The sequence below is a fragment of the Pararge aegeria genome, chromosome 2, assembly GCF_905163445.1.
Source record: "Pararge aegeria chromosome 2, ilParAegt1.1, whole genome shotgun sequence".
Classification (NCBI taxonomy): Eukaryota; Metazoa; Arthropoda; class Insecta; order Lepidoptera; family Nymphalidae; genus Pararge; species Pararge aegeria.
In genome coordinates, this window is record NC_053181.1 from 21,226,587 (window position 1) to 21,483,692 (window position 257,106).

The 257,106-nt window shown below is 36.0% G+C and overlaps 2 protein-coding genes across 2 annotated transcripts; both read right to left on the reverse strand.

The window, feature by feature from the left end:
• Positions 1-26,486: 26,486 nt before the first annotated feature.
• LOC120629042 (gamma-1-syntrophin) lies at positions 26,487-47,520 on the reverse strand. Its single transcript, XM_039897785.1, has 13 exons — positions 46,992-47,520; positions 42,150-42,296; positions 40,202-40,361; positions 39,374-39,499; positions 38,161-38,276; positions 37,162-37,303; positions 35,442-35,512; positions 33,722-33,838; positions 31,242-31,400; positions 30,341-30,580; positions 27,807-27,922; positions 27,247-27,337; positions 26,487-26,657 (listed from the first exon to the last, which is right to left on the reverse strand). Exons 1-13 carry the CDS (start codon positions 47,025-47,027, stop codon positions 26,544-26,546), a joined length of 1,635 nt encoding a protein of 544 aa, XP_039753719.1. The 5' UTR covers positions 47,028-47,520; the 3' UTR covers positions 26,487-26,543.
• A 4,347-nt stretch (positions 47,521-51,867) lies between these two features.
• Positions 51,868-207,107, reverse strand: LOC120630986 (Down syndrome cell adhesion molecule-like protein Dscam2). The gene is made up of 37 exons (XM_039900372.1): positions 206,899-207,107; positions 157,678-157,820; positions 120,855-121,013; positions 118,884-119,033; positions 115,764-115,884; positions 84,864-85,086; positions 76,241-76,487; positions 75,962-76,115; positions 74,983-75,134; positions 74,778-74,868; positions 73,223-73,395; positions 72,436-72,581; positions 71,573-71,708; positions 69,422-69,541; positions 66,777-66,953; positions 66,128-66,272; positions 65,802-65,950; positions 64,988-65,207; positions 64,139-64,284; positions 63,589-63,757; positions 62,913-63,061; positions 62,386-62,532; positions 61,676-61,828; positions 60,949-61,078; positions 60,636-60,811; positions 59,932-60,111; positions 59,567-59,758; positions 59,077-59,265; positions 58,192-58,337; positions 57,605-57,746; positions 56,960-57,110; positions 56,031-56,182; positions 54,869-55,015; positions 54,316-54,471; positions 53,659-53,716; positions 53,032-53,109; positions 51,868-52,190 (listed from the first exon to the last, which is right to left on the reverse strand). The coding sequence occupies exons 1-37, from the start codon at positions 207,105-207,107 to the stop codon at positions 52,139-52,141; spliced, it is 5,628 nt and encodes a 1,875-aa protein (XP_039756306.1). The 3' UTR covers positions 51,868-52,138.
• Positions 207,108-257,106: the final 49,999 nt, after the last annotated feature.

Consider the following 257,106-nt stretch of genomic DNA (forward strand, 5'->3'; position numbering starts at 1 on the left):
AAATATTTTTACAAATCGCTCGTTATAGCGCATGAGGTAGTGTTTGATGCTGTGATACTAAAGGCTAGCGCTCACGCTGACGGGGTCAGTCGCAGAGCATTATGTCGCAAAAATCGACCAGAAATAATGTTAGTTCATTTTGTATTACCAAGATACCCAAGGCAATCTGCAGATACCTTTTTTCGTGGCGATATCTTCGCGGATTCATTTCGCCACGGAGAAGCATAGAGGTTTTGTTTAGCTTCTACGTACTTAATTCATGCGGTGTTTCAATTCAACACCTGGAAAATCGGATTACTGGAATTATTTCGCACCCTGCCAGAAACCAGAGGATCGCCTGGTTTACGCTTAAAATACGAGTATATCGGGCATGTCATTTACATTTGAAATGCAAAGAAAATAATGCTGATATATTTTTCATGCAAATGCCAACGTTATGTTGTAAAATTATTATAAAACTCGATTGCAACCTTGAGGCCTAAGAACTGTGAAATATCTTAAACCTTTCCATACGGCTTATGGCATACACTTATATTAAAACAGGAGATATAGCAGGAGTTCTAGTCATAAAACTTGCGATCGTTTGCGACAATAAGGACGAAGCGCAGTAGGTCGTAGCACTAAAAAGTTTATTATGAATATAGTTTGGCGATGCGATGCAATGCGATGCGTTGCGGAACGCCACCGTGAGCGTGAGCCTTAACGGAACTATATTATGAATGGTGAGGTCGATTTAAAAGCGTTTACCCGAACGTCTCAAAGTTGAGCTTTTTTATAACTTTGAACGTTTTAGGTGGAAACTTACTTATAATACGCGAGCAGACTCGGTGCTGAGGCGTATGTCGAGTCAAATCAAATCGTTTTAAAGCCAAGGTTTGATCCTTGTTGTCTAAGACATACAGACATATTACCTTTGATACCAGCGCATCCTCAGGATACGTTGTTTTCACTGTGTACAGTTGCATAGACTTTATGACATCATTATGACATACCATATTATATCATTGTCTTAATATAATGGCTTTCTGAATAATAAAAACACACGGGAGTTCAAAATACGCACAGTTCAGTAGTTGACGCACTAGCTAAAAATACTACGATTTGATTAGTCTCGCACATCGGGTCGAGTCGCGTGTTGCATGTGCGTTTCCACCCTTATTTCAAGTTTCTCGATACTTTTTCTCGGGATATCTAGCGTCATAGTATTACTATCTTGTTTACATTATACAGAAATGTTTAACGTAAGATGCTTTTTAGTAGGTATGTCTTAAATTATGCTCTGGTTTTTATGACACTGAATACGTAACTACGCGCTATTTGCAACTTTGTGACGTCAAATATGACAAGTGTTTGACGTCTCTAGTTGCATTTACGTGTGGGATACGACTTTAATTTTCAAAATAAGAGCCCTGATTAACACCAATAAGCACGCACTCGCAAAACTATTTTGATTGGTCGATAGGGAATCAATTCTGGGAGAGATTTAAATATATATATTAATATATTATATAAAGGTGTCTGTGTCATTAATTGGTAGTAATCTTAGGCCATTGGTGTCTATGCAAGTTTCACTAATCTTTAGATACTTATCGGCATCCTGCCTATAGCAACAAAAAAAAAATTTAAAGTCATTATGACATACAAGTCCTGAGTCTTTATGTCACTGAAATACCTGACCTTTTATGTAATATTGCATTTTGCACTGACAACTCGAACGATGAAGAGATATCATATCAAGAGCAATGAAATGCTAAAAGTAGACCTCATTGGTTGAAATACTCTTATGTAGCGCGTGCTGATTGGTGCCTGATCAGCAGTAGAATCACGAAGCTTTAGTCTAAACTTTTAGGATTTTTATATGATGACGCCTCTTGATTTCCACTTATATAAGCTCCTTTGCACATGGCGACTTTGACGCAACGTCGATTGCGTTGAAAAACGGGCGCGTGATTTGCATACAAAACCATTCATTTGTTAAGTTTCAATGATTGTCCCGAAACGAAATAAGAATTATAATGTGAGTTTGAAAGAATTCGTAATAGAGGTTTTATAATACAAAAAATCGGTAGAGCGAAAGTGCGACCTTAAATGAAGATGTGTTTGGTCCATTTTCCTTTGTCATTTATAGTGGTTTGATAATGGACAACCACTCGTGTCTCATCTTGCATCTAGTACATATTTCAAACGCTATTAAACCGCACGTACAAATGTCTTCTTGTGCAAAGGTTCATAGATGTTAGTTCGGTATATATTTGTTTGATGTTTGGTGTTGTAGGCTTAGTGTGAAGTGCTTTTATAGACTAGTCGTATGACTTTCCTTTTGGATGCATTTTCCTACCAGGTATATTTTAAGGCTGGCTGCTGCGATCGCTTCAGAGATAGCCGCTCGCGTTATCGATTGCAGAGGCGACCAACATGATTGTAAAACACACCATTTGTAGGCGAACATCTTCGGGGACCGAGAGTTCGTAAAAAGTATTCGCGCTCAAATAGGTAGTTAGCAATTGTTAAGATGAGACCACAAGTCGCGCCTTCAGATGCAAATTAAAAATCGAGTGAAGTTATTAGAATAGCCGCTTAAATAAGTCAGCCTCAATGTACTGAAAAATGCATCTATGTCGTGTTTTGAAGTTAAACTCTTAATTATATTGACAAGAAGATACTAATATTAGATTAGTATTCCAGTATTCGACTGGTGTCGGTGAATGTTATTTTATAAGACAGTTGTTATCTAAAAGAAACTAGATATTCGGTATTCTTTCTTCCATAATAAGACAATAATAATTTGTATATAACTTTTTATTTAAACTTATATTTAAATATATTGTACTAATAACAAAATTTATCTATTTTTAAAAATGTGAAATGAATAGCAAATTTAATTCTATATCATCTGCCGAAAATATAAATCTTTTGATATTAATATTTATAGCAACATAATATAATATACCTACTTAGATACTTATATTATGTGAAAAGATAAGATACGATATTCTTTTGTGCGCAAACAATAACATTTTAGATATGGTTTTAACGGTGAATGTGAAAATAATTAGTAATATAGCTTTAATAGAAAGTAAGAATAAATAAAAAGAATATATCCAGTAGCCCAAAAGTATGAGTAGCTAGTAACGTGGTAGGTACTAAATTCCGAAATATTATAATTTTATATTTTGCGAATTTCAATATTATGTATCTATCTATATATAAATATATGTATACGTATAAATTTCAAGTACCTAAATCATACATTTTGTTACATTTGTAGAACTATTTTACACGTTTTAATGATATAAAATAGTTCTATATTTCTTACGGTGTTGTATAGCCTTAGTGAATCATTTTTATACCGTAAGTATAGAAAAATAGCGGAAAACTATGCTCAAGGTTGCTACTATAGATATTGTGTAATATAGATAGATATTATATATATAATAGAATTGTACGTGTTACAACGTAGTTCCTTTCAATGTTGCCTATTCCAATGTTTATTTCACTAAGTTTTATAATGTCATATCAACCGTGGGCCGGTAATGCCAACTGGCACGGATCTCATCCCACAATGAAAAGGGTTTAGACCGTAGTAGAGGATTAGTGGATTTTTTTTTAATTTCATAAATATATATATTTTTTAATTTACATATATATATATTTTACAAATACACATATAATGTAATATGGAATTCATCAATTTTATTTCGAAAATAATCAATAATTAATCATGTATTCGCTTATATTTCAAGGAGTTCTGTAGTTGAATACTGTGCAATGAAGAAAACTGCGTTATAGCATGTACTACAAAGGTTGTTGACTTCTTATAGGTCCCCTTCTTTACTCGAGCTTTCTACTAGAGTTAAAATATAAAAGTATATAGAATCTAACTAAAATAAAGAGTCCTTTATACAAACAAAAATATGTATATAGACATTGAAGACAATAGTGTATACTCGTGTCAATAATATATATATATATATTTATTTATAGATATTTAATTTCCTAGAAGTACTTAAGTCTCAGCCTATTGCTTTATTATTCATATCTAATACAAAAGATAGTGACTGATTATAAAACTGTTCATTTCAGTTCAATCATAATTATTTCTCGTGTTTTGATAAATGATATACGCTACCATCACATAGGTACTAACATTCTTCTTCGAAAACGCATATTAGAATAACTTATGCAATGTGTATTCCTAAAATTAACGATTATTGCGAAGTTTCTATATTCATACCGTCTATTACGATACTGATTGTTATATTATTTTAGATAAGATAAATTAGATATAGTTATAGCTTAGATATAATTAGAAATAACAGTAAAACTAGATTTGCTTTAGCGTTTACGATCTTCTTTTATTTGGGTAAAATTATTATTTAATTAAGTTATCCTAACGATTTAAGGAATTTGTTTTTTACATGTTACCTTGAAATGCAAAGTGGCCGTGCAACTTTTAAAATTGCTCTAACAGGAAGGAAAATTTGGTGAGCAGGCAGCGTAACCAGACGACATCATATGAATCAGGTCGACAAATCAATTCAAACAAATTGAAATCAGTCGATGTATGACTAACACAAGAAGTCATAGTTTTGTCTTAGTATTGTTGCGACTAAATCGAATTTTTAAACAGAAGTTAAAACTTCTATTTTGTAATTTTAAAAAACTGAACTTTGAAAATTACACATAGAAGTACGTACCATAAGCAAGTGATACGATTTTTTAGCTTTATTCTCGTATTCTGGCACTCAACACGATTCTTTGTGACGTCATAGTAGCACTGTTAAGTTTCACATTTCAAACGAACCAGACGAATGTGCTAGACCTTGTTAGAGAAGCCACATGTTTGGGATTACTTTAACAATTAATTAACTATTTGTTACAATGATTATTATATTATTTTAATGAATTTATAATTGTCCTTGAAATGTTCAATTTATTATTTGTTCAAACTATCCCCTATTAGGATCGCTTTAATTTTTAGATACAGTTAGGTGTGAAAACACTAAGTGCCTTTGGACACGACGACTTTTTCACGCGCAGTCAACTGCGCTGCAGACTGGATTTGTATTTGTCCCTAATACTCTAAACTTCGTATTGCCGATTTTCTAGCGACTCTTGCTATTTCTACCCACTTTCGGCACTATTTAGACTTATCTGTGACTTAACTCAACTTTTCCCATCCTGATGCGCTGTGCCATATATATAACACTCCTTTGATCTTCTCGTCGTTTGTTGCAAAAACTCGGCCTTCACTTTAATTTTCAGTCGACTGTCATTTTGACTTGTCAGTCTTATGGCAGAAGCTATGAAAAAACGTCCAGAGAATAATCTGAATACGATATTGAATATTCCACGTTTCGTAAAAAAGTAGTGGCCATAAAAATTTAATGTGCAAACGGATCTTCAAAGGCAACGTAACCTAAGCAGTTAACTTCCTTTTGTAAATTTCGATACAGCAATGTGACGTGCATGGACTGCGCGTGCAATAATCGTCGTGTGCGAAGGCCCTAAAAATACATATAAATAAACATGAGATGCATTGGTATTTGGCTTTATAAGGAACATTTGACATGTTCAGCACTAAATGTTTAAAAATGATAGATGTACTAATGTAAAGATATAAACTATATGTCGTATACCATATAATATGTAGTTGTTCGTCTCACGTAAGTAGGTAATGTACGTGTTCATACCTTGAGGAGTGTTTGCACTATGTTAGGAATTTGATCGAGTGACTAACTATTTCTTACGTCCTATCATAGGACTTTTCACTTTTTTCATACATTTTCATACACTTTTTGTAGCGTTCGTTCTACTGCCTACTATTAACGAAATATCTCTAATGTATTGTGGTTATGCAGTATGACTGTTCAATGAAACATTTTATACAAATTAAATTTCCACACGATAAATTAATCACTAAAAGGAAATTATTATCAACATATTTAGTTGCTTATTTATAATCAAATGATATAGATATTCATCCGTCGATAACTTCTAGCTCCTAATGATCATAACATTGAAAATATCATATTAATAGTATAAAATTCATATTACTAGTTAAATGATTGTCAAAATAAAATAAATCAGGAGTAGTTAAGTCATCAGTTACGTGACCGTAAACACGTAATTTAACATGTATTTCTCAGTATCATGAAGCAAATTACTAACATAGTCCAAATAAGCTTTCTGAGTCAGCTGGATTGACTCTCAACTTTTAAATTTATAGAGTGTATTTAATGTCACTAGGGACAATAAATGTTTTATATATTACATAAGGAAGATAGAAATTATTCTAGATGCTATACTTTGCGTCTTGAAGACATTGAGATTATTATTCAAAGTTGAGTGATATGTAATATAATAGATATTTTTATTCAAAAAAGTATTGATGAAAAAATCAAATAGTCTGAAAACTGACGCAGCAAAAATTAGTATTAAAAAGCGCATCTACGAGGTTTTAGCATCTACGATGTCGTAGCGCCTACATCTACGACGATGTAGCAGCAATAAAGACGTAACTCCTGAGTGAGTTTTAGCAACTACGACATTATAGCGTCTACGAAGATGTGGCATCTACGATGTAGCATACTAATGGTATTATTACTATCTATTACTCTACTAAAATAAAATGGTAAATACACATAAAAAAATTGGTACTTTCTGGATAAATCAGTTTTATTACTAGTAGAATCACGAAATGTATTAAGCGTTCGCGTACGTAATCACTGTATAAGATACACGATCTTTTTTTTCGTATCTCCGTTGACGGCCACCGGGAGGTCTCGTCGTACCGTCAAAGTATATGTTTTTCTACATTAAATAAGCTTACATTTTTTAAGAAATTAGAATGCTGTAAAACCGGAGTAACATTAACATTTGCAGGACCTGAACGCCTTAAATCAAGGGCTAATTCTACCTACCCCTCGACAACAATCTGTCACACGCATTCTACGCGGATCGTGTACGCACATTCCCAAAAACTGACGCTCAGGTTGCGCACTTACCATACAACGACCGATGTTGCGTATGTTTGTAGTTGTGTGCAAAAATGCCTTTGCCTGCATTTTAAAATAATTAAAAAAAAAACTGAACTTCTCTTATTTTTATAAGTTGCAGTGGGAATTATTAATAAAAAAATCACAGGAATCCTTATTCGTAAAATGAGTTAATAAAAAAAATAACGAATATTGATACGAGGTGCAATTTAAAGAATGCGTAAAGAAAGAAAAGATATTCAGTTTTATTTGTAAACTGTAAGTAAAGAATAAACTTATTCTTTAACCAGAATTTTCTGAACATCAGCCGAAATAGCTCGTCCGTCATAAATACCGATTTGGTGCGGTTCGTTGTGGTTTAACAAAATCCTAAATCTGGTTTCTCCCTCAATCACTTCCATTTCCACTAACCTGAAGCCCGATTACCGAAAAAACACTAAAAAGTAAAATAAAGGTTGTGTACTAGAGATCTAGAGTAACTGTAGATGGATGCAATTTTTGTCTTGTAGGTGTACCTTCCGGTTCTACGTTTTGGTGTTGTAGAGATAGAACGTTTGTGTATTGGAATTCTTTTTATAAGTAGAAATGTGAGGTGATGGTGATAAATTATATTCGATAACTAGGAACATTTCCCTCCTTATCGAGAAGTCTGATAAAATCTAACGCCGCTTCGGTTGAATTCTACCTGTCATTTTCATACGAAATGAATGGTTTGACACAGGTGGCTGTATGCTTGTCACAAGTTATGTTTAAAAGAGACAGGTTACCAACTGCCATATATTGGGCTGGTCTGAACCTCTAGAAAGACCCCAAGGTAGAAACCCAGCCGGGTATTCCCTTTTTTTATCACCATCTCAGAACTCACAAGCATCATTTCCAATTACGGTTACATATAATATTTACCTACTAAGTTTTTTATTTTTGTTAAGCGGGAATTTAAGAAATAACGAAAATATAACTGAAAAATTATTTATTTTTATAGTACTAGCTTATATTTAAACGACAACGACTTAACTAAAATAAAAACAAAATATACGTAGGTATATTTCAAAAGCAAATATTTAGGCCTGTGTGCAAAATATTGTGTCATTGAAAGTAATTGTTAGAAAGGTATAATTCGAAAATAATAATGTTTGTATTCGAATTTTATACTAATAAACTTTTATTGACTTATATAAAATATGTTTTTAATCAGAAAAGTATCGGCAGGTAACCAAACTCATTTGAAAGCCTACGTGGTTTTTGAAACATGACAATAATGTACCCCAACAATATTTGAAAATAAATACAATTTTGTATGACGAAATTAATCTCCTCTTAGTTATTACGTAGATATCGAAATTTGTATTTTTCCATCGCCTAAGGCTTGTGAGCGACAATGGTAGTCTAAAATGTAAATTTATAGGAACTTTCGCATAGGAATAAGTAAAAACGACAGGTTTATTAACATTTTACCTAGAATTTCCATCATAAATGTGCTTTAAATGGTACCCAATGTTGTTATAAAACTAATTTGTGATAGGTTGATCGTAAGAATAATAAATGTTTAGAAACTGACGTTTTTACTACTTAAGCATAACGTGTATTGTAAATGTAGTGATGTAATAGACACGCACAAAATATTAAGCCAAGAACTTGTCTTTTCGTTAAACAGAATACGAATATCCACTTATATGAACTACCTATCCCACTACTTATTTCCTCATCAATGTTAGATGTTGTATATCGCGAGTGTTGCTTTTGTAATATGTTCTGTGTTGTAAAAGATTATTAGAATTTCATGTTATTGAAGTGTAATTATTAAACAATTGTGTAAAAATATTTAAACGTAAACCCCAGAATGTTCTTAGTTTTCTTAAACCTATTCGCTTCGGTACCTATTTTTTTTTATAGATTATTAATGAAATATCAAAACAAATAACTATTTTCATTGTTTTCTTTATAGAAGAATATGTTATGTAAGTTTATCAGAATTTATGACAGAGAAAATTCACTTATTTAGATAATATTATAATGTTAATATCAAAATTGTCTATTAAAATTTGTAATTCTACGCAACATATCACTCTATAATACCTATCCAATTATGCCCAATGGGTACTTTGTTACATTTTCATAAAAATAATAATATATTTGTAATATTCATTTAAAATTTATATTTGTTCTTATATTAAGTCATATTTTATTTTATTCGATTAAATTAGTTTTACAACTAAAAAAATAGATTCTCAAAATCAATACATTATAATTCTGTAATTTTACAGAATAAAATTCAGTAGGACTAATTGTCAGAACTTTTTAATACACTAAGATATATTTTTCTATAATTAATTATTTTAAGGGTCATTGTGTTAAGAGATTAGCGATATTTCTCGCCACGATAAGTTAGTTGAGTTTGGGAGTCCATAGCGTTAATGTTTTAATGTTAGCTACCGGGGAACCGGTGTGGATGTTGCTTGATAGTTTGTGTAGCTCTACTTTGTTCCTCAAGCTTAATTAAATATTACATTAAGAAGTTTTGCGTTTTATTATCAGACCTTTACACTCCAGCTTACGAAGCTGGCTAATATTGAGCTGATCAAACTTGTCATTTAATTTATATGTTTATAATATGATTGTGCTTGAAAGTAACATATTAGGTAAATGACTGTGGTAGGTATATTAAAAAAAATAAGTTCTACTTATATGTAAAGGAATCTGCAAAATTGACGTGTGGCCATGGTTTTCTTGTTTTTCTCCCATCGCCTCGATTGTCGAAAGCCGTTACTAGTATGTCCAACGTAAAAACAGCTCTTAAGTTTCCAAACTACTTACGACTCCGATAGAAGGCACCCATTGACGAGCGACCTATTCATACTATCTGTATGTTCGTGTGTATGATAGCATTTTTCTATTGACTGACATGTTCCACAGTCACAAGCATTACTTGCTTCCAAATGTCGTAGAAAGTCGAAAATTTGCGTAAAACTAGTAGGTAATTGATTTTAACTTATTATTGATTTATTAATACCAAGCGCCTTTAATTTGAATAGCAAATAAGTACTTACGTTTTTCATTATATTTTTCTTGTTAAATAAAATTAATAATTGATCTAACTAAGCGAGATAACTTGGTAAAATCGCATTTTGTCCGTCGGTCCGTCTGTCAGTGCCCTTGTAACTTCTTAATTTAAGAAACGTAGTAGTAATGTCAAAATCAGAAAGTTTGAAAACTTTATTTTGAAATAGATCAAATACTTAATCAACGCTTATTATCATCAATCTTACTACTATAACCTTTCGCATTCATCTAATCCTACTTTTATAAACTTTCGCATTCACCTACTTCTTGTTCTAAGTGATAGTTAATAAATAACACACATAGTTATGATTGATAAAAAGTTTATTGTCATCACTTAGCTCAGCCAGCCTCTTTACATTCCTCGTTACATTCGTGTCTCTCCATGCTCTGACAAGTGCCCATACACTGTGTGGTCTGGCACACCACAGACTGTGATACTATAGAACACTTCTATAAAAATGAATAGAAGTTTGTAACAACTTTTTCACAGTTAAACTACTGAATGGATTCTGAAAAAAACTTTATCTTATATTTATATATAATATAGGATATACATAGAAATAGGCTATAAATTATAATGATACTGAATTAATTGAAGAATTATTGTATTCTGTCTTCGTTGTAATAACATCCACAGTCTGTGTGTATGCAGACATCATTCTCTTTTGATACATGTCATATTGAGTTGCCAGAGATCGTAGAGAAGTTTGCAACCTGACTATCTGTGATTCTAAAACTTGTGTGTCGGATTCATATCGTTACTTATTATCTTCTAAGTTTGATACATTTTTATATCTTTTAATAAATCTCATCATCATCATCATCACATCAACCGATAGCCGTCCACTGCTGGACATAGGTCTTTTGTAAGGAGTTCCAAGTTCCACGGTTCTGAGCCGCTTGGATCCAGCGGCTACCTGCAACGCGCTTAATGTTGTCTGTCCACCTCGTTGGGGGCCGACCAACGCTGCGCTTACCAGTTCGGGGCTGCCATTCCAGCACTTTGGGACCCCAACGTCCATCCTTTCTCCGAACTATGTGCCCGGCCCATTGCCTCTTCAGCTTAGCGACTCGTTGAGCTATGTCGGTAACTCTGGTTCTTCTACGAATCTCCACATTTCTGATTTGATCACGTAGAGATACTCCGAGCATAGCTCTCTCCATCGCCCGCTGAGTGACTCTGAGCCTTCTTATGAGGCCCATAGTTAACGACCATGTTTCAGAGCCATAGGTCATCACTGGCAACACGCACTGTTCGAAGACTTTTGTCTTCAGGCACTGAGGGATTTTTGACGAAAAGATGTCACGAAGTTTCCCGAACACTGCCCATCCGAGTTGGATTCGGCGGTTCACCTCCTTCTCGAAATTGGACCTACCTAACTGGATCGTGTGTCCTAGATATATGTATTCGTCAACAATTTCGAGTGCATTGTTCTCAACGATTACTGGTTGAAGCGGAACATGAGCATTAGACATAATCTTCGTCTTGCTCATGTTCATTCGTAGGTTAACTTGTTGAGAAGCTCTGCTGAGGCCATTGAGCATCGTATTTAGGTCTCCCAGAGTCTCTGCCATTATGACTACATCGTCGGCAAACCGAAGTTGAGAGATGTACTCGCCGTTAATGTTGATGCCAAGTCCGTTCCAATCCAGAAGCTCAAAGACGTCCTCCAACGCAACGGTAAATAGTTTCGGGGAGATAACATCTCCCTGTCGCTCACCTCGCTCAAATTGGATTGGTCTCCTAGTCTGACCCTGTATACCCTTAGACTCACATTATTTAATTAAGTACATTATTTAATTAAATACATTATATCCTTAAACACATTATTACTTATTTACTTAAGTACATTATATACTTATTTACATTACTTAAGTACATTATTTACTGAAGTACATAACTCAAATACATTATTTACTTATTTACATTATATACTGAAATACATCATATACTTAAGTACATTATTTAATTAAATATATTATTTACTTATGTACATTATATACTTAAATACATTATTTACTTATTACCACCATTTTCTTCCTAAATTATTTAATTAAGTCAAAGTCAAATATTTCTTTATTCGAATAGGCACATATATGGCACTTTTGATGCGTTGATTATTTACAAAATGTGTACATAGCAGTGAGTAGTGATGGCGATAACTACAATCGTAAACTTAAAACTAAAGCTACGAGGGTTCCAAACGCGCCCTGGTCTAAGAAGAAGCCCACAACAAAATTTATTTTGCTGTATTGCTTATTTTGTGTAGTCTAGTGTACTGCACTGCATGTTTATTTTTGCTTCTAACATTCAAATTATTGCAGCCACATTTTCTTTTAAATTTTGTGAACATATTAATGTATGTTAACAAAAATGTATCAAAACTTTCAAATATGTATTGGCTATAGAGTGTCATTATTTTAACATCTTTAAATTTATCTCTCAATGACTCTCTCGGACCAATTTTATAAATCGCACGAACAGCCTTCTTCTGCAGCACGAAAATAGTGCCAATATCAGCAGCATTACCCCATAGTAAAATTCCATATGACATAATCCTGTGAAAGTAACTAAAATAGACTAGCAGCAGTTTCTATGTCTGTCAGGTGTCGTATCTTCTTTACTGCCTAGGCAGCAGAACTAAGCCTGCTCGATAAATTATTTACATGAGGGCCCCATTGAATTAGCATCTAACGCTATTCCTAGAAATACTGTTTTATCCACCGGATTCAATTCCTTATTATTCAGTAGTATAGTGGTTTTTACATTTTTAACATTTGGTAATGTGAATTTCATGCACTTAGTTTTATTTCCATTTAAAACCAAATTATTAGCAAGAGAGTTGTTTACATCGTCAAAAGCTAATTCACGTCTATTAATTTTGAACATAAGTGATGTATCATCAGCAAACAATACTATCCCGTGATTGTCCTTAACAAGGTAAAGCAGGTCATTACAGTAAATAAGGAATAGAAAAGGACTACCTACCTACTATAGAACCTTGTGGAACACCAATTTTCACAATTGACCCATTAGACCGCTTTCCATTAACGTCTACCATTTGAACCCTATCGCGCAAGTAGTAACTAATCAAGTCGAGAGCTACACCCTGAATTCCATAGTGGTGTAGTTTTCCGACTAATGTTTCATGTACAACACAATCAAACGCCTTAGACAAATCACAGAACACACCAACTGCATCACGTGACTCCTCACAGGCTTCAAATATATTTTGTATTAGCTCAACACCAGCGTCGATTGTTGAGCGACCCCGTGTAAAACCAAATTGTTTAGCGTGGAGTAAATCATACTTATGAAAAAGTGATTTAAAATAAGTTTTTCAAAAATTTTACAGAAAGTGGGTAATACTGATATTGGTCTGAAGTTAGTGGGTTCAGAAGTACTACCCGATTTAAACAAAGGAACTATTTTACTATGTTTCATTAAGTCAGGAAACACACCACAATCTATACAGTTATTAAATATTAATGCAAAGTCGGGTGCAACGATATCAATTAGTGATTTGAGAACGTCTACGGAAATGCCCCACAAGTCATTTGTTTTTTTATTATTTAATAATTTAAAGGCTTTAATAACGTCAGAGGCACTAACATGACTGAATTTAAAAGCGTTTTTACACTCAGGCACGTTATTCTTCAATAGAGAGGGAGCAATATCTGGTGAAGAGTTCTATGATTTAGTGGTGGAGATAGGAATGTTAGTAAAAAAGATTTCAAAAGCAGTAGCCACCTCGAAGTCAGATGCTAATTCTTATTATCTACATTGAGTTTAAAGTTATTATGCCATTATTTCCATTATATCCTTAAATACAATATATACTTCATTATTTACATTATATCCTTAAATACATTATATACTTCAGTACATTACATACTTAAGTACATGAGTTACTTAAGTACATTGTACATTATTAAATTAAATACATTATTTACTTATTATTAGATTATTAATATTTCTTTCTTTAAAATTATGTATTAAAAACTATTCATACATATTATGTTTGTTATATATAGTATGTGTATTTTATATATTACGTATATATATACGTTATTAAATGATCTATGTACATATTTGGTATTTAATATCTATATATCTAATCCCGTTCTCTTATTGTAAGTCCTATCTACAAAGGTTGCCTGTAAGAGATTGCTTTCAGCAATAAGGCCGCCTTTGCATACATTATGTACTGTATACTTCTTACTGTTTCTTTTCCTGTATGTTATACGTGCAATAAAGTGTTTCTTCTTCTTACTTGCTGACATAATTAAGTTACACTTACTTTTACCAACGCGCTTTATTCACTGACTTATATTATTTACTTAATCGATCTAGTCACAAACATACATTATTTACTTACTTGCTTTATCTGCTTATATAATTAACTACAATGGTTTATTTGCTTGTATTCATTTACTAATTTATATACATGCTCGCTTTATTTACTAAATCTCATTATTTACTTAGATCCATTTACATAATTACATTATTAATTTAATCACTTTATTTACTTATTCTAATAAATTACGCGTTCTATTTACTTACGTATATTATTCACTTATATACATTATTTAGTTATATTTTTTATCATGTAGATTATTTACTTGCTCGCTAATTTATATATAGTAAGCAATTACGATTTATTTTAACTAAAAAAAAAACATTTGTAAACAAAAACTAAAGAAAACATTTAATAATTATCAAGTTAAGAAACACTTTATGAAATGATTATGCAAATGGACAGCAATTAACTATATCGTCCGTCTATCTCTGGTGCTGAAGCCGAACTGAGCTCCGTTTGGCGTGCGCGCAGCCTTGTATCCCGCGCGTCCCTCCAAGTCCGCTTGCCTCACGCCACGGCATCGTCCGTGTAGGCCACGCCCCCAACTATGACTAGTCAAGACTAATTCTCGGCTAATTTTATTATACGGGCGGCTTACATATATTTATACGGCCCAAATAAATATTATTAGTCTAGGCCTTTGAAATCCAAAAAGTTGAACACCCCTGCAAGTGGCACGACACGCTCGTTACGGACCCAAACCGCGAACGGAATAAGTCATGCCGCGCGTGATTATTGTAAGGGGGTTCAGACCCGGCGCGCGGAGCTTTTCATTGTAACGCCTATTCAAGGAAGGTCAACCACGTATATCGCGTTCTTAAGGCCAAATACGGAACGAAGATTTTTTACCGTGGGCAAACCAATTTTAGCACACGCAGCTTCGGTCATGAAAGAAGATAGGCTCCCACTATCTAATAAAACATTTAATGTAAATAATTATCCGTTTTTAATAACCTCTACCAAAGCCGTAGACAGAAGAGCTTGGTTTGAGGACAAAGAAGACACACTAACGACGCAAGAAGGATCCCTAACTTTCATAGGTACAGAATCCAATTAATAATATGATAAACGACTAAGACACCGTGAGGTATCTCTGCATCGTTCGAGTCCATGTAGGACTGAGGTACATCGATAATACAGTCGTACTTAAGTATAGCAAAATACCCACCAACTCAATGTCATGAATATCAAACGTTTAATTATTAACCAACTTTAAATTTTACTGTAACAAATAATTGAAAAAAAACTAATAAGAAAAAGAAAATAATAATCACAATTAATTAATGTACGTGCATGGCAAATTATAAAGTAGTAGTTGTACTTACAAAATATTTTAATGTCATAATATTGTGAGCATTAGTCCAAACTTTCAATGGCACCAATTTTATTAATTTGTGGTACACTTCAATTGAAGATGAAGAAGATACAAACGTACCTTTGCCTATAATTGACAAGCTAAAGCTGTGAATCTACCACCGATTCGGAATGCTGATTGTACCGAGAAGAACCGGCAAGAAACTCAATATATATATATAATAATGCTCTTTTTACATATAACAAACAAACATGTTTTAGCAGGTGAGTGGCATGGCAAATATGATGCAGCTAATATGACACTGCTAGCAATTACGCGGTCACACAGACGTTATCGTAGATGGTCACATAGACTTTCTCGTAAATAGGTCACACACACACATTGCTGACACCGTATAATTAATAGCAAAATCACAACTTTTGCCAAAAGAATAGTAAACAATCCTTAAAGATGGCCATTCTGAATGCAAAACAATAGTCACTAAGAACCATCGTCATTTCAGCTGACAGTCAAATTGAACAAGGTCACCACGTGGGCTAGACTTTTGTTTCGTACCACTTCTGACTGATAAACGACTAAGACACCGGGAGGTATCTTTGCACTGTTCGAGTCCATGTAGGACTGCGGTGCGTCGACAATGCAGTCGTATTTATATCAAAATACCCACCAACTCAATGTCATTCACATAAATATTTGGCAAATATGAATTTAGTTATCAAAAGTTTAATTATTTACCCACTTTATAAATTTACTGTAACAGAAGTTACCACCTTCCCCTCACAATTATGTAAACATGTATGAACGCTTCATAAGTGCCTTGCCTTGAATGCTGTGTTCCGGTCTGAAGGGCGTGAGTGCCGGTGTAATTACAGGGACATGAGGCTACTCAGGTTGATGGTCGCAAGAAGTGTTTACTGCATGCAAACTGTTGCTCTTGTTATAGGCGATGGGTTTCAACCATACTATAAAGTGCTGTCTGCTTGTTTAATCAAATTATTTAATTAATTCTACGCTGTTAAAAGGTTATGTCGTCAGAGTCTGAACTGCATTCTTCCAGCGGCCGTATCATAGGGGATGTTAAAAAATTAAACAAATATCAGATTAAAATTTTACTAATTGATACACTTCAGTTACATTATCAACAATAAATAACTAGGTATTAACCCTTAACTAATACAAAAGATTACAATTTTGTATGATACAATTATTTACTTTTAATTGTAAAATGTTTTGTTGAGAAAATTATCGGAAAAATTTGTAATTGTAGAAGCTGCAAGAAGTTTCGGTCTAAAATAATCTATTCTTATTTAGGACTTAATTGTAGAAAAACAGAATTGAAGAAAGTTTGTTGAAGCGATCTTAAAAGAGTGAAGTTTTGTTTTATTACGGATAGTTTATTTGATCGAGAAGATTAAGAAAAAAGATAATATAGATTTATTACACATTTACAATCTAACCGCATTCACAACACTTTCGTAATTAAGTTTACACAGTTAAGGTAATGGTCAGAATTATAAAACAGTAGGATTATGATAGTTACACAATCTACAATCTTATCCGAAGATGCTTATGAGTATGAAATTTGTACAAGCCAGTGGGATTATTTATAATTGACTATGAGAAACATTACAATAACCTGCCTAGTCTTCCATGTTTGAATAATTGATTCTACTAATTATTAATATAATTAAGGGACAGATCTTACAGTACATTAATTTTGTACAAAGTATTATTAACCTAAATAATAAATTAAACGTCACACTACTACGTAAGCTTTATTTGGATAAAAACAGAATTAGGACAAAAACAATTGAGTATTCACTTTCTAGTTCAGTCTTCAATATTTTCTCTAAATTGACTAACACGTTGGCCCTTCATTCCGTTAAAGGCCACAATACACCGATTATATTATAATTATTACACTTTATGGGCTTTACAGACGCTTTTTTTTATTTGGCATCATTTTATTTTTTTACGTTTTATAATACTTATGTAAATATGAAGTTACGTTTAGTTGATTTTTTTAATTGTTTCAATTAGTACTTCCACTTTTATAAGTTACAACGACGACGATGTGAATAGCGAAGTTTTTTTTTTTGGTTGTCGCCAAACCTTCTCATCAATAATGAAATCTTATCTTCATCCGTTATAAGAATTGGAAACGTTTTGTTAGAGTAAGTGAGCACTAAAAGCGGCTTCTATTGGTATATTTAAAAAAAAGAAAGTTTTGCATTTGACTTTAACATCCGTTAACATCATAATCGCATCAGCTGCTTGCATAGTTATTCAGAAACCCACTTGTTTCTTTTTAACAGTCCTTAGAGTATAGCAGCGAGATGGATGGAGCGATGTTGTATTTCGAATCTTAACGCGTAACAACAAGGTCTGTATTTAAGTGGTATTTACAAATAAACTTTTTAGTCGTCGTGTCCACTCCTTTTTCTGCGCTAATGAATATTGTCGATATAACTTATAAAAATGGTAGAACATTCACTAAATTGACTGATTCGTATGCAACACACGGCATGGGAACGTATAACTATCTACTTTATAGCGATGTAGGAAGGTGAGTATAAATTTATATTATTACTTAGATATACGATCAAATATCGACCAGATTTAAATGTTCCACTCCTGTATAAAACTCTACACTAATAAGATAATACCACTAGTGGTGTAACAACGCACTAATGGTTAATACTGAATAGACACAGTTTAACACCTAATACGAACAACGACACACCGAAGAGAACGCTAATATTGTCGATTTATTACAATAGTTTTAAGCTAAGCGTCGTTTTGTATAAGATCAACATTGGCATTTTTAACGGAATCGGGCACTTCTACAAATATATAAATCCATAACATTACAATACTTTTTTTACAAGACACTGCTCGTCTACGGAGTATGATATAATATTTAAATTGACGAATACAATTGCCATCAACGTCACACAATATTAAAAGTTATGCCTGATTTAGACAAGAATTTGATTTGTAGACGACGAAGTTCTTACAAATATTCTTTTGAAACGGCCTTAACAATTAACTTTTTTGATAGACCTTCAAATATCTACTTACAATCTGGGGTTAGTTTTCAAATACTATGTTTTATAAACTCGCTAGCGTATACTTACATGTGAGGTATTACATTTTTTTGAATGGCATTGCTCTTCTTTATAACCGTCAGATATGTCTATCCACGTCATATTCTACTCCTGCATGTTTTCAACAGAAATTGCAACTGCGCCGAACAAGACAACGAGTTATGTACCAAACCACCAATGGTACGTTCGATCTGAGTAAACCATGTGATGTGACGGCAGATCAGAATACAGTTGTCACCACACCTCCTCTTACCGGGAGTTTCGTACGAGGCGACTAAGAGAATATAACAAAGAACAGACAACAGCGTGCTCTGTGCTACTACTAGCATTTACTGCGATCACCAATCCTGCTGCCCGGCGTGGGGATTATGGGCGAACCCTCCCGTTGAGGAGGCCTTTAGTCCAGCTGTGGACTGTTATAGGCGATCGATCCTGAAACCATGTGTCCTCGATGTGCTACCTCAAAGGACGAGGGAGGGGTGTGAGGTCAGTTTACGACTGTAGCCCTAATAACAACTGTTCAAGATCGACTAATACCCCTACCTTTCTAATGGCGAAATGGCGTCATGCGGATGCTAACGAAGACTGACTGGCTTTGCGATTAAAAACTCGCTCCTTTGAAATGAAATGTGGTGTTTGGAATGCCAAACTAGCTAGTTGAATTTCTGAGGCACATTGCTCGCGATAGCCGGCACAGATGCTCACACTCCTTACGATAAGTCATATATCAGAAATGTCAACACTAATATGGGCAATAATTTAAAAACTTTCACATAATTCGTAACAATAATTCATTTTGTGGTTTATTTGCATAGTGCTCTAATTTATAATATCTAAAAATAAAATATATTTGAATAGCATAATAAGAAAATTAAAATATATTAAAATTCGAAAACAAATCTATGTACCTAATCGAAAATATTTAATACAATCTAATAGCATCTGTGTAGAAATATCTAAGAAAATATTAAATTAGCAACTATCTCAAAGTTATTTTATCTATTATTTTAAAAATTTAAAATCAAACGTTATTCTACTCTAGTTTTTAGTTGGTAGACTGCATCAATTTAAAACTTAAAATATATAAGAGTTAAATTGTTATAAAATAGTTTTTTTTTATTAATCGTTGAAATATCAGAAAATACTAGATTTAATTACATATTTCATAAACTTACGCGATTTGTTAAATAATATAGACTAATTCTTGTCACGAAAATATTGACTTATTGTGTCCATGAATTAAAAGACGAGCTGGGCGGAGCGCGTGGTCATTTTACAATTTGATCAAGTCCTCGCTACTTATTCATAAACATTTAAGACCAAACGATAATGGAAAATTATTATATCGCCAGTCGGAAAGGCATTCCAGAACTTTGCAGTGCGTATAAATTATTCCGCGTGTATTTAGTAGTTACAGTGCATCGAACATTGTCCAAAGTTAAGGTTGGAAGAAATACTATCTAGGAGCCAAAAATACTGCTAGTGATCGGTACAAATACATTTCGTAAAGTCCGAATCAGAGAGATTGGACTCGTGAATAAACACGCTGACGTTTGACAGCTTTAAATTGGATAAGGTTAGTATAACCTCTCTTAGGGTCTGATCTTTGCGTTGCACCAGGGCCTTTTCTAGTTAAAGTGCTATTTCTGCTCCACTAGCCCATGAAAGGATAAGTATCTTTATGTTATAGTGCTGTTATTTTTGCGCCTGAGAGAACGGTGTTGATAGCTATTAAGCTATTAGATCCAAAAATACTTTCCATCTGAGGCAAATGGAAATGATCACAGACTCAGGAAATCTGATATCCAGTTCCAAAGGCTAGGGTATTTAGTCGTAAGCTTCGACCCATCGTTCAATGTAAAGGCATGCGCAAGGCAAACAACAAGTCCCTATTTTCTTACCGCAGATGAATTATAGATTAAAAGCATATAGCATCATCTACGTTAATACTGTCCATTTGTATATCTAATTGCCAAATTTAAGTTATGTGTTAAACAATAAAAGTAGGGGAGACGAATTGTATTACGATTTGAGGTACTTAACTAATTCAATATAAGAAAATTACTAGGACCAGCTTGATTTCCAACTGACAAGGATTTTGTACCCTAAATATGGAGAGATTACGACGAAAAAATGACCTTATTTGCCCATTCAAATGAAAATTATTGCTTAAGTGAACTTCCGAAATACGAGCAAAATGCTTCATGACTGACATGACATGAAAAAGACCAAAATCCCGGAAGGTTTTAGCTGAAGAAGTTGTGAACAATCGCTAGTAATATTTACTAATGTAGACGAGACATACTGTAATTCAGTGAATAACTAAGTTAGCCATGATTGTAATGCAATAATCAAAAGCTTTCGTTTTGGCAGAATAGCTGGGAATAGAAGGTCAGTATATAAGAAAGTATTAGATAAGTTCAAAATACCTAATCAAAATTCGAAGTCAAGTAACTTGTGTTAAAACATATAAATGCATACACATTATTTAAACTAAGCTACATTTTTTTACAATAATATCTTATATAATCTCCCTAATTTCAAAACCTTCAAACGATTAAAGGTCTTCCCACATATATCAAGGTCACCGTATTCTATGCTCCGTTACCAGTCTGATTTGAAAAATATTTTATGTGTTTGATAACCGAATTCCCGAGGAAGGGTTAAAAAGCTATTAATAATCGCGCTACGGGGCCTAACAGATACTGCGACGCAATGGGTCGCAGTAACAATGTACGTATGGGACAAATTTATTTATTTAAGTTTTACACATTTCATTGATACTATTGTTAGATACGTGACCCTGGGCGTATGCCTAAATTTGGGCATGACTGCTCGGGTACATTGCATACTTTTTTCCAATAGACATGGCGCAGTCGATAAGATTAGTTACAAAGCAACTGAGATTGCAGCTCAGGTTACAAAGCGTAACAATTTTGATACAAACGGTACGCCACCAACATTGACGCAGCCCCTGCTATATCTAGCCCCTGCTATATCTGGATAGACCTTAAAACAATGTGAAACTTACAGAGTATACGAATAATAAACACTAGACAATAAAAACAGTTTTGTTTGCACCTCAGATTTTGAAAAACACAGCCAAGGAGTTGCAGCAAGAAAATTGGTTTTACTTAAATATTTACGACCGGGTGTGACGTAAACATCTACGGTTTATTGGAAACCAGTACTAGTATAGAATAGATCAGCCTGCTACCATCGCTTAAAGCAGTGTTATACCAAAATGTGTAACGTTCTTGTTTCAGAATTATTATAATCCTTACTTTAGAGACGCCAAAGTCGGTTGTATAAAACTGTAGTTTTTAAATAATTTAGCTTTAACCGACGGTAGTACACTGACAGTATTGTCCTCATTATCTCTTTCGGATTGTCTACGACAATGGGCGTTCTGGATAGTTATTTGATTTGCTAAAGCCTTAAAGAAAAAAATGTTCCTAGTTCCAACATTAACCAATTTATGGTAACTCATTCGCTGTATTTCTTGGACATAAATAATGGTAGATACATATAAAAACATTCCACCAAATAGAATTTTAGTATGTCGTATGACCAGAAACGCACACGCCACGCGATTCCAGCTATCCAAGCACGCTATATTGCATGGTGTTGATGCTATGCGTGGCGTGGCGTGACATCAGGTCAGGTGGGATACAATATGTTTCTAACATAAGGCTACAAACATAATAACCATCTAAAACTATGATTCTATGAATATTATATAGCCATTTTGCATCAGGCAGATTTAGTCAATACATATAGAATTTGAAAACGTCTTCAACAAATTAATTTTGCATTCTATTCCAAATATTACATAGATAATATGATCTTTAAATATAGACTTTTTCTTAAATTTAATGATATGACGCAAGCGCAATGATTTTTACATATAATTTACAAACAATTCTACTATTTCGATGAAACTTTGTTACAAAGCACATTAATTTTAAATTAAATTTGTAATCAGAAGTGGGATTAAGATCTGCCAATATCGTAATTGAGTGTATAATATATATTCGAGTTAATTTATTATAAAAACTATTAAAAATCAGTCAAATGGTAGCCTCTACTTAAATTGGGAGCAATGAATATTATATATATGAGTAATATCTATTAATTCAGTTTGGTACTGCCGCTTTATATGTTACAATAATGTATGCACTGAAGAGATGATTTTCGTACATCTCATTTCTTATCCGCTATTGGCAGTTGCATGGTGGCATGCAAAGTGCTGTAACGTTAAAAATTCGTTGTTATTGTATTACAAATCATGTAGTACGTTAATTCAGAACAAACTTCATTCAGTTGGTGGCAGTTACTTTAAATCGCGTTAGATTACTCGTTTCTGCGCTAACTAATATTGTCGAAGTACCTTTAAAGAATAAATACTGTAAACATGTCAACAAATGGGTGATGATCGCCCGGCCTAGCCGTTGTGATTTCGGATGCGGAGCCTGATTATCTGTGACAATCTGGAAACTACCAACGAAATGCAATTTATGACGTAATTTCGACACCTTTAGCATCCAAGAATTAATCTGTCAAATGTAGGTGTATTACGAGTTTGAATTTCATGGCCACTCGCTTACTAAAAAACATCTTGGAAGTTAAGTGGACACAGCTTGATGTTCCATTAAGGTAGGTGGTAACAATTTATTGATTTTTCAGTAAGGTATCTTTGACTAGGCAGGGTCTAATATCTTCCGAAATTAATTTTTATCTTTTCATTGAAATACTACTGTTAGTAGAGCCATTTTTATCGATCGTAGAAAAGGATAGGGAGGCATGTAGGAAAAGGATAGCACTAGTAAATTAATTTGGGGCGTTAATCACGTACTGTTTTCTTTTTAACGGTTTGTGAATTCTCACTATTTGAGGTCGGAATTGGATTATAAAACTCTTTGGTTTATGTGGTCAAAAAGACGGACAACTTACAGGCGCTAAAGTTTCGATATTTTTTTTTAAAATAACAATAATATTCATATCATTGATTTAATTTTACTTAACAAGGTAAAGTGGCCGATGCACATGATTCCAGTGCAAATTAAATAGAATCATGCTTCCTATCAGCGCATTTATAGTAATATACAATTGAACACAATATCGTTATTAATATTATTTTTAGAACCGCTTTAACTTATGCTATACTAAAAACATAGGTTATATTATTATCAAATCATTGATAACTTCAACTTCATTATAAATATGGGCGCATTGTTAATATCGTCAATTTTGGTAACTTATAGTAAAAGGGAAGTGTTTTTCATTTGTGTTTCTAGTGATAAATGGATTGCCGTCCATTTTCAAAGTTTATACAACCGATGTCAAAAAGGCTGTGTAAAAATTATATTTTCTGGTGACAGAGAAACTTTGAAAAGTTACCTAAATTGACTGTTATTAAACACCAATATTTTTTTTCACTTTATAAGATTCTTTAAGCAAAATAGTTAAATTATGTAATACTGTTTACATCTAGCTACATAATTTAATAAAGATACTAAACTTTATTATAACAATAGATAATTAATGTAGAGCAGTTATACATGGTTGAATAACATTTGATATCGATGTTTTCTTACCATTCTCAGATGTTTTTTAACCAGTACGTAGTACAAAATAATCATATACTGAATCACTATGGTTGTCTGGAAGAGATCGCTCTTTAACGGAAATACCTAATCTAGCCTTTTTGTACACGTCTTTCTTAATTTATTTTAAGTATGTATTTATAGGCTCAAGAGGCGCCCAGCGTTTAGTGGAGAGGGCTTCATTCAAAAGATATTTTGCGCAATTTTGATTTCTGAGACGTGTATCAGGTTGCTTACTGAGACATATTTTTGTATTCAACATACACTCAATCCACACAAAATGTACTCCATAGTAGACTGCAAAGGCGAGACTGACAAACACACATCGTAGATGGACGCTAGAAGAAACAAATCTTCTATCATTTCTTTTCATTCAAATCATTTTCTAAACTAAACGTTTTCTTTAGATGGTCTTTAGACAAATCGGTCAATGAGGTCTACTAGTGGGTACTGGTCTGTTTGACCTGACCTGGGCCAGGTATAAAACTTGTAACTATTATAGTTACTAGTTTTAGCATATATATCATATGTTCAGTGGTCGCGCATTTATACATATGTATATAAATCAATCATCTCTAATACGGCTGCGACTGATTGATATACCTACCTACATACCTACATTTACATTCGTAGTCTCAGTTTAACTTTTTTGCGTTCAAGTTATTTTTGGAAAATACTATAACTTTATTGCATATTCATAATAATCTATATTTGCTGGAAAATGTTAAATTAAAATCAAAAAATTCGAACCTAGTTACTAATAGTTATAGATACCGAAGAGATGTGAATAAGTGGAAGTCAGAATCACCGTAAAACTAAGTCTTGTTACATTCGCTGTTAGAGTTTAGAAATTAAGGCCATCGTGATAAATATTATATTATTCTTTACAATTTAGGCATTATATGTCAAACAAGCCTCGTTACTCTTGACATGAATATAGTAAATAACACTAATAATCGTCGCTTAGTTAACATTACCGTACAGTTATGTCTAATTTGCATAGTTTTAAGCAGATACAATAAACTGCTCAACATTATTTAATACAAAAATCGTTTGGTAAACTGTCTATTGAGTTTAAAATAAAGTTTTTTCATAGCAGTCTTTACTACCTATAAGTGGCACGAGAGTTTTTTTTTGTACGACCTTAAAACTCAGGTATTTTCTCATGCGCAGTATGGCGACTATAAGCGACCAAATGCGTTTTGTGACGTCAATTCTGTGACGAATGCCGTGTAAATAGATTCCCTTTTCTAAATAATCAATCTAAACGAATAATCGTCGGACTCACGATTGTATAAGCGCTGTTAGTAAAAACTAATTCAATTTAAAGCGCTGGCAAAAGTGCATCATTTGGCATACGGTAATTGCGAAAGCCACATGCCAAACGTGCCAAATCACTAAGCTTGAAGACATATTGTATTATATTTAGTCGGAAAGGGGATAAAGTTACGAAGGTATGTTACAGTTTTCTTGATAATTAATGACAATGAAAAACTTTTGTTTCATAAAACTTTTCAACGAAATAACTGTACAGACTTCCACTAAAAAATTACGCAGTTACAACCATAGCATCTTGTATTACAATAAAAGAAAAAAGATTAAGGTAATAATATTGAGATAATAATTCACACACACACACACAATCATACACTCTTGTGATGACAAGTCATTACGAGTCGGCATTATATACGGGTTAGAACACGTATTCATGTTCTATTAAATTTTATTCATTCACTTAGTATTTTAGTAAGCCATATTTCGTCATTATGGCGCTCGTTTATTTTCTAAGTAGGGTTGTTTTTCTAGTTTACTTTTTATAGAAACTTAATCGAACCTTAGTGAAACTTCGTGGGCGGTGTGCCAGTAACCCCTTGCCAAATTACCTTTGTATAGACACAATTTACAGGTCTCATAAGCTATTCTAGCTTAGACAAAACAACAAATTGCGAGAGCATACTCGAGCACTTTTACAAGGATAAGTAAACGTCGTCCTTATCCAATCCATAGAGTTTTAAATGGAATACAAGGAATTTCAAATTCTTTGCAAATTCTTTACATAATCCACGAAGAGTAGTAAATGAGTCTTATACCGCAAATCAGTTGGCCTGCTGTATGGAGGCGAGAAACGCCGGGTCGACGGACGCTACCTTGGCGGTGAGGAAGGCGTGCATACAGAATAACAGACTCTGCAGGATTTGACATTCCAATTCCTGAAACAAACGACAATCATAGTCATATTTGCTGCTAAAAATTGAGACATATTTCTTAAATAAAATAATACAATCAAAGTCTAATCTCTATTCAAACAGAGCAAGGTCGTTTTGATGAGTACATATTTACTGCCATTTAGTGAGATGATAGCGAATGGTGATAGGTTCCGATTGCACTGTGTTCTAGAAAGCTAAAACCCCACAAAAAAAAACTTCCGAGGAGACAGAGTTCGATAAAGAAATAAAATATCATTTGCTTTAACGGTGAAGGAAAATAACGTGAGGAGAGCTTCTCCATAGTGTTCTATCAGGCATATGAAGTCTACCAATCTACACTTGACCAGCTTGCTTTGACTTGAGCAGCACTTGACCCGTCTCAGTTTGAGAACTGATCAGAGTCCTGCACTGGGCCGGTAATGGCTGGATAGTAATGATAAAGCTTAAAAGATGGTACTGGATGATGGATGATAGTAAACTGGTTAGGATTCTTACACCTTTCGGATATCAGTCCCACCCGGTATAGTTGCAGAGGCTATAGATAGTGTTAACGGTTCATTTACCTAAAAACAGGTGTAATTATGTCCCTTACCTTAGTTTCAATAACTTTAGTCTCCGTATCTTGAAAGTGTAGTTTCAACTTTGATTTTCCGTCGTCACTCGATCCTCGAAGTTGCGAAAATCTACGAAATTAAACGAAAAGTTTCGTTACTCATAAGAAATATATAAATCCACTCGAAAGCAAAAAACAGCGAAAAGACGCTCGAATAAAGGCACGGCGTAACCTCTTTAATTTACATTGCTTCTGGGGAAGTTGTATTAATGCTCTTTCGATTTGTATGAAATAGGATTAGCGTTACTACTTTACCAGTATTAAAACAAGATGGCGCGCTTTCGATTCCACACATATCAAATTAAACTCCCACGCGATCGAATAAGTAGAAAATCTCTCACTAGGGACTCGGAATTTGGATTTGACAGTCATCGTCATTGATCAATCTACAAAACGTAGTCAATAATTTTTTTTTGTCTATTTCTTAATTTTTCGCGATTTTTACTATTGGAAACTTTTTGTGTTGTATATGACATTACTATGTCAAGGTCACCCCGCCGCACTCCACTTCGCCGACACCCAGCTACTGAGTCACCCACCTGTAAGACCACACGGGCGGCGCGCCCGGCGTTCCCTCGCTTAGCGAGAACCCCGATGACCAGTCCAAGGTCAAGCCCGCCGCTCGGCCCATGTGCACCACCGTGAACGTTTTTTTCTATCAAAAACAACAAGAATTGTTACTGGGACCCGACACTTCAACTCCTTACTAACATGTTGCCGATTCAACCAGTATTGATAACAGACATAATAAAAATGTTCTATAATCTTGTAGATACTCATACTTATGCGAAAGTTTGGATAAATGTTTGCTACTGAATTAAGCCAGAAACGCGCGGATATCGGTGTTAATTGGGACAGAGATAGATTATAAATTTAAACAGAGTACATATGTACAGCAGCGTCATCTGTGCTACTTGTACCATCTACTGCGATCACCAACCATTCAGCCGAGCGTGTTGATTATGGGCAAACGCTCCTTTTGGCAGTCTTTTTTTGGACTATCATAGGCTATTGATGGATTACTGAGCTTCTTACTGAGCTCATTTCAAACAAAGCATATTTTAAATGCAAGGAGTATTTACAACTTCAAAACATAAAAAGACAATCTATTAAACAAGCGTGCTTTATCAGCATAAACTCTTACTGTTTAGGTTTTATTGCAGCCAATCGTTTGTCTATATGTAATGCATTGTCTATATGTATTTTTCTAGTCAACTTCTTACATACATAAAAAAGCAGTTACACTATCCGCTGCCAGCAAATCATGCAGATATGATGTAAAACAATATAGGCAAATAAAATAAATCACATTAAGAGATTACATTCAAAACGTTTTTAAGGGTTTTGATATTTGCCCGGATGTTGTTTTTACTTGATATGGTTTTGTGAGTATGGTTATAACCATATGGTATGGTAAAAGCTGTAACTACGCAAATGAACAGTCTTGCAAAAACGTTACAGATAAATGTTCATTTGCGTAGTTACAGCTTTTACCGGTAAAATGATCACAAAGCAAAATAATAGCCAGAAATCAAAACTGCTTGTAAGATCTCTCGGTCACGAGGCGACAGCGCAGACCGTTGTGTTACAGAGGTCTTCGAACAAAACTTCTAAGATGAAGGAGAATATGGTATAAAAACTTGGTAACTTTTTTTTATATAAAGAATTTGCTCTTTGTCAAAGAGGTGTCCCGTCACTACTTTCACAAATTGACGATAAAATTATTTATTATTTATTTTTACAGTAAAATTTTAAGTAAACTAGCTTTTGACCGTGTCCACGTCGTCGTCCACGTTCATTACGGTTTTTACAAATCCCATGGGAATCCGCCGACCTTTAAACTAACTTTATGCCAAAATTCAAGTTTATAGGGCACTTTCGCATTTTTTATTAGTAAGTGCTCCATTATTATTATGAATAGCCATATAACAGTCACAGGGTTTGCCCATAATCCCCACGCTGGGCAGATTGTTTAGGAATACTGCTTGGTTTCAGGTTAACTACGTCAGCGTATCGCGCGGCCGTCCGCCCGTACTCGCAGCTCGACCAACGTTTGCGGCGGTCGTCGCTGTATTCCGACACTAACAACTTCCGCAGACGAAGACGAACGGAGATATAAGATTATTGTATACTTGCAATAGTGCCCAAATCGCCACTTGGGCCAATCGCCACAAAAAATGGGCTATAAAGGTCTAATTTGGCGCATTCGCGCTTTGCCTCCTAGCACAGGTAGGGGAGAACGATAATATCCACTGACAGGGGATATAATCGGTATTTCAAAACGGTAACTACGAAAAGAAAGAGTGTCGTTCATTCACAGTGACGCATACGTGATGAGGTTTTGTGAGTGTGTTGTTCTAGGGGTGCATTGCTACATTTCGACATAAAAAAATTAGGCGTTGCTGCAAGATTTTACGCTTGGAAATTAGTCAAATCACAAATCTTCTGATGGCACGTTTAATTAAGTACTTAGTGCTATATCTATCTACAGGCTAGCATGGGCGGGTGACTATATGTGTGAGTTGATAACGTAGATAAGTTTGTTGAATTTATGTTGCTTTATGTTTAAGTTTAAGACGATAAAAATTTTAAATGTTTTTATTGAATTGGTGAAGTATGGCTATGCTGTTCTAGCAATAGTGAAAGTTTGCATTAGTTTTGCTTAATTTGCAGAATAGACGATGTCGATATATAGTAAAAAAATGGAGGCAATTATTGCCAATAATATTTCATCAAAGTTATTTGGCAGAAATTAAGTTTTAGAATATTTTAAATCAATTTATAATTTATTTATCTTATTAAAAATTAAATAGACTTTGTTCGACAACATCAACGTTGCATAAAAACAAATCCATAGATTACACATAGATTTTATAAAGAAATTGGAGATAAAGCCATGTTCCAGGATCGCAACGTTTGACAGAGTGAGTGTATAGAAAACTATTGTTCCATTTTAATCCGAAATAGTGCGAGTTGTTTGATATTAAAGCAGATAATTGGATTTCAAAGACAATGGAGCTCGGCAACCGCACAAGTCGAGATGAATACAGCGCGTCGGCCGCTGGGCGCTCACCCCGAGGCGCACGACGCAGCTGACGACGGTGTTGGTCCAGGCGGCCTCGAGGCGCAGCAGCTCGTGGCGCGTGTCGGCGCTGAAGTAGCGCGGCGCCGCGGCCGCCGGGAGGCTGCAGCTGCTCTGCACCAGGAAGCAGTGCTGGCGCCAGTCCACCGTCTCGCTCTCCTTCACCGTGCGGAACATGCTCTGGTACACCTTCAGCGTCTCCGGACACTTGCCCAGCTCGGCCAGGCTCGTCTGCGGGGAGAACGCCGCGACGGGAATCAACATACTACGATCGCCATCTAGCCCCAGTAAGCGTAGCTTGTGCTACGGGTACCGAGATGAATGATGAATATTTTTATGAATAATAAACACTTACAAAATACAAACACCCGTGTTCATCACACAAACGTTTCAGTTGTGGGAATCGAACCCTCGGCCTTGGACTCAGAGAGCAGAGTCGCTGCCCACTGCGCCAGTCGGCCGTCAAATAATGACCATTTCACAACCATAAATATTCACTTTTGCAACGTCAAGTCACCACCAGTGGTTCAGAAACCAGATTCTATCGAGAAGAATTTAAATAAGCAATGTACCATTAGAGTCACCAGAGACTCGCTGAACTGTAATTTCTGCTTTCCTCTTGTTAGATTTAAGTCTTAATATTATATACTATTTTGTCTGTGTAAATTGTACTTGGCCAGTAAAATAATAATTATTATTTACACCAAGAATTGTGTTGTTAAAAATAAACGTTGTATAACGACAGATAGTTACTCCGATGTTATACCACGTTATTTACAAGTCAACTTTTTATCCGAGATGAGCCCATCTTCGATAAAAAGTTGAGCCGTCGATTACGTTCATAGATCAACAGCACCATCAAGCCTACAAACACTAGCCGCAGTATACGCACCGGCGGCACGTCGAACAGCATGACGTCGGTGCCCTTGAGCACGAGGAAGCGCGGCCGGTAGGTCTGCCACGGCTGCGCGCCCGACACCAGTCCCTCGTGCACCCAGCCCATGTACTCGATGCGCTCGCCGCCCGCCAGGTGCCGGTTGAACAGCTTCATCTGCGCCCAGCGCGGCGTCACAGCGGGGTCACTGGCTGTGCGTGAGCCCATGGACGCACGTGCAGCCATGAACGCACGTGCAGTCACGGACGCACGTGCAGGCAATAAGGAATCGACATCGATATCTAGCTATTTTGTTATAGAAGTCAACGTCGATGCCTTGCGATTTTAACAAAGATTATTCTTAGAAATTTTCTGTTTTTCCACAGAGTTACTGCTGTTATAGTTAGTGGATATACTAGGTAGCCGATTTAAAAATGGTATTAAAGTTACATCGTCGGCAATATAAATTGTCTATATTCGAAATTCAGTTACATTTCATCTACATGTGTTTAGAAAGTTTCTATCTATACCCATGTACGTTATACTTGTTCCACAATTTCTATTTTATGTAAAAAGGGCGATGCCTCAACTAGTGCGTTGGGTTTCGTCGACGCAACATATCAACGCACGCCACGCCATCGTTGAAATCATGCAACGCTTTAATGTTGGATGTCATTTAAATTATATGATATGCCGCGTTTGCGCAACGCATCGCGACCCATTAATAAGAAAAAACTCTTACAGGAATAAAGAAAATATTCAGGAATATTAAAACTGATTAATTTGCTATGTTAAAAAGTTATTTGTATATTTATGATAAGTATGATATTAATGATTAATCAATCTCTTACCGGCCCACTACAGGTAACAGATCTCTTTCTTCAGATCTTTTAGAATAAGAAGGGTTTGGGCTTTAGTCCAACACGCTGGCCAAGTGTGGATTGGTAGACTTCACACTATGGAGAACTCTCACTGTATATATATTAATAATTATATATATTAATAATTATATATATTTACACAATGTGTAAATGAAAACCTAAATAATACTTCAGAAGCTTTAGAGGTACATTATGCACTTTTTCTGAGACTTATCTGCGAAACCGAAAACCTAATAGTTTTTGAGTAAGCCACTGCTATCATTTTTACTGAAAGAAATCAGATCCAACCCTTACATCACATGCAAAATTAAAATCAAGAGACTCCTGTCACTTTATTAGGTACGTACGGTACTATGCACGTGTCGGTCTTTTATCTTAAATTTTCGTAAGGAAACCCTTAAAATGTTTTGAATTCGTTGTCGTCTGTATGGAAAAATAGAGATGCTTCTTTTTAAGCGACTTCAAAAAGGAGGTTCTCAATTCGTCGGAATCTTTTTTTTATGTATGTTACCCGATTACTCGAAGACGCCAGAACCGATTTGAAAATTTTTTTTTTGTGTGTTTTATTGTGCGTTCGTGCTTTTATTAGAAAATCAACAATAATGTAACCCAAATGTAGCAATTTATGTTTCCTTTTTATTTCCTGGGCATATTATGATTTATTATTCGTACATGGCGATCCTTTATGAAATATACTTAATCATCCTTAAATATTATATCGTAATTCTGTTACACGTTATACAATAATTATATGTACGTGGTCTTCTCGCGAAAAGCTTCGACCAACATCTTAAGGATTTTTCGCTTGGTTATTGGAACAAGGGTCGGATACAGAATGCAGTGAAGTGAAATGATTGAAATGGCATGTATTCCCTCACTCGGGAGCTCTGACCACCGGTTGCTTGGGCATTAATAGTGTTTTTTTTTTCAAGTTAAGAATTAAAAAAAAAGTTAAAATCTTTTTTTTTAACTATAATAAACTAGTGTTTACATCTACACTTTCCATCAGGTGTGATTGTGTTAATCACACCTGATGGAAAGTGTAGATGTGTAGAAGTGTATCAATAAATGATATAAAAATAAATGATATGTAAGTGATGACTTACGGAACTGAGACATGGCCGCTAACTATGGGCCTCATAAAAAGGAGGTTCTCAACGAGAGAGAGATGGAGAGAGCTATGCTAGGAGTATCTCTACGTGATAAAATCAGAAACGAGGAGATCCGCAGTAGAACTAGAGTTACCGACGTAGCTCAGCGAGTCTCGAATCTGAAGTGGCAATGGGCAGGGCGCATAGCTCGGAGAACCGATGGACGTTGGGGTCTTAAGGTGCTGAAATGGCAACCCCGCACCGGTAAACGCAGCGTAGGTCGGCCGCCAACGAGGTGGACAGATGACATCAGGCGAGTCGCTGGGAGCCGCTGGAGGCAAGCGGCCCGGGACCGGGTATTGTGGAACTCCCTACAAAAGGCCTTTGTCCAGTAGTGGACGTCGATTGGTTGTCATGATGATGATGATGAATATGTAAGTATATCACGTAGGCCAGCGTGTGGACGGCCTACACCCCGATTGTGGAGGAGACCCGTGCCGTGTGGGTTGGTAAAGGGGCTCGGCACCTGCAGGTTGGTGAGGCCCATGATGTTGTCGGAGATGCTCTTGAGCCAGTGCGACAGCGCGGCGGGCTCGTCCACGTGCACCACGCCCGTCGACAGCTGCGGCCGCGCGCCGCGCACCTGCGCACACGGGAACTTGCCACTCGCACTGCCCACGGCGTTTACGTTCGAAGCAACAGTTTCACTTAATATAAACATGAAACTAGCAGCTTAAACTAATAACAGCTTCTTGTGGTAAAAGTGGCGCGTTTATAACAAACTAGCGTACCCAGCCCGCTTCGCCGGGCTAGATTTTGCTTTATTGTATTCAAACAATAAACTTACATCATTAAATTTTTAATTTAAACCTCATATATTAAATCATTTATTTCTCTACGTACTTTTATTCTCTTCTCGAGCGGGTAAAGATCATTATCCCACCCCACACCCATGTACACCCAACAATAGAATATCATCATAGTAAATAAAAGCTGTATTTGACAGTTCAAAAATAGGAGTACTCCGATCGTCACTAAACTTCACAGGGTTACTCGCCAGGTCAATCCGGAGATTCCCTCAAAGTTTCATTGAAATCGGTCCAGCCGTTACGGAGCCTATACGCAACATACCCACACACGTTCTCTTTTATAGAAATAGAGAGATTTTAACAATGCTTTAAAATTTTAAAATACAAAATGATGAAAATATCCAGTACGAGTTATAGACTTTTTATAAGCCTAACAATGCCTATCGTTAAGTTTTTTATAACTCGTACTGGAGATTTTTTTCATTCTATATCATCTGTATACTTTGTGCATACCCCCTATGCACGCAACTGGCACAGGGTATAAAACGAAGAAAATCTCCAGTATTAGCTATGAATACTTAAGGGTAGGCTTTTTATAACTTTCACAATGCGTATCCTTTTTTTAACACTTAACTGGAAATTTTCTTCATTTTATATCATCTGCATAGCCTGTGCATACCCTCTATGCACGCCACTACTTAAATGTAATTCAAAACTATACAGCATAAGGGATCAAACTGTATAGTTTTACTGCCAAACTTATTTCTAATATTTGCATGCCGAAATGGTAGAATTTGTTTAAACAAACAAAAGTCTATGAATTACATTTTAGACACATATTCAAGCAAATAAATACTATATATATTGCTCGCTGCGAAATCGAGGAATTTTCCAGTATGGAAATATTTAAAACTCTGGTAAAAATGGATTTTAATTACATAGCATTAAAGCTCAAATTTGCCTACTGGCTTACAACTGAAAATGTGTAAAACAAAAACAGAAGAACGGGATTTGCCACTCTAAAACAAGTGACATTAGGTCCACTTTACTTTGATACAACGATTGATATTGACGTGCACAAACGATTCCGACGCGTTGTATAATTATGAAGCATACAACATTATAATGCCAAATTAGATCCAGTGGAACGTACCAAAAGTGACCAACGTAGAATTTTTAGTAGAATCGAAAATATAATAGCCAATCACAAAACGCTACATTTAAGCATGGAACATCTTTACACGCTACAAGCATTGTCCTGATATTCCTATAATATTAATATTAAGATAGCGTTTATATCGCGTTATATATATATATATATATAGCATGTATATTAAAAAAACAGGTTTATAGATTCCGAGACAAGATCATATTATTAATTTCCAAGTCGAAGTATTTAATATCAACCCACACTTAAATAATAAAAAATATTGTTACCTCGAAGGCGCCCGGCCTTAACTTGTCTGTACCGAACACGTACCGCGTTACGTAACCCATCATAAGAGGTACTGAAACAAATAAGTTTTATTAAGAAAGTGCTGCGGGAGTTTAGCAATCTTAACTCAAAATTTCGATCACAATTAGTATGCGATTTGTTGATATGTCAGCGTAACGCACAAGGCAGTGTCGTTATAGCATAGTTGCGGTTAACTGCTATTAGAGAGATCTAGGTAACTGGAGTGTTCCAAACAGACTCAATCCAAAGCCAGACACCTCTCACATCCAGCCGAGGAATGATGTGCGTTATCAGTTTTGTGCGGTTTTGGGAATCAACATCTCGAGTTAACTCGGACGGCTCCCAATTGCAACGGAGACGTATAAGCTGTGTACTTAAATATAATAAGCGTTCATAAATATGTTTAAATAATTGTAAGGGGATGGTGATAACTACGTTCGCCAACTTAAACCCAAAGCTACGAGGGTTCCAAACGCGCCCTGCTCTAAGAAGAGCCCACAACAAACATAGCTGGGTATTTTTTTTTTGTTATCACTATCTCACAGTAAATTTATATTAAGCTATGAAGTTAGAGCAATTCACACCCTAGCTTTTTTATCCTTTAAGTAATCCTTAAAGATATAGTAGGATTTTTCTGTAAGCTCACGTTTTATATAGACTTTGAACTTATTGAGAGATATCTCAAAGATTTAATTTGGTAATTTGTTATAAAATTATATACAATTGCCTTTAAATGAATTGGCAATTTTATGTAGCCCAGTAAACTACACGAGTTTATTTTTGCTTCTAATATTTATATTGTTACGGTCCATTTGTTTTTAAATTTTGTTATATTTTTATGGACATAAATAAAATTTTCAAACAAGTAGTGACTATGACCGTCATAGTTTTAACATCTTTAAATTTATACCTTAATGACTTATATTTGGCGGATAACCTTTGTGAACTGCGTTGCCTAGTATTTCTACAATAAACGAATCTATTACTAGTGCTACTATTATTTGGACAGCCAGAGCTCCCTGGAACCTATGTAGGGTACTGGCTCCACCATATGGTCCTTCGAGCCGGATTAGTCGGATAACCTTTGTGAACTGCGTTACCTAGTATTTCTACAGTTAACGAATCTATCAATACAGTGATGACTTACGGATCAGAGACATGGTCGCTAACTATGGGCCTCATAAGACGGCTCAGAGTCATTCATTCAGCGGGCGATTGATAGAGTTATGTTAGGAGTATCTCTACGGAAACTGAAGTGACAATGGGCGGGGCACATAGCTCGGAGAACCGATGGACGTTGGGGTCTTAAGGTGTTGGAATGGCGACCCAGTACCAGGAAACGCGGCGGCCCCCAACGAGGTGGACAGATGACATCAGGCGAGCGGCCCGGGACCGGGTATTGTGGAACTCCCTACAAAAGACCTATGTCCAGCAGTGGTCGTCCATTGGTTATTATTTAACTCTTTATTTGTACACCCACAATGAAGTTAGGAAAATAATAAAACAAAAGAAATACAAAGACAGAAGTAGAATACAAAAGGCGGCCTTTATCGCTAAGTAGCGATCTCTGCCAGGCAACCTTTGGATTAGGACAAGATGAGAGAGAGCGGATTGGTTGAGGTGATGATGACGATCAATACAGTGCTACCACTCACATACAGCTGGCTCCAGCACGCGCGGGAACGGGTCCGAGAGACTCACCGGAGACGACGTCGACCCACTCCTTGCAGCCGTCGGGCGCGCGCTCGGACGCGGCGGAGGCGGCGGAGGCGGGGCGCGAGCCGCGCGCCGAGCCCGCCGCGCTGCCGGGCCGGCTGCCCTCCTCGGCCGAGCCCCACGCGCTCTGCGACAGGCGCGCCAGCGTTACTCCCACCCTATGTCTGTGCGTGTGTTCGTAACCGACTCCGAAGGATTTTGACCCTCTTCAAACGGTTTGGTATCATTCTAACCTCGTAGATACAACGAGACCGACGTCAATACACTAATTTGATAAGTATATTCCATTTTTCAATTTCCAAAATAAGATTGGTGTTGATTTATATAATTTTTACTATACTCGATAGGCAGGAATAATTTTAATTTCCAACCATAATCTTTAGCCGATTCCTTTTATATTTGCTATTATTATTTTTCTAACAATAACAAAATTTAAACATTGAGAATTGTGAGTGCTCGATTAATTATGCTCCAATAAAAAATCATCTTTTCATATTGATGTTTTTACCAGTACGCCATTTTGTACGTGTAATCTGTCTGAACAAATAAAGACTGATTAGAGATTCATACCGTTTTTGCATTTTAATACCCATTCAGTTCGGACATTTTTGAGTGCTGACCCGAAGTCCATTGCTTACTACGTCAGTGTACTAGACGATAAGCAGTATGATCAATATCAAAAAACATCCGTGTAAAACCAGAAGGAAAAATTTTAAAAAAATGTCAAAAATATCTTTATTCAAGTAGTCCCATAGATGGCACAGATGACGCATACATTATGAGGCATGAGGAATGTGCACACGATAGTGAGATGATGGCGATAACCGTATTAAACTAAAGCTACGAGAGTTCCAAGCGATTGTTGTGTCGTGGTCTAAGAAGCCCACAACAATACCGGGTAGCCGGGTTACCCGGGTATACCCGTTTTTAAGTTTGTTTTTGTGTATGTTATGTTGTGTTTGTGTACTACGGTGTGTGACTGACCTGCCACCCTCCATTGGTGTCGGCCGGCCGCTCGGAGTTGCAGTTGGCATCCACCTTGTTGTGCAGCGAGGGGTGCTCGTCGCCCGTACTGCTGTCAGTATCGGAGGCTGCGTCCGCTGACAAAAGAACATTCTCTCAAACATATGAAAATATCACATTTTATCAAAAACATTGACGGCCGATTGGCGCAGTTTGCAGCGACCCTGCTTTATGAATCCAAAGCTGTTGGTTCGATTCCCACTACTGGAAAAGTTCGTGAAATGAGTATGAATGTTTTTCAGTGTCTGGCTGTTTATATTATAAGTATTTATGTATATTGTTCATAAAAATATCATCAGTCATCTCAGCATCCATAACACAAGCTACGCTTACTTTGGGGCTAGATGGCGATGTATGTATTGTCGTAGTATATTTATTTATTATTTATCGAACAATTACTTTGAAAGAAGACACATTTAAGCATACTAGTGTTGCACTCCTTCTTTAAGTGTGAGAAATTTCATACTCCTCCGTCCAAAAATTTTGGCTTCACATATTAATATATAGATTATGATATTAAGGTTAGAAATTTCATTGAAATAAAACAAATTACTTGATTAATAGCGATAGCAAAATGGCGTTAGCCTAGTGGATAGGACTTCGGTTTCACTATCGGGGTGGTAGAGTTCGAATCCCAGCTCTAACTTGCGTTTTAAGCAAAGTCAAATATCTCTTTATTCAAACAGGCACATAGATGGCACTTTCGATACGTACATTACATGTAAAATATGACATAGGAGTGGCGATAAATAAATTCGTCAACTTAAAACTAAAGCTACGAGGGTTCCAAACGCGCCCTGGTCTAAGAAGAAGTCCACAACAAACTTAGCCTGTTTTTTTTTTGTTATCACCATCTCACATTGTCCTTTAAAAACTATTAAAGAAGCAACCTGGTTAGAGCAATAATTTACACCCAAGCATTTTTATCGTTGAAGTAGTCCTTAATACAATAATAGGACTTTTCTATAAGTTTAAGTTTAATACAAACTTTGAACTTTTTCAGAGACATCTCCAATATATCAAAGCAATTCAAATATCACTTGCTTCAACGGTGAAGGAAAAAAAGCCCTTGGCCAAGGACAGCCTTGACCCCTTCTCACTGTGGGAGGAGACCCGTGCAGTGGGCAGGTTATGGGTTAATAGAATTATGATGGCATAATAAAGTGCACCCTACCTTGCTTCTGCAGAAAGGGCGTGGCGGCTCGATAGTGCTTAACAGTTAAAACCACGATGTCGCCGGCGTTCCGGAGGATGTTGACTGCGTCGTCGTGCTTGCAGGCTGTTATGTACTCGCCGTTAACTGAAACGTCAATAACGGGTGTCAATAACTTGAAAAACCAAGGACATTGTATCAACAAGTCGCAGCAACAATAGGGTCGCGATTCTAAGGGCGTTTTGGAAATTTATAATTTCTGTATTTTCTCTGGTCTGGTCCTGGGTGCTCCTTTCTAAATATTAACAAAATAATATTTAGAAAGGAGCACCCCTAAAACAAATGCAAAACTATTAGACTCCCACGAAAACATTCAACAGGTGTGTTTTATCAGGGCTCATAAGATAGATCGATCAAATAGACGTCTTTATTGATTCGATCTTAGTGTTCTTTTGTACAAGCAGAGGTTAAGGTTGAAATGCAGAAACAGGAAAGTGGTCGCAGTATGTTTTCGTAATATTCGGTCCGAAACCCACTTTTATTTAAAAATAATGTTAGTTCCTTCTGGCCTATAAAAGTGCTCGGCTGCTAGCGTGCTACTTCGGAAGGCGGCGTCGAGCGTAATCGGCAAATTTAATTAAAGCACGTGAAAGGAATTAAACTGTATCATGTGTATAAAACATCGGTAAACGCGAACGGGTACATAATGACGTTTATTGCCTTCACTCGCCACTTGTACGGCTTCATGAGCCCGTGACGTCGCAGATTACGTGCTTTATTAATTTCATTAATTATTTTTATGTCCTTAACTACCTGCCAGCTAATGCCAAACTAAATGAGCTAACTTACCTTTAATAACTGCGTCTCCGACAAACAGCTGCCCGGTCTGGTCAGCCGCTTGGTCCTTGTATATCTTCGATATGAGGATGGGAAGCTTGTGTTCAGAGCCACCCTTTATACTCAATCCGAGACCACCCACTTTTTGACGAGTTAATTGGACCATTCGCTCCTGAAATGAATAGAAGCAGTCTAAGAAAATTTGCTTTTAAGCAGTGTCCTTGTATATCTTCGATATGAGTATGGAGGGCTTGTGTTCAGAGCCACCCATAATACTCAATCCGAGACCACCCACATTTTGACTAGTTAATTAGAACATTCGCTCCTGAAATTACTCGATACTTCGAGTCTAAGAAAATTTGCTTTTTAAGCAGTGTCAATACTCTACAGAATACCAACTTTCTAACAGTCGAATTGTAAAAGGTGCGAGAACGCCTATCTTTAAGGCGGAGCGGAGCTAACGAGACATGCGAGACAGGTGCTAGGGGGAGCTGCTATTCACATCAACGAGGCACGGATATGACAGACAGATTTCATACCATCTAGGATGATATGAACCGTAATCTCAAACGGTCATCAAATTACTTAATTTTTCTTACTTAAAGTTCATCGAATTACCTAATAATTAAACCACATTGAAGCTTCTTGGAGGCTTAAAACTCTATAACTCTCCTTAAAAAAAAGGCTTGTGTCCAGCATTGCAGGGCAGTTAATATTCTGAGAATGACGATGATTTGGAGCTTCACTAAGCATACGAAAGTTAGCTTAACTGGACCTGTTTTCATAACGAAAATGAAGGAATCCTAATAGGAACACTCTCGCATAACTCTGATGGAATGTCGCCTTTTGGGACGTTCTCATTACTTAAAAGCACGATGTCTGAACTTAACTAGAATATATCTTCATATAGTATTATTAAAACATATTGTCAAGGAGCTGCCAGCACTCGTCTTCCGTAATTTTTATTTCACCCGTGACAAATTATTAAGCGAATGTTTTATTTATTTTTTAAATAAAAATACATATAAATTATACGACAATACACGCATCGCAATCTGGGCTAGATTGCGATGCGTGTATTGTCAATATTTTATTGTTTTATTGTCAATAACAAAGTAAGCGTAGCTGTTATGGGAATCTACTGAGATGACTGATGAATATTTTTATGAATAATATCAATAAATGCTTATAATATACATAATATATAAACACCCACACTAGAAAAAATTCATGTTCATCACACCAAGATTTTCCAGTTGTGGGAATCGAACCCACGGCCTTGTACTCCGAAAGCAGGGTCGCTGCAAACTGCGCCAATCTACTGATAAAATGATGCAGAGTAAGTTGGGAGCGGGTGGTATGTTGAATTACATTACAGATTTAGGTAGGTTTTTTCTTTTTATATGAAGTTAAATAGAATTATAGTGTATGTACAGATGTTGCATGTACAGATGTTGCATGTACAGATGTTGTCAGATTGCTATAAATATATATATTTAGCTGTACATCATCATCATCATCACATAAGCCCTTTGCCGGCCCACTACAGAGCACGGGTCTCCTCCCACAATGAAAAGGGGTTAAGGCCTTAGTCCACGCTCGCCAAATGCTGATTGGTGGTCCAATGGAAATAAAAAGGAGTAGGTATAATGTAATGATGTAATAGTTATTTGTTAATTCTGGACATCGGTAACATCAGCTTGCCATTTGGCATAGGCCTCCCTAGGTTTCGCCATAATTCTGAATGTTTTTCAGTGTCTGGGTGTTTATATAAGTATTTATTTATATTCATAAAAATATTCATCAGTCATCTTAGTGCCCATAACACAAGCTACGCTTACATTGGGGCTAGGTGGCGATGTGTGTATTGTATATATTTGATGTGTGTGTGTATTATATTTATTTATTAATTTATAATCACATATTAATGTCAAGGGCTCACTTGTAAAACAAAACTTACTCTAGCGTGGGGCACGCTCTTATCGCGCGGCGGTTGGGGAGGTATGACCACCTCGCGCTGTACTGTCACCGCCTCCATCGCGAGCACCAGGCGGGCGGGCCTCGGCCGTGATTTACCATCCGACACTTGCACCATGCCTGTGCGGATCTGAAAGTGAAATGTTGAAATTGAGTCAATGAGTACGTATTTAAAACCATCAGCTCATAACAATGAAAAAAATATGTACCTATTTAAGAGTATCACAACTTTCATCAGACCCGTGAGGCTTAACAATTCTAAGTGTTTATATAGGCGATGGTATACTTGGGCACTTACCATCACGTGGGCAAAAAAAAAGCTGTACCTAATGCCCGTCCCTCAATATTTCGATGAGCTATCTATTTATGTATTTTATATTGAAGCTTCGACGTAGGTTATACAAACCTACTAGGTATTTACTATTTTGTTTTCGCGAAATTCCAAGTATTTCCAAATACTTAGTAATTTCAAATTCAAATGTGTTTTATTCATTTAAACCTTATCACAGGCACTTATGAAGCGTTCATACATTTAACATGTTACCACTAATGTTAGGTGATGGTGATAACTGCATTAGTTAACTTAAAACTAAAGCTAAGAGGGTTCCAAACGCGGGTTCTAAGAAGAGTCAACAACAAACTTAGCCAGGTTTTGTTATCACCATCTCACAGTCGCGTTAATATTTAGCTATGAAGTTAGAGCAATTCATACCCAAGCTTTTTTATTATACATGTTCTTCCTTAATATTATAATAGGATTTTTCTATAACCTTACATTTTATATAAACTACTAGCGGACCCCAGCGCCATCTGTCGGGCTGATTTGTGAATCTAAACCATTCCGGGTTCCACCCAAACGCATAACGAAAAATTCATTCAAATCTGTACACCCGTTTAGGAGGAGTTCAGTGACATACACACGCACACAAGAAATATATATATGAAGATAAACTTTAAAGAGACCTCTTAAGGATTTCATCTGATATTTTTTTATAAAAAGATATACCTACAATTACCCTCGAATGAATTGCTAATTTTAATAGACACACAATGTTTTAAACTAGGTCTCCTGTAACAGGTTATCAGTCCTTCAGTATCGGGTCAATAAAGGTCGCCGCTTCCTTTTAGCGTTTCCCATCGCTCAGTGTCTGCCTCTTATTTCAACCTACATTCAGGCTTTCACTGTGATTCGGATTTCCACTTCGTATAACTACCGTACAGCGTTCGGTGTAGTTAAGGTAAAAGGCTAGGCTAAAAGGTTGAAGCAAACATCGTGTAGGTACTTGTAGAAAAGGTACTTGTACACTCACTTCCGAACATATTACTTTTTTGTTCTATTTATTTAAAATTCATAGGACTTTCGTACAGTCTTACAACCTTTATTTTACTAATTCGTCATCTGTGCGGGCACGAACGTCTGCTCTCGTCATTACCATCATCATCATCATAGAACCACCACGCTAATCCAATACGATTCAGTAGGCTTTAACGTTTATTATGACAGCCAGCTTCTGCCAGCGACTTCGTCTGCGTGGACTTCAGAATTGGGTCTAAAGCTTCGCTCAATTTTTTTTCTACCACGGGTACTATTTGAACTCTTACAATGCATATCCTTAAGTTTTTTATAACTCGTACTGGAGATTTTTTCATTTTATATTATCTGCCCGCTACTGGATACCCTGTGCATACCTTGTATGCAAGCCACTGTAAAGGTGACGTGCATACCAAATTTCAAAGCTGTCTGCCCGCGGCTTAACTCGTAAAAAAAAAACTATTTTCCCTCAGGAAGTTCTTAAGGAATCCGGATTAAAGGTAGCCTATGTTCTTTCATGTCAAATGCTACATCTATGCTGAATTTCATCCAAATCCGTTCAGCCGTTTCTGCGTGATTTAGTAACAAACATCCACACTTTCTTATTTATAATATTAGTAGGACAGTAGGATAGTAGGATAACTAACACTTTGCTGATGCATAAATTTTTGTAAAAAACAATGTATACTGGTCAACTGGTAATGTGTAACGGTGCAAACTAGGTATCAAAAACAAATTTTGTAATGGCGGTTAAACTATTCAAATTACATTTTAATTTTAATAATTTGCTATCTATCATAGACCCAGCATGGTGGGTCAAAGCTTTAGATATCCTTATCATAGTGCCTAAAAGTGTGACATTGGTTGCAGCTGATGTAAATACAAACAAAAAAACAAACAGTCATTAAAATCATAAGCGCTCTGGTTTTGCTTCAGCAGGACTAAAATGGTTGTACACACTTTTCTTTGAACAACACAGAAGGCAAACAGTCAACAGGTGTCAAAGTAATTATAGCTTTGTAATGAGAGCTGTAATGGTGCTACTATTTAATTGTGAAGTAGTAACTATGACCTCCGTAAAAAAGGTAGTTACACAGGAGAAAGTATTTTTCAGCAATTTAATTTGTTGTTTTGAATCAGCAGTGTTATATGTTTTACAAGTCCACAACTTACAGTACAGTATACAATTAATTATGAAGTTTCCTGTATAAAACTTTATGTTTGATTCGAGGAGTACCTTTAAGAAGATCTCTTAAAGCTAACTGCAGATATTTACGTCTCTAACTTCAAAAAGTGTTTAAATACAAAAATTTCAACCTAGGACTCAGAGTATTAGTAATTGGATTTAGTAAACCACTTTCTTTGGGAGTGTCAACCTCATTGGTTTGGATAGGTGTGTGCTATAAGAAACAATTAGCTTCTAATGTCTCTTTGAAATCATTCAATGTTCTTTTCTTCAACCCCCCATTTTCCACTTATTTAACTTGTGTGGACGTCCAGCATAACATAAAAGAAATGTAATGTATCCAGCACTCGCCTATAAAAGTACAGTCAAATTCGAATTAGCCATTTGTATACAGATATGATAACTAGTAAATCTATATTTTTTAATTTACGGTAAGGGAGAATCTGCATTACAAAAACCTATGAATGGTTCTTTTTTTCTTATTTGTCTATCTGAGATCAGTCTTTGGTCTATAATCAGATATGAGCTTATGAAGTATGCCTATTAGAAACAAATGAATATTGAATTAATTTTTTAGTTTTTCTTAACATAATTTGACAGCAACAGTTTTAAATTTACATTCATAATTCAAATTACATATACAGATGACAGGACATACAAACATACTTAGTCTGGTAAAAAGGATGACACAATAAATGTGAACACAAACACTCAAAGCGGTTGCTAAGTTAGTCAACGATAAGAGATAACTAATGACATAACATTAGATAAAGAGTTGCCTAACTTCATGTAACTTGAGACGAGAGATAACAAGAAAAATTTCCTTGTTTACTATCATATTGAGATAACGATAACCATGTTTCTTTTAAAAATATACAGGTGAAAAATTATTTCTTTTCTTCTCCAGTCTTGCTGGAACCATAATTCATTAATAGCATTAAAAATAATTTGGGAATGTCTACATCAGCAAAGAAAATCGTAGTCAAGTGGTATTGTAAAATTCTATGCTTTTGAGATTAATATTCTTTACCTTACTGACATACTGGACAAAGCATTAAAACTTGCTGTAACCATAGATTTTACCTACCAACTAGCAACAACATAAGATTACATTCATCATTGTCAACTTCTCAGAAACAGTGGGGATGAAGTTTCATGAATGGGAGGTTAGGGCAACTATTTCTAAGGTATTGAATTATTTTTTTAAAAATATGCAATACAAGTCTGGTGTTAGGAAATCTGCACCCTAGACCCACTTGCCTCAACACATAAACAGATTCTGGTCAATATCACTAAAATATCACTCATATTTGTTGAAGCTAGCCAACCTGCCTTGGTGCAGCATATTCTGTCTCCCACATGTGAGTGAAGCCTGCTCCAATCAGTGGGATATTGAAAGACTGAGAACTGAGACTGGGGTTATAATTATTGTCATCATCATTAGATGGCGATAATTATAACCCCTTGTTAGGACACCGAAAGTCAGGGTTGTAGTATGCTGGCAGACTATTATTTTTGAAGTTATTACTTTAAGAAGGAAATTCTATATAACTAGGATTAAAAATGTTAATGTGTTTTTGTTTGTTTGTCCTTCCTATCCTAACAGCCAATAAACTTGATTTTTGGCACAGAGTTATTTGACAACACAGAGAGTAACATAGACTCCTTTTTATAAAACCATATGGTTCCCAGGGGATTTGTAAAAAATCATAATAAACACGGTTAAAGAATGTGGGCAACAGATATATATTTTGACCACTGAACTTAATATGCTATAATAATCTGTTTGGTGACACAGGATAAAACTCTACCATCTTAGACTGCATCATTACTTACCATCAGATAAGTTTAAAGAGATAGTACCCTTGACCCCCCACAAGCTACCAATTCTCACTTTTGTAACAACAAAAATCTTCTAAAACAATAAGCTTATATTGAGCAATGTTCTAAAAGACAGTTTCTATGCACATTTCTTTCCCAACACATAAAATTACAATTTTGCATCTAAATTTTAGTTCTAAGTCACTAATACATACTTATATCCATCCAAATTTAGAATCTCTCTCAGCTCTCAGTTGGGGGCGATAATTATTTTATTTTAAGTCCTTCAACACAGCATGTGTTGAGAATTAAATTGTTTTGAATACTGGGATATTTTTCTTAAATCTTCTGTAGCTGTAGTGAGTTAAAGGCATATGAAAAGCCTGCGATTGGTTCACCTTGTAATGGTCTTTTAAATAATACAGTAGTCAAGCAAATTCAGATCTATAAAATTAAAATTATTCAATAGTTAATTAAAACAGTTTATATTATACTATGAAAATTACCTTTTCATCTTTCTTTTCGTCGACAGGCGTCATCATTGTGGGCAACACACCATAACGAATAAAAATCCTAACTATTCAGTTAAATTAAACTGCAATATTACATTAATCATAACAGATATTCCGCCGCAGTCATGACTGTAGCAGTAGCGCATTAATTAGTTCTTCGGTTAAGGACACTGCCCTCTACGGTTACTATTAATTATTTACGAGATTCACATAACAAATACGAAAAACAGGTCACTGGCTTACGATAAATCAATAGACTAGACTTCAATGGAACCAAAACAATGCACCGAAATTTATTTCACCAACTTCTCACAAAAAAATCACCATAGAATATTTGTATACTATACTATAATTCACAACTCAAACTTTCACAATTCATTGTCCATATAAAATAAAAATTAAATAAATCGTTTAGAAAATTACGCGTAAATCAAAAACATACAGTTTCCCCGACGGTTCGGCAAATACTAAGGCACTTGGTGTTGCAAACAAAAAAATGTGATGTGAACAGTATCCGGCTGAATCGTCCGGGCCGCGGCCGGGACTAGCGACAAAATTGGAGTGCCCATAAGCCACACCCACTTTTATACAAAACAGATTTTTATTTACGCAAGCCGCAAGCCAAGTCAAGTTTGCACTTAAGTAATTTCGCAGAGGACTGTATTTTCATTGCATAAGTTATTGAAATAATATGACTCTTCATTCTTCCGCTCTTTATGTTATAAAGCTTTCGCATGTTTAAAGGACATCGTAAACCATTACTAGTATGATTGTTTTAAAACGTTAATTTTTTGTACCTTTTTTTATTTGTAAGAGTTAAAATGCTTCTTGCCAATTAAAGTTTGTTTTTTGAATGAGGCAACTAAGTGAAACAATGAAATATCACTCAACAAAAAACAAAATGAAGATTTCCTTCCGATAAAGGAGAACATCGTGCCTGACAGATCTCCATAATGTTCTTTAAGGCGTGTGAAATCTATTAATCTACATTTGGGATGGCACTCGCCAAGCGTGGTGGACTAATGCCTAGACCTTTCTCATTATGAGACCAGAGTCTGTAGTGGGCCAATAATGATGATGATAACTTACTAATTACCTAAAAATAATATTAACAAGACTTGGGTATACTAATTATTTCTTGTTTATTATTTTAAGTCTTGTTTTTTAATTATGGTCTTATTAATTTATATAAGTGCTAATATTTATTAATAAAAAAGAGGTATTAAATTAATACTTATCGTACTTATTTGATATTTTTTCAATACCTAATAATTACTATCAGTGTTTCAAAGTATCTAATAATTAATGTCGTTCAAAATTATTAAGACTAGCGAACCCTCGTGACTTCGTCCGCCAATGAGTCAACTTCAGAAAATAGAACTTTAAAGAAACAATTCCGACCATTACGATATAATTTTAAAAATACTTTTATTTGGATTTTTGTTATTAATCTATGCTGTGAAACACCTATAATTCTTAAATATAATTATTGTATTTAGAGCGTTATTAATATGTTTTGTACTAAGACTGTGGGTACGAGCACCACCTCGTTAGCAGTTAGCACTTCAAGTCTGATATATATATATATATTTTTTATAGCCTTCTAACAGTGCGTGATGTCAGTAATTAATTATGGCCCTATAAACTATGGATCTTATTAGAAGCTTTGTTTTGAGTCAGTAGTTTCACGTGATAAAATCAGGATTGAGCAAATCTTTTGATGAATCGAGATTAGCCGACATAACTCAACGAGTCGCGAATCTGAAGTGGAAATGGGCAGGGACATAACTCGGAGACCGTTGAACGTTGGTTTCTCAAGATGCTGGAATAGCAATCATGCACCGGTAAATGCAGCGTTGGTTGACTTCCAACGAGGTAGACAGACAGCAAGCTAGTCGCTAGGAGCTACTGGAAACAATCGGCCCGCGTTCGTGGATTTAAGAACTTCAACAAATGAGCTGTGTGTAGCAGTGGACGTTTCGGGTTAATATGCTCTACCTTTTCCTATCACTGCTCATTAAACAAACTGACTTAGTGGTACTGACTTAAAACGGTAAAAGGCGGCACTTGCACGAGATGACTTTGTATTACATTAGGCTGCACACAGCGATATCTCACCAATGATATAATATGTTACTATCGTGTTGTCACATTTGGCTAAGTATTTTTGTAAAGCAAGTACCAAAGTCGAATACCTTAGTGACGAAAATACAACTTAGTTAATTTGTAGGCTTTGGTAGTGTAGGTGGATTCAAAAAGATGGCACTGATTTATTTTATAATTTGCGATTTTAATTTCCTTAAAAATATATCAGTGGCCCTTTTATATTTGATGAATCGATTTGAACATTTCTTTAGGGCGCTGCATTATGACGAACGACGGTACCCATCTAGGATTCGTTTGCAGTCTCTCTGCCGATCCGTACGTCCTGTGGAATCTTTGGGTTTTAAATAAATAAATACATATTTACGACACACAGTTTTTATTTCCATCATTCTGCCTATTATTATTAAATTAATAATTTTATTATTACACAACATGTATATAGAAAGATTTTTATACAATAGTGTATAATTAAAGGCTAATCAACTATAACCAACAATACAGTAAAAGAATTACGAATCGCTTATTATTAGCAGTCTATTATAATGATATGTATCTTTTGCGGTTTGGAACAGCCGTTTTAAGTTTAACTTACAATTATTTTAACTTATACTTTAGTAATGGAGCTAATTCAGATGTACCTTCAGCAATTTCTAATGAAAAAATTATCAAGTCTTACAACTGACTATCCTTGTCCAAAAAGAAAATCGTGAAAAGGATAGCATTAGTGTATTCATATTTATTCAATTAATCAGACCAGGCAATTTAGTCCTAAGATATTCTTTATACAGCTGAATTAGCACCAATGTCACTCGGCTTTTCTTAAAAAATACAGTAAATAAGTTTGCTCCTCATTTGACTTTAATACAATATTTTGATTTCAATACTTTTTGATGCAGTTTTAAAAAGCGGGGTTTTCCTGTCTGCCTGAGTCAACTTCTTAGCCAACTTTTTGTGACATTGAGTATTTTTTTTAATGTTTTTTTTAAATATGATTTTGAGTAATCATTGTTTATCATTTTCTGATTTGTTATCTTCATGAATTAAAGTAGGTAGGTAACTGATACATTTATATATTTTTACAGAAAGCCCAGAGAGAGTATGATTTCATATTTTATCACATTTCCTTCAGGCTTACACATTTATTCTGCCGAGTGACATTCTATGTAAAATTTCAATATATTGCGCACATAACGATGTTTTTCAATTCACGTAATACAATTTGCTTACTTAGGTTTTTATTATTTTTTATAATAAGAAGGTAAAAAAAACTTCAATTATAATTCAAAGTTCACTTAGGAGTTCTAAACATGAAAGATTTAAAATAAACGTTTGATAAAAAAACTTTTTAACAGAAGTAGACAATTTATTTTTAATCATGTATGAGTAATGCAGACTAGATAAATAGTAACAGAAGCCAAAATAGTCTTACCGATCGTAAGACTATTTATGATAAAAGTGAGCTAAAATCAGTGTGCAAAAACCGAAGCTGCCGGCAAGTTCTTAATTAATGATACTTATCAATGCACAAGTATATATTTAGTTTTGAGTTTTTTAATACAGTATTCATTACACTGTATTCTTACATAATAGCCATTTAACAAGCGAGTCAATAAATTATTGTAAAAATGTTGTCCAAAAGTAACTACAAATGTAGTAAGTAGTACAATTATTATTAATAGTTTATTGTTATTGACTTGTTTATGAACACTATTTAATTGAGCTAGAAGTAAAAACGGCATTAACTTTTATTTCAAAAACTTGGCTTGAAACACAATAACAGAAATTCTTGGTTTTCTATTTTTATTAATTGCTACCTACTCCTCTTTGGAATATAGGGCATTCCGTTTTGGGCCAAATATTCTTTTTTTTTAATTTAAAACTTATCAGTACCAGCCTGAAGTAAAGATATTGGCGTCGGTCACTTCCTTACTTTGGGGAGGATTTTAGGCTATCTGTTCCGAATATTACTACTAAGTCGGCTACTTTTTATTAGGTACCTTCACGTTGTTAACAGTTTTTTGTTAAGATTACAATACTGTAGTATGTGAAGATAAGCTGGTTTAATAATTTAATTTAAGTATCATATAGTTTTAAAGTTGTAATTATAAAAATATAGGTAATAAAAATGTTAGGTAAATTGCCATAGACAGACCTAAAGCCAAGTTATCGATCTATGCCTTTTCACATATAAGCAACAATTTAGTACCATTTCATGACATTACAATTTCTCTTGTAAAATCTGCGCTCTATAAAAAGAAAAAAAACAGTAATTAAAAAGTATATTTTTCTTTCGCATGCTTAGAGAACCCATATTATCCCCCATCTACATACCAGATAAATGTATGTAGTGATTTCTATTCGGCGCTTAAATTACAGCAAACGAAGTTTTCTACTTACAATTCTAATATTTACAAACCCATTCATTTTAATACTATTATGTTAAAACTGTCTGTAACAGCGGTTAAATAAATCACATTATTTAGGTAAATATTCTCTATGTAAGTAACAAATATTTCTTAACACTTAGCTATTGGGTTTCGTGAGAACGACTAAATCACAAAGTTGTAATCCTTGTCTAGGGTTTGAAGTCGTTTTTTAGTTTTTTTATATGAACGAGGCTTTACTTGGTAGCCTTATTGTGGTTTTACATACAACACAACATACATTAATTTATGAAAATAAAAAAGCTTATCCACGTACATTAGCTGTTTTATTAATTACTTTTGAGGAGCTGCCTCACAAAATATTATACAAAAGGGCAGTTTTTGTTATTTTATATTATATTTATCTCGTTTACAGTTTTTTCAGATTATCCAAAATTCATGAAGTGTAGGTTTTTGGATTTTCAAAAATAATTGCCAAGAACTAATTTTGTCGTGATATGTAATAAAATATTTTTGATGAAATGATTTTAATTTACGCATAAAAGCTTATTTCGTAACAAAATCTATGTAAAATAGGTGAGGTTGCGTTGAACGGTTCAGTTGAGTTATTTTTAGACTAAATATATAAAATCTACAATGGACCATGGAATGTTAGACGTGGATTGTGCATTCCCGACGTTCTTGTTCTTTTCTTTGTTGGTATCTGGAACAGTTTCAGTATTTATAACATGATATATTTAATGCGCACCAAGCGACTGTTGGTGCGTCAACACTAATTACCATTACATTAAGCATTTGAGCAATTAAAAGAATTGAGTCATAAGAAATTTGAAAAAAAATTCACAAATTTTAGTTTTGGTAAGTGTTAAATTTATATTCCGTGTAAAAAAAGCATATTATTTTCATTTCTTAGAAAATCTGGTAGTCAAACATCAAACATTCTTCTATGTATAAACAAAGAAATAAAAAAAAATATATGTGTGTACACTTGTACACGTGTTAGAAGTTATACCTCTTTGGCGTAACAAGATAAAAATCTTTTCAAAAATGTTATCTTTCGCTTTATTCTGCGTTTGTAGAAAAAATAAAACTCTAACAATAGAAATAGGTATTTAATACATTGAAAGATATACTCGTATCTCACTATTGGAAAACAAAGTTTCATCATTAATATTTAAGATTTTTGTTTATACAATTGAATCAATTAAATCACCGGAATGAGCCCGCAGACTTTAACAATTCAAAGTGTACAGTGTCAAACCTTTTATTGAAAAACGGAATTGTTGACTATAGCAAACTTTAGGGTGGAGGTTTTTCGTGTCCGGTGTGCGCGCGCATCGTAAAAATTTACTCTCTCTTTTTATAACTTCAAAAATACATTAAATCCTTGTGACAATCGTTTAAATGGCTCAATTTTTTTACACACCTAACTTACTTCTTTAACAATAATTTGTGGCAACGTATCGCTATGCATACAATCGATCTAACCCGAAGCATTATTGTTTCACAAAAAAAACCTTATATTGTTTTCTTTTGTAACTTACTTGTCTATTAGCGAGGATATATCAGGAGGCACTGGTGCAAATACTCCCGAAAGCCCATCGCTCCCGTTTTGACCTCCGCTGTAGAATAATAGCGATTAAGTGAAAAAAAAATTAAATAATACAAGGTATTTATGTCTCTTGTATTATTAAATTGTGATGTTCTGCCCAATAACTTTTTATCCTACAAAATTCAACTTAATGTAAATAACGTAACTATTTAATAACATTTTTCGACGGCACTTTTCGTATAACTCTGCTTTACTTCTCTCAAAGTAGCTAAATAAATAATATTATTGTATGTTGGCCATTAATATGACATAACAAAAATAAAAATTAGTTTTTTTTTACTATGAATTGATTTTTTATTACACATTGTGATATAATGCGAGCAAACGAGTAAGCGGGTCATGCTGCTAGTGATTATTCAAACAGTTTAAAATCTAGATTACTTCCCACTTCTTCCTGACTAGGTCAGTTAAGTTTGAACTCTATGTTACTTAATGTGAATGTGTTTGTTGTGGTGATGACTGGTGGTGGTGATGAGTGGTGCATGTGGGTGGTGGCGGTGGTGCAGTTGTGCGGGATGACGGTGGCGGGTGTTGGGGGGCAGGGAGGTACCTGGTCTACCTGCTGGCGGTGCGCCGCCCACTGCCGTACGCACTGCCGCCACCGGAGCCGCCTGAACCTGACAGCGCATAATTTTAGTTAATAAATCATGGTTTTTGACCACAGTAATTTTTTAAGTTTAGAATTGGTTTGTTCTTTATCTGTCTCTGGAAATTCTAGCTGATTTAAAAAGTTCGAAAGTCCGTTTATTGATTTCAGTACAGCAAATGAAATAATAAAATCACACGAAACAGTTTAGTAAAATAAAAAAGTCTTCTTTATGTAAAGCTGTTCCAGATATCTCTGCAAAAAAAGTGTGGAGTTGGTCAGATGTATGGCTTCTGCTCAAGTTCCGTTTCTTCTCATCATAGCCAGTTTTCCTTTTGTTTATGTAGCTGCATCCTGTAGCTTCCGCTGATTGAAAGCTTTTTGATTATTTTTTCTTTTAACTTCTTCATTCTCACAAATGGAGATGCATTCGCCTTCCATACCACCTCTCTGATGTATTTCAATACAAGGCTTACTTCTGGCCACGGGACAAACCGCATCGCGCGGTCCCGTCGCATAATAAAATAATGGGTAGGTGCATCTCCGGTCGTCGCTGCCCTGTTTGATGCTAGTCACCAGTCAGGTTGCGCGTCTTGTGGCCAGCACGTTACTGATCAGTATATCACGTACCTTTGGTAGTTGTGTTGGCAGCACTATCACTGTAGTCATCGGAGTCTGACCGCTCCCGCCAGTGTGGTGCGGGGGCGGGCGTGGGGGCGGGGGCGGGAGCGGCGCGTAGCCTGTGTCGCGCTTCCACTGTTGAACACTTTGAGAGGCTTGACTCATCTGTAAAGAAACCGAAATTTGACAAACAATTCAATTCCAATTCCAAAAAAAAATTATAGTCCTTGTTGCAAAAAGGTGCGAGCTCAGTTTGAGAGGAAATGTCAATATCACTAAAAAAAAGTGGGAGCCAAGACAAAAAATATTGAAACAAAAATCATATTTTGGTTCATACAGCATATTTTCTGTACTGTTAATTTTTTTTCACTTCTGTGGCTATATAACCATATAATGGCTTATAAGCCATATTATAAAACCCGTATAAATATTAGTAACTGGATAATATTATTAGAAATAAAGTAACTATAAGAACTAAACTACCAGAAACAAAAGATTCTATTTACAACTGCCTACCTAAAAAAACCTTAAAAAAGTATGATAATATATAAAAGCTGCGAACCGTATCTATAATGATCGCAAGCGCGTCTTCGCCTGCGGTGAGGTGGCGCAGCGTCGTCGTCGCGGCGCGCCAGCGTACGGAATTGCAGCGAGTGCGCCGCCGCACCGCCGCCGAACGTCGCATACGGACTGATCTCGTACAGCTCCGCTAAAACAAAATATAACTTACTAAAGCTTGAATGATACTTAATATACCACACTATAGTAGTGTATCACCCACCCACCACCCAAACTATAGTATATCACTGCAGACTCGGCCATAAATCATAATCGGACAAGGGATCTGCGCTAGGTGCGCGCGCACAAGGCCGTTATCGATAACGGAATCATCAAGGTTACGACTTAAACATACTGCATTAATTAAGTATGCATGGTAGCTAATGGGTACTAATGTGTTTAACTAGATTGTATAGTTCTCTTCGCGTGCATTACGAACGTGTAATGCATGCCTACTTCCCTTCTAATGCTATACAGTTCCCTACGAAAGTTGTTGCAAGAAAGAAGAAAAAACTTACAATCACTCTTTTAAAATTATAGTTAGGCTTAATATTAGGAGTGCGATAAGTATTATTTGTAATATAGTCCTAAGATCCTTAATCCTTTTAGGGGTGATAATTATTATCTATATTCTTCTTCTTTCTCTGGGCTTGTCTCCGCACTTGGTCGGCCGGAACCTTCCGTTGTACGTAGAAAGTATTATTGGTAATATAGTTCTAAGATCCTTAATCCTACCTAACAAAAAAAGAGACACTATGACACCCATAAACTATTTATATGCAAAAAACAACGTCGATCTGTTGTTTTGCGATGGAAGGACAAACCAAAAAGCTCTCAGAATTTTTGGCATTTATATTATGAGAAAGGATATATGTACGTAGATAACTCTAAATTGTTTATTTGGTGCAAACATTGCATTTGCTTGATGCCATCTGATTGCAACCGGTCCGTTTAATCTTGCATTAATGGTTTTTATAATATTGAGCGCTGGCAACATTTATTATTTATATATATTTTAATTTCGTATTTTCTAATAATTAAAATATTTATTAAACTTTTTAAGGATCCACAAAATGACCAAGAAAAAATCAAAACGCTACAGTCACGTCCAGATAATATGGCGAATATTATGGCGATTAGGTATATTACTAATTTACTATTCTTACCTGAAGAATCATCGTTGGATTTCTCATTGCCGTTGATGGATGAGGAGGAGTACAGTTTGTGTCCCTCTCGGAGCTTCTCCCTTTCGGCTTCGTTGCTTTCGCTAAGCTTGCGGTTGTCCCGCAAGTAGTGGTCGTTAGATAAGCAAAAGAACCTGGAAGAACAACATTCGTTAAATATGTTATGTTTACAGGTGCAGCCTCGGCTTTTGCAATCCAGATAAAAGATAGTCTCCAAGAACTTGATTGCTATATTTGCTACGACTGCTCTGATGAATTTTTCATATTATTGCACCAATGCCTTCTTAACGATATCGTGACTTGGGCATCGAACTCGGTCGGTAGACTAAAATCCTAACCAATAGGCTATTGTCGCCTAAGATTTGTTTCAAATATTTAGATCGGGAGCTTTATTGCAGCTTTAAACTACAGCTAGATAGTAATAGTCTTAGATTTATTGCTGCTTTTTTGGTGTTATTTTAATTTATTAATAGAATGATTGAAAATAATTGAAAAACGGATCAAAATGACTTAATGGTTATAAAATATTGTTTTCTGTTTTTTAATATGTGTATATCATCTAAATAATTGTTAGGTAGGTATCATGTATGTCTTACTCTAAAACACAGAGTTCAATAAAAATATAAGTTATCATTCCCATTTTCCAAGTATAAAATTAAGCTTGATGAAGCGAATGGAATATTATTCCGAAAACTTTTAGTTAAATGTCTATAATGTGAAAAAAGTTTCACTTTTACCGTGGTTTCATAAAACCATACAATCCGTTTTTTATTAATCTATTGCATGGTGCATGCAGTACAATGCTGAGCTGGAATCACTTTCTTCAGGTTGTGCACATAAGTGGCGTCGTTGAAATTGTGATCGTGTGGCGCAATGTGTAAGTAAAACTTTTCTTTCTTTGTAAAACTCACTTCCGCTTAGCGTGCAGTACACACAAAATGGCGGCCAACGCGCCCACGATCACAAGAGCACTGGCTGCGCACCAAACGAGTGCAGTCCGCATAGCCCCCGTGCGCGCACCCCCAGAGGGAGGCGGCACTACGCGTAGAGGAGGAATACGTCCTGAAATGAGGACATAAACATAAAGGTGACAAGTATTGGATAGAAGCAGATGTTAAGCTTAATTTTGATAATATATAAGGTGACAAGTTACAACACCGTGCCAGGCAGAATATTTTGTTCAGGCGAAAACTGGAACCATGCTCGCACTGTTACCGCTTTACACCCGTAGGATGCCGCGTATACACCGTTATGGGTATGCGGTTGATACCTATAACTAACTGGACCATGTCAGATGTGAATTGCACCTCTTTCTGAGTTCTATATCAAAGGCTTGCTTCGCGTATCGAAGATTGGATTGCGTATTAAAGGTAGTCCTGATTTAAACTAAACATTTTTTTTTAATTACTGATAATATACGCTTGATGAAAAGCAACGATAATGCCAAAGTTGTAAAGCGCTTACCTTGAAAACCCAAATTCACTCTCGCCTTGAAGGTACTCAAGTTATACGTGGCAGGAAACACTAGCATATCACTTAAAGATTTACACAAGTACCTCCAGCAAGGGTATGGGTGTCAGCTAGGAGCGTGACTCGTTCAACGCCGGCGTCGCTCCACGCTTCCACGGCCACTTCGTACCAAGCGCCCGGGGCTAATGCGCCGACCACGTGCCTCGCTGCACTCAGACCAGCTCCGGCCTGTAGAAAACCGACAGATAAAATAACAATATATATATTTGTTATGTCATATGATATCAGACAGCAATGGAGAGGAGCATGCTGAACATTAATAAATCGGACCGAGTATGTAACAAAACCATCTGAAAACATTCGAAAATAGAAGATGTTGCAACTAGAATAAAAAAAAATCATGGAATGGATGGTGGAAAAAATAGGAAAAGGAAACGAAGGTAGACAGTTTCCAAGTGGGAAGACGAAATAAAAGCAATATCAGGGGAAACATGGACTAGGAAAGCTATAAACAGAAAAAAGTGGAAAGGAGGGCCTTTGCCTACGTTGGGCAAACAACCATACTAAGTTGTCGGTCTCTAAGACTCAGCAGAGTCGTTAATATACTCGTACGTATAAATAACATAAATTGTAAAATCCTGTGCCTGAATAAATAATAAAGGCAAAAGCCAACCTGTATCCAATGGTCGTCACCAGCTCGCCGGTAGGCAACACGGAATCCAAGTATCGGGCAGCCAGCGTCGCGCCAAGCGTACAGGTTAATTTTGATTGCAGTAGCATTCGTATGGACGTGTTCTTCTGGTTTTGGCGCTTTGGGACCTGAGAAGACAATAAATTTAGAACGTGATTGCCGGTGTAATTAAATGCACATAAAGCTACGCCTCAGTTTTATGGACACAGGGCGACAATTTGTAGGACACGTTCCTTGGACGCCCTGCGAAATATTGCTCAGTTTACAAGTTTGTCAGTTGCCATCAGGTGAGCCATCTGCACGCACCGACAACTAATACTTGCCTACTATAAAAAAAGGAAACCTGGTAGAGTCATCACGAAGAAAACTTACAAAATCGGTAAGTTTTCTTCGTTTTCATAAAGGTAAATTGAACCTCAATTTCTCAACGATAGATAATTAATTAAAATTTCATGAACATGGGGATAGAACAACGAATTCAAGCCTTTTTGAGTTCCTTGGTTTACAAAGAGGAAACCTCAAAAATTGCATACGGTCAAAGTCAAAATAACAATTTGCGCGGACGATGTATTGTAAGCTATTTCAGACCTCAAATCATTGTTTTCCCACTGCTCATTATATTCTGCGTCTAAAGTTTTATTTGGCCATGAGAGATATAATTTTGCGAAGAGCAAATATCCCTAAAGAACACAGGAAGACTGGTGTGAACATCAATTAGGTCAGATAAGTAGCCGTCGAAAACTTCTCAAAAAGATCTGTGATCTGTGAAGATATAAAACGGGTTTTGCTCTGCGCAACGGATGAACGAGTGTTTCTGGGAAATTATTCCGATCACACAATAAGAGGGTACAATCTTATGTTACTCACGTCCGCCTCTAGTAGTAGCAGTGAGTATTTCGCTGGGCGGTCCTAGGGATATCTTATTTTGAGCCTGAATCTTCGCGTTGTATGTTGTGCCACATTTCAACATGTCCATGGTGTAGGAAGTCTGTTCTGGCGATAGTTCGATGCTGTGCCACTCTGTTTCGGATGCTTGTTTGTACTGCAGGATGTATCCTAGATTCAACGAAAAACATTAATTTGATTGTACATACTACTCCTGCAAGACTTTTCAAGATACTCAAAGAATTTGACTGGCACGTAAGCGTATAATACAGTATGCGTTCAAAGGGTTTCAGATAAATGCCTATTAGTAAGTATGTCCGGTTGAATGGTACCTTGACTGGTGCGTCAAATGGTTCTAAACGTTGATTAGTTGATGTGGAAGTGAAATATGATATTATTTTTTTGAGGTCTGTGTTTTATAGTTTTAAACAGTTTAAAAGCCATGCCATACTTATAATTACTACGTCCTTACCAAGAACAGGCTGGTCAGTATCAGAAGTGGGAAGGCTCCAGTGTAGCTTGATACTAGTAGCAGTTGTGTACTGAAGGGATAAGGCTGGTGCCCCGGGTGGTAGCACTGCTTTAACCACGTAAACAATGGAGTCCTCGCCGATGCTGTTTGTGGCTGTGCACGAGAAGTTGCCAGATGATTGCTCGTTTACTTCTGCAATTAAGATAAAATTGTGCAAGTAGTTAAAAACTGTCAACTGATATCAACAAAACCTTTATTTTGTGCGAAATTAAGATATTTTTTGGATATAGTAGATACTTCCGAACATCATTGGGCAGTGTTTTTGAAATGAGTTAACATGCCTATAGCGTGAACACACTGAGTACCTCGTATATGCAGGTGGCCGGATCTGGTGACCTGGTAGTACCGGTGGTGCGTGACGGGCGCGCGCGCGTGCGTCCAGCGCGTGCGGGGAGCGGGCGCGCCCACCGCCGCGCACGCCAGCAGCGCGCCGCGCCCCGCGCCCACGCGCCGCTCGCCGCCGAACGAGGCGATGCGAGCTGGTACTGGTAGTCAAAAAAACAAGGTTCTAGATTCCTGATATTCAAAACTTTATATTCTTTATCACTCGCAGGGTTACTAGGGAAATGTGATCAGTGAAAACAGAGCTAATTTATTTTGACAGTGAACATGTTTATCAAATTGGATATTATATTAACCTTAATATAGCTATCTCGTAGTTTTAATTATATTTGTACCTACTAATTAAACAATAGTCGCAAGTCTCAATATTTTAACTATGGTCCAGGGAGAACAAAGAGAGGACATTAAGGTAAACGTGCTCTCTTTTATCAATCACTACTAATAAAAATCTCAAGAAGGATAGAACTCAGGCAAAGAGTTTTAACATAATTACATTTTTTATACAGGGTTGAGACCCTCTACCCAAACATAGAACACCTGCACAGTACAATATTCTCAATTCCCAGAACATAAATAATCTCCAGCTAAACTTAAGTTAAACCTGTCAACAGCTAAGCTTTCCAACAAGATATAAATAAATAATTAAGGATATATATCACAAGCTTACTCCTTGCGCTCGGTCCTTGTCCTACCACAGGCGTCGATTCTCCTTCACCAGAACCCGTGGTAGCAGATGCCCAGAACTCGTAGAGCTGGTTTTCCATGAGATTTCTCACTTGGAACATCAGCTCTATTTCAGGGTTCTTATCAGCAGACACAGTGAAGCTTAAATGTTTACCTAACCTGTCACAAAAATGTTAAACTAAAGATTTCAACCCCAAAGTTAAATTATCAACTAATTAGTTCAGACGATTTTTTATCAATAATTGATCTTAAAAACTGAAAAAGTAACTAAGAAGATGAAAAAGTTGACGACTCACCGCCCCGCTTCGCGATAGTAAACGGTGTAGTGCGATATGACACCGTTGGGGTGTACGGGAGGCAGCCAGCTCACGAGCACTGAGTCGCTGGAATACGGCAGCGCTTTTATCTTTTCTGGAGCTGATGGCACTGCAAATATAATATAGATACAGCTTTTGAAATAATAACTTATAACGTTTGTATCAATAATATGTAGCTGATGTTATGCAACCATGAAGTAATTACGTCTCCTGATATTTTTTGTCCAAAGTTCATTTAATAGATTAAATTGCTCTAAAAGTAAGGCATAATTACCATTTCTAAAGCTGTAAGCGGTTCCCAGCGAATCGCTGGGAGCCGCTGGACTGTGTTCGCACACCTCGTTGGGTGTCAACCAAAGCTGCGTTCACGCTATTATAGCTAATCGATTCCACCTAACTGGATAATGTATCCTTGGTATAAACAATCGTTTACAAATTCAGAAACCAGAGCTCCCAACGATTTTTGGTTGAAGCGGAACATGAGCGTTAGACAAGTAAGTAGTTAATACTCGTACGTATTTTTATTTTTTTTTCCAACTTAGAAATACTCTATTTTATAAACCTTGGGAAATTGTGACTTTTAGCTTAGTACTTTAGGAAATTGTAATGTAATTTGTGATTCTATAATCTATATACTTCGGGCTTGTCATTGGACGCCGCTAAAAACAGATTGGGCACCACGGTGTGGCCTTCGCTTTAGACATACCATCTTCCTCGGTCATGCAGTAGGTGGGCGCGCTGCGCTTGCCGTCCCCCGCGGCGGTGTAGGCGACCACTTGCAGCGAGTAGTTGCTGTACTTGTGCAGCGTGTGCAGATACGTCTCCGTCGTCGACACGCGCTTTATTTCCGCACCCTCCGCTGTCAAATGTGAAAGCAATTTGGAAGATTGTACATGCCAAGCCAAGTGTGCGGATTGATTAATCCGCTTATGGAGAACTGGCACGTATTACGATGTTTCCCATGACCATAAAGTGATATTTAATTGCTTGAAATGCACTTAACTCTCAACAAACGGGTGCGTGCCGAGGTTCGCATTCTTTTCCTGGAAAAGGGAACCCCCTCGCACCTATCGGGCTATCATGATACTTAAACATAATTTGGGGAGCTAGAGAAACTATGAAATTTTTTATACGACTCAGTGGGTAGCTTCCCATGCGGTTGTCTTCCTACAAAATGCACAAATTTACAGCAATTGTTGTAGATATACCTATATCGCAAATTATTGAGCTGATGACATGCCGCCAAGGATTGGCAACAATCAGACAAGTTACAGAACCGAAGGTGGCGAGAAAGTCTAGAGACAACAAATTTTTCTAGATTAGTGAAGTTAAAGATTTGAGGACGAGAAATATTTTATCTAACAATTTTTGATGTAGTACAGTTCATTATTATCCATAGTTATAGTAAATAATTACCATGGCTAGTAGATAGTGGTGCGTAGATGATTTTGTAGCCCTGTATGATGCCGTTGCGGAAGGCCGGCGGTGGAGGTGCCCACGATACCTTGATACTCGATGATGATAGAGCAGAGCACGTCACTCTAGTTGGAGCCGCTTCTGGAACTGAAGATACCAGGGCATTAAACTACAATGTTATCGTTTCAAATATGGCTCAGAATAATACCCATACACTGGTTGAAAACTGAAATCATTATAAGTAAAATTGATGTATGGTTAGTGTCTGCAAGATTCCAGACTAAAGGCTAGACTTTTTATGTAGGTTTATGAAAATATTGCGTTTTAGCTTACTCCTACTCATATTGTGTTCAACGATTTTTTTATCAGATGAAATCGTCAACAAGTGCAAAATATATATTACATGCTTTTTCCAGCATGCTTCGTCTACGTTTCTTATGGTTTTTTACAAATACCGTTGAAACTGATTTTTTTCCTGGGATAAAATAGATATTCTCATATGAAATTCATAAATAACATGTTCTCACCTCCTTCTAAGGTCGTGGCAGTGACGGGAGCAGAAGGAGGTCCGGCCGCGACTCCATTGAATGCTCTCACTCGCACCTCGTATCGCGTAAACTTCTTCAACGCTGATAAGGTTAACTCGCTTGCTGACCAGCCGTTAACTGTTAGAGTTCTGCAAGTAATAAACAGAATAGAACTTTAACTAAGAATACTCATTTAACTTAGCAGACTATACGTATATTACGTGAAAATTGAAATGGTAAGGTATCGTAGAAAGAACCGGGTTTGGTTTGTGGTCTATAATAAAATAATTCGAGAAGCATGAAGAATTATTTATCGCTAAAGAAGATATGAGTTAGGGAGAATTACTATCACCATGCTCATTTCAGCTGCTAAGCAGCATTGTTGCAATATTGTGTTTCGGTCTGTAGGACGTGGTTGCCGGTGTTATTACAGAGGCTTAACACCTACGTCTCAGGTTGACGGACACAGGGTAGCGCATTGCAGGACGAGTTCCTTGTATGCCTTGCGTAATGTGGCTCTCTTTTGAGCCTTGTATGAGCTTGAACTTACCATCACGTGTACTCTCTACTTCGTCCGTCAATTATTAGTGCATAAAAAAATACTTTTCTAAAGTTAAGTGAAAAGATATTGAAAGTAAAAGTAAGTATCCCTCATGGTTATGCATGAATGTTTTACCTAGTTGAATTGGGGAGTGTCACAGCGTCCGGACCTAGCTCCGCGCAAGACACGGAGTATCCTAGTAGTTCACCATGCCATGCGTCCCGTGGAGGTGAGCGCCAAGATACGTGCAGTTCTCCTGCCGCACCTGCTGATACTGATACGCCGCTTGGAGCTTCTGATGGTGCTGGAAGTTCGAGGATAAAGATTATAAAATTTATAAAACTTGGGAAACTTATAAAACTTGGGAAATTATTCATTCTAGATGTTTTAGGATTTTTGTTCTCAATTATATTTTGGCAAACTTTGAAGATGAAAAAGTGTAATGTTTCGCCACTGGCCATATAATAGTGTCATGAAGTAGGGTTCTAAGATTTGGAATAAGAATACCTTATGACTCTTGTAAGACTTAACGCTCTTTTCAGTATAAAGTTCCAGAACACTTTACGTTCCTAGGAGGCATTAAATTTATTTTCAACAATAGAGATAAACCCAGGGCAATACTTCGTCTCTTACTCGTTTGATTACTCTTATGTTTTGGGATAGTTTATTAATGTTTTATGAATACCTTCCTCTTGTGTCTTGACGACTACAGCTTCAGTGAACGCACTGTGATCAATTTGATTGACGGCAGCTATGCGTATCATGTATGCTGTGTGTGGGCGTAGGCTGCTTAGTAGGGCTTCGTAGTGGATATCACCTTTCTTGGTAAGCCTGCAAAGTAAAAAAAAAAATACGTGGGTCCACCGCTGGTGCTAATAATCTATATAAATAATTAGTGTACAAAGTATACTTACTTAAATTTCTATCGGAAATGTAATGAAACTTTTTTGGATAAGTTAGAATTCTAACTGGAAAGAATCAACACATTTTTTGTAAATTTACTTTTTCAACTTGTTTTTTTGTAAGAATATAGCCTTCTCTTAAGTGAAGTATTATAATAGTGGATCTTTTTGTGACAGAGCTCGTCCGGGCTATTACTACAACCATGAATATTTCTGGCTCCAAGCAGAACGTTTTGGTCTGAAGGGTGTAGTTTCCGGTGTTATTACAGACATATGAGTACTGCGCTTCAGGTTATTGAACATAGCGCGGCACTTAGCAAGACTTTATTCTTGCATGCCGTACGCTGCTGCTCTTTTTAAAGGTGATTATTTTCCGCTTACCATCACGAGGGCTATCGTGTATGGACGATAATTTTACGTGATTACGTTAACGATAGATGCGGCACAAGCCAAATGCTTATGCCGATCGTGCCTCTCTATCGCTTTTTCTGCCCTCTCGCTTGCACGCTGAGCTCAGGCGGAACGTGACAATGCTTTTTCGTGCGTGCAGCCGCCATTCATCGATTTATCGTGATAACGTCACAAACCTAGGGACAGAGATTGAAGCAATCTATTTTAGGCATTCAACTTACGTGACGTGTGAATGGGAATGGGTCCCGTGCAGTGACACGTTGATGGTGGTGGCACCGTCCCAGTGCGACACGCGGATGGCGCCCTGCGCTGACAGCGCCGTGTACTGCAGCGTGTAGCCCAGCAGCGGCGAGTTGCCGTCGAAGCGCAGACTCCACGACAGCCGCACTGCGCGCGACTGGATTTCGGTTACGGACAGAGATTGAGGCGTTTCCGGCTTTTCTGTGAATATATATATATACACTTGAAAATCTCTTAATTTATCATCAAACTCAAATTCAAAATCAAAAATCAAAAAAATCAAAATTTGTTTATTTCAATTAGGCCCTATATATGCAGTTTTGAAACTTCAAGTTTTTCTGCTTGTATTGACTCTAGCACCCTATTTTATCAGGGCAGAGGTCGTAGTCTACGTTGGCGATGAGGAGTTTGGTAGACCTCACACGCCTCTGAGACCATTATGCAGAACTCTCAGAATTGCAGATTTCTTAACAATATTTTCACTATCATATTTAATTATTTAAAATTTACTCAAATAAAAGTCTGAGGTGCGTGCATCAAACTCGGTTCCCCCGGGTACTCACGAGATCCTTACCCGGAGTACTCGTATTTAATACCTTTTCCTTTTTCAACTCAATTCAAAATTCTCTTCATTTTATAGTTTGCATAGTTTCAGATTTTTTGTAACATTGGAAGATATACCTAACTCGAAGTGCATAAAACAATCAAATGAACTTAGGATGTGAATCCCATGCACTTAGGACCTGTTATATGTTGAAATTGATACTTAAAGCACTCGTTAGTAAGATTTCGCACCTTGGACGGAGAGATAAATATAATGGTCGCTGTGGCCGTACGCGTTGACCGCCTGGCACTTGTACACGCCGGAGTCCTGGCGGTCGGTGCGGCTGATGTACAGCTGCGACCTTAAACCACTATCAGTCTTTGCTTCTGATATACTTAACCTGCAACACGGAATTATTTCGTGAAATTATTTCTTTGCCAGTGCCATTTTGGCAGTTTGGTCGGAAGGTTGTGAAGACTTTAAGTTTTTTTTTAATTTAATTTTGAATTTTTGTGTATTCCCAATTAAAAGTTTTGTTTCTTCGTTTCTAATTAACTAAATTAGCATTTAACGATACCTATAGGTAGAAAGATCTAGCGGTGCGTTGTCTCGTGACCAGGAAAGGCGGAGAGGAGCGTCACCTCGCGCCTCGCACACCAGCGTCGCGCCCGCCTCGCGCCTCGCGGACACGTTGTGCGACGTCACTTCAAACCGCGCCGGCTCTGCCGAACGACGTCACGTAATAAAAAGGCCTCTATAGTGGAAAGTTTGACTACTTACTCTTGGTATTATAAAACGTCATCCCGTGAGAATTGACAAAATTAAAAAAAAAGTAGATATACATTTTTGAAACGTAAAGCATGTCTGTTTGTAGTGACTCTGGCAACTGTATGCCACTTTTTTTTTTTAAGAACGACCATTCATCCTCAATTCCAAATCAGATTATGGGACATATCTACAGCGTCATTCGTATTGTCCAAAGAAAATAATAAAAATTGTGTATTTATTTAATAGAAGAAAATTCTGGCCGCACGTTATGATCGCTTAGTTTAAGAAGTTACCTTGAACTCTCCAAGAATAGGCTTATTGATATCTCATCTACTAACCAGTTGTTTCCTATTTAGAAGAAGGAATCATTAAAAATTTCAGTAAACATTCACATTAGTGCTGGATGCTTCCTTTTCAGTTATTCATCATGAGAAATCAATTCTTATTTCTGAACTTACCATTAATTGCTACAAAAATATTCTTAGAGAGTGGAGTGCCGACTCCGTTCTCAGCTTTGCACATGTAGTAGCCCTCGTCATAGGCAAGAGCTGCCTCGATCCCGAGAGTACCGTTCGACAGGAACTGAAACCTTCCTCCTAGGTTCACTATGGGAACGAAGTCTGATGCAGAACCGGCTGGAACAATACGACATATATTAACTGACGATAAACTCTTCAGCTGCTTTGTATTTTGAAATGAGATTTTAACAACATCCTTACTTTCTTACTAATAATATAAATCTGGAAACTTGTTTGTTTGTCCAGCAGCCCGCTCTAACTCTGAATCCAAACAACTTGATTTTTGAACTTAAGTTAGTTTTAATCCCACGCATAACATGTTTTTATTTTAATTTAAAAATAGAAAACTCCACTGTTTTTCTAGGAGTGACCTTAGATTGTAAACTACAGTGGGGTACCCATATAGAAAGCCTAGCGAGTAAACTCAGCTCAGCTGCATATGCAATCAGGAAAATTAGACAGCTTACCGATGTTGAAACAGCTAGGCTTGTTTATTTCGCATACTTTCACAGTATTATGACCTATGGGATCTTGATGTGGGGAAAAGCTGCAGATATTGAAAGTATATTTATACTACAGAAAAGAGCCGTACGATCAATATATAAACTTGGATCACGCGAATCGCTTCGTGAAAAATTTAAACAAATAGGTATTCTTACAGTAGCTTCGCAATACATTTATAATAATATAGTCTTTGTGAGGCAAAATATTACTCTTTATAAATCAAAAGCTGAAATTAACAATCGACTTACCAGAAACGGTCATAAATTAGTGATATCTGCATATCGTCTGCGAAAGGTGCAGAACTCCTTTGTGGGGTTGAGTATACGCTTTTACAACATGATTCCTAAGGAAATTCTTGACCTACCAATGCATACATTTAAAAAATGTGTAAAAACGCATCTAGTACAGCGAGGTTACTATACATTTGATGAATTCCTCAATGACAAGGTAGAATGGAAGCAGGCTGGCTGCTTCCATTTTACTCTCGCTCTCATCTCCCGCAAGATAGCAAAATGATTGTAAATGTTGATGTTGGAAAAGAGCAACTACTTAGTTTCTTGCCGGCTCTTCTCGGTAGAATCTGCTTTCCGTTTCAAAAGTGCTTATATTAGGCCTAAGTGAAATAAATGAATTTTGAATTTTGAATTTTTTTGAATTTGTTTATTATTTAACTCTGGCAACAACAGACTAGTATATTTGTACTTCCCGTTGTATTATTACAGTTTTTTCCAATTCTCGTGGGAAGCATTTGTTTTCCTGGAAGAATAAGTAGCTTATGTTCTCGTAGTAACTCTCAACTTCTCAACTAAGTATATTATGCCAAAAATGAAGTTGATCAGTTGCTTATTTAGAGCGTAAAGTAAGGACAGGCACTTTCACAATTATAATATTAGGTAAAATACAATCCACCTACGGGGTTCTCTATAGCAAACAAAATATATGTTATCTTGAATATATTTCTGACTTGATAGCTCTCCGCTATACTTGATAAGGTATAATATTCTCGCCAGAGAGAATACAATGATCTCTACCGAATATTAATACCGTAATTGCGAGTACGGTTTTACTGGTTAATTTTGATATTTTAAGAATTTAAAAAATACTATATAATATGTTTTTATTACTGATTTTTGTCTACAACCAAAGCCGTTGACACAGTACGCTGTGAGTGTACACACTCTCAATTAGAAATTTAAAAAAGGTAGCTCAACAATGCGTTTGCTGTTATCACTATCACTACAAACATAGTGTAAAACAAAGTCGCTTCCCGCTGTCTGTCTGTTCCTACATGAGCGTAGATGTTTAAAACTACACAACGGATTTCAACGCGGTTTTTTTCAATAGATGGAGTCATTCAAGAGGAAGGTTTATATGTATAATACATGCAAAATATATTTATTTTAAAGTTTTCTAATGTGATGTCATAAACAAACACATTTTTTGCGCTTAAATTGCAAACACTGTCGAAATCCTACGAGGTGGAGCCAAATACGGTTAAACAGTATTTTTACACTTTCAAATGGTCTACAAAAACGTTCGCAATGGTATATGTTTATAGCCAAAGGATAACCACACACACAGAAAATATGGGTTATTTACAAAACTGTTTTATACAATACAGTATTATTCCTTATCCAATTAAATACAACGTATCTTACGTTGCGCGTTTTATGAGGCTCAAAATTGACCTTTACAGCAAATTTATTAAAATGAAAACCATAGAGGATATCAGAGATTTAAAAAGACATTCAAACTCCCGAAAAACTAATTCGAATTATAAAAACACTTGCAAACATTGCACCCGTGCAAAGTCGCTAGTTTTTTATACAGTATTGGACAGAAGCAGGCGGTGCTTTGTAGAAATCCGAGAAAATTAAGCTTAATTTGCTATAAGAAAAGCAGGAGAATCTGTATGGTGTAATTTATAATTTCTTCAATCTTTATATTCCACACCAAATAGATCTTCGGCAATGTACCCTCTACGGACGTTACGCTCGAAACCGGAGCATCCTCAGGAGATGTTGGCTTTACATAATTTGTAAAGTACTAAATAAAGAACTAGATGCGATAGATCGACCAACCTCTTTGCTTCATCCAAGTTGTATGGGGTGTAGGCGACCCGGTGGTATGACAATGTAACGCGAGGGGTTCCCCCGCAAGTACCGATGCGTCCGAGGGCTCTTGTATCCACTTAGGGGATACTGCAGCATGCAATACAAGACAAACATTGTACACGCAGCTTTTAGCTGATTTTACAATATACAAATCAATTATCGATCTTAAATCGTCGTTTATGATTTATCATTATCGTAGTATCAATATAAGCCAGGTGCTGTTTCTACATTTAGACTCATCGAAAATGTATGCTATATACTTACTCAGTCCGGCAGCTATAATATAATTAAACTTTAACCTAAACACAGTTAAGTGCGTATTTTGATGACACCGAACCTCACATTTCTAACAGATGACCCACCTAATGGTAAGTGGACAAAGTATCGCCTATAAACAGAACAACACTTCGCTGGGTATGCAAGGAACACGTCTTCAATCTGAGGCGTAGGTGTTAAGCCACATGTACCTGGAATTACACCTGCCCCCACGCCTTTGAGACCGGAACACAACAATGCTGCTTAGCGGCAGAAATAAGAATGGCGGTAGTACTTCATTCGACGACCTCTGTCACAAAAAGCTCTATTACTACTACACGTCTTCCAATTTTTGAAGTTATACTTCTTTAGCGGCGATAGGTAAAAATCATGGGAGTGAAATTATGCGATATAACGAAATGTGCGCGCACATGGTTACACGATTTTAACAGGATGAAGGTAGTTGCGAAACCGAGTGAGAGGGGAATACATAGTCTCTCTCCAGCTCTCTTTTTAAGATGCGCATGCATACTGTCACAAAAAACTGACACCCTGAAGTTAGCTATAAGGTTTGACAGTGTACACTTTCAATTGTCAAAGTCTGCGGGCTCATAACGGTGATTTAATTGATTCAATTGTACAAAAATCTCAAATTTTAATGTCCAGTGAAACTTAGTGGTCCGGTAATGAGATAACTAGATGATGCGTTATAGTATAAATTTCAGTGTATTAAATACCTTTTTTCTATTGTTAGTGTCGTTTCCTCTACAAACGTAGAGTAAGGAATAAGATAAAATGTTTGAAAAGATTTTTATCTTGTTACGCCAAAGAAGTATAACTTTTAACGCGTGTACATAAGTAAACACACCTTTTTTTTCAGTAAGATTTCAGTTGAAGGACAATTTTTATTAGAAATTAGGTCATTGGTCAAATAGTGACGTTCATTTATTATATCTAGAGGTAATGATTTTATTATAATCACTTAATAATATAAAAAGTACTGCTGTAGAGAAATTACCCTTTCCTTAAAGCCATCTGTAATCCAGATTTGTAGAGCAGAACAAAAAACGAAATTACATTTGATATAACGAAGGGATGCTGTTTATTTAGGAGGGTTTAATTAGGGTTCGATGTAAATCAATGAACCATTACTGAACCGTTTACACTGAACGAATGTAAAGGCCTTTTAAAAGTTGGAATTTGATATTCTACAAATTTTCCCACAAGTGTTCGATTACTTTTATAACTTTTGATTGATTTTCGCCGACGAACACTTCCTATAATAGAACCCTTGAGGGAAATTCAGGTTAAAATAAACAGAATCTTCTAAACTTTGGCCGAAATATAAAATGTTGTTGTTGTAGATCTATATAAAAGTCTCAACTTTATGATGAAACATTAACTCAGCTAAATTATAAATTATGTCAGATTTTAATAACATTTTGCAAGGTTTAATGAATGTAAAGTCCACACAAAATTTCGTGTTCATTTTACAACATCTATAGAAGATTTCGTGAAACACGTTACTCAAACACATGTCACTGAATCAAAATTAAGTTGTACATAAAATGTGCCTTTAGTATAAGTTTTCAAACCCAAAAACGTGCAGTCACGGTAATCTATCAAATGGTAGGCTCGCTTGCGTCAAATGACAGATTTACGTTAACGCTGAAGTGAAATTAGTTAACTTGATAACCTATTCTAAAGGCACTGTGCATAAAAGCGGGTGGGTGGTGCAAAATGGCGTGCTGAAGTGATCGACAACCTTCTAGAAAACAATGAAACCATCGCTCCGTGACACGTTGTGCGGTGCAAGCGTGCTTCTAGGTTGCTGTACGGTGCTTAAGTGGTTGCCGTGGTTACCTTTCACAACCAGTTCTGCGGTATAGTTAACTTTGGCGGCGTTGTTAGAGGCCACGCAGGTGTAAAGCCCGCTGTGGCGGGCGAAAACCTCTTTAAATACGAGGTTGCTGAAAAAATCCGCGCCCCGCTCTTCTACCTATTGAGTAGTGGCTTAAGTCTTAATACGGTAGTTACGAAGCTGACGTTAGAATTATAATCGATGGTCCATTTTGGGTACTTTTATTTACAGTTTTAATACACTGAAAAAACTGCGTTTCAAGAGGACCCAGTGGAAAAACTGCGGTGTTTCCTTGAATATTTATTTAATTTGGGTCCCTACTGAGTATCAGCGTTGCAGAATTCCCTCACAGGTACTTACTGCCATGGTATTGTGGCACAGAGCCGAGAAGGTGACGCAAATTACTCCTCAATTATTGTATTTTTTTTTCTTTTCTCCTTATTTGTATGTTGTAATTTACTGTGGTTAATAAAACTATTTATTATTGTTATTATTATTATTATTTATACATTTTTCATCAATGGTGACGAAGTCAAGACGTGTCAATGTAGGCTGAGGACTGAGTTTTGATAAAACAAGAAAAACTTTTTTTGAGTCGCTATTTCTAATATATCTATCTGGGGTAGGTTGTTTCAAGATAGATAGTCTTTTTTTTACTTTATAGTGGCTTACAATATTAGTTGTGTAGCAATAAACAATATATTTTTATTTACCAATCTATCAACTCCCAAAAATTCTCATCACTAACGATAAACTTACAGGAGACTGCAAAAATCGGTTTTAAAAAACCGCCACCAAAGTTTATTACTGTCTTTTAAATGTAAAGCAGTTCCTTATGCAGCACCTTCTTAAGATGTTAACTAACCTGAAGATCAGCGGGTATCGGTGCGTTGTCCTTCAACCACGCGAATCTGACGGGCATGTCCCCCGACGCGACACTACAGCTGACTTGTGCCCGCTTGCCTTCTTGCAAGTTCGCCGAAAATGAAAAGGGCTCAATTTCCGGAGGATCTGTGAATAAGTCAAATCTTTGTATCTGATTCATTCATCGTCATCATCATATTCACCAATTATCAGCCCACTACAGCGCACGGGTCTCCTCCCACAATGAGAAGGGGTTAAGGCCGTAGTCCACTACGCTGGCGTCCAGTGCGGATTGATGGACTCCACATACCTTTGAGAACATTATGTAGAACTCTCAGGCATGCAGGTTTCCTCACGATGTTTTCCTTCACCGTCGATGCAAGTGATATTTTTAATTATTTAAAACGCAGGTAACTTAATAGAGATGGAAGTGCGTGCTGGGATTCGAACTCGGCCCGCCGAAAGGGAAGTCGAGCTCCTACTCAATGCGCTATCACCGTTTTCATTAAGTGTTTTATAATTAAATCCAATAAATATGATTCCAATTCCTGACAATTAAAGTTTGAAGTAATAAGACTGCAAGCAAATGCAAGCTGAATACAAGTATTTTATCGAGTAGCGAGTATAACTCCTAACGCGAGATATCTCAGTGAGTCATTTTCGACATGTAACACTTTTTTTTTTGTTGACGGTGGCGGAAATCTTCTTAAAAAAATACCCCCTTGGTAGCCAAGGTGGTTTTAGTGTTACCCTAAGGCTATTGAATGAAGATAGTGAAGTATACTCACTGCTAACAATGAGCTGTAGCTCCCGCCTCGCTATTTCCCCGTGCGGCCCGATGGCACTGCACGTGTAGGCGCCAGCGCTGGCCGCTTCCACTCGAGCTATTCTCAAAGCGCCCTCGCCACTGGCACTGCCCTCCCACTCTAGCTGGTTGCCGTCACGCTCCCAACGCACAGAACTGAGAAACGTTTCATTTTTAGTTTGTGGTAGAACTCGTCAGGGGAAGTACTACCGTCATGCATATTTCTGCCTATTGGATAGAAGCGTTACTTTGCGGAAACCCATGATATATTATGAAAATTAAGCTTCATTTGCTATACTCCGCGAAAAGCAGGAGAATCTGTGTGGTGTTAATTATGATTTCAATCCTTATACTCCACACCAAACAGATTTTCGGCAATGTACTCTCTAAGCACGTTTCGCTCCGAAACCGGAGCATCCTCAGGAGATGTTGACTTTCCAATGAATACTTGATAAGTTCCCCTGCTTTTCGAGGAGTAAAGCAAATTAAGCTTAATTTTAATTTTCCACAAATTTCTCCCACCAAGCAGTATAGTCGCAATGCTCCACTCCTGTTTCAAGATCGTGATGACACCGTTTCTAGGTACATAAGGCTTGGCACTTATGCCACAGGTTGTTGTGTCCATCAACCTAAGGATTACAACAATAAGCGATTACAGTACAAAAATTCGAAATTTAAAATTTAAAAAGTTTTATTCATGTACACCTTATCACAGGCACTTATGAAGATACATTTAACATGTTACCACTAATGTTCGGTGATGCCGATAACTGCATTTGTTACCTTAAAACCAATCGGCCAAAGGAGGGTTCCAAACGCGCTTTACATTTCCACCCATTTATATACAAAAGTAAAAAAAGTAAAAATGATTCGAAATGTGAATGTTCTAAAGTAACTGAACCTAACTTATTATGATAAGACGCTGATGGAAATAACGAATATAATTGCACAAAGGTTTTGAGTGCCGATATCCAATAAAACTTTGGATTCATAAAATGTTTTATCTCATAACGAAGCCGCGTCGCGGAGTCTGGTGGCGGCTGGAAACCGTTAAAACTTGAGCTATTGGAAGCATTTAGTGGGAAAAGGATAATAAAACCGATCTATAAAAGTTCACGAAATGTAATAAAGATATTCCAGTTCTGAAAGGTTGATCAAATTAAAGGTCTCTTAATATCATAATCAGAATCGAAATATTTTTCTACTATTGAGATGAATGTGTATTTTATGTACTTAACAACTAAGAAGGTTCCATATGTTGTTTTTTTTTATTTTTTATTAAAATACAATAGGGGTAGGATGCAAGTAGACGGCTTGCAAGCCGAAGGCTTCTATGTCGAACGCATTCAGGGTTGGTTTAAAGTCAAACTCAATTATTTATTTATTCAAATAGGCACATGACATACAACATGTGCACTTTTGATGCGTTGATTACATACAAAATCACTGCTAGTTATCGCGATGGCGAAGAAGCCCACAACAGACTTAGCCAGGTGTTCTTTTTGCAATTCACAGATGTGGCTAATCATAATATTTACCTTATAGGATACCCCGAATAAGGGCAGTAGAGCACGAGTTCGCGCCCGGCGACCGCTCTGATTGGTCCGATGGAACGCACGTACGGTGGACCTGAAACCGCCTTGGTGTTGAGACGATGATGATGATATAAAATCGTAAACGGTTGGAGGCATAGACATAAGTACATTTTGGCGGGAAAAGCACTGCCGACTTGTCGTTACGTACCATAGATATTCAGCCGGGAGGTGTGCGATATTTCTCCGAGCGAGTTGGCAGCCTTGCAGGTGTAAAGCCCGCCGTCCTCCGACCGGACTGCAGTGATGTTCAGGTAGCTGACCACCTCGTTGCTCTTCGTCGCGAACTGTTCTATGCTGTATCTGTTGGATTTGGATATCTATTATTTTTTAATTTATTTTTATGACCTGTCGGGTACTATCTCATACCAATATATAAACCTGAAGATTTTGTTTGTTGCTTTACTTGAACAAGATGCGTGTATGACAAAGTTGTTCTCCTTTAAAAGTTCTAAATAAAATGTTTCTCTTTTAAGGTTGACTTATACGTGGATGAAACCGTTAATCTAAATATATAAAAATGAATTACTGATCGTTAATCTCACTAAAACTGAAAAAAAGTCCAAGGAAGGTCTTCTAGGCAAGCGCGCTCCACCTTAGGCTGCATCATCGCTTACCATCAGGTGTGATTGCAGTCAAGCGCTCGTCTATAAATATAAAAAAAAAAAAAAAAAAAAATGGTGAGAATTTTTTTAATTCAATTGAAAATTATAGTTTGTGTTTCGGCCCAAGGCAACAGGATGCTCCGGTCATTGAGATGTTGCGGCTCAAGACATTTGAAACTCCAATTCTTAGTTTAGTGAACATTGCAGTGTATTTCCGTCAGGCGTCGACTTATTGTTGGTAAGGTTCACTTTGAGTGTGAGATGTATGGAGTGCACACCACTGAGACACACGTGGATCAACACAGAGTTTGGAAATGTGCATAATATCTACTTTGAGAGACTTTACCCTTCTCATTCTGAGAGAAGACCCGTGCCCTGTAATGGGTTGTGGATGATGATCTACTTTTAAACTTTCTTTACTTCCTCACCGTTGTCAAATCAACAAACTTACAAACTTCTAGGTTATAGGATTAGCTTAGAGATTAGGACACAAGTAGGTAATGCTGGTACCATGGCACAGCGTACCTATGTCCTCTGGCCATGGTGTTGAGCGGCTGGCCGTCGAGCAGCCACGTGAAGTGCGGCGGTGGCGAGCCCGCTGCAGAGCATTTCAGCGTAACCACTTGCCCCGGGCGCAGCACTTGCTCGATGAACGTGTACTGCAGCTCGGGCGCGGTATCTGACTCAAAAACAAAACGGAGTTTTTTAAAGTACGACTCAGTTGTCGTCGTTCAGACTCAGCGCCGATGTTCAGCGTGACCCTAAAAGCACCTTTGTGTCTGTGATATTGTCAGTGGTCCTCACCTCCTAGCCTGAGCTCGGCGCTGGCTTGCGCGGCGTCACGCTCGCTACGCGCCACGCACTGGTACACGCCACGGTCAGCACGGTGCACGGCCGCGACCACGAGTTGCTCGCCGCCGCCCAGCACGCGTACGCGGCCGCCGCCCACGCCCGCCGCCACGGGTACGCCGTTGTGCAGCCACTCCAGGCGCGGCGCTGGCCAGCCGGCCCACGAGCAGTTGATGACGGCCGTGCCGCCGCTGTTCACCACCTATTCACACAGCCTCAGTTAAAAAAGTAACGCGGACAAACGACGACGAAATAGCGTGCACAACGCGAGTTACCCTTGGAGCACGCGGTTTGTATTTCTCGTACTACTAGGGCAATGTTTTCACGTGATCGTGATAGATAGATAGATTGATAAAGTTTTTATTGCACAAATTAAAAGCGAAATAAAGGAAATAACAAAACAATAAAAATATTTTACAAGATGAATAGGAAAATGGGATAGTGCAACCAGTGTTACAATTAAGTTAAATACATATAATTATAATATACACATACATATAAATATATAATATATATATATATATATATATATATATATATATATAAACATTCAAAATAACATACATACACTATATCATATTGGATAAATAAAATTCTTCATAGCATTCGAATCAGGTTAAAAGTTGCGTGCAGTTTTCTCTATTAATATTACTCAGCGACTATGCATCGAACCGGGCAGGCGTGAAACATCTAAATTATTTTGTACGGCAAATATGTATATAAGGATGGTTTAATAAAATTAATATATATGACAAAATCAAAACAATAAAAAAAAAATATACTATAAATAGACTGAATTTTGTAGAAGTCAGTTTTACACAATGTAAAGTGGTGCTATAAATCGCGGTAACCAGATAAATCCGTGGAGACGTGAAGTTGTGTGTGGTAGAGTGAAATTAAAAAACAAAAAAAAAAACTTAGAGCTTACAGAGATAGTGGTCAAGTAAAGCATAATATAAGGATCATTATATTGCTATTTTCATCCTACGAAAGCTGCTTTGCAGGTTCACAGTTGTCATATTATTATGTCAATGTAAATTAACTGATATCGACGCGGTCTCCGAGGCACGGAGGGAAGGCAACGGTCGAATGGGACCATAGGTTAGGTCACCTATATAGTTACCAAATTGGGCCAACGTTGTAACATGTGCAATCGACCGAAATACGCTGGGGGCCTCACCAATATCGCAAACGTAAACAGGGAAAAATTAAAAATGATTTTCCGTATCCATTCATAATCATCCGTAGCCTATTCAAACCCCACGACTGGGCACAGATGTGTATAACCTTATAGGGTCGAAGGGTAGTACATATATCCATCCATCATAACATTCGGGAGGAAAAATGCCTGACGCATACGGACTAAAACCTCTTTATGTACTGCAATAAATGCAGGCTTGTGAGTACGAGGTGCACTGGTTTATTCACCGCACTCTCGTCTGGTTTTGGCCCACTCTGGTTACCTGCAGCCTGGTAGCTGCCGATGGTGGCCTTCCATTTATTTGGTGACGAACTGCGCTGTTAAAATTTTTGACTTCCTCCGCCGCCTAACGCATAAATACCCTTTGCGAAGACTGGCCGTAGGCGGACAACTCTAACCTCCATCACCGGCTTTGCTACTCTTGGAGGCCGGAGATCATTGTTTGCTCTCCTCTCCGTTATTTTTGTCTCTTGCACCGCCGCCTAAGACATAAATATCATCTGCGGAGCATGTGGCCGCAGGCGGATAACTCTTACCCCCAACTCCGGACTGGACCTATGAATTATTTTACTCCTCAATATAATAATCCGAGAATCAAACCCAGGACATCATAAAGAAGTGCCGTAAATAATAAATGCTAGCTAGACCAACAGGGCAGTAAGTCTACTAGTTATTGGCTAGCATGAACGTGCAAAAGTATTTCCTTATAACTGTAAGAAGACTGTATAGTGTTTGTTATAAAACGAAACTGCCGTGAGTGCAAAATATTTGCACTTTCAACGAAACAAACTTGAGACTTAAGAGAAACATCTTCTAACAAAAATGCGAGAAGCGAGAAAATTGGGCTAGAAAATTCACCTAAACAACTTCTCTAGATTTCTACGGATCTCAACAACTGAATTTCGTTGGGAACGCAATTTCAAAACAATCTCATTTGCAATTTAGTAAAGGTAAGTAAGAATTCAGGGTCGCCTCCTCGCGCCGACTACAAGTAGCCATCGGCTTGTCCAATCTTAAACAATCAGGGCTTTTTCTTGGGTTTTATTTATGCCGAGGACTGACCCGACTCACTTAAAATGCGAATGTTTGCCGTAAACATTTTTTGGGTTTGACCTAACATGGACCTGACGATGTTTTTGTAAAGTTTTAGATACACGGACGCCTACTGTAATACAATGAGGGTTTTGCCATGATTTGGGTATAGTTTTTATGAAAATAATAGGAAAGATGTGTGATAACATATCAAATTATTTTTTAGCCACAAAAACAGAGTGGTTAATATGAGTCAGTCGGACTGTTATAACTGTCTGTGTCTATTGGCGCACAAAAGGATTGTTAAATTTGATTCCTAGAGGACTCCAAAATCCCAATGCAGTCGTGTATTTGTACTATTTTTCTTGAAAAACTACTGGGTCGTTCATAATGACATAAACATCACTATCCTATAAACATTCTTCAGCTTCGCACAGACTTTTTATAATATACTATTTGTATATTATAAAAAGTACTATTTGTATATTATAAAAAGTCTGTGGAGTACCGTTGGAGTATTTACGAAGTGTTTTTATATTTGGTTCACCAATCCGCACTGGGCCAGCGTCGTGGACTACTGCCCAACCCATCTCATTGTGGGTTAGACCCGTGCCCTGTGTAGGTTGGTAATGGGTTGATGATTGAGATGATAATGACGAATGATAGTGACGTATTTGAACTGTGAAAACATCATTATAGTATTTTATTTTATTTTATATATGTATTGTTTTTGTAATTATTAATATGTATGTATATTCTTAGAGTTTTGCGCACCGCTATAAGGATTCATATGTGAGCCAATTCCTCATAATGGTTGCCTGGAAGAAATCACTATAAGTGATAAGGCCGCCTTTGTTACACAAATTTAATTGTACCTTTGTTGTTTTTGTCTCTTTTATTGTTTTGTGTGCAATAAAGTATTTTTGATTGATTGATTGATCATTAGATAAGTAACTATTCTGATTTTACGCGGGGCAGCACCTTTTACGACTAGGGTCAATAAACATAATCAAATATCGAGTTAAGATTGAATCCTCAACGCACGTTGTAACGAATCTACCCTACTCGCTAAATAAACAATATTTGTAAAGAACGTAATATCGAGAGAAAATCGGACCTCATAATTTTATTTCGTAACCAAATCTGATTAAACCTGGCTCAATAATTAAGTTTAGAGACGTACTAAAACATGGCATTTTTTAAGTTAAATTTTTCATATATGCATTAGGCCCGTCTCGCCCTGCGACTACTATAAGGGGCGATGTGATCGGACGCTCAGCACTATGAAGCCGGATGATGTGTTAAGGCGTCGTGGAGGTAAACGTTTGAGAGATAAAATACGTACTACTGATAATTTAAACTTTTAAAGAAGGAGTGATAGATAGAGAATCCACTATGCCGTTTAACGGAGATATGAAGGCCTGTAGTAGGGAGATGAAGTTGAATATGCTATGAAGTATTGAATGATGAGGAGATGGAGACATGATGTTGATAATAGGGTCTAGAGGTTATCTAGATCCTATTTTTATGCCATTTAAGAAAATCTTGTCTTGTGAACTCGTTGCTTCTGACGCTCTAAAAGTTTTTAGTTATTATGGGACAACAAGGTTGGGGTCTTAGCCTCTGTATGATCACGTGCCAGTATTATCAAAGAAATTATGAAACCTTATGGAGAGATCTTTAATAGGACCCAGTCGGTTTAGTTGCAACGTGTGACAATGATTGGTGATGCAGAACACATCGCGTTACACCAGTTTGTATCGGAAATTCATTTGCGCCCCGAATTATACGTATGATGGTAATAATGGCTAATTGGCCATTACTGTGCTATTTGATTAACGATTATTTCGCACATCATATTATATTTCGTCTATTAATTCTACCATATTCGTTTTTTACTGTTATGGTGTAATTTAGTCAAATAACTCCACGTTTTAATCTTTTTTATGAACTCTATTTAAGCAATAATTATTTCGAGTATTGATTTTAATGACTCAATAAAAAAGGGTTATACATGGTATAAAGAAAACTGTTTTGTAACTCTGGACTATGTATATATTCAGCAGTCTAAGTTCTTCACACGATATCTATGCAATTTATAAATATGTAAATATACAACGTCAATACACACATCGCCATCTAGCCCCAAAGTATACGCGTAGCTTGTTTTATGGGTACTGAGATAGCTGATGAATATTATTTTATAAATAAAATACCCATAAATACTTATAATATACAGATAAACACCCAGACACTGAAAAACGTTCATGTTCATTACAAAAACATTCTTCAGTTGTGGGAATTGAATCCACGCCCTTTGACTGTCGCTTCCTACTGCACCAATCGGCTGGAAAATAAATATTGCGAGGTATATGTGCATAGCAAAACGAATAGAGTTACCGCAAAAAAAACATTGGATACATAAGGCAAAAAACGAAATATAAAATATTTCGTTTCGAAATACGAAATATTTTATATTTCGTTTTTTGCCATATTGTGTTTGCGATAAAAACAAAGTAAATCCAATAAGTTTGATGAATAAAAGCATGCCGTTCTGTATTCAGTATTGTATTAATTTCGTGTGAAATAAAGATAAAATGTCCGGCAAACATCATTTTAAATTTACGAGGACGGAAAATAGTGTGACCTAATAATTTATTTTAATTACGAAATAAATATTACACTATTTACTGATTTAATTAAAATGTTATTGTGAATAATAATATTTTTAGTTTTGGAATGTAGATAATTATATACCTTGCGCGAAAGTTTTGATTACCAATATAAGATGTGAGGTATGCATTTGGTTGTATAATTTTTACGATTTAAATTAATTAAACCTATAAATAAATAAATAAATTAAAAAATATATATATCAAAGTACAACCATTTACCTGGTATTTGGGGCATGTGTATCATAGTTAATTATTTTTCTAAATAAACATATTTCAACATATTTCAACTCCTGCAGAATAAACACTTGTAAGCGATTTATATATATATATTTATATATTCTTTTTTATTTGAAGGAGTCACTTAGGAGTTGCGAAATTCTTCAATTGTAATGATCACTAATTAAATACACGGTCCTAATATGTGAGTTTAGAATAACTCAATGAGTGCTGGAGAGAGCTTCGCTCGCTCCATGAAGATTAGAAGATTCGTAGAAGAATCAGAGTAGCCATTATTGCGAGTAATGGAAAACTAAATATGTAGCTCGGAAAACCGTTAGACGCCCCACTAACTGTGGACAGACATACTACTTCTAATAATTTGGTTGGTAACATTGAATTAAGAGCATACAGAATCCTCATTCAGCCAGTATTGTACGCAGTGCATTGTGTCCAGAAACAGTTAAAATGCCCCGTGCACGACGCACTTTGCTTGCACAACCCGCAGCATGTTGCTAGGTCACAAATGTTATCCCACGTTTTTGGGATTCTTCAATATTAGTTGTGTCCAGGGTTTCTATACGTTTTTAGTTCTGTGATAATCTCGGAGTGAGCAGTTTTTTTTTGACTGCGTTTGTGAATAAATACTAAGATGATTCGAAACAAAAATGAAATTTTCAAAATAAAATATTGTTTCTATCTTCTCTGTTCTTCAATGAATTTAAAAAAGATGGCTGATGTTGACGCAGTCGGGTTTTGTAATTTTTTAATTATTTGTTTTATACAGTGTATTACCATTAGTTTGGCGTGCAGCGATAAGAATACTCAGAATAATAGGATAACATGCAGCTATACAGGAACAATGACATGGGAACAACTGGAAGGTAACTTTAAAAAAAAAAGATAGAAGTTTATGTTTTTGACGACCTCCCTGGCTCAACGGTGAGCGCCGCTGATTCAACTAGGAGGTACTGGTTTTATTCCTGGCAGGGGCGATTTTAGATTTTATAATTTCTGAATTTTCTCTGGTCTGATTTGGTGGGATGTAGTTACCACCTATCGACAAAGACGTGTCGGTAGGTGGTAACTACGTGTGTAAGTAATTTTGTGATCCGGTGCGATATCGCGTGGAAACCGATTAGTGGTATGACTACCATACATCCTAACAGGTTAGTCCGCTACCATCTTAGACTGCATATTAAATTACCACCAGGTGAGATTGCAATCAAAGGCTAAACTTGTAGTGGAATTAAAAAAACGTATATATATTGGTACATTAATATTCTTTAAATAAAACAAACTTCCAAATTCACGTGGGCATTGTAGCCTGAAAGGATTTATAACGGAATTCATCCGCCCGCAAAGTTCTCATTAAAATTTAAAACACGTCTTTCATATTTCAACTGATTGGTCGGGCTGACAAAATCAGAGTGGATTCCACCGCAGACACCGCACATTTAAATAGGCGACAGAGGTAAACAGACCTATGCTATTATTACGAGTTTACATGTCTCGAAAACGAAGATCGTAAGATGCTATGAAGCGTGTTTTTTACTAACTTATTCTTGGGGATTCTGTTCCCAATATCCACCGAAAAGTTTCGTTGGTTATTATCTCATTAGAAAAGGTAACAGGTAAACACGTATTGAATTATAGTAAATGGTTAGGTACTTCCTAAATTTAATCTCAATACCGTATACCTCAATAATAGTTTTTATAATGCGAAATATTCATACACCGACTGCTAGAATGTACTGGATTCTTTTTGATATTATAAAAACACGATGTACCTACATTCTTGTGAATAAATTATTAAAGGTACCGTTCTGATTTTTAGATTGAAATCGGTTGAAGATCTGATGAAACACTTCCGAGATTATCAAACTCGCAATTGTTGCTATTGTAACTTAGAAAAATTAATAGTAAAACGCGAACAGCCATTTTTCTCAATCGATGTGAACATAATATAACAATGTCTTTACCTAATTTAATATCATAAGTTTGTTTGTTTTTGTGTATGATTAAATATGGATTATTAATTTAATTTTGCGTAAGATCGCCAGTTTATCAAAGAAGGATACCTACTTCTACTATAAAATTGGTCTACACATTAAAAAAACGAACGGATTTAGGATTTTGAAGCGAGAAACTATAGGTCAGGTCAACCTTATTTTGAATAGTATTACAACGCTCGAAAACTATCAACACATAGAGATACACGACACGTACTAAGGCAGTGCAGTTACTACTGGTCACCTCTGTCGCTTATTAAAATATGCGGTATTTGCGGCGGCATTCGCTTTGCAAGGTGTGATCATATTAAAGGGATAGTACGCGGTCGATTGTTTATTTGAAATGCTTCTCAAGAGTTATTTGAGCCCATCAAGGCCCTTTACCTTCCATACAAATAAAATTTCTTAATTTTCCAGGAAAATTATTACCTATTCTAAATTTCTTGAAATCGGCTTAAAATGTAGAACGAATTCTATTTCCTGTGATCTAATTTATTCATTTCATTCGGTTAATGGCCCCAACTCATCGGCGACCTAGCAAATATTTATAGTTTTGAGCATAAATGCCAGGTTGACTGTCTATTGGCATTCTACAGGAAGTTTTTCGGCTCACGAACTATGTAATACTGTTCCCTCCTTTTTATTATCGGATATATGAGGCTAATTGCCTTTATATTCTTCCCGCATCAAGCGCAACGGAAAGTAAATCTTCTAAATGTGGATGTCCGTTAAATACAGAACATGATTGGTTTTAACTAGGCACAGTTTTTTAAATCCGTATCCCTATCTATCACTAATACTCGTATCATAAATGTCAATGTAGGTTTTTTTTTACGCTTTCACGCAAAAACTATTTAACAGATCCTCATAAAACTTTGTACACATATTCTTGAAAGTGTTAGAAGTAATATAGGATACTTTTTATCCCGACATTAAGCTCGGTTCCTTTGGGAGAGAGGATGAAAGTGTTTGACAATTTTACACTAAAACTCCGACAAATTATAACCGATTTAAATAATTATTTTTGTACTATATGTTTAATTTTAGCCAAACTGTGGTTGGAGATAGAGGACAGAACTCCTCAGCGGACAGCAGCAAACCCCATATTTAAGACTTAGCGATACCGAATATTTAAATTGAATTTTTTTTAGAACTACAACTAAATTTAATGCCACATAAAAACAAAATCAGACGCAGACGAAGTCGCGGGCAACAGCTAGTTCTTTTATATATTTTTAAAAGTTGCCTTTGACTGCTTTTTGACTTGGTGTTACTTGGTGATGCAGTCTGAGATGGTAACGGGCTACCCTGTTAGAGGTTGGCAGTTATATTAAACTCATACTCCTAATCGATTTCTACGCTACATTGACTTTATCCGTAGGGTGGTTGCAAGCAACTGGTAGAAGACCAGTTGCACGTTATTTCCGAGTACCTAAACTGACCTGTGTGTGTGGTTGAGCGTGAACTGTCAAATGAGCTCTCAAGGCCAGATGCAGCCGCAGCGTCAGATGACCGTGAGCATTGGCGGCCCGGCACGCCCATCTTCCATCATCCACAAGTTCAGCTCTTCTGATCGTCAGCGCGTCTGCAGCTATGCTGTATCTTCCACCGCCTTCACCTTCGCGTATTTCCCGAAGCACTCCACTGGCTGTCTCTCGATACCACCTATGAGAAATAGAAATTAATTAACAAAAGTGTGTGTGGAATATAATGTTGAATGTATTTCGTCCCTTTGCAAGTTAAATTGTTTAAAGCTAAATTATCAACCAAATTTAGGAATATTTTAAGCAAATACATATCTATATTTTATGCTCTATCATATGAATACAAGAAGCCACACTGAAGCCGAGAGGAGGGCACATCCTGGGTACAACTCTGTTTTACATGCTAGCTTGATAAACATTGATCATGTCCAAACTATGTTTTAAAAATAAATTAATTGAACAAGGGTTATTTATATTTTTTCGGTTTGATCGCTGTTACAAAATATACAAATCTTTTATTTTATTTGTATTATTAATAATTTAACATTTCTTTCATATTTTTAATTATAAATAATATTATGAATAAAAGTATTACTCTTAAATTAAGCGTTGCTCTGTCTGTGTCTACCGTCCAAACGTCACGTCTGGCTTCACGGGAGATCAGCGCTGGGTCTTAACAGACACAGCAAACATACTGAGTGAAGACTATTTTGGGATCACAGCGTACCTATAATTGTTGTGGAGACTATAAGTTGTATTTATAATTTTAGAACAGAATTTTATAAACACTGACACAAATATTGCCTTACTAACTTATAAAATCGAGCGAGTGACCTATCCTAAGACATTTGCTCGAGAGATGCTAAAGGCTTATGTTGGACAGTGATGAACTGCTATATAGTAACATTATGTATGGATATGGATTACTTCCGACACGTGTATCCCCGATGGTCTCAGGCCGTAGCTAGGCAACGACACGCGCTACCCCGTCATTACAGCCCACAGAGGGACGAGATCGGGAAGATGTTTACCTGTCCGCTCCACTGATAAAGAAACACATCGTGGAGGCTAACGCAATTATTCCAGATAATGCTTTGATGTTCAGTTATTTACTGGAGCTTACATATCCGATGAAATGTTCGCACGCCCTTGGTCGCATCATTTAATAGAATAGTTCTTAAATTTTGAATGAGCTATTAAGTCTTTCAGGTTATAGAAAGGCAGTTTGGGATTAATTAATTCTGTAGTGTTTTAAAATATCAAGCTTAAGTGACTCCATGTTCCCGAACGCAAATACATATACCTAAGCTCGGTGGGTTTTTAAGTTAAAAGAATTCATATATTTGAAAAAAAAACTACATTAAATTATAAAGTCCTAAAAATTACTTTCGGTCTTGGGTGAATTTCATCTAGTATAAAAAATTAAAATATTTCATTATGAACATTTGGTTAAGTACAACTTACGTGCTGGCTAAGGCACATTTTGTGATGTCCCGTAGCGAGCACGTCAGATTGTAATCCAATGACTGAATTTAGTGTTTAATCATTATGATTTTTAAGTTTTCTTTTTTTAAGTTTTCTTCGTTCATGCGCTGTTATTATGTAGCACAAACACTAGTCTCACTAACTGCACTTATTGCATTGTCTAGAGCGCAGTATCAGAATGCCTTTCATATTTTTGTCAGAGCGTTGTTAGAAACCATTGCATATAAAAAAACTTCTACTAAGTTTTCCTTACTTATTGGGAATTTCGTTACAAAACCTAAAATACAATCTATGCCGTTTCACGGACTCTGAGTTACCTACTTATAACTAAATGGTAGGTCATAAGAATTATAAATTTAAAAAACGTCGAAGTCATTACATCAAAGAAAACGGTTTTTAATTACCTTGTTCTATTTTAATCACGACAATTTATCTTGATTTGTACCAATTTCTATTATAATGAATCAAAAAAATAAATAGAGTGTTTTAAATATTAATACAGAACTAAATTATCATTTCAAATAAGGAAATTATAAAGTTATTGGAATTCAAATGCAGTGTAAAGATTTTCCAAATGAATTTATTTACGAATTCTGGGAAAACCTTTCTTCGAGAGTTAAACGCTTGGGAAACGTAGATCCCTGGAGGCAAAAGCGATTTCTGCAAATCAAAGAAAAACTTGCGAGTACGTCAGACAAATACAAGTTTGATGTTGGAATACAAATCGAATTATATTAGGTTGGATAAAATGTTTATACAAAAATTCGTTGCAAAAACTAGGACCAAATTTTGTTTCCCATTACAAGTTTTTTACTAAAGCCCCAATTCTTATGCTTCATAGCTTTAATTTTACAAGAACAAAATGTTAACACCATCATCATATCAACCCGTCCCCGGCCAACTACAGGGCACGGGTTTCCTCCCACAATGAGAAGGGGTTAAGGCCGTAGTCCGCCACGTCGGCCCGATAAAGTTGTTGTAAATTTTGATTTTAGAAGCGGTGCTTAAGAATTTACTGTGATTAGTTAAAGTTATTAGTTAAAGTGATTAGATAAAGTGTTGTCCGTTGCAGTCGAAGATGGTACCATGTAAGAGTTTAGCAGATCTGACAAACATTCCCCTTATTGGCAGAGTGAAAGCAGCGTTGTACAAACTTGGTGAAAACTTGGAGAGAGTAATGTTGGGAGTTTCTCTACCTGATTAAATCAGGAATGAGGAGATCCGTAGAAGAACCAGAATTACCGACATAAACGCAGCACTGGTCGGCCCAATGAGGTGGATAAACGACATCAAACGAGTAGCGGGGAGCCGCAAGAAACTATCGGCCTAGGAGTGTGGATTTGGAAACTCCGTACAAACGTCGTATATTCAGCAGTGAACTTCAATCAGTTGAAGTGATGATGATGATCACGATGAAAACTAGCTACAAGTCAAAGTCAAAGTCAAAAATATCTTTATTCAAGTAGGCCCTTAGGTGGCACTTTTGATGCGTACATAAGAATTACACGGTATATTAGAAGGATTCCTAGTTAAGAAAAAGCTCATTTAGAAATTACAAAACCTCGAATCTACCATCTGCACCCTCAAATTTCAATCTGTATATAGAACATTCATTATTAAATTATCTGTCTTCATTAATATCCTAAAAATGTCCATTGATGCGCATAGACCTTTCCAAGAGCACGCCACTACACGGCCGTCGGTCTCACGACAGACATAACCAGCACACCGCCACTTGAACTTGCTTACATAACCTTTCAGCTATGTCGATGACTTTGGTTCTCTTCAGGATTTCCTCGTTGCGAATTTTGTCCCGAAGAGAGACTCCCAACATAGCTCACTCAATATCTAAACTACAGAAAATCTAGAATTCTGAATCTTCTAACGGAAATTGGAGATCAAGTAGACATTACTAGCATCTTGTAATCGTTTGATCTTGGAGTATTTCGGGAAGATGTGAATATCTTTCGGCGATATATTACTTTTACTTCCTACATCTGAAATAATCAGTGAACGTAAATAAGAAATCATTTATTTACTCACTGCCGCAAGTGACGTCGTAGTCCCTGAGTCCTATGTTGCGTACAGCCTATGGCTTTAAGTAAGTAGTTTCTTTTTCTTCTGGCTACTAATAGCTAGAAGTTTCTCTATCAAGGTGTTTAAGTTGAACTTGTAGTTGGAATCTTAACATCTAAGCAGGTATCCAACTGCCTCCAAAAGATCTTGAATATCTTGCTTGTAGTTAGTAATCATTTTACGAAGCCATGATATAGCATTTTTAATTGCGTTAGATTTTGGACCTTCTTGTGACTTTCATGACAATTTTTCAATTTTCTGTAATCATTTTAAATGTAAAAAGATTTCACTTGTCGAAGTCAGAAATCAGAAGCGTCAATAGAAGCTTTACGTCTCTAATTACGTTCTTGTCTAAATTTAATTATGCAAATACAATCTTCACGCCAAAATTCGCTTATACTCAGTGTCAGGAATATTATTACGTATTTCCATGATTTATATACATTACTGTGATATATAGGTGTTTTGTTTAACGACGGGTTCGTCGACGTGCAGCCTTTAAGCGCCTGTCTTTCAACGATGGATGTGGTTTACATCCATTAACTCGTGGTTTTAGTACGTGCAGTACGTGCATCCTATTATCTTTAAGATCTTTCTATGCCGTGGCTTTACAGAAGGCATTAGTCGAGGGCAAAGTCAAATATTTCTTTATTCAAATAGGCACATAGATGACACTTTTGAGGCGTACATGACATAAAAATGAGTTGATGGCGATAACTAAATTCGTCAACTTAAAACTAAAGCTACGAGGGTTCCAAACGCGCCCTCGTCTAAGAAGAAGCCCACAACAAACTTAACCGGTTGTTATTTTTTTTGTTATCACCATCTCAAATTGTTTTATCTCCATGCTGGAAGACTTACAAGTCTCACAAAGCTTCGGTTTAGCAAAAATATCACCCAAATTCAAATGCCATTCGTCACTTGTCAGTGTAATACGTAGAAGCCGCAGCCAAGCAATATGTCCCGCTGAGCAAGGTCCCCCGGGTCGGAGGGCAATCGACGGCAAATCGACGCCTTGAGCCACCCTTAGTACAAGTTTTTATAGTTTTTAAAACAGAAATTCTACAACGTATTGCTTCATTAATCCATACAGCCAGCCTCTTTGACCATAGAAATATTATTTTATATTGAAACATAACAATTACTGATTTTTTTTCTTCGATGTTGGTGAAAATTACCATTTTTTTTGGAAATATGTGTTCGGACAAAACTGTTGTTGAATTTTTATATGTTGGTATAAAATGTTCCATTAACAAAACACGATAGTTTAAAGCAGCTATATTGGAACCGAGTAATGTCTAGGATTGTTAACGATTTTCGGCGTTTTCGGGGAACAAACTATTTCATCTTTGTATTCATTGCCTAACGTGGAAATCTGTGAAGTTACGCTTCTATCCAATATCTGAAACAAGTAACTTTAATATACATATCTTAACTCAATTAATGAATTTTTTGATTTTACTTAATGTATTATTTCGATTAATTATGTACTCGTATGTATCGTCAACAATATTATGGACATTATTTAAGAATTACTTTTTTAATTTGATTTAAATCTACATGTATGTCTAGGATTGTATCACTATAAGTGATAAGGCCGCCATTGTTACAAAAATTTAATTGACTTGTACCTTTGTTCTCTTTTATTATTTTTTCTTGTGTGCAATAAAGTATTTTTGATTGATAGATTGATTGTATTTTGACAAAACTGCTTATTTTCATTTTATTAGTTTATGTTAATTATCGACATTATAATTTATATATTTTTGCGTTCTGATTATGGTTGTAAATTCCTTTTTTATGTTTTTTTATTATTTCATTTTAAATCATTGTGGGTTGCACGCGAAATTAATGGTAATATACACTGTTTCAATAACTAATAAACTGTAACATCTGATTATCTGCGTGTATTTATGCGATAAATCTTATTATTATTATTTTAAAAAAGCATTACTCTATATATATATAAATTTATACTTTATTTAATATAGCTATATGAACGTTTTACTTTGTCTATTCATTATAAGCTCTATGTACCGTACCTACTTCGTCATAAAATATTATGATTCTAAGGCGAAAAAGATCAAAAGTTGTACAGGGAATTATGAATTTCTTTAATACTAAAGATGTAAGAATTCGTCCAGTTAATCCTCTGGGCGGGTTTTATGAAGAAATATTGCCGTCCACAACTTTCCATAAAGTCAATTGCACATTGTAAGTCAAACAAGATCCACTCTTTTCAAACACCACATGTTTTCCGTAAATTCAAATAATGCATTATTTGAATTTGAATAGATAAAAATAATACATTTTAAACTGCAATAATGAAAACTGGATTTCACTTATCACTCTAAGCGGGTTTTATTAGTTACAATGTACAATTAATACAACAAATTTATTCGTACCTACCTATAAACAACTTATAAAACTTACTATATGTGTGTGCATATTTGTATATATCAATATGCGGGTAAGCATTTATGTATTTATTTTATTGCACTACCATTTAGCCTTTGTATTCCGTCAGTTATGATACAGTCTAAGATGGTTTTCGTAGGTAACCTGTTATTAGTATGACAGTTATCATTGAAAACTCGGTTTTTTGTTGACTCTTCCTAGTGATAATCATCGTTATCTTAACAACGACTCAAAGGCACGGGTCTCCTCCCACAATGAAAAGAGTTTAGGCCATAGTCCACCACGCTTAGAGAACATTATGGAGAACGCATGCCGGTTTCCTCACCATGTTTTCTTTCACCGTTAAAACAAGTGATATTTGAATTGCTTAAAACGCATGTAACTTGAAAAAGTAAGAGCGAGCTAAGTATTCGAGCTTGGCACCCCGAAAGTGTAGCCGAAGTAACCACTAGGCTATCAACGCTTCTGTCTTATTGGTAATTTAGAATGCTAAGTCGCTTGGCACGGCCGACTCCTCTTATCTTACCAGATGTAAGCAAAATAAACACGGTACCGCAAAAGCGGCTCTCGTGTGTGCTGGCAGTGTGCGATCAGCTTTACGCGTTCGTTCTCGCATTCAAATCGCGTATTCGTCCCTTAATATTTGCTCGTCGTAAACATGAGGACGCGTCGGTTGAATTTCGTTAACGTCGACGTCTATCTTTTATTAGGACTGCTAATCTAATATTCCGCTGCCTTCAGCCAACCGAGAGGACAGGAGTCAACGTGACGGAGTACCGAACACAAGCGTTGCAGTATTTCTTGGCCTACAGCTATGGTACTGCAACACAGAACTTATGAGGTGACCCATTGCCCACAATGACGCAACGTACTTTGTAATTATAGCGATTATTGTGTGTGAGTGTGTGTGTGAGTGTGACATGTGACGGTTATCCTCGCAACTTTTCAACCATGATATGTTATAGAAGCTCACATCTTCGAGCTCTCTGAAGTTAAGTAGCCAAGACGTTTTGCTACGACTAACGCTTCTTCTTCCGGAAAATATTGCCAACATAATAAGTTGTATTTCATTTTATCTTTCGTGCTTACCTTAGCACGTGCTCCAGATATGAAACTTTTCCGACCTTAATGGTGTGTAAAATTTCAGTCTTAATTATTGTTTATTTAAATACTAGAAGTGCCAGCGGTTGTACTGGTTATTTTTAGTTCAGTTCATTTCGTTCAGACCTTTCTTTTTGAAGTCCGAATCAAATATTTCTTTATAAAAATAGTCAATTATTTAATATTAAAAAAATATACTTGGTGATATTATGCATTTGTTAACTTAAAACTAAAGCTACGAGGGTTCCAAACGCGCCCTGGCCTAAGAAAAAGCTCACAACAAACTAAATCAGATGTGAATGAATTATCACTTGAGCGAAAAATTATAAAGGTAATACAGAAAGAAACAAACAGTGAATCCGTCTGATATTGGCTTAAGATTAGTCTCGGTCCTCTTTCACTGACAGCATCAGTTACAAAGGCGTTGATCTCTTAAGACGGAATTACTCCGGGGAGCTCAGTCAGCGCTCGCCGCGGGCAACCGTACGTGAGGGTCGGCCAGTGATTGATCCCGCAGTAATAACTTCTATTAAAGAAATCATCACTTTCCAATGGCTCGACCTACATAGCTAAGTCCACCCATGAGACCTCACTAAGCTGTTTTTCACTGACGTGTACGTGGCAATCTTTATCTTTTTGTAGGTGCGTATGTAACCATTGGCACTACTGAAATGATTTGAAAATAATTTACTATTCATATGCAAAGCCTTTATTACTAAAGGCTTATACGATTTAAACTTATTTTTATTTCTATTTATACATAGATATCTATACTTATAATAAAACTGTAACTGGAAGATTTCAGTACATTTAATATATTGTGAAAAATTTGACCGGGGGATGCTTTCTAATTGATATTGAGTCCAAAACAGATTTTTATTTAATGTTTGTCTGTCTGTCTGTCTATCCGGGCATCACGTGAAAACTACTGAACGGATTTAAATAAAATTTGGTATAGTGGTAGCTGATATTCCGGGTCACGTATAGGCTACTTTTTATTCCGTAGTGTCCGGATTGGTAGATTTCACACGCCATTGAGTAAATTATGGAGAACTCTCAGGAATGCAAGTTTCACACGATGTTTACTTCACCGTTAAAGCAAGTAATATTACAATTGCTTAGAATTAAAACGCACATACCTCCGAAAAGTTAAAGGCGGCATGCCAGAAAACGAACTCGGTCCTCCCAAAAATAAGGCCTAAACTATCACCGCTTTATGAGTCAATATAGATACATTTCATTTAGTCAAGCACTTTCCTCTGATAGTGAAAACATATACTTTCAGCAAGACAATTAAAAAAAAACAGTAAATCTGTTGACTGACGAAAAAAAAAATTTTTTTCATGAAGCACTTTTGTGAAACGTCACGTATTTCTGCGTCTGTGTCACGTCACGTTAGTGACTGTACCACCAGTTTGGAAAGCAAAGTCTACCGAAAAGAGCTATTAAGAAACTCAGTAGTTGCTCTTTTCTAACAACAACATTTACAATCATCTTTCTTTCTTGCGGGAGATGAGAGCAAAGCTGGCTGCTTCCAATCTACCTTGTCATTAAGAAATTCATCAAATGTATAGTCATAAATGCGTGTAGTCGGTTGTTAAGCAACGCTTCTTTTATTTTTTTTTACAATCTGGCTCAAGTGTAGCTACATAAATCATGGCGTCCGGGTTCATATTTATAATCCAATTATTTATTTACAAACAAACATTCTTATTAGTATTCCGGCAGCCCTAGCGGATAATGTGATAAGTTGAAAACAAGTAGCGACTCGCGATACGGACTCTGGGGTTATGGCGACTAATTTCAGCGGGATTGGCGGATCAAGGCAAATTAATCCGAGTTTCAGATCACTGCTTGTATTAGTGTTTATCAGAGAGGCAATCGTTGTTTGCATTACCATAATCTTGTTTAGGTAGAGGTCTCTATGGCCCAGCAATGAAGCGTGGACCGAAATGGACCTGATAGATTTCCTAGATTTCCTATACTTTCCAAGGAAAAACTGCTATCCTGTATACTGTTATCCTGATAATAGTTATAATGACCTCGCGTGCGCAGTGGTGAGTGGTGCAGTCTTATAAGTGGGAGGTCCCGTGTCCGATCACCGGCGGGGACAATTTCTCTGATCTGGTATGGTGAGAGACTTTATGGTAGAGGGCTATCCTGTTAGGAAGTATGGTAGTCATACCCCTAATCAGTTTCTACGCGACATCGCACCTAAACTAAATCGCTTAACGGCACGTCTTACTCGGTAGGGTGGTAACTAGCCACGGCCGAAGCCTTCAACCAGACCAGACCAGACAAAATTCAGAAATTATAAATTCCCAAATTTATATCGAACATTATATCTTGACCTGATCTGTTCAAACCCAAAACCTCGTTATCCGATGTTGACCAAACCACCACTACACCAAAAAGACCAATACCAATAAAACCGCGAAAAAACCGCGAGGCGGGGTCACAGCTAGCACAAAATATATGAATAAATTAACTAATGTAGAGGTCAAGTTACTTATAAACATAATAATAAGAAGCTAAGACTAAAATGTTAATGATAAAATGTATTCTGCGATACATTAATGAACCCTAGAGGAAAAAAATGTATTCCCATTCTCTGTTGACTGTCAAGTAACATAGAAAAGCAAAGTTACCAAACATGACTTAAGCCTTACAATTTCGAGTGAAGTATTTCGGATCAAATACCGGACTTCTTTGAAATGTGATCTTTTGATTAACTTAATCTTCTAAAGAAACTTTACATGTAAACGTGTAGTTAGAATGTGCGACTAAACTTAGTATGGAATACGTTCTATGTTGGCTTCCGGGTCGGTCATAAATAAGCATTGGGTATTTCTGTCGAAAAATATACTGTAAGTATTAGTCTAAAGTTATTAAATGAGTGCTGTTATCTCCTAGTCTCGAAGGTTTTCGTTTTTAACACTACCATGTTGTGATAATTCCCTGGAAACTTGCAAAGGTCATACCGTTGCCAAAAAACGCTAGTGCTGCAGATTTCTCGGACCTAAGACCGATAACTATACTTTCAGCTATGGCTAAGATCATAGAAAAGCTGATTTGTTGTCAACTGTCTACGTTTCTGGAAGCACATAACCTACTCTCGGCGGTACAATCCGGCTTTAGGAAGGCTCATGGAACGGCAACTGCGCTAGCAGCGGTCACAGATGACATTCTTTCGGCATCAGACAGAGGAGAGGGTACCATTCTCGTGCTGCTGGATTTTTCCAGAGCGTTCGATTGCATTGATGTTGAACTCATGTTGGCGAAACTGCACTATTACGGGGTGGATTCAAAAGCATGTGCGTGGTTTAGGTCATTCCTAATCAACAGAAGACAATTCGTAGCTATTGACGCTAACAGTATAGAACCACTCCTATCGCAGGTAAAAACTGTCCCACGCGGTACACCACAGGGATCGAGTCTAAGTCCCTTATTATTTATAATTTACACCGCAGATATACTACAAAGTATCAAATATTGCAGTGCACATCTCTACGCAGACGATACACAATTATACTATCATTTTAATCCCAAATCCACAAAAGACGCGGTGGAATTTGTCAAGCGGGACCTAGAGTCCGTTGCTAAATGGTCCGAGGACAATATGCTAGTTCTTAATGCGAAAAAGACTAAGTATATGATTCTGGGTAACAAACATCAAAGGGCAATGATACAGGGGAGGAACCCGTTGATTTCGTTGAATGGTGAAGTTTTAGAACGCGTCGCTGTTGCAAAAAACCTAGGTCTCTACTTAGACGAAGACCTGAGATTTAGTGAACACCTTAATATCAAAATACGTAACGCTTTCTATAAGTTAAAAGTACTCTACGGTATACGACGTTTTCTGACGGAGAAAGTTCATCAGATTCTGGTGGAGTCTCTTATCTTGAGATGAGATACTGATTTGACAAATGCTTGTACAAGGTTCTGTTACGATTTGCCCCGTAGAAGTCATATCACACCCGTAATTAACAGTCACAAAATTCTAAATATGAAATCACGTAGGAACCTGCACCTGACAATGATGATATACAGAATACTGCATGGTAAGTGTCCACCGTACCTGTACGAGAAACTGCACTGGCAAAGAGATAATGATACAAGGCGGGTTATTAATAAATGGAAACTAGCCACCCCTAAACACAAAAAGTCAGGGGCTGCTTTCGATTCGCTGCGGCCAAGATCTGGAATGATCTTCCTCCTCCGTTCCGTACATGTGATAATATTCTTGGCGAAATAGTATTTAAACACAAGCTAAAAAATTTATACCTTAGCTTACAAATTGAAGCAGCGAGATTTGTCTATGCAAAATGAGTACTGTTTGGAATAATTAGGTTTTTTTTTTTTTCAATTTAATTTTATTTTCTTTAATTACTTTTATTTACCTACTCGTTTAATTTAATTTTGTGTTAGTTTTAGTTTTATTGGCTCTCTTTTACAGTTTATTTGGATTTTTTTTTATTATTTAAATTTATTTCTAAAATTTAGTCGGGCGTCGCGGTTGTTTGCTCAGTCTGATACTGGTGCAGACTGAAAATCAGCGCTGAGCATTGTTGCTAATGCACAGCATAAGGCTGAGTTTGCGGCCATTTGCCATATTGTTAATATTTATTGATGATTCTTTTAGTTATTAATCTTGTATTAACAATAGTGTATGGCAATAAAGGATTTTTATTATTATTATTATAAGCCCGCCAACTCGCCTCTGAGCAGCGTGGAGGGTCTAACCTTTAAATTTCTCGTTCTCATTTATTTATATTACACCTTATTAGTACGGCAGGGCCACTTACACTAACTAGATAAAAGTACATAATTTATGGATAACTATAACACAAATGAATGAAAGATGATATTAACAATACACAGTAACCATACAAAATAATTGATAATTGATTGACTTGATTTTAATATAACGTGCTATATAGATACTTTGCTAATATTGTAGTCGAGGTCACTTCTCAGGGTGTCTCAACAATTCACGGAACAATGCTGTCCACCCGTCATGGATCCCTTTTAGCATTGCTGTCCAAGAGCGCGTTGAATGACGACAATGAACGCGGAATAGGTGCCATGCTTCGTTCAACAGGGTTACTCGAAGGGACCACGAATAGTTAGTTTTTTGACCACGAGTAGTATTTTCAATTTAATTTCAAAATTCAAATTCAAATTTCATTTATTTCAAGTAGGTCTACTTTATAATCACTTTTGAAAAGTCAAGTGTTTGTAGTGACTCTACCACCGGTTCGGAAAGCAGATCCTACCGAGAAGAGCCGGCAAGAAACTCAGTAGTTGCTCTTTTAACCTGTCAAACCACGAACAATTAAAAAATGTATATAATTACATAAAAACTTATAATATACAGATAAACACCCAGACACTAAAAAAAAAATAATGTTCATCACACAAACTGTGTCCAGTTCCAGTCCAGTGTGTGTGTTGCAGTCCAGGGGCAATTAGGGAATTTATGATTTCCGAATTTTCTCTAGACCAGACTGATGGGAGGCTTTGTTACCACCCTACCGACAAAGACGTGCCACTAAGCGATTTAGTAGTTCGATGTCACGTGATTAAGCTTTTCTTGTACGATGTTTAGTACGTAAATGTCAAATCTCTAACAGGTTAGCCCGCTACCATCTTAGACTGAACATCACTTATTACCAGTCGAGTTTGCAGTCATGGGCTAACTTGTAGTGAAATAAAAAAAACGAGAAGCCGAAGCCTTACCCACTGGGATATCACCGCTCACAACCATGTATTAAAATACAATTATATTATAGGTAATGTACGATCAACTTAAGAAAGAGGTCGGTCTCTTCTCTTTTAAGCTAATGGAAAAGCGATGTCGCACTCACACATACACTAGCACTGGCGTGTCTTGTTGGAAAAACAAACTTCTTCTTTCTGAACTTATTTATCTTCGCTATGAATGCTATAAAGAGTTGAGAAAACATTCTAATATTTTACTGCCGAGCTACTCAGCAGACAAATGTGAAGAACAATTGTCGACCAAATTATACGAACCTATAAAAGGTAAAAAAAGTTCAATTTTTTTTCACACTTCACAATAAATAATGTTAATAAAAAAATAAAGTAATACAACGACACTACAAACATCGCCATCTAGCCCCAAAGTAAGCGTAGTTTGTGTTATGGGTACTAAGATGGCTGATGAATATATTATGAATAATATACATAAATATTTATAAAATACAGATAAACTCTTAGCCACTGAAAGACATTCATGTTCATCACACAAAAATCTTCCATTTGTGGGAATCGAACCCACGGCCTTGGATTCAGAAAGCAGGTTCGCTGCCCACTGCGCCAGTCGGCCTTCGTGCAACATCATTACTTTATAGTATAAAACAATGTCGCTCTCCCTGTCCCTGTACATGTTTAGATCTTTAAAACTACGCAATGGTTTGTGATGCAGTTTTTTTAAAAGATAGAGTGACTAGTATGCATAAAGAATGCATAATATGATAATATATACACATATACTGTGTAACACTGATAATTGGAGAGGTTTCTAAAGTGATGCCGTAAATAAACGCATTTTGCGCTTACATTGCACACGCTAGCTGAACCCCATGATATTGTACACCTAAAAAGGCTTACAAAAATCCGCAATAACAAATGTTGAAGTATCTCCAAAGGATAACCCACAGTAACCATTTATACGTTTTACATTAAAAAAAACTTATGGGTTATTTACAAAATATTTTAATCAATACAATACATAAGTATTAATCCTTATCCAATTAAAAACAATAGATAGTAGTTTTTTTTTCTATCACCCACATAGGGATGCAGATCCTTACGGTGCCTCGCGGTTCAATGGTAAAAAGGTGAGGGGGGAACTAGATCAACCAGTTCTTGAGCACACTCTCCGAAATACATCTTATAGAAAACAGAAATGCAGGCAACCTTGCGACGAATATCTTAGACGATATCAGAGATTTAAAGCGGGGAGGGCAAACACCCGAAATAATAAATTCAGAAATTTATGAAACTTATATAAATTGCACCCGTGCGAAGCCGGGGCGGGTCGCAGCTATTCCTCGTAAACAAGGCGCGGAGAAACAGCTAGAATAGAATTCAAATTACAGCCAGTTTGTAATTAAGCCATTTAGGGCAAAGTCGTCGGTATCGATTCTTATCGCGACGTCTTAGTTACAAAAGATTAACAAAAGACCGAATGGATCCCGCGGCTAAAATTTAATCTCTGATCACTATCCAATGTTTCCATTAACGGGGAATATTAAATTTCAAAAGTTCAATTTAAAATAAACACCTTGCCGTGATAAATTACTTCTAAAATTTAAGAAAACTACCATAAGTGGAATTTATTACTATTGGCAACAATACTTGCTGTCCTGAGCTATTTCTATTTTTGTTTTGAAATTTATTTTTGTTTTATTCAGAATTGGAAGCTTGCGAATTGAAACCAAGAGAACTTTGTTATAATAAGAGAGGTTTCTTTCCCACCAGAGGTAGTAAACCAAGCAGGTGGCGTACCAAATTGTGAGTGGAAAACCATCGCCTATTACCACAGCAAAACTTGAACACTTCCTAGGGTATGCAAGGAACACTTTCTAAAAGTGCCGCTCTATGTTTGAGTCCTCGATAATGTGCTCAAGGTGGTAAGAATGTAGCAATCCGCACTTGGCCAGAGTGATGGACTACAGCCTTAAAACGTGCGCTGTAGTGGGTAATAACGTAGAAGACGTAGAAACGAAGTCGAAGTTTCAAATTTAAAGGTTAAATACTACCCTTTACTAATTACCTTAGTATAGTTCATTTGCGTTGTAATAATATTCAAAATATGAATTATTATATTTTTATTACATCGAAAACCCGCTAAATAGATATTTTCAACGATCTCACACTATCACAATTGCATTCAAAAAAGAGCATCAGTCGAGAAGCGTTACGGTTCAACGTTAAAACCATGTTTTTGTGGGAATGCAAAAACATTTTAGAGAGTACAAATTGTAAAGCTCCAAATGGTACCTGACGTGAGATTTTTCTCTCTTTAGCAGTAACGTGTGTCGTGTGAATGCCGTGAGCGTGAAACCACTATGAACTTTTCTAACACTGTCGGTTTTAAATCGTAAAAAGCTCGGCAGCTCTTTTTACAGTATTATTTCTAAGGTTGTGCAAAATCTAGATTATAAATAGTGCTGCATATATAGTATTGATATGGATTTATGCCGTTACATTGAAGAATAATAAATAAATGAATACAACAAAACACATCGCCATCTAGACCCAAAAAGAAATGAAAAAATGCTTCTCGGTATTCTTAGTAGAATATGCAGTCAGAACTGATGGTAGAGCCATTCAACACAGAAACACTTAACAGTTTGAAGAACCTACCTAATTGAAATTAATAATAATTATTATATTTGTAACCAGACTGTTTAAAACTATGACAGATCACAGAGTAGGTATTGTTATTTAGGAGGTAATTCACGAGTCCATTAGCGGTCAGTGGGCCGTTACAAAATGGCAGACTCTTCGGGGACTCGGAAGAGCATTTACAGAGTTTGTAGGCGCAAAGTTGATACTAATGAAATATTTCCCTTTTGTCGCTAATTTATTTTTAACCGACTTCAAAAAGGAGGAGGTTATCAATCTTTTTTGAAATTATCGTCTTTTATTTATAGATTATGTTATTATTTGTTAATCAAAACAAGGGTACAATCTAAAGATGTTGACATTCATATCCTGATATTAATCCTTATACTTGTAAATAAACCGGTAAATGTACTAAACAAATTACTAATGGTTTAAAGTTACTTCAACATTAAACTGATAGCTATTGGTTTATGTTGAGTGCATAGGCGCGGGAGTTCCGTCCTGGACCTCACAAGATCTTCATCAGAAGATCTTGAGCGGAAGATCTTTGCAGATATAAATTTGGTGCTCCAAATTTTAATGGAACCATGTAGACCGTTCAGTCGACATCAAGCGAGTAGCTCTATCAAGATGGCATAAGATTTTGGAGTTTGACCTATACGGCTCAAATATTAGTTGCTATTTCACCTAGGCACTCCGCTGTTTAGCCAATCATCATTACCATCAACCCACCATGGGTCCACTACAGGGTTAGAATAGAAGGGTTTAGACAGTTGTCCACCATGATGGCCAAGTGCGGTTTGGTAGTCTCACGACCTTGGGAGCATTATAGAGAACTCTCAGGTATCCAGGTTTCCTCACAATATTTGACTTCACAATTATATCATGTATTATTCAATTATTCCTACGATGATTCCTATGCTCACTCGTTTAACTTTTTGGGAATTTTGTCTCCATCTCAAAGTTCCAAACTTATCAAAAACATCACCTGAATAAACTGGAGCGCGTCAATCATTACGTTTAAATCAACTAATTAGAACAGAGTCAAAAAATTGTCGAAAATGTAGATGGGAAAACGGGAAAAACCGCAAAGTAAAAATTTACAGCGTAGCACCCGAAGTTACCTTTGAGGTCGCACGAGGCCGGGGCTAACGAGTGCTCGTAAACGCTGAAGCTTTGCTACATTCGCGGTAATTATGTTGTTGCTGCAGAATTAAACGGGTTCGGTTTTTACTGCTAATGTGCACATAACATAAGTTCTCACTGTGCTTTTAACAATCAAACATTTACTCAAGTGCCATATCCCCAGAACTGTATATCCCGACAGGAACAGTTTGAGTAAGTTATAGTTCCTGAATTTTCTGTGGTTTGGTTTAGCCATATTCATCTGTATCTACTGAGGTACCAAATACTGTTGCTGATCTGGTCAGAGGCTCGGGCCGTGTTTAGTTAAACCCTACCGACAAAGACGATAACGCTAAATATTATAAACATGCCATGGAAATTATATGAAAATCATACCGGGTGTCATATACTTTCCATACCCCTAAAAGTTTAGCCCGCTACCATCTAAGACTGCTTCAGCTTTTACCAACTCATCATTTCAACCTATAGACATCCACTAGTAGACATAGGTCTTTTGTAGGGGTCTAAACTCCACGATTCTGGGCCGCTTGTTTCCAGCGGCTTCCCACGACTCGTTTGATGTCGTCTGTCCACCTGATTGGGGGTCGAACAACGCGGCGTTTAGCGGTGCGCTGTTGCCATTTCAACACCTTGGGACACAAACGTTCATCGGTTATCCGAGCTATGTGCTCTGCTCATTGCTACTTGAGCTTCGTGGAATTCTGTTAAAAAACAATGAAAGAAAAAGAGATCTGAGATGAGATGTTTGATGTAGTTGCACTTATATATATATAAACAGCAGTAATAGTTTGTATGGTTCATCAATCACGTGGCGAGTTGGCTAAATCTCAACAGTTGTTTGGTAAACTTTGATCCATTAATAGAATTCCCCAGACGGAGGCAACTAATTGGAAGCAGATCAGTGGAAATTACCCATATCGAATGCCACGAGCAATTCGGTTCGATGGTTTGGCAATTAGAGACAAAATTAACATCTTATCAACTTACGTTTGTAGGTACTTTGATTTCAAATTAAGAAATAAAATGGTGAATGAAGTATCCTTTTTCATGTAAACTGTATACACATTTCTTTAGGTACATATATATTCCTAAAGGTTCTAAATGAAAACCAGTGCAGCCTTTTATACCCTTAAAAACATAATGATATGAAAACTTATTTAAATTTACATTTACAAATCGATTACAAATAACTGACTCTTATTGAAATTTATAACAATTATTTGAACAATAACTTAAATTCATGGTATAATTTAGTGTTGCCAGTATATATTTTTGTGTTTCTGTATGTCTCAGAGGTTGGAAGATTGTGATTCATTTTATCAATTTACAGTTTATTGTTTAGTTATATGATTTCAATGCTTTGGTGGTCAATATGTTTCTTTTTTATGTTTGGCTCAACCTTCGCCAATCTTGATGAAATTTCGCACAAATATAGGATATATATTCCAAATGGGACGGATTTTGAATGGTTCAAAAAAGGTGTTATTTTTAAACAGGTTAGCAGCAAATCAATCTTTAGAAAATTATATCACATAATAACTGTACATAAATTGCACAGTTATTATGTGATATAATTTAGCAGATATATAAACATTTTCTACCCAAGTCTTTGAAAACCTCAACAAACGCGTACGAAGTAATGGGCATAAGATATCGTAGCTATAATAGCTCTTTAGTTTTGATTAAAAATCTAACAATCAGTTACGTGTCACAGAATATAGGATAGAAATTATTATGAGAACTGAATTGTTGTTTAATAAAACCTTATAATTTTGGCTTTGTATTTACCAAATAAAGGTCATGTTTATAAGCGTCCCAATGCAATATTGTAGTATTTCCTTGTGAAGTATATTTTCAATAGTTTACAGACCTGTTCGGCCACGGGTCCTTTATACAAACGATGCCCATAACATATAATGGCATCGCTTGAACAAGATGGATAACCGATCGCAGCAAACGACTGTTTTATTGACAGATGATACTTGTAGATGATACCTTGTGTCGACACTGATATTGATTGGGCTGGGAACTTTGGTAATACGTAAACCACCTCACGCGGCGCACGTGTGTTGAGTGTCATCAATTTAAGTATTCTGTTAGCACATATTTATTATCAATATCCGAAGTGAGGTTTATAAGGTCTTATAACAATTTAACTAAGTACATATAAAAAATAAAAAACACCCGACTTTCAATATCGTGTACATTCTTCTACTAGTCAATTCATTTGATACCCATATTGATGAAGTTGTGAAAGAAAAAGTAAGCAGCCATTTTGTGGTGGTAGTCATCTTGAACCGTTTTTAATCAAACAAAGCTAAGAACACTCGCGAATTATTCATGTTTCAAACAAAAACAAACAAATCAAAATCGTTTTATCCGCTCGGGGGCTATGGTGCACACACACACACACACCGTTTGTTACCGACAAACCTACAAAACATGTGCTGTAAATTTGACGTAATCGTACAAAGTAAACCTAGGAGGGTTCCAAACGCTTTCCCGCTTAATCTAATAAGAAGCCATCAAAGTGCTTTGGTGAACATTAACTTCATGGTACGACAGACAGACAGTCCAGTAAAACTATTGCGGTGCCCGCTGACCCGCTTCAGCAGTTTAATGAAATTATTTCAATAACTGACTGCGAGCGTAAATACTTGCTATCGATGCTTATTCACGTGCAATTTAGTTAACTTCGTAACTCGATATTTTCCACTTCAAGAATTCCGCGCCCGTTTAGAAGTGTGCAAGTAGAGCAGAGGCGGGGATTTTGTTCACTCATCCATATTTATTTAGTATTAGATTATATATTAACTATCTGTTGCCCGGGACTTCGTCCGCGTTATTTTTATTTTTATAGCTTCCCGTAGGAACAGTTTATTTTAGATTTATGTGGCATTAGTACTCTATTTAGGTTTAGCTCTAGTTGTGTATTCTCATAACATAAATTAGCTGCAAAATACCTTTTCCAATTAAGTGTATCTCTAAAAATAACTGTTTTGTTAGGGTGTAGTCATTACATTTTTTGAACTCGTGATAACTTCTAAATGTCCGATTGGAATGAATTAAAATGTATTTTTTTTCTATATAAATAACCTTAATGATATAACTATTTATTTGAATATGAATCATTGCGATACTAATATAACACACTTTCTTTCCTATCGGGATATTATAAAATTTTAGCACACAAAAGCTGCTATTGCGACCTTACTATGATAGTAAGATACATTCCCTCGCGGATTTTTTTAGGTAATAATGAGTACTTTAATCATGTAATAATTAATGTTAATAATTTTTATTTATTATCAATAGTTTTCTCAGCGCACGCCAATTTCTTAATGAATAAATAATATTTGATAATAATATTTAAGAAGTGTAAATAAATATTATTATTTTTATTTTTTAATAATAATATTTCTCAATTATCGGCAATTTTTTTCTACCTTGGGTTACATTTTCATGAGGTTCTACAATTTTAATGAAAATATATTATAGCCTGTTGCTTCCTGATAGTTTAGCTTTCTTTTAGTTAAAGATTCGTTAAAATCGGTCCAGTACTTTCGGAATCTATTGGTATCTATTAGGTAAAAGATCTTTCCTCTTTATAATAATCAGTATTAGGTTTTATACGACTTATGCCAAACCTAACGGCTAAACTAAAATTGAAGTAAACGAAAGCTAAACAAAGTAAGAGCTTGTAGATATCTAACATGAAAAATGAAATACTTTTCTTCAAATTTGTACTTCCTATTTTAACCGTCTGGGGGAGAAATTTTCATAACTATCTATTGCTTTAGCCAAAATACCAATTTTTAGTTGATATAACTTGAAAATTATCTCGAAAAATTGAGGTGTATCAAAAAACTCTCATTCTCTATTTCACCTGTGTACTATGCTAAATGGTAAATGACGATTAAAAAGTGTTGCCCTTTGATCCCTCAGCTGACCTTGACTGTAACGATATTAATATAAGAAGTAAAAATAACTTGTAGTGCAGTTTACGAGGCTGCATAAAATTAGTAATTCATTTAAGGGTAATTGTATATCTTTTATAACAAATTACCATGAAATCCTTGAGATGTCTTTCAATAAGTTCAAAGTTTCTATAAAACGTAAGCTTATAGAAAAATCCTATTATAATATTAAGGATTACATGTATGATAAAAAAGCTTGGTTATGAATTGCTCTTACTTCATAGCTCAATATTAACTAGACTGTGAGTTGGTGGTAACAAAAAAAACCTGGCTAAGTTTGTTGTTGGCTCTTCTTAAATCAGGGGAAGTTTGGAACCCTCCTTGCTTTAGTTTTATGTTAACGAATGCAGTTATCACCATCACTAACGTTAGTGTAAAATGTTAAATGTGAACGTTTCATAAGTGCCTGTAATAAGGTCTACATGCAAAAAACATTTTTGAATTTGAATTTGACCTTGAAGTTTAGTTCTAATATGTAACTTTTATGAGAAGTGTCAAGTGACAAATGGTCATAACCCACAAACGTTTAAAACTGAATACTCGGCCTCTTTTAAAAAGCAAAAAAGAATTCGTTATCTCTCGTTGAATTATAAAGCAATTAAGTTTAAAATAATGCGATATACGCGATTTTGCCATCGTTCAGCCATTTGTTCTGGCTGTAGGTTATACATTATGCATCAGGGCCGTAGGTCAGGACAAGGCCTTTTATATTTCGTCAATGCGTCAATGCGTCAGTGCTGTCATATCTGGAAAGATAAGACAACGATATTGATAACACTGGTAAGTTTATTTTTCCGGCTGATATTCAACACGGCGTCAGGGCCTAGGTCCATGCTAATAAAATATTTGATTTGTCTAACGGTACCTACCACTCTCTAAAATTATTAAAGATTTCAGGAAATGTAACTAGAAAAACATACGCGTTGTAATTATAAACTTCTTTGTTTTAGAAAACCGATGTACGCGTGAGAAGTAACTGGGTGCAATCTGTTTCCCACAGAGAGTTTAAAGCGCCTCGGTTGGAGTAAACAACTTCGGAATGCCTCACAATAACTCCCAGAGCATAAAGGTTACAGCGTCATTAAACATACGGACAGTCTGTCTGAGCAAATACTATTCCTTTGCTACAAAACATAAAGCTTAGCCTAGTTAATGTTTAAACACGAATAAACTTTATGTACTTTATGTACGAGCCACAAAATTATGTTTTATGAGTGAAATTCGTAAGTGTCTTTTTTTAAAAATAAAATATAAGTATAGTCGCGTCCTCGAACACTCAAGGTGGACAAAGACAACTGAGGTGGAATGCTTCCGACACGCAACAGCCAAAAGTAGAATAGCCCCGCGCGGGAAGCCGTGCGGTCCAATAACGCCTACGCCATGCAAATAGCAGCAGCCTCGACCTGTCAAGAGTGAACGACTAAGAAGTCCACGAGCAAACACAAAACAAAAAACTCTCCGCTCCTCTTCCCGCAGATGTTGTACGAGGTGACTAAGTGATATATTCACTTAGTCACAAAAGACATAAAGAGCGGTTAGTAGCGTCTTCTATGCTTCTACTACTATCTACCTTAATCACCAACCCGTCTGCCCAGCCTAGTAGTCAAGCAAAACTTTTATTGTATCGTTTCAGACTTTTTCGACTGTGTGTTGCATGTCGCGTGACGGTCGGCCGCGGAGTAGGGATAAAGTGACAGGCGCTCGTCAGAGCAGCCGAGGCCTATATGGCGGTGCCTATAGTTCACATCAGCTGGCCGTGTAGTGTATAAACTGTCACTCATTTGTGCCAGTGCTCCATGAAAACGGGCATGATATTGTATGATATATATTTATTTAATTAATTAATTATATAAATAATACTAGTATTTGTATATATGCACCACCTACGTATTTTCTTTAGCTATGTCTGTTTCACCATTGGTTGCCGTGAAGAGAAGCTTTATCGCTATCGATATAGCGACAAAGCTGCTAATTGAATACGCTGTGTTGTGATTGCTTTTCTATTTTATGTACTTTTTGTGGTGTACAATAAAAATGCATTAATTCATCATCATAATTTTTAACCCAATATTAGTAGTTAATTATCATTCATATTATAACAAAAATTGTATTCACTGTATTCTCTTATACTATATTCTTTAATATGATTTGCAAATGGCTAGTTTTATTTTTATTGGTTGTTGCTCTTATGTTTATGTTATGTCATAATCTGTATTTCGTATTAATAAATAAATAAAAAAAACAGATAAGTGTTGACTTAAAAATGTAAAAAATATGTTCTGTTTGTAAAAGTATTTTGAAGTCAGTGAGGATAAAGAAACGGTCGATATATTTACAATTTTATTGTTTGCTTTTGAACTAAACTAATCAAAAGATTGTCAACTATTCACCAATAATAAATAATAGTGCCTAATCAGTTTAAAAAAAAATGTTTTTTAGGCTGATGCCATTAAAAATGTTTCCACATTTATCATTCTCCTCGGGGACAAGATTAATGTCACCTCCGCCTATATTGCAAATTTGTAATTGACAAATGATACTCTGGAAGCTGCCCTCTTCATTATGGAAATTCATCTTTGTCACCATGATCTCCTGAAGCTTAGCACTTATTTCAACAGAAAATAACATTTTATGACAATTATTTTGGTACTAGCTATTATTCGTCTGTTGGAACCATTTGTTTTCCAGCGACAAAAAGTAGAATATGTAACTCTTCGCCCTTTCGACTAACCAAAAATCAAGTTTATTGGTTTCTTAGTAAGAGGGTGAAGACAACAAACAAGCAAATACACTTTTATAAAATTAGTAAAGAGTAGCCGATGCTCACGACTTTCTTTCAACGTTAACATTAGAACAGCGTGGAGGTCGGATCTAAGATCTGAATCCCTATCCCCTTTTAGAGATAGTTCAGTCCAGCAGTGGGATTTTATCTTGTAATTTTCCTAACAAATTAACCAATCCAATAAAGAACGGAAAGTAAGAGAAAAAGTTAAGCTACCTTTAACTGATATTCCGTCAGAGATAGAAGTCAGGCGATCAGATACTAAGCATCACTTCGACCGATTGGCGTCCACTGCTGGACATAGGCTTTTTGTTAGGCGTTCCAAAATCAACGAACCTGGACCGCTTTCCATTGGCTCCCCGCGACTCGTTTGAAGTCGTCTAACCACCTGGTTGGGGGGCAATCAACGCTGCGTTTACCCAAACGTTCAACGATTCTCCAAGTTATGTGCTCCGCACATTGCCACTTCAGCTTTGCGACTCGTTGAGAAATCTCGGTAGCTCTAGTTCTTTTACGAATCTCCTTACTTCTGATTTGAGCACGTAAAGATAATTACAAAAGTAATAAAGTAATTTAAAACTGTGGAATTCTTATTCACTTTGCTATTCACCATTGATCCGTTTGAAAATATTGGAAATAAATAATCCAAATTGATTAATGATATTTGCCACTAGCTGGCGTATAAGTCAAGAAGCGTGCAGTATATGACATATACTTACGACCGATCCAAAGTATTATTTTTAAGTAGCGGAAACTACACAGACGTCTGACGTTTGACGTTACTTCCATCAGAAAAATCTGAGTTACTCCCTAGTCGCGCCTAAGGAAGTTTTACTTCAACAAGCCAGTTCGATGCCTCATATACAAACAAATTAGGGGTATGGGTTTAATATAACAGCCAAACCTCCTGGTAAGATTGCAGTCAAGGGCTTACTTGTCATTGCCATCACCATATCAACCCATTACTGGCCTACTACAAGGCACGGGTCTCCTTCCGTAATGGGGTTCAGGTCGTAGTCCACCAACCAAAGGTAAGCTGACCAAGTGGACTGTTGGACGACTTCACACGCTTTTGTGAACATTACGGAGAACTCTTAGGCATGCAGGTTTCCCCACGATGTTTTCCTTTACCGTCAAAGCTAAACTTAGAAAAGTCAGAGATGCGTTACGGGGCTCGAACTCAGCCCCCTCGAAAATGACGACGAGAACGTAACCGCTAGGTTATGACCGCTTCACTAGTATTGGAATAAAAAACGAACCTAACTTTGGGTATAGTCGCGTAGTTGTTATCGCGTGTGTCTGTACATATTTGAAACGGAAGTTAACTACAGGAAGGAAACATAGGTACTAACATACGAACGGTGCAAGTCAAATAAAAGCATGTGAAACAACAACGTTCGGAAAACACACGTCGCTCATTTGCGCCGCTGGAGTTTCCGTGAGTTTTTGCCTCTACAATGTACAAGTGGGTCAATGGTTTGCAACTTTCAGCATGTTTTGATAGCAGAACTATTATAATAATAGTTTTTAATCTAATAAAATTCGTGTTTAGGTTTTTTAACTGCAATTTAGCCCTTGACTGCAATCTCACCTGGTGGGGAGGGATGATGCAGGCTAAGATAGTAACGGGCTAAAGTCTCAGGGGAATGGTAGTTAAATTAGAGTCAAACCGCTTATCAGTTTCTATGTGACATCGTACCGAAACGCCTAGAAGTTTAGCGGTACGTCTTTCTCGGTAGGGTGGTAACTAGCCATGTCAGAAGCCTCTTGACAGACAAAAGGATACACCACCAGGTTCATGATTTATTCATCGTCATCATGATAACTTCCGATTGACGTCTATTATAATATTTAGTGCACAAATATCTCCTGAAGCGATTTGTTAATTTTATATGTAGCAGCGTTACTACCTCAACCGAATTTTTATTTCATTTAAACCTTATTCAATTACGCCTTAATTCAATAAGCGCTTTTGAAACGTCTAATGTCTCAGTTTGTGATGACTCTACCGTCCGTTCGTACAGCAGATTCTATCAAGCAGAAGCCAGCAACAAACTCAGCAGTTGCTCTTTTACAACATCAACATTTCAAAATTACACTACAATTCTGTTTTGCGAGAGATAAAAGCGTAGCGGTGTACTCTTCGATAGAAGCAGGCGTTACTTTGGGAAATTCCATGATATTTTATGAACATTAAGCTTAATTTGCTATACTCCACGAAACGCCGCGAATCTTTATGGTGTAATTTATAATTTTTTCAATCTTTATAAAAAATTTAAAATATAAAATATACTTCACGCCAAACAGATCCTCTGCAATGTTTTGCTCTGACACCTGAGCATCCTCCGGAGATGTTACTATGTTACTAAACAATAATTATACACCAAAAAGTTTCTCCTGCTTTTCGTGGAGTATAGCAAATTAAGCTTAATGTTCATAAAATATCATGGAATTCCGCAAAGTAACGCGTGCTTCTATCTAATAGCACACCGATCCGCTTTTATCTCTCGCAAGACTGTATTAGGACTGTAATTTTGAAATGTTGATGTTGGAAAAGAGCAACTGCTGAGTTTCATGCTAGCTTCTATTCAGTAGAATCTGCCGTCCGAACGGAAGGTAGAGTCACTACAAACAGAATCATTTGATGTTCCAAAAGCGCTTATTTAATTAATACGTTACTGAAATAAATGAATTTTGAGAACGATGAGCTTTACAGCAAAATTTTTATTAAAAAATTGTATACTTACCATAATGCGATAAATAAGTTTTAACATATTATTGTAATCTTGCTTATCGACTCTATATATGTCAACTGAGAGAGAAGAGCTGTGCCCTGCAATGCTGCGATGCTTATGTTGTCAAGTATGAGAGGTCCACGTGCTTATATTATTAAACCTCCCACCCCCACACACAGCACGATCCTAGCTGTGTAAATACATCCTCGGGGAGGACACTAAATAATTCTCCGCGCAGCGTAATGCTGATATAAGGTATACCCATATTTATATTTTCTTGCTTTACTCGTTCACAGTACACAAAAACTGACATGATGTCACAACACTAGCCTCATTTGTCTCGTCGGAGTTTCGACGCGTTTTTGCGACGGAGCAATTCCACCGGCCGTCGTTAAAGTACGTGGACTGCCATTAATTTTAACTACGGCGTTGTTTTTGTTGTCACTTTTTTATAGGCTCTAACTGTACGCTAGTGATAGAATTGACGGATGTATCTTTTTACGCAGGCCGGAAGAAGATGTTATACGTTTGGCGTAAGAGTTTGTGTCGGCGTTTATGTGTTTGATCGTAACCATTCATTCTGAAAAATTGCTGCGCCAATTATTGAAACCGCTATTTTTACGTGAGTACCTATTATTTTAGGGTCTTTGATGAAACACTACACATACACTACACACTTGTGGACTATAACTAGGTCTCCTGACCTAGTATTATTATATAATAGGTCGTAATAGGTAGGTATTATTATAAAAAAGGTCGTGGGTTCGATTCCCACAACTGGAAAATGTTTGTGTGATGAACATGAATATTTTTCAGTGTCTGGGTGTTTATCTGTATATTATAAGTATTTATGTGTATTATATTCATAAAAAAATATTCAACAGCTATCTCAGTACCCATAACACAAGCTACGCTTACTTTGGGGCTAGGTGGCGATGTGTGTATTGTCGTAGTATATTTATTTTATAATATATATTTGTGAGCTAAGTTTACCCGCTAATGTCTCTATATGGGCGCCCTAATGAAGCTAGCAATCAAAGGTAATCCAAAGACTAACTCACTGTAGATTACCCATCTACTTCCTGGCACAGCTCTAAACGCGATAATCTAACTCACAGTATCGCAACGCCTCCTGATGAATTTTAATAAACTAAAGTATTTCATGTTGGGTAAAATATCTGCTCATATTTTATTTTACCTGCCCATAAGCTTCGGCATCCTATACACTCTGCTCATCCACTAAATTAAAGGCGCGGGTAAAAGGAGACTATCCACTATTAAACCGGATATTTGCGGCGGATGCATAAATTATACACGTGGAAATATCAGGAAGATGGTATAAATTAAACACACGAAAATATCCGGATGGGAGCTATTACCGGATTGTACCCGTAGTAACGAAGATAGGCGAGCGTTGCTGATTTATGAGAGCAATTTATCAAAGAGCTTTGCAGAATAACTCATAGAGAAAACGTAGAAATATGTGTTTCGAAATTTACTTTTTAGTGGAGAGTCCTTATAATGTGTTATAAGTCTTTTTGATACTGGAATTCTGGGCGTGTTTCCACCGAGAAGTTTCCACTTTGTTTGCTGGTTGAAGTAAAACTTCTTTAGGTGCGACTAGGGAGTAACTCAGATTTTCTTCTGACGAAAGTAACGCTTACGTCAGACGTCTGTGTAGTTTCCGCTATTTAAAAATAATAATTTGGATTGGTCGTGAGTATTTGTCATATAGTCAACGCTTCTTGACTTATACGCCAGCTAGTGGCAAATGGCGTAATCCATTAGGTTTATTTATGCCCAATATTTACAAACGGATCAATTGTGAATAGCAAATTGCATAAAAATTCAACAGTTGTAAAAAAAATATTTTAAATTGCAAAGTTTTTTGAAAATCTCTGAATATACGTGTTTATTTATTATTTTTGTAATAAATAAATTATACAAACAAATTCTTATGAAGACATGTCCAAGGAAAATTTTACTTTTTCATCGATAAATAATTATAAAAGTTTTACTTCAGTCGCGCATAAAGGTTACACGCACACACTTTTTTAAATTGGTATTGTATGTTGCAGCGCAAACCAACTGTTGGCAACATCGCGCGTTTCGTGTGCGACGATGTACAAAGATCGACGCAAGCGCCACCTCGGCAGCTTGTCGGTTGTTGTGACGTCAGCATCAGGTCACCAAGAAGGGGGAAAATATAGCGGATCTGGCCTGAGGGTGGCATGACACCACAGGGCACTTTTGGCTGTGACTTCGAATAGGACACAACCATTTTAGTATAATAAATCGAGTGTGCAAATTAAGTATCGCGGTGTGTTTCATTTTTACACAACATGTTGTAACTTCGAATTGGACTTCTTATTTCGCGACTTCCTAGAATAATTTCGGAAATAGCTCATTAGGACATGAGGATGAGGTCATGTTTCATAATAATTAGAGATTAAAAATGCACTAGAAATTAACAAAATCCAGTTACTCAAGGTCATATTTCTGTTCCGGCGTAGCTGACTTAATTGGTTTAAGATTTAATTGGTTAATATCATCGTATAATTAGTTATTTTGAACGAATTTTATCTGACTCTTGTTTATCTTTAAACAGCGACTATAGCCTTATGCGTAAGTGGCAAATATGCCCTTATCACATAGAACAGGAAACAAGGACGCTGAATGTTTTCATCAATAATTAATCAATGCTACACAAATATCTTGTTACAAATTTTGTTTTACATATTCGCAATACTGTTAGAGATTAATTCTTGATTCTATATATTTTCCAAATGATGCTTCATCATTAAGACTTATAGGCTTACGAATAAGTACCCAACACTGAAGTATATTATGATGAAACAATTGTTCTGTAAGCCCAATCTGACTTATAGGTATTAATACAAGCTTTTGCCCGCGTTCTTCGTACGTATTTTTTAATTTTTTTTACGAAACCCGTGGTAACCGTTTGCTATATTTATGTTACTATTCGTCTTTTCAACTAAATCTTTGCCAAAAATCAGGTAGTTTGATTTCTTAGTAAGGAAGTGTAGGAAAGACAAACTAACAAATAAACATAATGTCGCATTGACAATATTAGTACGTTATGTAAATAAAGCTTTATTTGCTATTATCCGCGAAAAGCAGGAGAATCTGTATGGTGTAATTTATAATGTTATACAAAATATTACATACTTGCGACGAAGGCTTGAGACTTGATTTAAGGGAACTATTGGAAATTATTAAACATAATAATAAGAGGTTCGAATTACTAAACGAACAAATAAAGTTATAAACATCACCTCTATTGAACATATTCAGAGGTACTAATGAGGTGGGAGGGGCTTAGATAGATAAGGTGGGGTAAGAACATTTGGCGAATTTTTCACTTAACAATTATTAACTGTAAAGTAAACACCTCCTGATGATGCTCCGGTTTCGGAGTGAAACGTGCGAAGAGGGTACATTGCCGAATATCTATTTGTTGTGGAGTATAAGGATTGAAGAAATTATAAATAACACCAAACAGATTCTCCTGCTTTTCATGGAGAACAGCAAATGAAGCTTAATTTCCATGATATGGAATTCCGCAAAGTAACACTGCTTCTATCCAATAATATTAGTACGGATTACTCTCCCTTTACATTACGTTAGTATTCAATAATGTTGTGTTTGCTTTCAATACGAACACAAAGCTAATAATGTCTTAGCGAGTTAAAACTAGCGTGGTTTACACACAACCAATACACGTGCGAGTTAAGCTGTTTACTTTCTAAACAACCACTTAACATACTTGTAGGTTTGTTTCTATGCCTTGGGTGTCCCAATGAAAACAAAATACCTATTATGTAACATGTTCTGACTATTTTAATATATATGACAAGTGGGACAAGGGACTTTTTTATATTTATTAAGTTATACTTCTTAAGCGGCGTTAGGAAAAAATCATGGGAGTGAAATTATACGATGAAACGAAATGCGCGCGCATATTGCTACACGATTTTAGCAGGATTAAGGTAGTTGCAAAACATCAATGGGAATACATCGTCCGCCAGCTCACTTTTTACGATACTTGCGCACACCGTCACAAAAATCCGGCACCAAGAAGTTAGCTATAGGTATGACAGTGTACAGTTTCTTTTGTAGTATATCTATTTTTTCTATTGTTAGTGTTGTTTTCTCTACAAACGTAGAATAAGGTGTATGATTGTTGTGATTTTGAAAACATTTTTGTCTTGTTACGCCAAAGAAGTATAACTTCTAACGTGTGTGTACTTATGTACACGACATAAGTACACACACGTTTTTTATTTTTATTCCACTACCAGTTACCCCTTGACTGCAATCTCACCTGGTGTAACGTTATTACACGCATGCAGTCTAAGATAGTAGCGGACTAACCTGTTAGGGAGAAAGGTAGTCATACCCCTAATCGGTTTCTACGCGACATCGCACCGGAACACTAAATCGCTTAGCAGTAAGTTGAAAATAAGGCGATCATAAGGTAATGTGTATCATGAAACCAAAATTCGATAATACTGCTATAGTGCAAGATTGAGTCGCAGTTCTTATCGCCCGTCTCTGGAGCGTAAACCATACACTTAAATTAAATCTAGTGAGATGAATAAAAATAAAAAAAAAACTAAAAACTGCACTACCCAGGGCAGTCTAATATTGTCGCAATTATAAACCCAGCCATTTCAGCCGACCCGAGCGTCGATCGGTCCTTCAAGCTACGTGCACTGTTAGTCTGTAAAAAGGTACTTACATGATGGTAGGTGGTGGGTTGGCGTGCGCGAGGCACGGGAGCACGGCGTCCCCGCCGCGCCTTGCGCTGGCCTCCCACACCCCGCCCCACAGAGCACGCGGCGCGGTAGACGTACTCATAGCTATGCAGGAACAAACACAAAGGATGAAAGGAGATTGCAGTACAAAAAAGGTGTCAATGGTCGAAAAGTTATATGTATATGTTATTTCCCGCATTTTTCGTCCGTGTTTACTATTAAACGGGATTTGTAAGAATCCATATCCTTACAATTCCCGTGGGAACGGTTGGTTTTCCACGGATACAAAGTGTCCCACGTTACCCTTCGTCCTTTCAAGTAACTCTATACCATAAATCACAAGATTATTGGTTGCTTAGTTATGAGGTGGAAACAAACAAATAAACTAAAACAGCATCTCATTCATAATATTAACTAGGATTACCAAATACACACATAGACCTTTTTCATTTATTTAGACAATGTTTGTTGTTATGTTAAAAGAACTGTTTTTTATTTTATACAGCAAATGGTGCAAATTCTTCTGTACTAAAATTTCTTAACTAAACTAAATTCACTAGTCTCTAAAAAGGGCTACGTTTTTCAAACCTGAATTTGACTTGTCCTTGAACAGAAGTGGTACTATATTACCTCAGGCGGTATGACTCAATACGGCCGAGTTGTGCGCGAAATATAATAGCTTACTTTGTATTAATTCGACGGATACAATGTTCATTGTAAGGCCAACATCTCCTGAGGATGCTCCGGGGTCGGATATGATGGAATAACGCAAAGTAACGCCAGCTTCTATGCAATAATCGCAGCCATCTTCGAGAAAGATAAGTTAACAAATGAGTCATCCTGAGAGTTCTAGATAAATGTTTCTAGTATATATTATGCTTTCTCAGGTTTCAGACAAATAAAAGATGGATTTAATAAAACCATAACACCTTCACAACGGTTAATATAACTTTATCCAGTTTGACAATTCAAAGTTAATCTTCGATCTATTAAATTATATGCCATTGTATCGTTTATAATATTTATTGTATTGCAATGGATTTCCAACTGACCAAAATTTATCATTTCTTTAAACTGACAGCTATGGTCATTAAACGTATATTTGTTCATGTTTTAAAACTAGGGCAATACTACTTTGTATTAATGTCAATAAAGCTTGAGCTCAGCACTCAGCAAGTTTATTAATGGAAAGATAATTTGAAGAGCGTTAAATTACTGTAGCATGTTATTAGAGGATTAATTACATGAAGTACATTTCGCACAGAAGTCAAAGAGCTTCCTATTTTATAATAAGAGTATTTAAATAGCGAATACTGCAAATTAGAATGTCTGTTGGAATTATTAATTACTGTACGTAATGTTAAGATAAAACTCAAAGTAAAAAGTTCATTAAAGTTGGATTATAAGTGGCAAATTCAGAAAGAAATAGCCCATTTTTATGAAGCTTATATCGTCAGAAAGGACTAAATACTACACAAAGTACATAACAATTTGTGCAATTAAAATACAATTTTAATGCCATAAGAACTGAGACTCAGATCAACCTCAAATCGTTATCAAAGGAAAACTCAAAGACAAGACTGAATGAGAAAATAACAAGTAGATTTTAGAAGCATAATCCAATTAAGCTTTCATTTTTATACTATGTCAATAACAACGTTGCCCACGTAGACTTTTATAATAATAATAATAATAAATATTTATCTTATGAAAATTAAGCTTAATTTACTACACTCCGCGAACAGCCGCAGAATCTGTATGGTCATATGGTGTAATTTATAATTACTTCAATCCGTATAATGAATAATTGTTTTAACAATTAGATATTCATTGTAAAGTCAACATCTCCTGAGGATACTCCGGTTTCGGAGCGAAACGTGCGTGCAGATCCTCGGCAATGTACCCTACATTGCCGAGGATCTGCTTGTTGTGGAGTATACGGATTGAAGTAATTATACATTTACACCATACAGATTCTGCTGCTGTTCGCGGAGTGTAGCTAATTAAGCTTAATTTTCATAATATATTATGGATTTCCGCAAAGTACTATTACTCCGATGAAGTAATATTATTTCATCGGAGTATCTTACTATTTTGGTAGCTATTCGAAGTTAACAGAATTAAGCTTGCAAATGCGATGTGGCACAAAGAAAATTTCGATGCGACCTTTGAATGGATTCAAAATGAGTCAGGCATACTTCGACAAAAAACCACGTATCTCGCTGTTATAAAATTAATTTTACTCACGACAGTTAAATATCCAAAATAACGACTATGGTAAAAAAAAGCGATAAAGGTAATGGAGATGTAATTGTGATTAAGATAATTAAAATAAAACCACTGATTTGACTCCACTTAATGCTTGGTTACTTAAGACGTTTTGCTCGTAGCGCCTAAGAGATTGTAAGAATAGCAAAGAGTTTACACTTCACATCCACACCTGGATCACAAATGAAGATGATTCATTCATAAGTGAAACTGAGGCATAACGTAAGTAAGAAGAACATCTTCTTCTTCTTAAAGTACCCACTCTAACAAAGTTCAACGATCATTCTAGCAAACTGAACTTTAGCACATTAGCTCTGAAAAGTGACCGAGTGCTTTTATTGAACCAGTGACGAAGGTTATTCAACCAGGATTTTCTTCTCCTTCCGATGCCACTTTTGCCTTCTATCTTTCAAGATCTTGTACCTTTTAAGGAGAACATAGAACCGCCAATATTTTTTCAGCTAAGAGATTTGCAAACTATTGACGGCCGATAGGCGCAGTGGGCAGCGACCCTGCTTTCTGAGCCAAGGCCGTGGGTAAGATTCCCACAACTGGACAATGTTTGTGTGATGAACATGAATGTTTTTCAGTGTCTGGGTGTTTATCTATGTATAATAAGTATTTATGTATATTATTCATATAATTATTTATCAGTCATCTTATTACCCATAACACAAGCCATGTTTACTTTGGCGCTAGATGGCGATGTGTGTATGGTCGTAGTTTATTTATTTATTATTTATTATTATTTATTCTAGGAGCATTATTTGTGAGTAGAATGGTTCTGATGATAATGAACAAACAGTTGATGATCCTGTACATGATCTGACACTTACGAGCAACATCGATACTGATCGGAGGACTCCTGCGTCGCTCGCCCGTAAGCGAGTCCAGAACGGAGCAGGAGTATTGAGCACGTGAGTCCTCAACGCGGACGGAGCGCACGATCAGCTTCCAGCCCTCGTCAACCAGCAGGGTCGGGCCAGCTGTTCCAATAAAAAAGAACACTTTAGGTTAAATAACACTATTTTTAAAGAATGCTGAGCGCTGTGCGTCCCACTTCGATTCTATGCAGGGGCCAGTCGGGAATTTATAATTTTTGAATTTTCTCTGGTATAACCTGTTGGGAGGCTTCGGCCGTGGCTAGTCCCTCATACCTCGTTCGTTCGTTCGATTTATACGTTCCGGTACGATAATGCGTAGAAAGCGATTAGGGGTTTAGGTTTAATATAACTTCGATTCCCCTACCATCTTACACGATATCATCCTTACCAGTAAGTGATATTGCAGTCAAGAGTGGAAAAGTCACACAATACAAAGGTCTCTCGATAACAAAAAAATTAAAATAATTTATACTAAAATGACTTCTATGATCGTTAAGTAATCTCAACAACCCATTAACGGGTGGTTGAGATTGAAAACTAAGAACATTAAATTGCTTGGTGCCACATATTTATCGGTGACACAAGCGTTACACTAAACCAGAAGAGAAAAAAAAACAGAAGTTATTATTTATATCTAAATTGTATTGAATGGTATTAAACAGAACACCTCTAACTAGCAACACCACAGCGCTCAACATTGCAACCAGTGAGGTTGATTTGTCCACATTCGAATTATTTATTGGGTGAATTGGAGAACGGTAAATCTGGCCTACATGGATTAATGAACAGATATTAGCTGTAACCCAGTGCTCTCATTAATTTAAGTATCCAATTAGGTACTGGTTGAATAATGAAACCTACTTATGTAACTACAACCATTTAAAACAATAAATTATTGATTGATCTGTTTTCCACAAGTAGATACAATAAATAAACTCTTTTTCCCTTTCGTCAAAAGGCAGTTTTTGGAAAAGTAGGTATCTTAAATTTAGTCTAGCATTTTTTTGACCCATCTGAAGAGTAAGTTGAAAACAAACAGAGCTACACTTCACAGGGCATGCAAGGAGCACGTCCTGCACCATGCCGTCCTGTGTCCATCAATTTGGGCGTTAGTGTTAAGCCTTATGTGTCTGTAATTATACCGGCAACCATGCCCTTCATGACATGTTCATGACCGGAACACAGCATTGCAACATTGCTGCTTAGCGGCAGAAATAAGCATAGCGATAGTTTTTCCCCAGATAAACAGGTTGTGATAGCATGATAAGGGTGGTTCATTTTCTATGCAAATGAAAAAGTAAGCATTGCAAGTATTCCGCCAGATTCCACCCGAATTTTTTCCCAAAGCTTGGCAGCGAGCGCACTCCAGGCTACAAAAGTCGATAATACCAACTGTTATGTAACAGGAGGTAATTTTATTGCAGCCAATACAGATTACGTTCGTTCCAAAATGCCAAATTAACGTCTGCCACAAACGAAATTAAGCTTTGAAGATTTTTACTTAAAATTGAATAAACCGATCCCCAAGGGGAATTTGTTTGAATTAAAAAGAAAACGTAATCAAATAAAGGTGATTCGTAGCGGAAGGCAGATAGACGGGCCACGTATAAATTGGAAGGTTGCCAAAGGTAACGCAAAAGCAAAATAAGGTTAGATATAGTTTTTTTTTTGGATTTTCAATATTTATAGAGGTTTACGTTATAATTTTGAAAGTGTAGAACTATAGCGAAATACAAGTTTGCTAGAAAGTCTATCTCTTAGATTGGGTTGAATGTACCTATATGTTTGGTAAACAGGTCGTAATTTTAGAAGATCGTTGCTAGAAGTTTTATCTTCGATCCAAGTTGAAAGTTGTGTTGGAACATACGATGCAGTTATGAATTCAACTCGAAACATTAATTGCATTTAATTTGTTTAGCTTACAGTAATGATCCCCTGCTGATAGAACGGCGTCGTCTCTGTACCACGCAGCAACGGATGAATGGTCTCTAACCGCGGTCGGCGTCGCACAAGTCAGCAGCGCTGGCCCACCCACCTCCGCCGGTGTTGACGTAACATGCACCTGCCACTCCTGCCACACCACTATGGACAAACAAAATTGTTCAATAGGCCACCTAAAATAAATTAACAATACAACGTAACTGGGTGTCCTACAGGGTTCTATTTTTTTTTTGTTTTTGGTCTATGTAAATGACAGTTGTGAAATTGTACCGTTTGCAAATGATATATCTGATTTGTTTAAGACTGACCGAAGTAATCACATTAGCTGATAATGTAAAACGTAGTATAGTGCGTGTGTCTTACTGCTTTACTATATATACCCTATATTTAAACGAAAAACAAAACGAAATGTATGTAATTTATGTGAACAAAATTTGGGCAACAAATTCATAAGAAAGTTATGATAGTCACTAAAGAAGAAGTAAGTTGGGTGCCTATATTGCGAGATACCAGCGAATATACTTGAATCAGCCGCGTAATCAGTTAGAAAAAATTGACAGCTTACCGACGCGCGACGTTAGAAGAGACAGACAGGTTTGACTATATTGCGTACTTTTATGGTGTGATCTTCTACTGGATCTTGTTATGGGCACCGCTGATAAAGATTTTTTAATATATAATAGAATGAATTACGTTGAACTTAAGCAATACCTTTTGGTCAAATTTAAAGAAAACATTTAAATATGGTGGAGGCCTACTTGTTATAAATGAATTTTGAATTTGTATAGAGTTTTGCTTGGATGAAAGAAATTTAAGGAATCACTAAAGCGTTTAAATTTAATTATAAAGACTTATTGTATTTTTTAATAGATGATCGCTATTGAAATTATCAATTGTCTGAGACTTGATCAGACACAATTTCTTGGTTTGCCGAGGCTCCTCGGAGGGCTCCTTAAGGCGGTCGGTCAAGGTTAATGTCAATACTTAAGATCTCAAAATAGGAGTTTTAATTAATTACTCGAACAATCTATATTGAAGTAGGTGACTAGGGTTAAATTCTCCTTTTCTCCTTTGAGTGAAGATGCCAAATGCGATAAACTTTACTAGCTCGTCAGCATCAGCGTTGTTAGCTCTCTGCTATGTATCTCTCAAAATAGAAGTAATAAGGAGCTTGGACACACTACGCAACTCCAGTATCCACTCCTAAGTTGTAGGATTGGGGAAGAAATAACAATAATAATAATAGTTTTTATTTGCTTAAAATTACAATGTTTTTCTAAAATTACCCTGGACCCCCAACTAGGATATCTATAGGGTCAGATCTTAGTAATTAACCAAGAACTGTCTGAATTTTCACTATAAATGAAAATTTTATTTGCCTTATCTGATTCATCTAATATTGAACTACTAACTCCAGAATAACATCTCCGTCATGAAATCCACAGCACTATTCATACAATTTCGCAGGAAATGCAAATATTCCCTTATCACCGAAAACCTGTTTAACGCTATTCAGTCCAGAGTTTCAACCTAAGAAGTTTGTAGTCTTAAACCAACACACCCTATGTATACCGACCTCATTGAAAATTCGGTTACCCTTAATGCTAAACATAACGTATAGTGTGTAGCAAATGTAGTGAACTAGTTTGAACAGCTCTGCGGTTACCTCAAAGCCCCTCAAAGACCGCAGCTCGCGTTAAATCCGGGCTCGAGATGTGCTTATTTCGGATTACTTAAATAATATCAACATTATCTAATTTACTCAAAATAACTACTGGTTTGCCGGAACTAATACCTCTCGACCTGGCTAGTAACTTTTATTATGTAACACTGTCTATTGATTAACGAGTATGTTGTACTGAATAGAGGAAGCGTTCGAAAGTAGAATAAAAGTATTATTTTACGTTTCTTCTAACTGTTTCTCGCTAAGAACCTATTTCACCGTTGAAAGTAAGCCCGATCAAGCAAGCCAAACTGCGTTAAGGACCGCAGTTTTGACATGTGAAGGTATAGCAAATAAACTTGGTTTCCAAAGTGAAAAGTGTCATTTAACCACCCCATTTCGTTTCGTGACGTTGCCTCACGATGCTTTCCTTCACCATAGAGGCAAGTCATAGTTTTATTGCTTAAAACGCACATAAGTTACAAAAGTAAAAGGGTGCGTGCTAGGATTCGAACTCCGAAACCCAAAGTAGAATATGTGATATCCTAAATACAGTTATAACTAGTTAGGAGTCAGATACTCACCCACACCAGGGCCAAATTATGACTTTTACCTAAATATATTCAAATATTTGTGGGTCATAGTAAACCTTGTTTTGATACATATATATAAATAAAAAAATAAAAATAAATAAAATAAAAGTGAAGTCGAAGTCGACAGATGACATCAAGTCGAAGTGAAACTGGGAGCCGCTGGAGGAAGCGGCCTAGGATTGTGGATTGTTTAACTCCCTACAGAAGACCGTGTACAGAACTAGACGTCACTCTGTTAGAGGGATGATGACGATGACTTGATTATTATCGTGAAAATTATATCCAGTAAATCTTGAAGAGGTTTCAAACGCACCCTAGCCTATGGTTTTTTTTTTATAATTACTCAAAAGGGGAATTAAAGCATGAACCTATTAAGTCAACTATACCTACGAATGCAACATTTTGAATAAGGCAAGTTTTTCACTGCTGGCACTGATGTTGCTTGATTTTAAAATAATTCTAAAAAGTTGGAATTTTGCTATGTACATATTCATTATTGGGTAAAATCACATAATATTAATCCGCCGCGGGACCATAATCCGACCAGCGTTTACCAATGAACGTTAAATTAGCATACTGGCAACATTGAGCGGCAGGCTGTAAAAGTTGATTGCCGACGAAGCCCGACCTGGCCGACAGGTAGATACTTATCTATTGGAAATATATAACACTGCCTCAGTACTATCTCGGGCTGCCTAGGTACGAATCAGAAAGCTTTGAAGTTTCAAATCGCTAATTACCAGTTATCCTAATTGCGACAAACCTCAATCTTTCCTAATGAAAATGTCTGGGAACTTCGATTGGAAAATATTTAGTCGCTAGGCCATGCAATGTGAAGATCTCCACGGCAGATATTATGTCTAGCAGTGAAGTAAGCATATCGATGGAGATGAGGTGCACCCTTATTACTATCCCATTGTTTTTTTGTTTAAGAGCACAAATCTACGATGCTGCTGCAATGCGGGTTGGAAATAAAAGCTTTTTTGGACGAAGGAGAATACTAATTAGCCAGCTCTATTTTCAATAATAGGAAAATAAATATATATAAGTCTTGTATGATGCTATGCTATATTTATTTTATTTTATTCTTTGTTTATACTGTTTCATAATCAAATAAACATCTATTATGAATTAATTATTTCTTGATTCTCATTTTGTTGTATCATCCTCTATTTTGTCTTGTAGAACGAGTAAGACTATCTTTGGCTCAGCTCATAATATTTTCGTAATCAACTTGTTTTTCTTCGAAACTAGGACGCCAACTAGCAGCCTTTTATTTTACAAATTATTCAACTTCCCTCTTTGAATACCACTCAACTCGCTATCTTGAAAAATAATTGTTTTTTCTTTTCTTTGTTACCGTTATTATTCTTTCCACTGACTTTTCCAAGATAAGGAAATATAATTCAAAAAAATGCAGAACATTTTGAGTTGTAGTAATGGTTGGGCGGTTCGGTTGAGGAACTACACCAATTAAGTGTTTCCGATCTGTAATTGTTTTGTTCGGCGTACAATTTCTTCATTTTGGGAATAGCTTTTCAACACGCAAGCTTCTACATTTTAACTCTAGAAATAACAATCTGAATAAATTGATTGCAAGATTTAAAGTTATTTTATATGATTTAGTCATTTAAAATCATTTCATTCATGCTTATATGATTTTGTCGATGGCGTCGTAGACACTAAGTGGATTTCAACCTTAACCCGTTGCATAGTATGCAAGCCTTTCGTTGAAAAATCCCACTCTCAGGTTTTGTTTCCGTAGCACGCGACATTTCTGATAGTAGACATACTCTAGTAACGTCTTTAAGATATCGATGATTTGAGCACCTGACTCTGTTTTCAGAGTGCAGCCCAGTCCTGGTGAGTTCTTTACTCAGCTTTCTTATTTAAGTTGTTTAACCAGACCTGGGGAATTTTATTCTTGAATAATTCGGTTCCTGTGCATGCGTGATTGCCGTTCTTCTCAGTAGCTGGAGCTGTTTAGTCGGTCTAAGCTTTGCAGGTAATACAACAGTGGGATAGCCACTGCACTGAGAGTTACACGTATACAAACTTGAAAAAGGTCTGTGAGACAAATCCCCGCATTTAGTGTAACAATTTTGCGCTATTTTGTGTTAATAATATGATCTCAGTTCTTTACTTCGTATTTAGTATTTTATATATATTTATATTTATATTTATAGTCTTTTTATTTTTGTTTATGACTTTAGTTGCCAATATATAATTTTATAGGTCTGAGGTTTTTATAAAAATTAAAAAGAAATTATCGTAAATTCTACAAAAGTTAGACTCGGAGTTTGAATCAGGGGTGTCATAATTTTTTTTTTTTTAAAAACTATGAAAACATTAAGATTGATAGTTGTGTTTGTTTTTTAATGCTTAAATATTTTAATTAACAATTAAATAATATGTAATTTTCCTTTAATTTATTTACATGAAAAAAATTAACCCATTTAAATATTATACACTATAAAGATGGTATACTCAATTTATATATAACAAGCGGGTCTTTGAGACCTACCCCTACGTCCATGTAACACTTTTCCATCCCCATGACACCGGCTTAAATAAAAGCATACAAAAGTTAACTCATTTGTCAGGCTTAACAAATTGAAAGAAAAAGGTTTTTAATTAGCACATAATCCGAGGTGAAGGCATAATTGAATTTGTTCACAAGTTCCGCGAGATTCCAGAAGTTACAAAACTACAGTGTTGCGCTCTACTAAAATAGAAGGTTGTTATTTCAAAGAGCCTGTTGAAGCTGCTGTATTAATACCGTCTTATCTCGACAATGAAATTGTCATATTATTTATACAAAGTCTTTCTCTTTTCAACAGAGTTCAAAAAAGGATCCTATAGATTTACGCAATATTTTAAACCAAATTTATGTTATAATCATTTGTAATCTGTTAAGTTTATTCTAATTGTAATGGAAGAGTTTCCAATATTTAATTTTAATTTTTTTTAATGATATGCCCCTAATAGAACTGAGATAGAGTGTTAAGATATACTCAGATATTTTATTAACAAAATATTAAATCAAGTACGTTAAATGTTAATTTTGATCTGACACTTATGAAGTATCGAGAGTCCTTTGAAATTAATATTTACTTTGGGGCTCCACTGTTGCGTCACAGTAGGTAAAGCTACATTACACACGCAACTCCGGTTCACAGTCACAAACTTTGTTCCACATCTGATTTCCCTTCGTCACCTAATTGATCGTGACATTTTAATTGCTACGAAATGCTGTATTTCATGTACCTGTACTTCAAATTGTTTGTTCATCAATTATTAAAATAATTAAGCCATCAAGTGAATATTTGCAAAAACATTATTATTCGTTTCGTGACAGTGGCTCAAGGAAAATTTTTATCAGATCCTCCAGGCTTATTAAATAAATAATGTGAAAATGTCACAGCGATTTCGAAATAACTGGCTCATAATTGTATCAACGTCACAGACTTTTTATAAACTTTTACTAGTAGTGCGTCTGTGTATCTATAATATTAGGTATGTTTGTGTATGTTTCGGTTTAAAGAGGCCGAGCCGATTTATATTGTACTAATTTTGACTTTTGACTTACTTTTTACTTACTAGTTTTGATAGCATTAAAATTGTACAGAACATATAAAGATATATGTATATATATATTTATATGGTATATCGCATTCTTTCTTTCAATTTGTTAAGCCTGACAAATAAGTTAACTTTCGTATGCTTTTATTTAAACCGGTGTCATGGGGATGGAAAAGTGTTACATAGACGTAGGGGTGGGTCTCACTGGGACCCGCTTGTTAGATATGAATTGAGTACACCATATCTTTCAACAGAGTAACAATGTTATATTAACATAATAAAGGGGAAAACAGGAAAACTAAATTTAACTCTGTCAAAGACGCGAGTAATAACTAGTTAACTTTAATGACCATAATACTATTACATAATAAAAGCTAGCGCCCCTTGTGGCATTTTAATGAGTTGTTGTAGAATGTACAAATTGATCATTAATTTGATATTTGTTTAACGATATTCTAAAATTAAGGATTAGACTATAAAATGTATTCAAAACGGGATTCGTGCCTGGGACCTCTCACTTAAAAACGTTTATGGAACTACCACTACGCAAAAGAAGGTAGTTTAATAACAATTAATCTAATTAAATAGATATCAAGAAGAAGTGGTGATAGCCTAGTGTTTCGGACTTCGGCTTAACTTTCGAGGGGCATAGTTCAATTCCCAGCACGAACCTCTCACTTTTGTAAGTTATGTGCGTTTTAAGAAATTAAAATATCACTTGCTTCAACGGTGAAGGAAAATATCGTGAGGAAACCAGCATGCCTGACAGTTCTCCATAATGTTCTCAAAGGCATGTGGAGTCCATCAATATGCACTGGCCCGGCGTAGTCCATTACGGCCTTAAAATGAGACAATTCAAGATACCCTAAATTGTATATTTTAAGCGTAAAGTTTGTGCTAAGTTTTCGTTGAAATATGCTCAACAAGAAAACTTATAATCACAAAGTAAACATGAGATTTACCTTCAGTTATAAAACTTTAAACATAATCCGGAATTGTATAGTGAAGTTTCAACACTGAGTTTGTATTATAATGTTTGCTGATAGTAACAGTCGAGAATAATATCTGTCGCGTAGAAAACTGGAATGTTTAAAGATTGGGACAACAAAAACACACAACAGTTCTTAAATATAGTTAAAAGGGTACATAGCACTATAATATTATGGGATTTATCGATATTTCGACCCAGTTGAATGGATCGTGGTCACGACGTCACTGCGGAGGTACGAGATGGCAAGTTGGATGTCACGGGTACAATTTGACTACCCGCTTTCGTGTTCTTTTTGTCGGTATTTCACGAACTGTTCGACATACTACACTGACAACGTCACTTCTAAATTGAGAGGCTGTACGATGCTTTCTTGGTTTGCATAATTCTACCACTGGAGGTACTGGAAGCACACAAATTTCAATAGTTAGGGTGGTTTAAATTTGCAAATGTGTGGAATCCAACAACGTACACCCTCTAATGGTGCCGATACTGTTGTAAACAGATCTATAAACTAAAACTAAATTGAAACTAAATTTAAAAGTAGTTTTGTCCGTTTCCACTGACTATATTGTGCTGAAAATAGCAGTTTATTTAGACCTGTAAAATTATTGGATATTGGATAGAAGCAGGCTGTCAAATTTGTTTTAACAACGATTTATGTACAACTTTGAATCGTTTGTTTGTCCTCCCTTAGCGCTCTAACTAAGCAAATAAGCAACTTGATTTGCAACAGAGAGTGATATGGTCTACTTTTTATCCCAAAAAACCGGTTTCCACGTGATTAGTGAGAGACGAAGTATGTGGGCTACAGGTAGTATACAATAATAATCGAAAGTAAAACGAAATTATTCCAAACTTAAACAACTTAATTCTAAAAGATAACGTATCTCAGAATATAAGGTGATTCTGTATTTATAAATACTACCTAACTAGCTGTCAAAAACCAGTCCCCAAGGTAACCCTACATTTTCTGGGAAAAGTATTGAATAACCAATATCCATCCAAACTTTCTCGTTAATAATAGGTGTGAAAACAACAACACATTCCATCAGTCAAATAAGGAATATCTTTCTGATTATCTCCATCATTTAACAAAAACGGACAGTTAAACAAAAGTAAAATACTAAATGATTACCGCTTAAAGCAGCATTTTCTCATTAAAATTCAACGCAAGGTTTGTTTTTCCTAATTTGACTCAACCGGTAAGCAAACCCGAGATCTTTTGAAGCGGGTATTCGAACTACGAGACGACTTTCAGCGTGTTATTTATAAAGAAAAGATGTAAATCCCGGTTCAAAGGAAAACTCCTCGCAAGAGGAGTCTCTTTGACACAGTTGCAAGTAGAATTTTAGTCTAAACACTTAGGAAACCTGAGAGTCTTGTCATGGTAAGAGGCAGGCGGCGAGTGTCAAACTACGAACGCGTTTGCTTTTGGATTGCAACACTGCTTTCTGATATGACGTCATCATACAACATGAAGTGATATGATGAGGATTTTTGACTTCTAGCGAGAAAATGTCCTGCACTACCACCTTGAGCGCCGTCTTACTTTAATATGCAACTGTCAATCAAACTAAAACTAACGAATTCTAAAGTTGATATTTTTATCTCACAAATGCCATTTATTTGGGACTTGTAACGCTTTATCAATTGCTGGACCCAACGATGTGTGGGAGATGGTCGGTCAACTTAATTTTTTTTTTTTTATAAATATATGTTGTATCTAATCTAGCTTAGTAAACGTAATTAGTTGGACGGATAAACTGAACGTTGAACTAAGAACTATAACATTATGTAAAGAAGCAGTTAAAAGCTTGAGCAATTTGATCCTCCAGAGATGCTGTAAGCCTTAAAAATTCTCTTTGAGATAATTTCCTCTTTAAAATAAAATCTACATGACTATTTAAAAAAAACACTGGAAATTGATTTAAGTGGCAACAGTGTTTTAATTTAGATACCACATTGAACGATATTGGATGCAAAATATAAGAAGCATTGCTTTTGGACTTGGACTTGTGTAAAACGCGCAACTTGTACCTTGTAACTTCACCTTACACCTGCATTTGGGGTTCGTATTACTACACGTAGTTACAGAAACCTTTCCCGGTAAAGTAATTAGGAAATAGCTGTGATCAAAACCCTACTGGTTTAAGAGTAACGTAAACCTATAAATATTCGAGTCGGGAATTGAAGTAAGAACCTCAAACTTTAAAGGCTACAGCGTAAACCACTACACCAGGAATGTAGGTATCTAAAATTATACCACTCATACTAAATATCTTAGAGTAGGTACAACACAAACAAACACAATGTAGTATCTTGTAGATGTTTTAGTAACTTAGAGTACACGCATATTCCCGTAGAAACAAATCAACCATTTGTATACCGAACGATGCCTTGTTCAGGATAACGATCCACCTCGGTAACGAGAATTTTCTCCGACACAACATCTGAACAAGAACATTGGCTCTCAGAGCTTGTTGTTCAATCAATAGAATATATACTGGAAGCCCTACTAGTAGGGGTGAATCGAAAGCCTCTTGTACTCCACAGAGCATTCAATGTGATCCTTACTAATATTATTAATGCGAGAGTATGAGTAAATAGATAATAAACTACGACAATAGACACATCGCTATCTACCCTCACAGTAAACGTGGCTTGTGTTATGGGTACTAAGATAAGTGATGAAATTCTTTATGAAAAACTAGCTTTTGCCCGTGGCTTCGCTCACGTTAATTTCGATTTTTGATTTGGCAAATTTTAACTACAAAGGTTTAAAAAAAGGTCTTGCTGCTAATAGAAAAATATGAACGTAAATTACTTCGAAAAAAATAGGAAATTTATTATTAATCAAAAACCTAAAATCAAAGTTTAATGGATGTAATTTGAAAAACAAATTCATAAATAAATGATTTTATGCAAACTTTCATGCCCCATTTAACCCTCTTAGGGTAAGAATTTTCAAAAATCCTATCTTAGCGGATGCCTACGTTTTAATAACTATCTGTGTGGAAAATTTCATTTGATACCTTATAAAACGTAGTTAACTATCACGCGATCGAGTAAGTAAACGTGGCTCGTACGTAGAAAATGTCGCACTTCGCACACAGTTAACATTAGTAAACTCGATTCGCTTTTCAATAATATTATTACTCTAATGATAAACTCACATAAATTTACATTATATCTCGTAGCGCGTGATGACAACCGCCATTACGCAAAATCAAAATGGTGGATAATCGGCCGATTGCACATTGATTATGTTAGCGCAGATTAATAGATGTAGTTACGGTTGAATACTGATTTTATGTTAATCATTTCATTAAAGTTGCCTCGGATAAAATATTGGTTGGCTTTTGCATTTTAAGGACGAACATTTTTTAACAATCATTCATTTTTGACGAGTTATCCTTAAGGTAGTTTTTTGAATAAGAAATTGGAATTTTGTTTAATTTATTATTCGGGTGTATTTGCGTGTTCAGGTCGCATACACACTCTTTACGATTGGATGCGTACTAACATCGTATAAAGAGATATTATTTTTATATGGTTGACGTTCTTGTTTCAGAACTAATCTTAAATAACATCCTTGAAACAGAGATTTATGATGTTTAATTACAAAAGCTGGTGATGATGTATGTCTTATTTTTCCAATGCCATTGATACTGTTGTGAAGAACGATAGAGCAGTTTCTTCAGCGTTAAAGCAAACTGATATTTTATTTGCTTAAAATCAACTTAGAGAAAATGTAGAAGTGCGTGCCGTGTTCGAACTCGGTCCTCCGAAGCGAAGGCAAAAATTCTGACCTGACTAGGCTAACACCGCTATAAAATATTAGAGCTTTTAACCCGAATAGTATCTTTTTATGTCGCTTTCCGTCTGTTTATCCCTAACTCTTGCTAAGGAACGGATTTTGATGCGACCTTAATTATCGTTTAGATAATAGATGGTATATATATTTTATAAAGCCTGATAAAGAAAAAAAATGTAGAAAAATATGCAACCCTACCACCGAAATTAAATTAACATCTAAGCAGTAACTTTATTATATTTAACCGACTTACCAAAAAGGAGTAGGGAATTCGGTTAAATTTTTATTCTTTTTTTTATGTTGGTTAGCTCAGAACTCTGTAATTTATAAACCGATTCTAATTTTTTTTTTTTGTTTCGGACTGATTACAGATATTTTCCTTGCTACTATATAAAAAAGAATACGAAGTAGATTATCCAAACAAAGTAAAATTCTACATTTTACTTGGCACCGACTGAAAAATTTGTCAGAATCAGCATGCTTCGTAAAAAGGTAAAGAAGTGATTTTTTTGAAACATGCGGAAATATTGTACCTTTCAATACCCGTTACCGAAATAAAATATTCTACCCGCGATGTAACACAGCACTCGGTTCTAAAAGTTGTTATCATAATATGATTTTGATTTACAACAAATTGCCTATTAAAGATTTGCCATTTTTGAAATTCAAGGCAAAATTACGTGACTGGTTGGTTGATAAATGCTAAATACTCGGTAAAAGAGTTCTTGGATAATAAAATATAATTATTAGTTTAGTTATTTTTTACTCCACAACTGACATTCCATGTTTATTGTTCCATACAGTAAAATTAATGAAATTTTATTATATTCAGCCGATTATTTTGATTTTATTTATTTTGATGTTTTATTAATTATTACATAAATGAATTTGTTTAAATTAAGATTTGCATGTCACATATTATGACTAAACATGTATGCAAATAAAAGGATTTGATTTGATTTGATTTGAAAATATTTATTTCTTGCTTTTTAGTTCTATAAGAAAGTCGGTTCTTTTTGTTCATATAAGAACTATTTCAAAACGAGGGTTCAACAATTTGTTTTTAAATTTATTACTAAGTAACTATAAAAACATTGCCACGACCGCATATTATAAATTTGCAAACAATCGGATGTGCCGAAATACCAGCGCTTATATAACTGTACTTTGTATTATTTGCAACCTGTTTAAATTATTAATTATTAAATTATTGAACAATATAATAATATGCGTTAAATCACAACCAGGTGGCGAAATAATGTGGTTTTGTGATTCGGCTCCGGATATCAATACCGATGAAATTTATAGAATTACGTTAAAATTAAAATACGCGTAGCTTGTGTTATGGGTACTAAGATGACTGATGAATATTTTTATGAATAATATACATAAATATTTAGAAAATATATATAAACACCGAGACACTGAAAAACATTCATGCTCATCACACAAACATTTTCCAGTAGTGGGAATCGAACCCACGGCCTTGGGCTCAGAAAGCAGGGCCGCTGCAATCTGCGCCAATCAGCCGTCAACTGTCTAGACTTGAGGTTTTTCTATGATAATTAAGCAGTGGCAAGCACGTCTGTGAGCAAACGGGTTCCTCTGAGAACCAGCGCTTCGCTGAGGTATTGGAGTGGTTGACGCGGAGTGCACACAGTGAGGATATGACTTCGATATATTTGACTCAGGTTAATTATATTTTTGTTAGTTATATTTTTGTTAGTTATATTTTTTTATATATAAGTAAGCAATTATGTTGACTAATAAACTTCTTTCTTTCTTATAATTAAGCAGATACTCCAATCGGTTTCTACGCGACTTTGCACGCGTTCCATATTAGAGTGCTTATCGAGGGATGGAGGTGGACAAAGGTTAATATTATCATATCGATCATTTACTGGCCCACTACTGTGTCTTCTCTCACAATGAGAAGGGGTTAAGGCCACAGTCCACCACGCTGGCCCAGTGCGGCTTGGTGGACTTCACACGCCTTTGTGATCGTTTTGAAGAACTCCCAGGCATGCAGGTTCAACCTCACGATGTTTTCCTTCACCGTGTTAGCAATTACTTTAATTCCTTAAAATGCATACAACTTAAAAAAGTTAGACGTGCGTGCTGGGATTTGAACCCGGCCCCACGAAAGTGAAGTCGAAGTCCTACCCACTGGGCTATCACCACATCATAATATAAGTGTAAATGAAATTTCCGTTAGTTATTTTACTTTTAAATTTTCCTATAACATAGATGGAGGATTGTCTTTACCTTTCACTGGTAATTACAAAATTCATTATTCTTTTAGGCAAAAAGTTTTTCTATTAAATTTTGTCTAACACAGCTCCGTAATTTGACTAATTTTGTCTTTTATACGAAATTCGCCTTTGGGCTGAATACTACCATTTTGTTTAAGCTAAACTAAGCTTTAGATGACGCGCATAAGAACCAAATTAGCACAAAAAATATTAATTACAATCTATCTAAAGGCTACGTTTTGAAGAAAGAATTAAGGTCAGATTAATGTTCTGGAGTTTATTTAAATTATAATTTAGCTTCATCATCAATAGTATAAGCAATATTTTATAAAAGAAAATATTTTTGTATCAAATTCTTTTTGATTTTGACGTACCTATGGGTTCCGTTTCATAATTACACAACATGAATACCAATAAATCAAGACATGATAACCATTTCATGATTAATTTGTACAACAATTGCTCTAACCAGGTTGCTTCTTAAATATTTTCTAATGACAATGTGAGATGGTGATAACAAAAGAACACCCGGCTAAGTTTGTTGTGGGCTTCTTCTTAGACAGGGCGCGATTGGAACCCTCGTAGCTTTAGTTTTAAGTTTACGATTGTAGTTATCGCCATCACTACTCACTGCTATGTACACATTTTGTATATAATAACGCATCAAAAGTGCCATCTATGTGCCTATTTGAATAAAGAAATATTTGACTATTTGACTTTGACTATAAAGCGATGACTGCGATAAATAAAATACTAAATGGACGAATACTAAAAAAAATTGAGTTGTTTGAGTGCTTGCAGTAGTGGGGCAGATTAAAATCGGTTTTTTTGATATAGCGTACTCCGGACAAAATGACAAATTGGGTGGGGAAATTAGGTTTTTAATTAGGAAATTCATTTTTTGACTGTATAAAACTTAAAGTGCTACCGCTTCCTTGTTAAAATATAATAGAAATTTCTAAGTTTGTCAAATTTTATATGGATATTTTCAGTTCAGTTTGAGTTCACATTTGCAAGCTCCGAGAAACAAAGATTTGTACACACTGGTTTGAGAGTCACGAGAGTGCATAAAACCGCACTATTTAGCACAAACTGTTACGCTATGGCAATAAAAATCTATAATAAACTTCCATCCGATATAGAAAACTTGCAACAATTCATTCTACGCAAAGTTAAAGAAATGGTTGCAAGGTAAAAATTTCTACTCCTTATATGATTTTTTCCAATATCACAACGAACAACTGCCACACTTGTATTTGTCATTTAACATGAATTTTCAACTTTATATTTCTCTAATTTTTTTTTAAATAACTTTTTACTGTAATTATTACTAACACTCCATTATATTTAGGTTAATTGTGTGCTAATTGCAATCAATAATACGTAACATTTGCACGCCAGAGAACTTGTGTATTATGCAAACGAAGATCTGTTCTATTCTAAAGATCGCCTTGTGCAAGGCGAGGTGCAACTTTGGGTTTATTACAGTTTAAAAAAAACCCATGTGAACTTTTCCCTGAAATTTCGTCGCGATCACTTTAGCGATTAAGCTGTGTATTGGCACAATATATTTTTTTTTTTGCCGCGCAAAATGTTTTCTGTAAAAAGTTTACAATGTCCGTCCACAAGGTACTTTATCTTTATCAATTTCCTTGTCACCTGGTACAAGGTGCCAACTGAAAAGTAGAGCTGTACGCTCCCACTGGCGTAAGCAGCACAATGCTGAGTTGGCACCTTTTTTCTAGGTTGGGCCACACATAACATATGTGGCGTTCTTAATATTGTAATGTGTGACGCAATGTAAAAAATATTTTTCTTCTATCTTTTTTTTTATGCAAAATATTATTCAGAAAAGTGCAGTAGTTCATTCGCCATCCCACCTAGAAGCAGCGTGTTTGTTTAAAGTTCTTAAACCCTCTATCTTATAAGACAGCAGTGGCTTGTAAAGAGGCTGAAAATGATTATCAATGATGATGCAAACACATACGTTTCCAACGGTTTTCGGTTATATAGTTATGTTAACATCAACCGCAACCGCACCCGGTATATCTGCAGTCGTATGTATTCAACACAGATATGATCCTGCAACGTGTAACCGTGCCAATGTTATCATGCGCGGCCATTCAATCAAATTTTACGGTTTCATCAGCTATGCGAGCTAAATGTGGACCTATCTATTGGAGTGGAGAAATTACTAACTTTGTGACGATCGCCGCATTCGATTGACGGTTAGAACAATTACGTAACTACCATATATGCATAATGTTTACTTCCGCTCATACTAACTACCTTTTTGTATTTACAGTATCATGAAGAAGGGTTTGTTTAGTGGGAACAATGGCGTGCACTTCATAAATGCGCAAAAGCAATTCCTACCCTAAATTTTAAAATATAACTCGCATAAGAGGAGGATTTTAATATTTATGCCATCATTCTGCTTTATGCTTACCCTGGTAAGCATTGCGTACGCCATTGGGTGGGAGGCTTGGGCCATGGCTAGTTACCACCCTATTGCTTCCGGTGTGGGTTATATATATGGTATAACTGCAATACCCACTAATAGGTTAGCCCGTAACCAAGATAAAAAGCATCCTGACTTACAACCAGGCGAGATTGTAGTCAAGGGCTATCTTGTGGGGAAATAAAAAAACGATCCGGGATATGACGAGTTAGACTACTTCCATTTTTTAACCTTACCGACAAATAGTGCCCCAAAATTTAAGGTTCAAGGTTCCGGTAACATTCTGCTTAGAAATAGAAAAGGGGTTAATATAGGTTCAAGTTAAGTGGTGATGGCCCAATGGGTAGAAGCTCGACTTCACTTCCAGGGAGTTCGAATCCCAGGACGCACCTCTAACTTTTATAAGTTATATGCGTTTTAAGTTATTGAAATATCACTTGCTTGCCTGAGAGTTCTCGATAATGTTGTCAAAGGCGTGTGGAGTCCACCAATCCGCTCTAGGCCAGCGTGGTGGACTACGGCCTTAATCCCTTCTCATTGTGGGTGGAGACCTGTGCCCTTTACGGGGCCGGTAATGGGTTGATATGATGATAATTATGATTACAGATCATCCCCCTACCGTTTTAGACTGCATCATCAAAGGTAAAGGCTGGTTGTTGCACCTGACATAGTGTGATAGTTCAAGTGGTTATCAGCGTTATAAAGTTGCTGGAAATACAAAACTACTGCAACAATAACCGAGGGTTGTAATAAATAAATCATGCTGGAAAGCTGAAACGGCCGAGGAGCATAAATAAGGCAGAGCCGCGGAACAGAGCGTCCGTTAGTCCGGCGCCAATAATTCAGTCCGGACAACTGCATTAGACATTCTATTTAAACGGAACGCTGCGCTGGGCGCTTGCAATTAGAAAATACATGCCGCTTGTTAGTTTTTAGGCCGAAACTTTGTTACACTAGATAGTGAATAACTCACAATAGCTTCAACTTAAGGAATGAACTTCCAAACGTGACTTGCGGTAGGAATTATTGGAAAAACCCTATGCTATGGGGCAAAGCAGCTTACATAGATACTATATTTATTTTAGAAAAAAAAGAACTGCCCGATCAAACTTAGATCACGCGAATCTCTATTGCACCGGTGGTAGAGTCACTACAAATATACATACTTGTCATTTCAAAAGTTATTATATCAGGTCTACTTGAAATAAATGAATATTGAATTTGATTTTTTTTTAAATCGTTACGTAAGAAAAAAGCGTTATGTCCCCGCCATGTGTGTCTTGGGTTCGGTCCAGCGTAGTTAATTCGCTTGTAATCGTCCAGCCATACTTGTTAACGGTGAGTTTTTTTTGATGGTCAGTTTGAGTAAAACACTTCGTTTCTAGCTACAACACTGCGTGTGCGCACTATCATAATGTTTTATTGACGGGTTTACTTCTGCCTGCTTAGGAGGCTACTAATGCCCATCAGTTTCTTGTAAACTTTGGCTTTGGATTTGGCTTTGCAAATTAATAAGTCATCAGTTCTGATTTGGGCCTCCTCATTTCAAATTTTGGCCAATAAATATACTATAAAGAAACAATTTCAAGGCCTTACGTTCAAGGCGTACCTAATATTTAAAAAAAAAGAACCCGAATTACCTGATGAATTTGGAATTCATGTAGAAAGGCTGCCTTAAAAGTGTATACCCACAGAATCTATTTCTATTTTTATTACTAATATCCCTAACAAAAAATCCCGATGTCAAATAAAATAAATAGTAAAACCTATTTCGAGACATAAAAGATCGTCGAATATTTTATATTCAAAATATCTCGTGAAAAATATCTTCCACCCCAAATTGATGGAGGTTAAGGGCACGGGAGGGTGGGTAATGTCTCTTCATCACTCACGTCTCATCTTCCCTGAGGTCTGAATAATGAGCATTCATAATGTTATGCGTCACAATTCCGCAGCGGTCTTGATACGTCTTGACAGCAGAGTGCCGCATATTGGATACAATTTATAACAGAGCCGGGTGAAGTTGTGAACGCTGTCTACTCTGCCGATAATTAAGTTCGCAAGTTACGTGACGCTGGACTTGTGTTAATATGTACCTTTTTATCTATACTTTCATCATAAAGTAAGCAAAATTTAAAATAGAGTCGACAACTTAGGAACTTCCTAGATAGAGAAACAGAGAGAGCGGAGACAGACTAGTACTAGCCGGGAGTAAGGGACCTGCATTGTGCAGTCGTAACCACGAGATCAAAGGCATGTAATCACCGTATCTCATCTTTATACGGTGGTTCCACACCAATATTATATGTAGGAAAGTGCGACTGTTATTTCTTTATTTCTTTGGTACCTATATCTGGTCAAGCGCAGTACCAAACTTCATGAAACATAGCAAATAATGAGTTTAAATCCAATATAACAATATAATATAACTTCCTTCAACAGTAAACGAAAACAACGTGAGGAAACCTGCATGCTTGACCCCTCCATAATGATCTCAAAGTTGAGTGGAGTCCACCAACCCGCACTGGTCAGCGTAGTGGACTACGACCTTAACCAAATCTCATTGTGAAAGAAGACTTCCCGGTAATGGGTTGATACGATGATGATGAGCTGACATCCTGAAGATCGCTATAAGATTGCGAATAGCAGACAAGAAATGTCCTTTTTTATCTGTACACGTTTAAATGACCCTGACGAACCGATTTTTTTCATAGTGACACAGTTCTGGTCGTCATTTGACATCAACTTGTGACAAACCACCGCGTACAGACAGCGTTCACAGAGGCACCGAATTGCGTCCTTTTTGCACCCACTTGCTGTACAGATAATTCTACTGAAAGTTGACCGGCGTTACAACTATTTCATACGAGTTTGTAGGAGGTGACTTTCAATAGTAGCTCGCAGTGATTTCGTGTAACCGTCAGTGAATCGACCGCAGCTCCGCAAACTCGCCTATTACACTTGCGGCAACGACCTGTGATTGTTAGAGAGACGTGTACCTCCGCACAGTACCTTACTGGTGCTAAGTGATGCGAGGCAGCGGTCCAGGTATTCGTGCCTCTAGAGTATTTTAATAAGAGCGTGGCACGTCTGGATTTAATATTAGTCATCATCATTATTAACAGTTCATAAGCGGCCCATTGAAGAACGCGGGTCTCCTTAGGCGATTTAGGCGGTGGTCCGCCACGCTGGCCGAGTGCAGATTGGTGAACTTCACACGAGTTTGACCACATTATGGGGAACTCTCAGATATGCAGGTGACGTCACAATGTTTTTCTTTGCACATAACTTAGAATAGATGGAGAGCCGGGGATCAAACTCTATTCCCCGAAAGTGAAACTGAAGTCCAAAGCAAGGTATTAACCGCTTCATTATGATTTCAGTTTGCATTATTTTTTCAATCAATAGTCATCAAGTTTAGTATTAATTAAATTTTATATTTTGCACTTGCAGGAAATAACAGGATTAATTTTAAGTTTTAAGTTCACTTTCACATCTGCACAATCTTGATTATTATTATATTATTTAAAGATGAAGATATACATACGATTTCTATTTTAAAACTAACCTATTCAATGTTATGAAAATTGAAAAAAAAGAATTATTATCATTACTACAAAAAGATATATCCCATTACTGCCTCTGAGACTTATTCGAGAAAGCAAAATGCTATTAGTTTTTGAGTTAACTACTGCCATAGTTTTTACTAAAGGAAATCAGACACAGTAAAATCAAAATCAAATGACTTTTATCAATTATCCAATCTAGGCTTCGCGTAGCGTAGTTACTACGCACGTGTTGGTGTTTAACTTCAACAGGGCTGTCATAAGTGAACACTTAGTATGTTATGTATTAGTTTGCATGGAAAATTAAATATGCTTCTTTTGATTTAACATTTACAGGGAATCACCCTTATAAAATAAACTTATTTACACTTCAACAGTTTTTCTTAATTCGGTTGCACGTTGTATAAACCAAACATTAATAAAACTACAACAAATTTATGTTTTATGTCGCTTTGGCATTTTTTTCTATCGATAAAGTTTTACTGAATCCATTTTATCCGTAAACAGCAGATAACCATTTACTCAGATATATGGTCGAAGTAACACGTGATTATAACAGAAACGCCGGTCACGGCTGCTTATTAAATTAAGTACCTATTCAAATAATTTGTTTTACTACATAAATCGACTGAATTGATTTAATTGATACCACACCGATTACACTCCATAGAGACACAAGCACAAACACCTTATACACAAAACTATTAATTCCCTAATATTTAATTTTTGGTTTATTTATCCTTAACAAGACAGTTTAACTTGGTCCCTGTTTCAAGACGAAAAGTGACCGATATTCGAATATTGTTTGTATCTGTCTTTTTTATTTTATAAATTATTCATGGGCCAAGCAGATGCCACTGATTGTGAGAAATATCACCAAAAACACAGAAACACTTCGCCTGGCATGCAAAGAACACGTCCTGCGATCTGCCAACAGTGTCCAACACCTGAGGCGTCGGTGCTTAGCCACATGTGTGTGTAGTTACACCGGCAACAACGCCTTTTAAACCGGAACACCTCATTGCTTCTGCTTAGCGGCAGAAATAAGCAGGTAGTCCTCGCACGTGGTTTGTCCAAGTCCGTGGGTTTGATTCCCACAACTAGCCAGTTTGTGTGATGAACATGAATGTTTTACAATAACTGGGTGTTTAAATATTACATGTATAATACGTCCAAAGAGAACTCTAGTCTCAAAAAATACAAGAATTGGTTCAACTAATGTTTATGAATCCCGACGGAGTTCTTTAATTTTCTTTTTTAATTAAGATAAAAAGTGCATTTGGAGACATCTGGAGATGCCAGATGTCTCCAAATGCACTTTTTAAGATCAGTATTGGGTTGAGTTTGAATTTATAATAGATGGCTGATGGGCATGGTGGGCAGTAACCCTGCTTTCTGAGTCCAAGGCCGTGGGTTTGATTCCAACAACAGGAAAATGTTGGTGTGATAATCATGAATGTTTTTCATTGTCTGAGTGTTTATCTCTGTATTATTTGTATTTATGTGTATAACATTTATAAATATAACAGCTATCTTACCCAAACCACAAGCTACGCTTACTTTGGGGCTAGATGGCGATGTGTGTATTGTCGTAGTATATTTATTTATTTGCCTAATTAGTATCCCCTTGCACCCCCCCCCCCCCCTCGCAAGTAACTCATTTACATGTATAATTAGCTGGCCGCAAACACCGCGAACCGAACGGCGCAGGCTGTTTGATTGCTCCAATTATATTTCATTGTAATAACTGCCTATATGACCGTTTAAAGAGCGAGCCTAAAGCAAACATAAATCTACAAAGGCGTACGAGCCGGTGATGCTGAATGAATGAATTAAAAATAAATATTACTTGCTTAAACGGAAAACATCTAGGAAACCTGCATGCCTGTTGCCCGCATGCATGGGAATTTTACCTATCTGCTCTTGGCCAGTTTGGTAGGCGACATCCTTCGTGTGTTGAGAGCAAACCGAAACGGTTTCATCACCATCATAAACCTTGATGAACCGCACTAATTTATGACTCGTAACTTTAGTTTAGTGTAGAGACAGAGAAAAAAAGCAGCACTATAAGATAAGTTTAAGGGAGTTGAATAAAAATATAAATGTAAGCTTTTTATAAAACAATATAAGCAAAACCAATAAAAATAGCGAATGTACTCATAAATTCCACGACAAAAAAATACGTGCCTTATACCTGATTGATGACGTCGCCGCCGTGAAGCGATGCTGGTAATATCCCTCATAATTTACGGTTACCATTACGTACACTGTTCCGCAACATATTTTACGAAATGTATACAGAACAGATACGGCAATTAATCATTGTATGACCTCTGTATCTGCTATAAGTCATATGATTGTCAAATAGCCTTTGGTCCTCAAATATAGGTTCCATATCTAAACTTTGGTCTATAAACTAACTTCAAAGGTAGAATACCGTGATAAAATTTATAAAAGCCATCTCTCGTTTAAATTTTGATTATACTTTCGAGAAATAGAGGAAACTAGATTTCTAGTTTTCTACTAGATGGCGTTAAAAGTTGCTTATAGGCTAATAAAAGGCATATGTTTAGAATAATTTCGCAGCAGCATCGGTAAACGAGGACCGCGGCTTGGTTGGCAAAGCGCTTAGACTGTGAGACTGGAGAAATGAAAGCTAAAATCTCACCTGTTCTAAAACTATTATATGCATTTTAAAATTATAAAATATTTGATATTTCCCCCAAGCGTAATTGAGAACATTTTTAAGAAATTCAAGTTTGTAGTTATTTTGTATAAAATAAAAAATAATAAAATTTTATACTTTAAATGCTAGTGCGTTATATAAATCATTTGTATCATCGATTATTGTCTATGAAATGGCCTGACCAACCACTACGTTTTGTATTTTACATAAAAGAGAGGAGACGACGTAAGAAGCGAAATAAAGTTTATTACATGTTATCAACACGAGGTCTAGAGTACTATTCCTTTGAGATTCTATCATTTCTACAGCCTACACGGCCTGGCGTAACCCGTAAAGCCATAATGGCTTAACAAGCAAAACAAACAAGTCTCCTGTGACCGATAAATTACGAAACTGCAAGCCGAAGCCATTTCAGAGGACACATGCGATCAGTTTTAACTGCATTGCTCGCCACGTTCACACAACACGTCGATACAATGGCATCGAATGAGCAATGTATGTGATAGCATCGGATAGCAACGATAATCTCATCATTGTGGTACGTGCTTGCAAAGTTTGATTGCAGCGGCTTTAGTTTCAAAGCTCGCAACGTTAGAAGAAAGTTTTATAAGGTAAAACTGCAGAAACCACTGAACGTGCTTGTTTTCAAATTCGTAGAGTTTATGCGGGATTTAAGTTATGATAGCTTACACAAACCGTTAAATCTAGCGCTGAGAACAAAAGTAAAGTTCTTTTCAATGCTATTATTAAAGTATTGAAGATAAATAATCACTATTATCATCAATATGTTTTTTTAAGTCCATTTACAAATAAATAAATAAATCATACTAATATTATAAATTTGAAAATGTGGATGTTTGTTACTAAATCACGTCGCAAGGATTGAACCGATTCGGCTGATATTTCTTACGAAGATAGATTGTATTCTGGAATAGCACTTAGGCAACTTTTTGTCCCGGGGAGAGTTCCCGCGGGAATAAAGAAACTTAATCCCTAGCGTAGTCGCGGGTATCAGCTATTATATGTACACATATATATATATATATATATACTAGCTATACCCTGCCACGCTTCGCTGTGGCACATTGTGATTGAATGGTTGAGAAAAATACATAAACACAATCCTTAATGCGTATTATATCATGCGAAAATTTCAGCTCATCGGTGCAGAATTTTTTGAGTTTTTGAAGCGTACACAAACCAACATAACATTTATATATATATATAGATATATAATATATATATATATACGACAGTACACAGTGTCACCTAGCACTGAAGTGACGGATGGATACTAAGAACTGATGAATAATGATATATACATAAACACCCAACACTGAAAACATTCATGTCCATCACACAAACAATATCCAGTTTTTGGAATCAAACCTTGGACTCAGAAAGCAGGGTTACTATTTCAAATTCAAACTCAACCAAGCACTTATCTTAAAATGTGCATTTCGAAACACTTGGAGATGCTTTTTATCTTAGAAAATTAAAGAACTCCGTCGGGATTAAAAAACATGAGTTGAACCAATTCTTGTATTTTTAGACTCTAGAGTTCTCTCCGGACGTATTATGCATGTAATAATGTCCAGTTAGAGCTGAAATTGGTACTTATTTTTGAATTTCTGTATACCTAACAATTCGTCCGTGAGAAGTTTCTAGTTGTTCATGGAACTATATCTTACACATTTCTTAAAACTCTATGTGCGTGCTTAGAAAGGTTAGAGGTGCGTGCTGGGATTCGAACTCGGCCCTCCGAAAGTGAAGTCGAAGTCCTTCCCAATGGGCCTTCACTTCTTCAACGAAATAATAAAACAATTAAATTTTAATAAAATAAACCTAGATGGCACAAAAGATCCAACCGGCCCAAACCGAACTAGCTAAAAATTATTAGTCCCTCAGAAAGGCAAGGAAGAAAGGAATTGGACCCAGGTCTTCTAAAAAAAGTTATCATTCATTAATGAAAAAAATTGCCATCTATTAAATGGATAGCTTATAATGTTGTATCTTTCTTATTCGAAAAACACGTTCAGATCTCACGCGTTGCATTATTTGGCATCTAAGGGCGCTAACTAACCGAGATTGCACCCGCACGTACCGCATAGATACATATAATTAGTAGATACATAAGTATTTATTCACAGCACCACCGACAGAATCACATGTAATATATTGACATATGCTAATAGACTAAGGTATAAATGATTCAACATATGGTATGTCTAGATACGCATATAATTCAACTATGGGTAGCTACAACATGCATAACAACTATTCAAGTCGAGGCTAAATAAAAATGGAAACTAAAACACAAAAAAAAAAAATAAAGAAATTATACAAAAGGAATAAAAACAAAATAATACTAAATTAATATCGAAAAGGAAGTAAGAACAATAAAAATTTAGTAGTTTATTTTTGAAATTGGGCAGTTCGACTTTAAATATATTAATTTATGTAAAGGACGATAGGTCTGCATGTACCGGATTTTGGTTATTGTTATTATTTGAGTTGTGATAAACGACTAAGACCCCAGGACGTATCTTTGCATCGTTCGCGTCCATGTAGGACTGAAGTGTATGAAAAATGCACCCGTATTTATATCAAAGTGCCCACTAACTCAATGTCACGAACATTGGTTATTAATCAAATATAATTTTAACTGTTTCTTGAAAACTATCTATCAACTAATTAATTATTAGGGTATTTTTACAATCCTAATCAATTTAATACAATATCTGGCAAATATTAATTTATTGTTATAAGGTTATTAAGGTTGGATATTTACCCACTTTATAAAATAACTGTTAAATCTGTTTTATCATTACTGTTATTTTGTAGTTCTTAATGTTATATAGCCATTTATATAATTATTTGTAATTTGCTTAAGACGAATTGGGCAACTGTAACGTCTTCTAGGGGTGGGTGTTTTTACTAAATAAATAAATAAATGTCGATTGACTTATCCTTCACAATAAAGTATTTGTATAAACTGCCTTATCTCATTATCAAAGAGTGACCAAGATGAGTATTACAAGTTGGCCATATGGTATATATATGTAGCAACCACGCTCCGATGACCAACTAACTTGAGCACACCAATGATGAGATAACTTGTGGTTGGTGTACACAATGCCTTCAAACTACATCACTCGGTATGTTTTATAACGACGTCGACACAGTGATGTAGAATGGGCGATGTATGTGATCGTCGATAACCTCATTGGCTTTGTACGTGACTTCGTAGTTTGATTGCGATGTGCTTTGTTAGTTTAGCGTCGATGCTTGCCTGGTACAAAAGAGGTATAAAAGAAAGTTTTTTTTTGTTAAACCTACGTAAAATACCGTACGTAATTCTCGTAGCATATGGCGTAGCTTTCTCGTAGAGGTGTTAAATAGGGTCTCTGTCCCCATAAAACAGTGATTCGTATTATATAGTATTTATGTGTGTATATGTATATATGCAGATGTGTATTTATATGCACCAACTACTCTTGTTTACCTGTGTTTTAAGCCATTGGCTTCCGAATAGGTCACTATTTAGCGAAAAGGCCGCCGCAAAATTATATATTTAATTTAAAAAAATTATGATGGATGTGGTGTACAATAAAAGTGTATTCATTAATTAGATCATTCAAATTGAATACAGAAGTCATTTCATTTGATATACTCAATCAAATTTAAGTGTCGTATAAAAATATATATATTTCGGGATCGATAGAAGATAGCAATGATAATTTTTTATCAGACTTTTACGCAGAATATGTCAACTGATTTAACTAGTTTTATGAAATTATGAATGCTCGGGACGTCAGGGTTTTTTGTGTTGAGAGCGGATGAAAGTTCGTACAGGAAAAATACACTGACTCCTAAGTGGCGGGCGGCAGTTAGTTTATGATAATATATTCGCATTAGAAAACTAAGGAAACAAGTGAAAATTCCTATCCATATCCTCAGTTCAAATTCAAATTCAAAATTTCTTTATTCATGTAGGCCTATCACAGGCACTTATGAAGCGTTCATACATATTTTTTTACATAATTGTAAGGGGATTGTGATAACTTCTTTCGCCAACTTAAAACTAAAGCTACGAGGGTTCCAAACGCGCCCTGGTCTAAGAAGAGCCCACAACAAACTTAGCCGGGTATTTTTTTTTGTTATCACTATCTCACAGTAAATTTATATTAAGCTATGAAGTTATGAGCAATTCACACCCTAGCTTTTTTATCCTTTAAGTAATCCTTAACGTTATAGTAGGATTTTTCTGTAAGCTTACGTTTTATATAAACTTTAAACTTATTGAGAGTTATCTCAAAGATTTCATTTGGTAATTTGTTATAAAATAATATACAATTGCCCTTGAATGAATTTGCAATTTTGTGTAGCCTAGTAAACTGCACAACGAATTTTTTTTTGCTTTATACATTTATATTGTTACAGTCCCTTTTCTTTTTAAATTATGATATATTTTTATGGACATAAATTATATTTTCATATATGTACTGAAAAAGTACATATATGAAAATTTAAGTTCTATCATTAACGATTGTCAGCATGGCTAAGCGCGCAGATGTCTACTAGACTGAAGGTTCAACAAAGTAAGCTCAACACTTTCTATGCACAAACAAAGCTCGTTCTGCTCCCAGCACCTTCATCAAACAAACAAAGCGAGGCATATGCAATATAGTTTGGAAGGATCGTGCATACTTACGAGTCTGCAAGTCAGCTCGTTACCAGTATGACGGTATTTATCGGTCGCTGGAGCGTACTTTGTGTACCCTGGCAAGTCTTCATGGCTTACGAGACATAATCTAACTAGCTGCGCTAAAATGCTAAAGGAGTTTATGCATAATAGGGGATATTAAAGCAAGAACGGAATGAGCGTCTTTATAAATAGTTTAACGTATTGAATGAATGAATGAATAAATAAATGAAAACACTTTTATTATTATTACAGAAGAAATGTTAAAAAAATATATAGCGCAACTATGCGCTATATATTTTATTACGTAGTAATAATTTACAAACCAAGCATGCTCACCTGATGGCTAGTGTACAACCGTCGCCTATAAAGAGAGTTACACTCCTCAGAAAAGATCACTTCTACTATTAATTGCTGCCATGTGTATATTAACCTGAGGGTTTTTTGCCTTATATGGCTTTAATTAAAGCGGCATCCACGTCTTTCAGACCGGGGCACAGTTATGCTGTGACACAGCAATGCTGTTTGACGAGTTCTGTTACAAAATACTCTATTACAACTACAACGTGCTGGGTACTATGTGCTCAGGGTTTCTTGGCTGCTTTGTGTTTTTCTCTGAACTGCTTTATTGTTTCGTAGGTATTGGGTATAGTACATTAATCTTACCTTAAAGCAAAACAATGGATATTAACCATCGAACGAACGGAACGGTCATAAATTAGTGATATCAGCGTATCGTCGTAGGAAACTACAGAAAACCTTTGTGGGGTTGAGTATATGCTTTTATAACATGACACCGAAGGTAATACTTTCAGTATCATGTTTTAAAATCATGTTATATTCGATTTACCATTACATAAGTTTAAAGAATGTATAAAAACACATTTAATACATCGAGGTTACTATACTATTGATGAATTTCTTAACGACAAGGTTGCCTGGAAGCAAACCGCTCCGCTTTCATCTCGTACAAGGTGATTGATTGTAAAATGATTGTTAAATTGTAAAATTATGTTGGAAAAGAACAACTGTTGAGTTTTTTGCCGGACTCTTCTCGGTAGTCCGTTCCGAACCGGTGGTAGAGTCACTACAAACAGACATACTTGACGTTTCAAAAGTGCTTATATTAGGCCTACTTAAAACAAACGAAGTTTGAATTTAGAATTTTGAATATACTTATAACATACGTTACATTGTCACACGCAATTATGAAATTTAACTGCTAGTTGTAAAAATCTTTGTAACAGTAAATAAATTGCTGGAGAACCATTTCAATAGTATTTTAATAGTCCGTGTGTTGGGATGATTTGAGGCTCACAAACGTACTCGATACCTATGCTGCTCTTCTTACGATAAGTGCAATAACTGGGTTCAAAGGTCATGAAATAACTGTCAATATTCAACTTAACTGTCCTTCAAAATTATGACGATTTTGATACCCGATCATTAAACCATATTGTGGAAATCTTAATAAAAAATAAGCTCAGTAAAAATTGTTTAAGACAGTGGAAATGTAGAACTGATTTTGTTGATATTGGATCTGTGAGGCCATATTGAGTTAATAAACTTTTCGTAACTTTTCGTGTAAAGAGAAGATCTATACTCAGAGAATCTTTTTTCAGAGCGACAATGTTTCAAAGACATCCGTGAATAAATAACATGTGTCGTGCAGTTGACAGTTTACATAAAATCACGGTGATAGGTCAATTCAATAACTCGCACAAGTCTCTGCTACTACTCACGAGTATAAAGGTAAGTTTATTAATGGGGAGTATTTTAACGAGCTAGAATGAATGTTTATTATAAATATCGTAATTGCTGAATATGGATTACTACCAATAAAAATTTTCGCAAACATAAATTATTTATTGCTGCTTAGTACAGTATGTAGCGGTCTCCAAATTACCAAACTAGATGGTGACACAAAGATCCTACATCGCACTAACGAAGTGTTTACAAAAATTGACCATGTATACAAATTCAAAGGTCCCCGAGCTGCCCCCCGATGTCGTCGAGCCCTGGGGCTCTTTTCATGGCCAGCTTTCGCGCTCGCCCCACTCTCCCGGTGATGCCGTAGCAACTCCTCAGGTGGTTAGCGGCAAGTGTCCATCCGAAAATCGAAAAAAAATCGGTCCCTGAGCACGAATTCCCGCTCGTAGGAAGATCTTTATATTGTTACGGTCGAGCGCATCATCATAGCTCCCGTACCAGTAATACATACAGTATCAAAGAAGCGGTCGTCATATTTGCTACATTTATTTGTTTTTGTTGAATTTTAAGCGAATTCAAAGATATGGTTTTGTCTCGAATGATTTTAACATGAAAAAAGCCGCAACCGCCGCACACAGGCAGGCTTTACATAACGTCCGCGCTAAAAGTGCAATCTCCACTGCAGAGGTGATTATCCGATGCGAAGCAGCTCATTAATTAACGGGGCCACTACGCGCGTGGCCGCGGCTTTGACTGCCCGCTTGCTAATAACCTGCAATTACGTGCACGCCGCACCGGACCACTCACTTACTCACCGTAGTTCAAAAAAAGCTACTCTAACTAACTAGCGGGAGTCCAAATCAACCTTACGCAATTTATCAATCCCGTATTAGCAGATTCCCGTATTAGATTTTTGTTTAAAAACAAAGTACTACCGCCATGCTTATTTCTGGGCTATCTGCTTGTGAAGTTTGAACATTATAAAGAACTCTCCGGCATGCAGTGGCGTGCATACAGGGTATGCACAAGGTATTCTCTAAGCGGGCAGACGTACGATGTACAATGAAAAAAATCTTCAGTACGAGTTAATTATAACTCTTACAATGGTCCCCTACCCTTTTGATTACATAACTCTTACTGGACATTTTCTTTATTTTATATAATCTGCATACCGTGTGCATACCCTCTATGCACGCCGCTGCCGGCATGGAGGTTACCGTACTATGTTTTGCTTCACCGTTGAAGCAATTGATTGGTACATGCCGGGGGTCGAACTGGGAGGCCGAATTCCAATGCAACATCAAACACGTCGATGGCATCAGACTCACTTACGTGCGAAATAAGTAATAAATTTAATCTGAAATCTTCAGATTGGATCGCGTAATACTATCCTTATTAAAGATCTACAGCGCTTCTAAATTCAATCTGTCGTCTGGAGATTTTACATTAGATTGATTAGTAACTTTGGGCATTAGCAAGCAATGTAATCGAAATATTTGTCCTGCCAACAAGTCTTATCAAATTGAATTGAAACTTTATGTACTCAAATAAGCATTTATTTAGAGAGATTTAGTCATACGATTCTGAACCTTCTTATGATACCCATGGCAAACCTCTACGTTGAAATACTGTAAGTCATTGGAACGTTAAAAGATAGAAGATAGACACCACCTTCAAACATTGCATTTATGTAATCATATTCATGCTAATGTTGCGATGTTAGGCGATAGTGGGAAGATAGATAGTGGGTAGGAGCTCGACTTCACTTACGCGGGGCAGCGAATCCCAGCACGCACCTCAAGTAACCAAAGTAAGTTTAAGGTAATTAAAAATATCACTTGCTTCGACGGTAAAGGTAAACATCGTGAGATAACCTGCATGCCTGAGAGTTCTGCATAATGTTTTCAAAGGTATGTGGAGTCAACCAATCCGAACTTTGTAATCGGGTAGGACTTCTCATTCAGCGTGGTGGACGACGGCCTTAACCCATTCTCATAGTACGAGGAGACCCGTGCCCTGTAGTGGGCCGGTAATGGGTCGATATGATGATGATACATGCTAAATAATACAAACCCTTTATATATCCATACTAATCCGATAAATGGTAAACCAGTTAGGCAGATAAAATAAACTATTGAATTAAACCTGACCACGGCATGTGATTGCGGCCGGCAAAGGACGGCAATGGTAAAGGCCGAGTCCCGAATATTGCGATGTTCGTAAATAAATCGAATTCAAAGGCTTGTGAAGCCGCTCTGACGTCACAAAGCCACGGTCCAGGGATCGTAGAGCCTGTTCACATACGGCATTTGTACGGATTTAGACGACGAAGCGACATAATCGCAGCTTGCACCTTGTCTCGAAAACGTTACAGGCTTCACTGAATTTCGATACCATAACGACTAACAGAGAGTTCATTTTAAAGTTCAAGCTGTTTTCAATAGTCTAACCTAGTGAAGAAAACTATTTGAAATAAAAATTGGTTACTTTTTTATCATCTTCATCATTATCGGGACGAGTATTAGCCGTAATTCACTACGCCTAATGTAGATTGGTAGACTTGTCTTTTCTTTTTCTTGTGTGTTTCTTATGAGGCCCATAATCTGCGGGCGATGGAGAGAGCTATGCTCGGAGTATCTCTACGCGATTGAATCAAAAATGTGGAGATTCGTAGAAGAACCAGAGTTACCGACGTAGCTCAACGAGTCGCGAAGCTGAAGTGGCAATGGGCCGGGCACATAGTTCGGAGAAAGTTTGGACGTTGGGGTCCCAAGGTGCTGGAATAAACTGGTAAGCGCAGCGTTGGTCGACCCCCAACGAGGTGGACAGAAGACATTAAGCGTGTCGCAGGTAGCCGCTGGATCCAAGCGGCTCAGAACCGTGTATTGTGGAACTCCCTACAAAAGACCTATGACCAGCAGTGGACGTCTATCGGTTGATATGATGATGATGATGATGATGATGTGTGTTTCTTGTAATATTTCAAAGTTTGTGCAATAAAGTATTCTAAATAAATAAAAAAATGCCTTTGCGTAACATTACACAAACTCTCAGGCTTTTCATCAAACTCGATGCCATCGAAAGTGGGGCTGAAGTTCTAACCACAGCCTTTACTCGGTTATTATAAGTTTGTAATTAGAGGCAGCCAACCTGCATTGGAGCAATACTCAAAAACCTGTATCCTATGAAAGAAGAGGCCCGTGCCCAACATTGAGATACTAAGAATGGTGATTAATTAAAACTGTTTCCATATACTGTGAACCTAAATTATAACAGTAATTATTTTATTACTAGTTCTCCCGACTTATTTTAAAGTGACAAAATATCTCTTTCACTTTTACCCTAATATAAATAAATAGAAAATATTTATTAGAAAAACTCTTTGAAACAATAAATCTTTGGAATCCTGAACCCTTAACTAGGAAATCCCGTATCTTAGGGGCCAGTGCCTTCCCACACATTGATTCAATCATTGAGAAAATATAGACTCCTTCTCCCTTAACTTAGCTCCAAAAATTTTGTTTCTTAAGACAATATGGAAAAATGTTGTAAAACATTTTATTTGCCTCTCTTTGTTGTAGGATGAGCGTGTTGTCAGTCGGTTAGTGAATCAGTCGCGGTATTATTTGATAGTGCAATACATTTGCATTCTGAAATTCAAATTCGGTTTAAGTTTAAATATATCAGGTTAACCAGAAGGCAAGAAGTCACAGTCAACTCGGAAACTTAAAATTGTTTGTACACAGACATGCAAATTTCCATATCATTTAGTTTAGTAAAGTTTGAAACTAACTATAAAACAAATAAACTCATCTCATATTATAGTACTTACTTACTTAGTTGGAGTTGATTTGAATAAATTAATAAATTAATTCTTTAATTTAATGTACACTACAGATAATATATCAAATTTTCCTCATCGCTACATAGCCTTATCCTCAAGGTAACCCAAAGCGTAACATTTGTGACATGCAGTGTAGGTGGTACCGTACATATCGTACACAGAAATTTACGTAGTATGAAAAATATGTTTAATTCTAACAAACTTTATAAACATTGGCTGCATTTTACAGCAGTATGCAAAAATAAACTCTAGCCGCATTGGTTTTGTTTTTAATAGTCGTGTGGGAACTCTTTAATTAATAAATTGATTATATAATAAAACATAATGCTCAAACCAATATATGTATATGTAATATGTATGTATCTTAATGTTATTTAACTAATGGTTTACCTAAAGTAGCATAACTTTATAGATGCTATTAATTGTTTACGAAAGTAACAACTTTAACTGTAGAAATTATTTAATAGACTCCTTTTCGATTTCTCTTTTTACGAAGTACTTTTTAAACTAATGGCAATGTCACTAAATATATACAGACTTAATGTTTGAAGTGTATTTAAAAAGCAGTCTTTTTTTCAAGTAAGACTAATTCTTACTGTGGAATGCACGTGTGTTCCATTCGAATATCGCATATTTGCAGTTTGACATAGAGTGCTTGCACAAAACACAGCCCACTTTGTCACCATGTGCGTTGAACAAGCTCTTAGCTCTTGGTTTGAGGCGATTTGAAGAGGAACTCCTCGTGACAGCAAATTACAGATAGACTGGTCGCCAAGCTCGATAATGGTATGCCGTCCGTTCCGCAATCATGTAGTTGGCGAGACGTGAGCGTACTAGCAAGTTGACGACCGACATTAAAGCACGTTGGGGGTAGGTATTTATTATTATTATGTATGTGCGCGTGTTTTACGATTACTTCAGAACTTAGTCATTTTCAAGCTCTGATTTTTGCCTTTTTAACCTTTGAAGCATATACGACGGGTGTTATTAGTTTAACGTGCCTGTGTGTGTGTGTTTGAGTATGGCAAAGCAGACAAAACGGTAGAATAATGTACAATATATTGATAGTAGGGAATTTTCCAAATTTATAATTTTATATATTCTTTTAACAGTTTCTCTTATTCTATGCTACTTTCCGCTGTAATCTTTGAAACTTATTTGGGAAACGTTTCTAATTTTTTATTATATTTAAATTTCATGTCATCTCATTATACCACGCTGTATACAGATATTGTTGAGTTTAGAGTTGGTGGTTTAGGGCTCTAACTTAGTCTACCTTAATAGCTGTTGTTTACATTAAACACTATTTAAATAATAAATATTTATATCCAAAAATGGTTTCTTGTCGCTTAAAATATTACAATACCAGGTTTTGGGTTAGAACACAAGTTCAGACTGTTCAAACAGTTGCTTTTGCATCCTATGTTTAGCATGCCTATTGTTACTGTGAAACAATGTCTATGCCTTCTACTAAATGTCTAAAACACCTTATGTAAAATGAAGAATTTGAATTTAATTTCTAATTTATTTTAATTTCTTTCTTAGTCCCAGTATTTTGCCAGTTTCTTTTTCTTCACAGAGACAGTGGGACGACATTATTTGCAAAAAAACCATTGACACACTGTCACACCCAGACATTGTCTTCTCGATCTCTCTGCTAGGGAGTCCGGCTACTGGCTACATGCTCTCCCTTCAGCTAATCTGGGCACTATGTTAGACCACACCGCTCTGTCGGTGGTGATTGGTCTTAGGCATGGCGCGACGGTGACAGCGTTGACACCTACGGTCACCATGGACTCTCCTGTTCAAGAAGCGCTGGTCGCTTTTCGCCATAGCACCATCAACGACATCATCCGACGATCTCTTGCTACCGCTCACGTACCAGCTGTATTAGAACCTATTGGTTTGGCGCGGAGCGATGGCAAGAGACCTGATGGTATGACGCTCATACCTTGGAGGCTTGGAAGGTCACTTCTGTGGGATGCAACTTATGTTGATATGTGTATCCTGCAGCTGCATCACACATCCAGGCCACCTCGTCAATGGTAGGTGCGGCTGCTACCAGTGCCGAGCAGGCCAAGAGGCGTAAATACGAAAACCTGGATAGCAGCTTCATTTTTGTGCCTTTTGTGTAGAGACTTTGGGACCGTGGGGTCCGGAGGCAAGTGCCCTTTTCAAAGAATTATCGAAAAGGGTTATCGAGTCTTCCGGTGATCCTCGAGCGGGCAGTTACCTTGGCCAACGAATTAGTTTTGCCATCCAAAGGGGCAATGCTGCCAGCATCTTAGGAACTGTGCCTCGCTGCGGTGGTTTCGAGGACGTTTTAGATTTTATTTAGTTTTAAATAGTTTATTATATATATAAAACAATTAAGAAATACATCTCTGTCAATAAACCTCTGTACTTTACAAAGATTTTTATAAACTATGCCATTTCTACTTGCCTACTAATATATTTATAAATTCAAAATTCAAATTCAAAATTTCTTTATTCATGTAGGCCTATCACAGGCACTTATGAAGCATTCATACATAATTGTTTACATAATTGTAACGGGATGGTGATAACTTCGTTCGCCAACTTAAATCTAAAGCTACGAGGGTTCCAAACGCGCCCTGGTCTAAGAAGAGCCCACAACAAACTTAGCCGGGTAAATTTATTTTTTTGTTATCACCATCTTCCAGTAAATTTAAATTAAGCTATGAAGCTAGAGCAATTCACACCCAAGCTTTTTTGTCGTTTAAATAATCCTTAATGTTATAATAGGATTTTTCTGTAAGCTTACGTTTTATATAAACTTTGAACTTATTGAGAGACAACTCAAAGATTTCAATGGGTAATTTGTTATAAAATAATATACAATTGCCCTTGAATGAATTTGCAATTTTGTGTAGCCTAGTAAACTGCACAACGAGTTTATTTTTGCTTCTAATATTTATATTGTTACAGTGCATTGCTGTGGGAAAGACATGTGCATGTGTATAATGATGTTGATAACGTCACAATGGCTTGGTTGGGTAGTTACAGAGCTCTTATTACGTCTACACACGTCCTGTTTTGGCTTACATACTCACTTGGCACAGGTCACCTCTCAGAATGAGAAGGGCTTAGGCCGTAGTCTAACACGCAGGCCAAATGTGGATTGGTAGACTTTACACGCACTTGAATGTTGTAGAGAACTCTCAGGCACACAGGTTTCCTCACGATATTTTCCTTCACCGTTTGCAGCAAGTGATATTGAAATTTCTTAAATTAAAAACGTACATAACTCCGCAAAATTCGTGGTCCATGCCGGGGCTCGAACTCAGTCTCCACGAAAGCAAAGCCGAAGTTGTACTTAGGCTATCGCAGCTTACATACTAATACAAAGTATAAATACATAAGAGGACCTTTTTTTTGTTTTTACTTTTTTTCACTTAATTTAGTTAATATATCCCCAAGCTTATAGCTGTTGGATAGATGTCCAACAAATTACAAACTTAAAGGCCGACATATACAAAATAATTCAACGTTCTAATTTTATTTTACCATCTTAGCTTTAGCACAGTACTAGCTGTGGTCCATTTGTTTCGTGAAATGTAACCATTCGACAAACGTTGATTCAAGAAACGCGCAGACACTCTTTCGCATTTATAATATTAAATAGAAAAGTCTGCAATGTTAGTAATTATGCAGATGAAAATGTGTGTGCTGTTTTATTCTTAACAAAACATCGCGATCGCTTCAGTGCCATTTATTCACCTTTTTACCCTTTTTTCAGCTCTTTACTGACTTCGTTAGGCGAGTCACTGCGATGCGGCGCTTTAACAAGCAACGTCTGCTACTTGATACAAAATGGCTTCGATATATCGTTCACGGTGCACCGCACTCTAATCATTAGCGCCTTGGTAATAAAGTTTGAATTACCACGAGACACAAGTATAAATTTAGCTTTTTATTTCATAAAGTAAAGAACTTGGTGGAGAGTCGACATATTTTTAATGCCCGTACGTATTTTTAAAGTATGGACGTTTAAAATAATTGTCACTCGGATAATACGAGGGGGTGCAATGGAGTGCACACAACTCCGTGTTAACGCTCCGCGTCGTTTGTAAACCTTTAGCAATCAGTCAACTTTGACATGTTTTCGCAACAGTTTTTTACGTTGACAACAAAGGGAAAAAATGGGGAACTTTTTCAACCAATTTAAAACGGCGAAGCTGCAATTTAACTCATGTTTATTGAATTTTTGGGCGACACTACTCTATTCCCGTGGAATCTGAACCAATTTTGGATTCTTTATCAACTAAAAGTGTGTAAAATTGTATTTATTTAAATTGGAAGAGGATTCTTGGAAGAATAGGACGAAATTCCTAAAAGGAAAGCCATAAATTACTTGTTTTAATGCAGTAGTTTATTTATATAAACTACTGCACACTACACTACATAGTATATCTTCTCAACTTTCACAGGATTTTAAAATAAACATTTTTCGAAGTTCTACTTCTTTAGCTTTAAAAAAGGTTTGACAGTGTACACTTTCAATTGACAAAGTCTGCGGGCTAATTCCGGTGATTTAATTGATTCAATTGTACCAAAATCTCAAATTTTAATGTTTTTGTGAAACTTGGTGGTCCGATAGTTAGATAACTTAATAACTTAATAAATACCTTTTTCTATTGTTAGTTTCGTCTTCTCTACAAACGTAGAGTAAATCGTAGGATAAAAATTATTATTAAAAATAAATCTTTATCTCGTTACGCCAAAGAAGTCTAACTTCTAACGCGTGTTCTAAGTACACACACGTTTTTTTAAACAGTTTCAAGAATTCACATCTGCTAGGCGTCTCACGTCATGCCTGCGTACAATGGTGTCAAGAATGATGGCTATACTTCCGCTCTGAACAAACAGAAGTGAGGCTGTCTGGAGATGTGTCTAACCCTAACCTAAATAACTAACCTGCTTGCGTGCGCATGTCGCGCGACACGATGGCACCGTGTGCGTTGTGCGCGCGGCAGCGGTACACCGTCGCATGCACGTCCTGCCGGTACTGTGGCGCGGCGAACGGCAGGAACGACAGCGTGCCGTTATCCAGCACCTGTCTGTGAACAATGAGGCGATATGTTAATATGAGACAGTAGCAATTTGCGCAGATTTGATGAATCTTCTCAGCATCTGACAAACAATTCCATTCATATTGGATAGATGCAGGCGTTACTTTGCGGAAATCCATGACATATTATTAAAATTAAGCTTGATTTGCTATACATTTGTATGGAGAATCTGTATGGCGTAATTTATAATTTTTTCTTTTCTTATACTCCACACCAAACAGATCTTCGGCAATGTAGGGTACATTGCCGAAGATAGTTAGATATAAGATAGTAGGCTACGCACGTTTCGCTCCGAAACCGGGAAAATCTTAATGAGATGTTGTTTTGACAATGAATAACTGTTAAGTAATTACTTACAATTTATTTACTTAGTATCGCTATTGTTGCAGTAAGTTTTACAGTAAGTATTAATACTTCCTCCTTCTGCAATTAATTGAGAATTAAAGAAAATACAATTATGTATCCAAAAAAAATACATAGCTACATTTTTAGCAACTTCTCAAAAATATCAAAAACAAAGCTATATCATAAAATTTATTGTAATTTTCTTCTTAGTGTTGACTCCGACCTCCTAATTAAAATACGTAGAGTATAGTACGTAGCGTGTTTGGAAGGTTGGAAGGGCATATGTTCTGTAGAGTGTTGCAAAACATTGTCCAAAAGGTAAACGTAAATAGATTGTTCCAGTTTTCGCAACGTATTATTAACCATATTTCATAGTTAGATACACACTGAACTATGTGCTATTCGTTAAGCGACTACGCCATAGTCACTCAAATATTTGATATGTGTGCGAACAACAAACACGCTATCCACACTTCATGCCCGTATGCCGAACATGCCAAATATGTGTGCTCATTGCGTAATTACGATGGATTTATTGAGGGCGGAAACGGGTTATAATAATCTAAACGCACCTTCTGCATCTAAAATGCATACGAATAATAGTTAATATAAATAAAACTCAATAAAATTTAAATATCTTAACTCTTCCGTCTGCTCACCACCATTGCGCCACGGAGGTTTTCTAACTTCATGTCTCGGCTTCACCCGCGTCACTCTCTCTGTAGTATGCACCCACTTTAAACATTTTCGGCAGTCCCGACTCCAATTACAAGCATCCTGTATTTTTTCAACCAGTTATTGCAACCAATCAAATCTGTGTTGTATTTTAGCTCGTGACGTTTTATAAAAACACTAGTAGCCCAATTGTTTGTGGGGATTAAAATCCTATGCCCATCTCCGGGATGCGTCAGATATATAACTGTACAAAAAATCGCTTCTCGAGTTTTGAGTTTAACGCGTTCAGACACACAGACGTCAAAGACAGCGATAGGAAACCGAAATACTAAATAGATCCACCAAAATGAGCTTTTTAAAACGTAAATTTCTTCTATTTGATATTTTTTTAAAGCACTTATTTACCTAAAATACACAGAACATAGATATATACCAAAAACATCTGTAGGTATACCTTTTTGGACGACAATTACAAAATAGTAGTAAAAGTAGTTTCGATTAGAACGGAAGTCAGTTTACTTTATTAAATTAAATAATAATTACGTAAGAAACCCAACAGCAATTTAAAAATATAAATATATTTTGCGTATGTCTCCACAATTTGTGCTCTGGAAACAAGCGTTAAATTTCCGCTTTGTACCCTGGTGCCACTCGCCGCTCAAATATGCACTACCTAGCTTTAAATATTCCTGCTGTTCAGGACTCTCGGCTCCAATTACAAGCAACCTGTATTTTTTGCTCCGATACGCGCTGCAATGCGAGCCTTAATTCCACCTCATCCTTTTTTTCGACGTCACAGGAAATGAAAGACTGGAGCCTGGAATAATTTAGATGCGACATTTATAAAGACATTTCTGTTTTTTTATCTTCTATAATATAACTAGCGTACCTCGTGACTTCGTCTGCATATAATTTTCTTCCAACAATCTTTCATTCCCTATTCTATTAAATATCTCTGACCCACAACGCCGCATCGCTCGTCTTTGACAAATGTCATAATACTATTATCTATGTAGCACTATCATCATCATCACCATCAACTCATTACCGGCAACTACAGGGTCGGGGGCCCGGGGTCTTCTCTCAAAATGAGGAGTATATCATTATAAAGAACTCTTGGGAATGAAGCATTCCTCACGATGTTTTCCCTCCGAAAGGGAAGCTTAACCTAACCACTAGGTTATCACCCACGTGTTCAATAACAATGTCAACGTTTGTTTGGCCTGTAGATTGCCTGTATGTCCGGACAAAGCTTGTGTTTTATATTTATAGATTATTCTATCCCGACTCAGGGATAATTCGCAATCAATTTCAATCAGAGAGAAAAATGTCCGTTTGCATATTCGTCACTCCGCTTTGACTGTCTCTCGTAATCTGTTTACGTGAATTGCTTCCTCGATTGCTCTCCGATGTCTGTGGCAATAACCCTCAACGCTTAGCATTAAGTCTTTAATTATTTTGTGATGAATAACAAAACAAAGGAATTAAATTAGTATTGTTTTTTGAGTAATTTAATATTTTTATTATTTTTATTTGTGTTTTATCCAAACTTGGAGGAATTATAAGACTGATGGAAAAGTCATATACTAATTTCGGCATCGTCGGTAGGAAAGTCTATGAGCCTCTCTTCAAGGCTATAGAACCATCATGTGCAAGGAAGGTTGTGAATTACCGACTGACTTACTTTGTAACTCAAATTTTACTCCATTTTATAACTCATAATACACACAAAAATTTTGAATGCAATTCGAGTCTCGTTAAAATCTGGGAAAGGCTGGCGTGTAAGTCTCGAGGGCGTCAACCCGGTCGCTGTAAAAACTATATTTTTTTTGTAAAAAAAAATATATTTTTGTAAACTTTTTTCAGCTTGACGTTTCGAGTCCTTTGAGCCCTCTCGCGACCGCTCCCGCTAATTAGTGCGTAGATACTAAGTTAAACTTGCAGCTTAGGACGGAGGAAAATAAAAATACCAGATAGTTTTTACTTGTTTGACTAGTTCTGGTCGGCTATTTCAACCGCGTGGGTAAACAAAATAATTATATATACTAACTTATCATATTAATATTAGAAGTAGAAGAAGAAGTAGAAACTTGTAGTGCAGTTTACTAGGCTGCATAAAATTAGTAATTTAATATCATTGTATAATGAATTACCAGATGACATCCTTGAGATGTCTCTCAATAAGTTCAAACTTTATATAAAACGTAAGCTTATAGAAAAATCCTATCATAATATTGAGGATTACATGTATGATATGAATTGCTTGCATTGGCGATTCATAAATCGCTCTAACTTCATAGCTCAACATTAACTAGACTGTGAGATGGTGATAACAAAAAAAAACCTGGCTAAGTTTGTTGTGGGCTTTTCTAAGCCAGGGCGCGTTTGGAACCCTCCAAGCTTTAGTTTTAAGTTAACGAATGCAGTTATCACCATCACTAACATTAGTGTAACATGTTAAATATATGGACGCTTCATAAGTGCCTGTGAAGAGGTCTACCTGAATAAACCATTTTTGAATTTTTTTTGCCTGTTTCATATTCTCTTAATTATTGAAAGGCAGCATTGCTCAGGGATGAAGAATCGGGAGAAATAAAATTTTGTGATTCATCATGTTGAAAAATGGACGAGTACTCGTATGTCCGCTGGACACAGTATCTGGTCGCTGGTCTCTTGTACAGAGATCCAAAGTCCATGGTCTTGTGGCACCTTGGTTCGTCTACCTATCCAGCGGGGCCCTACCAATGCTGATTTTACTCTGCAAATGGTTGAGTAGATATTACAGCATCATGGTACCCATGAACGTTGGCCTTGCTTCTCCGAGCTATATGCCACACACCACATGCCACACGAGCTACATGGTTATTCTAGATCTGCTACGGATCTTGTCATTCCTAATTGGATCACATCGAGATACTCTGAGCTTAGCTCTCTCCGTTGCCCCCTGATTGGGTCTAAGACTTTTACGAATATTAGACTCTTAGTTAGCGATCACGTTTCGGAGCCACGCCTCGTCACGGATAATATGCAATGTCCTTCTCATAAAAGAGAGCGTTGTAGAGCATATACCCACTGAGCTGCTCTAATGCAGGCTGGTGAGATTAAATAATAAAATATTTACATCCGAGACCACCGACTTGACCACCAATTTTAAAATTCTGGGCTGGAACTGAGCATTTTAATATTTTAACCCAGGATCGTGTCTAAACATGCTTCGTTCCATATTGTTTCCGAAAATATGAAATTTATATTATACAGTATTATTATTATCTTATTACTTTCATCAATATGAAACTGTAAAATGTTTCGATAGAAACACAAAAAAAAACTGTGAAGTAAAAATTCACTTTTTATTTAATAAATTCAGCTAGAATTCGCTTGAAAAGAGTATTAAAGGTCTATTATTAATTACCAGCATAAACGAGTCAATTATCTTCAAATGAGACAAATAAAATTAGGAATTAATTAAAGTCATTTAAGGCAATTGTTCAATAAGAACAAAAGTTCAACAGTCTCACCTCATAGGAGCCACAAAAACTTTTATTTTTGGCTTCAGTCGTGGTGGCGCTCGTGAACGGCTTAATTAATAAATTTCCACCCCTCTCCCCTCCGGAGACTAATTGGCTCCTCGTTTAATTTTCCCCTGAGAATGTCACTAGCTAGATTAAAATGCAAGATGAAAAAAGCGCGAATGGAATTATTAAACAACTTATATTAGAGCTGAAATATGTATGTTATAATAAAATTGAATTGTTTTAATTTTTATTTTTTTTTATTTTATTTATTAAGGCCCAAACAGTATACTTAATACTTAAAATGAGTACAAAGAAAATAACACATACACCAATTAAGTAGCCGCCAATAAATCTAACGAATACATTAAAATTGACAGCAAACTTATAACTTAATTATGAAACTTTAGAATATGGGCTCGAGAGAAAAAAACACATATTATTGACAGATAATGTAAATAAGGGAAGACCCTTATTAACAATATCCATCAAAGTGGATATGTGAAAACATAAGTAGTACTTTTACGTAGAACAATTAGAAGTTAGAATTTAGAATAAAGATGTTTTTTTATTTAACTCTTTTAACTTTAACTCATAATTTAAATATTCTGTAGATGATATCGTAGCGCTGACATTTGAAATATTTTATTGAACTTTATTGGCGTCCATTGGTTGATATTATGATGATGACGATGATGATGACTACATTAATAACTACGATTCACGTTGAATTTAACCGCCTTAGTAAAAAGAGGACGTTTTCAATTCGGTTTTTATTTTAATATTTGTTAGCAGAGTACTCTGTATAAACCTATATAAAAAAAAGTTGTGGTCCCAAAAAAGTCAAGATCTGTTGAAGAAATCCTGGCAAAATTGAGGGAACTCTTCAAATATTATAGGCAGTCCCTATAATATATTACTTAGCATCGACTTAAAAATGTTGTAGAAAATATATATCTCTTGCTTTTTAGTTGTGTAACAAAGTCGATTATTTTTGTCAAAAATAATTTTCGCGTGTATGTTTTATGGTACATTAGCACGAGCGAAGCAGCGGATAAAGTCAGTTTTAATATATAAGCAAGTATTTAAGCGTTATAATAAAACTAAGGGATTGTTATAAACGTTCCTTAGTGATGGTCTTCCTTTAGTCGATTTTTTTTTATTCCACTACAAATTTAGCAGTAGCAATTATGGTAGTCATATCGCGACAACGCACCGAAACACTAAATCACTAGTGGCACGTCTTTGTCGGAACGGTGGCAACTAGCCACGGCCGAAGCCTCCCACCAGACCAGACCAGAGAAAATTCAGAAATTATAAATTCCTAAATAGCCCGTCCCGGGTATCGAACCCGTGACTTCCTACTTAAATTCACAGCGCTCACCGTTGCGCCAGTGAGGTTGTCAGTTTCCTTCTTTCACAGCTTTCCTTTCCTTTAGTAGTTTTCCCCCAGTCCCGTAAAACATATTTGGAGTCGCTGATGCATCGCATAATATAATATGCACAAAACGCTGCAGTGCAGCTGAAGATGCACTGAAGGAATGCTTAATAGCATGCACTTTGAACATATCAGCTATCTTTTGAATGGCGTACCAAGAAGTATATGTAGAGTTAAAGTAGCCGTGAAGGTAGGTAGATATTGTTCAAAAGTAAAGCTTGTTTTCGGTCTGGTGACAATGAAAATAGTATGAGCTTTGTAGTTTTTGCCGACCTATAGCAAATTAAGCTTAATTTTCATTTTCTCCGTTGTCCATTCAAATTTCTATTAGAAACAATATTTTCATTGCTACATTTACTTTACATAATGTGATTTCTGTAGAATCAAAACATACAGACTTTTGTTACGTCGTTAAATCTGTGGTAAATGAAGAACTTCATAACTAGCATAAAATATCGAATAATCTATACTTATAATAAAACTGTAACTGGAAGATTTCTGTATAATTAATATATTTTGAAAATTTTTACCGGGGGATGCTTTATAATCGATACTTAGTCCAAAACAGATTTTTATTTAATTTTTGTCTATTTGTCTGTCTGTCCGAGCATCACGCGAAAACTACTGAACGGATTTAAATAAAATTTAGTATAGTGGTTGCTGATATTCCGGGTCAACATATAGCATACCTTTTATCCCGATAAACAATAAGTTTTCTCCGGGAAACGTGATGAAAAATTTTATCAATTTTACTTCATAGCTCCGTTAAATTTGAACCCATTTTGATATATTTTTATTTTATTGTAAAGTGTATACTATAAAACATGTAGTTTCTAATTTTAATGAAGATTTGATAAATAGTGTCGGAGATAAAGGACATAACTCTTCACAAATAACAGTAAGTAGCAAGGCATATGGGACAACGATCGAATACATGCGTATCATACTACTTAATATTATAAATGCGAAAGTTTGTGAGGGTGGATGTATGGATGGTAAAATAATAGTAGGTACATAGCTAGCCACGATGATTATGATGTTAGCATCACATCTATTCTAGCTCCTCGATTGACTTATACGCGGACGAAGTCGCGAGGGTCCGCTACTTAATTAATACGTTTTTACAAGCTTACTGGTATCAAAACGACCGTATACGACCGGTAGATTTATAAATATAGGAAAGCAAATAATATGCTTGAACCGAACTTATTCAATTATAAAATAAAATATCGACTGCCACTACAAATGTATCGGCCAATTAACCACAGCAAAGCGGGGTAGATTTCTGCTGTGCTAAGTCGACCGGATTATATCGTATTTTGTACTATTAAATATTAGTTGCCGCGTTGGTCTAGTGGTTAGCATGATCTATTCCGGATCACAAGGGTTTTTCTTTTAGGACTTTTATAAGTAGGTATCAAAATGAAAAAAAGCGTGTGTGCACTTATTTACAAGCGTTAGAAGTTATACCTCTTTAGCGTATCAAGTTAAAAAATGTAATAAATTTTAGCTTTCGCCTTACTCTACGTTTGTAGAAAAAACTACACTAACAATAGAAAAAAGGTATTTAATATATTGAGAGTTTTATTATAACGCATTATCTAGTTATCTCATCGGACAACCAAGTTTCACTCATCATTAAAGTTTGAGATTTTTGTACAATTGAATCTATCAAAACACCGGAATGAGACCGCAGACTTGATTTCTTCACTTCAATTGACAAATTTCTTGACTTAGATTGACAATTGTACAAACAATACAAACCCTTTTTTGAAAATTAAAAGAGGTAAAACTTTTTTCCAGTAGGTCTAGTTCAAAAGCACTTTTGAAACGTCAAGTCAGTCTGTTTGAAATAGCTCTACCGCCGGTTCGAAAGGCACATTCTAACAATAAGAGCTGGCAAGAAAATCAGCAGATTGCTCTTATTCGATCGTGGAGTAACCACGATTAATTAATTGTGTTTTGATACTTAAGTAAAGGTAGATCTAATACTACCTACGGTATCACACTTTCGATACTCGGTATCATTCCTGAGCTAAGATTTTAGTAGCGGTAGAGCTTATTGTGATAGAGCTCGTCCGAGGAAGTACTATCACCATGCTTATTTCTGCCGCTAAACAACATTTGCAATGCTGTGCTCGGCTTAATATCTACGCCTAGGTTGATACAAACAGGGCGGCACGTTGCAGGTCGTTTTCTTGCATGCCCTACTCCGTGTCGTTCTGTTTGTACGCGATAGTTTTCCACTTACCGGTGAGCCATCTGATTGGTTCTACGTCAGCTATAATTTTTTCGCTGGGTATACTATTATTGGGGCCTAAAAAAGAAAATAAGATGAGGAATATAAGCCGCGTGGTCCTTTCTTACAAGTGTGGAGGTATTACATTAGAATACTGAGGATAGTGCTCATGCAATAGTTAAATGGTCGATGAATTACATAGTGTGTATGCTGTGCACAAGCTTTCATTGCCTACCATTTGTGCCGCCTTGAAACCACGCCACGCGTGTAGTTAAATCGAATCGTTATATTATATTCTAATGTCGGACACCCATCGACGTGCCGTGTGGCTGAGTTCTCAAAGAATAAAAATGTTAAATAAATTATCTTGATTGATTGATTGCTTATTGATTGATGATGCTTTCAAGCAATACTTTCATACTTATGTTTCTCTTCATTTGTCTCTTTGTTACCTTTGTTCGACAAGACATCACCTGGCGCCACCCCGTTCTTGATAAAATTTCGTACAGAGTATGAATGAATGACTTTCTAGGAGTCAATGGAAACAACGCTTCCGTTCGAGGCTAATAAACTATAACGAACAAATAAAATTTAAAAGCGAAATGCGCCTTGAATTGAGAACTAAGCTTGTTCAAAGTCCGTTAATATTACTGCTATTTGATTTGACTCAACACACTGGTCGTTCCGACTTATAAATGTACCCGGCTCTCTGGACATTTCTTCTACAAACATAGTTGTGCTCGCATTTCGCGATACTTTGTTTTCCTCGGGGGAAATGTTTCGGTGAGCCCGTACCGCACGAATATATAAGGACGCTATTTTCGGGACATGAACTATGCTTATGTGACTATTACGTACATTGGTTATATGTCTGGGTGACCTCTGTTGAACTAATATCGATGTTATACTGTTCTTGTAGATGTGATAGCCTAGTTGTTAAGATTGCGGCCTCTCTGTTGGGGGTCCGGAGTTAGGTCGGTATGTGTGTTTTGAGCATTTTAATTTCTATTGCGCGTGCAGCGTAGTGGACTGCAGCCTAAGTACTTCTCAATATAACATTATTGTCGTATCACATTCTGTTTACAAATATCTACGAACGTTATTATTGAAGAAATGTCAAATGCATTATAATGCATTTAATATAATTACATATACATATTTTGAATGCAAAACCATTTTTTAATGTGAAAGAAAGTCTGTTTGTGTGTTAACTTTTGACATTATCTTATTATCAGATTTTGATAAAATTTGGGAAGGAGATAGATTTCTTCCGCAGAATGAATACTTTTTTGGCAAAAAAGAGAGGGTTACATTTAAACAAACACTGATGATATCGTACATATTTAATAATATACTTACCCATCCAAGTTAAAAAAAGTGAAGAATTATGTGTAATTAAATCACAGAAGTCAGAATTACGTGTAATTAAATCACAAAATCAATCAAGACTCCGTGAAAAAATTGTGTTCCCAAAAAAAATAGTATCACTTAGAAACTCCATCTCAAATGGAAATTGAAGATAAAGCTCTTGAGCACGTTCAGAACAAGTCCAAATAAAATTGTACTACAACCTAAATATAAGTATCTACCTCACAAAGAAATGAGCGGAGAATTTTTATAACTAACTTATTTGTGGATTTATTTTAAGTGGTTTTTGTCCATTACGTCGGACTTTTTATAGAAATATTATTAATAAAGAGATGTATGGAGTTGCCTTCTTGTATACCTTTATTTAGCTACATAATAAATAATAATAAATATTTAGCTACATACCTGGTTGTAATGGGTTTGATTGGGTTTTTTACAACAAAACAAAATTATATTTCGTTTATACTTGACACATTTTTCACTTTATATGACGTAACTGTAGCATTACGTATGATAACAAAAGCCTGAGTAAGTGAGAGCACATAATATTTTATGCAGGGTCACTGGGTACTTCCGCCACCTGAAGGTTCCCATGTAGCGACAGTTGTAATATTAGCGAAGGCTGGGTGGAACCGCGCAACTCTTAGGATTACAGCGTTTTATTCATCATCTCAAGTCTATTAAATTCCGAGTGCGTTTAAGAGCTGGGATCCATGTAGAGAGTATTTTAATTGGCGTAGGAAACCTTTACATATTTGGGTACTATAGTAAAAGTACCTCGTTCGCTTTAGCGATAAGACCGCCTTCGCACACCTAAACTACTTTTTTAATTTCATCTATTGTGTTTCTTTTTGTATTCTTTTTGTGAGTTCAATAAAGAATATAATTCAATTAAAAGTAAATAATTGAATATTGCTCCTTTTTATTTATTCAATTTGTTACTGCTGCATACCCCATATTAAAATAAAAAATTTAGAGTACCCCTCGAACATGAAAATTAAGGGAACAAGAATTTACTTTCTTTTTTATACTTTTGGCACACCTTCTCTTTCTTTTGGTATTTTAAATACATCATGAGAACAGTTTTTCGAGAAAATGTAAACAGGTTGTGCATTATTTTTAGGTTTTGGTTTTTTGTATTTTTCGAAATTTTGTGATAGATACGTACTTAAACACTACATAGCTCTGATTCAGTCTTAAATTTTATTGAACTCTCTGTGCTAGTTGGTCTCTTATGCCTTGTACGAGGGATGGCAAACGTGGCATTTCACACGCACCGCTATTATACGATGTTCGACATTGTTTTCGTTATTTCGAACAATAGTCTCTATTATTCACCATTAAAAGTGAGTAATTACCATCTGCTATTCATAAATATATTAATAGATTTATATTGAATAAAGAACCATAGCTGTTATAAAATAGAGTCGGTAATACAGTACAATCGCGGTACCGCATTTTCATTGGGTACATGAAAATACTAAGAAATTTAGTAATACATTGTTTTCCGATAAAACTGTCCACATACAGTAGCAACAAAAGGTCTTAGATTTGATACCAGTGAGGACTTTAATTAATTTAAGTTATTGATTACATAGGTACGACAAACGATGTTCTGTCTAATTTGCAAGTTCTCCGTAATGTTCAATTTCTGGTCATAACCGTCTGTTTTTAACCGTCTTCTAAAAGGAGAGGTTCTCAATTCGTCGGAATCTTTTTTTTATTAGTGTTACCCGATTACTCGAAGACGCCTGAACAAATTTGAAAAAATATTTTTTTTTGTTTGAAAGGGCATACTTTCCAAGTTGTCCCATTTCAATTTTATCAAAATCGGTCAAGTTATTATTAAAAAAAACAAATTTTTGCAAATTTTTGCCTATAAAGTTCATTATTGTGTCGTACGCTGAGAAAATTATTGATAATACATTAAAAATATGTACTACATGATTAAAGTAATCATTAATAAGTACGCGGTATTTTTTTGGTATTTAGTTCCTGGGCGTATGTTAAAGTAGGTTTTTTTTAAATTTAAAAATAATCTTTGTATTGTTTCTTTGTGTTCTGTTGCAATAAAGTTATTTTCCTTTCCAATCTTTCGGTTACTATGAACTTTTTGAACAAAATTTTTTTTTTGTTAGAGACAAGAGTCTCGGTTCTTACTAAGGAATATAATATTTTAGTTTACAAAAACTATGATTTATAATGGCGTATCATTTTGATATCCAAAAATATTATATGTAAAATTGTTTGCCTATTAATTATGTTAGACAGCTGTTGCCCGCATGTTTCGTCCGTGTTTACTACAGATTTTTAAATTCTCGTGGGAACGCTTGACACTCTCTATATCTGTACCTTGCACCACACGACATTCCCAGCGTCAATTTTCACGGGCTAATGCTCAAAGGGCATCACGTCATTAGGACACGTCTCGCACTCCGAGGGCCCTCAAGGTTCAACCCCTACAATGGCAATACCAATCTATTCTGTCAGCATTTCTTACTGGCCGAATAAAAAATCGGTAAGGACGGCTGTTTTCGATAAGGAATATTGGCTTGTTTTCTTATAGAAAGGAGAAAGAAAACACGTTTATTTGTTCTGCATCATGAAGCACAAATAATAAAAATAGAAAAATAGGCGGAACTCAAAAAAAAAATAAGAAATTATACTATAGGTTACGACTTAACTTTCAATTGCACCCATATTCTGTAGATTTTTACCGAATAGAATAAAAACCTGAGAAATAAATAAATATACTACAACAATACACATATCGCCATCTAGGCCCAAAGTAAGCGTAGCTTGTGTTATGGGTACTAAGATGATGAATATTTTTATGAATGATATACATAAATACTTATAATATACAGATAATAACCAGACACTGAAAAAACGTTCATGTTCATCACACAAACATTTTCCAGTTGTGGGAATCGAACCCACGGCCTTGAACTCAGAAAACAGGGTCGCTGCCCACTGCGCCAATCGGCCGTCAATAGTAATAATTGAATTTTTGCCCTGCAGCTTGTTTAGATGAGACTTAAGTTGTAAATATGTGATTTTGGACCGCATAGCTTTTTTCTGTCGCTGTGTCTTGTCTATCCAAATTATATAGGCTGTATTGTGATTTATTCTGGTTGTTTAACATTGCGTACAATAATAGTGTAATCATTCGATTAAATGAGCTAGATTTTATATCCTAATCTGTTAATTTAGGAATCTCGTATGATAACGCGTCAATATCAAATCTCGTCTGAATTTCTATTAAATCTGAAATATATATATATAAAATATATAAGAGGCAGATAAGTGGCACAGGATGTTTTAGAAATAGTAACCTTATTATATAATCTCGCCTCCCCATTCCGGGTAATACTTTATTTATATAATACTTACTAACATTGCAAAATCTCTCACTCTTCTGCAGCGGAAAAAAGCTGCAGTTTTGATTTCATTCAGTGAGTGTGTTCAGGATGAAAATAAGCTTCATAAAACTGTATCTTTGTAAATCGTTACTGCAATAAGAGTGAGCTATTGGTTATATTATAAGAATAAGTTATACATTTTTAAAAGGCATTATAAATTATTATATTTTTAAACCGACTTCAAAAAGGAGCACGTTCTCAATTCGTCGGAATCTTTTTTTTTCCGATTTCAATTTTTTTTTTTGTTTAAAAGTTGAGGTTGTGTAAAAGGATACTTATCAGGTGGTTTTATTTAAATTTTATCGAAATAAACAATAATGTAACTGTATAAACCCAAAGTAGCAAATTTTTGCCTATAAAGTACATTATATGGCGTGCGCTGAGAAAAGTATTGATGATACATAAAAAACATGTACTACATGATTAAAGTACTCATTATTACCGACAAAAAAGTCCCCGAGGGAATATATTTTACTGTCATATTTAAGTCACAATAGTAGCGTTTGTGTTCTAAAATTTAATTAGATCGCCGGTTGAAACAAGTATTTTTTTGTTTTTTAGTTCCTGGGTTCCATAATGTTGTTTTATGTATGTATAAAACAACATTATGCTTGACAGTTTAATTTATAGTTTTATGGAGCAGCGTTGCAAGTTATATTTATGTTCCTACCGTAAAAAATCCATGAACTCGTCAATACAAAACTTATTAGCGAGGCCGAAGCTAAGTGCGGGGCGCGGGAAGCGATCGTACCAATTTCAGAAAGCAATTTCTTCTTCATTTTTCCACTGTTTCCTTTGAAAACAAAGCGGTGAATTATATCCGATTCAGAGCTCTGTGGGAACAGACAGATGATTATTCATTATCGGATTATTTTGTGCCGCCTTTATGCCTCGGACAAAAATGTTTGGTCGGCAAATTTAATAGAAAAAATATAATAGTTTTTCAGAACATTGGATTACAGTTATGAAAAGAATCTATGAAAATAAATACTATTACTATACTATTGATGTGCTATCTGTGGTTTTTGAAAGCTTTTGATCAACCTCGTATAATTTTTTTAACATGACTATAACACAAATATCTGTGAAATTTGTGTTTGGACCAACATTTAGCTCGTGTCAATTTCATCCGAACTTGCACAAACAGGCAAAATCCTGCAAGGGATCGCCATTGAAATCTTTTCGTCTTAAATAATGAGAAGTGAAAGGAGTTTCATTGTTACAAGAATTCCATTTATATGGGAGTTAACAGATGGGATTTTTTTTAGTTTAATGTATTTTTTTATTTTTTATTTTCATGCGTTTCACCTAAAAGAATCGCGTAATCTTTTCGTACATAATTTATTTATTTATTTATTTATTCATTTATTTGTAATCAACAGCGTTGCATACAATATAATTTTACATTTAGACTTAATGCTAAAATAAGGCCAAATAGGATTACAATCCTTAGCTTGACAATTTACTTAAATGCTATACTTAAACTACTAATTACAACAGGTTTGGAAATTTGAAGAAACTAAACAATTTAAACAAGCTTTACAATTTAACAAGATATTAATAATACAAAAGAGTAGTAAGATAATTACAAAAGTGTGTGTGTGTGTGTTTGTAGTGTGTGTGTGTGTGTGTGTGTGTGTGTGTGTGTGTATGTATGTGTGTGTGTGTGTGTGTGTGTGTGTGTGTGTGTGCGCGTGTGTGTGAGAGAGAGTATGCATTGATAATATGTATTTATGTACTATTATAGATATTAATATAAATATTATAACTTACACGTTATTAAGTTTCCGATGTAGGCTAGATATTTCTGTTTTTAATTGTATTTTGGATAAGTGAAAAAGATCGATATCTGAGTAAGTTTTATTATAGGTACGTGCCAGGCGTAAAAGCACGGAATTTCGAGCGTAGATTGTATTTGATTTTGGTACACGTAATAGCTGCGGTTTTCGAGGCCTAAAGGAGGAAGCATTGAGTGAAAATGCAGACAGCAGTCTAGGACAGTCAATTCGTCCAGTCAAAATAGCTTGTAGCAGTAGCATGTCACTTTGGTTTCTTCTTAGTTCCAGGGAGTCAATTTTGTAATGAGTACAGGCTTCTTTGTAACTGTTAAATTTTTTGAATTCTTTGAAGGCCAGGTACTTAAGAAATTGTTTTTGTATTGATTCAAGCCTATGAGTATGTATAATATAATAGGGTGACCAAATGTTGCATGCATATTCGAGAATACTACGAACATACGCAAAATACAAGGTTTTTATACATTCTATATTACTGAAATTACGTGTTACTCGTTTAATAAATCCTAGTTGTTTGTAGGCTTTGTCCGCCACAACTTCGACGTGGTCATTCATCGATAGTTTAGTGTCAATTTTAATACCCAGGTCTCGGACGGTTTGGACTTTAGCAATGTTTGAACCATTGATTTGATAGTCGTAAGTTATTGAGCTAGTTTTACGGGATAGAGTAATGTGGTGACATTTTTTAACGTTAACAATAATTCTATTCCTGGCATAGTACTTACTCAGGTTGTTTAAGTCTTCTTGCAGCCGAGAACAATCCTCAAGGAAACGTATTTTAAGGAAAATTTTCATATCGTCAGCAAACATTAAATGTTGCGCATGGCTGAAACAGCTACCAATATCATAAAGATAGGCGTTGTATAAGAGGGGACCAAGGATAGACCCTTGGGGTACCCCTGACGGTATGGTTACAAAGTTGCTCCTAGCACTGCCCGTTACTACAGCCTGCATACGGTTTTTGATGTATGAAGTCAGCCATCGGAGCAAGTTCCCGCTTATTCCTAGGACGCTTAGCTTGTGGAGTAGGATCACGTGATCCACACGGTCGAAAGCTTTTTCGAAATCCGTGTAGATCACATCCACCTGGCATCTCTCATCCATGCTTCGCAATACATAGTCCGTGAAGACTGCTAAGTTGGTAACAGTGGAACGATTTTTCATGAAGCCATGCTGCTCGTAAGGGATAGATCTCGAAATGATTGGGGATATGTATGAATAAATAACTGATTCGAAAAGTTTGCTCATTACGTTAAGAATAGAGATAGGTCGGTAATTCTCTATTTGAGTTTTTGATCCACTTTTATGAATGGGGACTATTAGTGCTTGTTTCCAGATGTCTGGGAAACTGCAGTAGACATTTAAAGAGAGGTTAAAGATGATCGTGAGAGGTTTCGCCAGATTCGTAGCACATTTGGTTAGAAAAATTGGAGGAATACCATCGCTACCGGCTCCCTTATTAGTTTTTAGAGTTTTGAGAAGCTTGAGTACAGTATTCTCGTCAATGGTGATTTTACAGATGGATTCTTTATAGCTCGAATTTGAGTGGCTCATAGCGTCGTAGGAACTTGCCGGTTTTGCGAAAACACTCTCAAAATATTCACTGAAACCGTAACAAGCAGACTCTTCATCTGTGTATACGGTGTTGCCTAATGTAAGCTTGGTGGGGTATCCATTTTTACTATTTCTAAGAGATTTAGTGAAGGAAAAGAGAAGCTTAGGGTCCTTTGCGATGTAAGTTTGCATATTTTGGATGTAAGAGGTGTAACACTTATTCTGTATTTGTTTTTGTCTCGCTCTTAGAATAGCAAACTCATCATAATCGCGGGGATTTTTGTACACTTTCCATTCTTTGTGCTTACGGAGTTTATCTTTCACTATGTGGATTAAAGGTTTAGAATACCATACTGGAAAATTAGATTTGTACTTTACTTTTGCTGGGACAAATCTCTTAATTGCTTCGTTTAGAATGGAATAAAATATTTCAACTACATCGTTCATTGATTTAGCTGAGAGTGCTTCGTGCCAATTGATATTGGACAAATGCTCGTTGATTTGCCTGTAGTCTCCTTTGAAAAAGTTGGGTTTTTTGACAGGTTTTTGGCGAGTGTTACGAAGAAGCAGATTAGAGAGATTGAATTGGAGACACGGGTGAAACGTGTCTTCGGGGACTAGAGGATTTGGGCAGTGGTTCACACTGAAGTCAATATTACTGAACAAAAGATCCAAGGTGTTATGCTTACTGTTAGGAATAGTATTAAGTTGTTTTAGTCCAGATAGGTTACATATATCTATTATATTCATAAAGGCATTATGTAACTCAACTGGTCCGCGTTTGCGGATGGTGGGTCCGGAGTCAGACCACGTTACGTTAGGTAGATTGAAGTCTCCGGCTAAGATAATGTAGTCGTTAGGGTACTGGGCAATGAGCTCAGCAAGTCGAGAGGAAATGGATTCAAGTCGAGTCGGTAAGATGTTGTCTGGTGGCGCATAGATTAACCCGATGTGAATATTACGAGTACCTTGAATTTGCTGGGACTGAGCGGGTATAGTCGCCCATAAAGATTCGACGCCAGGACACGTCCATTCCCGATGGAGCTGTATATTTAACTCTTTACGCGCACATAATAAGACTCCGCCACCCTTTTTTTTAGTGGATGTCTTTGAGTTTCGATCACACCGAAGGACGTCATATCTATCATCGCAAATTTCACGGTCGTAAATACCTTCTGTTAACCATGATTCTGTGATTAAGATGAGATCATATCTGTGATTTAAAATATTTAGTCGAAACATCTCAGTTTTGGTACGCAAACCACGTACATTTTGGTAAAGTAATTCTATGGGACTAGCGCCTGTGGACATAACGTGGTCAATACAAACATAAAACTATAATATATACTGTATTTTGAAGAATTACGTGGTTTACGACGTGTTGCTCTTAAAGGGTAAGTGTAGGCTAGAAGGCAATTATTTGAAGCATGGAGAAGAGATTTGGAAACAGAGTTACTAAAGTAGTGTGTGCTTGTTTTATTGAGTGTAGTATGAGGTGCAAAAGAGAACTGTAGGATGTGTGGTTTAGTTTGCTGAAATTTATTTATGTGTAGTGCATAATATGATGAATGAAATATTAGAGTGTGTAAGTTATTGTGTCGAGTATGGAATAGTCGTGTATGTTGCGAATATTTAGTACAGGTACTAAAGTCATTTATAAAAAGATAATTCGAGGAAAGTTTAACGCTTACGGTCACTTTATTTTGGATAGATCCTTTTCGAGACGTATGTTCAAAGCAGGTGATTCCTCGTTTTTTCTTAAAAAAATATTGCAGTTACGTACCCATACATACTTGTAAGCCTTTTGTTGTGCAAGAGTTTTAGTAGCTTTTAGTAACTGCTTGTTTTCCGGTGTTAGGTGCTCGTTTACGAAAATTTTTTTCTCCGTGCCTTCGATGCCTATGTCTTTCGTACAAACGCCCTTTTTTCTTTTTAATCCGGAGAGTAGATTGTCTTTGCACAGTCGGTTTTTCATTTTTACTACAATGGGCTTGGGTCTTCCCGTTATGGTCTTTTGTGGTTGGACACGGTGTGCAAATTCGATATCGCCCTGCTTGAGTTCAACGCCCGCATGCCTGGCAATCTTTAAAACAAGATCCACTGGCGATTCACTACTCGTTTGAGGCAGCCCTACGATTTCTAAGTTGTTAATTCTTGCCTGTTGCTGTTGTCTGCCGAACTGGGCGCGCAGGTCCGATACCTGATCATCAGATGCATCGATGCGCTCCTGTAGTACGCGTAAGTCGTTTTTGAGATGATCGTTTTCTATCTGGAGCTGACTGTAAGAGGCCTGAAGTTGGGAGAATTCTGACGACAGAGATGCGATTTCGCTTTTTATTTCCGCAAAAATGGTCGTTTTAAGTTCCTCGACTATTTCGAACTTGATTGTTTTCAGCTTAGAGTCTAAGATGTTCTCAAAACGACAGAGTAACTTTGAGTTATCAGTTAACTCTTTTGTGACGTCACGTTTGGACAACGCATCATCAGAATCGTCACAAACCGAGCGCTGGATCTTGTTTAATTTGTCAACTCGAACTGGCGTGTTACTGTTGTCCCCGCCTTTTCGTGCTGCAGCAACGCAGTTCGGGCACTTCCACTGAGTCCTCGCTTGCGTCGAGTCACCCGTAAATCCAACGCAGTCAGAGTGATACATACAGCTACACAGATTGCATTTTATCCGCTTTACGGTTACGCTGATGTGCTCTTTGCATGCTTCACAAGTACCAACCATTGTTGTAACGAAATTATAAAATGAAATTAAAAACGAAAATAATCTCGGCACGTAGTTGGTAGGATTCGAACCGGGTGTTATGCGAATTTAAGGCAGCTGTAGTACCAAACTCGCTACTGATGCACGTACTAAAAGTGGCGAAATAGTTGGCCAGGATGATGTTCCGGTCTCGTAGCGACAGGCCACGTAATGTGATTAGTTTTCTACCCACTTTTGAATATGTTTAATAGTATTACTATGAACTACTATTTTTTGTGATAAATCTAAATTTTCAACACTAATTGATAAAAATCAGTTATAAGTAAGTCGAAACACCACTGCACATTGCACAATTTCAAGGTCTGAGGGAGATTTAATGTTATCTTTACGTTCTTTGTAGTATGAAAACACAGAGACTTGTCAGTATTTACAACACGGGTTTTTACCGGATTTCTTTAAAAGCTAGCTTCACAAACACTTCCACTGTTGCTTTACACTGTTATAAGTTTAAACAGAACTTATTTTTGGACAATTTGCGTTGTATTATATTTTTAATAATAGTTTATCACGGAGCTAATATGCCGTTGGCGACACTAGCGCCGTGTATGCGTAGCGTGTGTATAATAATTAATTTCATATCCCGATTCCACATCTCCAGAGTTTTCTCAGTTAAAGTAAAAGCGAAAAGCGCCATGTTAATATCGCAGCGGTTGTTTTTTGTCTGTGGCGTGACACCGGTCCGGTCTGTATAAATGACACGTCATCTCGGGATTTACTGGCTATCGCTGGAAACTTTCCAGTTCAGGTTATATTTCGGACCAAGTTAATTCGTATGCAGCATGCATTGATTTAATAACATACAGAATCCTCATTCAGCCATTATTGTGTCCAGTGCATTGTGTCCAAAAAAAACAGTGAAAACGCCCTCACAATTTTTTTCCCATTTTATGGTGAACGCTTAGAACTATAGAAGTAAAAAAATTACTGTCAACTGCTAAATGGTATGAAGTGACTAACCGTTTGTTTATTTTATTTTTATTTTTATTTATTTTTTTATTACAAACTACTAAAATTATTATTCTTCGCATCCTGAAACTCACATGAGTTTATTTGGACGTGTTGGCAACACCGCGCGTTTTGTGTGCGACGATGTACAAAGATCGACGCAAGCGCCACCTCGGCAGCTTGTCGGTCGTTGTGACGTCAGTATCGGGTCACCAAGAGGGGAAAAAATATGGCGGCTCTGGCCTGAGGGTGGGATGACACGGCAGGGCACTTTGGGCTGTGACTTCGAATAGGTCGCAACCATTTAGTATAATAAATCGAGTGTGCAAATTGAGTATCGGGGTGTGTTTAATTTTTACAGACGCTGCACATTCCTCTAAAATCTCATAAGTTTAAATATATACAATATCATATATTAACCATTAAAAAGCAATACAGTGTTCGAGAAACCAATCTAAAGTGGAGTGGTTTTTTATGCTTCAATATTAATCATGTACACGGTTTCTGTATGATCTTAATTCTGTGGCAGTATGTATATTTTTCCAATTTGAGTTAAATTTCAGTAAAGGTTTTTTTCGTACATCATAAGTTCCATTCTTAGGCCCGGGACACAACTTTTATAACAGACCGCGTTCTTCGTCCGGGTTAATTTTGGTTTATTACAAATCCCGTGGAAGCCATTTGTTTTTCTGTGTTAAAAATAATATCAACCAACTCTTTGCCAAAAATCAAGATTGGATGCTTGATTACGGTGAAGAAGGGGGGTAAACTAAATACCCTACACTGGAGTAATGGCTGTACAACGCCAATTTCATAACACCGCTTCCTTGCTAGAAACACCCAATGTCTAATATTTCTGAAACCCGACCTGGGATTGAACGTACGGCCCTGTCATTTATTTATTATAGGCACGAACAGGTTTACAGAAGTAAAGAATAGCTATACTATGGTAAAAATAAGGTAAGTAAACAGGAATAAGAATAAAGTGACAATAGAAAATTACAGTGGGCTAACATAGGAAAAATACTATATAATTAACTTAAAAACCTAAAACGTTACAGGTATTTTTCTGTGAAGTGACACTAGCTTTGTAGTAAATGCTAGGAATAAATCAATCTGACCAACGAGACATAAAGGACATTTCTTTATAAGTACTGATAAACATTAATGCAAAACCAGTCGAAGTCGAATCTGAACCCCGCTGTTTGGAATAAGCTTTTCATGTCAAATTTCTTAAAGACACATTCGTCATATCAATCCATTACCGACCCACTATAGGGCATGGGTCTCCAACACACTGGGCCAATGTGGATTGATGGATTCGACACGCCTTTCAGAAAATTATAGAGAACTCTCACGCATGCAGGATTCCTCACATGTTTTCCTTCACCGTTGAAGCAAGTGATATTTTAATTGATTAAAACGCACATATCTTAGAGAAGTTAGTGGTGCGTGCTTGGATTCGAAGTCCTTCCAAAGTGAAACCGCAATCTTAACTACTAGGCTATCACAGCTTACAAAGTCACATTAATATTTCTTAATAATAATAGTATATATTATTAATATTAACACATATTAAAAATATTCCTCTAAAGTGGTAAAACTACATTCGGAGTAGGGTTCTTGCAGCGTGAGGTCAGCCCAGCGCCTGTTATTTAGATAAATGACATGTCACTTTGAGATTTACATTTTCACGTTGTTATTTCGTTCAAACGTTTTTCCTCTCTTTTATTTCGCCGTCGGTATCAAGTTTTATGTTTTAACCAAAACAACAGGCGAATTCGAACCCTTGAGGTTCGAATTTTCTCTAGTCTGGTCTGGTGGAAGGTGGTGGTGGATTCGGCCGTGGCTAGTTACCACCCTACCAGCTAATTGATTAGCCTTCCGGTACGATGTCGCTAAGTTACCGACCAGAAGTAAGGCTGCAATATATCTGCTTTATATCTAACAGGTCAGCCCGTTACAAACTTACACTGTATAATTACTTACTACCAGGTGAGATTGCAACGTTTAACAAAGTGAAAATAAAAATGTTTCTATTTGAAAAAAAATTGGGTCAGGAATTTTTTTTTCTATGCGATGAAGTTTTGCCGCAAACCAAACACATCTACTTATCCAAAACGTGTATATTTTTCGCAATTCGAGTTCTACCTTTACATTATTATTAAATACTCATAACAGCGTAAGATCAAATAGAAATAACATAATAAAAAGCTTATATGGTAAAGCTTTTTTCCTAACGAGATCGTAGGTTCAGGGTGACTGCCACTTTTGCGTTCAACGACATTTTCTTCAACGTTAAATTAATGTTGAAGGAACTTGTAACAAAGCCCAGAGCGAGGAAGCGGATGTGACGTAATTGAGTTTCGATAGTTAGACCAAACAATTTGCTGTCATTTTTCCTGTTCCCTTTGATATAATGCCAAGCAAGATAATTTATTGATTGTGAAACGAACTCTGCACATATTGGAATACCATCATCATTGTCGCCAACCCATTACCCCACTTTGATCCAAAAACTTTAAATAAAAGAACAAATCGTCATATTGTCTCTACAGTTACACAAAAACTAGAGGCAACTGAACAGTCTTGTCCGCTGTATAATAGAATGTGTGTGCTTTTTTTTATAATCTTCCTGATTATAAAAAAAGCACACACATACACACACTCACAAATGCAAATACACACACACTAACTCACACCCACACACATTTTAAACACACACAAACGCTTACACACACCCATACACACACATTTAAAACACAAACACTTACACACACCCACTCACATATTTGCATGCTTGCATGATTGATTTTGAAAATTCTAAACAATAAACAAAAAAAAAAAAGTATAAAATTATAAAATGTAATAAATTGGTTAAGTCATGTTATTAGTATATGTGTAAATTTGGACCGGAAAGAGGTTACCAAACCTAAACCTCCACATACAGGTTTTTACCAAACTTAAATGGAGGTTTTAGCCTATTGTTTTATAATTAAATTGAGATAACAAATAAATAAATTTTCATTTTTTCATTACCCTCCAACTTTAGGGCACGGATGTCCTCTCAGAATGAGAAGGGTTCAGGCCGCCGCCAGTTAAGTCAGATGGAAGGCTTCAGTTGTGTCTAGTGTCCACCCTATCGACAAAGACGTGCCGCTAAGCGATTTAGGGTTCCCGTGTGCCCGCTACCACCTTAGACTTCATCATCACTTACCACCAGCAAAGTTGCAGTCAAAAGCTAACTGGTAGAGGGATAAAAAAAACTACACTAGCCAAGTGTGGATTGGTAGACTTCACATGCCCTTCAGAACGTTATAAAGAGTACACAGGTATGCAAGTATTTGTAATAACATAATGTTTTCCTTCACTGTTAAAGCAAATGTTACTTAATTTCTTGAATTAAAAGCGCACATAACTTCCGGAAAATTAGAGTTCGCTGAACCCGAAGCCTTAACCACTGGTCTATCACCATTTTTTCTATATCTTTTCATAAATCTATATATGGTTTTATCATGACGGACTGACTGATGAGCTAAAGTCAATAGTTGAGTCGTGCGTTCAGCCGAGGCAGAAATTTGAAAATATGGACTTAACGCTGCTCATTCTGAGAGGATACCTGTGGCTTTTGGTAATGGGATAATGATGAGATATAGAAGAAAGATAGATATAGATAACGTTATGAATACTCATTAAATTTTATGGAAGCGCAGAAGTAAGCCAACCCAAGTAAATACTCGGTTCTGTTTAACCCGCTCTCGTTTTGAATTATGTAAATAGCTGGAATTCTCGTAGATTACCGCGGCGTCCTAATGCTTGAACCATTAAGTGCCAAATGTTTAGTTTAGATTAAATTAAGGAGGGCTAATGGATAAGTTTACTTTAGTTTAGTTTGGATTTTTTTTACACAGACATCTGACGTAAGCGTTACTTCCGTCAGACGTCTGTGTAGTTTCCACTATTTAAAAATAATAATTTGGTTTTTATAGGTGTTATAATCCACGCTTCGTGACTTATACGCCAGCTAGTGGCAAATATCATAATCAATTAGGATTATCTATTTCCAATTCTAGACGTCTGGGAATTATACCACGGGTTCCCCGGACTAAAGCCACCGAGACGGACATGCCGTGGTGGTTTTTAGTTAGGGTAAACGAGTCCCACATAACCTCTGTCATGCCCAGAAGGACAGAGGTAGCCAAAAAGCTCTTTTTTCAACCCGGGAATTGATTATTTGATAAACTCCCTGGCGCAATGGTGAGCGCTGTGAATTAAGCACGAGTTCCCGGGTTTGATTCGCGCAAGCGGTAATTTGGGAATATATAATTTCAGAATTTTCTCTGGTCTGGTCTGGTGGGAGGCTATGGCCGTGACTAGTTACCGACAAAAACGTGCCGCTAAGCGATTTAGTGTTCCGGTGCGATGTGGCGTTTAGCTTGTACCATCTTAGACTGCATCATAACTTACCACCAGGTGAGATTGCAGTCAAGGGCTCACTTGTAGTGAAATTAAAAAAAATCGAAGAACACAAACGGGGAAGATAATTTTATTACTACTATTTATTTCTGTAGCGTAGTGTTTGTTAGCTTCACAATGAATAACATTTCAAGCTCATAAACGTGATGTCTTGAACCATCTCTCTAATTAACTCAGTACTATTGCGAATTTATCTTGCCAAGTCAACTGAAAACATACTCTATGTGGATGTCTTTAAGTTCATTATTTTGCGTTCTAACATGATATTTCAAAGGAAGTCTCATGGTGCTCTGACATGAAGGGATAATTACGTTATAGGTACTTTACGACGGATACATACTGCACACTTTTACAGCAATTGCGGCCTGCGTAAAAAGGGGCAGGTTTTAAGTTATGTGAATCATTTTTTACATTGTATAAGTTATTCGAATTAACGTGAGTATAACATTCATTTACTTGGGCTGAATTGGTATATATTGATATATATATATGTAAAACATACTTTAATATGTTTGTATGTACTCACGTGTTCATGTTCAAATATTCTATTAACGAACTTAGAAAGAATAAACTACTCATACCCATCATTATAAAAAAATATTCGGCAAAAGTATCTTTAATAGGGCACCTATTATTTATAATAAGCTACCAGAGTCTGACTTGACGTTTCGAAAGTGCTTAAAAACTGGGCTTACTTGAAATAAATGAATTTTGAATTATTTTGAATTTTTGGGTCATAAGAGGTTGGTCATTTAGGTCGGGGGTGGACGGTGTCTTAATTTAGTGTTGTGATAAAGAAAAAAAGTTACTAGTTTTCACAGAGATTATACTTTTGAATCCGATTTGTATTAGAAAGTGGTAATCTCACGTCTTTATGCAACGTTTTGATTATACTATACAGTAAAATTAGTAAGTAAAGTAGCATGGAGAATTAGCACGGAATACGGATAATATCTCAAAGGAAGGAACGTCTCTTATGTGAGGAGATTATTACGTTAGTGCACGCCCGCGTGCGTGAATCCTATTTTTGCTGTTACGTAAGCCAGTCGGTGTCACTGCGTTATATTATTGCTTTAAAGTGCTGCGCAGGGTATGAGAATATTTAAGAAAATTATTTAAAATATTTGTTTTGTAATATAATAGCTTTTTGCCCGGTTTTATTTACTTCCTTTGTTCATATGTCGTTTCAAAGGTCATTTAATTTTATTGCACTTGCTGGTATCCGATTGAGCTTATCTAACCTAGTAAATAAACAATTGATAATTTTATAACAATGCAAGCTGTAGCTTGGAAGAAGCCAGCTTCGCTCAACTCCCGCGTATCTGGCGGGAAAAATGATTGTAAATGTTGATGTTGGAAAAGAGCAACTAGTGAGTTTCTTGCCGGCTCTTCTCGGTAGAATCTCCTTCCGAACCGGTGGTAGATGTCACTACAAACAGACATACATTACGTTTCAAAACTGCTTATTAAGTAGTTTAGCTGCTTATCAAAGCAGAATTAATGTTACATCACCGACTGTGCAATATTATGGTAGCAAAAGAGCTAGACTGATGGCGTCCCCACACGGTGCCGCGTTAACACTGACTAGGGGTACTGGTTTAAAATACTGACTGTCAATTCCCTAAAAAAATAACCCATTATAAAATTAGACTGTATCATCACTCAACAACAGGTAAGATTGTTGACAAAGGCTAACTCGCTGAGGAATAAAAATAGAGTTGACCAAATAATAATAGTTGTTTTGGTCGGCCAACAGGCGCAGTGGGTAGACCCTGCTTTCTGATTCAAAGGCCGTGGGTTCGATTCCCACAACTGGAAAGTGATGTTATGATGAACATGAATATTTTTCACTGTCTGGGTGTTTATCTATATATTAGAAGTATTTATGTATCTATTATTCATAAAAATATTCATCAGTCATCTTAGTACCCATAACACAAGCTATGCTTACTTTGGGGCTAAGCGATGTGTGTATTGTCGTAGTATATATTATTTATTTATTTATTCAACCCACAGTAATTCGTATCAGAAGTTGAACTGAATGAATTATTAGGATACTTCTGATAACGTAGACTATATCCTTGTATCGTAAGCTTATACGGATGAGAGAGTAGACGGATTCATTGAAAATAAAATCCAGTTAAACCGCGGACAAAAAGCCTTTGTAAAACGGTGTCGGCGCGGTTTAAACTTCCCGAAAATCCCGAAAGATATACAGCAGCACGTATTAAACTTGTATAATCCTATTAAAATTTAATATCAAAGTTTTAAGCGTATCTCCGGGGCGGTAGAGTTGCGAATTTCGTTCATAAGTATCATCCTACACACACCAATATTCTCATTTATTGAGTATCGTGTTCATTTGTACCTAGTGTATGTGCAGATCAGACCTTACTATCGTGAAACTTGACTCAGCTTATGTTCATTGTAATCTTATATATTACTAAAATTAGAACACAGATTATGATGTCATTATGCTGGGCCCAAGAAAAGATCTGAATCTTAAGATACATACAGAATTACTTATGAAGATTTATTGAATTATTTTAGAGTTATTAGAATTTATTTTGAAGCACTGCTGGGTTGTTGTTATTGGCAACCGATTTATGTGTCCATATTGCTTTTATCGCAGTGACACATTGTTAATAACTTTGGTATTTTTAGTTGGATTTCCTGAGTTCGATCCTCGGTAGAGGCATTTGGAATTTTATAATTGCAGATTTTTTTCTGGTCTGAACATGTGGGAGGCTTTTGCACACGTGCTGTCATGCGAATATAATTGCTATACTCTTAACAGGTTAGCTCAGTACACTTGTGTTTTGTAGAATCGTGGCTCCTACTATATCGTAGTACGAGTTCGGAACTGCTCATAACCTTCTTCAAAGTATTGCTTTTCCCGAAGCCGCGGCGTTAATAGTTGGGGTGTTCTCCCAACTCTTCACCATCAGTTCCTTTATCGTCACGAGCATAATAAATTGCTTACCTAATATACCATAATCCTAAGCGCAACTGGTGTAATACTTATTATTGTATCGTTTCGGTGGACATCCTTGGTTTGCATCAACAGTTTGACGTGACTAATCTTTATACTCGGAGCGGAACATGCGTACTACTAGTAATGTACATTACATTACCGAAGATCAGTTTAGTGTGGAGTATAAGGATTGAAGAAACTATAAATCAGTCCATATAGATTCTCCTGCTTTTCACCGAGTAAAGCAAATTAAGCTTACATTAAGTTTTAATTAAAAATGCATAAAAATATCGAAATATATGATTAAAGTAAATAATTTCTTTTAGTATTTGACTGTAAAGTTATCAGTATGTATTCCGAGGCGTGAGGTGTGGGGCGTGAGCTGAAAACTACTCGAATTACGTTAAACGTTGAACTTTGAACGTAAGTACCATCGAGTGTAAGCCGATAGTCGCATCGGCTGAGTGCACTCCGCCAATCGCTGCGTATTTAATCATACAACGTAAATTTAATATTGAAAATTATGGGAAAATGGTTAACACGTTGAATTGCACTGAAATTTTAACATTTTTTAAAACTTTGTCTGAGCAGTAATTTTATTTTATCGTTTCTGCAATGTGATATATCTAGAACTCTCAATACATAATAATTTTCTACCAGCTTATATGAAATTTCGATGATATCGGTGTAGTTTAGTAATGTGACGAATGACTAGATTTTGTAGCTACGAGTAGTTGTTATAATGAAAATTTCCAATAGTTTATAATGAAACAAAATCATTTGTTTTGGGAAGCAATACGCCATCTGGCAACAGTGCACTAAACTTCTCACAATTGAATACTCAACATCATAATAAACATCCAATAAGCAAAAACAAATACAGTATTAAAAACGACAGTCAGCCAGTCTGTCAGTCACCACTTGAAACTAAACAAATCCTATTCACACGGAAACACAAGAACCCTAGAGTCCTGTAATTGGTCTGGCATAATGAATGCAGACTCGGGGACTCGGCCTGGGGGCCCGGATATTGGCACAAAACAGGATATTATGCGAACAATGGTCCTCGAAGCCCCTGGACTTTCCCGGGCGAGGACTAGGGAGCTCGGGAAAGTCTTTTTATATTTTTGAACGGCAGTTGCTCAGGAGTACCAATTTGCGTAAAACTAAGATTAATAAGCTAATACTTGGACGACGACAATTCCGGGTACGACAAAGCAGTAAAAATAAACAAGTGTGTGCGTGTAACCTGTACGCGCGATTGACGTAAAACTTTTATTATTATTTATTGATGAAAGAGTAAAATGTTCCTGGGACTCCGCCATTTAATTCAATATAAACTATTTCATTTCATATTTAATTTAAAATTCATTAATATCACTTTCACATTTTATAAATATTTTAATTTTTGAAATAGAATAATTGAGAGTAGAAAATTGCTCATAAAACTTGTCATTGAATATTATAGGATGTCGCAATCGTCAGAATATTTATTAATAATTTATGTATTACAAAAGTAATAAATAAACAAGTATATTATATTAAGCGATTATATTATATTATAAGTCTCGTATATTAAGTGATTTTCAAAAAAGTTTGCAATTTAAAACATATTGATCCGTTTGTGAATATTAAAATAAATAATCCTTATTGATTATTATATTTGCCACTAGCTGGCGTATAAGTCAAGAAGCGTGGAGTATCTGTATACTTACGACCAATACAAATTATTATTTTAGAAGTAACGCTTACGTCAGAAGAAAACTGAGTTACTCCCTAGTCGCGCCTAAAGAAGTTGTACGTCAAAAACCGCCCGAAAATTATTATTATAATTAATATATTAATATAGATACTCATCTATAGTCGAAAATGACGTATGTTTAAAGAACATACCTCCTACGTTCACAGTCATCGGGATGGCACCCTGTAGCCGATAACAATGACCCACCGAATCGTGGTAGCGCCGAGATTTTGCACTCATTCCCTATTAATAGTAAAACCGGTGATAGCCTAGTGATTAAGAATACGGTTTCAATTTCGGTGCGCCGAGTTCGAACCGCGATGATAGCCCAGTTGGTAGGATTTCGTCTTTACTTTTGGGGGGCTGAGTTTGAATCCCAGCACGCACCTGTAACTTTTATAAGGTAAGCAATTAAAACATCTCTTGCTTTAACGGTGAAGGAAAACGTCATCAACTACAATCCTGAGTTAATAATGTTCTCAATGTGTGTGGACTTCAGCAATCGAAATGGGGCCGCGCGGTGGACTCCGGCCTTAATCCCTTCTCATTGTGGGAGGAGAACCGTCCCCTGTAGTGGGCCGTTAATGGGTTTATATATGAGTTCCAATCATAGCAACTGTAACTTTTCTAAGTTATGTGCGTCTTAAGCAACCGTCTTAACATCTTAACGTGAGGAAACCCGCATGCCTGAAAATTCTACATAATGTTCTCAAAGGCGTGTGAAGTCCACCAATCCGCACTGGGTCAGCGTGGAGGACTACGGCATTGTGATGGTGTCCTGTGGTCTTTAATGGGTTGTTTATTGGATCAGTAATGGGTTGATATGATAATGATGATGAAAAAAGCTGTTTCCGGCGAGAAACAATAAGGAAGCTTAGTCTTGCATCTGAACTCACTGATCCCACGATTAAAAGTAAGGAATTTGAAACTATCTGCTATCTGTTATATTCCCAACCAGCGCGTTGGAAATATAACACATAGTAGATAGATCTAGTAATATTATATTGCTCGTTCATTTTTTGTCAGGGCACGTAAACAATTTATTCTACGAGCAGTCAATTGAGAGCTAGATCGGAATACGGATTAGAGCGAAGGGTTTTGTGAGCCAATCTCGTTCCGTGGAATCAATTCAAAGCGTGCACAATGCAGGGGCTGTCAACCTTTCCACACAAAAGTAGTCAAATAACAATGGGCTCGAAGGGATTGGGCACAAAGCACTACAAAATACAGTTCAATGGTAACTGCATATGTATAAAGAGGTAAATAGAGAATAGATAACTATAAAACTTATAATTAATTTAGACAATAACTAAAAAAAAACACCCGAATTTCAATGTAGTGTACATTATTCTACTAGTCACGCCCTTTTGTTTATATAATGGGAGTTGAGAAAAAAAATGGAATTCGCCATGTTGTGGTGACTGTCATCTTGGATTTAAAATTTGTGATAGTGTATAGTGTTTTTCTAATCCCTTTCATTTGATAACCATATTGAGGGAGTTGTGGAGAGAATGCGACCCGCTATTTTGTGGCGGCGACCATCCTGTAACGATTTTCAGTAAACATAGCTCCCGATTAATTCACCTTACAAAAAAAAACATAAAAATTAAAATCGCTTCATATATTCGGGAGCAACGATGACACAGACATACAGACCAACACGCACACAGACACACCAAACTTATAACAACCCGTCGTATCATCTTGTAGGTGGGCACAGAAATGTACTCAAACTGTGTTGATTTGGATGGAAGTGAGAGCTAAACTCTCTTTATATTCATACATCTCGTCAAGGTACGTTTATATTGCAGCGCACGGAAGAGTAAGCGAATGTACCTGCTTTGATTTCTATTAAAACGCACGCGGGATCACCTAATGCGACGTGTGAATAATTAACGCACGAATACGTTGTCGACGGCATCTTTGAAATTCTCAGCAGCGGGGATTGGCGGTGGATTTGAGCGTGTTTGCTGCGCTGATGTACCTACAGATAAGGTGTCTTTGTACCAGCCTTCGCTCAAAACTAACCTGACATGGCTTCAACGCCCGTTACAACTGTCGACGAATCGAAAACTCTTCTTGACAACAGGCGTGCACAGGGGTTTTAACTAGGGTAGGCATCAAGAAGGATAATCGTAAAAATTGATAAAATCTCCATACAATTTGTACGAACTTTTTGTGTCGTCAGTGCATTTGTGTATATATGAACAACTTTTCTAAACGGAAGCGGTGACAGCCTAGTGTTTATGACTTCGGCTTCACTTTTGGGGGGCTGAGTTCGAATCCACGAACTCGAATTTACTATGTCATATACGTTTTAGGAAATTAAATTATCACTTGGAAGAAATCGCTTTTTCTTTGGTGTATAATAAAAGTGTATTAATTCTTTCATTCGTTCACTTGCTTCACAGTGAAGGGAAACGTCGTGAGGAAACCTGCACTCCTATAAGTTCCCCATAATGTTCTCAAAGGCGTGTGGATTCCACATATCCGCTTTGGGCCAGCGTGGTGGACTATGGCCTACACCCTTCGTATTGTGGGAGAAGACCCATATGGTGATGATGATATTATGTAATGGACTTGTACTGAGAAATTTTCGCTCGACTCGGGATTTAAGCTCAAGACCTCGTGACCCGCAGTCAAACACCCTATACCGACGAGGCAACTATGTATATTGTAACAAATTAAAAACAATTGCGAAGTGATAAAATTCAAAATAGCTGTAGCCGACAACTTAATGAGTAGTCAAAATTAACGGTCTCAGTGAAAATGTGGTTTCCCTTATGTAGTTGTACGTACAAGTCTCTTTTACGATCGCTTTTATGTTGGTATACGAATAAAATGTACTTTAAGTGAGCTAGTAGGTGCTGCAATTCCTAGCTCAGACAAATCGAGACAACGCTTATGCCTAAGAAACAAATAATATGTTAGGCTGGTTGAATAATGCTTTATAACCACTTTTTCTAATGGCCAAAATTAGAAAGCATTGTTTTTATTAGGTTAGGTTTTTATTAGTATTGCGCTTAGGAACCAAATGTTCTTGGCAAGAAAAGGGGATTTTTCCGATCACTCTTAAAACATTGAAAATAAAAACATATTTTGTTACGTACGTTACTAGCAACGTAAAAATTTAAATTGGGTAAAGTAAAAATTTCTGCACCTAAATCTCCGGTATGCGCTGGCCATATTTAAAATAATTCATGTTAAAAATATGTGCATAGAAAAATGTATCAACGAACGAATAATTCGAATTTTAACGTATATTACTCTTTATATGAAGGTATAAAATCCCTTTAAATTAAGTAATATACTAATTAACATTACTGAAAAAGAAGCAAAAATTTCGTACATGAATAGTGTAGACAGTAAGATGTTATTGTACATAGAGTCCTAACTCTTTAAGTAGGTGTTTTATAGCTGCTAAATGTGGTTAATGAGCTCCTGTCAGATTGAAAAGCATAATAAAATGTCTAATTAAAAGGTATAATGTTTACATAGAGATATCTTTTTTTGCCTGAATAACGTACATGGGTATACTCTTGTGAAAATCCACGTGATATATGGAATCATCAGCCACTGATGTCCACTGCTGAGTATATCTTTGTAGAACAGAGAGAAATGGAGCGCAGAACTTTTAATGTGCTCCTCTGAGAGTTTTTGGGAGAAGGTTATGGGGTCCGACAAGGAAAAATTTCTTATCAGTTGCTAGTGATTTTGAGAAAGACAAAAGTTAGTTATTAAAAATAGGGTATTCATCCAGTTACTGAATTACTTCCGTTTTGCTTAACCAACGCAACTGCATTATCATCTAGTCATACGCACAGTTTACACAACCTTTCTTTGTAATCTTTGTAATTAAAATAAGCTAAGTTTTTACATTAGCCGTAAGTATCTTGTGACTCTAGATGTTATAACATGTTACCGAGTCAAGCACACTTCCCTCAACATCAAAACTTGTTAACGAAGTTAAAAATCTCGCACAATTCAGCATCTGGAAGCGCTTTATTTCAAACAACCGCGGCGCAGCTCGGGGAAACGTTATGCTTCGAAACTTCTTAATGCACGTCTCGGATTTAATGTAAAAACTCATATTTTGAGACTAACTCGCGCTCGAGGCCCAGTTACAGTGTTTCTGTTACTTATATACCCCTCCACTTCCAGTGGGTGTATTACGAGGTGACTAGGGGTATATAACGGAGAACAGGCAGACGCGTTCTCTGTGCTACTACTACATTCACCAACTCCTCTGGTCAGCGTGGTGATAATGGGAAATCCTTCCAATGCGGGAGGCCTATAGTCTAGCAGTAGACAGATAATGGTTGGCGTATCAGTCAAATACAACAATATTTTGAACAACTGGGTCTGTAGATGAACGTATATACATAATTTGATTTTTGTACCTCTAGAAGTTAGCCCTTGATTTCTATATCACCTGGTGGTAAGTAATGACGTAGTCTAAAATGGTAGCGGGCTAACCTGTTAGGGAGTATGGTAGTCATAATCGGTTTCTACGCGACATCGCATTTAGTGCTCCGGGCACTAAATGTCTTAGCGGCACGTCTTTGTCGGTAAGGTGGTAACTAACCACGGCCAAAGCTTCCCACCAGACTAAACCGGAGAAAATTCAGAAATTATAAATTCCTAAATCGAAATGCCGGGAATAGAACCTGGGACCTCCTATTTAAATTCATAGCGCTCACCGATGCGTCAAGGATTAACGAGCAGTTATAAATATTTTCATCCTTTAAGAATTTACCAACGCTTTGAAAGTTAATTAACTTCCGTACCTAACCAAAATGTAATAAAGACAAAAGTGTCACCCTCGTTTCGGAAACAAATTTCCTTTTTGCCAGCTTTATGCCTTTATACCCGAACCAATACGTTTAAAATGTATATGAAATTTTTTATGTCAAAGTCTCAGAAAAAAGATAATATTCTGACTCAGTGACATAAAAGTGAAATACATCCCACACAAGGCTGTAAAATATGGGAGAAGAGAGCGGCGCGACATGAAATATTAAAATTGAAAATTAATGCGACGTCTCTGACACTGAAAGCTAATGAGATTACATTTTACTAGCCTTTGCCCGGGACTACGTGGACTTGCTTCATTCGACAACAGGCCTATGTCACCCGTCAGGCTATATGCAATAAATTATGTCACATTTTTAAAGTAAAACTTCTTTAGGCGCGACTAGAGAGTAACTCAGATTTTTTTTTTGAAAGAAGTAACGCTTACGTCCGACGTCGGTGTAGTGTCCGCTATTTAAAAATAATAATTTAGATTGGTCGTAAGTATATGTCATATACTCCACGCTTCTTCACTTATATGCCAGCTAGTGGCAAATATCATAATCAATTAGGATTATTTATGTTCATATATTTTTAAATGGATCAATTGTGGATAGCAAAGTGAATAAAAACAACAGTTAAAAAAAAAAAATTAAATTACAAAAATTTTTGAAAATCTCTATAATATACTTGTTTATTTATTACTTTTGTAATAAATAAATTATTAATACATTTTCTGACGATTCAGACATTCTATAATAGTCAATGACAAGTTTATATTGACATGTGCTGATCTAACCTTCAATTTTCTACTCTCAATTATTCTGTTTAACAAATGAAAATATTTATAAAATTTGAAAGTGATATTAATGAATTTTAAGTAAAAGGTTAAATGAATATTAAATGAAATTGTGGAGTCCCAGGAACATTTTACTGTTTCATCAATAAATAGTAATAAGTTTTACTTCATAAATAAAAAAGTTTTACTTCAATCGCGCGTAAGGGCTATGATTATATTATTATATAATTTCATAATGTTTCATAATTCCGCGGAGTGAAAGTAAAAACACTAATAAAAATATAAAAATCAAATTATAGAATTTATATTAAATAAAGGTATTTATATAACAAAATATCTTGCAAAAGCGTCACAATTTTTCGTAATAGAAAGACCCGATACACACACTGTATTAGGTAAGATGACAGAGGAAAACATTATGGTAAGATGACCGCCTTTGTTGCGTCAAAGAGCTCGTCCCCGTTATATAGTCACAAAGACTGTCGTATAATCAATGACCATATAAAGGACAGAGACTATAAGAAGGAGAGTCACCTATTTATCAAAGTATTTATGTTAGATTCAAGTGGTCCATACGCTAATGTTAAACTAATAGTTATTGGTTGTAGGAGTAGGATACTTTGCCCATTATCACGAACACTGATTAGACTCTTCGGTTTTTTGTCATAATTAAATCCCCAAGTGGTTTAGAGTATGACAAATTTTATAAAGTCATCGTAACTTCTCGAACACTGTATCTTGCATAAACCTCTCCTTCTGTGTAGGAAATATTATAGTAACATGATAGCACACGTTGTGTCTCAGAGATCGTCTCCATTATTTCGAGATGCAAAGTCTGCGGTAACAAGGCATCTTTTCACTACCTAGAGAGGCACCTGCACGTTTCCAGGAATTTAAGCTAAGCTGTAAATCAAAATAAACTGTTTCACAAGCTACGCGTTTAAGCGTAACTACTAAGCTTTTGCGTGGAAGATTTTTAAGCAAGCTAAGCTTTATATACAAGTTTTTAGTAGCAAGTATAATCATATATACATCATATATACAGGACCTGTGCCGGCCAGGAGACAGTGCGATACTCCACTACCCAATATAAATATTCACGTTGAAAGTCAAACTTCTTTATTAGTCAGTTTCAAATAAATTCCCACTAACGAAGTCCGCTTAGTTCTACTAGAAGCCACTTTTAAGTTCATATTCACTAAAGTTCCGAAATAATGTTACAGAAACGAATGTAATGTTCTTAAACACGTGCTAACATTGGCTTTATTATAGCGTTTTGCGTAACCTAAGCTGTAATTCTGAAGTCATTAAAATCCAAAACAACGGTGGAAAAAGGTAAACATGAGATTCAAACCAGAGCTAAGCTGAGCTAAGCCTTGTTAATAAAGCGACCTTGTTGGCTAGTTGAAGACAAACCCCTAGCGGCTGCCGGAAAGCCGCCTTTATATTAGTTGTATTTATAGAGCGATATAATTATACAGCGTCTACACTGTGATGTACCTATTATGGAACATGAATAGCTATTCGGAGGCGAAAACGACCTGTTTACGCTAACGTGTCGGTGACATTTCGACCTTTTCATTAACAAAAAGTGGTTTGCAAGAGTTAGTTTACTCGTCTCTGAATATTGATATGTCTTTAATTAGTCGTCAAATGTAAATATGCTTATCGCAAATAAATGTGTTTATCTGCCCCTCGTAGTTTGTGAGAATTCATTAAATGGCTCGCTACACAATTTGCAAGAGGACAGTGGAAATGACCTGGCCTTCGGGTATTGGAATACCAGGCATCCAGATGGTGACGATAAAATTTGTTTCTACGGCGTCATTGTTTCTTATCAGCAACTGACGCGCAATCCAGACAGTAGATTAGGAGCATATAGTGACTCTCAACATAGCACGCTCCATATCGTGACTTTGAATTTGACGTGTCGACTGTTGGTATCCACATTTCCTCAATCAGTCATTACATGCAGGAAACATCTATTAAAGACTTTCGTCTTAAATAATTGGGTATTTATCGACGTCCCGTAGACCTGGTGTGTGTTTAGCACAAGAATTACGTATTTCGTTAATATCGGAAGGACACATATTATGTTTATTGGAGGATGAATGAACGTTTCAAAAGTGCCTGTGATAGGCCTACACGAATGAAGAATTTTCGAATTTGATTTTTTTCTTGCTTTAATCGTGAAGGAAAATATCGTAAGGAAACCTACTCTACTAATCTGCTCTCATGATCCGTACCCTGTAGTGGGCAATGGCTCAGGAACTATTTGATTTAGTGCCATCCTCACATTTCTACCTTCGAGTCGCGAGGCATCTAACGGATTCATACCGGTATCTTGTTTATATCACTTCGACAAGTAGATACATGGCTTTCTTGTTTATAATATGCACCGCAGTAATCTGGAACGCCTTTCCGGCTTCCGTCTTCCGCGGTACCTGTATTATAGGTTACTCCAAATCAAGAGCGTATATGAATCTTTTAGGTAAGCGAACTCCGCGGCTGCAGAATCACCTACTCGTACAATAAGGTGTGATCGCAATCAAGAGCTGGCCTTTTTATAAAATACCACATTGTTGAAAAGCCCGGATTGTTTGATACGCAGAGGTAATGTTTATGTAAACCATTTTGGAGACTATTTCTTAGCTCTAAACCGACTATTGCAGCGTTATCAGCTCTCTCATTCGAGAGCAGAAGCCCGTTTGAAGAATCCAGCAGAAGAGTGATCTTTTTTTAAATCCTAATAATCTCGACATCATAAATCTGCTACATTATTGAAACGTTTGCAATGGAAGGCCTATTATTTTCCTTTCCTATCTGAATGTTATATGTATTTCACAGCCGGTTGGCACAGTGGACAGCGACCCTGCTTTCTGAGACCAAGGCCGTGGGTTCGATTCCCACTACTGGAAAATGTTTCTGTGATGAACATGAATGTTTTTCAGTGTCTTGGTGTTTTTCTGTATTTTTTAAGTATTTATGTATATTATTCATCAGTCATCTTAAACCTATAACACAAGCTACGCTTACTTTGAGGCTAAATGGCGATATGTGTATTGTCGCAGTTTATATATTTATTTATATTTTTGTTATAAAAGCGTAAGGCTACTAATACTGCCCAAAAGGTAATGTAACAGGGTTGTAAACACCATTAACTTGTTGTGCATCATGTCTATGTCAATCTAATCTCAACCGTATACATCACATAATTAAGTTTAGATTTACCGCGAGCGGTGTACTGGGGAATTAAACAAGCGCTCATAAACAACACTTATTTCGGAACAGCACGGGTCATATTTCAGCTGCCAAATATCCCGGGAAGGCCGTTAAGCCATGGCTGTAAACTGCGCAGGTAATGTGTATACGATACCCGGGTTCATGGGGTTGATAAAGACATATAGCTCATAGACAAATAGGTCAGTGTGACTGTGCGTAATTTTATTGTTGCCTATGAAATCAACTGCTGATGGTCCGTAGTTGGTATGTTTGTCCATGAATCACTAGGTAGTACTAAACATTGTAATTATACACTTTTAGAACATGATTCCTAGGGTTATTCTAGACCTACCAACGAATCATAATCATCAGCATATCAACTTATTACCAGTCGAAGGTTTAGGCCGTAGTCCCCAGTGTGGATTGGTGAAAGGTGTGTGAACCTTTCAGAAAATTATGTAGAACTCAGGCATGCAGGTTTCCTCAGGATGCAAAGCGGTAGAAAGCGGTGATAGCCCAGTAGGTAGAAGATCGACTACACTTTTGGGGGTCCCAGTTGAAATCCCAGCACGAACCTGTAACTTTTTATTATTATTTAATAATAAAGTTATTTTTATTAAATTATTTATTGGACACAAAAAAACAAAATACAAAAAGAAACACAAAAGATGAAAAAATAAAACGAAAAAACTAGTTTATGTGTGCGGTCTTATATCTCTGCCAGACAACCTTTGCCGAAAGTAGTTGGAAGAATGAAGGGGTTGGTGCGGAAATATAAATTTATACCGGTAGTTAAATTTTGCAAACTAAACTACTTGTTATAAATTAATTTATGTGCATTTTAAGTAATTAAAAATCGCTTCAACGATGAAAAGAATTATGTATGGGCTCAGAGATCACCAATAGATGGTAACGACCACATTTTAGAAAGGCGCTGGGCAGATGAATTTGTAGCAGTAGCGGTTCTAAAGTGGGAATGAAAAGCCAACAATAGGCGGTTATGGCTTTACTGGTGGCAACTGGTGGCTTTTACGAAAAATACGAAAATTAGGGCACTCGAAATCATCAATTTCGATGTTTTATTTCTCAACTGTATGAAAATGTTTTTTGATCATCATTATCAAAGCACTATGGCGCACGACCCTTCTCTCAGAATAAGAAGGGCTTAGTCAGGAGTCGACTGGACCAGTGCGGTAGACTTATACGTCCTTGAGAACATTATGGTTAACTCTCAGGCATGCAGACCTTACGATGTTTTCCTTCTCCGTTAAAACAGGTGACATTTATTGGCATAAATAAAAAAAAAATAACTCAATATGAATAAAATTCAAATTTCATATATTTGAAGTAGGCCTAGAGCATAGGTTTGGGTTTGATAAGCACTTTTTAAACGTCAAGTCAGTCTGTGTGTAGTGATTCTTCTACCGGTTCGGATGGCAGATTCTACCGAGAAAAAGCCGGCAAGAAACTCAGCAATTGCTCTTTTCAAAGAACAACTATTTACATTTAGAATACACAGGCTTACTCTTATTTTTTTGTTAAATGAAAAGATATTATGAATATTCACTGCGTGAGACAATTAAGAAGTTGTTAGGATACATATTAAATTTCTAATTAAGGTGGGAATGGGACACCAAAACCTTATTAAGTCTTAATTTTCTGCCCGCCTTAACGTGATTGAAGGCTTTCTTTACTACCTATAAATAAATTTTTAACTACTGAAATCTTAATCTGTGATGCTCCGTTTTAAACTGCATCGTTACTTGTTAAATACGTCAATAGAATGCATAACTAGTAGGTACATTGTACAAAATCATTAGCAGGATGATCTTGGCTCCATCACCCTGCTTCAATGTGGTTTGGCAGGCTGAACTTTTGAGGAATGAGTATTAACTAACAATCAATATCAGTTGTTAGATTTAGTAGAACGACCGTGAAAACTGGCTTAACGTGCATTTCAAAACAACCTTTCAAAGTCGATATCTGACTCAGATAATATATAATATTTAAAGTTACATTTTATTATTTTTGACGTGACAACGTCTTATAAATTGGTTTGCCGGGTGACACTTCAAGAAACTGCGTTACGCTCCGCTCACGTTATGCGCTCACAATGAGAGCGAGTGAGAGGCACGCGTCCCTTCCACTCGGGCATGGTTAGCCCGCCTAAGAGCGAGAGAGACAGACATAAAAAGTGAAAGGCACGCGTCCCTTTGTAGTAAACGCTGTTTCATTGTACGCAAATGTATTGCAAGTTATTGTATGTATATTTGTATATAAATACGTATGTATGTGTAAAGGTAAAAATAAAATTTTGTTAATATGAAATTCAGTGCGAGATTCTTTGTATAAATTAATGTTTTAAATATAATTCTTTGTATAAATAAATGTTTTAAATTGTTACTATTATTTCATCCTTCTTCCTACTATACGAATGAATATTCACATTAAAATTATTTTACCACTCAAAGTCGTTGTCACGTAAAACTTTCGCCCGTATTTTGGTTTTATTAGTTTCATGATGTTTTACTTTGTGACCCTATCTGCCTAACTAACCAGTACCTGTCTATTTTAACTAGTAATGGCGGGGGCGCCGTGAAAAATTGTAAGCGTCTCGCTGGCTTAACGAGGTTGAGAACCCCTGCGCTAGGCGGTCAAGCCATGCATAGGTTCCAAACAAACAAACATACTTTCACATTCATAGTATCAGGATGGAGAGTTAGGAGATTGTCGCGTACAGAGGACACTATCAAGAAAAGAACAAACTGTCAGTATTGTAACAGCTGATACGAAAATCAACCCTAGGTTGCGTCAATTTTCAAAACTGTATATTCATTTAATATTTATATATAAGTATAGATTGTATGTAATATTGTATAATATAAAATATTATTACGTAGCATTTCTACATTTTCATCTCCTATTCTGGTATTAAAGTTTTTAATAATGGTAAAATGAGAGAAATGAGTTTTTATTTTTAGCTGATAAATTAACACGTGTCACAAAACTCTGAAACTCAATTTGACACGCAATTTGAAAAAGAGCACGAGCGGTATGAAATTTAAATGTTCTTTGTTAAATTAGCTATGAGTTATAGGCCGAGAGATTGTCGTAAAATTTACAGCAAGGCTTACCCTACCGTAACGCTTGCGCAAGATAATAAAATAACATGTGAACATAACAATAATATATACTTAGAACACAGGATCCAGTTAGATAGGTCCAATTTCTAGAAAGAGGCGAACTGCCGAATCTATCTGGGGTAGACAGTGTTCGGAAAACTTCGTGATATCTTTTTGTACAAAATACCTTAGTGCCTGAAGAACAAAGTCTTCGAATGAAGCGTGTTGCCTGTGATGACTTACTTATAAGAAATCTGGTCACTAAACATGAACATCAATGAAGGCTATATTGGGAGTATCTCTACGTGTTCAAATCAGAAATAAGGAGATCAGTTAAACCCTGGGAGCCGCTGGAAACAGGTGGCTCCGAACTGTGCAGTTTGGAACTCGGGGAATTAATTCATCTGAATGGCAGTTAAATTAATCTCATGCCCCTTATGGATTTCTTCCCGGCATCATACTGGAATGCTAAATCACTTGACGGCACTTCTTTGACGGTAATTAAAATTTCCTAATTTTTAAACCCGATCACACCCGATCACACCCGATCACTCTTCGCCTATAACGAGGAAAGTACCTATTTGATCACGATAGAACTCAAACAACAACAGTAAAAACATTCAACATTTGAACGACACGACTTTTGCTCTGCTACGTGATTATTTTTAGTATTTTATAAAGTAGTATTTTCATAGAAGAGTTTTCTTCATTGAGAAGATCGTTAAAAAAAATGTTTTTTGGCTTCATAAATCAATCATTGAAATATCTTTTGCTAGCTGTTGCCCGCATTCTTTATCTGCGTTTCTGGTGATTTTCAGAAATCCCGTGAGAATCCTTTTATTTCCCAGGGAGCAAAAGTAGCCTATGGTACTCTCTGTCTTTTCTACTAACTTTGTACCAATAAAAGTGTGTGCGTGTAACCTTTACGCTCAACTTACTGTCAAAGGAAGAGCTATAAGAATAAATACTATAGAACTCGTCGCTAAGTGGTTCAGCGTGAAATATTGCGAGCTTTATAGGCTGGAACGTGCGATGACAGCTGACACAAAATGTCGCAGCTCAATACATCATGTGGCGATCGACAGATCGGGCGGAGATCACAATTGCTACAGAATTGCGAATGATGTGGAACTAGCAGCTATACGCGCGATTTCATTCGCGTGGAATTTATTTATTTTGCTAGTATTCCGGTTTTCCCTTGGGACTCATATTGATATTTTGCCGCAGTAAAAATTACCTTAGCAGTTATTTGGAATACAAGCGAATTTTATCAAGACAATGTTTTTGCTGTCCGCACCCCTAGTACTTATATCTCAGGGTGATAGTTGATGAGTAAAACTCTCTGATGATTAAAATTGTTGATCATTATCACAAATTATTATTAAACAAAGTTCTATAACGCGTCTCTCTGAATCTGTCTCTCAAAAACACCAAACGGATTTCAATCGATTTTCACAAATAGATAAAGTGATTCCTTGAGAAGGTATAGATTTATTCATTATGGTTTTTTTGAATTGGCTAAAATATGATGAAGTTTGTAAAAGTTATTGGAAAAAATCATGACTAATCTGAGCTTCACTGGCGTGTACACCGTCAATTATTAATGAGTTATTTATAATATGCATCATTAACGACAACAACCTCAGAAAACTGTATTTCTTACTTAATTTAACACGTAAAAACAATGATATCAATTAGTTAATTCTTATCAAACTTAATAGTTTTATAATCGTACTAGCTGTTGCACGCGACTTCGCCTGCGTTTGAATTTGTTTTTTCATGTGGCATTAAATTTAGTTGTAGTTCTAGTAAAAAATAAAAGTATTCAGTATCGCTAAGCCTTAAATGATCTACACAAAGTTTGGGGAAAATTAAACACATTATAACCTCTATAGCACAAAAATAATTATTAAAATCGTTTATAATTTGTAGGAGTTATGGTGTAAAATCGTCAAACACTTTAATCCCCTCTCCCAAAGGAACCGAGCTTAATGTCGGGATAAAAAGTATCCTATATTACTTCTGACTCTTCCATTAATATGTGTACAAAGTTTCATGAGGATCGGTGAAGTAGTTTTTGCGTGAAAGCGTAACAAACAAACTTACATTCACATTTATAATATTAGTAGGGATAGGGATAAGTGAATTCCTCTTCAAATAATTCGAATCGCACCTTTCATTTGTAAAATCATCACCATTATTAAAATATTTACTAACTGGTACTCCGATTACAGAGTAAATCTAAAAAGAAGGAAAAAGGACAAGTTGGATTAAACATATTTAAAGTCAAATATTTCTTTATTTAAATAGGCATATATATAGCACTTTTGATGCGTACTTTACATGTAAAATATGTCATAGAAGTGTGTTTATGGCGATAACTAATTACTAAATACGTCAACTCAAAACTTAAGCTACGAGGATTCCAAACGCGCCCTGATCTAAGAAGAAGCCCACAATAAACTTAGCCGGGTGTACATTTTAGAAACAACCTGGTTTATAATGTTATATCTTGTCATCTAATGATAATATTTATACTCTAGCGATTTCCCACTATTTAGTCGGTGCTAAAATTCTCATAAATTTTCATTAGCTACTTGTCACTATTATATACTTACCTTTTTCTGTTCTGTTATCTATACGCTACTTCGGGTTCAAAGGCAGCTATACATAAAAGTGATCTTCCAAAACCGGGTTATCTTTAAAATTATACGCTCGCAAAGCGAAGACTCCGCTGCTGCGATGAAATATGTATTACCTAGTTTGAATAGCGCAGCACTTTGTGAAACATGTATGTATCGATGTTTATTAATATAGCTGGTCGGGTTTTCGGGTTTAATTTTAAAATCGTGACGTCTAGATGCGATACATTTAATGACTTCCCTGAATTTCTGAATTTCTCTGAATAGGGATATGGGTTTAGAAAAACTGCTGTATTCCAAATGAGTGAGACCGTAACCAAAATACTACTACTAGACTTCATCATGACATACCAGCAGGTGTGATTGCAGTCAAGGGTTGACTTGTAGTGTAAAACAAAAAAGTTTATTAATGTAGCTGTTCCGGTTTTTGGATTTGATTTGAAAACCCGCGATGTCGCGATGCAATGCATACGATTATATGATTCATCATTATCAGTAGTGTGCTTTGAATGAACATGTTTACCTGTGAGCTCAAAGGTAGGTAAATAGAACTTCCTAATACGACCTCGAGCAGAATCTGATTCTCGGGGTTCATATAACTTCCTTAGCGAAAGTTTTCATGAAACGTGCCGTGACTATGCTGTCGTGTCCAATTTAGCTTAAACGGGAAACGTGTCCACTATCCCTCCACTAGGCACAAACGTCCCTTAAAGGCATTTCAACCTAAGATTTAATCAATGTCAGTAAATTAAATATTGAAAAACCCCCGCCTTTTAGTATTGTGTTCACTATTATGACGGCCGATTGGCGCAGTTTACAGCGACCCTGCTTTCTGAGTCCAAGGCCGTGGGTTCGATTCCCACTACTGGAAAATGTTTGTGTGATGAGCATGAATCTTTTTCAGTTTATGGGTGTTTATATGTATATTCTAAGTATTTATGTATATTATTCATAAAAATATTCATCAGTCATCTTAGTACCCATAACACAAGCTACGCTTACTTTGGGGCTAGATGGCGATGTTTGTATGGTCGTAGTATATTTATTATTATTCATCTGGTCATTTGGTGGCGGCAGCCATCCTTGACCGATTTTCATCAAACAAAGCTAAAATACTCCCAAACAATTCATCCTTTCGGGAAATATGATGCTAGAGATGCACACACATATACACACACACACCTGCACACACGCACACCTACACACACTCATACAACACACGCATACACACACACAAAGTGGAAAGTGCAGTAATTCACTCCCGTGCCTTGGAGAGTACGTAAAGGTGTTAGTTCTGAGACTGATCTCTTACCAGTCGTGTAGGAGCTGCCGTCCCATGGGACTATGAGATGGGAAAGCATCTCTCGAGTTTGACCACTTTGGCCGAAATGCCGAAATAAGCCATGGAAATAGCCAAGTATATACCTAAATATCACAAAGAGCTAATAAAAAAAAATTAAAACGCTAATAGAGCTGTAATATATTGTATTAACTAACAGGGACCTCTTATAGCTTGAAACTTTAGTCACTATCCAATTATAATACTCTCATTGTAAATAACTTTCCACGCCAGTTGAGAAATTAAACTAGAAAAAGACAAGTTCTCTTATGTAACCTACATTTGTCTGCGTAAAAACATAACCTACATTTTCGTAAGCGAAAGCATGTTAACTATTTCGACTAGGCGCCTACAATTTTGGGAAGTTACAACTGGAGTTCTGAGAAGGCATGCGGCATGCGATGGCCGCTTATCGGAAGTTAGGTAGAAGTAAAAAGCAATTGGAAATTTGCGGTGAATGTCTAAGCAGGTGCCTGTCGTTTGTCTGAAGGCGAAGAAAACTTTGGGAACGTGTGAAACTGTTTGTCTATTTTGAAGTTCCATAGATTTCCTGGTTAACTCGATTCTATGCTCAATTTTGCAAACCGAATGGCGCAGTGAGCAGCGACCCTGCTTTCTGTGTCGAAGGCCGTGGTTCGATTACAACAACTGGAAAAAGTCTGGGTGTTCATCTGTATATTATAAGAATTTATGTTTATTATCTTCATTAAAATATTTATCAGTTATCTTAATACCCATATCACAAGCTATGGTTTTTTTGGGGCATCATTATTGTCGTACTATATAAATTTATTTATTTAAGTAACACTCGGCGTATGTAAATATCTATACTTATAATAAAACTATAACTGGAAGATTTCTGTACATTTAATATATTTTGAAAATTTTAAGACCGGGGAAAGCTTTATAATCGACACTGAGTCCAAAACCGATTTTTATTTAATTTTTGTCTGTCTGTCTGTCTGTCCGGGCATCACGTGAAAAGTACTGAACGGATTTAAATAAAATTTGGTACAGTGGTAGCCTAGATATCCCGGGTCAACATATAGGATACTTGTTATCCCGATAAACAATAAGTTTCCTCTGGGAAATGGGATGAATTTGTTTATCAATTTTACTTCATATATACGTTAAATTTGCACCGATTTTAATCATTCTTTTTTTATTTGACAGTGTTTACTACCAAGCATATATTGTCTAATATTAATGAAGATCTGATGAATGTTGTCGGAGATCAAAGACATAATTCTTCACAGATAACAGCAAGTCGCAAGGCATATGGGACAACGATCAAATGTATGCGTGCCATCCTACTAATATTATAAATGCGTAAGTATGTGAGAATAGATGTATGTATGGATGGATGTTTGTTACGCTTTAACGCCACAACGAATGAACCGATCGCTTAAATTTGGCAGAGAAACCTATAATATAGTCTGGCATAGCTCATAGGCTTCTTTCTATCCCGGAAAAGTAAACAGCTTCTAGAGGATGGTTTCGCTATTTTTTCTCCATTTGTCTTTCAATATCCGCGCAACGGAGTTTTAGACGACGTGACGTGGTTTTTTTAAGTCCACTTATCCGCGGACGAAGTCGCGCGGGTCCGCTAGTATATATAGATATATATAATGTTAAAGGTGCTGGCACATGAAGTTAACACCTATGCCAAAGTTTGATAGCCAATAAGCGGAATGCAGGACGTATTCCTTGCATGCAGAGCCGAAGGTTGTCAGGCATCAGGTTGGCCAATTTATTGATTGATCCATAAATTAATAATACTAAAATAAATACAGCACACAAACGCTGTATACCTTAGTTATTGACGCTAATCATAATATCATATTATACCCACAATGAGAAGGGTTTAGGCCACAGTCCACCACGCCGGCCCAGTGCAGATTGTTGGTCTTCACACGCTTCTGAGAACGTTATGGAAAACTCCAGTGATATTTTAATTGCTTAAAAAACGCACGTAACTTAGAATTGTAAAAGGTACGTGCTGCAATTCGAGCTCGGCCCCCCAAAAGCCGAAGTGTTAACCACTAATCTATCGCCGCTACGAATAAACTGCTGGAAATAAAAGCCTTAAAATAGTGTTATTTGATATGAGTATCTAGAGCGAGGTAATTTTCCGTTTTCGACGCGACGCGGACGGGCCGCAATATATATTATTTATTGCCTTGCATCGCTATGATTCTCGCTCGAAATAAACAATAAATTTACACCCTGGCGCAGCGTTGAGCCATGGTGTTTTAAATGGAAGGTCCTAGGTTCGACCCTTTCATTATTTGTGAATTTTCTCTGGTTTGGTCTAGTCTAGTGGAAGGGTTTGGATGGTTACCACACTACAAACTAAGATGTGTCGCCAAGCGATTTAGCTTTCCGGTGCGATGTCGCGAAACCTTCCCTTATCGATAAAACTGGCATGTAAAAAAATAATTTAATAACTGATACACTTTTTTACTGCAGCCAAAGGCTAACTAGTAAAAAAAAACTTATATTGTTAAAAAAAAACATTTTAAAAAAACCGCATCTAAATCAGCCGATGTTTTATGAGTGGTATACATACAAAAATATACCTCGTCCACTCTTTTGCGTAGGGTGTTATAATTACGCACTCTTAGTATTTTAAATTCTATAGTGATTGCTGCAGATAATGGACAAACGAGTAACATAACGATACCAAAAGCGAATCATTATACGAGTGTATTATATAAGACGACTTTGTTTTCCACCTGCTATCTCCCCTTTGTGAAAGGAGCCTTTATCCCAGTTCTTATAAAATATTAACCGACGATATGTTTGGAAACTTGTTCTGGAAACAATGGAATTTTTCCCACAATGTTTTCCCCGAATTGGATCGGTATTAAGAGGCGAAAACAAATTTTGGTGAGAAACATTTACCGTAATTTATTCTTTTTATAGGTTATTTAATCCAAAATTAAGATCTGCTTACCGACGGTTGAAATAGCTTTATTTTGATGCTAAAAATGTAATCACCACACAAATACGTTATGGTACTTAGCGGGCCGCCAGCGCTCCTAGCGGGGGGAAACGCATAGACGATCGCCATTATTGTTCGAAACAACGCTCGCTCGTAACGACATTAAAATTACCCTAAAAAAATTGCCCCAGTCGCAGTTCGAGTCCTTTTTCATTAGTTTTATGTTGTGCCGTACTCAGCTGTAAGACGTCTGCTGCGTAACCTGGACGTGCCAGTAACAGTTTGTAGTTCTTTATGGCTTGTTGCCGATTTTGTGTAACAATAAGCAAAACTGAACCTATTTAGGTCCTTAAAATAGTCAAATCATAGTCAAATATTTCTTTATTCAAATAGGCACATAGATGGCACTTTTTATGTATACATGGCAGTGAGTAACGCAGGTGATAACTAAAAATATTTAAGAAGCAGCCTGGTTAGTTCACACCCAAGCTTTTTTTATCGTTAACGTTATCTTTATACTATAATAGGAGTTTCTTATAAGCTTACGCTTAATACAAACTTTGAACTTTTTTGGATACATCTCCATGACATCAACCGTAAAAGTATTTAATTATTGATGTGTTGTTATTATATATTTAAGTTTATTTTTATATTTATTCATTATATTATGTTTGACGTATTTGTGTAAACTTGCTTAAGTATTAGTATGTAGTTATTCGCATGTATTTATTTTAAGAATTTGTACCACCAGCAGCCTTATGACCTCTTCTTTTTCCTAATTTCTAAGGTCACTTGTATTCTACTTCTTTCTTCATGTTTCTGTTTTTATATTATGTTGGTATATGTTAATGTTGTGGTATACAATAAAATAGTTAAATAATAAGTTTATTGTAAAATTGTCTTCGAGATAACAATCCCTTAGGGACATTGGTGAGACGAAAAAGTAGCTTACCTAAGTCCAGGAACGTCGTCCAGCTGAGTGCCGTCGGGTAGCTGCCACGATAGCTGCGGGGTGGGGAACCCGTGCGCAGCGCAAGACGCGCGCGCGCCCGTGCTGTTGGAGAACACGAGGCGCGCCGGCGGCTCCATCAGGAACACGGGCCCGTGCTCCTGCGCCTCGCCTCCTGGGAAGCAAAGCCAACGATCAGGGTCACGTATCATCTTCACCCCAGCCCATTAAAATCCCACTCCAGAACACATTCCTCTCCTTTTAAATTATAGAAAAGCGTCGTTAAGAGCATATACCTGCTAAAGGTCTTTAACGATTGTTATAGAACTGTTTTCCACGTTCTTCGACAGCGTTTTTTTTACAAATCCCGTAGGAACCGTTTTTTTCCCTATGATAAAAAGTAGCCGTTGTGTCTTTTCTCCCTTTTACTTAACTCTGTGCCGAAAATCAAGTTGATTTGTTGTTGGTTGAGTTGCTATCTTAGGCAAGATACGGAATATGAAAATCGATCGTCAAGGTAACTGAACATGATGCGACTTGAAAGATCTACTGTCGTATTTGGAATATAGATAACAGGTACGAATTTTATAGATACATAGCAGGCCTCCACTGGATAGCTGCACTGTCAATGGTACACAATACGAAACCTATTTACAAATAACACATTCCTAAACTTTGCACCCACCGAGAATTTAAACCTTGATCGTTAAAATGTTGTTTATACATGTGAACTCTCTGGTTCCACCACCATTGCTGAATTAACGCGAACCCCGCTCGAAGTGTATAATGCGCCATTTGCATCCGAATCAGACGCTGCGAAATCACACCGATTTGCACAAAATAGTGCCTAAATAGCCTGCTTTAAGAGTTAACACCTATCTTTGCACAATTAGGGACAATAAGGGCCGATTTCACCAACCAATGTTTGTTACTTTAGCGACCCGTTAAGTGCTTTAACGGACTGTTGGTGTAAACGAGTGTCCCACCACACACCAACAAGTGATTATCTTTCTTGACGGGCCGCTAAAGTTAATTTCTGATATATAGGTCCATTTAATATATAACAGACGATAAGGTCCTGCGGGTTATAAAGTTGGACATCGTTATTTGAAAATGAGTATTTGGAAAATTTAAATACTAGTCTCTTCAGTGGTACTATATATAGTACAATATCGAGATTGTTCAAGAGCATAGCCCCACCAAGCTGCTCCAATGGGGATTGATGGGCTCAAACGATTATCGTCGTCATGTAACGATAAGAAGAATTTCTTAATTAATATTAAATATTTTTAACCAACTTGGGAATTGAACTCAGAGCCTCGTGTTATTATAAGGTTGCTGCACAATCTTATTTTAATTCCCGTTGCCCTAAGAGCTTAGAGACAAAAAGTATGCGCAAACATTCTGGTATAATCATAAAACTCTGTGTAAAAATTTCAAGTGAATCCATTGGCAGTTATTAGAGTTTTTGAATACTAACATTCGAAAGCTGAATTGTTATTAACCACTAATAGATAGCTGATTATTTTAGTTCCTACCGCTGCACACGGCTTGCTGAGTATTGTACTGTTCTCTGCTTTCATACTAATGTAATAATTGCGAACGGATTAAAACAATAAAAACACACTCAGTTTCGTTTAGAGATTTGTGTACAAATGAATGAGCACTCACGATTTCGAATACTAGTGATAAGGGCCAAACTCCAAGCTCGGCAGTGATTGTAGAATTAACACGCAATCAGACCAGTATGGCCTCGCATTTGCATCTCAAATATCAAAGCCAAATTGCTTTGATTAACGCGAGCCACGCCACTGATAGCACTGCATAGAGAGTTGGAAGGTGTATTGTGTGCAAGGTAACTTGGATTGGGGGTTTTAATTTGATGGGGTATTACAGTTCTGATGAAATTTTGCTCCACAACTGTTTAATCCATACTAATATTATAAATGAAAGCTTGCCTGTTTGTTTATTTATTTCTTTGTTGAGTGCAGCTTGCATCCTAGAGATGGATATAGGATACCTTTTATCCCGGAAAAATACCCGGATCCCAATGGATTATAAAGATAGACTTTTTTATCTGTACGCGGCTTCAAAATAAAGCCGATTTGAAAACAGTTTGCTTAGTTTGTATTCTAGCAAAGAACAAATAATACTTTTGATCCCGGATAATCATACACACATATACATGAAGAGAAACAGGCTGGTAGAACGACAATCAATATCACTCAAGTGAACTCGCCAACCCGCGTTACTGTAGGGAGATGGGTCTATTCTTTTATTCTCGTATATCTTATAAGACAGGCGAGGCAGGAGAGCTGTGTTCAGCAGCGAGATATTGATAAAATGAGTATGAAACTCTGAATAATATGGAAGGTGTTTTATTATGAAGCAAAAGCTGAAATACCCACTTATCTGATAAAATTTGTTCATGAACCACATTTGAAAGCTGAAAATCATAATGTTTCTGTGAAACTATTACCGCTCTGCCCACATAAAGGCATAGAGGCATTAATATTGCAGGAATCTCAAAATAGCGGTGCATCGGGCGGCCGACCTACATGCTAGATAATTTGTCCAGAGCTAAGTTCAATGCGGGGTTTGGATTATACGCCTCCCTATCGCCTGCGGATACTTGAATATTGAAATTCCCGTTGAAATGTAAAACAATTCAGTAGATATTTTTCTTGTGTAAGATAGTAATTACCACCCTTCCGATAAAGCTATATATAAAAGTGCGTCCGTGCGATGCCCCGTTCAACAGGGGTAATTTTTTTATGACGGTGATTGGCACAGTGGGCAGCGAGCCTGCTTTCTGAGTCCAATGCCGTGGGTTCGATTCTAGTGAATTTATGCGTGTAGGTTTGTTAGCCAACAAATACACTTACACATTCATACATCAGTACGATCACTCGAAAGCCAAACTAAGCATTAATTATCATCGTTATATCAACCCATTACCGGCCTACCACAGGGCACGGTTCTGCTCACACAATGAGAAGGGGTTAAGGCATAGTTCACCACGCTGGTCCAGTGTGGACTGGCGGACACGCGCCTTTGAGAACAATTGAGAACTCTCAGGCACGCTTTCTTTTTCACGCTCACGATGCTTTCCTTTACCGTTGAAGCAAGAGATATGTTGATTGCACAAAACGCACATCACTTAAGAAGTTAGAGGTGCGGGCTGGGAATCGAAGTCGGTCCCCCGAAAGTGAAGTTCACTGGGCTATCACCGCTTCTAAGCATTCACTACCGTCAAATCATCAAAATTATTTTGTATTGCGTTATTTAAACAAATTAGAATTATAATGCATCATACGTTACAATAGTTATCTTAAAATATACTTCTAATATTGTAAATTTTAGCTTATTTATTTTTTATACCATTTAAAGTCAAATTTATAATTATGACATGCCATTATGCAAGTATGAAGTGTCTGGTTGTTACCTATTTTGACTTCACCTGTGCATTTGGCACATTAGGTAAAGCCTGAATCCTGGAGATGGACTTATTATCCCGAAACAGCACCAGGGTTACGATACCGGGAATTAAAAAAGCCTCTGAAAAATATGCACAGTTTATCGATCTTGGTGAAAATCAACATAGGCTTGCATCCTGGATCGGATATAGGATTCTCATCTCTTGAAAACTAACAGTTACCGCAAAATTTAATGTAAAATAATGTGAACAAAGTCGCAGACAATAGTTAGTTTATTTATAGCCACCTTCACATTTTGATATCCCCGTATCGACGTCAAGCATGATCCATTGTTACAGATGACAAGGGTCTAAAGTTACCTTTGTCACGATTGTAATCCGAAACTACCGTTGGATTCACTGCGGAAAGAGCTACAACTATTATTTCTCCACCGAATCCAATACTAACTTCGATGGAATACTTTTTGGAATGTTGTTTCGTAAATGGCAGCCTGTCAAGCAACGAAACACGACCATCCCTTTATATAGTAGTTATCACCTGGATTCAATAATTTAGAAACTGAAACAAAGTTATTTAGTAAAGTTCTTAATTGGGCTTTCCACTTTAAACGAATTTATAGGGATATTTACAGGATATTTCTGATACATTTTTTTTAAACATACTAAAATGAATTTTACCTTGTTTTCAACTGACACTCGAACCTTGAAAATCTATCGGATATCACACAAAATTAAAACCGACTATGTAAAACAACTAAAAAGCAAATAGTAAATATTTTATTTAATGTAGAAAATTACTGACGAGATATCCGATATACTTCTAAAGTTCGAATAACTCACGAACTTATTGTAATTTTCTTTATTAGTTATATTGATTAAACAAATTTTTGTGAAACGTAGTAAACATATTAAAACGGTACATAAAGTTGCTTTTTTGTCCAGGTCTAGATTCTCCAACATTATTTTCAACTAATAACAAATAATTCAACAATAATTTTTTAGGAATTGTACTATCACTAGGCTTTGAAACGCAAAAATAAAACTCTACTTTTATTATTAATAAAATTTACCTAAACTGTTTAGCGCTCTTAATATTATTAAGGGCGCTAAACAGTTTTTAATTTAACTGAATAAAGTCAAATGCGCATGAAAATGAAACCTGCCATATTCAAGTATATATGATATTATTATAACCCGTTTAATGTTTTTTTGTGTTCACTTAAAACTGAAAACGTATACAGCGTAGCTTCGCGCGATATCCCTTGATTTATGGCCCTAATAAAAGTAAAAATGAATACAGAGTCGTGTGTTAAGTTAACTGCACATTACCGCAACAAATGCAACATATTTGAAGGACTAATAATGTAAACGGGATTGTCCGCTGTTGTAATCATCCGTATTTCATTACCATTTTATTGCTAAAATAGTAGTATTTTCTTTTAATCCCGGAAATTTAACGATTTCCTTGTTATAAGGGCCCGCAGTGATAGGAGGGAAAATTCTAAAATAAATCGCAGCCATATTACTAGTTCTGCTATTAACGCTGGCAACTAACGGTTTGTGTAAGATATATATGTATATAAATCTCTTTCTCCTACTCTCTGCATTGTATTTACGAAATGTGTCTAAATGTTTAATTGAACTATCAGTCTCAAATCTCGCGAAAAAATTTAAATAGCGCCTAAGAAGCTTCATTTCAAATAAAGGCCTCATTATTATTAATTGTAAAATTGAATTCTTACCAAACTGAAAAGTTCTGTTAAAATCAACTACGTTAAAAAACGTAAACGAAAAGGAGGTGTTTCTTGTAAAGTCTAATTTGGATTGCTAATGCATTTGTTTGTGATAGACATAAAAAGTTCAACCATCGGGAAAATGAGAAAATACATGGAGAAACAGATAGACAAACCTCCAGAAATATAAATCATTGTTAAATTAATAAGATGTAGCTATTTTAACAACATTTTACCATTTAACGGCGAGGAAGAAGTGATGATGGAAGCGTGTTGACAAGAAAAATGCAGTTTATCCACCAATACCCCTTAAATTGTATTACAATGCGTATCAAAATTATTTCGCCAGATCTGAGCCATATAGAAAATATTTGAAATTAAAAATCCATTCCGCTATTCATTTATAAAGTCACAACGCAAATAGCTGCACCAGAAAGTTATTCAATTCTTGCGGTCTATGTGGCAATGTGCAATCAGCCTAATTTTTTCACTTGCTCCTGCGGGAACTTCGAAATAATATCATAAACGAGTCCGCACGCCGGGGGACGGTCCGCAATCTTGAATAAGTTATGGAACTTTTAAAAACTTCTACGGCCATTCGGACTTAACGATACGACTTCTTGCTTTTCTTTTCCCGGCTTTAAGAAATACCTCGTTTTATTATAAATTATAAATGAAAAAAGTATATACAAATTATCAAAGAATAATAAATCTTAGAGGTTTGAAAAATATACAAACGATGATGAAATACGCGTATGTATAGACAAAGTCGCCAAAACAACCAATATAGGAAAGATAGAAAATGCATTTTGTTTAATGTTCTTAAACCTATTCTAACACGGTATGTCTGTATCACCACTCAGAATGGGTGTAGAGCTCAAAATATTCCGTGCATTATACAAATATCTTATTATAATGTAATAGTCACCCAAATCTGATTTTTAGCTGAGTGACAAGTTACGTAACATTTAAAGTATTTATCACATTTAACGTATTTATAGATGAGTAAATTACGTAAAATTCATCAAAGTGAATGCATTAATTATATAAATTAAACTGACTTTATATAGTTAGATTACTTTAATAACTTTTACCAAACATAACACATATTAATTTGTTCATTTACATATTCAATGAAACTCAATTCTGATTTTTACCGGGCGACCTCCAAATGCCCAGACTACACGAATTCCATCCCGATTTTTTTTAATTACCGTTGCTTTAAATAAATATCCTAAAACAATGTTGCTTCAATGAAATTTTTATAACCCAATTATTGTGTAGCTTAGATATTTGTAATTAAATCAAAAATAACGAAATAAAGCCAACATGGGCCTAACCTAGACTTGTGATTAAAAATACAAGTACTGAAATTATAAGTACTGTCCGAATTGCGGTTGCTCTGTTTATGTATTTAAGACAGAGCACAGCATTGAGTATCTTGCTACGACTTTTACAGCTTCCATCAGATAAAATAGCTTAAAATTATCCAGGAAAATTATAAGGATGTTTTTTTATTCGGCTACAAATTAATCCTTACCACCTAGTGCAGTGACAGTGCACGAGCTACGCTTACTTTGGGACTAGATGGCGATGTGTGCATTGTCTTAGTATATTTATTATTTTCTTTTATTATTAGTATTCTCAATATGGGTATCAAATGGAAGCTTTACTATTAGAATATTATTCACTATAATATAATTCAAATACAAGATGGCCGCCACCACAAAATTGCGAATAACACTGTTACTACATTACTACATGTGGAAGTTGATGATGATGCATAGATTTTTGTACTCTACATTTTTGTAATTTTTACTTGTTTTTAAATTCTTTTAATAGCCCCGGGGAGACGAATTGGGCAACTGTAATGTCTTCACGGGGTGCGTTGCTAAATAAATAAATTACCGACATATAACTCCGATTGAGTTAAAACCACGTCTCGGGGCTCACACTCGGTTCTCCGAAAGTGAAGCCAAATCCTTACCCTGAAAGCTATCACCGCTTATTGCCATGCAATACACTAAAACTTGACACAAAAAATCCCACAATAGTCACAATATTTAGCATGTTACTATAATTTAGTATGTTAAAAACATAATCACACTAAACTAATGAAGGATCATTATTTGTCTCTATCAGTTGAACATCGCTGAAGCGGATTATTTTAAGTGTGCAATGTAATGTTATATATTGATATAAGTATTTATGTTATATGTCTATATATTTATATATGATTTTTAGTAGATTATATTAATTATCATGTTATTTCATGTATGTTTTTCTTTTATTTATATATTTGTATCTTTACGTTTTGTTCAAAGTTTTATGTTATTAACTCTTTTACATATTGATTTATTCAAAATCTTATATTTATGTAATCTTTGTGGCCTTAGATTTAAGTGAATCTATTTATAAATATATTTTTATTCTAACGCTGTTGATTACAAATAAAGAAATAAGTAATGTTTTAAATCTTATTGATTGCACTACCTACCTCTTTTCTATGTTTTTTCTTTTTACGTTTTTGGTTGCCTGGTAGAAATCGCTTTGTAGCGATAAAGCCACCAAATTGTACTCTTTTGCTCTATGTTTATATCTCTGTAACTACTTTATTTCTTTGGTGTACAATAGAGCTACTATAATAATTATGTAATAATAAAGACAAAAGTCCAAACAACTAAGTCTGACAAAAATATAGCTCCATATATTTGGGAATGAATTGTGAGGGCGAGGGTTATTACCTGTATCGCCGCATCCTCCGGGGATAGCGGTGAGAAACACTACTAGGGCTGGCGAGGAATTTATTTGTTTACTTTTATTGTTTCATCATCTTAAGCCATTGCTTTCCGGGTTTCCTTTTATAATATTAAGCAGTTGATAACGACTAACACACCGGAAGGTATCTTTGCATCGTTCGAGTCCATACAGTACTGAAGTGTATCGACAATGCAGTTACAATTATTTAGATGGTCACACAGACGTTATCGTACATGGTCACACAGACGTTATCGTACATGGTCACACAGACACATAACTGACATGCTATAATTATTAGCACAATCACGTATTTTGCCCAATCGTCATTTCAACTGACAGTCAAATCGGACAAGGTCATCACGGGGGCTAGACTTTCGTATCGCGCCACTTCTGATTGATAACAACTAATACACCGGGATACCTCTTTATCAGTCTTTGCGTCGTCGTTTGATTCCACACAGGACTGAAGTGTATCGATAGTAAAGTCATATTTATATCGAAATACTCACCAACTAAATGTCGTGAACATTGGTAGTTAATCAGATATAATAGAAAGTCAAACGAACTTACGTGTAAGTGACGTTCGATGACTATTAATCGATGTGATTTGCCCGAGAGATAACACTTTTTTACGTACTACCTATCTCACACGATCTTAGAGCATTATTAAATAATCTTCCTATCATAGGTAAATCGCAGTAGCAGCTTTTGTTTTTTAATTTTTTTTAGATCGGCGGTAAAAACAAAAGTGGATTACATTAATATCGCAGTATACATTCTTATTCAAATGAATAGTTTTATCATCAATATTTTTATAGCAGTAAAATACTTTTTAGTTCATTCCAATAAGACATTTAATGTTGCAGTTATCGCGAGTTTATAAAATGTAAGAGATACACCTAAACAAAATAGTTCTTCCCAGAGCTGCACATAATTGTAAAAGTTATTTTCTTGTAAAACCTGCATCTGATTATTTTATACGAGAATACACAATTTAAATTAAATAAACGCGGACGAAGTCGCGGGCAACAGCTAGTAATCTATAATTATATTCAGGTACGTTTATCCGTTTAGGCACAATTGAGTAAGAAACATCCGCCCATCCTTTCGCATTTATAGATTGGGTTTTGCAGCAGGGTTTAATCCTACTACCCTACTTTCTACTATATATATATTTATAATATTATAAATGTGAAAGTGTGGAACAAACATCCACACTTAATCACGCTAAAACGGCTGAACGGATTTGGATGAAATTTGGCATGCATGTAGCCTTGGACATGGTTCTATCCTGATTCCTTAAGCACTTCCCGAGGGAAAATTTAAAATTGTTTCCGAGCTAAGCTGCGGGCAGACAGCTTTGAAACTTTGTATTCATGTCAAAAAAAAAAAAAAAAGTGTAAAGGACGTTCTCTCTATACCAATCTCTGAAATAGTGGTAGGTGGTGAGATTAAAAATTGTTAACGAGCGCGCGGTAATAAAAAACCTTAATCCATGCGAAGGAAGTCGCGGGTATCAGGTAGTAATAAATAAAAAAGGCCGTCTTTGTTTATCTTTAAGCAATCAAGGCTAGGAAACGAGATGTTGCTGATAGTAAATAATATTTGATATTATTTTTGTTAACACAGTATGACACAATAGACTGATAAAAACTAATTTGAATCTTAAACAAGTACAGCAATATAATGTTATCTCGTTCATTAAAATAAATGACTCGAGCCACATTGTCAGCCCTGGTCACATCCATAACTCTGCAGTACTATTGGAACAATGGAAGTGTCGCATACTTCTTGTTTTATTCGTTTAATTTATCACACAAAAACACTTTCGAAACGCTCGCGATCCCAGTGCTGTATGTAGTAATTTAAGCATTGTTTGTTTTGTTAAAAATACAGTTGATTGTGAATTACTACAATTACATTCTCCCCCAAGGCGACAAGGTTGCATGGTTGGTGCGGTTTAAATTAAACACTGATTTTGGCAATTCAGACAATTCGTTCCTTTTATTATCACTTGTGTACAAATTTCAGGCTTAGTATGAGTACTTGGCGAGCTATGATTTAAAGAAACTATTTGACAAAGACATTTGAATCCAGGTGAAAAGACCACTTAACCCTGGAACTACTATTTAAACTACACATCGTACCAACAGAATATCTAAAGATGTTCAGGCTGCCGGATGAACTATGGACTATTTTTATCACGCAACAATGTATAGTTACCATCACACAACACATTTCCATCCTCACAAACTTTCACATTAATAATAAAAGTAGGATGGTACGCATGCATTCGATCGTTGTCCCAAATGCCCTGCAACTTGCTGTTATTTTGAAGAGACATGTCCTTTATCTCCGATCAATATATATAATATTTATCAGATCTTCATTAAAGTAAGACAATACATGCTTGATAGTATACAGTTTTAAATGTAACATTTTTTTCACAATTATTAAAATCGGTTCAAATTTAGCGGAGTTATGAAGTAAAATTTATAAAAATTTTCATCCCGTTTCCTGGAGGAAACTTATTGTTTTTTGGGATAAAAATTATTCTATATATTGACCCGAAATATCAGCTACCACTATACCAAATCTAATTTAAATCCGTTCAGTAGTTTTCACGTGATGCCCGGACAGACAGACAAAAATTAAATAAAAATCTGTTTTTGACTCTGGTTAAATTTTTAAAAATATATAATATTATCTACAACTATGTTGACCCTTACATGTCCTCACTATGAACGCATATTTAGTGCTAAAATAGGATATATAAGTCACATTAGGGCGCATGAGCGAAGCCCTTACATGTAATCTAAAATAATTATAAAAAAAAAAAAAAACAGAACCAGTCGCTGTTGCCGCACGCGGCAGTGAATGAATGAATAAGTATAGGTGCTTCTATTCCAAGACAATCAATACAAAATTAAGTTATCCTTTATGTTATTACACTCGGGCATTACACAAAACTTACTAATATTACGAATGACATCGGCAATTGCTAGTTTGATAATATTAATATTATCAAACTAGTTACTAACTCTTGTTAATTTATCCTTCTTACGCGCAGCAACTTCCACTTTGTAAAAACAGGAAAGAAGGTCTACCGAACACACGTGAATGAATGAATGAATGAATACACTTTTATTGTACACCAAAAAAAAAAGTAGTTATAGAGGTATAAATACATATCAAGAGAGTACAATTTGGTGGCCTTATCGATACATAGCGATTTCTTCCAGGCAACCAATGGCGTAAAAGGAAAAAATATGGAAAAGATGTAGGTGGCAATAAATAAGATTTAAAATTAAACAATTATATAAATGAAATATACACGTGCGGTGTAGCGAACTGATCTAGTTAATACATAGACTTGTATCAAAAACTTACAATTTAATTTTAAGCCTTTCTTGTTAAATCCAAGTATGTTTAAACTTGATAACTGCCGCTGGAAAAGTTAGAGACTACAACTACGAAGTGCAGCGGGGAAATGTAGTTATGTAACAAGAAAAAAATAATTTTATCGCCAACGATTTCCGCTTTTATGACTTTTAATCAGCAAGTTGCTGAACACTTTGTTGTCAGGATTAAACTTTGTGTGAGTGCCGTTTAAACTTGGAGAGTGAAGAAAATTGCACACTGCCGGAAGGGCTGCCTTAATGCACTTCAGAACTGACAAAGAATACAATAAAAACAGAAATATGCGAAACAGAAATCACGATAATAATTTGATATTAATACTAGTCAATATTTTCATATGTTGTTATTTTCATATGTTGTTATTTTACTGTACAGTATGTTGACTAGTTATTGACCTGTTAACTCAATGTCCTTTCGAATAATACTATGGCAAAAATCGAGTTGCTTAGGAAGGACGTTAAAGAAATACAAACTGTTACAGTAAATTTATAAAGTGGGTAAATAATTAAACTTTTGATAATTATAAATTCATATTTGCCAGATATTTATGTTCATGACATTGACTTGGTGGGTATTTTGATATAAATACGACTGCATTATCGATGCACCGCAGTCCTACATGGACTCGAACGATGCAAAAATACCTCCCGGTGTCTTAGTCGTTTATCAAAACCGTCAAACAAACACTTTCGTATTTTATTATTATAATATAATAATAATCATATTTTTTATTGTTCTATAAACCATAGGTACTACTTACATTATATCTGCACAATAGTAATAACTTATATTATTCTTTTTTTTATATATTTTTGTTGGATATAAAGAAATTTCGCAGTATGCATGCATTCATCGTTTTCTCATATGCCTTGCGCCTTGCTGTTATTTGTGAAGAGTTATGTCCTTTATCTCCAAAAATATTTATCAGCTCTTCATTAAAATAAGACAACAAATGTTTGATAGTATACACTTTCAAATTATAAAAGAATTATTAAAATCGGTTCAAATTTAACGGAGCTATAAGTAAAATTGACAAAAATTATCATCCCGTTACCCAGAGGAAACTTACCGGGATAAAAGTATCCTATATGTTGACCCGGAATATCAGCTACCACTATACCAAATTTTATTTAAATCCGTTCAGTAGTTTTTACGTGATCCCCGGACAGACAGACCGAAAAAATCCGTCCAAATTTTCGAAATATATTTATTAAATGTACAGAAATCTTCCAGTTAGAGTTTTATTATAAGTCTAGATTATAATAGATTTATTAACTTTACGATCTGTAGAAGTGACTAATTATTCTGACGATTTCTGTCTTAGAATAATATAAGTAATTACTATTTTTTTACAGCTATTATTATTATATTATAATAATAAAATGCGAAAGAGTTTGTTTGACGGTTTGTCTTTCTTTAACACCTGCACTAAGCAGTCACTCAACTTGATTTTTGCCATAGTATTATTTGAAAACACATAGGCTACTTTTACAATATATATTTTTTATATATATTATATTTCTAACTCTAATTAGAATAATAAGACGGAAATTGTGTATTTGTAATAATTCTAAGACTGTGTTTTTTTATTGCTACGCCCTGACAGGGCCTCATGACTATGTTAAGGTATGGATGAAATACCTTAAGTTCATTATCTATTATTTAAAAAATTCTTCTTATAAATAAATAAATCTCTAATCTTGTGAACAAAGTAATTTCTGCACAGCACATTATATGAATGTGAACACAAACTTAAACAATTCAACACATTGCATATGCACATGGAACAAACTCATACGACTTCAAAGTTAACGGAATTAAGAAAGGCATGAAGATTTAAAATTCATTTAACTTAGCACACTTTCATAATAAATCTACAGAACGGAAAGAAATTAGACGTTATCCCGACTTCTAAAATAAGTAAGTTTGCTATGGGATTACATTTCTTATGCATATAGTAATAAGATCGGATACTGTGTGACGCTACTATGAAATTGCACGCAAAACACATTAGCATATAAACAAGATGCGAGGCAACTTTGTATCTTTTAATATTTCGGTTAATGAAAACGTCGTTCCTGAACTTATTAAGCCTTTATGAGGTAAAAGAGAAACGGAGATGGAATAAACATGACTTATTAAAAAACCATTTACACCGACGTATATTAAAAAAGTGGTGATAGCCCAGTGGGTAGGACTTCAACTTCACTTTTGAGGGGCCGAGTTCGAATACGAGCACGCACCGTTAACTTTTCTGAGGTATGTGAGTTTTAAGCAATTAAAATATCACTTGCTTCAACGGTGAAGGAAAACATCATTGGTACCGTAGGAAACCTGTGCGGATTTGTGTTGTATGTAGTCCACAAATCCGCACTGGACCAGCGTGGTTGACTACGGCCTTAACCCCCTTCTCATTGTGGGAGGAGACTCGTGCCCTGGTGTTTGCCGGTCATGGGTTGATATGATGATGATGATGATAATATTAAAAAAACGTAATTCCAATATTTAAAATGTAGATCTAATGGCCTAGTTGCATAAACAGTGGCGAAACAATGGGTGTGATCAACTTTATGAAATTTTATTTCGCCTCTCCAGCGTGCTTTAGACAGTCATTACACAAGGTATTTTTAACTAAATCTATGAGGTATGTTTGAGAAATAATATGTATATCAATAACGCACCGTTTGATACCCTAGCTGCATCACACATCCAGACCACCTCGTCAATGGTGGGTGCGGCTGCTACCAGTGCCGAGCAGGCCAAGAGGCGTAAATATGAAAACCTTAATAGCAGCTTCTTTTTTGTACCTTTTGGGGTAGAGAATTTGTGACCGTGGGTTCCGGGGGCTCGAGTTCTTTTTAAGGAATTGTCAAAAAGGGTTAACGAGGCTACCGGGGATCCTAAAGCACGCAGTTACCTTGGCCAAAAAATTCGTTTGGCCATTCATAGAGGCAATGCTCCTAGCATCATAGGCACTATGCCTCGCTGCGCTGGTTACGAGGACGTGTTAGGTTTTATTTAGTTTTATATTAGTACATAGATTATTTTAGCTTATGAATAAAATATATCTTTTATAATTACAATTATTTCCTAGAACGCGATGATCTCAAGAACTACTGATCCGATTTGAATAATTCTTTCAGCATTGGATAGCCCATTTATCGAGTAAGGCTATAGGTTTAATGTAATGACGCTCAGACTAATAGTAGCATAGCACAGACGAAGAATGTTTCAAAATCGGGGTTATTTTTCCTTTTGAGAGCTTCCACTGCATACGCTATGTAAACAGTTAAAACTTCGATAAAATCATGTATGCCAAAGTTCACCTTTAAAAATCTTAAATAAAGTGGCCGACAACATAATTATGTCTTCTATCTTTTAAAGTTGATTTATACGCGAACGAAGTCGCGAGGAACCGCTTGTTTTTTATAAAGGTAAAAAAGAAGTTTGCATTCTGGAAATTATATTTTATATTGTATATCCCTGTCCATACTTTAGAAAATTATTTAATACCTATTACTAAATGTATGAAATAAGTTTTGGAAGGAAACCGCACTGTTTCATAATGTCCGAGCTCATATTTATGGAGCAGTAGGTATTCCATTGTTTATGAAGTGCTTTATTTCCCCAACACAATACACAATACCGAACCGGGATACAATACAATACTCCCCTTTAACAGCACATTATATTGTTGTTGTTCTTTACTTCATGCCTAATTGTTTTTAAATTCATGTACCCCTAGCTAACATTAGATAATTTCGTTTCGTTCATTAGTAGACTGTTCACACGATCCTTGTTTTGTTTCTTCAAGTAACATTAACATCCTGCTATAGATCGATTTTGCTCTTGATTTGACTTGACTTTTTGTTTAAATTTTGGGTTTAAAATATTGAAGTCAGAGAGTAATATAGTGACACTTTATTACTCATTATATATTCAGCAAACCCTTTAACTTGATCGCAATGCACTCATTTGATGTGCAATTATACAAATCTTTTCTGTAAAATAAGTTCTCGATCATCATCAGTACTTTATAATAAATAGAGTTTAATTATACAATTTCTACGCAGAAGTGAAACTGGTGATGAAGACCACGGTTGGCCACGGCAGACGTTTTGCAAGACATTCAACGTGACACCCTGTGTTCATCTTCCTGAAGCGTAGGCTTTTCTACATCATCTTCACATCAACTCATTACCGGCCCACTACAGAACACGGGTCTCCTCCCACAATGAGAAGGGGTTAAGGACGTAGGTCAAAACGCTGGCCCAGTGAGGATCGGTGGACTGCGCACACCCTTGAGACCATTATGTAGAACTCTCAGGCATGTAGGTTTCCTCACGATGTTTTCCTTCACCGTTAAAGCAAGTGATACTATAGTTACTTAAAACATGCACATAACTAGAACTCGGCCCCCCGAAAGTGAAGTCGATCTCCTACTCAATGCGCTATCACCGTTTCTATGGATTTTAAGGCTTTTATGTGCCTGTAATTGCACCGGCATGTTTGCCGCCCTTCAGACCGGATACACAATACTGTTTTGTGGCAGAGAAAACATGGTGGCAGTTCAAAAGCTGTCACAAAAAGCTCTACAACTACTTCTGTGTTAGAGTTGTGACAGCTGGCATAAACGGCTTCAATAAAATTAAATTCAGTTGTTAACTCTTGAGCCCAAACTGAATGTGACGTGACGGACAATTTGGAAGGCACTCTCATATTTAGAGCAATATAAACAAATACAAATATTATGCTCTTGTAATCCTTTCAGAAACGTCTAATACCTATTAGGTTCTTGAACAGTGTATAAAAAAGTCTAATTGATTTGTCCCACCATTTGAGAGTATAGTTTAAGCTGTAATATCTAGTGTTTACACAACATAAAATACAAAAGTAGTTCGCTAAACAATTGAACTCGAAGACCCACAAACCCCGTTTATGACAAATACTTTAAGCCGCTTCACCAAGACACTTGCCAAATGTAAAATTGGCGCTCTACCAAGTATTTAATCGCATAATGGTAATAAATATTACAGTCGTAGCTAAGCTATTGCTAAGTAGCTAGCTTTTGGCTCCGCGGTGCCTTATATTGTTGTAACCATGGAACCAGACAAGAGAGTACATATTGGCAGCTTATTTTTAACGGCCGATTGGCGCAGTGGGCAGCGATCTTTCTGAGGCTGTTGGTTCGATTCCCACAACTGGAAAACGTGTGTACATGAATGATTTGCAGTGTTTATCTGTATATTATCAGTATTTATGTATAATATTTATCGGTACCCATAAAACAAGGTACACTTACTTTGGGACTAGATGACGATATGTGTATTGTCGTAGTATATTTTTTTTGCTATATATTTTTTTCTTTTGATCTCATATACCTACATCCTAAACTATGTTTTTGTTTCGTTAATTAGGCTGTAAGTGTTTTTTATTGCACTCCAAGTCTTTTCGTTTATCACTTCAAACTTACCAAAGTAGCGGTTGGAAAGTGATGATGCCGTCTAAGATGGTAGCTGGCTTACCTGTTCGAGGAATTACAGTTATATTAAACCCGTGCCCCTGTGGTTTCTACATGGCATCGTACCAGAACGATAAATCGCTTGGCAGCACGTCTTTGTCGGTTGGGTGGTAACTACCTACGGCCGAAGCCTCTCACTAAACACAAGACATTACAAAGAGCGATTAACGGTTCGAGATCTGCCCTTCAAAACACGTCTGTTTTATAACATAACGTGACTTTTACCTAACGAGACATTGAATGGATTAGTGAATGAATTAATAAGACAACGCAAAAGTCGCTAAGAGGTTTACATCTGATGATATTCTGGTACCAGAAAGATTTATTTTGGAAATTCTGTTTGGTGTGGTGTATGAAGATTGAAAAAATGATAAATTATACAGTACAGATTTATCTGCTTAACGTGGATTATAGAAAATTAAATTTATTATTTACCTTATTTCAAAATTGAAACAAGTTTTTAAATGCAATCCTGAATATTCGTATTCAACACGCTGAATGAATGTGAAACAGTTCAACCAGCTTAGTAGAAGTTTCAAAAAAAGAACTGCATGATTTGGAACTCTAAGCAGTCGATAGAGAACGATGAAGAAGAAAATCAGAATCCAGTCATTATCCCGGCAAATTGCATGATAAAATACACCCTGACGACTTCCATGGTGCAGAGGTGAGTGATATGGTTTTAATTTAAAGTTCCCGAATTTGATTTTCGGCGGGGGCAATTTAGAAATTTATAATTTCAATTATCTCTAGTACTACCTACCCTACCGACAAAGTAGTGCCGCTAAGCCATTTAGCGTTTCGGTACAATGTAGTGTAAAAACCTATAGAGTTTTATATAACTGCAACACACCCTTAAAGGTTAGCCCGCTACCATCGTAGCCTGCATGACCGAGGTTAGCCCTTGACTGCAATCTCATGTAGTAAAATAAAAAACCCTTCTCTGGAAGTGACCAACAAGTGGTGAAGCCAACACGAAGGCGTAGCGAAATCATAACTAGTATTAAAGCTTATGATACAGCTATGGATTCTTCAATAGTGAAATAGTTTTTGTGACTGAGTTCGCCCGGGAAAGTACTATCTTCATGCTTATTTCTTTTATGCTTATTGAAACGAGGCGGCACTTTTCAGATTTGTTGCTTTGTTTATAGGGGATGTTTTTCCACTTACAGAGGTGGCAGAGGGCACTGGGCACCGTCAAATATAATGAAAAACTTACAATCAAGATTTAACCACCAGTTATTCTACCATCACAAAGGAGCGCAGAAATAATTCAATAATTCAACTATTTGCGAAATGCAACTGATATTTAATATATCAAGCCTTTTTTCACTCAAAACAAAGTTGAACCGTAAATTTGTTTTTTATATCCGTTCTGTATTTTATGTGATTGAATAGAGGCTAAATTGACGTTGTTTGTATAAAACAAACATTTTTCACACGGCGTGTGACGTCACCGGACCCGGAGAAAATTAAAATGTAAATTGGTGTCAGCTACCGAGCGCAGAAGCTGTTGGTAAAAAAAATATAATTTGAATATGTGAAGTGAGATAATTTTACCATTATTTACTAAAGCATAAAGTAGCTGGGCACAAGTGGCACTCATTCGTTTATTTTGAAGGGCCTATAAGCTACCGTGCCTTTCATGCCTCGGAAAGCACGTTAACTACCGTGTCTTTTGTGTTCGGAAAGCACGTCAGCTACTGTGCCTGTGCACAGTAATTTCAAAAGACTAATGCCTATTTTCAATAACGGTTAAAAAACGCACTATTTAGCAAAAATTGTTAAGTACACTATGGCAAAAAAATCTATAATATAATTCCATCCGATCTCAAAACACTTTCAACAAAACATCTTACGCAACAGTTGGAGAAATGATTGCAAGGTAAATATTCTACTCCTTACATGATTTTTTCCCATAAGACAAAAAACGACTGTTTCAATACTAGTACTCTAGTAGTCTGCTCAGCGTGGGAAGAATTGGGAAAACCTCCCGCTGGGAGAGGCCTTTAGTTCACCTGTACGCTACAAAAGGCTGTACGCTTTCGGCATGTGGGCAATCAAGTTAATTGTTACAGATGTGCTAAGATAGACACTCCGTAACCAAGGGGGACCTACCCCCTTTTAGCAAACTATTTGGCTAGCCTAACATTAACGAACCCCTTTATTGAACAACTATGTATGCTAAAATATTCAAAAAGGCTGCGAGTTGGTGAAAGTTAACATTGTAAAACCGAAAATATTTAGTAATATTTATTGAATATAAAAACGACTGCAGTCCAGAAATACAGTTGCAGATACATACGGAATATAATAAAATTTACGGACACTGTATTTTCTGACAGGATTGCATTAACTTTTAAATTAATTTCCTGCATATTTCGATTCATAAAATTGTTTTTGTTGGAACGGTCTGAAAGTCATTACAGTTGGTAAATTATATTTTTATTTCAATGTATAATTTTTATTTCTTAATACAATTACAGGCTTAAACAGCTTATGTTTCTAAAACTATGTTTGGAGTTTTTCATTGTGAAAAAATCTAAAATCAGGACATCCGTGGAATAAGCAGATGTTAAGAGGAACTGCATTCGTTATATTTTATACGCAAAGTGACAATTGGCGTAGCACGTAGCACGTAGCACTTACCACGTAGCACGTAGGAAGGAAGACCGATGGACGTTGTTGTCCCAATATGCTGGAGTGGTGTTCCTGCCCCCATGTAAAGTGCTGATTTTTATCTTTTTATATTTGCTTATGCATATGACTCGTATGAATAGAAATACTTACAAAAGACAAATTAAAAGACATCCATCCAACCTTACAAGTCAGCGGTATCAGTTATTTAATTTCTCATGTTATAAGGGAGGATGGAAAACTCAATAAAAGCTGACGAAGGTGCTCACCGCCTCCGTGAGAGCGTGTAGCTTCACTTCGTTACGCGCACATTTCTCGTGACATTTGAAACGGTTTTTCTGCTTCACAGCACGCGGGCGCTCGCTTTACTTTATTTGGATAATATCCCGTTCGTTTACACGCTTAGAAGAACTTTGTCGTAATTCATCTTTCGGATAACAGGTACATTTATCTACTGATAGTTTTATTGTTTCGTTGATCATCAAAATAATCGGGATTATAACAATCGTGCATTCATATTGTTATGGGAAAACTATTACGCATTAATTGATTATCTATATGCCATAAAACATGATTCCTGATCAATAATGTAGGAAAGTAAGTCCACCAATCCGCACTAGGCCAGCGTGGTGGACTACGACCTTAACCCCTTCTAGTAGTGGGCCCTTAATGGGTTGATTAATGTTGGTAAAATATATGATTTTTAATTCAATAATATGTTATGTGAGGATGCGTGAACAGTATGTTGCAATATTGCAAAATTGGATGCACTTCTGATCTCAATTAATTCCTAAGCTAGGAGTCTTTTAATCACTTTATTAAAGAGTTTGCTCAACAGCGAACATGTCACCCTCATAGGTTTACAGTTTAAAGTATCTACACTTACTTCTAACTACACTTCGCTGCATAGTAATTATATAAATTATTTTGTGCTATACAAATTAATTCTATCTTTTCGTGAAACCGGAGAACCGGCTATCAAAAATACCAACATGCATTCGTTCCAAAAATCATCTTACTAAATTCACATATGATATTTGAAAGAAGTTAACGATAATCATCAGTTTCCATTATAGTGAGTAAACTAAATAAATATTATATAAATATACTACGACAATACACAAATCGCCATCTAGCCCCAAAGTAAGCGTAGCTTGTGTAATAGGTACTAAGATAGCTGATTAATATTTTTTATGAATATAATACACATCAAAACTTATAATATACAGATAAACACCCAGATACTGAAAAACATTAATGTTCATTACACAAACGTTTTCCAATCAAACCCACGGCCACGACTCAGAAAACAGGGTCGCTGCCCACTGCGCCAGTCGACCGTCAATTAACCTTAGCAAAGCACATTGCTTTTGCTTCGATTCATTATTAAATTCCGCATAGGCATTTGTTATTTATGCACCAACAAAATTCACAACAAACGTTTACACTATGGACCAATGTAATCAGAAATAATACCAAATTACATATGACTTTTATTCAACTATGAGTTAGTTTATGCCGTGTTGTGACGGCAGATCAGAATACAGTTGTGAGCACTCCACCTCTTCGCGGGATCGTATAAAGGAGAACGGGAGAGGCTTATAGTCCAGCAATTAACTTATATAGGCTATTATATATAGGCTATATTCCTAAATTCCCTCGAACTTTTAAGAACACAGGCCTCACAACTGCACCACGGAGTTCATCTAAAGTTTTAGAATGTGAAGACACCTCAAAGTATTATTGAATGAATGCACTTTGATTGCACACCAAAGAAAGAAGTGGTTACAGAGATATAAAGATATTGGAGCAAAAGGGTGTAATTCGGTAGCCTTATCGCGATTTCTTCGAGGAACCAAACGCGTAAAAGAGAAACACATAGGTATGTTATTAGATAAGATATTAAACATTACACAAATATATTTAAAGATATACAATATAAACATATAATACTAGCTATTGCCCGCGACTTCGTCCGCGTTTGTTTTTCGAAAGACATGTGGTTTTCGATTTAAGTGTAATTCTACGCACTTTATGTATTTACGATAGCTAAGCCTTAAATGACGGGTTGGCTGCCATCCGCTGAGGAGATCATCAGATCTACACAAAATGTGGGCAAAATTAAACAGACATTATAACCTCTATAGTACAAAAGAATTATTTAAAACGGTTTTGATCTGACGGCGTTATGGTGTAAAATCGTCAAACATCTTCTACCCCTCTCCAAAATAACTGAGCCTAATTTCGGGATAAAAAGCATCCTATATTAATTCTAATACCTTCAGAAATATGTGTACATAGTTTCATGATGATCGGTTTAGTAGTTTTTGCGTGAAAGCGTAACAATCAAACTTACATTCACATTTATAATATTAGTAGTGATAGTGATAGAGAAGTACTACTACCCTACTGAATATCAGCGTTACAGTATTCCATGGCAAATAGGTACCTACTGCTATGGTAACGCAACATATAGCTGAGGATGAGATTCATCCGCCTTCAAAAAGGAGGAGGTTCTGATGCGTCGGAATCTTTTTTTTTATGTATGCTATTCGATTAGTCAAAGACGCCTGAACCCAAAAAAAATATTGATTTTCTTTTAAAGAACATACTTTCCAGGTGGTCCCATACACATTTTATCGAAATCGGTCTAGCAGTTATTAAAAAATCAACAATAATGTAACCCAATGTAGCAATTTTTTTTTTCTCTTTAGTTTTTGCTCTTCAACATACGCCATTCCTGGGCGTATGTGTGTAGGTTTTTTTATTGTGTATTGTAAGAATGTATTGTGGTTAATAAAGCTAATTATTTATTTTATAATATATTTTTATTATTATTTATTTTTAAACCGCTCCTTTTTAAAAGCTTACAATGTCGCACGCATTCGCGCGTATTATAGACGCACACGAAGTTTTGTTGCAACTTACCCATGGCAAAGAGTATGGTGATGGACACCCACCACGTGCACATTGTGGCAGAATCAGTTACTGGTCACATCATTGATGGCGTCATGTCTACCGGCCGTTGACTCTGTTGACAAAGAATGTAATATTAACAACTTTTAATTAATTTAAACAATAATATGTTTTTCTGATAAGATATATAATTGGTAGCGTGTTTGAAAACGAAACACTAGGTCTTAGATTTTGAGAACCCTGGAGCAGAGGTAAGTTTAAGAAGGAGTTCCCGTGTTTGATTCCTGGTGAATTTTCACTGGTCTGGTTTTGTGACAAAGACGTGACGCTTAGCGATTAAGCGTTCCCGTACGATGTCGCGTACTGAATAGGAGTATGGGCTATATATAACTGCCATACAAGGAGTATAACAGGTTAGCCCGCTACCATCTTAGACTGCATCATCAATTACCACAAGACGAGATTGCAGTCAAGGGCTAACTTGTAGGGGTATTATAAAAACAGAGAATCATAAAGACTGCCGATAGAAGTGAAAACCCAAAACAATGTAATATCTGTGTTTCGACATTAATAATTAGTAAAGTCATTTATGTTCTACATAAACATATTTATAACTATATTAAGAAATGATTATTGTACGTGGTGTAATAAAGGACGAAAACTCAGTTAATACAATGCACGGTAGATAAAAATAAACACGAATATAGTCTACTATAATGCGAAGTATACTAATTTGAGGGCAAATTAAAATTTCATCGCACGAAGTCGGGGGCAACAGCTAGTTATTTATATGTGGTTACGAATCTCCTTACTACTCTTATAGATACTCCAAGACTAGCTCTCTCTATCGCCAATTGAGTGGCCTCAGCTTAATTGAGACGGCCATAGTTAGCAACAATGTTACAGCCATATATCATCCGTTTAGATTTTGAATAAACCACGTCATAGGATTGAATACCCAAGTTATGATAGACGTTATAGGTAGTTACGGATAGTCAAATATTTCTTTATTCAAATTGGCACATAGAAGCACTTTTGGTGGATCGTAAAGATCAAATGCGCATTTGATTTGTAGGTGGATTAAAAATAGATTCAGTCTAAATAAATCATCGTTAAAATTCGTAGCCTACGTCATAACGAAAACTCAGAGAAGAAGAAGCTGAAGCGTATGTTGAACGGTCAGGCGTTGTGTTATTATTTGGCCCTGATGGAAAAAAACATAAACTACTAACCAACATATAAAGCAGCAATTTGCGAATATTGTTTCACAAGCTGAAATTATGGACCCAATTATAAAAATGCAAACTTTAACGTTACTACGTCATTCGCCCGTACGTGAGACAGCATGAATTTCAGATTAAACAGTTTATTTCGAAAATGTTCAGCATAATGTTATTCAAACAGCTAAAATAAATAGGACGCGAAGAATAAAATTACATTTCGAAACTCGTTTGAATTTTTCTCTTTAGAAATTCCAAGGTTTCATCTAGTAGCAAAAAGATGATACTCTGCTAATGGCAGGCCTTAATTAGATTTGTCAAAGCTGTTTCATGAATGTCTCCCCTTTATTATATCTCGTTAAGGCAATGCATAATTGATTCGAAGGTACGTTGCCCGCTTACTTCGCTAAATATTTCAAAGATTTTTTTTGTTCATATTCTCCGGATCGTACGTATTAAATTGGCTCCACGGAGTCTAAATTGCGCGAGGTAAATTCTGCCCTGAATAAGTTAAAAAAGTATTTTCGGAGTTGACTAATAGAATTTTAAAAATGTTTGACTTTGTTTTTGTACTTACTTTAATTGCTCTCTTTATTACATTGCGTTGGTACCGGGAACGTTATTTATAAATCAATTCAATTAAATTTTTCGCTTTAAACATTATACCTATATATATATCAGAACACATTTATCATTATCATCATCATATCAAGCCCAGTACGGCCCAGTACATGGCGCATTTTTCGTCCTAGAATAATAAGAGTAAGTAGTCCACCACGCATTCCAACTGCGGGTTGGTAGGCTTCAAACGCCATTGGAAACATTATAAAGAACTCTGGAACATGCAGGTTTTCTGACGATTCTTTCCTTCACGTTCCCTTTCATTAAAACATGTTATATTTGATTTCTCTATATGCACTTAACTCTTAAAGAGGTCGAGGGAGAGGTCACCTGAAAATCTGCGCTGTAGCAGTGATCACAAAACCACTGGTACAGCATAAAGCTGAGGCGATACTATGTTTGGGAGAAACAATACCACACTGTATGGATATGTCATTGCCAACATTATATTTGTTTGTTTTTAGCTTATTTAAGTTTATTTTGTTACCTAATAATAAGAACCTTTCTTTTTTTTATATAGTTTAAGTTGTCAATGATAAGTTTTTGTGTAACGTGTACTTTATGTTAATTGCTGTATGTTGTTTTTTCCCAAATAAAAGATTTTAATATTTATTATTATTATTATTAAAAAGTTCGAGGTGCCTGCCATATATCGAATTCGGTTCCCGTTAAATTAAGAAAGAGATCCTAACCACTAGGCTATCAACACATAGTTAGATCTTTTTTTTTATTTCGCTACAAGTTCGCCCTTAACTGCAATCTCATCTGATGATGCAATCTAAGATGGTAGCGGACCAACCTGTTAGGGAGTATGGTAGTCATACCCCTAATCGGTATCTACACTACATCGCACGAACACTAAATCACTTAGCGGCACGTCTTTGTCGGTAGGGTGGTACCTAGCCATGGCCAAAGCCTCCAACCAGGCCAGACCAGAGAAAATTCCTAAGTTATAAATTCCCAAGTTGCCCTGCCGGGAATCAAACCCGATACCTCCTACTTAAATTCACAGCGCTCACCGTTGCGCCGGGGAGGTCGTCAAAATCAAAATCTTATTATTATTCCTACGCAATGACACATTTTAAAATAAAAGAGGTAAGTATCTAAATGCAGTTATTATCGAAACAATACAATCAATTATTATTTTATGGTGTACTAGCGTACCTAGCCCACTTCGCCGGGCTAGATTTTGCTTTATTTTATTTAAACAATAAACTTACATCATTCAATTTTTAATTTAAGTGTCGTAATAAATTAAAACATTAATTTCTCCCCGTATTCATTCTCTTCTATTCTCTTCTCGAGCGGGTGAAGATCATTATCTACACCCATGTATACCCAACAATAGAATATCATCATAGTAAATAAAAGCTGTATTTGACAGTTCAAAAATAGGAGTGCTCCGATCGTCACCAAACTTTACAGGATTACTTGTCAGGGGAATCCGGAGATTTCCTGAAAGTTTAATTGAAATCGGTCCAGCCGTTTCGTAGCCTATACGTAACATACCCACACACTTTCTTTTTTATATATATATATAGACAGAAGATAGATAATTTACCGTTATACACTTTTATATAATTAATAATTTATGGATCAAGCAGATTGTCCACCTGATGGAAAATGGAAAACCGCCGTCAGAGGGCATGTAGAAACATCTGCAAAGTGTTGCCCTGTGTCTCATGGTGCTGGCACAACAGACAGCGACGATCTTCAGACCGGAACACAGCTTTGCAAATATGCTGCTAAGCGGCAGAAATAAGCATGGAGGAAGTACTTCCCAGGACGAGCTCTGTCACAAAAAGCTACTACTTCTTAACATCCAAATCTTCTAAAGAAAAGAAATATAAAACTTAATTTTATAGTTTACAAAATATCTTAATGATGCCGATAAACTTTGAGTAAGCCAAATATTTAGACGAGCCCATTTAATCAATAATATTTGCTAGTAACGCAAAAATCAGCTGACCTTGAGGGATTTAAAGTTGTGTTTGAAATGGAAATACTTTGTCTAATGAGTATAGTCGTGAGATATAAAGCTGATTTATAATTTTAGGTATTGACTAAAAACCTGATTATTGCTCTATTGCGGAGAAACGTGCGAAACAATCTTACAAAATACACCATTGATCTTTCACTATCATTTTTTAACCATACTTACTTGGATTGTCATTTGTATTATTGTAGCCTAATACAGTTGAATATCAAATTTGTTCTTAGGAGTATTTTTAAATATAAGCTTCAATAAAGAAATGAATACAGTTTAATTATACACCAAAGAGTTAAATGTCATACACCATTGATAAATCAAAAAACTCCATAATGGTATCAAAGGTTTGTGGATTCCACCAATCCTTACTGGGCCAGCGTGGGGGACTAAGGCCTTAACCATTCTCATTCTGAGAGGAGACCTGCCCTGTAGTAGACTGGTAATGGGTTGGTAATGATGATGGAACCGCGACCAAGTCGTAATCTTCAGAGCTACATTAATTCTATTCCACTGATTTTTTTATATGTTCAATCAAATGTAAAATATAACTAAGCTATGTTGGCTTATACCGGGTTAGAACTACATTCATAATTTCATCACGATTAAAAAAATTTTAAACCCAATGAAGCGGGTCAGCTTTAATATTATAAAGCTTTTGAGATTGTTTAGTTGACCGCGCTAATCTCAGGAACTGCTGATTCGAATTGGGTTTTGACGTGACAACGTCTTATAAATTGGTTTGCCGGGTGACACTTCAAGAAACTGCGTTACGCTCCGCTCACGTTATGCGCTCACAATGAGAGCGAGTGAGAGGCACGCGTCCCTTCCACTCGGGCATGGTTAGCCCGCCTAAGAGCGAGAGAGACAGACATAAAAAGTGAAAGGCACGCGTCCCTTTGTAGTAAACGCTGTTTCATTGTACGCAAATGTATTGCAAGTTATTGTATGTATATTTGTATATAAATACGTATGTATGTGTAAAGGTAATAATAAAATTTTGTTAATATGAAATTCAGTGCGAGATTCTTTGTATAAATTAATGTTTTAAATTGTTACTATTATTTCATCCTTCTTCCTACTATACGAATGAATATTCACATTAAAATTATTTTACCACTCAAAGTCGTTGTCACGTAAAACTTTCGCCCGTATACCGACTTTACAGGCAACCAATTTTTTTTGTTGTGTACGACTGTCTATTTATCGGCTTAAGGCTATATACAATCAGGCTACTACCTATAGCTACCAGGAACGAGCCAGGAAAACAATTACCATAAAAAATCAGTAAAAATGTAAGTTACAAAAATCCTGACATCATTGCCGTAATCACAAATAGTAGGTACCCGTAGGAGTAACTTAAACTCGTAACATTTAAAATGAAACGCTATAATGTTTCCTTTTAAATGTAAGACGTAAAGTTCAAGAAGGTTGCGCAAACAATTCCAACTAGGTTTAAAGATAAAAATTTTGAGCGTAAAATTCTTTGAAGACTTTTTAAAGCAGAGGCAGCGTTGATAAATGTAACTCTACGAACTCGTTGGATAAGAGTCGTCTTAATTTTACTCCCGCCGGTTTTACGACTGGGAAATTTATATGGGGGCTGTTAGCCGGAATGCCTGCTGAAATGTACTAAATTATAACCAGACACACACGGCTGGCTCAGGTATGTACGAGTACATAAAATGGCGTCGGTTAAAGTTATTCCAGATTTTAGGTGACATTTTGCTTTGTTAGCGCGCTTCACAGATTGATGTGAACTACATAGTGGCTAAAAATTACGGGAATTTCCGTTTGACTAGTTTCGAACATCAAAGCTGGCTAGAAAGTTGGTGGGGAAAATGGATTCAGCAGTTCCAAAAGTTTCCCTTTTATGTTATGATTATTGATCATGGACTAAAATATTTAAAATCCCCGACTTTGGATAGACACACACGCATGCACAAATCAAGCCTCAAAGGTACCAAAATTATACGAGAGTGGAAACGCTGCCGCTGGAAAAGCATGACAATTTTATCTTACACCTTACTCTACGTTTGTAGATAAAACGACACTAACAATAGAAAAAAAATATACAATACATTGAAAGTTTTAATATAACGCATTATCTAGTTATCTCTTTATCGGACCTCCAATTTCCATTGAACATTAAAATTTGAGATTTTTGTACAATTGGATCAATTAAATCAACTTATTGAGTCCGAAGATTTTGACCATTGAAAGTGTACACTGTCAAACCTTTTGTTGAAAAACTAAAATGTCGACTACAGGTGTCAGTTTTTGGTGACGGTGTGCGCACGCATTGTAAAAAGTGAGCTGGCGGACGATGTATTCCCCTCTTACTTTGTTTGGCAACTACCTTCATCGTGTTAATATCATGTAACAATGTGCGCGCGCATTTCGTTACACAATATAACTTCACTCCACGCCGCTAAAGAAGTATAACTTCAATAAATAAATAAATATACTACGACAAGGGGGCATAAGTATAAAAAATAGAAATCAGCCTGTATTTTTTTTTCCATACAAACTAATTTAAAACATTCTAAGTGTTTACTTATGACAACCCTATCGAAGATAAAAGACCGACACGTGCATAGTACCCACGCTACGCGACGCGTGCCTAATAAAGTGACAGGAGTCACTTGATTTCAATGTTGCATGTGATGTTAGGGCTGTATCTGATTTCTTTCAGTAAAAACTATGGCCAAAACTATTAGTTTTTCGGTTTCACATGTAAGTCTCAGAGTCAGTAAATAACGTATGTCTAACGCTTGCATCTTTGAAATGCACATAGAGTAATTTTTAATTAATGAATTAATATTCTACTGCTGCATAGATTTCCTTTCTCATCGTAAAGAGGGGAATAACGCTTTATTCCATAAGAGTGCTTGCGAGTTAACCGGGTTAGGTAAAGAGCTCCAACGACTGATATAGGTCATTATGATCGGAAACTCCCAGACGAGTTAAAGTGACGATAAGTCCTTAATGACAGAGTAACGGTAGAGGCATAGGCAATTATTACCAACCAATAGTGGTTTTTCGATCCAAACCTGATAAATAAATAAATATACTACGACAACAAACACATCACCACCTAGCCCCAAAGTAAGCGTAGCTTGTGTTATGGGCGCTGACTGATATAAATCTTTATGAATAATATACATAAATACTTAAAATATACATATAAACACCCAGACACTGAAAAACATTCATGCTCATCACACAAACATTTTCCAATTGTGGGAATCGAACCCACGGCCTTGTACTCAGAAAGCAGGGTTGCTGCAAATTCCGCCAATCGGCCGTCAAACTGATAACTTTAACTTTTTTGCTTACACACTCAGTATAAAAACATCTAAAAACCGGAAATTTGTCCTTATATCGGGAAGAAGAAAAGTGAGAATGACCAGTAGTTTTTCGGAAAAATTGTGTTTCTAACAAGCGAAAGGACTTGGCAAATTGTACTTTTGGGTCAGTTTCCCTATTTCGTTTCGGAGAGCAAACGTGTAAAGGTTTGTTAAGAAAAGTTTTCTTTTCATTAATTCAGAGATACAAAAACATTAATGTTATATTAAACAAATTGTTTTGAATAAAACCTAAATACATTTAATTATCTAAAGGGCTTAAACAAATGAGACGTGAAGAATAACACTACATTTCGAAATTCACATAATTTTTTCTCTCCTTTTAGACAAAGAGTATATATTTATGGTTAATGGAGCTGTCTATTATTATTTTGATTTCAAGGCGCTTATTGTACAAGATTTATTTTTACTTGTAATTGTGATTGCTAGCGATATGACTTGTGATTTTACGAGAGATGGTAGCACATTTCGTGAATTGATAATGAAAAAGTAAAAATAAACAACCGACTTCACTGAGCTTAGTCTGAATAATTATTTCATTTTATTAAAAAGGATTTTTTTATAGTAATAAATGGTGGAAAGGTGAACGTGCGACGTGCGAACGTCCTGCAACGTGACGCCCTGTGTCCCATCAACTTAAGTGTCGGTAATTACTACGAATAGTTCTACAAATACACTATACGGCTGTTGAATTAGAGGATTTCCTCAACTTCCATGGGATACTTTCTTCAAATATTAATTCGATAACAATGGGACCAAGAGTACGTTTAAAATAATTTCTGTTTCAAACTCGATTCACACTTGACGAAACTGCTCCAATATAGATTGGCAAACTTTAGCTATTTCATATGCATGCAACCCGTGAATTTCTTTGTAAACTACCCAAAATAAATAGAGGTTATTCTTCTATAAGTTTGCCCGCTGATTTTACTAAATTGGCTTCGCGAACTAAATTGCAAGGTAAATATTGTGCGTAATTTAAAAATGAGTTTCCAGAATGAAACTAAAGTATTACAAAATGCTTTTACTGTCTTTGTGTTTGTTGACCTTATTTACGTCTTTAAAATATTTCGCAGGAAATCACCCTTGTAATAATTTTTACTATGCCAGAAATAGTATTTTCTTTTTAAACCAAAGGAAATTTAAAGTAAAATAATTAAAAAATGTGACAAGAACAGTAGTAAAATAACTTTTGCTACCAAACTCATGAATTCGCCGTAATTTGCCTTCTGGGTCAGTTAAGATAACTAGGGCTGAATTATAATTTTATAATTATACCGAGAATCTAAGCATATCTGTTAGAAAATAAGCTTATGAACTTATCTGATAGTTTTTTTTTTAGTAACCAAGTGATTCAATTATTAATACATTCAGTGGCGTGCATAGAGGGTATGCACAGGGTATGCAGATGATATAAAATTCTGAAAATCTTCAGTACGAGTTATAAAATACTTTAGGATAGGCATTGTAAGTCTTAAAAAAGCCTACCCTTAAGTATTTATAACTAGTACTGGAGAATTTCTTTATTTTATATCATCTGTATACCCTGTGCATACCCTCTATGCACGCCACTGAATACATTTTATATAACACTATATTAACTCCCAGTGCATATCACAAAAACGTAGCCAGTAATAGACAAAGTTTGTTGACTAAGCCCGCCAACCTACGGTTGAATAGCGTGATGGATTCAGCTAAATTGCATCCCTCTTTTTATGGGGAAACAGGCAGCTTGGAACAACGATCCTTTTTTAGTATATTTAGATCGAAGTGTTCATTAATTAACTGTTTGGAAATAGTGCTCTGAATTAATTAACATAATTTTAGAATTGAACGTTAACATTTTAAGTTGTCAAGTCTTATCTTAATTAAGGGGATGTGATACATCTAACCAGGCTGAGTGTCGCCGTCGGAGCGAAATATTCGCCACTAATTGGCTCCTAGAATATTCCGATGCGCATAATGTGCTATAGGAAGTGCTTTGCGACTACCTCTAATGATGAATTTGCGAAACTGCACCTAACTGCCGCAGATTAGACTTTCTAACCTCTTCATTACCGGAATGCGGATCAAAATGCTTTATTACAGATAAGCAGTCTCATGTGACTTCCCATACAAACTTTCTTTTTTATTATTCTCGCTATTCTCTCCTATATACTCCGGCCCACTGCTTCACAGTAGCCGCGTGCCTTCCTTAAGAATCGACTGCAAACTAACAAGTGCAAAACATATTTGTGAATCCGATAGTTCGAGGTATTAGCGCGTTAAAATAAACTTTACAACTTAATTATTTATTAGTGTAGACTAAAGCGATTCCCCGCGACTTTGTGCAAGTATAGTTTGACTTCCTAAGTAATTTACTCCGATACAATATACCCTACTATTCTACACAATGTACCGTGACTCCGTCGCGTCGCTCGCTCTCCGTTTAATTCATTCCCTAACTCACTAAGAGTCGAAGCATGTTGTAAAATAGCCTAAACCTGTACTTCCCTAAAAAAAACATTGGTTTAAATTGTTCAAGCTATCAAAGCTCTTTCTTTTATTTTCTATCTTTAAAATACTGTTAGCGAAATCTAATTGTTTACTTTAGATCTACTTTTAAAGATCGTTATTTCAATGAGACATTAAACCTACAAGTAGCTTCTTATAATTTGTTTACAAGAATGATAATAATAATAATTTCTTTAATATGGTAAAACCCCAAAAGGAACAAAGAAATAAAAAAGATAATGAATACATCTATTATAATTCACGCTAAAGTTTTACCAAATTATTTTCTGCAAGGATTTTTATGTGTTAAGATCACATGTGATATTCTACCTACCTAAGTTTCGTAATCTTTTCGATGGAATTCGAATTTCGATTGAATTCGAATTGATAATATACACGCCCCGATTAAAGTTGTAACCATAAACGCTTAGACTTCATTGGACATGGCTGGTGATGGCTGCTGGAGTCGCTGTACGTAAAGTACGTAACGCGCAGTGCCCAACCCCGCGTTATAAATCATATTCCAAGCACGAAGCGATGTGTGAAGAGCGTCCTCAGTCGCGTTCGCGCACCCGCACCCCTATCACTCACGGCACTCAGTGTCTCCCCTTCTTACATTCTTCTCGTATTTAAATGTACACAGCACGTACCTACATACTATGATATTATACTCGCTTTTATAAAGACGCTAAATAGTGCAGCAACTAATATAGAACAATTATTTAACCCCAGATGCATAAACGACAAGTTGTCGTAAGTTTGACTTGTCTGTGTTTGTGTCTGTGTGATGCATCGTAGATTCCGAACCGATTTTGTTTTTATTTGAAAGGTGATCTAGCCGTAAGTGTTCCTAACTATGTTTGATGAAAACCGTTCCATGAAGTAAACCGCCACGAAACACAAAGTATGTTATCTTACTTTTTCGCAACTACCTTCATATAGGTAACAAATGTGTCAGCTTCTTTGTAAAACTGATTTGCATTCTTAGAAATTCGATAAGAATTCGTAGTTATTTTATTGAATAGGTTAAAAAACAAAAATAATATTTGACTTACCACGAGTGTTTCTCACTTTTGTTGGTATTTTGTATTATTATCACCATTTTGTATCGATGAGCACCGCGATAGAAATCGCGCTCTATCAAACAAACATAACAATTCTTACAATTTCCTTAATGGTAATAATGTTCGTTGTTATGGCTGATTCCCGCCATTTTGAATATTGGTATCAAAATGCAATTCGATCTGATATTATTCAATGATTAGTTAACATTTTTACTGCGCGAATATCATAAGGTTTAGCAAAATTATATGATAATCAAATGATTTGGATTATGTATTATTATGAAATGCACAACAATTGATATTTAAAGACTTCAGAGTGAGTGACTTTGTGAGTAAGCGATTGAATTAATAATTATCTGTATACCTTCACTTTTAAGATATTTTTTTGATAATTGTCAATAAAAAGTGTGACAGTTCATTCTAAACCAAATACCTCCTAATTCTGATTTATGTTAACCGTGTAGTGTTTACAAACAATTACGCTTGATTTTATAAAATTCTGGATTGTCACGTCCGTATCTTTTAAGACACATCTCTTACCCCTGCGTCAGGGAAGTCGAGCGAACAAAACGGTGCGTATTGCAACGAGGAAGTAAAACGCTTCGTACGTGCCAATAAGATATCGACAACTTAACACGTACGGATCCTTATGATACCTCGCAATTCGCCACGGTGTAAAGTAAAATAAAAACCTCATTCAACATCGTCGCCACCTTATACTAGAGGTAATATAATAAAAATGTAACAATGTTATTTTTATCGGCCATTCTTTTCGAGGGTCCTAATAACTCATATTACCGCGGTCTTTTGTGTCACAGTACAAGGGTTGCAACCCCTGACCATAATCCTCGAGGATATTTCCGGCCCTTGTTAAATCACCCCTACTCCCCATTTTTGACGTCAGCTACACTGTTGAAGCCCTGACAAAAGCGAAACATTAATAGCTCAGCGAATTTCCTGGTACACCGCAATCCAAAATTAAAAAAGTCTTTGGTCTAAATTTATAATTGACTTTTGTTTAGTGAGCTTATACGTATTTTGTCATGTGTATTTCTATAAGAAGTTTTACTTGCCTTTTCGTTGTGCCGTGGTATCCAGGAAAATTTCCCCACGAGGAAAAAAAGGGCAATAAAATTCTCGTTATAAGAAGCAGAATAAAGTGAAGCGCACTGGGTTAGAATATGCCGGATCGTAGCACCAATATGTAGTTAAGAGTTGCAAATATATAAATAATTTCCTATAAATATATAATTTATTAATTTATTTATATAATTTATTTTAATATATAAATATATAATTTCCCTTTTGTAAAACACAAATATATTGTTCCACATTTGCCACTGCTTGGCTTATCTTTGCATTGCAGGAAAAAAAATCGAATCTAGAGCAATGTTATGTTACAGTTAGCTTAGCATATTTTGCTTTGTTCTTGTTATTTTTTTGTGTCCAATCTGATAAGGTGACGGGGGGTAGACTCAGAAACATAGAATGTGAGATGGTATCGCTTTTTTCGCGCTACGAGTTTAATAGGGTGGGGTTTATTGTGACATTTTTTGGAATCTCGACGGTTCAAAACCAAATATTGTTTATTTTCAGGGTACTAAGCAACTACCTTAATTAAATAGCTTCCTAAAGCGCTTAGGGAAGTTATAATAAAGAAAAATATTAAATACAAACTTAAACAAGGTTATATTATACATCTTATAACAAACAAATATAGTTATTCACGAATTCTGTAAAAATGAAAAAAAAACAGCTTGTACATGTATAGTTGAGGAATATGAACGTACTTCGTTCCTACCTACCCACCTACTGAGCTATATAAATTATAAGAACGACAATAAAAGTTTTTTTAGCTTTATCGTTGCCGGCCTACCCTCATTCTAAATGGTAATGTGTAATTAGTTATAATTTTGTAGCAATAAGCTGAATGTAATACTCATCTACTAGATTAACCAATCAAGACTGTCAACGGCTGGATGTAAGGGTTAAATTCTTTTGAATTTAAACTTGCACCTTTAAATTTGACCTGTGATCTAAATTATATGTGATTAGTTAATAAACAAATACCTTGATATTGTTTTACATATCACGTGATAATAATCGCATTGGTATAGCGTTATTTTAATCTTTAAATACCTCTCATTTCAAGAAATGACCAGTGCCCAGCAGCAGCCATTTTTCATTAACATTCTGCTTAAATTGTCAGGGCTCCCGGAATAGTAGGTGCCATGGCGTCTATTGCAGCCGAAATTGTCTGAGACGATATTTTGTTGAGGTGTACGTGCTAGAACGGCGATGTAAACTATTCGACCTAATCAATAATGAAAAAGTGCGAGCTACCTAAGATACGAAGTTCCTTCAACAAAACATACATGTGACAAACATTTAGAAAAAAATGCTGAATTAAGATTTTATTATTATATGCCATAATTAGCGATGCTATCTAATTGAGTTGTTTTAATCACATTTCGTGCAATGCATCGTTGCACACTTCTGTTGGAAACCAGCGTTAGCAATTTAAGATTTTGCTCTCCCTGACTGCTCGCGCTATCGTGATTATACAGCTACAAATTACTAAGAAAATCGCAAATTTCACTCCTTTTGCTGTTTTATTTTGACTTGATTGTTTTAGACGAAATTTTATCCTTATTACATATTTAGCGTACCCAGCCCGCTTCGCCGGGCTAGAAAGTTGCATTGAAATCGGTCCAGCCGTTTCGGAGCCTATAAGATTATATTTTCTGTTGCGTACGTAAATATCTATTATCTTAAACTGGAGAACCAAATTTATTTAACACAGCTAGTGCCTTGTCACTAACAGATCCGAAAATAAAATCCAATGAACAAAACTGGCTGCCAAAACTACCACATAAGAATTCTGGCAAACTAAAATAATTTATAGCAGCAATTAGGTCAAAAACTATAAAAATAACTTTATTTTTCTCTAAGAAAACATGACACTTACGGCATCACTTGAACCAGTCCAGCCCTTTAAGTGTTTTTCTCCCTAAGTGGTTTACATAGTCCAAAAATAGCATCTAAAAAGTTCAGAGACTCCGTTAGATGGGCTTGATAAAAATTAGGGTAAGTAATGTGATCGCAATCGGCATTTCTTGTGATTTTTATTTGAAACATAGCAACATACAGTGTAATACATACAGTTAAAGCTGGTAATTCTATTTTGGAAATGTAGTAATCAAACGTGAGGCATCTTACTCCAAAACACAAAAATCCTCCGCAAATAAGGTTTTATCATTGCCAGAGTCACATGCGCGGGGAAAGTTACACCTATACCTTTACAATAACAAGTTAAAATACAACTAATTAAAGTGGTTTCTATTTCCTTTTTTTACATACGTGGTTATGAAAAACAAGTATCACGCTCTAACAGTAATAAATAATTCGAAGATCTCAATGAATTGTGAAGCTTAAGTGGCAGTACATATAGTTAGTTAGCAAGACCGATGAAGGAACGCTGAGGTTCCGACGATTCAGCATCGTAAAACTCAAAGTTGGTAGACAAAACTTAATGAAGTTGCAGTGTCACGATGGACGCACCCGAAACAAAAGTAATTAAAAGAAACCTTCATACATAGGCTTTTTTGAAAAATTACGTATGTCTGTTTGAAGTGCATTAACCATTGATGCAATGCATCTTTTTTAAATAAAAACATAATAATCACCTACGTTGTATAAACTAGAAATATTTTTAAATCAATTGTTAATTTTTTTTTCACATAAATTAAATAACCCAAGTTATGTTAGCATAATAAATACACAAGTGTACATCCTAACACAATATCACAACGATATAAAGGTCTACCTAATAAGGCAGATCTTAAATATATATTTTAACTCTGTACAAAATACTCACCAAATAACCTAAATATTGTATACTGTGAAATTCAGTCCTGAAATTCTCTGAATAGAGAATTGAGATATCGATTTAAATATTTATAACTTTTACCAAATGGAACTACGAAAAAAGTTTTCCTGAACTTTACAAATGACTATATACTGTTCAATGCCAGTTTTGTTTTCGTTTATCCATGGCTTTACCATAATCAGCTGACGGTATAACCTCCTCAAGTCGACTCCTCGCTAATCCTTCCTCGGATATTAATTAAGGAGGCACTCGAGGGAACTTTAACCCTGCGATTCACGGGTCAACCTTAATTACTACGTACCTAGTTTTGGCACCGTTTCTTTCCCACAGACGCAAACACAGATTTGCAAGAGAGGGATGGAGGGTGAGGGAGCGAGCCGCGGCACGCCCGGACGCGGTCGCTACGCGAGGCTGACTGAATTTCTGAAATCTCTGCGCCTCTCAACCCAGGTCAGGTCACCGGTAGGGGCTCGTCCAGATCACGAATAAATTGTATAGATGTTACAGTTTGGTAGTTTCAACAGCAGTTGCGAGAGACGCGATTTGTTGACTTATCCAATTTGCTTGTGTACCTACGATTCATTGATTTCGGGTGTGGTTCTCGAATTGAGTTTCGACTAAGCACTTAAGTATTTTATGAATTCATCTATAGGTACGTTACTTTTGATTCGCAAACAGATCTGACTACTTCGACATAGGATAACGTTTCGATTTTTATTTCCCTATTGATGCCTTCCAAGTTGTCTCATAGAAATTTGTGCCAGGTCTTCGGAGAAAGAGGTGGTCTTCTCAACTAAGTAAAACTGTAATATTCAATCATTTTTTTATTAAATTTTCTATTATTCACTGCACGTACCGCAAGTTTGATGAGTTTTTTTTTATCAGCGTACATGCAAATTAGCTTTCTTTGACACCTGAAGTTTAGGCCTATTTTCCTATTTCCAACCAATTTAAAAAGTACCCACACACTAGTATTGTAAGTACGTAACTGGTATTTTAAATTGTTTCTTCATCTGTGCAGTTAAATAATTTCGTCCCTTTTTGATTATAGCATCATAGTTATATTAACCCCTTACAAGGCACGGGTCTCCTCTGACAACGAGAAGGGGTTAGGGCCGAAGTTCACCACGCTGGCCCAGTGCGGATTGGTGGACTTCTCACACCTTTGAAAAAATTACGGAGAACTCTCGGGTATATAGGTTTCCTCACAATGTCTTCCTTCCGCACATAACTTAGAAAAGTAAGAGATGCATGCCGGGATTCGAACTCGTTCCCTCGTCAGTACTTATAGCATATGTATCTTTTATTGTTATAGCATAAATGAAGAGTTAAATAAAATCTTATTTCATTTTGCTTGCATCGCTAGAAATAAATCAGAAATCTAATACTACCCACTCAGTTTGCCGCATACACTTTTATGAATATAAAATTCACGCTCAACCTTTCAACGCCTCACCTTCGCGTAATCCCTCCTAACCAATAAATTTAATCCTCAAACAAAACCCAAACAAACAAAAGGTAACTTCATCACGCCGCTCAATATGGAGCAGGCTTTACTCAGCATCCCACTACCACATCGCCATGTATAAACATACACAAACACACGGAAATGGTTGACAACCTTCCTAAGAATTTGATACTCCACGTATGTGTGTGTGTAGAAATACTTGACGTAATACCAATTGCTTCAGTGTGAGTTTCACTGAAAATGGCCGCCGAAAGCTTCGCGCATGCGTAGAGAAAACAACTTCCTTTGTTACACTCATCATACATGTTTCAGACTAATTTACGCCTTATTTTATATTAACATAAGTGTGGTAATAGATTATAGGCTAGGAAAAATAAACTTTGTCTTAAAGCATGGCGGGATTTTGAAGTCGAAAGTTTAGAAAGGAAGTACAGTTTAGGTAGTTTTATTCTTACATTATAAATATAGAGCATTACTGCCGCCCTTGGACTCTGTGCCATCGAAGGAGCCATCAATGTGTTTGCGAGTTTTTAAAGAAATTTATTTATATATATATACCTTTTTTAAAAGTGTGATTTAAATGCTATTTGATGCTTTTTTATCCGGCTAACAGTTAACATAAATTAGTGATAGCGACTAAGAAACCCGGGAGGTAAATTTGCATCGTTCAAGTCCATACAGGACTGAAGTGAATCGATAATGCAAACGTGTTTAGCCATGAACATTGGTTGTTAATAAAATATAATTTAAATTGTTTTTTGAAAAGTATTTATTAATTAAATAAATATTATTAGCGTATTTGTAATAAAAAACTAATTAAACTACAACTAAATTTTAATAAAATATCTGGCCAATGTGAATTTATAGTTATCAAAAGTTTAGTTTTTTATCCACTTTATAAAATTACTCTAACATTAGTCTACGTATGTCACGCGACTCCATTGAGCACAACCTAGCTGAGATTGCGCTCTCTAGCCGTGCAAGCAAAGGTCGACAAAGTAAGAATTTCAATTTATATTATTTATTTAAACACACGATTATAATTAAGAATGTGGATGTACAGTGAACCTTACAGTATTGATAGTGAATAGTGGGAATAAGGTGTAGTAATAGTTGCACACTTACTTCATCCGGAGCAGTACGGCTTCACTAAAGGTTGTAGTACAACGGATGCAGGCGCAAGACTTATAAAGCATATTTACGATGCCGTTCGCAGAATGCCATTGGTGTTTTCTGTGATCTGTCCAAAGCATTGATTGCGTTGAACACAAAACGTTGTTATTAAAATTAAGCCACTATGGCATCAAAAACGTTGCACTCAATTTGGTTGCCAAGTGATAGAATTCAAAGGGTATGCGTAAAAGACACAAAGTCTAATGGATCATCTACCTTAATGGGTAGATGCTATCCCACAAGGCTAAATTTAGGGTCCCTTATTGTTTTTGGTGTATATAAATGATCTACCACACCATGTCAGGAGCACTTGTGACATTGTACTGTTTGCAGATGATACATCTCTGATTTTTCAGACTGATAGATGCAAAGATAATTTTGACGACGTAAACCGTGCTTTGTCGCATGTGTCAGACTGGTTTACTGTTAATAACTTACTTTTAAATGCAAAAAAAAAACAAATGTTTGGAATTTGTTTTGCCTAACGTAAAAAATGTGCATTCATTGACAAGTGCGTGCTGGAATGGCAGCCCCGTACTGGTAAGCGCAGCGTTGGTCGACCCCCAACGAGGTGGACAGACGACATTAAGCGCGTCGCAGGTAGCCGTTGGATCCAAGCGGCTCAGAATCGTGGAACTTGGAACTCCCTACAAAAGACCTATGTCCAGCAGTGGACGTCTATCGGTTGATGTGATGAAGATGATGATGAACGTAAAAAAAAATTATAAAAACATCTTAATAAATGGAGAAACATCTCAAATAGAAAACTCCACTGTTTTTCTAGGAGTGACCTTAGATTGTAAGCTAAAGTGGGGTACCCATATAGAAAGCCTAGTGAGTAAACTCAGCTCAGCTGCATATGCAATCAGGAAAATTAGACAGCTTACCGATGTTGAAAAAGCTAGGCTTGTTTATTTCGCATACTTTCGCAGTATTATGACCTATGGGATCTTGATGTGGGGAAAAGCTGCAGATATTGAAAGTATATTTATACTACAGAAAAGAGCTGTACGATCACTCGAATCGCTTCGTGAAAAATTTAAACAAATAGGTATTGTTACAGTAGCTTCGCAATATATTTATAATAATATAGTCTTTGTGAGAAAAAATATTACTCTTTATAAACAGAAAGCTGAAATAAACAATCGACTTACAAGAAACGGACATAAATTAGTGATATTTGCATATCGTCTGCGAAAGGTGTAGAACTCCTTTGAGGGGTTGACTATACGCTTTTACAACATGATTCCTAAGGAAATTCTTGACCTACCAATGCATACATGTTTCATACACTTAATAAATGTGTAAAAACGCATCTAGTACAGCGAGGTTACTATACATTTGATGAATTCCTCAATGACAAGGTAGATTGGAAGCAGCCAGCCTCGCTCTCATCTCCCGCAAGATAGAAAAATGATTGTAAATGTTGATGTTGGAAAAGAGCAACTACTGAGTTTTTTGCCGGCTCTTCTCGGTAGAATCTTCTTTCCGAACCTGTGGTAGAGTCACTAAAAACATACATACATGACGTTTCAAAAGTGCTTATATAAAGTAGGCCTACTTGAAATAAATGAATTTGAATTTGAATTTTGAATTTGCACTATTTAATTACATATAGGATTGGGGGTCTATTCCCTAAATACGGATTTAAATGGGCATGTACTTAATATAATACCATTAAGATAACTTCAGTCAGTAATACATTAGACCGCATTAACGCTACCCTGAGGAGCGCTTTTGAGCTTAAGTTTGGTCATAAAATATAGTTTAATATAATGACTACACAGCTGGGTGACTGTTTTTGGTATATACCTTAACTGCAAATAATAAGTCAATGAATGCACATATAATCATTTCAGAATCTCCAAAAGCAAAGAGTATTTGTTTCCACAGATATGTTTAGTAGTGCTTTAATTTGAAAATTTGTTTTTTTTTTGTTAATAAAATGTAACAAATTTTATTAAGTTCTTATTGCTTACGCAAACTAATATTTTTTGTGGTTCAGGCTTAAACACTTTTGTAAAAATAAACATAACACTATTTTACCTTTTCGTGCTGGTTCCGATCGAGACCACATTATTCACACTTTTTCAAAAAAATTATACTATACTTATAACTTGTACTACCGTCGATCTCACATAATATATAGTTTCAAAGTGAAAATAATTTTTTATTTTACACTATGCGGGTGGACATAAAAATACTGAGCAACGCGGAATCGGTAAACTGACTAATAGCTTCGGTAGCTTTGACTAACTTACTGTTATGAGTCACCAAGAAAATAGTGATGTGGTACTCCATACCGCTTATAGGTATCGTCATACGATAGTGTACTCAGCTTACGATTTCCAATTGTCAAGACCTAAATATTTGGATGATTACCGATTTTACTTGTATAGATATATAATTCTGTTGTACGTGAGTATATCACTGAACTCCTCCTTAATGGCTGGACCGATTTGAATGATTTGTAACGTATTTTTTTTTAAATACTCTCGGACTTTTTCCACTTTGTGTTGCATGTCGCGTTACGGTCTGCCGCGGAGTAGGAATAAAGTGAACGGCGCTAGTCAGAGCAGCCGAGGCCAACATGGCGGGGCCAAAAGTTCGCATTAGCTGACTGTGTAGTGTATTGACTATCACTCATTTGTGCCAGTGCTCCATATAATATTAAAACTCATGATGAAGATGGAATTGATAAAAGAATAATAGAAAATAATTGAAAAGCGGATCAGAACGAGAGACTTAACGATTATAAAATATTGTTTTCAGTTTTTTAATATGTTTATATCATCTATATAATTGTTAAATATTATGTATGTCGTACTCTAAAACACACGAATTCAATAAAAACATTAGTTGGAGACCTAGTCTATTTTTATCATTTCCCATTTTCCAAGTATTAAATTAAGATTGATGAAGCGATTTTTATATCCTTAATAAAATATTATTCTGAAAATTTTAGTTAAATGTCTATAATGTGAAAAAAAGTCTCACTTTTACAGTGGTTTCATAAATCCATACAATCCTTTTCTTTTTTGTTTGTTTATATGTCGTCTGCCTGCTGTGGTCGAATACCCTTTACTCGCTGAGCGTAAGTTGAAAGATGTAAATAAGTTGATTGATATGAACTCGACGTGTAATAAATTCCCGTTTTATTACTTGTTTGCGAGCAGAGCTGTCCATCGGGAGGTTAAAATATTACGACCGGCAGCCCGTTTATTATCATCTATGTCATCGGAAATTTTTGGAAAATATTTTTATAGCAGGTCACTCCAGAATTTTTACAAAAATATTTGGGAGGTAGTGCGAATAATTCACCTATAAATGTGCCGAGTAGGTTTTTTAATGGTAACAGAGATATTCTGTTATTAACGTGGCGATGGACTTTAATAATACTCATTTGATTCTTATTACAATTGTTCGGTATTCAAGCAGAGTTTCGTTCTCCCAACTCTTGTTATAAAACAGGCCCCTTGACAAACCAATACTCCTACTTTTATACTGCCTAGATACCGTTAACAATGTTTACAACAAAACACCAAACTTGTTTTAAGATATTAGTGTCCGGGATGCTTTTTTACAAACTAAAGAGTTAATAATATATTTGGTAATACATTAAATTATAATGGAATAAGTAAATTACACAAAGCAAATATTTACTATTTTAGTATTTAATATAAACCAAATTTATAGTGACGTGACAACTTTTAACGAAGAAGCATTAAACTAAAATGTGATTATATATGAAATAAATCAGTATGATTAATTTAACTTCAGGATCTGCTTCGTCCATCAATTATTACTATTCTAAGCGAAAAGTTTTTGTGTTAAGCAAACTCTCAGCACCTTGTCAGATCTAAAGAAATGTGATGAATTTTTATAATAATAATTAATTGTTAAAAACTATAGTTAAGGATGAATATAATATATAAAATATATCTTCAATGCGTATTGGTGCATTATTATTATTATTATTATTAAACTCTTTAGTAGATTACCACATCATTATATACAAAATATAATAAAAACAGAAACATAAAGAAAGAAGTAGAATACAAAAGCATCGCACCGTGGGTTTAAGATCTAAAAATCTTACCTCTTATACCAAAAAAGCTTCGTGTGATAAATAATCTTAAAAGGTATTAAAGATTTTTTTTATTTTTTACTTTATATGTAATGCTAAAACAACGCACATATATTCGTCCATCCATTTAAACGCTACAATGGCAAAAAGGGAAGAAAAAGTGTTTTAACATAGTAAAATCAATTCTACTATTTACTTCCTTTGCGTGGAAATTATTATGATCTGTTATTCTGGTTTTATTCTCTGACCTAAACTACCGCTACACATGTTGATCTCTTGCTCTGCAAAAACAAACAAACAATTCTATCTCAAATGCAAACATAATTACTGTTTCCGTGAGATAGTTCTTTTTCTCTTTGTTTGACATGGGAGTTTTTAATATAATTTTTTTATGACAAGTAGACTATGTGCTTTTCCAAACTGTAATCTCTCTACTTGTTAAATTTCATCCAGATCTCTCAGGCGTGATTGACTTACATACATCTAACCAAAATTTTGAAAATATAATATTAATATAGACTATAGAGTTATATATTTTATTTTTATCTAATTTTCAAAAAGGTGTTGGTGAGTCAGGGTTAAATTATAACCGGCCAAGTGCTAGTCGGACTGGCGCATTAAGGGTTCCGTACCAGTAACTGTAAAAAACGTCAAAAGAAAGATGGCCGCTGTATAAGAGTACGAATATTAATTTTATTTTGTTTTATTGGTATTCTTTCTATAGGGGTAACACAAATACATTATATGTGAAAGTTTCAACTGTCACGGTTCATGAATAATATAGCCTGGAACAGATGGACAGACGGACAGAACGATGGATGTACAGTCTTAGTAATAGGGTGCCTTTTACCATTTGGGTACGGAACCCTAAATTATATAATAAATAGATTGAAACTATCTGTTGTTATAAGGGTTTTTGCACTAAAGCAAGAACCGAAGTTTAGTTCGAAAGCTCGTAGCACCTGCCAGTGGTGAACGGGAGAATTCCTAACAACCGATTTCCGATAACCGGCCGAACTACTGCACTCCAAACTCCAACATCGCGGAGCACGTATTGTTTCAGACGAATTCCCATACGGAGAGTTGGAGAAACTTTTTATTACAGACTAATGAATTTCTGCGACTTCGTTTGCGAGTTTCAGGAACTTCCACGCTGAATTAAGTTAAGCGTTTCCACTTCAAATTATTTCGAATGAACGAGTTCTTTCGGATGGCATAATTCAAAGACGTTGGGGTAGATATTGCGAAGACCGTCTGGGGATGTTGGGCATGCAAATGTGTATTGTTTTAGGGTGGGTGAGACGGGGACCTTTTGTTTTCACGTCAAATGTTTATACTGTATGCCAACATGGCAATGATGTGTGGAAAAATCGTTCGTCCTAGTATATCAAATTGTATAATTTCAAAATAAATGCCTACAAAATTAAAAAAAATTCAAAATTCATTTATTTCAAGTAGGCGTAATTTATAAGCACTTTTGAAACGTCAAGACAATCTGTTTGTAGTGACTCTACCACCGGCTCGGAAAGCAGATTCCACTGAGAAGAGCAGGCAGTTTGCTCTTTTCCAACATCATTTTATAGTTTAACAATCTTTAGAATTTTTCTGTTTTTGTGAGAGATGAGAGCGGAGTGGCCTGCTTCCAAGCAGCCTTGTCGTTAAGGAATTCATCAATCGTGTAGTAACCACGATTTGTTAAATGTGTTATAACATATTTTTTAAACTTAGGTAAAGGTATATCTAATATTACCTTCGGTATCATGTTATAAAAGCATATTCCCATCGCCACAAAGGATTTCTGTACTTTTCTGACGATATGCAGATATCACTAATTTATGTCCGTTTCTAGTCAGTCGACTGCTTATATCGACTTTTTGTTTATAATTACTTATGTTTTGTTTAATAAAGATTATATTATTATAAATATATTGCGAGGCTACTGTAAGTATACCTATTTCTTTAAATTTGGCACGAAGGGATTCGCGTGATCTAAGTTTATGAATCGATCGCACAGCTCTTTTCTGTAGTGTAAATATAGTTACTCTGCCCCATAACCGCGTAGTTGTCAACATTTAAGTATACATATGATCAGCGTTATTTTACATGTTAACATTATTTTCGTTTACGATAATATAAATATACAAAAAAATTATAAATAACATCATAACATGAACGATGGCGTTTTATATTTAAATGTACCTTATTCTTATAAAAACCAAATGATTTCTAACAAATGCAGTACTGCTAGTATGAATAATAAAATAATAATAAAACCCCTTTATTTTTCACCTAGGATAAAAAATATCTATGTCTGTCTCCGGGATACGAGCTATCTATGTGCCAAATTTCACTGAAATCAGTACCGCGCCTAATATAGATTTGTGACATTTATACAAAAAAGGAAAGGAAAAAATAGAACCTACTCGATAAAATCTATCCGACCATCAGCAAAAGCTATGAACGTCTCCCCCAAAGCGTTACCCCTACACGTTATAGCTTTGACCCCCTTGCATTATGACAGCGATCATTCAATGATTGGGGTCGTGACTTATGCCTCTTGGCAACTCCTACTAAGGGTTCTCACTTCTGACTCAAGGAATGTGCAATGGTCATTTGTCATTTGCTTAATAAGTTGTGTGTTTGTTTATCTGTCTATGATAATATTGTTAAGAGCATACGGGCGGTCAGAGTAGTCACGAGGAAGCTACTGGCAAGAGCGGTTACCCGATACTGGTGTGCCCCCGAACCATGGTACTACAGGGAGGGCAGGTTTTCAATTTTTATATAGGAATTTAGAAGCCTAATAATTTTAAATTTTTACTCCAAACAAATGAAAATCTTTAGGCTTAATTACCTGACAGTTTGTGTTAGATATATCATTAAGAAACTGATAAGATAGAACTGATAAACCTTCCGAATAAGTGCACATATTTTTTAGACTGTATTTTTACTCTACATCAAACGAGATCGCGGTCAAGCGCTAACTCGGAATTAAAAAAAAAAAAAACTAAATTGACCCCGTGGCCTGAATATCTAAGACACTGTTACTCTGTTCGCATACACAACGCTGTTCACATATAACGAGTGTGTTGACGGTAGATCATAATATAATTGTCATCATCAGCCCGCGGGCTTCGTACGAGGCGACTAAGGGAATGCTCAAGAGAGCGGCTTCTGCGCTAATACTATCATCAACTGCGATTACCGAACTATCTGCACAGCGTGGAGATTATGAGGAAACCTTACTGTTGGTGATATGCTCGACCGTAACAAAAGGAAGATCTTCCTCCGAGCGGGTGGACAAAGTTCCGAACATTCTTCTTTGGAATTATATAATTACTTCTTTGGATATTGAAGATGATTCAAATAACCATCGACAAACGCCCGAAGAAGCACTGATAGCGCATTGGGTAGGAGCTTGACTTCACTTTTAGGGGGACGAGTTCCAGCACTCACCTCTAACTTTTCTAACTTATTTTAAAGTAATTAAAATATCACTTGCTTTAACGGTGAAGGAAAACATCGCGAGGAAACCTGCATACCTGAGAGTACTACATTATGTTCTCAAAGATGTGAATCATCATTAGATCGTACCACCAGGTGAGAAAAAATCTATTTAAAGTCATAGTTTTCTTAGTAAGGGCATTGACTTGACCTCGGTTACAGATCGAACATAAAGTTTTACAACCTGCGGCCATTGAAATACATTTCGACAAGACTTTTACGAGAATAAACATGAAATCACTAGAATTTAGATATTTTTTGGATTTCGAAGTATATAAATACATTTAATCAAATGTTAATGTCAACACATTTATACAATTTAAAAGTTATTAGCCCTAAATGGTCGTAATAGTTTTAATGACCTCACCGTGGCCACTTGGATAGAGTATTTTGCGTTTTAAAATAAATAAATACAGTTATAATTTGAAATGTTCCTTTTATTTTCGTATTTTGTAGTTTATTTATTTACAGAAACTTATTGACAGAGGCAGTGACGATTTTTACATAAATTTGGCATCGTATTATGGTTTAATACAAAAATGTTGAGAACAACCATCCTGAATACGCGTTAACAAACTATAATATATTGTAAAATAACAAAAATCATGTAAACATATACCAAAAGTGGCTTAAGTTGTAAAGTTTAAAAAATGTTTTCTAACAGTGATAGTTAAGATAGCGTACCTTAACCTAGCAACATATATAATTAAAAGACTGCTGATTTCAATCAAGTACTTTATCCATACAAGAAATAATATTAGAATCATCTATATCAATTAGCAAACCTATTTTGAAACATATGTATAACTATTAACTTTAGTGCAACAATTAGCACCTTTTATTCAGAGATTAGAATTGTTAAATTCGCCCTTCACCTTTACTACACTTTACGTCCAAAAAGTTTGAGTTTCTAAAATGAGAAACGGTAAAATGAATCTTTATCAAGTTTAAACACACTCCGTTTTTTCTGACTTGTCTTATTTAATGTAAACAATATTTGAATTACTCTATTTCTAAAAACATACCTTACACTAATCGTGTAAGGTATGTTTTTAGAAAGAGATTTTCTTCAAGTACCTTAGTGTGTTTTTATTATTTTCACAACAGTTCTAAAATTAACTTTAAACAAAAAAGTTACAAAAATAATGTTATGAGAGAAGTAAGAAAAAATTGATCGTAAGTAGGACCGGTACACAGTGATGGTATGTTTAAGTGAAAATAAAAGGCAGTATCCTTTTCATAAATTATTCAAGGTGTAACTTCCTAGATTGTGGGCAATGTTGGAGTCTTCTATTCTAGAAATGGCGAGCAAAAGTCGCTTGCTTTGCGTTCCTTTGCCACTTCTGACTCAATATATTTACCATTTAGGTACATATTTTAATTATTATGTTACTAATGCAATGTTGCAGCATTAGCTTTATTTGAGTAAGTTGAATTATCAGCACATTTTCTAATTTACTAAATGTCATGACGCATGGCATTCGGTCTATGTATGAGGTCTCCTATGCCAAAGTTGACATATTGTGTATCCCGTGAGGTGAGGACGTACTTAACAATTTAGACCTCGGTTTTTATTACTCCTCTGCAGTTTTCTTTTCATGATTTTCAATTTAATTGGCTAACTTGGGCGTCAAACGATTTTAACGTGTAGCTTCACCATAATTTTCTTTTTAATCGATATGATTTTTTTTTTATAGTAAATCCTAACTAGATATTATCTAGTGAAAATTCTTTCAATTTCGAAACGGTTATAAAATATTGTCTATAATTTTTTTGTGCCAACTTACGCCGAATCTTCCCAAAAAGAATGTTCCCTACTTAACTTTAATTGCACCTACACTTACTATAGTCAGTGGTGTTAAGTTAGTTGTACGCAAATTCTTAAGCAAGCTAAATTGACAGCTCTTAAAGTAGTGCTTCAGGAAAAGGAGGACGTTTCTTTTAAACCTGTCATATTAGTGCAGGATTTCTGTACAACCAAATTTGCACCAGTAGCGTACACTTTTAACAAAGTCACTTAGTTCCTAAAGGTATATCAAAAAAATATTTTTAAATTTTTGTCAATAATTTTGTCATCTCTTTCAATATTTTTGAAAATATCCCCCGTACCTAATAATATTTGAATAGGCCGCGAGTAATTCGAGTCAAATACAAAACGCCTTGAGTAATTCACAAATGAACGGTGACTTTTATATCTTTTACCTTTTCTTACATCGGCGATCCTTTACTTCACGCGATCCAAAGCAACTTTGGGCAATATTCTTAATTATGATTTATAAATAGCTCATCAACTTAATTACAATTTATAATAAATTGTATTAACCAAAATTTTAAATAAAATTGAACAATAACACGTATATATTGCGTAAAACTTTTGACATCGCATCGTTCAGGGCAATGGTCACCTTCTCAGCTCTGTGTTGCAGCACCATGGCAGTAGTATGGGATCTAAGATGATATATTCAACTGCTCTTTCACCAGTGTGAATAACCTAAACAGTGTTAGATACCGCCTCCGTACCACGTCAATGACTTCTCTATATCACTTGAGAGTGTTTCTTTATGTACCGGTTTATTATTTTTATTATCTAAAAACCACTTTTTTAAAGAGTAAGGTTCGATACTTAAGTTCTACAAAGCTTTCCCTAGAGGGCACTAGTGAACGTTATTCATTAATTAGCTCGCGCTATCGTTTATCCCAACGCATTTTATATGGTCATTGAGACGCCTCTTCAGTTCGTCAATAATCAAATGAAGTCAGTGCAAAAAAAAGTTTTTTTTTATATTTTGCAAACAGTTTTGATATTTTTCTATTTTAAACAACTAAGTCATATGCTTACATTGTAAACAACTAAGTCATATGCTTACATCTTTTAAACTACGCAATGTATTTGAATGCAGTTTTCACAAAAAAA

Bases quoted from the DNA above. Each gene is read 5' to 3' on its own strand.
- LOC120629042 (XM_039897785.1), bottom strand. From the start codon at position 47,027: ATGATGACGCCTGTCGACGAAAAGAAAGATGAAAAG. The intron at 35,513-37,161 runs GTGAGTCTCTCG...TATTTGTTTCAG, and splicing joins GTGGGTCGACGTCGTCTCCG to TACCTCTTATGATGGGTTAC. The intron at 27,923-30,340 runs GTGAGCGCCCAG...TGTTTTTGATAG, and splicing joins GCTGCGTCGTGCGCCTCGGG to AAAAAAACGTTCACGGTGGT.
- LOC120630986 (XM_039900372.1), bottom strand. From the start codon at position 207,107: ATGATACGTGACCCTGATCGTTGGCTTTGCTTCCCAGGAGGCGAGGCG. The intron at 121,014-157,677 runs GTTAGTTATTTA...GTTTGTCCATAG, and splicing joins CGACATGCGCACGCAAGCAG to TGGTGTGGCAGGAGTGGCAG. The intron at 65,951-66,127 runs GTATCGTTAAAT...TCCGTGTTGCAG, and splicing joins CTAGATCTTTCTACCTATAG to GTTAAGTATATCAGAAGCAA.